Raw genomic sequence first — 288,358 nt, forward strand, 5'->3', positions numbered from 1 at the left:
CAGAGACAAACGGTCTAGTCTAGATAACTGGATATCAAGAGCTAGCACACATGAAACAGGCCCTTTCCACCAGTGGTGGTTAAAGCTATGACGAAAAGGTGAGGGAAAGTATTCTGGAGCACAGAGGAAGCAACTGGAAAGTTTGCTTAGCTGTGGTGAAATGGGACTATGAATAACTTACATTTAAATGTCTCTGCTTCCAGAACTTGGCAGCTGGCTTGATGTTCAAACTGATCATCTTCACAGAGGAAATTGTGGCAAAAAGAGCAGGCAAATATTCTGCCTCCTAAAAGATTCATCAAGGCAAAATAAACAGCAACAGGCATAGGCATTAAGTTCAGCTCTGCAAACAATTTAGGTAGTAGTTTTAACTTCAGACTTTGTCTCCCTTCTGTCACAAATGCTTCAAAAAGTCCTAAATTAGGCACTACCACTCATTATTACACTGAAAAATACCGTGTATCCTGCAACACAAGACAGCATAAAGCAAGTGTTACTTCTAATCCTTTTCTTCATTTTAATTTGACTGTGTCATAAAGTATTTTTCTTAAATCGGATCACAGTCTGTCTCCTTCAGTCACCTTCCCTCCCAGCCCATCAGCTCTTATGCACACAGAAATACACACTTTAAAGGATTCCACAAACGGAGATCAGTGTGTTTGCCAGGCAACTGGGGAATCCAAATGCAGGTGACTGGAGCAGGAATAGCAGAACATTGTCTGTTAACAATCTGATGTGGTGCTTAATTATGTGAAACACTGAGCTGATAGGACAGTTGATACTTTAGATGACCTGAATGTCCTTGAGTTGCGTACTGTATGTTCTAAGACAGGTCATTTACATAAGGCTCATTTTAAAAATGGGGAAAATGCCTTGCTTTGAACAAACATACTTAAAAGGACTGATTGGTGAATTAAAAATGCTATTTTAAGAATGTAGGTTCAGTAACTTGAGCAATGTGTGTGTGGGGAAATATTGGTTAGATTTAATTTTTAAGTGCGAGCAACCTACCGTGGTCCCAGACACCTCTTTCACACTCAATACATTCTGCATCTGCAAGAGGGCAGATACACGCATGTGTGCTGAGACACTTCCTCCCATGACACACCCAAGCTTCACAGAAATCACAGATTGCACCCTGCAATTACAGAAAGATATCCTGGGAATTCTCGATACCTGGAAAGACACTCTTATTCCATAATCGTCAATGTATTCAGGTATCCATTCTCTCAGTGGGTTCATTCTAGTTAAGTGAGAGAGTATGAATTACATCAGTATTCCTATCAAGGCACTCCACAGTTCATCTTGTTTGCTTCATATTCATTCCTGCAGGATTAAATATAATGCAAACTAACTTGTTTTTCTCCTGTTCTGTTTTTCACATTCATATCTTAAATCTTATGCATGAAAACTGTGTCCTCCAGCTGAAACCTGAGGTCCATAAATGATAACAATGTTCTGGCAAAAATGCAATTTCTAAAAAGACCTGAAAAATGCCACTAGATTCTTACAGCTGAAATCGCTTATTTTGATTTTAAACCATGCTGTATCTGAACACAAGCTTAGCAGAGAGGAAAAATATGAAATAGAAATAAGATCAAATAAGAAACAGAGTGCATAGATCAATTAGAAATAAGTTTAATTCTCAATTAAACTACAAGATCTATACACCTAATTGCAGCATTTAAGAAAGCTCCTCAGCCTGAATGTAACAAACTACCATGTGTTAGTAATGCACACAAAACTAAGAAAACAATGGTGAATCCAATTTAATTGCTGAAAAAATATTGTGTCAGTGAATGCATGAAATGAGTTTAGTAACTTCAGACTGGAAAGACCGGCTGTGTTACTGAGACGAGCTAGAGGCAGAAACAGGAATGAGGTTTAGTCTATACACCATTTAATCCAGAGGCTATGACACAATATACCTTGCTTCCCAGAAGTAACTAACTTCTCTTTCTAAGAACAGGAATTCAAAGTACAGAATCTATGACTAGCTCTGATTTTTTTTTAATATTTTTTTTTTTGTTAAATAAAATTCCTCCTTAATACCACTACATAGTTTCTCCTCTATGATACTGATGGTATCTGCAGTACAGATTTCTACAGAGATTGTAGGTTTTAATGGAGACTGGGAATTTGCTGTGGGACACGTAAGCTCCAGTACTGACAATGCTTAGGGCCTGCCAATAACACAGATCTGTCAGCATTCAAGATCTGTCACAGTTGCAGGAGTTGAATCTAAAAAATGCAAAGTTTGGGTTTCCAGTATGAGGGGGAAAAAGTTTGTGATGGTAAGATGAGAAAACAAACTTGGCATGGCATATGCTATCATTCCATAAATCTGTTATCCTTTTCTCAGAAAGATTTGCATAGAATCATCTCATAGTGCAAAAGAGGCCATAACTTTGTATACATACCACCATTGCTAGTCCAGTACTGTACACACCAGCATGTTTTATAACACAGTCTGAAGACTTCATCATGCATTTGGTTTTTCCTGTTTAAAGAAAGGAGGTAATCAGAAAACTACACAAATTTTAAAAAAAATTTAGAATAAATGTTCATATAATACCAGTACTTCAACCAAACACCTATACTTAATTGTAAATCTAAGTAAAAATAATGCAAACACAGGTCTGCAACCTGCAAGCCACCTTTACAACTCCCTTAGATCAAATTATTGTTCATTTTCAGCCAAAATCTCTTGCCTCGGTGCTGAGATAATGAGCAAGTGTTGTCTTACTGTATGTTTTCACTGGCAAGAATTTAAAATGTCAAAGCAAACCAAAGAACAAAACAAAGTAAAAGCAATGACATCTTTAAAAGTTGCATTTTAGACTTCTGCTAGTCTGTCCCACCATAAAAGCAGCACATGTTGTGAGCAAGGCTGAGGTCCTCTTAAAAAAAAACAGGTGCACCTGATGATTTACCTACTCACAGGCACTTGCATACTTGACTTTTTGGTAGTGGTGGTTGACTTGTTTTCTTTACTTTTGAAACATGTAAGAGATTGCTTCCTAGACAAAATAATTCCCTTTCAGCAAAAAAACGTGGGAGAAAAAGCCACAGTTTGCATTCAAAAGTCATTCTGAGACAAGCAAGCAGGTAGGCTAACAATAACTTTCCCCTACTCCTTGTCACTGACATAAACAGCTCTACCAGAACTACCCACACTCTGTATGCAGTTACACAAGCAAAAAAAAATCTTGTTGCTAGCCCAGGTTACTGCAATGGGCTTTTAGTACTGATTTAAGCTGACCTGCCACAGACCCTTTTGGCGTCTCTGTTACTGCCTGCTTAGGGAAACCAAGCAAAAAGTGCTCCCTGCAAACCTATTCAAGAGCTGACAAAACCACATCGTGCTCTGAAAATTTAATTAAATCCCAGTATGTCACATTAAACCACGCTTCAGGTTCCTCGCCCTCCAAGTGCCATTTGGTAAGACCCATGGAGGGCTGAGCTGGGCAATGCAAGGTGGGGGGGAGGTCACCGCGTCTGCAGGTCTGCAATACAGTTACCTTGCCCTCATTCTTCAGGGATTTCTCTAGGAAAGATGCTGTTGGGTTAGAGGAGCTGTCACCAGTGCATCAATTAAGCATCAAGCAGCTCTAAAGGTCTTTGTCTTGGAAAACCCTGGGACTCAACATACGGGTGTCAGCTTTGGATGTATAATATACCGTAAGACAGACAGTGTGGTTTTAGTACTGCACTGCATGATGGCAGGAGGAAGACTTAAGAAGGATGGTGCACTGCCACTGCTCACTAACAGCCTGGCTTCTGGAAATGATCAGTACCTGGAGATCCTAACAAAGGCACTGGAAGCTGCAGATGACAGCAGCTCTGAAAGTCAAATTACAGAACAGCCAAATTGCTTAAGGACAAATTGAAAATCTGTGAGGATGTGTTGAAATAGTAAAACAACAAAATTAATCTGAAACTATGAAATTATCATCAACATTCCCTGCAAACAAGCAGGTTTTGGGTTTTTTTTAAAAAAGAAGGGGGAGGAGGCATTTTAGCTGGATTGAGAGTCAAGCTCTGTCACAAGAAGTCCTTTATTTCTGATTTCAATGTCAGCTCTGTAGTACATACAGATAACATAAGCAGCATGTTACATTACAAAAACCATGCAAGGTGGATAACGTACTGTTGCCTTAATTGATATTAAAGTGATCAGCAACTATACCATCCTCCTCCAAAAGCAGTATTTATCGGTGTCTTGCTGGCAGTCAGAGCCCTTTTAACTTTGCTGTCATTATGAAACAATACCTCACATGGTCAATCAGACGTTCTCAATCCTAAGAGGCAGAGAGACAAATTCTTCCAAAGATCAAGTGCTGAAAGCAAGCCCATGACCCAACCTTGCAAACCTCTGGGGGCCAGAGGCATATGCATTAGTGTAGCATCGAGCAAGATCTCTTCTCAAGGAGGATACACGCATCAGATTTAAAAGAATCTGTTCCGAAAATTGCAAAGGTACTCTAAGACAAAGGCACTCTAATTGCTGAGAGTCTAACAACACAAATGGGACTGAGGATAACGTGTTTTCCTTCTTTATTCCTACTTACCACACTGTGCACAAATGGGTAATTTCTGAACAGAGTTACAGAAGTAGCAAAAAGCTCTATTCTTCTGTCGTCTAGGCACATGAGGGAGGAAAAAAGAAAGTAAGCATTAAGAGACCTGTAAAAGGTTTGAAACCAATTAACATTAAACCACTAGTTTTAGAAGGGGAAAAACACTTACCTTTGGCATTTATCACATTCCTGAAGAAAAGAAATAAAATACTGGTGATTATTTATATTCTAGGTAAAATATATAAAACTTACAGACTGTACAGCAGCTTTGAATTAAATTTTGATTAGAAACGAAACTTTTCATTCAAGTATTATACCTCTGATGCAAATGTAACCTTAAATATAATATAAAGGAAGGATAGTAGAAAGAATGGCATTCTAGTGGCATTAAATACAGTCAATGTATTATCACTGATTCTACACAATTTAAAATTAAGTATTGTAATATAAAGTATTTCAGGTTATTTTACCATTGAAGCATTACAAGGATGTTTGGCTAAATCTATGTTGGCTCTGGAAGCCCTTATCTGCTTTTCACGTTCACGACGGTTTTCAGCTTTCTTACGAGCACCAGTCTTCTTTTTAGGCATTTTTCACTATCTCTGTGAGGAAAAAATAGGTATATAATGAATGCACACAAAATGGATGTATGTCAATGCAGGGATACACATGTCCCTTCCAGCACTAAAATTGGATTTTGGAGTTCCCCTGTTAACTTTTTCATCTCCGCTCATTTTCTTTTCTGAAAGTTTCTTTTCAAAAACAGAATGAGGGGCCAGTCCTGTAGGAAAAATCATGTGATGAACCATGAAGAATCTTGTGATCTGGAAAGGACTTTGCTGTCTTAAACTTAGCACTTAACCATCTTTGAAGTGTTTTGCCTTAAAAAAAAATGCTATGATTTGTAGGTTTGTTTGTGATGGGCCTCTCTGGTTTTTGTTTGCCTTGTCTATTTAATAAGGACAATATTAAGTTTATTTTCTCTTTCACTTCTCTCTCATGCTCACTAACTACCTCAATCAGTTATAAAGCATTCTCAGATAAGCAAATCGTGGTGTACTGCAAAAATTTAAATTTCACCCTTCGTGAAGGCTTAGAAGACAAAACGTCAGTATTACAGACTTAAAAGCTATGAAAATGGGGTGTTTGTACTGCTTATTTATCATTCTAAATTAGCAATAATGAAGAGATGGGCACGCGTTTCTTTGAAGAATGCCACTGTTTCCTAGGAAGGATTTAGAGTAATTTAATTCCATCTGCTTCAACAGAGTGTCTATTTTAACGTTCTAGGAGGGAATTAATGCAATACAATGGCAAGAGCATTAGGTAATCAGTCAGGTCACTGCCTTCTTGTCATCTCCACAATCAACTGTGCAGTACTCACATATGCTTAATTCATTCTGTGTTTATAATAAATTAGCTGAGTATTAGCCTGACTTCATGAAATGGATAACCAAGAGATTAAAGGTGTGGTCTGATGTTAGAATTTCTCTTGTCAATACAGACACTCTCCTTACACTCCATGTTTACCATCCCCTCATTTCTGTTGATGTAATTGTTGTTGGTGTCACATCCTAAACCAGATACAGGTTAAAAACAACACAAAACCAAAAAACACCAAATCAACAAGCACCTCCAAGACCCATTTTACCATGATCTGATGAGAGGAGACAGTGAAAGGAGCAGGGCACATTCACTTAGCAAGCATGAAAATAAGTAAGCAGCTAGGGAAGAGGCAAGGACTGCTCAACTGACATGAATAAAAGCCTTATTGAATCTAGTTCTAAATAAAAAAGAATTCCCAAGTCTGTGGCCCAGGTGGACACACTTCTTCAAGCTGTAGCTACCAAGCCATAGTTCCTCGTAGAGAAGATGGCTGAATTTTTTAAGTGTTTAGCTCTTATTTTGGTACCTCACTACAGCACTTCTGTCTTGAAAACTTGGCCTGTCTAGCAAGTTCCCCTAACAGATATTGCACAGTACAACTAATCCACAGTTTTTTCACCACGAGTACATCAAATAGTACTCCTTGCTCAGCCTTCCGATTTCCAAAACTACATAAATATACTTTCAAACAATTGATAACTGAGACTCAAGTCTCATCTTAAAATCTCAACCTCCACTTAACGGGAGTTGAAGACTTGGGGCTTGGCAGGAATTGATCCATGTGATGAGACAGCTCTGTCTAGGCAAACTTCTGCTGATTCAGTAAGTCTCTGAGTGGCAATCAGGGGCCACTGGCATGAGGAAATGGGAGGCAGCTGCTTATCCCTAACTTCAAGCAAACGTATAGGTATGCGTGCTGTCATCTGTAAGAAGAGCTGCAGCATCAACAGGTGGTGAAGTGTAGCAGCTTAAACTTGGAAATAAAATTAGTATCTTTGTTTAAAACATCTTATAAAATTATAATGCCATATACCAACATCTGTTGCAACAGGTCCAACAACATCTGTTGGTATATGGTCAGGACAGCATGTTGATACCATGCATAAATCAGTTTGCGCACATTTTGCACTGTGTTTAAATTGTATTAGTGTCATACTTTGTAGTCAAAATCGCATTGTTGAAGTGCCTGCTGGCAACTGTCATTATTCTACAGCGTGACATTTCTGACACTGAGAGCCCAATATGAGGTTGCACGCTAATTTTCAAACTGCTTGAATGTTGATTTAAGAACAGAATCTAATCATTACTATTTATACCTTGACTTCTTCACATTACCTTGTAATCAGAAGCACTAAACTGATAAACCATCTTGATGAAAAACACACTCTGAAAAACTACAGAGGACACAGATTATAAGAAATCTTCAAGACAGTAGTTTACAGAAAGTTGCACTAAACTGAACAAAACTGCAATGCCAGGTTCTTTTAACAAAACTGTCAAATCAATCCAGGCTTTCAAACACCATCCAAAAACCAACACCCTATAGACCAACATTCTGTTACTCTTTCCCTCTAAGGTTCTACTTAATACGTTTGTTGTCTTTAACCAGACTTCTAAAATTTAGGGAACTGGCCTATTTTTTAATTTTCTAGAGCTTGACTAGAGCTTGCTAGTGTTATGATGCCAGAAATTGACAGTAAAAGCTTTGTTTACCTGCAATTCCTTCCAAATCAGGGTACCTTAAAAGCTACTGCACCTTTTAAGCACTAATCAGTATTTAAAATGTCTCTGCAATATGTTTTAACTCCATTTTTGGTAATACTTCTGTAATCTGAGCCTGATAGATGACCCAAAACTCCATTTGGGCACCACACCACCATTACCAAATGCTCAGAAAACAAAGACACAGTAGAACATGCAGTCCAGCTTCCCTGTAGGGTGCAGAGAGAGAAAAGTGCCTCTGGGAGACCTAGAACAACAGGTCCAACTATTAAGGAAATGCCTACAATAAGCTTAAGATCCATTTGCAGAAAAGGTTGTGTGAACCTTTTGCTTAAAGAGTCTTATTGCTGAAGGCAGAGACTTAGAGCCATGCTAGCAACCGCCTTTTTATCTATGATAATGTAAGAGAAGTTGTCCAGGACACAGCAGATCCATGTCTGGTTTCCTCCTCAGCCTTTGGAGGTATGACCCTACTGTCCTAGAGAGCATCCAAGCTCCTGAACTGGGGGCAGCTCTTCATGAGAGTTTTTTCTCCATTTGAAGTTTTCTACTTGGGAAAAAAATGCTTCAGAGTGACCAGGTCAGAGTAGCAGCAGGAAGGGAGCATGACTCCAGCTTAATAGCTGACGCTGTGGCACAGAAAGCAGAGTCTGGATATCAGGAGGCCATGTATGAGGTGAGCAGTAGTTCAAAGAAAAACCCCTAAAATGTGTTGTATGCATATGGCATTCCCCGCACTAAGTGTTTCCTTCAGTAAGAGTTTCACCTACTTTTTCTGAAGTTCTGCCTTATTTGCTAAATAAACACAGGCAAAGATATTCACACCACAGCTCCAAAGCCTGCTGATTTATCTTACCCAATGTAAAACACACAAATAATGTCTGGCATCTAAATTCTGTTAAGGCAATACCACCACACCTATTCCATTTTTTTGCTCCCCCCCACCCCTTGAAGACTGTCCTTGATGAGTTCCCAAAGATGCACAATAAGTTTGCAGCAGGCAGGAAAGCAGATTGCACCAGCAGATTTCCAGAACTGTGCTGAGCACAACATTCCCCTGCGTCATACTATCTTGTCTTATGTGTGATATGCTAACCACCCTGCTGTCAGAGAGATAATGAACAGCTGTAACAAGCTATTCATTTGGGGGGCAGCGGAACTGTCAGGTTATTCTTGTCATGCCATCTAAGTACTAACATCTAAAAGAGGCTTTTGGTATTTCAAAACTTGTACTTGACCACTAAATAACTTTTACCTTATGCATATTCATAAAAGAGGAATCATGGTAAAATCAAAGGGTCACACACGATTCTGTTCAGAATTCAACACCACCCATTTCACCACTTTGCAAGCATTATACAAGAGTAGAATATTAATTTTAAAAATGGCTATGAGTAGTATCTCATAGTTATGGAGTTCTGGACTGGAATGACCTCTAATAATGAAATAACTTCCAAGGTACTGTGATTGTAATGACGTACTCCATCTTTTAGTAGTGTAGTGGCTACTGCTGTACTCTGCTACCACAGCCTCCAGGAGCTGCTGGCCTGACAAGGACCCTGATGCCCAGAGGATTCCACAGGGACGTCCCTGACTGGTTGCCCCCCTAAGGAAAGGCACCTTACTTCAGCAGGAGAGTGGCCTCTCCCTTGACCACTGGTAATCATAGAATCATTTCGTAGGAAAAGACCTCTGAGATCATGGAATCTAATTGTACCTGTTCACAGCCAAACTGTATCTCTAAGGACCTTGTTCACCTGCCTTCTTAAACACCTCCAGAGATGGTGACTCAACCATTTCCCTGGGCAGCCTGTTTGAGTGCATGACAACTCTCTCGGTGAAGAAAATTTTCCTGATGTCTAAAGTAAACCTTTCCCGGTGCAACTCCGTTTTTTCTCATCCTATCCCTTGTTACTTGGGAGAAGACACCAACACCCGCCTCACTACAACCTCCTTTCACGTAGTTGTAGAGGGTGATAAGGTCTTGCCTCAGCCTCCTCTTTTTCAGGCTAAGCATTCCCAGTTTATAGAATCATCTGGTTGGAGAAGATCTTTCAGATTGAGTCCGACTGTACCTAATAAACCCTATAACCGAGCACCTCACCTGCCTGCCTTTAAATATCTCCAGGGATGGTGACTCGACCCCTTTCCTGGGCAGCCTCTGCCAGTGCTTCACAACTCTTTCCATGAAGAAATTGTTCCTGATGTCCAACCTGAACCTGCCTTGGCACAACTTGAGGACGTTCCGTCTCATCCTATCGCTTCTTACTTGGGAGAAGAGACCGACACCTGCCATCACTACACCCTCCTTTCAGGGAGCTGTAGACAGCGATAAGGTCTCCCCTCGGCTTCCTCTTCTCCAGACTAAACGCCCCCAGTTCCCTCAGCCGCTCCTCATGACACGTGCGTAACACAAACACGCCAGTTTCTCAGCTTTTAGTATTTTTACCTTCTTTTTAGTATTTTAAGGAGCCGCAACACGTTTCCACCCCGGGGCCGCCGTGTTTCTGGGCACTGAGATCCCTGGGGAAGCCGCGGGGCCCCGGGCCACCTCCCCCTCCTGCGCCCGTACGGAAACCGGAAGTGCTGCTTCCCCCCAGCGTGCAGAGACCGGAAGTGGCCCCTTGCCCCCCTTCTCTCCCTACCAGCACTGCCGGCTCCCGTACAGCGTTTGGAAACCGGAAGTGACGCCGGCGCCCGTGCGGAAACCGGAAGTGGTGCGCTGCCCGCCCGGACCCGCGCGCCACGCAGGAAGGTTCCGAGGCGGGCGGGTAGCCTGGGAGGGGCGAAGTGAGGTGAAAGAGGGAGTTAGGGAGCAGGAAAGGGCTGCGACTCTGTGTGACGGGAGTTGGGGAGGGAATCGAGTGCCACAATAGCAAGTCTGTGCTTTCTTGTCACAGAGTTGGTCTGGATGAGGGTCTTGAGGGCACCCTCGGTTAGTTTGCAGGTGACACCGAGTCAGGCAGGAGTGTTGATCTGCTAGAGGGCAGGAAGGCTCTGCGGAGGGATCTGGACAGGCTGGATCCATGGGCTGAGGCCAGCGGTATAGGTTTCAAAACCACCGAATCCTGAGCCCCATGCAGTGCTATAGGCTTGGGTAAAGTGGCTGGAAAGCTGCCTGATGGAAAAGGCTGAAGGAAGAAATTATTTAAATTGCTAACTTATTATATATTTGAATATTATGGATAGTTTTTGTGATTTTAGAACTAAAATATAGGATTAGCTTGAATAATAACGTTTAGCTAGTCTGTGCCTGGATACTTACATAAGGAATTTTAACAAGGCTGCAGTTAGAATAGTAGAATCACCAGGTTGGAAAAGACCTCTTGGATCATCGAGTCCAACCATTCCTACCTGCTGTTAAACCATGTCCCTGAGCACCTTATCTACCCGTCTTCTAAATCCCTTCAGGGATGGTGACTCCACCCCCTCCCTGGGCAGCCTCTGCCAGTGCCCAATGACCCTTTCTGTGAAAAATTTTTTGCTGATGTCCAGTCTGAACCTCCCCTGGTGGAGCTTGAGGCCATTCCCCCTTGCCCTGTCTCCTGTCAGTTGGGAAAAGAGGCTGGCGCCCTCCTAGCTACAACCTTCTTTGAGTTAGTTGTAGAGAGCAATAAGTTAAAAAGAATGGGAAACAATGTGGCTGTATATAATTAAGCCAGATAACCACGGCTAGTGCAATGACAGGAGAAAGAAAAACAGGCTAGGACCAGATGTAACCTTGAAGAGGTACCCAAGGAGTCTAAGAGCACGTGCAAGAAGGAGAGTTGAAAAGTTCAGCTGTGAGGAAGATCTACATCTTTCATCCAGAGGCTCCTGAAGAAGACCCCCAAAGAGGGCAGAGCACGTGCCCCAAGGAGAAGAAACTTATGTAAATAAATCCTGGGAACTGATTATAATACGCACGCCTGTTCCAGGAAAAGTGATGAATATGTGTCCTTCGACTGTATATTGCCTTTGTGAATTGTCCTGGAGGTTGCATGCACATTAGGTGGAGCTTGACGTTGCATTAAAGGATTCCTTACTTAATAATCAAATTGGCATTGATTATTGAGTCTGGCTTTTCACAGCATCAGGGTATTGGTTGATACATGACTGAACATGAGCCAGCAGTGTGCCAAGGTGGCCAACAGCGTCTTGTTTCAGAAATGGTGTGGCCAGCAGGATCAGAGAAGTGATTGTCTCCCTGTTCTCAGTGCTGGTGAGGCCACATCTCTAATACAGTGTTCAGTTTTGGTCCCCTCACTACAAGAAAGACATAGACATCCTGGAGCATGTTCAGAGGAGGGCAGTAAAGTTGGTGAAGGGTCTGGAGCACAGGTCTTACGAGGAGCAGCTAGTGAATTGGCTCTGTTTAGCCTGGAGAAAAGGAGGCTTTTCCTTATCGCTCTCTAGAACTACCTGAAAGGAGGGTGTAGTGATGCAGGTGTTGGTTTCTTCTCCCAAGTAACAAGCAATAGGACAAAACGAAATGGCCTCAAGTTGTGCCAGGAGAGGTTTAGTTTGGATACTAGAAAACATTAGTTCACCGAGAGAGTTGTCAAGCGCTAGAAAAGGCTGCTCAGGGAAGGGGTTAAGTCACATTCCAGGAGGCATACAGTTTAGCGGTGAACTTGGCAGTGTTAGGTTTACAGTTGGACTTGATGGTCTTATAGGTCTTTTCCAACCTAAACAATTTTTTCATTCTCTGAAGTCCAGTGTCTGTAGGTTGGGCATCAAATAGAAGGGAACCAAGAAAGGACATGATTTCCATATTGCAGGGAAAGGTGTTGCTAGAGTTTTGGAAAGAGACATGATGAAAAATAGTAAATATATGGATTCCAGAGACAGTATCTTCAGTGGGAGTGATTAGCACCTGCATCTTGTGTACTGCTGAATACTTGGTGTTATAACACAAACTGCGTTTGCATGTGCTTGCATCTCCTTGGACAAAAAAAAAAAAAGGAAGAAAAGAAAAAGCCAGAACTTCTGTCTCTACATAAATGTCAGTGTCCTGAAGAGAATTAGGAAAAAAAAAATCTCTTTTGTTGTTATTTTGCAGGTCCTAAATAAAGTAATCTTTCTCTTCACATAAAATATGCTGTCTGTTTCACTGTGGTTGTGAAATCATTGAAAAAGGTTCTATAAACTGTTTGCATGGATGTTATTGTTCAGCAGTTGTTCCATCCTCTAATTTGGTTTCCTTTCATAGTGATTGCCTCACAGTTTTCACTTGAGAGAGACCAAATGTTAGGGCATAGTAACTGCAACAATTAGTTGTGGTTGTAATTGATCAGGGTTGGCTGGGACCTGAAAAGTTATCTCTGAAATCTTTCATCAGTGGCTCCATCTGTTTTCAGAATAAAGTATTGTTTAATCTTAATGGCAGAAATAGAATGTAGCTTAGAAAGGGAAATTATATCTGTACCATTAAAAACCCTCCACAAAGCTCTGTCCCACCTGAGCTTATGCAAGTCCCGCTTTATCATAGATCATCTTGCCCTTCAGGAGAGTTCAGTCTATTTCTCAGCAGTTTCTGCTCATTCTCCAACTCAGCCACTTGGAGGTCTGTAACCTAGTGGTGTTGCTTGCTGGAGTTCCGCAAGAGTTGCAAACTCTGGAACTTGGTTTGGCTGGCACACATGAATACTGCATGAGGCCTGAGGGGGTATGAAATATGGACTTGCTGCTCTCTTTTCTTTGTATCTACGATGAACTCTTACTTAACTACTCCTCCTAAATGACACACAACACAAGAGGAATTGTGAGGATGTCTTTGAGTCATTCTAATGTCGGTCATTTCCCTTTCAAGCATGTTTATCGCTCTTGTGCATATTGTCTGGAAAACCCTTTGTGAAAATCACTAGATGATGTATGGTATAGATATTTAAATGACAGTGATTGCAAGGATCGTGGAATAGTTACAATCCAGTGTATTTCATAGTCTTTTGTCTAGGAAAGGTCTGATATGTATTTCATATAAATAAGTCTTGGAGCGCTGTTTTATTTTTTGTGTGCTTTAACGATCCATTCACTCAGGCAGGGTGGTTGTATTGCTTCATGTTGTACTTGGATACGTCATTGGTATTGAAAGCTGGCTGCTAGTAGTGGAATCTGATTTCACTTAATGAGAGAGGTGTGTGCCATTTATTCAGTGGCCACCACTGCCATTCCAGGAAGACTCTTGTAACTTTTGTGAGGCCAGGGTTGTATCTCCCCCAACAAATTATTTGCTTATCATGCTTTGCTTCAAGATGTAATCTTCTTACCAGGTTAGTGGGACACAGAAAACAGCAGTATTGTTTACATGGTGATTACTTAACTGGACATTTCTCCTTTGTAAGAAAGCATGTGGGGAAGTAATTTTTAATTGTCGATAACTGTGACTACATAGTATTTAACTAAAAAATCTAAGTAGAAAATATAGTCTTTTGTAAGACCTTAGAGGGTTTTTTGTGCCATTCTCACTTTTCTTAATGACTGCCATTAACCATTAACATTCTTTAATTCTGGTTGTGACAATTCTCGTCTGTATCAGGCAGCCATGAAAGCAAGAACACAATGAGAATAAATAATATAGCACTGGGGGGAAAACCGACAAACAGGAAGTTTTGATCTAGTTTAGAATAATTGTCCAGTCAGCTAATGTACTTCCATGAATGAGCTCAGCTGCTGAAGAAAGGACACTCAGAGACATGACAATTATTCTCATTTTAATGGACATTTTTGCATACATAATATGTAATCTTAGGCAGGCACTGAGATTTTTATTTTTGTCTCACTTTAATAGATTTTAAGCAGTTTTGTTTTATCCTGTGATACTGTACCTGCCTCGACTATGTTCTAGAAACCACCCTCTAGATGGCAGGAGTTAGTCACCTCACTCATGAACAGTAGAATATCTTCTTTTCAGAACCGAGATAAGTGGCCTAAGGCTGTAATACAAGTGAATAAGACAAAATTAGATAAGAATAGCCAATTTAGGGTGTACAGAATGTCCATTGGCAATATTGGACTACTCTCTGGGGAACTGTTGCGTACTATTGTTGTTTCAAAGGTATGTTCAGAAAGTCACTCTTATTTTTAAAGGTGTTTTCAGTTACTTTTGTACGAGAAGCCATGAAAGGACAGTATGTGTACCTCTGAACGATCATCCTTCCATGTTAATTTACAGAGGGTCAGAACTGTCGTGTTTTCGCTTAATGGCCACTGTCTGTCTAGCTGAGAAAACAGGACAAGACTCTTGTGAGGGCCTCTACATTGCCTGACAGTGGTATTTGAATAGTTGAGAGCTTGCATGACAGCACAAATATTGGTGGCTGTCTCAGCCCTGAGCTGTGCTAGCTGCAGAGTAAAAGCTGTTCACTAGAGTGAACTGGTGGTGAAAGTCACTTTTGTAAACTAATGATGCAATGACAGCACAGCTGTCCTGGTTGGCATTTACGTGTTAAAGGTGTACCTTGCAGTGTGCGTTGTTTTTCACTCCTGTTTTACTCTGCTAAACCATTAAGCATCTCATAAAGCTAGTTTCACCTATGCGAAGGGCCACAGAATACTAATAAATCACAGTCCATGTGAGATAAATTGCTGTCCAGGGTGCAGGACAATGACATTTTGGGAAATCTCTTTCCCTCTTACTCCCTTTTTCATTCTCCTTTGGGGGTCATGTGGCAGAGCAGAGCAGTAGCATTGTGGATTACAGGCTGACTGCTGGTCAGATATGCATTTTTAAAGGCAGAAAATTCACAAACATTTTAAATGGGAATAATTTAGCAAAAAGTAATATTGGGAACAGTTGCCTGAGGGAAGGCGGGAGTTGCTTTTTCCAGTGACAAAACCAAGTGGTACCATCCAGCACGGCGTACCAGCTCATATGGACACTAACATTCTTCACAATTGCCCTTTTAACACCTTGGTCTGCCCATCTCATAGAACTTCTTCCTTTCCAGTCCTGGATGGACACTTACTTATTGCTTAAGCTACTCGAGTAATAAGAAAGCATTCGTGCCATCATTCTACTATTGAAAATGATTGAGATTAGAAAGGAAAATCAGGAAATTAAATGTGTGCACAGCCTCTATCAGAACAGCAATACTCTGGGAGAGACATTTCATATACAGTGACACTGGACTTTGCTGGATGACAATGAAACAATTATACTGTCTTTTGCTGTAATATCTCAGTCCCTTTAAAGATACAGTAAAGCACTTCAACTACCAACTACCAACTGACCTGAATTGTTGTAATTTACTTTTAATTTCATACACTGTGATTTCTTTTTCTCTAAATAACATGCTTGTTCTGATCTAATTAAGCTCCTATTATCTACTCACCTATTACTGTAATTATCTTCATTATAGCAATGTCTCTCCACAGCATTCAATATGTTTGCCTCCCTGGGGGCTGCATTGTAAAATGGGTGCAACTTATACCTTTCTAACTGACCTTTGAAATGGCATACATCAAATTTAATTTGTTTTTAAATTCTGGCCTTGCAGCAACTGACCTTAAAAGTCATGTCAATATTTGTTTGATGTAAGATAATTTTGTCTGTAGACATTTATCCTTGCTGATTTAACTACATAAAGAAATGGGAAACAAAGAAGAGACCTTGAGGCAAAAATCTTTACTGATGTCTAGTGAATTGCCATCTTCAAATGTTTTAAAATAGGCCTTCTTGAATTAGGTGTTAAAAAGATTTTTTGTGTGTGTGCATGTTTTCTTTTTCCCTCTACTACTATAACTGATACTCACAATCATTAACTTGGCCCTGCAAAATTATGCCCCAAGAAATTTTGAAATAGTTATTTTATCTGGTCAATGTTTGTGAAATGTAAAATGGAAAAGAGAGAAAAACGATAAAGAGAATTTGCTGTGAAGTGATTAGAAACCTGATTCAGGGACCCCACTCAGCTGTCAACTTCTTTATTAAAATATCTCTGATATTCAGGTTGTATAGTTCCACATTCTTCCATGACTTCAGCAAAGATCTGAACGGCATTTTCTTGTGGTAGCTTGTTGGGTTTATTTTGTTTTTTTAAGGTGAAGGAGATGCAGTAAAGCTAATGTTGGGATTTTTCTAGCACATTTAATGTGGTCTCATATGTTAATTATCATATGTTAATTAAGATTGCTGAGGTGAGGGGATGGTGCAACACTAGTCAGTTACTCATTTTCTAAGGAAAGGGGTAAGCAATAATTATTTGTGATAGAAAAAGAACTTGTTGGCTGATAGCAAATTATTGGTATTGTTTTTCCATTATGAGATTGCAATGTTGTAAATTATCTTGTTTCGCTTCTACCTGACCCCATCAGAGGCTGTCACATGATGATAAATTTGCTGCCTATGTGACACTGAGAGGCTTTGTGTGTAAAGAAGAAGAAAGAGATAACTGATAGAAATAAACAGCAGCACCTGTGTGACAGAAATGGAAAGAGTAAAAAAAAAAAAGAAATCAAGGTCAGACAATGGATGACTAATGACAAGAATTTGTCTTGCAGTGCTAGAGCTTGTCAGATGGAAGTGACAGGGGAGAATGAAAAATGTGACTGTTTTAATTGGTCACAGGATATGATATTAATTTACTTACCTTCAGCTGTGTAATGATGAGCTTGTGGGTCTAGCTTGTTTACCAGGTTCTCCCTCTAACCTAGAGAAAGAGTCTCAACTGAAGAAGGTCAGCCATCTCTCACAGGACAGGATAATCACTTTTTTTAGGCAGTTGAAATCTGCCCAGGGTGCTTACCAGCTGCCAGTGCCAAAGGAAGTTTCTAGGCTATACTGAAGTTGGGGTTTCCAACAGGGCTAAGGAAGAGCTAGTGGTATCAAAAGGTCTCACAAGGCATTATCTAGAATACTTGGTACAGTTACTCACCTGAGATCAGCCCTGATCTATAAAACAGAGGCTGCAGAGCTGCAGCTGTAACACACAAGTCCAGAGATGTGTTACACTAGAGGATGCTAAACCAGAAAGGAAGAGAAAAGAACGATTGAAGTTTCTGTAGACTTCCCATAAGTCCTCCTATAAGTGTGGACCAGTTAATCCTCATTTAACCTTGTTCAAGATAAAGTATTCATCCAGCCATGTGGAAGGAAATTTTGCCACGGTGATCTGGAAACTAACAATCCAGTCACATGGGAGGAGGCTAAAAAGGTGTGCTGTATCTGGCAAGATGAAGGGTCAAAAGAGGGTAGGGTGGTTTTCCATCAGTGTGCAGAGTACAGGGGTGAGCAAAAAGTCCGTTCTGGCACAAGAGCAAATGGGTATGAAACTTCACAGCCTGGGGCCACACAGTGCAAGGGAGATAACAGCGGGAGAGTGACAAGGTTCAGGAGCTGCAATTGTGTGATGTATGATGTGAGCTGAGGTTGTTTGATTTGGAGAAGGGAAGACTGAAAAGATCGAACTGCTATCTTCAAGGGCCTGAAGGGAATTTATAGAGAAGACAGAGACAGGCTCTTCTCAAGGGTACACAGTAAAAGCAGGAGAGGTGAAAGTCACAGGCTGCAGCAAAGGGAATTATGACTGGCATACAGAAAAAAATTGTTTGGAGTGAGTGGTTAAGCCCTGGAAAAGCTATGCTGCAGCCTCATGCATTGATGACAAAAATTTCTCTTCTAATTTAAAATGGATATTATTAAAATAGCACAATAAATTAGATTGCTAGGGACCTCTGGACATCACCTAGCCAAAAAACTCTGAAAATTTCCACAGCAGGTAAGGTTGGCTGCCATGTCTAGCTGTATCTTAAATGTTGCCAAGGATGGAGATTGCACAATGGCTCTGGGCAACCTTTTCCCAGGCTTAACAACTCTCCCTGCAAAGACTGCGAATAGGAGGATCCTGTTGACTTCACAGGCATTTGGATTAGGGCCTAGATGAGGCAGAGTATTTGTTTGCCATCTTTTTTTCTGAAATATCTGTGCTAACAATTGCAGCATTTAGGCTGTTCCATGTTTCTTCTCAGTTATCGAGCTGTGTGACGTGTTCCTCTTTTGTGTCACTTCTTATCTAGATAGCAATTTTTCTTTAATTATGGCTTTTCCTTGTTCAGTAGATTTGGTTGTAGAAATCTTATGCAAATACGAACTGAATCATTTTCCTGTCTAATTATAGCTCCATTTAGTTGAAACTAATATTAGTGGTACTGAGTGCTGGCTGAATTAAATGCTGAATTTATTCAGCTAATGAAAGCTGAAGGATAGATTGTTTGATTTACAGCATACAACGTGGGTGGTTTAGCTGTTGGTTCTGAAAGGACCGAAAGAATTTTTGCATCACCAATTCACTTCCCTGATATTGCAGGGAGCGCTCTCATATAATCTTTTTCACAAACTTAACAAGCTCCCATCTTCTTTGCCCTCACCGTGATTTTAAAAAGCAATGTGAGTAAAAAACAGAATTACACCCGGTGTTTATAATAGTGTCATGCAGCAATTTATCACATATTGAGCTTCATATTGTAAATGATGTCATACCTGTATTATAAATGAGATGTTTGAATGCAGGTGATCAAGTGTCAAATCATATGCTTATGGCACCATGAAGGACAAGACTTGTAACCATTCCTAGACATGGACATCAATCTTCTATATTCTGATTGATTTAGAAAACCCATCTGGTTATGTTCCACTGCTGTTAGTATTCTGACAGTAGTGTCTATTCATTGTCATTTGTATTCCATTTGTTAGATTTCATTTGTAGTGCTACATTGTAATAACGGGTCTATTTGCTTCTCAAGTACCTGTACATTTGGAGTTATTGCAGTGTCACTATAGTCATGTGCTTACAATGTTCACTAGCTCCTTATTTATATTTATTGTGGAGTAATGAATACTCTAAGCTGGAACTTATCCATGAGTGATATATTGTGAAATACATTTTCGTTTTATAATAAGTGTTCCAAGTGGTGTGGTGGTCTTAAAAAGCCAAGCAAAAGCATTTTGATGGAGTATAAGGAGGAATTGAAGAGTTTATTATTTTATTGTATTTATGTATTATTTAAAACATTGGAGGAGAACTGCAACACTGATGTACCCAAACTAAAACTGCAAGAGAAGGACAAGGAAAAGCAAGCAGCTTCTGAAAACAGCACCTCAAACTGGCATCTGGTTCCTTTACTAAATTTTACTCTGTTCTAGTTCTTTTTGACAAGATGGAGTTCTCTCTAACTCATTGTAGATGTGCAGTGTCCACACTGAGTACAGGTTTGATGGGTCATTGGAGTATCATCAGGGCATTTGAGGAGCCATTTGTTTTATCATATTTCTTGCTACTGTCATGTCACTGGACAGTCTGATGCCATCCACAGCTAGGATGTGACTGTATATTTTATATGAAGTTGAATATTGGTCTACAAGGAATAGAACCTTGAGGCTATGAATTTACTATTTGCATGATAATGAGCAAAGTTAGACAGCAATAACTTTTGGTCAGTGTCGGCTTCTCTTGGTCTGACCCATTCTGAGCTTGAAGACCTTCCAGGCATCCTACAAAAGCTAGTTGTGTAACAGATTTGGGCTGGAAGATGGATGAGATGCCCTTGGCAGTCGGTATGTTTCCAAATCATTTCTATTTGTACCTTTACCCAGCTGCAGTAGAATGTTTCTTCCATTTTTTTTTTTCGAGTGGCTGCTTGGTGGAGTTTATTTGCATAGTGTTATTTTTGTCACTGGTCAGTTCATTTTAAATCTAATTAGTTTCAGAGAGCTCAGCCTTTTTAAATGAGCGCACTTTTATTCCAAAGTTAAATCTGGCTAAAACAGCCTAGAATGAATTGGAGCACTAGCTTAGAAAGGAAAGTCTTCACAGTCCATTACCGATCCCCTGAGCCATCTCATCCCCTTGACTGTCATGTAATGTTTGTTTAATGTAGAATTTCCATATAAAATGAAACAAAATAAAACACAAAAAGCAGAACAGCAGCTCTTTGGCATTAAGATATTAAAATGTGAAGGTCGTGAAAATGAGATTTCCTTTCATAAGTGCATTAGCAACCTTAAGGGAACCCTCAGCAGGGAAATGCCACAGTGGCGAGAAAATGCTGAACGAAGAGAAGGAGGTGGATGTGCATGTTTGGCAGTGTGGGCTGGAATCGCTGGGGAGTTTTGCTTTCAGCTTCAAGGGTGGGAGCCTGTGAGGATTTCTAAAATAAGTGCTCTGGGCCAGGCTGTCACTGTGCATGTTACCAAGTATGTCAGGGCAGGAGTGTGTCACTGTGTGAGTTACTGAGAATTGCTACGCGTAAGTAAGCACGTCATTTTGTGAGTCACTGAGGATTTCTGTGCATGAGTGACTGTTTCTGTGCTTTAATATGAATAAATAACATCCAGAGCCTCCAGTCATTCCAAAAAGGTTTAATCAAGGCTATCTGACAACTAAATTGTCAAAACACAAAGCTTACTGAATATATTCATGGAGTTTCAGGGACTAAAGTAAATTCAGCATCCCAGCAGTTTCTCCTAGGTCTTTTACAGTTTCCAGGAAGATCAAAGAAAGACTCCTAATTAAGATCCTTAAAAATGTAAAACCAAAATGGAATCACTTGTGTGAGAGATGGAAGTGACGTTTTCAAGTCCTGTGGATATATCCCCTATTGTGGGTTGCTCTCAAGGTCAACAAGTGTCTCCGTGGTCAGTGGAAGACCTGTCAAGCTTTGCATGGTGTTGAGTGTTGACTATAACACTAATCCGTTAGCAGGCTGGGGATTGGAGGTACTTGGCAATAAGGACAATAGATGTAAAACGTGAGTGACAGCCTGCAAATACTTGTTGAAAGTACTGGGAGAATGCAAAGGAGAGAATTTCAGAGCTCACTCGCTGAGCGTCTGTTAACGTTACACTTTACCTATCTGTGTTTTTACACAGGCCTGCTGAGTCTGGCGCATTCAGCAAGACGCTTGCCCAGTCTGCCTCTGCATCCCACTGCTCCTTCTGTCATCCAGGTCTTGCCTCACCTCCACCTCACAGTGGGACCCAGGGACTTGTTTGTGTCACAGCCTCTCCCACTTGCAGATCTGTCATTTCCTCTTAATCCCTTGGATGCCATCACTCCCACCCCCTATGGGATAGCGCAAATTAAGACAAATGAGGTGAGTAGGCTGTTCTGTAGATAATTATAAAGACATTCCGGGAAGGAATAAAATACGAAGAATTATGAAACCTGAAGGCTATCCACAGAATTCAAGTTAGGAAGAAATGAATGGCAGAAAGGTTTATACAGCGGTCATCAAACACAGGTTGTCACTGTATCTGCAGAATTGGCAGAACCCATTAGGTCCTGTTGTTAGGGTAGGAGCCAGAGTTCCTAGCACAGCTGCAGCAGTTGCAAGCTGTACCCATGCCTGAGCACTGCAGCCGGCCAAGCTGTACCCCAAAGCATGGTATGCCGAGTTCTCACTGTCAAAGCCCATTCTCACTTTCACAAAGGGAAGCAGAGCCCAGAAGTCACCCTCTGCTTCCAAAGGAACTTCTGTCCAGGTACTTCTGCGTTACTCGCAGCTCTGTGTAAATGAAATTCTGCTGTGAACTTACCTGAGCTTTTTTAAAAGGCTTTTTTTTTCACAAAGTTGGCAAGTCCGAGTCTGACCTCGAGAAGGCGAGATGCAGGTTTTGAAGCAATATGTGTTAGAGAATTGCACCATTGTTTTAATTTCACAATTGGGTAGCTGAAAGCATTAAGGAGTCTCAGTGATGTCTCTGCCATGCATCTCTAAAGAGCACTGAAAGAGTGTCCTGAAAGAAAGTTAAAGAAATGAGAATTCTTTCCTCTCAGTAACCCAATCTGCCGTTACATCAGACTTCCTTGGATTCAACTTCAGCAGTTGCTCCTCAGCCTGGTGCCGATCTCATCCAAATATTTGGATAGCTGGCAGATGGCATTGTTTACAGTTGAGGTGAAGCTGATGTAAAGTTTGGAGTGATTTTCTTATTGCTGATATTTTATCCTTCCTATATAGCAATATGCATTAAAGTCTTACAGAGAACACTGTGTAACACAGCCCATCTAAGAACAAAGCCAGAACCGAGGTGCTAAAATAAAAGCAGTAATTTAAAGCTAGTCAAATGTTATCTGCAGAGTTTGCTGCCCTATCTCCGTTGTGCAGCTACATCTCTCGTGAAGCAGTTGCAGCTAATAAATAGGGTGCGGGAATACTACAGGCATCCTTGGAAAAGAAGGGCACAGAGATAAATGAAAATAAACATGAATTACTATTATCCAGTTCGGAAATGGCTTGCCACACAATTCTTATTGCTTTTCCTTTGGGGAATTTTGCAGAAACAGACCTTCCACTTTCATCCTCTGATAGATGGCACCTCCCATAGCCTAATACACATGAGCAGCCCTCAAAAGCTTTTGTTCATTATTGACTGAAAGATAACATCCTTGCTGCCTACTGAATCACTGACTGACAGGACTGCAAGATTTTCCCTAGCTGAGGCTTGTTGGCACTTGACTGACGTGCAGAACCTCTGAGCAAGCCTTGGGTAATCCCAGGGTTGTCCCTGCTGTGACTGGCAGCCGGAGGGAGTCTGCTTTTACAGGGCAGGAGAGAGAGGTCTCCTGGCTGAGCTTGTGGTGGCTGTGCTGTGTCTGTTGGCCCACATCCTGGTTTCTGTCCTCAGCTCGCGGGGCTTGGCTGTTATCTCGGTTTCTGTTTCTGGCCATCGGTTCTTAGTGATATAACCTCGCTCCAGCCCTTGGCCCTAACAAGAAGGCAAGACCAGTTGCATAGCCTAAGGCTGGCTCCTCAATCCTCTCTCAGCCCACATAATTAGAGGGTGGCAGTGCTAGATTCCTTGTCACTCTTTGGTCTGCATGCATAATGCGTTTTGTGTGTTTCCAGCTGCTAGCTGTGTTTGCCTTTCCTGTTGCAGCTTTTCATGCCTTTCATACTGATTTCAGAGCCGATTCTTACAATCTGGAGGAGAAGGAAAATTGCAATTCTTCCTTAGCAATTTGAATTTCTTGCATATCTCATATTATTTTTTTTATTTCCTTGAAATAGTAACTCATTCAATAAAACTGAGCGAAGTAAAACTGTGTAAGAGAGAGAAAGAGAAGGAAGTCCCCAAATATGCTACATGTTTGAGTGCGTCCTTAAGCTGCATGGGAAAAAAAGGGTGAGATATGCAGGCTTCTGTCATCCTGAGCTGGGGAATATGCAAAGATTCCAGCTGTGGAAAGTCATCACACAGAAAGGAAGGAAGAAGGAGAGTTCTTTTCCATATGTTTTGGAACACATTGGGTGAAACCTTTGGCTAAGATTAAAAAGCTGGACTTCCAACCCTCCCCTTTGCAATAGCATCATAAAGTCATATTTTGAGTAACCTAACTGATGTAGCAGGTGCATCACTCAAAGCAGAGGCAACAGCCTAAAACCATGATACATAGCAACAACCTAGAGTGCAGCATGGCCACGTACAGCTTGTCTGCACTGGCAAAGCCCTGGAACAAAGGGATAACGTAAGGCAGGAGAAGGGTGGTTTTGTAGTGGCGTAGAAACACAGGTTCTTGAAGTGGCACTGGATCATCCAGAGTCTGGTGTAGTCTCTACAGCGTCCTTCTCCCCTGTCACTTGGATTCTTTGTCACTTTCCCTGGCGTAGTTATGCCTGTAAAACTTTATAACACGGGGAAAGCTTGTGTGGCTTTAAGAGACAAGGAAACAAAAAGTGTAGCTGGGTTTATCTAGCCATCAGCAGGCAGAACAGATAAGCTAAGATGCATCAAAGGACTACTAGATACAGCTACAAGAAAGGCAGTTACTTTGGGAGATGTTTGGAGTCAAATATTGAGGGTTGATTGAAGCCACGAGCAGGCAAATCTTGGGTGAGAGTTTCCTTCAACATAGGAGGAGTCAAGGTTTTGTATAGAATTCTTGAATAAAAAGGAGTGAAAACTCTGCCATCATTTTTTTTTTTTTTTCTGATTTTGTGACATGTGCTGGGGATATTGAACTCTGAACTACCTAAAAGGGCCCAGATTCACTGCTGATTGCAGAACTGTGCTGGAATAATCTGTCTGGATAGAGAATAACTGATTTAGCAGAGTGATGGAAGCTAGTGTGCTTTGGTATGGACATTAATTAACAGAATATCTGTGCATAACATGATTTAACAGTGTTCATTTGATAAGTACCCATAATAAATCAGCAAATTTTAGATGCTATATTTTTTTTTATCACATTTCTCTTGGTGTAACATAAAACTTCTTTTGTCAGGCCTAGTTATCGAGTTTGGAGTAGCTGAACGTTAGACTATGATTCCCATAATGAATGAAAATACCCAACTCTCTACATAAGGAGGAAGTCATCTGTTTGGTAGAGCTAGTCAGTATATTACAGCTTTCAAGCATAAGCCACAATACTGTGCTTTTCTCATACGTTAATTGTATACAATTATTCAGACTATCTAGCACATTTTGTCTGTACTGCAAGTTGAACGTACATCAGGAGTACATTTATTTCTCTGACATAGTTCTTTTTCAATTTGAATTTCTTTTTCCCTAATGCTAGTTAGCAGCAGTGCTAGTTAGAAAAAAGTGAGATGAGGACAGTCAGGGATAAAATATGAAATAAATATTAATTGGGAAAATACTTGGAAATATTTTTTAAATACAATGACAAATATACTCTATAGCTAGAAAATTGGCATGTTGTAATACATCCATTAAATTAATGAATTGGTTTTCTTTCCTTTTGCAGTATCTGTCCTGCAAGTTTTTAGTATTTCAATAAATTGTAGCCACTCATGAAAGTAGCCTGACACTGGTGCTAATTGAATGGTACTGGATTGTTAGCTTTGATCTGTAATGAGGTTTCCATGGTGATATCGCCAGATGAGACTATGACCACTATAACAATTTCTTTGTGCCGATGTGATTCTGAAACGCCTGCCTGGCTGAGGATGAAATCACAGCTCTGATGAAGATCAGTGAGAATTTTCTGTTTATTTTGGAGAATTTGATGTTGTCTCTATCTTGACTGGATTTGGAAACACACTCTGGAGTCATATAGGCTCCAAATGAAGGCAGTCTGTAGTCAAGATAATACTTTTGGTTTAAACTGTTCACTGTATTGCTCAAAACCAGATGGAATTTCCTGACATTCAAACCCCTTCCCAGACTGACCATGTCTCCATGTTAATTAAGTTATTCAAGCCACTTTCATTTTAACTTGAACACTTAAACTGTGCTTATTTGATTTCATTGCATAGGAGCCCATAGAGTGGAGTACGACCATCTTGCATTAAGGATCATAAAAATATAGAAGAAGGTTCCCCTTCAAAGATCTTCCAGCTTATGAGAAAGAATAGGAAAGAATTAGGTAAGGAGAACTGGCATTGATCAAAGATATTGATTGACTGACGACATTGGGTTTGATATTTTGCCATTTGAATAATTGACACTGGTTTTAAGGAGGCTTTTCAAGGAAGATAAAGTGATTTACTCTTCTGCATAAAGCACGTGGACAAAAGTGTAGCAGTGCTTTTTGGGAAATAAGTGGGCAGCATGGACTGGTAGCATGGGCAGAAGGATGGGCAAGGTGGGTGAGGATGCAGCAGTGGCAAACCCGTGAAAGACTGTGATGCCCCTCGAGGTGGAGCTCGTACCAAAAATTTGGTGTGACCAGGAAGAGACAGCTGGTGGAGGAATATAAAGAAAAGGGGTGAAAGGGCCAAGATAAGATGATGATCTTTTAACAGTACTCTGAATTGGCATGTTTGCATTTGCAGGAAAAGACAAAAGGAATCTCCTATAAATACATGAGATGGATTCCTAGATAAGAATTTTTAGGTGAAAGTGTAGTTAAAGTCTGTAATTTTCAAGAGATTATGTGAAAAGAAATTGGCAAAGTTTAGATGTAATCAGGGTAAGAAAATTTCTGGAGGGTTCCAAGTATAAAACAGTTTTCAAACGTCTCTATTTCCTTATGCTAGGGAGACAGCCTTGTGTTAGATAAAGTAGAGAGAGAAGCATTTCTGTAATACTTCAACTGTTTTTTAAAGTTGAGAATGGGACAAGGAACAGGATTGCTTGTAGAAGGTCGAAAGATCTCTTAAGGAAGGACGTGAGCTTTTATTTTACCATCCATTCTTTCAAACTGAGAAGTAGCTGTTTCTTCTAGCAAGAAAAATACCTAAAATAACATCCCCTTCTTTTATCCTTGTCTTAAATTGAACTATGAATGTGCAGAACGGTTCAAGAAAGACATTTAAGGAGAGTGAGAAAAGAGATATTAAAGGTAAAGGTACATATTTTAAGAAATAGTTTTCAATTTATTGCAGAAACTTTTGTTTTAAATGAAGACGGCAAAACAATCTAGTTTTATGTTTAGTTCTTTCGCTGGTGTAGTATTGAGTAAATCCAACACACAGGAGACCAATGTTTTTCTTACTAAACTGCAGAGAAACTGTTCTTATGGAGCAATCACGACCTCTTGCGGTCATTTGGTAGAGTTTCAGGTTTGTCCTGTGTATAAAGGAGTTTGATTTTTTTATTAAATTCCGGAGAGTTCTTTATTAAATTTATTAAATTCCTGTACAAGTTCTTTACTTAACTATGGCGTATATGAGTGTACTGCTAGGGAGCATGGGTTTGCCTCTTTACTAGAATTTTACTCATGATGAAGTTATTGTTCTAAGCTGAAATGAGATTTTTTAAAAAATCCATAAAAGTGAAAAAAAATGCAAATAAACTTTGTGCGATTAAAGCCTTACAAGTAAATGTCCTTATCAATCTAAATGTGTGGTACTCAAAAGTCGTGGCACTGTGCTACTGTCCAGGAAAGTGCTGTATTTTCACTGTATATGTTGACTAAAGTACTGAGACTAAACATTCTGCATCACCTAGTGCGAAATGTATTTTCTAAAATTACTCCCTTATAAAACTCTAATTTACATTCACATTGGATATGTTTTTTTAATGATACTACATGCTCGCAGTTTTCCCGTAGAGTTACAAAATTACCTTTAATCATATAAAAAGCTTGTCTTATTTAAGTTGAAATTGTTCATGTTTGACCATGGTCTGCTAGTTAAAAATCTTTTGACTGACTTGAAATGTGTTTTAAACCATCAGTGGGTTTGAAGAAGGAAATGATCTCTCATAGAGCATCAGAATCACCACTAGACTTCCTTTCTGCCTCTGCTAGGTAGTGCAGTATGCTGTGAAATGTGACGTGTAAGTACCGTGCAGTGGCTGCGTACAGACCTAAGGCACGTCATTTGTCTTTTGTTATGTGTTGCCAACAGTAATGGAAAACCTGTGGCTTGAAGACTGGGAAGTCAATATGAAAACTTTCTAATCAGTGAAGGAGCATATCTAGACTTCTAAATGACCATGGGAAGAAAGGCTTGATTGGATACATACAGACAGACTTCATTACCATGGGATGTCAGCGTAACGGAGAGCACTGGAAAACTCAGAGGCTAGACGATGAGGTATTTCAGGATGCATCTTTCTAGTGGTTGATGCTAGCACAAAGCAAAGATGCTTCAAGACTTAAAGTCATTTCTGGAAGGCAGTGTAATATGAGGTGGAGGTGACAACAAGAGGACAAATCACCTCACATCAGCTTATCATAGGTCTTTGTACCTTCCAATGTGTTTCCTTCTTTTGACCCTTCAGAGGTGGGATGCTTATTCACATAGATTGTATGTCTTCTAAAATATACCCATTTCCAAGGTCCTATGAATAAATCAGTAGATTAAACATCAGAAAAAAAAATAGACCACCAGAAGAAATCAGTTTTCTTTCTGCATAAATCACTTTGATATGCTTGAAGGCAACACAAATATTTCCTAAGTAGTGTGGAAATGTTGCCACAACCTGTGGATTGTAGCACACTAAGTACCAGTTATGTTTATTTTCCACCGACCCTAGTTGCTCTATTTCCCTGGTTAGAAATCAAAATGTTCTAGAGGTTTTACCTGGCCTATTGTTCAGAACTAATTAGTGTCCACAGGACATCAGAAGGTCTGCCGGAACCCCAAATTTAGAAACCACCGCATGTGCACATTACTGCACAGTCAGTCAGGTATAAAGCAGTGCCTACACACAAGCGTTCCCATGGCAGTTTCCTAGCTCGTGTTGGTGCCAGGCACCTGCCCACTATCCCCACTCTCAAGTGACTAACAGGCATGGGACACAAATTATGAGTTTGCTTCTTTTGGTTTGGTTTTATTTTTTAAAGCAGTCAGTAGCACTCCAGTTCTGAAAGGCAGAGAAATGTTGCACCGTGGCTATTGCTTGTAAGCTCCCAGCTGGCTTTAAAATACTGTGAGGGAATATTCATCAAATCTCTGGGATCAGATAAAACACTAGAAACACAAGAGCAGCCTGAAGCAACTTATATGAGCAGTGAGTTCCTCAAGGGGCTGACCCACAGATTAAGTCTGAGGATGTCTATAAAGTACCTCCTTGTGCTGAGGGATTGGCTAGCTACCAGCTACCACATAATTGCCCTAAAAGTTTTAAATATACTTGCAGATTAAGTAGAGCACTTTGATTTTGTTGCACTTTTCTTTCTGCTTAAAAAAAAGAGAAGGAAGATACAGATGATTCCTGCTCAAAGAGAGGACGCTTATCCAGAAGACCCTTCAGCAACATGAAAGGTGCCAGGTGAATCTTCTGATCCTAAAAGATAATAATGTTTTAAAAAGGACATTGGCAGAAACCTCACAAGTATAGCTGTCTCTCAAAAAACTGCACACATAAATCACCAATCATATGACCTTCCACCAGTCTTGAGTGTGAAGTAATGTTTCTCAGTCACAGCTTTTCCCCTGTCCCTTTTCCCATGTCCCTTTTCCCCTTTCCCTCGCAGGGCAGAGCCCTAACTCATCCCCACGTGCTGAGCAGAGCCTGGGAGGCTTCTCTTGCCTCAAGGTGGAGACAAAATCTGTTTGCTTTCTCTGACTGCTTTGGAGTTCCCAACAGACTAAAGGGTTGAGGGCTTCCTGACAAATCACTTCAGGCTCTTATCTTTCAAAAATGTGCCTAAAGGCCGATTTTCTCAAAGCTGTAGTATGAGGGCTTAACATTTGATAAATATAATAAAATCTTTTTCTTGGGTCCCTCTGGGCTATATTGAAGTGTGCAGATATTTGGAGAGAAAATTGTTGGCTGATAGGTGTCAGGTACTTGCATTCAGTTGCTAAACAAAGCATTCTCTATAGGACTAAAATATTCAAAGTAAAGAAACCCAAACAAGGCTGTGTTATGCCTAAGGAAAAGAACATTAGTTCTTTTCTAAATGCCTGTTTTGCATTTATATATTCTTTTTGTCATCTCCAGCACAAGTGAACAGCCTTACAACCTATTGAAACATTTTGCTAGTTTTTATAGATGGTTTGTATGGTAAGAGGAAAACTTTACAGTGAAAGTACTTTTGCTTAGGGGTCAACCAATGAAATTTCTACAAACTTACTTTGAAGATCAAAAATTGGTTTGTAAAGTTTGACATGTTTAATGGAATAGAAACCCTTTGTAAATTCCTGGAAAGCTAACAAGTTGAAAAAATTACCTTTTTTTTTGTAGTGTTTCATAGAACATGGATCTAGGAATGATATCTGATATTAAAAACAATATTCATGATTTAAATGTTAATAATATGATTAGTATTGTAGGAAATCAGAATCGGTGATCATAATGGACACACTTAGGAATCCAATTAGACTTCACAATTTGTAACAAAAACAAACCCATACTGACTGCAGAAAAGCCTCCTCTTTTCCCAAGATGATGCTATAATGAACCATTACATTGACTTGTATGGCAACACAGTTTTCAGTCTCTTCACAAAAAAGAAGCTTTTAGACAAGATATTGACTAAGGCATATGCCAAACAAAGGTGCAGTGTAATAAAGGGATTTGAGCAATTTAAGTTTAGCTCTGTCAGAAAAACAAGAGTGTTATTGCAAACTGCTGTGCTCGATTCTGTACAATCACAAAAGCCCGCATCAGAGATTAGAACTTGAACTTGATGAGCAAACTTCCTTGAACGACTTTTTTGCAAAAAGTACTTATAAATCATTCATCAGTTTTTACCCTGGGAGGACCATTTCTCTGTTCTAATTGTAACGATAAACAGCATATAAATGTATGAGATAAGAGGACAATACAAACAGTAGGGCTATTGTCTACGTTCTAAATGCAGTGTCTGAAGTATTTGAGTGATGAATTCAGAACACTCCGGTGGTTTTAAAGACTAGTCTTATAGGAAGGCAAAGATCTAAAGCACAAAGAGGATGAGAATTGGTGAGAGCCAAAGTTAATAAAACCCATCTAAGCTCTATCAAATTTTTAATTAACATCTACATGTACTTCTTCCATTAACTCTGTGTTCAAAATCTAACTTGTAGTCCAGGTAACAAATATCCTTTCCTTGAATTTAAAGAAAGATCCAATGAAGGAAATAAGAAAATGAGACAGCAAAATCCTGGGCTCTCATCTTTTCTCGTGTGCTTGGCATCCCTAGGATTTAGTGCAATTTTTATTCAAATGAGTGATTAGAATAATGTTTGAAGAAGAATTTTAATATCTACACATGAAAGTATTTCCTTTGAGTGGCAGCACTGCTTCTGAGAACCTGTTCAGACAGATTTGAGCAGCAAACAAACTTTAATAGCATACATAGGAACATCATAAAATATGCTTAATGTGACACAGTTTCACATTATTTTGGCCATAACCTGTAAAAATGAAAGTCTGGGTGTACAGAGCTTATAAAACAGTCTGTGACAGCACCATCTGGTGTCTTCCAATAATACTGTTTATGCTATGTTTTAGGGGAGGGAAAGGAGAGAAATGCCCTGCCAGCTTTTAAAGCTAAGTTGGATATAGACAAAGGGGATTTCCTAGATAATCTGGCATTATGTACTGTTGAATTACATCACATCTCTCTCTCAGTCAGATCAATAAGGTTATCATGTGTTCCATATGTGTCTTCCTGTCGCAAATGGCGTATTAATTTATGTCATCAATGAATTTCCCACTTTGTTTGTATACACCATAGTGATTAGTGAACATATTAAATATGTTCAGTCCCAGGAATCTTCCTTGGAAAATCTCCATGACTAACCCCAGAGATCTGTGTCTGTGTTTGCCACCCGTGTGACACTATAAATGGTCTATTGAAGTCCAGCTGCAAAGTGTATTTGTATAGGAAAATGCCCAATTAATTCATTTATATGCTTTCTATCTCTCAAGCAAGACCAGGAATCTCTGCATGTTTCTGAACTGTGCCATATAAACATTCCTACCATTATTACATTCAGAGGCTTGTTGGTGGGTCTTGACAAACTTGAGCATCTCGGTGTCACTAGGTACACTCATCTTTTGATCTGAGTATGGTACCTTTATGAAGTGTAACACTGTAAAGGAAGACACTTGTAAGCACAATCTCTGAATCGTAGCTAGAATATGCTCTCACACACCTAACATCCTGGCAATTTCATTTTCATATTGGCAGTGGTGGGAGAATTTTAGGGTTATCCTTTCAAAAGCCGAGGTTCCCACTAGAAGATCTTTCAGTCTGACTATGCCACTCAGAACTGCAAAAATGGTGGTGTCGCCTTGGCCAGGTAAATGTTGTATTTTGTAGCTCTGCACCCTCTTCCGTGGGCGATTGCTTAAGGAGCAAGCTGCAGGATGTCTGTTGAGTAAGTAACTTGGGCCATGTGAATTATACCTTTTCTGCAGCATATTCACTGATGTGTTTCAATTGAAACTGTGTGAGGTAGGATTCTGCCACTAACTTGAAAACTGCAGTGATATTTATTGTATGCTGTCCACAATAGACAATGTGCTTTTCCGGACAGAGACTGAACACGGTATTTCCAAGATTTATCGTTATACCACAGAAGTTATGAGCCGCCTATCTAGCACTTAGTGTGACTCTCTTTATTCCAGATCATATGAGCTTCCAGCGCGAGGCACGGATGATCTCTAATCACACGTTTCTATCTGTCTTCTGCAGCAAGTTCCACTCTACAGTCATCTTGTGTAAATAGATTTCCAATTTGTCTGTTCTTTTTTTTTTTTTTTTTTGAAAGAATCTCTGTCATAAGTTACAGCTTCTTTTAGATTCTTCACAATATTTCCCATGGAAGATGATTAAAGTGCTAGGAACTGGCACCATTTGGGAGCTTGAATTCTCGTGTGTTAAGAAATTCTGCCTCAGCAGGACTATGCTTCACTCTACGTGTGTGTGTCGGCACCAGAGGGCACAGGCACAGAGAGATAACTTTGAGCCTTATCCCACACTTAAGCTAGAGGCTGTCTCCAGTCAGTCCAGCCGACCGTTCAAGAAAGAAGATGAAGGTACCTGGATCTGATCCTGGTCACACTAGTTCCTTTCCCCCTATGCTGTATGGAAGATGGTAAGCTTAATAACAGTAGCTTATTAGGTCCTGGTAAACCTCCGATATATTTGGTTACATGTGCTCTGCCTTAGAAGGAGACAGGGAGAAAAGGAGCAGTAAGTAAGGTGAGCACTTGTAGTCAAGTTACCGGTGTATTGCAGGACAAACCACCCAGCTGGGATGGCAAGAAATGCTGGCCCAGGGCTGACACCTTGGCAGCAGAGCTGGGGCTGGATTTTGTCACTTCACTTTTTCTCCAAGTAAGATGTTTAAATAATTCCCTTTATAGAAGAGTAAGGAAATAACTAGTCACAGGAGAAAACTAACTTTATTATATTTTTACGTAGCAAAGAAAAAGCCAAATATTTTGACTGAAGGCTGAATAAGCCTCCACGTGAAATAAATGAGAAACATTGAAAATGCTGAAAAATTAAAGGAGCTATTACGGAACAGAAAGAAATGGCAGAAAGGAGACATGTTCCTTTCAAATGTTCTTTAAGAAGCTATAATAGAAAGAACAGGCAGAAAGATGTTCATCGGCAGCAATCTCCTGGGTTCTTGTAGTCTAATCTGTAACAAAAGCAGATGCTAAACAAATACGATAAGACGTGGCGATTTTTGCTTCTGAGACACAGGGAGCACCATCTCATTATGAAAACTTAATAAGGATCAAACCAGATAGAGCTGCTTTCAGCTTTTTTCATATTTTTTAAATTAAAATGTCACTTTCCCCATAAATTCTATTGAACCTTTCTTATAGATCCAATGAAGAGTTTATCTTGGCTGGAACAGGTTTTGTTTTCTGGAACTTTACTTTGAAGATCTCTTTAGAGCATCAGAGCATTATCAAGATTATTAAATTGACCTAAGTAAATGAAAGCAGAACTACAGTAGCAACTATCCTAATCCAAACAATGCTACTGAAGAATGAAGCAGTATTCCAATCTAAGGCAGGTTTCTGTAATAAAGTAAATGAGAAGCAATATAGCTATTAATATATGGATAGGAAGATGGATGGAGTATTAACAGTGTCAGGTCAAGAAAAGATGTATCGCTCAATTAACTCTCTAAATGAAAAAACTTGCTGGTTTTTTTTTCACTCTGAGCACAGTATTGGCAGCACAAGGCTGAGGCAACGCTAGGGCTTTATCCTTTGTGTGGTCTTAGGTTGTTAACATATCTTCTGTTCTTCTCCAGCTTACAAGAATCAAATTCAGTCTCATGGCTCGGGACGGATAAAGAACTTATTTTCCTGAGCACCTGCAGAGAGATAGTATTTCAGTCCATGTTTCCTGCTGTCCTTCAGCATCAAGAAGCCTTTGGGCTGCTTTGGAGTTAGCTCTGTTAGCTCTCCCAGGGTGCACCTGCTGGGGTTCTACCCCTGTGGGAACTCATCACACTGGATGCAGAAGAAACTAAGCTGCTGACTGAAACCTCCTGAGACCAGAAAGAGAGATGGGATTTCTCATATAGCCTGTGGTGTGTATTTTCCATAGGTTTGCTTTTGCCTGTGCCCAGCTCAACACCAGATCTCTGACCTCTGGGCACATCTAGGTCCTATATACCATAAGGTATTCAGTTTGCATGCTCTGGATTGCTTGCTGGAGGCTTTTTCTGTTAATGGTAAAGGGAGCCAATGCACTTAATTTAGGCTTTCTCAATACCCTGCAATGCCATCTTCAGAATCTTTCTGGATTAAGATTCCTAACTTCCAAGTAAATCACTACTTCAGCAGAATTTAGGCAGCCTAGTCTTTAAAAGCCGAGCTTTTAAGCCTTTTGCTATTTTACCTCTCAGCAATGATTATCCCAACAGGCTGAGACAGAGGTCCCCAAAACACCACAGGATTCCATAATGGAGGGGCTTATCAACATAGAGGAGATTCCTCACCTTTAACTAAAGCAATTTCCAGTCATTCCCTTTGAGATGATTTGAAATTTTGGGTACAAACACACAATCCAGCACAATCGAAGCATAACACCTTACCCTTTAAATGAAAATTGTAAAAAGTAATGCATTTTGCATTGTGAAAGAGCAATCTAACAAAGCATTGTGCCACATACAATGTGCCACAGAGGTAGTCATGTAGTGAATACATAAATCTAGCTTCTGTACACCAAGAACCTGGAGCTGGAGTTCCCCACATGCCGCTTCTCTTCCACTTATTGACCATGTTTCACACATTCAAGATTGAATATGATAGTCTTGTAAATTTCTACAAGGTGTAGTTCAGCTGGACTTACTCTTACTTCAGAAACATGGAAAATGGGAAGGAGGAGTTGTAATGTATTATTAAAGTCATATATAACATGCAAAATTCAGAGATACACCCCGCACCCCAATGCTGCAGGCACTGTAAAATGATTTTCAGTAGCATAGGAAAGAAGAGATTGTGCTTTTCACTGTGATCCAGGCAAGATGATTGGTGATCATTCTGGATGAGTGTCTTATATGCTTCTGCGGAGGCTGGAGTGAGACAAAAGTCACAGGGTTTGGGGTTTTTTTTTTGAATGAGAGAGCATAGTCTAGAGGAAGGTGGTAGGTTGAAAACATCTTGCTAGCCTGAGAGAAAACATTGCAGCTGCTTGGATGTTCCTGGAAATTATGGTGGGTTTGTGCCAGGGCCAGGACAGAGCTCTGAGGATCCAGGCAAAGGGAGAAGCTCAGATATTCCTGAGAACAGAAACAAATAATTTGGGAAGAACCACGACCAATTATACCAGACTGGGTAATTATAAGCTAAAGCATTAACCTAGTTAATTGTGTTTTAGCTTTTAGCAGCACAAGTAATCAAATATTCTGTTGTTTTTATTCAGAGGTAGTTTTAAGGTGAGAAGTGACCACTCGATTTTTAATTTATTGTGAAAAATTTCATATCTTGCCCTTATATAAAACATGCTTTTCAGCAGGTTTTTTGTTTGTTTGTTTGTTGAATTTGAATATAAGTAGATTGTCCTTCACTTGCCAGGACAGGCTCACTTCTGAATTTTCTCCAGTGTACAATCACTTTTTAATCAGCTACTTTTGCTTGACGTTTCATTGACTAGTTTTAACTTTGGTTCTTGTTATGCCTTTATCCTCTAGCTTAAAGATCCTGTTAGTTCCTGCTGTTATATCCCTGTGATAGTACTTACACAATGTAATCATCTCACCACTTTTCTGGAAAAGCCGACTAGATTGGGCACCTGAAATCTTCTCCCCAGAGAGGAATCACTTTGAATTATTTCTAGGGTTCCTTTCTTAGCCTTCTCTAGTATTTCAATATCCTTTTAAAAATGCAGCTACTAAACCTGGATGCCCGTATATGTCTCTCTGATGCTTCAGAGAAAAGATTCCTTCCCTATTCCTACTTTTTACTCCTTTGAAACACCTGAGGGTACCTGCATCCCCTTTGGGCCCCTTTTCCCTAGGAGGACAGCACAATTCCTTCCTACTCTGACCCCTGAATCCTTCCCTGTGTGGAGAGTGAACAACACACTCCCCAGTTCTGCCAGTGGCTGGCAGTTTGGGTCACCCAGAGTCATATTTTTGCATGCAGCTCTATAAAAACACATTCTGTTTCAACAAAGCTTATCTTATCTGGTCCATTATAGTTATATGTGCAATGAGAACATCATGTATCATTAAATAACACACCTTTCAAAAACCTGTTATGGTCATGGCTGTGTAAGTTTACTAACCACACTGATAATTTCCTAGCAAAAACAGGAATCGTGTTTGCTTGGCAGGCCACTTCCCATAGAAACAAACTATATCCATACATTGGATTTTTTCTCTCATGTTTTTCTTGGAGTTGGTTAACGTTAGGCTAACCAGCCCGTAACTACCTGGTCACCATAATTAGGTTTTCTGTATCTTATCAGGAAATTGAACACTCAGTCTTTTAAGGTTTTCCTGTTATGCCAAGATTTACCTGAAGTAGTGTCAGAGAGCTGGTTATTCTCCCTGCCCTCTCACATGCTCTTTTGGGAGTCATACAGGCCATTTTTCCAGGTCTGCTGAGTTTTGTGTGTTTTCATAAGACACTTTTCAATCTCTCTTTTATGAGTTAATCATATGGCAACTATGTCCTCCCTTCTTTCCAAATATAAACCTGAAATATTTATTGGTCATTTATACATTTTCTGCCTTCTCTTTTTATAATACCTCTTAGTCTTCCAAATATACAAAGGCTTTATTGTCCATACCTCTTCCAGACACGTATTTTCCTCCAATGGCTTTTGCTTCCCTAATGAAATCTCAACACTTTCTAATTAATGTTGATTGCCATCTACTTTTGTTTCTCAATGTTAGTTCTACATGGTCATTTTTTCTTCTTAGTTGCTGACCTCACTTCTCCAGGAATGGGCTTCCAAGGAAAGTTGTTCTTTTGCTTGATAGTAAACCTTTTGTCAAGCCACTCTATTTCCCTGTGAACATCTCTATTTCATTCTCCTATTCACCTGCACATTTTTTTTCCAAAATTCACTTTTTTTTTCAAATTGGGTAGATAACTTTCACAAAGCAGCATGTGTGAGTGTGTAAAATACAGTTAGGGCTGTCATCTCTCTGCTTAGATTGACAGCCATGAACATAAACTGGAAACTGGGAAATATTGAAGCTAGCAAGATACTCAGGCATTTCACCTAAATGGACCTCTTCGCCCAAGTAATAAGTGATAGGATGAGAGGATATGGCCTCGAGTTGTGCCAGGGGAGGTTTAAATTGGATATTAGGAACAATTTCTTTAACGAAGGAATGGTGAAGCATTGGAACAGGCTGTCTAGGGAAGCAGTGGAGTCTCCATCCCTAGAGGTTTTCAAAAATCTGTAGATGTGGCACTTCAGGACATGGTTTAGTAGGCATGGTGGTGTTGGGCTCACAGTTGGACTGGATGACCTTGGAGGTCTGCTCCAACCTTAATGATTCTATTAAAGGGAATGGTATGTCTTGCAGCAGATTTTAATAATGATGGAGGTAAAATAGGCAAAATGTATTAATCTTGTGAGATGTCCTTCTATTACTAAGCATAGTTACGGAAAAGAACATTTGCTACTCACTTGCACTAGGATAGATAATTACATTTTGATGCTGTTTGATATTGGTACGAAAGGCTTTTAAGTCTTGGTCAAAAGTGTCTTTGGGTGTTTGATATGTTAAAATATCCTCAAATCTGGGCTTTCATTGAGCCAAATTAAACTGTTCTTGAGTGTTTTCAAAGAGCGTTCTCTGTCATTCTCTGAGGTTTCACCTTCCCTGTTCTTTCTTTCCCTGTCAATTGGCACCTGATTTAGGTAAATGTGCTTGTCAGTATCATCCAGAGCTGCATGGTAAGACGTTTATTTGTTTTGTATTTTAAAACCTAGACACTTGCACACTTAACGGTAAATAACTTTTGAAAATATACAAACAGTTGTTCCTCTAAGCTGTGTGGCATCATTACAGCATTCCCATTTGCACTTTTTTTATCATAGAAACATAGAATCATTTGGTTAGAAAAGACCTTTGGGTCTTTTGGGCAGCCTTATCTAGTCAGAGGTGTCCCTGCCTGTGGCAGGGGGGTTGGAACTGGATGATCTTTAAGGTCCCTTCCAACCCAAACTATTGTATGATTCTACGATCATTAAGACAAACCGCATCTGTCCACTGCTAAACCATATCCCAGAGCATCTTGTCTACCCATCTTTTAAAAACCACCAGGGATGGTGACCTAGAGCTACTGAGTAGAGGAGGACAATCACTTCCCTGGTCCTGCTGGCCACACCATTTCTGATACAAGCCAGGATGCTGTTGGCTTTCTTGGCCAGCTGGGCACACTGTTGGCTCATGTTCAGCCACGTATAAACCAACACCCCCAGGTCTTTTGCTGCCAGGCAGCTTTCCAGCCACTCTTCCCAAGCCTGTAGCACAGCATGGGGTTGTTGCATCCCAAGCGCAGAACACTTGTGTGTGTTGAATCCCACTGTAGTGCCTTCCTTCCCTCCAGCACATCGATGCTCCCGGCCAGCTTAGTGTCATCTGCAGACCGACTGAGGGTGCACTCAATCCCCTCATCCAGCCCCTACAGCAGTGTTAACACTAGGAATGAGGAGGGTGGGGGGCACCCTTCTAATTGAGAAGCAGCCCGAGCCCTGGAGAGGCGCTGCCGCACCGCTGCCGGCAGGTGGCGCTGCCGCACCGCCCGCTCCCCCCGCACTGGGGCAGGAGGGACGAGGGGAGAGCGGTTTGGGGGGAGAGGGGCAGGAGGGAGGAGGAAGGGGGGAAGGAGGGAGGGGAGCAAGTGGGCGGCAGGGAGGGAGAGAGGGGAGAGTGGGGCAGGAGAGAGGGGAGAAAGGGTGCAGGAGGGGGGCAGGAGGGAGGAGAGAGGGGGCAGGAGGGAGGAGAGAGGGGGCAGGAGGGGGGCAGGAGAGAGGGGAGAGAGGGGAGAAAGGGGGCAGGAGAGAGGGGAGAAAGGGGGCAGGAGGGGGGCAGGAGGGAGGGGAGAGGGGGCAGAAGAGAGGGGGTGCAGGAGGTAGGAGAAAGGGGTGCAGGAGGGAGGCCAGGAGGTAGGAGAGAGGGGTGCACGAGGCAGGAGGAGCAGAGAAGGGGGCAGGAGGGAAGAAATCAAGGCGGCGGCGCCGCGGAGGAGGAGGAGGAGGAGGAGGAGGGAGGGAGGGAGGGCGGAGACGGGTCCAGCCCGAGGAAACCCAGCGTCCCCGCTATGAATTAGGCTGCGGAGGGGAGGGCGAGTGGTCCCCTCCCCCTCCTCTCCCCGCACGGCTGCTCGGGGCGCGCCGCTCGCTCACAGCGCAGGGGCGGGAGGGGGGGGTGGGGGGTGGAACAAGAGATAAAAAAAAAAAAAAAAAATCCGTCAGATGAAGATGGCAATGTCTGTGATCCAAGCGTGCCGCAGCCTGGCTCTCTCAACATGGCTGCTGTCCTTTTGTTTCGTGCATCTGCTGTGCCTGGACTTCACCGTGGCCGAGAAGGAGGAGTGGTACACGGCCTTCGTCAACATCACCTACGCCGACCCGGCTGCCGGCGGCGCCGAGCTCCGCAGCGAGAAGAGCGAGTGCGGGCGTTACGGCGAGCAGTCGCCCAAGCAGGACGCCCGCGGGCAGGTGGCTCTGTCCGCCTCCCCCTCCGACCGCTTCGCCTGCGACCCCGGCACCCGCTTCAACGCCCCGGCGCCGGGCAAGAGCTGGGTGGCCCTCATCCCGCGGGGGAACTGCACCTACAAGGACAAGATCCGGCACGCCGCCGCCCAGAACGCCTCCGCCGTGGTCATCTACAACGTGGGCTCCAGCAACGCCAACGAGACCATCACCATGCCCCACGCAGGTGGGTCCCGTCTCGCTGGTGGATGGTGTTTCCCCGTGCGTGGGAACCCGCTCTGCCTTCCTGCATCCCGGAGCCGGGAGCTGCTGGGGAGAGAAAGTGTCCTCGCGTCTCCTGGCAGGGAGTAGGGAACCCGCTGTGCCGTCCCGCGTCCCTGAGGTGGGAGCTGCTAGGGGAGAGAAAGTGTCCTCGCACCTCCTGGAGAGAGTAGGGAATCCGCTCTGCCATCCTGCATCCCTGAGGTGGGACCTACTGGGGAGAGAAAGTGTCCTGTCCGGGAGCAGGGAACCCGCTCTACCATCCTGCATCGTTAGGATGGGAGCTACTGGGGAGGGGGTGTCCTCGCACCTCTGGACAGGGAGTAGGGAACCCGCTCTGCTGTCCCACATCCTTGAGAGGGGAGCTGCTGGAGGGAGAAGGAGCTCTGGCAGGGAGCAGGGAACCCAATCTGCCGTCCTGCATCCTTGAGGTGGGTGCTGCTGGGGAGACAAGGTGTCCTGGCAGCTCCCAGCAGGGAACCCGCTTTGCTGTCCTTCATCCTTGAGGTGGGACTGCTAGGGGGAGAAGGTGTCCTGGCAGGGAGTAGGGAACCCGCTCTGCTGTCCTGCATCCTTGGAGTGGGAGCTGCTAGTGTGAGAAAGTGTCCTCACACCTCCTGGCGGGGAGCAGGGAACCCACTCTGCTGTCCCGCATCCTTAAGGTGGGAGCTGCTAAGGGGACAAAGTGTCCTCATACCTCCTGGCAGGGAGTAGGGAACCCACTCTGCTGTCTCGGATACATCCTTAAGGTGGGAGCTGCTGGGGGCAGAAAGTGTTCTTGCACCTACGGACAGGGAGTAGGGAACACGCTCTGCTGTCCCGCATTCATCCTTAAGGTGAGAGCTGCTGGGGATAGAAGGTGTCGTGGTAGGCAGTAGGGAATCCACTTGGCTGTCCCGCATCCTTGAGGTGGGAGCTGCTGGGGAAGAAAGTGTCCTCACACCTGGCAGGGGATAGGGAACCCAGTCTGCTGTCCCACATGCATCCTTAAAGTGGGAGCTGCTGGGGGGGAGAAAGTGTCCTCACACCTCCTGTCAGGGAGTAGGGAACCTGCTTTGCTGTCCTGCATCCTTAAGGTGGGAGCTGTTAGGGGAGAAGGTGTCCTCGGAGCTCTTGGCAGGGAGTAGGGAACCCTCTCTGCCATCCTGTATCCTTGAGTTGGGAGCTACTAGGGGAAGAAATTGTCCTCACACCTCCTGGCAGGGAGCAGGGAACCTGCTCTGCTGTCCCGCATCCTTGAGGTGAGAGCTGTTAGGGGAGAAGGTGTCCTCGGAGCTCCTGGCAGGGAGTAGGGAGCCCGCTCTGCTGTCCCGTATACATCCTTAAGGTGGGAGCTGCTACGGGGGAAAGTGTCCTGGCAGGGAGCAGGGAACCTGCATCCTTGAGGTGGGAGCTGCTGGGGAGGAGTGTCCTTGCACCTCCCGGCAGGGAGCAGGGCGTGCTTTGTGCTTTACCGGGTAATGGGTGCCCATCCCAGGGGCTATGGAGCACCTCTCCATGCTGCCATGCAAAGGATGCACTGCTAGCAGTAACACTTGCTGGTACTGTGGAGGTGAAAAGTTTGGGCGATGTAAAGTTTGGTTCTGGTCGGAGGAATAGATGGGACCTGGAGCCCACTGTGGGGCACCAATGTGGGGGTTTTTTTTGTCCTGAGGATCCTCTGGAAGGTGCCGTCTAGGATCAGATGTGATTGAGACCTTCAGAAGAGGAGAAAGGTAGTGTTTATGGTGCAGGGTTATCAGGAGATGCGATAAGGCAGGGAACACAGTGTCCGCTGTCTTGTCTATGATAGTGTAAAAGGCGTGGGATCAAGTAGGAATGCTGAGTATCTGATCTGGTGAGACCATGAGATATTTTGTCCAGGACTGGGCTTGGGAAGGTGTTCACTCTCCCAGGTGAATACTGATGCAGTTTGTAGTCGCACGTGGGTGCTTGGGTCCCAGCATGTGCTCATCAACTAGAACCGAGTAGAAATCTGGTCACTGGGAACAACCCAAACCTGAGGTGATGGCCATAAAAAACTCTGGGCTTGTAGCAATGTTTGGTCTGAAATAACACTGTTTTAAAAAACAGATCACAGATTTATATTTAGGGCTGGAGTTTTCTGCCAGGGGTCACAGTTCTTTTATAGCAGCAGCCTATGCCATGGGGACTAAAATGCCACCTCTTGTGAAATCTCAGTTTGGTTTGCATCCAGTAACTAATCATGCCCAGCTGTTTCATGCCAATTGAATCTTAGTAGAGTCAGGGGTAGATTGAAACACAGCCTGCAAAACAGGATGTTATTCTAATGGCATTTTAAATTTCCACAGTAAACTAGCTAGTATGGATGTGCTGGAAAACCATTTGTGCCTAACTATAATGCTACGGTAGTGCTCATGCAAAAGTAGTGCTTTTGGGACCTCTTGTGCACAGCCTCTTTAAGAGATTAACCATTTACTTGGGCCAATTCATGTTTCTTTGTTAGGGTTGGTGGAAGATGGGGGGGCATTTAGTGTTTTCCATTGGTTTTCTGAGGTAAGCAACTCATAACCTCTTGAGCCTCCTAGAACTGTGCTTTATAACCTGCATATGGTTTAGTAGCTGTTCAGATTATACTTCTTGGTACTTTAAGTATCACAGGTTATATACTAAGCAGCATAAAATAGTAGGAGTTTGGCATACTTACGACCCCTTGAAGTAAAGCTCAGGCTGTTTCAAAGCTTAAGATGCATCTCTTGTTCTTTTCTAGTGAATTTCTCTGAAATTACCAGCATGTTGGATCAATTAATGGTTTGTCTGTTTTTAAAGTATGCACTGAGCTGGTTTCCCACACAAATGGTGTTTTATTAAGAAACAGTGGGAGTAAAAGATGTGTCTAACCTTTTAAAATGTTAGAGCTTTTGTTTGTTTTAAAGTCTAAAATGAAGTAAGCAGGGAATCTTTCTTACTGAAAGTGGCCTCAGCTTTCAAAAATACGAACACTGTATCGCTTATCTTGGGGGCAGCCTCTTTTATGTCATATGACTCCTTACAGTTTATTCTGAGAATCCTTTTTGAGTACTGAATTGATACCCAGCAATGTGATCGTACAGTACCAGAAGCTGAAATGAAAGGAAACTTGCTGAAAATAGTCTGGACTTGTTGAGCACAGTCAGATTGAAGGGCTTTGCTGATTGATTGTGTGAGGCTGTCTTTGTTTTGAGGATTTTTGTTCTGTGAAGTAAAGAATGGTTGTTGGTCTTATCTTGGGGAAAACCTGTCCTCTCTGTACGGTCGAAACTCGGAGGAGTCTTGTAGCGTAAGCCTCCTGGAGCAGGAGGTAGAAGTATTCTTAAATATTTGACAAGCTAGCAGGCATTCAGAACTGGCTTTACTTTTCCTCTTGTACCACCGTTACACTGGGACAAAATGAATGTACAAGCTGTGTTCAATTACCTTTCTGACTCGCAGCCTTTGACGTTTGCTTGGTCCCAGTCTAAATGATAGCACAAGATTCAAAGAAAGAATGAATCAGGTTCTTGGTTTCTGAGTTCAGCAGCATCTGTGGTGCTCTGCCCACGCCAAATCTTGGAGTGGGAAGAAGAAAATTCCATCCTGGAAAATACTTGGGGGGTGGGAGGGGAAGGTGAAATATGACCTAAAAAGCGATGTAAAAGTCAAGAGGAATATGTTACTTTCTTTTTTCTTTTCTCCCCCAGATTTTTTTTTTGTGGTTTCGTATAAGCTTAAATAAACTTTCTGTAAAGAAATCAGTATATCCTGTTGCGTAACAGTTTGGCTCCTGCCCTTACTAAAGAACGATTGCTCCTAGGAGAGATGTTTTTCCTTACATATGTTGATCAATTCTATATGTGTTGCCTTCTTTCTTTTCTGTCATTTTATCACTGTACTTCTTTTTCTGCTCTTCTCACCCTCACTCTCTTTTTTTCATCCCTGTGCTTCATTTCCCTTCTTGACCCTGTTATTATGCCACCTCATAGTGCTTTGCCCTTGCTACTTTTTTACCAAAGCTCTTTTGCTCCTGCCAAAGCTCTTACCTCACAGCTGTATGTTTAAATATATTTCCTGTTTTCCACTACAACTTGCCAATAACGCTTTGCTAACATGTTGCCTCCTGATTTTAAAATCTATAGGCAAGTGATCAGCTGTTCTACTATTCTTGAATTTGAAGGAGGGTTGGTAGACCCTCCCTCCCCCTCAACCCCCTCATCTCTGAATCTAAACCAGGGTGGTATTATAGTGAAGCTTGTTATGGAAATCTTCAAATACTACTTTCCAGGATTTATTTATAGTGCACCAGACAGAACAGATGAAGTGTGTGATTTGAACCAGTTCAGTCACTGTACTGAAAGCCTTTGCTTTCAGGGAGCTTGTGCTTGGTTCGCTGCTTGCATATACAGAAGAGAGAGGTAGAGGTGTGCCATCTGTGTTCACAGGGAAGGGAGAGCTCTGTGGTTCTTGTGCTAGGACACACTTAGATTTTGCATCACCTGCTACAGCCTTTGCAACCAGCATCTTTATTTTTATTGGCTTGAAGCATGGTATAGGAGCTGTGAGTCAAATTTGTTTTTGCTTTTTGACAAAGTACATTTTAACCAGAGAAGGAACAAAGGCATCTAGAATTTCTGTTTCAGATGCTTTTTATTTCTCTTAAATCAACTTTTCTAGGAGAAAAGTACTCTGATAATATAGAGAGTATTCTTTTTCCTCCAGAAGAATAAACCATGGCATTGGCTAGGGTTTCTGGTCGGTGATTTTTCTTATTCAGAACAAATAAGCTGTTATTTAGGTTTGAAAAGGCTCTAGCCACTGTGTCTACATTTAATAACTTAGTATGAATTGGAAGTATTCTTGCTGCCTGTTGTAGCACATGTCCTAAAACTGCCTCTGAGCTCTGAACAGATACTGCAAGGGAGCCTTCCGGAAGATGATCCAAGGTGAGAACTTCCCTCTCTCCTGCTCTTACTTAAAGGAACCTAGGATGACAAATGCTAACTCCAGGCACCTGTCCAGTGCTTGGGACTAGGGATGGATATTAACTGTGACTGCACACACGATTCATATGTGGGTAAAAATCAAGTCTTTGGTGTTCAATACATTTTGTAACATTCAGTTTGAATGCTGGGGTGCATCAGGATATCTCACAGAATGAATATGATTATTACATGAAGTAAATTGCCTCTGAAATATTTTGCACAAGAAGCATATGTGAGTTGGACCATTTTGCATTCTCTGTATTCTGCTCTTCCAATGCATGCCATCACAAGTTTTAAGTCATGTGTTGTGCCTATGACAGCTCATTTTCCGTGAGTGGCAGTTGTCTCAGTTTTTGTAATGGCTCGTGTGCACTGACAGCAAGTATCAACTCTGTCTTTGAGACATGAGTCTCATATGTGGTCTAAGATGACTGTGACTTCTTGTGTATCTCTTTGGTCCTCAAGTGCAGTATGCATGCACCAGACTGCATGAGAAGGGTATGACCATCACACTGCAACAGCAGGTGTGTCCCTACACACATCCTGCAAATGTGGCCAGCCTTGATCTGCACGTTTGGTTCAGTAACAGTTTCTTCCCTTGTACTCAGATTTTTGTTCCACGATCGGTGACTAGTCTTGCCTTTTACATATTTTTAAGTTGTGTTGGTAGTAGTTTTGGCTTTGGGCTCTCCTGTAGATTTGTACTGATGTGCAAATTAAACACTGAAGTTGAAGATTTTTCTCTGTACAGACTTAATTCAGTACTGTAGCTACATTTGTTCCTTTACTGAAACAATTGTTTTCCTAAACTTTTGTTGAATTTTAATGAGGAAAAATTGCTGACAGCATTCACACTGAATTTACATATGGATAAGTGTGAATTAATCAAGGGTTGGAGATATCGGGCTTCTAGGGCCTGCCATAATCATTTTCTGTTCCAGGCACCCAGGATTCATTCCTAATAGAAACTCAGTGGGGAGGGAGGTGGAGATTAGTGCATCTCTAAGCTTTATCCATCATGAAATTGAGGCACAGCCGGGGTGCGTTGCAATCCTTAGGAACTCAGAGGAGCTCCTGGATCCATCAGGTTGACTTGACTTTCAGTAGTTCTTGAAAATCTGGTTCTCTATCAAAATCAAGGATTTATACCATTGGCTAGAGCCAGTAGTAATGCTGACATGCTGTCCCATTGTGTTTGCTGATGAACCGCACTTCTGCCTGTTAGTTCTGATATGGCTTAGTGCTGGACTTCCCTACCGCAGATGTGTTCAGTTACACCAAGGGGTGGTGGGACTTTGTGACATTAGGTAACTAGTTTAGCTTTAGCTTAATTAAAAGAGATGAAATCGACCGACAAGGGCTAGCGCAACATAATAGTCCTAGTCTCTGGTACTATTTGGGACAGCCATTTCAGCGCTGAGGCTCTTAGTTTTGTCATTAGGTGAGACACTTCTTGCCTTGTTGAATCTTGCAACTTCTTTCAACCCTGCAAATGGTTTTTGTTTCTCCTTCTGAGCCTGTTGCAGTCAGTGGACAGAGTAAGTCTATTGAATCATGAATCATTAAGGTTGAAAAAGACCTCTAAGATCATCCAGTCCAACTGTCAGCCCAACACCTCCATACCTACTAAACCATGTCCTGAAGTGTCATGTCTGCAGACTTTTTGGATACCTTCAGGGATGGAGACACCACTGCTTCCCTGTACAGCCTGTTTCAATGTTTCACCACGCTCTTGGTAAAGAATTTTTTTCTACTATTCAATTTAAATCTCCCCTGGCACAATTTGAGGCCACTTTGAATCAAGTCATAAGGTACAGTTTTCCCTACAAAGTGGTGAGGTATTGATTCATTGAAGATAGCATTGATCCTCCATGCTTACTGATATCAAAAGCAGCTAGATTTCTGCATGTCTTTCAGTTATCTGCAGCATTTTTTTCTCAGTGATATTCATACAAGTGCTGTCTTCAGGTCTCTGCAGTAAGAAGTGACAGAGGAAGAAGAAAATCATCCTCAGAAACAAATCTGGTTCAGCCTAGATTCTAATTGCTGCCTGTTAATCCAGAACACCTCCTTTGGTATCCTATCCTTTGGAGAATAGCTTCCTTTAGATAAAGTGATGGTCTATTCTAGTTCCATTGGTATTTTGGCTTTATATCTGTTAGCTTGATTTCTTGGAGTAGTGGGGTGGTCTGTGGCTAGTCTGTTAACTCCATTGTAGCTCACTAGTTAATGCAGACACATTTCTGTGCTGCCCCTCTTCATGGTACATCACAGAGCACAGGAACATTTTCAGCAAAAGGGAAGAGAAACATACAGTTAGTTCAGTGTTGGCCCTTCAAGAGTATCTCTTCTGGATAAGAGAAGAGTATGCTTTCTGCTTCTCTGTTTTAAGTGAAGGACTAAAAGAACCCATTCTTTTGCTGCGCTTGTTCAACGAAGCTCATAGCAGACTGCCATGTGAGACTGAGTTTCAAATCCCCTCTGCCTCCTTGCACCGCGAGCCAGGCTGATGAAGAGTTAGATCTCTGTGGAGGAGCAGCCCCACATCATCTTCACTTCCCAATAACTTCTGCACAGCTAACTTGCTGTGTCACGTGATGACTTCTTTGGCAAACGGGAGCAAACAATATAATCATTGACTCGTAGAAATCAGATATGGAAAAGGCAGAGTAGCCCACATAATCTGTCACCTTCTAACGAAGGACTCCTTCCTACACTGTTGCCGTCTACTACCATCATGGTGCTTTCTACTTAGTGTTTTCCAAAGGAAAGAATCTTGAGGTACTTCAAACCAAATGTAGTCTATGTAAGTAGCAGAATGGTGAAAGAGGATGTATATTTTAACTGAGTGTGTCCAAACAGGCTTCCTCTGCTGTGTCTTGGTTCCATAGTGAGATATGATCCAGAACATAATGCATGCTCAGCTCTCTCCAGTGTTTTGGTTTCTCTGGAAAAGAAGCCTAGATGGATAGGCCACCTGTCAGCCACTGCACAGTTTGACCAAGTCCTGAATGTGGATGAGTAGGGTTCAAGGACACCCCAGGGTATCCTGTTTGTCCAAGAATACATTTATATATAGTATCTTAAAAGGTAATTCTGTTAAGAACTACATTTTCTGTTACCTAGGTGAAACCTCAACTTCTGAAATTTACTGTATTAAATCTACCAACTTTATATCTACTGTTTGACCCACTCCCACATTAGTGGATGCCAAGCTTTGTAAACCTGCAAGTTGGCTAATGAATTTGCTGTGAATTTGAGCTCATCAATAATAGGCTTACTGTTCTTCAGTGTATTTTGTGGACCCTTAGAAGCAATTCTCCAGCCAGGTTAGACTGAAAATTTCTGATTTGCGTGCTTACCACATTTGTGGAAACAAAGTTTTTTAATTAAAAAAACGGATGAGTGGGAACACGTCTTCTTTCACCAGTTCTAGTAGATGGAGAAAGGCTGTTAAGATTGGATTACTTATGAAACAACAATACTGTGCAGCTGTGCTTTACCAGAGAGGCTTAATAAGGGCATTACTTATTTTTTGGCTCCTCTTCAGTAAATTACTTGAGGTAAACCTTAGGAAACTGAGCTGAGTAGAACTGAAGGAGGTGATGAAAAGATTAACCAGTTAGTTTTATTGCTATTCTACATTGAAATATGAATAGCTAGCATCTTTGATTCTTTGCTTCTTAAAGATATAATAGCTTTTTCAAATAATTGTTCATTTCTTCCCAAGAGTGACTTAGAAATAACATCAATAAAGTGAAGTACCATTTCATTTGCTTCTGACAGTATAATCATAGTAATATTCAATTATACTGCTAAACCTAAGGGTCTGTCAGAGTTTTGATCTCAAATTTGATGTATTTTACTGTGTTTGTGTGTGTAATAGTCCATGCTGCAAATTGGAAAGGTAGCCCATTTATTTTAACTTTATTTTCAGTTTGAGACCAAATTGGAGGAAAAGAGGTTTATATTTTTCATTTCCAAAACACAGAAATGTAAATCACAGCCATGTAACTCCATAAAGTCCTGGTTTGATTATATCTTGTATACTCCTTAAACATATACAGAAGCATTACATCTGTATAGGAATGTAGTTCTTCCAGGGATACATGGAATAGCATGAGCAGTTCATTCTATGTGCTCTTCTGCAAAGACAGCCCCCTGCTGCTGACATGTTTGTCCATCAACCGTCATTGTTTCTCCCTGAACATTGGCTTAATTGTATAGGATGTTATTCTTCCTCATAATTTGTTCCGTGCCTTGGGCTTTCTCCCATTTTTATATGCTCTGGTTTGCCTCTAACAGTTCAAATCTCTCCTTACAAGGCATCTGGTTTTTTGCAAGTCATTGTAAGAATATCTCACCAGATAATATATGTATTTTAAGCAGAATTATGCATCACATTAATCTGTGGCTTCCAGCTTTATAAATCACACATCATTAAACTGTGCTCCTCTATTTATTGTTTGATCTTGCAGTCCTTGTCAAAACATTGATTTCTAGCACAGTCACTATTGCATTGTGTTGAATGTGTCAGAGATTGCACCACAGCACTAAGAATGGACTCAGGAGCCTTGTAGGTAGATTGACCTTTAGTTAACATATATTTTTGATCTTATGATTACTCTAAAATGTTTCAGCGTTAGTTGGATATGTGTTGTGGGTTGGTTGGGTTCAGACCCAGTACAATAAGCTGTACAGTTGTACTGTTTTGCTTAAATTGGTTTGTGAAGCACTTGAGAAGCTTTTGCACCTCATTTTTTACTGCTGATTTTTTACTGTCATACTTGCAGAGTATTTCCAGTTCCTGCCGATCAAAGCTCTGTGTGTCTAACAAGTTCCACAGTAAAAGATTTCTTGGGTTTTCCAATTATGCAAGAGTTCTGTATTGGTAACTGATAAAAATCTCTCTGGTTTTACATCCTGTGAGGTCAGCTAAAATGTTAGTTTTCTTTTTTTCCTTTTCCATTTCGGCATTTTCTGTTAGAAGGCAGAAATGTATTTCTTCTTTTCCTCTGCCCTTTCAGAAGTCTCTGTCTTAGAGAACCTTAAATCTGACTGTATTTCTGGGGCATGTCTGCGTTTGTGCTTAAAAAAGACCCCTTTAAAACAGAGCAGTCTGCTGCTGCAGTCTCATTCATTATTGCTTCGTATACTTGTACAGAGTGCTCTTTCCACTCTTGTGCCTTTTTAAGTTATTTTTTTATGTGCTGTCTCCTAGTTTTACCTGCCAGTATCATGTTCCTTGAGTGAGGCAGCTTTCACAAGGTTGTGTAATCTCTGTGCTTGGTCTCTTGCTGCTCTTTATATGTCCACGTGTTTGAAGTACCAGCTGGTTGTCCATGAAATTCATACCTTCGCTAAATTCTGTATCAAGATTTTCACTCTGGAAAATGAGGAGTTGTCTGAGTAAAATCCATTGTGTCTTCTTATAATACAGTCTTTGATGTCTTTGTCTCACCTTATTTTTCCTTCCATACTCTTGTCTTTGTCACCTTCTATTTGCTTTCTCTTTTTTGGGGGGGAGGGAGGTGGAGAAGGAGGGGAGAGTTGTTATATAATTTCTTAACTTTCCACACTTCGAATAAATCTTTTCCTTGGACTTCTCACTCATTTTTTTTTCTCTCATCTTCACTTTTCTTTATGTGCTCTGCGCCCATTTTTCATCTCTTCTAGGTTTTTTCTTTTTTTCCTTTCTCCCCACCCCTTACCAAGTTGACAAAAGTAGCCAAAGGCTATTGCTTTACATAAAAAGCAATGTAAAGGGAAGCAGAACAGGATTATACTCTTTTGCTTGCTTTTGCTTTGCAGCTGACTCCAGGTTTAAAGAGCCCATCTGCTCTCTGCTGCTTAGGGTCATATGGGAGGAGGAGTGGGACACCAGCAACTGGGAGATGTGGCAGTGCCGTTCATGAGCAGAAGACTGTCAGTCAGGCAGAGCATGTTTGCTGTGCATAGAATAGCTCTGTCCGAACACTTCTGTCTCTTTCATGAATTCTTAAAAGACTACGTCTCGATCCTCTCTATGTAAAGGGACGGATCCCGCTCTTTCATGCTTTTGCAGAAGGTGATTAACTTTCCCCAGCTGGATGCTAGAAAAAACGAGAGGGAAGTTTTCCATCTAAACTGTTTTTCTTTAGTAGTGAAATGGATTTTCAACCAAAAAAAAAAAAAAATTTGGAAATCTTTTGCTCTCCAGAAAAGATCTTACATTTCTGAGTTTGAAGAAAAAGCTTATTTTAGTAAATATTGAATGTCTCAGAATTTCAGGTTCGGAAAGAGTTAGGTTTCTGTTTCCATTTTTGGTGGTATGTTGCATTTTAAGCAGCTTCTACCAGCTATAGACACTTGTTCCACCCCAGAGCACAGACGTGACTTCTTCCCAACACAGATGTTGCACTTCTCCAGCAATGAACGCATGCATTTGGTTATAAATATTATTCAAAGAAATTGGACTCAGGTTTGCAATGCTAATTTTCTTTTCCCTGTGATAGCATGCCAACAGCTTTCTGTCTTCCTATAGTGCAGTCCTTAAGCTATAAGATCTTTGGCCCTTGCTCTGTGTGCATGTGTATGCTTAGCAGCAGGCTAGACATGACGTTAGCACTGTGTCTAGATACACACGGGAATGGTTCTTGGTATGAGATAAAGATTGCCCTCACAGACAAAGGCATTACAAGGATCAGTAGTTGTCAGTGGAAGTGAGACAAAGTCAGGCATGTAGTAAGATGCAATTTCCTAAATGGTTGCCTTTAACTAAATGTTATTTGAATGGGCTTTGATAGCTCTCAAAAAGTCGTGTCCTAGAAAAAATTACCCTGTTCTCTGAGAAAATTGTGGTAGTATGTGTACAAGGAAGGTTAGAGAAGATGATTGTGGTAGTTCTTTATGATTTTAGGGACTGTACCTCTCTGGAACTACCACTCAGTTCTTTTCCACGCTTGAAGGCTGTCGGAACAGCTCTGACAGAAGCTCTGCACACTAAGGAGGTAAACCATCAGCTTTTCAAGATGGGGTTTCTGCCATAGCGTATCCTTTATCACCTGGAAAGAACTGGGCTGGGTAGCAGTGATGAATCAATGTCAGGTCATAATTTCTTTGTGACTGTTGTTTATAGAAGAGGAAGCTGCACGAAAAGGCACTTGCAAGAAAATAATAGTCTGAGCCACGTTTGGGTTTTGTGTCTGAAGATAGTCAATAAATGCAGAGAGCTGCCTGTAAACTTCCACAAAACCAGCATTTGCTGGAGTATGTCTCGCATCGTAAAAGAAGCTGAAAGCCTTTATCTTCCAAAACTTCTATATAAATGTTGATTAACAGCACAAGGGAATATCCTGATTAAATGCAACCCAGAGTGGCACAGGTGGGGATGAAATATTTCAAAAGCCAATGGGACCATCATTCACTTTGCCATCATTCACTTAGAGAAACAGCTAAAATAGCCATTAGGTGAAGGTCCCATGAACAAACCTGGGTCCTGGAGAGATGAATTCATATTGATTGGAAAATAATACCCATGGAAGTAGCTTGTGACCTCTGTGGCATGGAGATGCTCTTCCTCTTGGAGACTATGAAACTTATTTGACTAATCCATATATCTTAATCCCCATTTTGGTTCTGCACTGACTCCCATTTCTCACTGGTACCCATTGTCATCGTCTTTGAACTTTTCTTGTTTGCTGCCTCACTGCTGTTTATTCCAGTCCTTCCTTGCTGCCTTTGCAGGTGGTGGGAACATTTCCTAAGATGATGAAGATCTTGGTTATTTTGTGCTCCGGTTTGAGCATGTACCTTTTCTAGTTGCCTTCAGTGGTTTTGCGTGTTGCTTGGCGTTTGAGTATGGAGGATGGTATTGCTCACAGAATATTGCTCAGCTGGATCCATAGGTAAATTAGAGAAAACTACTAAATAGTCTGACTATATGGGAAAGTAATGAGGTACATCTAAGGCAGTCAGGATCCTCTACTGCATAATGATTCTTCAGGGAACTCATCTGCCCTTTTCACTACCCTGGCCTGCTAACCCCTGCTTAAGAAACCACATAGGAAAATTTCATTTTTCGATTTTTTTTTTCTTTATCTGTCTTAGTCCGAGACAGTCCTTTTTTTTCCCCCATATCTTCTTTTCTGTCCTGGTCTACTAACCAGAACTTATTGATATACAAGTTATGATAGTCAATAGCCTATTTCTAAGAGAAAAATATGACCACATAACTATTTTTTTCTGGATTTATAATCTCTAATGGTTGGTAGTTCAAGGAAGTTCAGAGAACTGATAGTATGTGGTCTCTAAATATGTGTGACCTATCACTTCTTTCTCCAATAATTAAAGGCTTCATTCCTGTTAACTGATTTATAAAACCATCTTTCTGCTATTAGTCTTATGAAAAAATAACAAAGCAAGAACTGAATTTTTGGTCTAGAATATTTTCTATTGATTGAAGTGTAGAATCTGTTCTTTGTTCTCAACCAGGACCATGTTGCGTCAGTACAATGATTGCTATTGGTCTTTTCTGGACAACTTGTTTTGTGTCTGTAGACCAGAATATTTTTTGCAAAGATACCTCCAGTAGCTTTATCATGAAGCTGCTGTCTTTGGCTGTGACTAGCCAGATCTGTTGTGGATTAGCCTGCGAAACAGGAGCTATTGTATCTAAAGCAGTGGCCTGTTGGACTTTGTAATGATAGCAGGGAGGCAAGTACAACTGTGTCTCAACTAGACAAGTACAACAACTCCTAGAATCATGGAATGATTTTGGTAGGAAAGGACCTTAAACATCATCCAGTTCCAACTCTTCTGTCGTGGTCTCGTCTTCCACTAGATCAGGTTGCTTAAAGCCCCATTCAGTTGGCCTTGAACACCTCTAGGGATAGAAGGTTGATTAGATATTAGGATGTCTTCCTAATATCCAGTTGAAATCTCCTCTTTCAACTCAAAAGCATTACCCCACATCCTGTCACTGCACTACTTGATAAAGAGCCCCTTCCCAACTTTCCTGTAGCCCCCTTCAAGTACTGGTAGGCTGCTGTAAGGTCTCCTCGGACCCTTCTCTTCTCTAGGCTGAACAAGATGAACTCTCTTATCCTGTCCTCATATGGGAAGTGTTTCTGCCTTCTGATTGTCTTTGTGGCCCTTCTCTGGACTTGCTTTAACAGGTCCGTGTTGATCCTGTGCTGAGGACTCAGAATTGAATGCAGTAGTCCAGGAGAGGTATTTGCAAGTGAGACTGATACTTAAAAATCACTTCTCACTTTACTGAGTTTTATGATGGCAAAATCACTCCCTAGTAGGTATTTTAAAATTTAGGTTAGACATTATTTCTAATATCTACATTACACTAGGGTAATTTGGAGAATACTTCATGTCCTCGTTCAGGATAATGTTTGCACAAATGGTTTTAGTTAAGCTCATGTTTAGTTCTTGCTGAGAATGGGCCGGAAGTTGAGCACCTTGACTAAATGTAATTAAAAGTGATTTTATGAGAAAATGACATCTATCAAAGAGGTAGAAGTGTCTGATATAGTCCTGAGGTTTATTACTAAGAATCTTACTCTTATAATCTTGGGGGATCTTACGCCTTCCTGTAGCACTGTGGATAGTCAAGGTCTTTCAATAAAGAGTTTTTATTTGTAATTATAAATATTAGAGATATACTTTATATATTTTATGAAACAAGTGCTTTATAGTACCTATTGAGAGAGGTACTTTATTTTATGTTTCTTCACATAGGTTGGCACCTGCTTTCTGGGTTATTAGGCATGTCTGTAGCACAGTAAGAAGCAAAGGTGCCTCTCAACTCCTTCCGTCTGAGAAAGAGTTGACCACCCAAGGCCTTTAAAATCCATATGCTGTCTCTTCTATGTTAGAGAGTGCTTTAGTAGTCTCGAGCTCGATTATGGTGATGTAAGGATCGTGTGCCTGTGGGTAAAATCACAGGAGCCCACAAGAAGGCAGGTATTATGATGGGAGTCTGTTATAGACCACCCAGCCAAGAAGAAGCAGCTGATGAGCTCTTCTGTAAACTACTGGGAGAAGTCCCAAGATCACTAGCTCTTGTCCTTGTGGGAGACTTCGATCTTCCAGATGTCTGCTGGAGGTACAATACAGCAGAGAGGAAGCAGTCGAGGAGGTTCATGGAGTATGTGGATGACCACTTCCTCACACAACTGGTGAGTGAGCCAACAAGGGAAGGCGCCCTCCTGGACGTACTGTTTGTGAACAGAGAAGGCCCTTTCGGGGATGTGATGGCTCGAGGATGCCGGGGCAAAGTTATCATGAGATGATAGAATTCTCAGGTCTGGGTGAAGTGAGGAGGGCGGGTAGCAGAACAGCCACATGGAACTTCCAGAGGGCAAACTTTGGACTGTTCAGAAGGCTGGTTGATAAAGTCCCATGGGAGACAGTCCTTGAGGGCAAGGGAGCCCATGAGGGCTGAGTACTCATCGAGAAGGAAATCCTGGCAGCTCAGGAGAGAGCTGTCCCCATGTGCTGGAAAATGAGCTGTCGGGGAAAAAAAAACCAGCCTGGTTGAGCAGGGAGATATGGGTGGACATCAAAAAAGAAGAATGGCTGTGAACGTTGGAAGAAGGGACAGGCATCTTGGGTGGACTGCAGGGAGGAAGTGAGATCATGCAGAGGAAAAGTCAGTTGTACTTGCTAGGTTAGCTAGAGGAGTTTGTGTAATTTAGAATAGCCACACAACATTTCTTGCTACTCGAAGAGTTGCCTGATTTGGAAATACATATATATCTAAGGCGTATCGGATACACAGCAGCTTCATACCTTACGCCCCTTCCAGTTTGGGAGTAATTATTGTAATGTTTTGCAGATTTGGTTTCAGTAGGTAGAAATTTGCAGTCTCCCTTGTGGCCTTATCAGTCTGTCAGCTTCATTTTGCTTTGAGAAACTCAGGTTTCCTTAATGTTCCTCATAGTATGTATCAGTTTTGAACAGCACTTTCAGGTACTTGGACAGCTTTTTGGGGGTATTCTGGGAAGCTGGAAACCTCTAACAAAGGAGGAAGAAAATGTAAAATGAAAAGATATTTTTCCGTTAGACATTCCTAACAAGTTAACTGCCATATTTAGTTAAAGGATCCCCCTGGAAATAACACAATACTTATTTTAACAATCTTTAAGTATGCAAAGATGCCCTGTGACAACATTGTTAACATCACAGTAAGATTTGCTACACCAAGCAAATATTAATGTATAATACGCACGTGTTAATGAATACCTGAGGTGACTCAGTAGTGTCCTCAGTGCTCTGCAAGTCTGCATTTATCAGCACAAGCCTCAAAGATCCTCCATAATCTCCATAATGTGAATGGACATCAGTGAGAGCAGAGGTGATTAGTATCCATGTGTGAGTGCTGTGCTTTTTACAGACCTGGGCTTTAGTCTGCCTTCTCCTGTGGCTCCTTGCTTAATAAAAGAGAATTGGAATCCATCCATCAGAGAATTATTGCAGGTTTGATTAATTTGAAAATAAATGTGATGTCCCTGCTGTTATCTAACAGTTATCTCCACCTGTTGGCAAGAGTTTCAGGATCTGAGAGTGGGTTAAGTCTTTATTCAAGTGCACAGTATTCAGTCAGCTGCAAAAAAAACCACCAAACATAATTACAGCTTCATTTTTGTTTTCCATCTTTAATAACAGCAATGTTCCTATCACTGAAAGGGATAATATACACAGCATGGAAGCCCCCTCAGGCTATAGCAATGAAGAGATTGTGCCTTTTTCCTGTGGAAGGATGCTATGCTCTGACTTGGTGTCATGGAAACTGCAAGAATGTATGTAGATGAATTTTAGATACACTTCTCTAGCTACTTTGCAGAAGCACACAAATGATTTGGCTATAAAATTCACAGGAAGTACACAGGACAAAAAAATTCTCCAGCACCAAGATGATGGTCTCCCCAGTACTTACATGGGGTACTGGGATTAGACTGGGCTTTAAACTGTGTTTCCACAGGTCATATTTTCTTTCTGCAGACTGCTTTCAGGCCAGTTCACGTGCTGATTTCTGAACTTTCAGATTAGTCCCCATTATTTTAAGAGTCCCCCAAGTTCCCATTTCATCTATTTACATCTTTTAATGTTATGAAGGTAAAATGAATAACCATCCTGTAAAATTAAACCCCCAAATCTTTTCCTTTGGAAAAAAACATGAGGAGTTTGCTGACTGCCAGCAATGCACTTATCTATGCCATTAATTTGTAACCTCTGCTTCTGAAATCCTAACCCTGCCGAAGTCAATGCCAAAACTTCCTGAGGATTTCATTGCCAAGTAGTTTAAGCAAGAAAATAAATACCTGGACTCATTATGTCTTCTGCTGCCCCCACAGGATTTAACACATTGTTGTCAAGTACAGAAAAGCCTCTTTTGTTGAAACCCCACAAAAATAACACCAGCAATCTCCGTGAAGTATTAGCACTCTGCATTTCATATGAATTGCACACATCTATCACATACTAGTAACACAACAGACAATACCAGGGCTTCAAGAAAGTCATTTTGTAATTAAGTAAAATTATGGGCCAGCCCTTGAGTCCCTTGAAGCTGTAAGCATTAACTTGTGTGAGTTCGCCAGCACATTTAATAAAAGGTCCACCTGGCCTCCAGTGCTTGTATAAATTATGTAGCCATTGTTACAGTTATGATATAGGGAGAAGTTAATTTTCTTACCTTTTGAAGTGCTTGAGAATAGTACGTGATGTCTTGTGTGTATTTCTGACAGTGGGCTTCAAAACAAATTTTTCTGAAATCTACTGCCAGCTTAAATTTAATTCTTGCAAGGCTTACAGATTTCGTGTGAAATTAAAGGAATCGGGGAGGTGTGGTGGTGTTAGAGCTGTGTTTCAGGAAGAGGCTAAAAAGCTTGGTTTGCAAGGTGCACGTGCCTGCTAGCTCCTCTCCGAGTGCAGCCAGCAGCCAGGCTCCCAAGAACTGCAGGAGATGCTGCTGCCCAACAGAAGTCATAGTTGAGATAAAAGCTTCTAAATCTCGAGCAGGTACTAGCTGGACACACTGCAAAAAGACCTGGTCTATATTTTGGAGGGTGAGAAACAGTATGGTTTATGGTTTTCACACCTTTCTTTGCTAACTGGTATACTAAGAAGAAATGGCAGCGATGACAGCCTTATCATGGGGGGAATGCTTCAGTGATGGTTGTTAGGAAGAATGCTTAAAATTAGTATTTGCAATTTCCAACGAAGGAGTGGCATCTACATTTTATACCATTTATATGCCAAATAAATGTGAACAGATGTCACAAAAACAGCTACAGAAAACAAAGTCTACCACATTAAGCCTAGCAGGGGTCATTCCTTACCTGTTTCCAGTCTGACCAAGGTAGGATGGCATTTAATACAGGCTGAATTTATTCCAAACAGAGGATTAATTATTAGATCTTGAAATATGTAGTTGTTTACTGAATTGTTTTCTTAATTTTAATGGGAATACTGCTCAGGTGAAGAGATAACAGTGCAGGCAATACTGCATGGTGGTTCCAGTGTCTTTGTTGTGACATGCATATTGTGTTTTGTGTGATTCTGACCTGTTTTGAGAGCTTGTGGGATTTTCAAAACCACTGCTATGTTAATCTCATTTGGCTGCTGCAACATGCTGCAGATCACTCCCTCTTTTCAGGGTCTGATGACAAGATATTGAATGGTGTGATTTGTACTGCAAATGGTTTATTTTCAGTTTTCACTACATCTCTGTTTTGGAAATCTGACACTGTTTAGCTCCTTTGTAAGTCTTAAAGCGTGCCTTATGATGGTGAATCTCTGCTAATAGAGATGTTTGCTAATGAGAGAACCCCCCGTCTCTCGGTTGGTGTAGGCATTGCTGTATCCTAATGACACTTTGCCTTTTGATCTCTTTGATCCAAATTAATTGTAAGAGGCTAAATGCAGACAGAAATACCAAATGCACAGCTATGCTTCACAGAACTGTTACAATTATATAAAAGTATCAGAAATCAAAGGAGAGATCCAGATAGGTAATTCAGCATAGAAATAACAGGGTAATGGAAGTTCATTATTTAAGCTGATAGTTCAGATCTGCTCATATGTAGGCACTGAGTCATACAAGCATAAAAGCTAAATGAAGAGAAAGAACGTAAGCTTTCGTACAAGAACCAAGGTAAATAGAATTACCCTCTTTTCATGTCCTCTTGCATGTGGGCAGAATTGCAATCTGATGCAATCTGAATGTAGACATATATGAGCAGCAGGAATATTACCAGCAGAGGAAAATTTCCAGTAGTTATGACTACTGTGCCTCCCTGGGAACCTGTATGTGTTTTGTTTGTTGTTAGGGAGTTTGGGTTTGGTTTTTAAAAAGGAGAGACGGGGCAGTGGGCATATAAAGTAGCATGTAAATGTCCGGAACAGCATGATACAGCATCTGAGTTGCAATTTCAGAGAATAACTAGAAGTTACCAAGATTGGCTCAAAACAAACTTTGGTTTGGCATCAACTGTACAAGTTAAAAACATTCCCTTCACATCTTCATCTGTGTCTTGTGTACTAAAATTTGCTAAATTTGGTGCAAGATTTAGTATCTGAACATCTTAAATCTGAAGTGTTTCATATCAAAATCTTTTTTCAAGTCACTTAAAGAGTTATGAAATTCATATTCAATCCAGAACTCTAGTCTGCAGTTTGTGGCTCTGGTACATGTAAAGACAATCCAGATTTCAGTAGGGTAACAGGGCACTTACCTTATCTATTACAGATAGATCCAGTATGGAAAACCCTGTCGTCAGCAGGTACTATAAAGAGATCTGCACTGGTATTCATTTGAGTATTAAAAATAAGGGATCTAATTAGCAATGTACTGTGATATCAGCATTATGTTAAGTGCATTTGTTTTCATCATCCTCAAAGCTTGCCTGAATCTCTCAGAGGAACAGTGGAAACTGTGTAACAAACCATATAACCACATCAGTCACAGTCATGCAAAATGTAGTGTGGCCAAAAATGTGAAGCCTGCAAATCTTGGCAGGTAACTGACAAAATGCTTTGTTTTAGAAATATGAGTACATGCAGCACACACTGAAGAGATCATTTTAGTAGAGCATCATTAATTTGCCTGAGAAGTATGTGCTAAGAGGAATTTATTTTTGACTGAATAGTCAGAAGCAAAATCTGTATTGCCTTGCTCCTAGAAAAGGAGGAGCACAGAGGGGAGACTCTACCTACTTAAAAAAGATTGGGACTCATTTCGTAGAATCATAGAATGGTTCGGGTTGGAAGGGACCTTAAAGATTATTCAGGTCCACCCCCACGTGCCATGGGCAGGGACGCCTCCCACTGGATCAGGCTGCTCAAAGTCTCATCCAACCTGGCCTTGAACACCTCCAGGGATGTGGATCCACAACTTCCCTGGGCAACCTGTGCCAGTGTCTCACCACCCTCACAGTAAACAATTTTTTCCTAATATCTAATCTAAATCTTCCCTCTTTCAGCTTAAAACCATTACTCCTCATCCTATCCCTGCACTCCCTGATAAACAGCCTCTCCCCAGCTTTCCTGTAGCCCCCTTTAAGTACTGGAAGGATGCTTTAAGGTTTCCCCAGAGTCTTCTCTAGACTGAACAAGCTCAACTCTCTCAGCCTGTCATCATGTAGCAGGTACTCCAGCCCTCCAGTCATCTTCGTGGCTCTACTCTGGACTCTCTAACAGATCGGTGTCCTTCCTATGCTGAGGGGTGAGGTCTCACATGAGCTGAGCAGAAGGGCAGAATCACCTCCCTTGACCTGCTGGTCACGCTTACTTTGACGCAGCATAACTTCTATCTAGGTATCTAAATACCTATTTTAGGAGTAGATAGTGTGAATCCTTAGCCCATAGCTACAGGTGTGAGTGTATGTCTGTGTGTCCTTATTCACACTATAACAATACTAACTTCCTTCATGGGCTACAGCAGATAACCCACACCTAGTCTTGAACTCCTAGATGAGTCAAGCCATTTAGATTTCTGATATGATTCTTTGGCCAATAAATGGTCTATGTAGATGTAAACAGTCCTATTTTGAGGCCTCATGGCATGGTGGTAATACTCTTGCTGGTTGCTTTGGTGTTCATTTATACTGCAGTCATGGAGAACATGTTAAAAGTGAATTAAAGTAGAGCTTTCTAAAATTTCTACAAAGTTTTAAAGAAGACCCTTTTCTGTGCTTTTTTCCTGATTTGGGAAGGGGGACTGAGGAGAGAGGGGGGAGGAAAAATGTCTCAGAGAGCTCTAGTCCTTAACTTTTCAGGTTTTAGAATCTAAATAAAATGTGTTATACAGCCAACTCATAATGCTATCCTGCAGCTTGTATATGCATAGGTGTAACAGAATGGGGACAGGCATTTATCTTCTATTCATTAGTATTTCAGAATACTAGAAGCAAGAGATTCCATCTGGAGATGAGTTTCTCACAGTTTCTGGGTACGAAAATGAAATAAATGTTGTCCCCATATTGTTCTAACTGCTTGGTAAGAAATGAGTCAGAGAGTTGTCTCTGTGTTCTCCATCTGGATGTGTATACCATGGTAAGCTCAGATATGAAATTTAAAAATTCTGTTAAAGCACTTCACTCCTCAACTAAAAAGACAAGATTGGTTGTAGGGAAACTATAGAGATGAGTTTTACAGTCTTAGGTCCTCATGCTGAAAATACTGTTGTGGCCAAGTACCTCATGCATGTAATGAACTTGCTTGATCTATTTATAGCTTTACTCAGTGGATGTTTGTACCCAGATGGTGCTCCTTACATTTCTCTGGGCTGTGTGTATGAGCAGCAATTCACACTGCAGATCACAATGCAGGACAATAATCCAGGTAGCAAACAAATATACTTAATTAAGTAGGTGTTCACAATTAGTTAATACAATATTTATGACTCTTTCTATTAATGTCTCTCTGCAAGAAGGATCTGTAACTGCATGTAATTACTTTTTAAAACACTGTAGATAATTTTCTTTACAAGAATGAGTAAATAACTTTCAATTTTAAGAATGGAGAAACTGTCAATAAGGGTGAAGTAGCCAAATCTTGCAGTGTGTCAGGAGCAAGTTCCAAACTTCCAGGCTCCCCCTCTTCTCTCCATAGTAATAGGTCATTGCCATCCCCACAGCACCTTGCTTCTCCAAGCTTGTTCTTTGCCAGTTTTGGTTCTCTGTTTGCTCTTTCCTTATGGGGGTTCAACCCCCACCAAGGTTGGTTTGGATTTCTTGTACAAGCAAGACTCTCTTAAATTTTCCTCTGTGTTTAACTAAAGTCTATTTGTATTTGTTTCTTCACAAGCTATTCTTGTAATTCCATTAAAAAAATATCATTTTAATATATATTCTGGAATTCTGCTTCAGGCTACCAATTCAGAGTTTTGTAAGTCCCCAAAATACCATAACTGTGGAGGGGAAACATAATTCGGGCAATCAATGCTAACATTAACTTTATTGGAGGAAAATGCATTTCCTCGTGCCTTTCCCCTCCTATTGAAATAACAGATTTCACATTAAGTAAAACATTTGAACAATGCACTTTTTTTAGACACCTCCAGCTACTAAATGATGTTTCATCTGCTAATATAGTGATACTTGTTAAAGGATCTGGTAAACATGAACACACCTAGGATGGCTAATTTTAACATTTGCAGGGGCAGATATTATTACTGTGTGTAAGGATGCCTGCAGCTGTCTTTGGGAGGGTTACAAATGGAAGCTCGCTATGAGTCCAAGCTATAAGTATGGGTTGTTTATTTTGTTTTCCCTTGCAGCAAGTGTCCAGAGGCTGGCTTGCCTTGTGCAATTTGTTACCTGTAAAAGCATCTGAAAATACAAATGTAATGATTTATTTGGGCACAATGATTGCAAAGAATTGTATGTGACTTTTAGGATAAATTACTAGATTGGGATTATGTCAAAGGAACTGTAGGATTATTACCATTACAAATCTGCTTCTTGATCAGAACTATTCACCACATTGAGTTCAAGGTGGTGAGATTAATATATTTCTGTAACGTGAATGAAACCCATCTCAGGTTTTAATACAGCCTTTTATGCACTGCATGTAACTTAACTCTGTAAGTAGCCAGATGCTATGAGGTACTGATTGCCTATTTTAAGATAATGATAATTTACTGATTCTGACTAAAGAGACATTAGAAGCTACAGGGAAGCAACGAAGAAGAGAATACTGCCTCTTTAGTCATAGTCCTCAAAGCAGTGGCTCTGTCTTTATTGTAATTCCTGTACACTTGGCATAAGACCTTTATTTTCTAGAAAACATTTTTTGTAACTGTTCTGACAAGAGAATTGAAATGGGAAATGTCCTTTAAAAAAATCTGCAAGATCATTTTAATGAACTTTTAATTTTTTTCAAGACATCATATGTAAGTATGGTCTTTTAATACTGTTACAAGTTTTGCATTAGTCTAGTGCGTCTTGCTTGTCTGCCTGTGGCACCGTCTCTGCTTTCTTATGTTCATGAAGACCCCGTAAGCAATATGCCGCAGACTGTCTGCAGAAAGCCTGAGACAACAGGACAGTTAATGACTTGGTGTATTCTTTTCAGAAGCATAGATGTCTTAACAGGCTCTCCCCATTCTCCCTTGCTCTCTTCCTTCCTAATGTTTCTCCAAGCTACTCCCATATTGCAGTTTTCTGCCCTTTTAGCTGTTTCAAAATGAGCTGGGTTTTTTTTTAAACTTTCAAAAGAAACCAGTCTTGTTTGGTTTCAGATCATATCAGACGTGATTTTCCCTGCAGCCCCTTAGTTGTCCCAGCTGAATGATGGGTGAGTGGTAGTGCTGCGGCAGGAGTAGGCAGCTGTTGGTGAGGAAGGGCAGTTACGTGGTCAAATGGCTTTGTTCCCAAATAAAGTACATGATGGAATTGCATATGGATTACATCTTGAACTGAGCATCAAGTGCAGCTGTGTTTATTACAGTGTCTGCAAAACAGCAGCAGTGTGCAGGCAAAGCTCAAAAGCCCCTTAGTGGCTTCCTAATTTGGGGTCAGTCAGGAAAGGATTCACCTGTTTCTGGATTTAACTCCTAGCTTAGGGGAAGGACCTGTATGTCAATCTGCTACATATTCAAATGTCATTTGAAGTGGTTTGGGCTATAGAAACACAGCTAACAGCTTTGGTAGAGGACCAAGGGACTGGAATTAGTGTAAATAACTTACATGTCATATGTAGGTGTGGTTCTGTCCATATGATGTGTATGCCCTGGCTTCCCAGGCTCTGAGTGCTGACGTACAAAGTCCAACGCATAAACCCCTAAACTGATGCTATAGCTTGAGAACCAAGAGTGGGAGAGGAGAGACAGAGGGATGGTTATAGAATATATTCAACCTGTCACAGTGAGACAAAGCTTAATTCGATCGCTCCACTCGGTATGAGTGAATGCGTGTTCAAATACAGACATTTTCTTGCCCTTGGTCGGGAAATGTCAGTGTGCACCAGCCCACAGTGCTTTGTCTGTGAAGTAATTTTTAGCTAATAAGAACATCACTATGCTTGAGCACCCACCCTATCCACCAGACCTGGTTCCCTCTTCCCAAAGATCGAGTTGGTGCTCAAAGGAACCCATTTTTTTGTCAGTAGAAGATGTGAAAGCAAAAACAACAGAGATCCTCAACAGCCTTTCAGAAAATGATCTGTGAAATTGCTTTGAACGTTGGCAGCATCACATGCGTCTGTGTGTCAACTCAGAAGGGAACTGTTTTGAAGGTGATCATAGATGATTTTCTTAATTTGTTAAATAAAAACATCACAGGCACAGTAACTTCTTCTGTATGTGTTGGACCTCATAGTCCTTCCTTGCCATACATCCTTAGGCTGTTCATGTTGGGTTTTTTCTGACAGCACTTCTGTGACACCAGTTGTAGTTTCCTGCTCCCCAGTTCCTGGCATGCCCTGCGGTTTGACTGGCTTGATGATATTCCCATTTCCAGCAGAGCTGTCTCTTCCTGTAGAACATCTATCATATCCTTGATGACCTGTCCAGTTAGCAGTTCATCCACACTTTCACTTTTTTTCCCGCTCCATTCTGACTGTAATTTCAGGATATGTCACATGCCACTGTTAGCATGGATGTGCTTTTCCTTATCCATGTGCTTGCTCGATAAAGTTTAATCAATACTTTTTGTAAGGGTGGTCTCTAATCTCGCACAGTTTCAGTGGCTGCAGCTTGCTGAAATGGTTGTATTATTCTGACGCGTAGTAGAACTAAGTGTAGAACGTCTGTTTTTCTATCCAAAATATTTTGAGGGGCGGGGAAGATTTTCAAAGAAAGGTAGCTGAGGTAAGGGAAGAATAGTTACTTATACTGTGAAACCTGTGAATGCATCTTGGGTAAATCTGTCTGTGGCTTCATAGTGGTGATGAGGGTGTTAACAATTCCCACTAACATGTACAAATTCAGTGTTTGTTGTGCTCGTTCTTTGCAGGACATGACTGTTTATCTCCTATTCATACCTCAGTCAGATGTGTAGGAGCCATAAATAAGCTGCATAGCAAGTGCAGCTCTTCCAAATAAGCTTTTCTGATCAAGACTAAAAGCTGCGTATTTCACTCTATGCATCTTCCTTCTGTCCTTTATGACTTCAGTGAAAAATCAGAAATGGTTTTCTTTAGCATTTCATTAATCTACATAACATCTTCCTCATTGTAGCTTCAGGAACCATTATGACTTTCTGCTTCACCTTCTATAGTCACCAGCCTTTATAGATCTTCAGATGCTCTTCAGATCTACCAGAAGTCGCTTAAATAGCAGAAACTGAACATTGCAAATCATGTCAGGATTGTGAAGAGCTGCCTGAAACTCAAAGACCTGGAGTTCTTGCTTCTCTTGCACATAGACATGAAATGTTACAGGGATAGTTCAGTCTGTCTTTAAAATCAAGGTAGACCTTATTTTATGGGTGTGTGGCTGATCAGTCTAGTACATGAGTACCCAACTGCATATCTCTCACTAATAGCAATGAATTATCTGATTAAGTTGCTGTCTGTATCACACTGTCTAGGCAGTGGACGTCTCCTTGTCCAGTGGACATCTTCTGTCATTCTTCACATCCCTATTTATGAGTTTTCCTGTAAACTAACAGAACTGATATTAACTGATTGCAAACAAATAGAAAATCTAGTTCTAATGCAGTTATACAACTTTGAAGAAGCCTTGGTGAATAAACCTATCTTTGGTTAAGATGCTGGACATTTAAAAATGTGTTTTAAATGATTAAAAAACTTTTATAGACTCTATATTTAGTCCAATGCTGTCTCCCTGTCACAGATGTACTATTAATTCATTAGCATGATTTTCACTGTAATTTTTTTTTAGCAAGCTTGGCAATAGTGAAAGGTGTAGCAATTGAAAAGGGGAGATAAAAAGTGAATGTATTCACTGTTGGCAGTAAAGCGTGGAAAAGCATTTTTTTCAGCAAATTAGAGGTTTTTTATTTTATTTTGCAGATGAGAGATGTAATATGCTAAAAGCGCAACTTAATATGCTTGTCATTTGAATAGGCATCAAGCAAAGCAGAAGATCTGTATAGCATCAGAGTACTTGACCTCAGTACTGCATAAACATGGGTTGTTATTTTCTGGCTGTTTTGGTCTCCCACAGAGTCCAGTCCAAACTTGACATTTAAAATATGTTGTCACATTGCATTTGAGATGGAATCTTTGTATATTAGGAAAATTTACCAGAAGATCTGTGGTAGATAGAAGAGAATAGCAGCTACCTTCGTTAAATATTGGTTTTAATACATCAAGTATTACTGAGTAGGTATAGATTAGGAGAGAAATATTTTGCCTCTTAGGTCAATGAGAATAGATGAGAGGTTAAAAAGCTGATTCTTTTATCAGTATAGGCTTATCGTCAGGCTGTTCAGCACCAGCTGGAAGGCAGTGTTAGTAAAAATCCCTGTTATGACAAAATCTTGTTAAGCGCATACTCAGGCTGCAGTTATTATATCTTAATGCAAGAAGAATGAGTTCTTTGGTTTTGACTCTAGAAGAAAAAGAATTAGTTACCACATCAAAAGACAAGAGGCAAGCATGGTTAAATGGTTTTGTGTGATCTTATTCTGCTTCCAGTACTAGTTTTCTAGATGCCATATGTACCAAAGACATCACGTACAGTGCTAGCAGTGCTGGTAGCTGCTGGTTGGAGAGTAGTTTATGGCTCAAGGAAATTTATTCTGTTTGTTTAAACTTAATCATGAGCACAGTTGACTGCCCAATAAATACCTCAGCTCAGTAAGGCTACCTGTGGCACAGCAGCCTGTGAGCATTGAAATCATCCTGTCTGAAAGCAGATACAACTTCTCTCTGAGGTTAGCCTTGTGGTCAAGTACCCTGTTGTATCAGGGCCTGTGACAAGGAGCCTTCTGAAGGAGGCTAATAGTGAGTTTCCAGGTTTCCTTATTGTGTAGCACATTGTCTCAAAATTACATGTGCTGTGCCATCATTTCACAGTTTCATTGACTCATCAGACGTTTGTTGCCAACGTTGTGCTTCATCCCTTACTGCCAGGAGAACAATCTCGTGAAAAGGCAGGCGTGTATGTTATGGAGCTATTCAGAGCTCCAAACAGGATGAGTGCTGAGAAAGAGGAAATAGAAATAGAAATGACAAAAAGCTACAGATGTTTGGAGAGCCAGAAGACTAATGCAGGAGCTGCCAAAGAAAGAACAGATGACAGCAAAAATAAGTGGATGAGAAATACCGGAGTGTGGGATGTGGTAGAAATCCTGATGAAAAAGATTTGAAATATTTGTCAGGATAGGAATCATCATCAGACCATGAGTGGATTATGGCATTTCCTGAGGTCTTTTCTGCTTCATCACAGTTTGGTGATTTGATCACATTTGATAAGGTGATTTTACTTCTGTTTGTACTCATTTTCCCAGCTGAATGCTTGTGAGCTAACAAAAATATCAAAAGTTTATAGTCTTATATGGAATTACCTTATTGTAATCATAGAATCATAGAACAGTTTGGGTTGGAAGGGACCTTAAAGATCATCTAGCTCCAACCCCCCTGCCATGGGCAGGGACACGTCCCACTAGGATGTTTGATAACATTCAGTAGAAGAGGAAAGCTGATGGTGTAGAGTATTTGAAATGCAATTTTCCACAACTATTTAAGTAGGATTTTTTTTAGTCAATATTCTGAAAAGAAGTACCTTTTCTTCCTGAGATCTGTGGACTTAATTCTGCTCTGCACATGCAGATAAATCACTAATATAATGAATACAGGGTGACAGATCAGGGCCAGGCTTCATCCCGCAAGCCAGCTTAAGGTATGCTAGCCTAGAAAACAGGTGTGTTTATAACCCCTGAGGACAAGCAGTGTTATCCTGGGCTGGTGATAATCGCAGCGAGTGCGGAAGAGCATCAGTAATGCCTGCGTCAGCAGCAAGGCTGTGTTTACTGATGCACACTAACGCCTACTCCCTGCATCTTCAGTGTTACTGTTATTTGTGCTAGCTGGAGTAAAGCCTGGTATGTAGGCAGCTTCATGTCGCTATATTGACATGCTTCTAGGCAAACTTTGTGGCTTGCCCAGCTGGGAGGTGGCAAAAGGAGGACACTGCAGCGGCCAAGGAGTGCCAGAGAGCTCGGGTGTCTGTTGGCTGTCCTGTTCTTTTCCCATATCTTCATGCTGTTGCTTCAGGTTAAGTCCCTCAGAGCATGACTTAACCTGTAGCAAAGCAAAGCACGAGTAATGCAGCTGTCTGCACACTGGATCTGGCTGTTGCTGTTTTTCTTTCTGTCCTGTCTGTACTTTTCATGCCCATTAGAGAACCCTCGCCAGCACCCACTGAAGCCTGTCTGTGGTGCAGGTAGGTTGAAGAGTCATAGAATCCCAGAATCATTGAAGTTGGAAGAGACCTCTAAGATCATCAAGTCCAACCATCAGCCAAACACCACGACACTAAACCATGTCACAAAATGCCACATCTACACATGTATTGAACATGTCCAGGGAAGGAGACTCTGCCACTTCACATGGCATCCTCGTCCAATGCTTGGCCACTCTTAGTAAAGTGATTTTTTATAATACCAATCCAAAACTCCTCTAGCACAACTTGAGGCCATTTCCTCTCATCCTATAGCTTGTTACTTGGGAGAAGAGACCAATACCCACCCCACTACCACCTCCTTTCGGGCAGTTGTAGAGAGCAATAAGGTGGCCTCAGCCTCCTCTTCTCGAGGCTAAACAGACCCAGTTCACTCAGAGCTCCAGACCCTTCACCAACTTCTTTGTCCTTCTCTGGACACGCTCCGGTGCCTCAATGTCCTTCTTGTAGTGAGGGGCCCAAAACTGAACCCAGTATTCGAGGAGCAGCCTCACCAGCACCTAGTGCAGGGGGACGATCACCTCCCTGGACCTGCTGGTCACACTATTTCTGACACAAGACAGGATGCTGTTGGTCCTCCAGCACAGAAACCTGTGGAAGATACGCGTTGTCCTCTGTGAGGATGAAAGTGCAGCAAGTTGCATTTACGTAAAGCCAAAGCAAAATTCTAAACAGCAACTTCTTCAGGTTATTTCCCATCTCTTCTATGCAAAATATCAGTCTAGTCTAATCACAAACTCCTAGGTTTCTGCAGTGCTTGTAAACGTAACAAGGGGTGTTTGTTAATAAGAACATGCCTTTGAATTTCTGTGTGAAATATGGAAAGAAGGGACTCAAACAATGCTTCTGATGGAGGGCTCTGAGATGTTTTCCAATGCTACAGCTGTCAGCCTTTCTGTACATGCGAATGTTGTACTGTCAGAATTTAATAGGGTGAAATAGGTTTTCATTTTAGATGAACAACAACTCCAATTATAATCTCTTAGATTTCCAGTTACTGTACTCTGGGTTAATGTGTTTAACAGCAATTTAGTATTTGGCACAAAAAAAACTCCTTTGCATGTTTGCTGGAATTACAGTGCTGTTTACAATATCATGCTGTCCATACAGTAGGGTAGACAAGGTACTTCCATTAACCCCCTTCTATCTGGTTTATTTTTTGTGTGTGTAACTGTTTTTAACCTGTCGTTTATCCTTCAACTTACTGCTCTTATTCTGAGTGCAGAAGTCAGTTTCTCTTGATAATTGCCAAAAGTCCCACCTGGCTTCTTCAGAGCTCTCTCCATTTTTAAAAATGGAGTTTTATGATTTGCTGAAGAAAAATAGTCTTATTCCATGTTTATTCCTGAAATATGCAAGCTTAGAACACTTAATTTCATGAAACTGTGGTATCTGCAAATGTATCCATAAATTTCAGTTGTCATTTTTACTGCATTCTGAAGGTCAGTTGCTTTGCTGTAAAAAATGATGTAAATGTCCGTAAACTGTTAGTGAAGTCCTCACAAGAGAATGTTCATGCACTGAAGTCAAAAAAGCTCTGCCCAGGTTTTATGTGCCTTCTTGCATATTGAAATAAAAGTCACGATTCAAATATTTTAAAGAATTCAGTTTCTAAAAAGAGTTTCCAGTTCAATTCCCTTTTGTGATAGTTTGGAATCACAGTTAAAGTCTATTATGAATTCAGTTTAAAAGCTGATGCATATTCCTTTACTGCTTCCTGTTGTGTACAAGCAACATTGTTTTTTAGCACAACGGACTAATTTGTTATATTCAAGACTATGAAATTTTAAGATATTAATTTTATATCTTGAAATATCTTTTGAAAGCTGGGGAGGGGCTCTTTATCAGGGAGTGCAGAGATAAGGTGAAGGGTAATGGTTTTAAGCTGAAAGAGAGGGGATTTAGATTGGATATTAGGAAGAAATTGTTTACTGTGAGGGTGGTGAGGCACTGGCACAGGTTTCCTGGAGGAGTTGTGGCTGCCCCATCCCTGGAGGTGTTCAAGGCCAGGTTGGATGGGGCCTTAAGCAACCTGATCCAGTGGGAGGTGTCCCTGTCCATGGCAGGGGAGTTGATAATGGGATGATCGTTAGGGTCTCTTCCAACCCAAACCATTCTATGATTCTACAGTTCTATGAAATCCTTACCATTTTGAGACACTAAGTTTATATCTCCGTTTAATCATAGTCCTGAGCTTTACAAACTGTGGCTTCATCCTGGAAACACTCAGGTGCCCAAAGAGGAAAAGAGTTGATGTCTGAGACAAGACAGGAAGAAAAATTATTGCATTTTACTTTTCAAAGTGCGTCTCTGTTGGGTAAAGTGGCTTTGATGTGATACCTTTTCCTGCTACAGACATCTTCCTTGCGTACAGACAAATTAATTCATGCTTATAGTAGTTTTCTGTAAGGTTTTGAAAAGTTAACGTAGCAGGTAATAATTGTCAGTAATAAGTTCACTTGTTGCTACCTCTGTGTTTAAGCCTGTGTCTGTTATTGTGATGGTGAACAGTTGTCCTGTGAAGCCCTGTGTGGAGACTGGAGAATACTGAAGGTATTACCAGGACTGAGCAACTAGAACAAAGCTTGACTCATTCATTTATTTACTAAATGTGAGATATAATTTTACTTGTAGGTCAAGAACATTTGATATGCAAGTTGTTGAAAATAACTAGTTAAAACATCATGTGTCTCTTTTCTCTGAAGTTCCTTGCAGAATAGAAGGCTGTAAAAAAAAAAAGTGTGTTACTGAAGTCTGAAATGTTAGTGTCTGTTTCTGTTGTAACAGCCAAAGAAAGCAAGTTGCTTAGAAAACCCACGTAACTGCTTTACATAGCCTCGCAGTCTCGGTGTGTTTGTGTACATCTGCAGTTGATTTGCAGAGGGGAAAAATAATATCAACACTGTTTATTAAATATCCCTCTATTTCACGATCCAACTTTAAAAAAAATACATCAAATTCAATAGCTATACGATAGTACATAACTATAATAAATTAAAATGTGTAAGAATATTCTTTATCAGACATTTCATCAAATTCAGACCTGAAAAAATAATCCATATCTGGGCTCTGTGATAAAAATAACAGTGGGATATATTTTGATCATGAACTAAAATGAAATTCAGCAGTCTGTCTACACTGTTGATCTATTTCTGAATGCCATTTAATCTGGTAATGAAAGCCACAGTATCTTTTTTTTTTTTTCTTTTTCCCTCCCCCTGCCCCTCCGTGCTTAACTGGAACAATTTTTTCAGGTGCTGAGCACCTGTGGTTCCAAATCAATCTAAGTACCTTCTCTAGCATAAATTGATAATTCTGCTTCAGTCAGAAATGTTCCTCAACAAGTCCTTTTTATTGCAGAGATGACCGTCTGCCCTTGTAAGCTCTTGACAGTGCTATTTTAGGATGGTTTCACTAGTTAGCTCTGGAATGATCGGAACACATCTTAACAGCAACAAAAAAACTGATCTAAACCAAGTGCATATAACTCTAGCTCTGACATGCTGGTAGACAATTCAAATTCATATTATATTTGCTTCAGAGGAAAAAACTATGGAGAAAATAATGTGAACGGACAGTGGAAGGGGCATTTAAGGCACGCTCACAGACTTTAATTCCAGATTAAGCTTTACCGTCTGAATGCCAGTGCACTCACTTCCTTACCATAAAAAGATCCTGTCTATCTCTTCACTTTAGTTGATTGCTGGAATGTAGAGAAAATGCTCACTGATGGAGTGAGATACAAAATGAAGTGCTGCAGATTAGTGCAGTCGGAATTTGGAGTGCGTGGTGACTTCTGTTGCTGATAAATTATCCTTTTAGGCATTTAAACGGGGCTTACAAGCAGAGAGATTGGGTTTGGGCTTTGTTTATTTAATGGCAGCATTCATTTTACTGATAGAAAAATATGTCTGAGAGCAGAATGTGCTTTCACAATGTGAGTGTATAACTTGTCCCACAGACCATGTTGTGCTCACATCCAGTCTTACGTTACCAGGAAAAATGCAAGTGGACTTGAGGGCAGAAACTTCTGCATATTTACCCTCCTTCTTCCACCCCCAACTAGGGCTCTCAAGTTAAGAACATAACACACTCGGAGAATTTGAACAAGGAGTGTTGAAGTAAGAGCAGTGAAGTGCAGCATGTGTCACAGAGAGTAAATGATGCTGTCTTTTAGGAACAGCTTAAATATAGTGAGTTATCTCAGCATCGATAGCTTCGGGAGGCAAAAAAAATCCCCAAACCTCTGTCATATACTTTGACATAAATGTGAGTGTGTTTTTTCTAGCTACACAGTAGGTTTTGTACATGTCATTCCTTGCGTGGGGAGAGGTGGATAGGATGTGCTGTTCCAAAGGGATGCTGCCGTGCTCTTCAGTGATCGCTTATAAGAGGGTAAGCAGTAAGATGCATGCAGCACAGCCTCTCACCACAGGTGACAAAATGGCACATTTTGGGGGCTGAACCTGTTTACGCTAATAATAGGTGCTATTTTTGTTCAGTGCTGAACTGAATCATCAGGAATAGTTTCTTTTGCTGAACTGCTCTGTCCCATGTAATGGAAATCTAGTAATGAGTTATCTGGATTAGTTCAGTTTTGCTGTGGCCAATCTCAGGTTAAAAGTTCGGCAGTTTTGTCTGTTTGGGTTTTTTTCAGTACTGGTTGGAAGAAAAAAAAATAAATGCAACAAACTTTAAATTTTAAGTGCATGTCCTTTTGTGTAGGTGTGAGTCTCTGTTTGCTTCCTTTAACTACACTGAGCCATTGTAAGTTTGTTCCGTTGCATATCGCTGCTCCAGACTGAGTCAACTTTAATGAGATTTACATTACAATGCATACTTCAACTTGATATGAAAAGTTGTAAATAGTTAACAGTTATGACCTTCAGCGACTGAACTTTGGCTGCATGTGTAGTCTTTTTTGAAAGATGCCAAACACTTCTTTTCCTTTAGTGGAAACAGTGGCTACTTAGGACCATTGAAAAGCACATCACGAATCTGCTTGAAAAATAGCTGTGATACACAGAAGTGCATTTCTTGGCATAATTCAGAACAGCTAACAAAGTAAAAATGACTGTCTTTGTGCAAATGCTCCTGTGTACAATTAAGGGCATGGTTTTGCATGTGTCAACGATCAGAATGATTTTGACCCTAAAATATGCTATAGCGCATCCCCAGGCTGCCTTCACCCAGAAAGCATCTCCTTAAAATAATATCAAACCTTGAGCAACAAAAGCATTTTAAACTTGGAATTCTTCTGGCTAGTCCTTTGCACCATTTGGATTGAATGGCTCCTTTTTCTCATCCCTGAGCATATTTTCCTTAGCACTACTTATCTATAACGATGTGCTCAGTGATTCAGGCCTACTAAGGAGATTATTACAGCATTGGAGTAATTTCCATTTGAACTTACTCAGAGGCAAATACAAATACATACAAATAAGCAAAATTCACTTTCTTCATCTATCATTGAAGAGGCATCTAAAAGCCAAAAGTACAAATGAGAGCGGATGACAGCAGACGAAAGATGTTTTTGTTTACTCAAATTCATGAGATTCTACTCCACAGAACATTGAAAATAAATAAATAAAAGGGAGTGCAGGAAGCAGAATGAGAGTGGAAAGTTGGAAAATGAGCTTGACTCAGTGTGTATTGCATATTGCTCTTAGAAGAGTTCCCGTAAATCACAACGTATGGACTCTGTCTTTGGAATTGTCCCTCTTTTTTAATTTTAACATTGACAAAATAGCCTTTAGCAGATTCAAGGAACCTGCAGTGCTCACTCTTTTCTGTAAGAGTTGTTATTTAAGATTCAATAAGGCTCGTTAGTATGGAGAACTAGGTACCAAGAACACTTGCAACATCATAGCAGTCATAATGGATTGACCTGCATTCCCTTCAGGGTGGAGCAAATACGAAGAGCTTCCCAGTATTTACTGATCTGGTTTTGGAGAGTTTCCAGTGCAATAGCTTTGTCCCATTTTCAGAGTACTTCCTGTTGTATACTGAGGATTTGAGTAACATGTGAAGTGCCTAACTGATAGCAAGCTCCGTTGGGATAAAATTAAAACCTTGTAAGGCTGAGCTCTCTCATCATGAGAGATCCCGTATTTTGAAATTGTAAGGATTAATCTGGAAAAGATAATCAACAGTACAGGACTCGGATGAGACCAGAACCTGGCCAAGAGATGTGCAGTATATTGATGGTCAGGAATGGCGTTGGGTGTATTAAGAATCTGGTTTTATAATGCCTTTTGAACAGGATTAAAATGTGAAAATAGGCAGATAGAGGCAAAGGATCTTCTCCTTGGAAAACATTGAAGACATGCTACTGGATTTTTACTGGTGGATAATTTGTCTGATGGTAGTGATGGATCCTTGATGTCCATTCATTTTGCACTTTGATAGTTCTGAAAAGGTTGGGCGATATGGCAGTAGCCTGTAGTCAGAAGCTCACAGAACATCTCCACAGGAGATGTGGACTCAGGAGAGCCTGTATGCTCCATTTGCAGTTATACTCCACCCCCAGTTGCTAGGGACGAATGTACAGTTGCCAGTGGTGATGACTGGGATGAAATAAGGGATGTACTTTTATGTATTAATGTTTAAATTTACCAAAAGAAAAAAGAAATCACACCATTATTTGTAGCATTGGGAAATACGCTGCATACAGATCAGTCAGAAGACCTATGTGCTGCTTAACTCATAGAACTAAGTACTTCAGGAGGATACACAAGCAGAACAGGAGAGCTCGGGCTGTAGTTTTAGGAGCTACATAGATTTGCTGTCCAAAAATCCAGTTTTGGTGATGTTGTTAAAGTAAGAGCTCACATACTGGACCTCTGTTTTCATGTCAGAGCTCACAGACTTCTGCAGAGCTTCTGATAGAATTGAGAGGCTTTGCTAGCAGATTATAAGGTGGAACTGGGACAATAGACTCCTACTGGCTGTGGTTTGTCTCTGTCTGGGCTGTGGCCTCAGTGCAGTTGAGAAACATTTGAATTTCATTGTCTGTTCAGCAGTTGAGTAGTATAGTTACTGGAATGTTTCACTCACTGCCCTTTTAAAACCTTTTTTTTTTGTTTTCCCACCTTCTGTTCTTAAAGCAGATCAAATATTTTTAACCTCATCTGGCTTTTACATTCTTACTTACATTCTTGGTCAAACATGATGTTGCATTTTTCTCAGAAAGGCATTCTCCCTGGGTGAAGGCTTAATAGATAGAATTTAAACAGAAATTACTTAGTACTGTGTAGCACAAGCAAAGATTGATTTGTTAGATATAGAGGCACAGTGTTTTTCCTTTCTCTGAAAGCATTTCAGATCGAATTCCTCAGTTCAGTGTAAAAGTTGACTTGTAGTGAGCGGTAGCTAAATTGTACATAATGAGACAGGGAGTTGTGTTGGAAGCATCTGTATGTGTGTATGAGTGAGAGGAGGAAGAGGGAGGGATTTTAGCTTATTTGGAAAATAAAATGCATCATTAATCTAAATATGACAGTAGCATAAGCTGTGAGAACTGCCTTCCAAACAGCGTGCCATGAGCCTGCTTTGTTTTCTGCTCTCTGCCGGCTGCAATCGCGGTTTTGCCTAACTGCTGGGTCATTCCCTGGCACTTGGATGGACTGATCACTGCCCCTGCCAGAAAAAAGCTTTGTGGGGAAAGACTGTCTGAAAAACATCCACGGAAAGAATAATCTGCTCGGATGCAGTGTGGTGGGGAATGAAGTGGCAGAGAAGAGAGATGCCAGTTCGTTGCTTGTTCCCAGCTAATCTAAATACTGTGGATTGACTTCATGCCCTCTGCCTGGAATCTTAGAAAGATATGTGTGTTTGGTAGTGATGTGGCAAAGCTGGTGGAAGAAAAGGATTTGATAAGAAAAAACTAGCTGCAAAAGCTGATTTTGTTTCATCGTTATTTTTGTTGGGAGTGATCTTTAGAAGGACCACCTTTCTATTTTTCTTCCCTTCTTCAAAAGCTAGATGCAAAGGTAGTTACAAGACAGCGTATACTGAGTAATTTCATGTATTTGTCACTGCATTGTTTTGCATACATGGTGTTTTTTTCCCTTCCCTTAATATGTTCTTCCTATAAACCTTCTGCAAGTTTTGTGTTTATGTTGGGGGTTTTTTTTAATAACAAACAGGTCATGGGTAAGAGAGTGCAAAAGATAACAAACATAAAGCAAACGGCAATTATGCATGAGAAATACATGAAGTAATATACATAGATGTATGGGAAGTTTTTAAATAAACTGAATATAAATACAGTGGAAGCAGAAGAGGCTGAACGGCTGCCAGGAGGATAATTATATAATTGATGCGTGTGTCTGAGACCACTTTTTCTGTAGTTTGATATATAGCTCCACTAATGAGTTAGGTCTCGGTTCCAGAATTTGGCCTCCTGTTCTGTGTGAAAGCTTTAGATATACTTAGGCAGCTCTAAAAGGAATATGCCTGCAGCCTTTTGAAAATGAAACGCAGCTCTTCTAGGTAACGCTCACCATGTGTTGCTGGTTTCTGCGCTGCACTGTTTGCCACTTCCATTCAGGGGAAGATGGCAGTGGGAGTTGGTGCAAACAGAAGATTGGATTCATCTTGTGCGCACAGTGATTCGCCTCCTTTCCAGCCAAAGTCATGTTTATTTACATGTATTTTCCTGATTGCTTTTGTAACTGAGTTCTCATTGTGCCTCCTTTGCAAATTAATCATACCCATATCTTATGCTTAAGCAGAAACTGGTCTCATGCACAGATCGATGCACTGTTGGAGGCTGTAAAGGTCAGAACAACGGATGAGATTCATAGGTGTGTGACTGGAAGAATCAGGCTATTTTGCTGTTGTGGCACACCAAAGTACTGGTAATTTGAAAAATAATTGAGTCTAAACTGAATAATGCATTACCTGGGACCGTTGAGATGATTCTGGTTGAAAATTGATTTTACTGTTCTGTTTAATTTGAAAATTATCAGATATCTTTTTTTTTCCCCTTGCTCTTTTATTTTTCTGCTATTTGAGTTCTCTTCATGTCTTTGTTCTTTCCGTGTAACTTTGTTCCTTCCTTGTGTGCATGGGCACATGCATACACACTTCACAGAAGAATGCTGAGAAATTTCCATGGTCCAGAGATCCATCATTTTCTTTCAGAAGGGCAGGATGACAAGTTCGTATTAATGATTTGTGTTTCCTCCTTTGCCTGTATTTCTGTCTTGCCATTTCTTTTCTCAGACAAGAATTCCACAAAGCAGTATTTCTTTGCTCAGAAGATACTTCCCTCACCAGCAGCCCGCTGGTGAGAGAAGCTGTCTCTCAGACCCCCACAGTGAGCAGTGTCTCCACCACAGTCCCAGGGCTCAACCCCGGTAGACGTGTTTTGATGAGTATTTTTTCTGAAGCTCTTAAGAGAATGATTTTTAGTAACTAATAACATACTCCTGTTTCCTAGCATTCTGTGTGTTGAATCCATCTAGATTTGTGTGCTAGTTTATGTTCTTGAGTGACTATTAGGAGGCTTCAAACCTGGAAATGCTGTATTTTAATAGGTGAGCGTGAAATAATTAAGTGTTTTGTCTAAAGCATACCAGTTGCAAAAGCACGAAGGAGACTAGTTTAGAGATGCAGACCAGACGTTCTAGATGTATATCCCAGAGTTATGCATAACTGTGCAGGACCTACCTGAAAAAGAGATCCCAATGAGATAGCACCATGTCTCTTCACTGAACCAAAAGGACCTGCTTTTCTGCTCTGCCAGGCTTTGCTTTGCCACTTGCACATCGAAGCTAGCATTTAAGCCTTTAGCCTAGGTGTTATTCCTCAGTTTTGAAAAATCATAGATCTTGGAAAAAAATGGGTGACAAACTATTAAAAGGGCGTTGTACTGCCAGAAAATGTGGATTATGTTTGTGCAGCCTCAGAATCACAAAATTGTTTAGTTTGAAAAAGACCTTTAAGATCATCAAGTTCAACCATAAACCTAACACTGCCAACTCCACCACTAAGCCATGTTCCTAAGCTGAACATCTGCCTTTTAAATACCTCCAGGGATGGTGATTCAATCACTTCCCTGGGCAGCCTGGTCCAATGCTTGACAACCCTCTCAGTGAAGTAGTATTTCTTAATACCCAGTCTAAACCTCCCCAGCACAACTTGAGGCTATTTCCTCTTGTCCTGTCACTTGTTACTTGGGAGAAGAGACCAACATCCACCTCACTACAACCTCCTTTTTGTAGCTGTAGAGGGCAGTTAAGGTCTCCCCTCAGCCTCTTTTTTTCTACAGACTAAACAACCCCAGTTCCCTCAGCCACTCACTGCAAGACTTGTGCTCCAGACTCTTTACCCACTTCATTGCTCTTCTCTGGACACACTCCAGAGCCTCAATGTCTTTCTTGTCGTGAGGGGCCCCAAAACTGAACACTGTATTCGAGATGCGACCTCACCAGTGGTGAGTACAGGGGCACAATCACTTCCCTGGACCTGCTGCTGTGTACAGCCTAGAACACTGTTAGCCTTCTTGGCCACCTGGGCCACTGCTGGCTCATGTTCAGCCAGTTTTGAACCAACACCTCCAGGTCTTCCACTTGCAGGCAGCTTCCTAGCCGCTCTTCTGAAGCCTGTAGTTGTTGCATGGGGTTGTTGTGACCAAAGTGCAGGACTCGGCACTTTGCCTTGTTGAACACTATACAGTTGGTCTCAGTCCATTGATCCAGCCTTTCCAGATTCTTCTGCAGACCTTTACTTCTCTCCAGCAGATCAACACTCCTGCCCAACTTGGTGTCGTCTGCAAACTTACTGAGGGTGCACTCAATCCCCTCATCCAGATCACTGATAAAAGATATTAATAATAATCTTTCACCTATCAAACCTTTTCAAAGCCATTTGAACTCGGATGGGAAGCGTGATGCCAGGGTTGCTCAAGTGTTATCTGAATCTGGAAGCGGGATTCAGTCTCTTAAGCAAAGATTTCTAGTACCCTTCTAGGCACTGTAGTGTACTCTGCTGCCCACTGAGCTCCAAGAAGTTCTCTGTGGTACCTGCTGGCCCTGTGTGGGTTTTTTACATACTCTAAGGAGTGGAAAGCAGCCCTGGGTACCTCACTCCAGGCTAAGGCTATTGAATTTAGCGGCAGAAGGAAGCAGCTGGAAGGGGCTACTGGAAGCAATGCCAGGGGCTGGGCAGCAGTGAAAGCACAGCTAGAGCAAATGGTAAGGGGAATGCGAGTGAAGCAAATAAAAAGAAGAGTGTAGGTGCCAAAAAGCAGGCAGATAATTACAGAAACTTAAAATATAGGAGCTTGATTTTTATACATTGACATGTGTTTCTTGACAGCAAATCACGTTAGCGACTTTCTTCCTGCAGTAACAGAAAAGTAGTTCAGGCTGAATTTGTCTCTCTGTACATCTTTTCCTGTGTATAATATGTTGCTGTTCTGTGGGTTAGGTTTGTAGACAAAAATGCCTCTCCAAAGGAGAGGGGTTTGCAGTCTGCATATTTGTCAGTACTGTACATGACTAATAGGAGCCAAACTGATGGTTCAGTATTGTTTTGAAGTAGATTGGTCTTGGCGTCAAGAGATATTTTCAAGGAAGTATAAAGCCAAAAATAGAGGTAAAGGGAATATATGCAGGAGTGTAGTGACTGGAGAGTCATTAGCAATGATGTCACTAACTAGGCCACGCTTAAAAAAAAGAAAGTCCAATGGGAAGAACTCTAGCATGTGTATGGTGCAGCAGGAAACAATATCTGGCTAAGCTGCTGAGAAACAACTGCCAGGTTTATGTATTTAAACAAAAACTTCATGCATTTAAAAATCTGGCAGTAGACAGAATGACTTGGGAGCTAGTCAGCTTCATGAGCAGAAGCTGAACGTGAGTGCTGCTCCACATGGAGCTGAGCCAAGGCTACACTGCTCAGCATGGTAGGGAAAACCCTGCTTTGTTGCAGCATGGCCTGGGCCAGAGCTCCCCAGAGGAAGGAGGCAAAGAGGGAGCGGGTGAAAACTAAGAGATGAGGACCCTGGAGGGAGGGTTTTGCAGGACTGTAGCTGCAGAATCATAAAATGGTTTGGGTTGGTAAGGACCAACCCCACTGCCATGGGCAGGGACACTTTCCACTTAATCAGGTTGCTCATAGCCTCATCCAACTAGTCTTGAACACCTCCAGGAGTGGGGAATCCACAGCTCTGGGCCAGTGCTGCCGGGTGCTTGTGCAGTGCTTGACTGCAGCTCCATGGTGGTGGGTGCCAAGCCACGTGCTCTGAGCCCCAAAAAAGCACCTGCAGCTGAACTGGTTCTGCTCTTCCCTCACCTGATGCTGTCTCTGGCATCTGTGTGGTTTGTCTAAGCCTAGAGCTGTCTCCAAGTTACCCAGTGAATTACTCACTGTTTTTCTTAATGAGCTGAGAGCTAGGTTAGCTCAGATCTTAGCCAGCAATATGTCAGTACATTTGAATTATTATTTTTATCTTTATAAAGGGAGAAGACTTGAATATATTGTTTAAATTGTCATTCTTCTGGTGGTAAAAAGAAAGTTCTTTTTTGGCACTGCTGTATCCCTTAATGTCCTTGTTTACCTCTTTGGTATTTTTTTAGTGATAGCATTGATTACGAAATAACGTCCTAAAGTTTTGCAGCTTTTCACACGATGAGAGAATGGTGAATTCTTTCACAGAGGCCATTGCACTAGGAACCGACGACTCCTACTTCAGCATCTGGAAGAGAAAAAGAAAACAGATCCATGTTGTTTTGTGCGTGGCCGCTGTCTGCTGGCATTCAGACACTGCGGGATGTGCCCAGGAGCAGGAAGCTCAGTACCTGGAGTAGTGTCGGATCTAATTCAGGCATGTGTGGTGAGCTGATGTGTCGACATGGTGAGCACAGACGCAGAGTGGCTGTTGCAGAAGCTACTGTGTGACTGGGAGCACAACCAGTCCAAGTCTTTGGAGTCTTGGAGGCTCCAAGTCTAAATGCAGAGTCTGCAATTAGGCTCAGACCTTTGCAGCCAGTGTCTTTAGTGGCTTTGGTCAAAAACATCAGTCATTTTGACTGAAGGCAGTGCAGTATATGACATGGTTTAGTAGGCACGGTGGTGTTGGGCTGATGGTTGGACTGGATGATCTTAGAAGTCTTTTCCAACTTTAATGATTCTATGATTCTGTATAACTTTAAAAGGCCTCAGGGTTGTCTTTTTTTTTTCTTTTCCTAGCTCTAAATGGCAAAATACGTGGGATACACCTATGTATGCGAAACAGGTGTTATAAAGACTGGTGTTAGCAAGATATCATGGCTGAAGAATAACTGTTAAGAAGAAAGGTGGATTAAAACTTTTGCTATCTATCAAATTAATTACTTAGCATTAAATTAAATCAGCATCCAATCCGTGACAAGTGGTGTCCCTCCGTGACAAGTGGTGTCCCTCAGGGGTCCGTACTGGGACTGGTGCTGTTTAATATCATTGTCAATGATATTGACAGTGAGATTGAGTGCACTCTCAGCAAGTTTGCAGATGACACCAAGCTGAGTGATGTAGTTGCCACACTGAAAGGACGGGATGTCATCCAGAGGGACCTGGACAGGCTGGAGCAGTGGGCCTCTGAGAACTTCATGAGGTTCAACAAGGCGAAGTGCAAAGTCGTGCACCTGGGTCAGGGCAATCCCCGTTTTCAGTACACAGTGGGAGATGATGTGATTGAGAGCATCCCTGCAGAGAAGGACTTGGGGGTACTGGTTGATGAGAAGCTTGATATGAGCTGGCAATGTGTGCTCGCAGCCCAGAAGGCCAACTGTATCCTGGGCTGTATCAAAAGGAGCATGGCCAGCAGGGCGAGGGAGGTGATTCTGCCCCTCTATTCCTCTCTTGGGAGACCTCATGTGGAGTACTGTGTCCAGTTCTGGAATCCTCAACGTAAGAAGGATATGGAGCTGTTGGAACGGGTCCAGAGGAGGGCTACAAGGATGATCAGAGGACTGGAGCATCTCCCATAGGAGGACAGGCTGAGAAGGTTGGGGTCGTTCAGCCTGGAGAAGAGAAGGCTCAGAGGAGATCTTATAGCGACCTTCCAGTACCTGAAGGAAAGCTGGAGAAGGGCTATTCATAAAGGCTTGTGATGATAGGATGAGGGGGAATGGGTGTAAACAGGAGAGGGGCAGATTTAGACTGGACATTAGGAAGAATTTCTTCACCATGAGAGTGGTGAGACCCTGGCACAGGTTGCCCAGGGAGGTTGTGTCTGCCCCATCCCTGGAGGTGTTCAAGGCCAGCTTGGATGGGGCCTTGGGCAGCCTGATCCAGTGGAATGTCCCTGCCCATGGCAGAGGGGTTGCAACTAGATTATCTTTAAGGTCTCTTTCAACCCAAACTGTTCTATGAGTCTAAGATCCATAAATAAGTATGTCACAAAACTTAGATTTATTGTAGACCACAGGGGAAAAAAAATATTGTTGGGAATATAAAGGCACTGTCCCTGAGTATTAGATCTGCTTTGCAAGGGTGGTTTTGATATTGTTGAGTGAAAAAAAAGGTATATTAGATGGTGTCTAAAATTTGTGTATCAGTGGCATAACTAAGTACCTTGTGATATCATCAAAAATTAGATCTTCTTAAAAATTTTGGGGGAAAAAAAATCTACAAACCTGTGTTTCTTTGAATTTGTTATACTGTTATTTTTTTTTCTTAATACGTTTTGTATACCTTATTCTCTTAAACTTGCAGAGGATCACTATGAAGCCGACAATACAGTATTTTATCCTTTCTAAATAATAATTTAAACTTGCTCAACTTTGTTAATTTTGATACTTATGCCTTCTCTGCATCCTTTGTTACTCTCTGCCTGCTATTTAAGCATTTTTTTTGCTCCATGTATATATTGAGAGAACTCTTTAATATCCTTAGATGGCTATGGATGGTTGACTGATTGCCTTCTCTTGTCCAGTTTTCCCTTTTTTCCCCTCATTAAACACAAACATGCATTAAACACATCCATCTATATCCTTTCTGGTGGTTACCCTTACTTTCCTGCTTTGAGAAACTCTTGAAGAAAAGAGCTTATTGCTGCAGCCCCTCTGACGTGTCACTTGTGAAGTTCAGGTTCTTTTTTTGAGGGGCTAATATTACAGTCATGGACAAACATCACTCACAAATTCTGGCCCTGTCCTTGATAAGGTGAAGTTATTAAAACTCATTTACAGCTGGTAGGAGGAGATGTCTGTAGATAAAGTCCAGCGCTGCTGAAAAATTAGGTTTTCTGTCTGCTTTTTGCGGATCATCGTTGCCAGGTGAGAAGACCTGTGATACATGCTCCTACCTCATCATCTATGAACTTGTTCACAGGAATCTTAATCAGCATTAGTCTGAGCTGGAAGGAGGAGGGAGACTTAGAAGCCCCTTAGCACTTTTATCTGCTTGACATTCAGATCATCTCTTGTCTGAGGACTTGTTTTCAGACAAAAGACGGATGGCTTCCTCTCAGCCCCGTCACTGTCTTTGGACAAGCCCAGCACCCTCACTGTTTTAAGAGAAGGACTTGCAGAGCTGTGTATCATCTGGTGAACTTTGTAGTGACATTTGCAGGTGGGAGGAATGGACACATGTCCAAATCAAGAGGAAGAAAAGCAAAACCAGCAACTTGCCAAATACTTTCATGTGTTTTCCAACCCTAATCAGGCCTTTCATCGCAGTCAAGTTTTCCAGTTAGCTTTACGAGATGTCAATCGAGACCAGTATATGGAATTCCCAGATACATTCAAGATTTCCATTACCTTTCCACAGTATGATTCCAGGTCATAAGATTAAATATGGTTATAACAGAATCCCAAGAGAAATTTGAGATGCTAATGGTGCTGTGTTTTCAGTCTTCCCCTTTCCCTCTCAATAATTTCGTGTGTTTCTTGGAATATTTTCTTTTTTTTAAGCATCTTTTACATTGAGGAAATGAAACTTCCAGATTAAGTATGAAACAGTCCCTTGGTCAACAAATTACTTATTACGGTTCTGTAGTGTTATGGATATACATGTTCTTTGAAAGATGAACAGTTGGTTTTGGTCCAAAAACTAACTCTATCACACTTTATATGTGCTAGGATGAGAGTTCTTGGAAAGAGTTCTTGTACCTTTTCTCTTTCTTCATTTTCTTCTTCAGTGTAGTATTAATAAATTATTTATCCAAAACTCTCCGAAGACAAGGCATAAAAAGGAAGAATACCTGAATTCCCTAAGAGTTTCTTTTTGTGCTGCCTATCACTACAAAAAAGTCCTGAGGTGGTACATACATCCAGGTCTGAACAAGCACTATCGATCCTAGGAAGATCCATATGTGCACTTTAAGTGCAGGAGCAATTGACCTAAAAAATACAGCTACTGGTAATAAGCATTCTGTATTAAGCCTTATGTGTTGCATATTAAAGAGCCAATTTTGTAGCAACAAGCTGAGCTTTTTTATTTTGCCACCTATAGTGTCTTAATTTATTCCCTTATTTTTCTTTGTTTATTCCTTATTTCCTGCTTTGAGGTCCTTGCATCTAGAAACGTGTGATAGTTAATGATGGTAATAGAGAGAAAGCCAATAACTATGCATACTTGAAACCTCTGTTGTTGTTCTGGAACCGACATAACCAATACAGCATTAATTTCAAAAGAGCTTGCTTGATGATGGAGAAGGCTTTTTACTTTGAGACTTTATGTTTGATCATGTTGATGCCTGATGTTTTTAATACTTTGTTAAACCAGGACAATTAGGATGAGGGGGAGAGGGAAAGGAACTTTGATAACTTTTTTTCTTGTCTTTATTTAAAATATTGTTTCTGATGGCAGCCTGACTCTGTTAGTCTAAAGAGATATTCTGGAAGAAAAGTCGTAACTGAAAAAAAAAATTCAGAAATTTTTGTCTTGGTGCAGAGTTTTTTTTTGCGTTTGCATATAAATTAGTCTCAGTGTTCAAATATGGCGCTTTGGAGATTTGTCAGCATTTGTAACATCTTGCTTTGTTTTGAGGTTTGTTTTTTTTTTTCCCCCCCCAGCGTGCTTCAGAAATTAAAATAAAGGCATGGAGAATTTTATTTCTCCCATCACAAAAAAACCCTGAAATCCTCTCAGTTCATAAATTATACATTTGGTCTTTTCAGTTATATAGCCCTTATCTATTATTCAAGGTGATCGTGAAGAAAATTTCTAGTATCTGAGAGGGAGTCCTGTTGCTATTGAATCCTACAGCAATTACGTTGCCTTGCTTTTCTCTCACCCACTCACCTCCACTGAAAAAGTGCACTGTGGTAGATGTGAAAACATTGGTAGAAGGCTTGGTTGTAGGCAGCGTGGAAAGTTTTTTTCCTTCTTAGTTTAATTTTACAACAAATGCTTTTTCTTTTCATTCTTATAAATTTCGTTGCTCAAAGTTTTCAGAGTACTTCAGTTACAAGACTTAAGATTCAGGAGAGATCTTCTACCATTACAGCATAATGTGATGAACCATTTTAACATTAATTGGTATGTCTAATGTGGTTCATAACATGTCTGTTGGGAGTGATGATCTTTGTGATTAAAAACGTAGTACAGTTCCCGTAATTGTTTTCTTTGTCAGGGTCAACTCCTTGTTTGTCTGTCTTCCACTCTGAAAAGCCTCTTTTAAGCTGGTATTAAACAGCCAGGTTCTGCTGCATCTTATTTTGAAGGCTAAATGATTTAGGAATGTCATGGCTGCCCCATCCCTGGAGGTGTTCAAGGCCAGGCTGGATGAGACTTTGTGCAATCTGATCCAATGGAAGGTGTCCCTGTCCATGGCAGGGGGTGGAACTGGGTGATCATTAAGGTCTTAAACCATTCTATGATTCTGTATGATTCTATGACTAATGTTCTTTTAATCATGGAAAACATTTTGTTTCAGTTTTTTTTGAAGTAAAAAAACAGTGTACATCAAATGTGGATTGATTTGGATAGAAAAACGTGTGGCAATGGCAGAACATTGCATAGAAATGTTTTCAGAAAGTTTCATTTTTCTTTCTTCAGCAACATTCTGTTAGTATTTTTAATAGAAATTAAAATAGGATTTTTTTCAGTCCATATGGGCATCAGTGATTCATTCTAGAGGGAACAACTTTTTAGTTGTCTGATCTGTCATCAAACCCATGAATGCTAATACCAGTTGTTTCTGCTCCTAGATTTTAGCCACTTATTAGTTAGACAAAAATGAAGAATACTGTTCTGAGCAAAAAACCCCCAAACCTGTAATAATGGTGATACAAGTTCTAACCATGTTTCTGAGATGAACTTTAACCAAATTATTCGTGTCTAAATGCAGTGTGAGAATAGACATCAAAGACAAGTACATGTGCTAATACTTTAAATCTGTTTTGGAGGGAAAAAACCAAGTTTTTACTTAAATGCACCTTTATTTTCCACTGATGTGCAATGTGATTCTAATATTCTGTGAGTGAATATATTATAGTTTGCTACTTCTGTACCAGAAGCTGGGTTAGGGGTTGCTTATTGCCAGTTAGTAAAATAATGCACAGAAAATGCTGCTTTTCTTTCTCACATACTCTTTTATGGATGCAATAAACTGTAACTCTGTAAAGCAGCTTTGGTTAGTAAATGAACTACAGCAAAAAGACCTGGATGGTGCAGAAATGTTTATTTTGTGCTTTGTCCCAATAGCAAAAACTGGCCTTTTAAATCTGTCTTACTACTGACAGGATTGTGGGATGAAAGGCAGAGAAAAGGCAAGTATATGGGGGTATTTTGTTCATCGTTTATCGGGCACGGGGAAACTGGTTTCTGTTTGTGTAGTAAGTCTAGGAAAATACAGAACTACCTTCCGTCACACAGTTAACAATAGTGTAGCAGACAGAGAAACACAAAGGTAGGATAAATTCTTACTTGTTATTCATAAAATGTCATATTTTACCACCTGTTTCATGCTCAATAGTTATTCAGTCAGTCCGGTTCCTCCTGGAGCACAGCAGGGGTGGCAGGATTAAGCCCAGAATTTAAATGACAACTTTATGCTCTCTTCACCTGCAACATTATGGTTTAAATGGAAGTTGATCCATCAAGAGCTCTTTCTTGAAAACTTTTGTTTATGGGAGGGAATAATTAAACTGCCTTCTTTAATGCAGGCTACTGAAATTGAAAACGGTGCCAAATATTTAGGTAGTTGTGGAGGAGAATAGGTCTATTGATAGTGCCCAAAGTGACGTGAAATCGAGGTCATCCATCAAATGCAACTTAACAGAAGCTGGGAAAGTTTTTGCTGTTTGTAGTGCTTTGGGGGTTTTGCGCTCTAGGGAATATTGGAGCTACTAACCCAGGATTCCTAAAAAGCACTCTAAGAAGATTCAAGAAGTAAAATGCAGAAAATATATCATATTTACAGTGCATGTTTTTAGAGAGCATAGTGGAGTACAATGCAATGAAAAATGTCATTGAATATATCTCTTGTAAATCTTTCATAAAACGTACCCTTTTGCATTGGACTTGCATGGCAAGGTGTTGGTAACAGGGGGGCCTACAGGGGTGGCTTGTGTGAGAAGCTGCTCGAAGCTTCCCCCATGTCCAACAGAGCCAATGCCAGCCATCTCCAAGGGCAAGCCCATCAGTGACGGTGGTAGCGCCTCTGGGATAACATATTTGCAAAGGGGGAAAAGCAAGAGCATCCGGGAGAAAGGATTGGGAATATGCAAGACAAGCAACTCTGCAGACACCAAGGTCAGAAGGAGGAGGTGGTTTTACAAGCACTGGACCAGATATTCCCCTGAAGCCCCTGGTGAAGACCATGGTGAGGCAGGCTGTCCGCCTGCAGTCCATGGAGGTCAGTGGGGGAGCAGATATCCACCTGAAGCCTGTGGAGGACCTCACGCCCGAGCAGGTGAATGGCCAAAAGAGGCTGTGACCCCTGAGGAAGCCCTCACTGCAGCAGGCTCCTGTCAGGACCTGTGGCCCCATGGAGAAGGAAGCCCATACTGGAGCAGTTTTGCTGTCAGGACTTGTGAGCCCGTGAGGGACCCACGATGGAGCAGTCTGTTCCTGAAGGACTGCAGCCTGTGGAAGGAACTCGTGCTGGAGTAGTTCATGATGAACTGCAGCCCATGGGAAGAACTTACGTTGGAAAAGTTCATGGAGGACCATCTCCTGTGCGAGGGACCCCACGCTAGCACAGGGGAAGAGTGTGGGGAGTCCTCGCCCTGAGGAGGAAGGAGTGGCAGAGACGTGTGATGAACAGACCACAAACCCCATTCCCTGTCCTCTTGCACTGTTCCAGGGAAGGAGTTAGAGAATTCAGGAGTAAAGTTGAGCCCATGAAAAAGGGAGAGGTGGAGGGAAGGTGTTTTAAGATTTGGGGTTTATTGTCTCATTATTCTACTCTGATTTGATTGGTTATAAAAATAGTTGAACCAGTGCCCTGAGAGTGAGGGACTTCTTGAGACCTTATTAAAGGGGCATGCTTCTTTGCTATTAGGTTTCTCATCTCCCTTTGCCTTTCCATACGTACAAGGAGCCTCAGCATGGAAAAGGTTTTTATAGTGTGTTATAGAGGAAAAGTAACTTTTTAGGGGATGAAGAAGCATATAGATAAATCTTTCTAGCTTAGAAGAGAGGAGGATGGCAGTTTTTCTACCTATGGTCATCCTGATTTCATTGTTGTGAGTGTTTCAACTGGTTAATTGCTTTATAAACTGAAAAAAAAATGCAATGCCTTAACCCGATTTGAGGTATTTGAGAAGCTGTGTGCTAATGTTTTGAAAAACATTACATTTTGAAAAACTACTCTAGAAAACCTTGAGGGCCATGCACATACATACGCAGAAGTGGGGGAGTCAAAAAGCAATCTGTGCTTTTTGGCAGTGGCAACTTAGACATGGATCCTCAAATGCAGAATACTTGAGCCCTTGTGCCTGAAATGTGATCTATGACATGACAGGGTGTAGTAGGGGTTCATCCAGAATTTCTCCTGTCTTAGACTGAAATTCGCATAAAAATCTCTATTGACCAAAAAGAGGTTGGACTAGCACCCTAGCTAAAATTTTGGGAGTCCACAGATATGTCTAAAATGGTATGAAACCATCTTGGCTACAGAAGAGATTTGATCATAAGAAAGACTGTTTTGGACTAGGTTTTAAAATTGGTTTTGGAGTTCTTTGGAGATTTGACCCTTTTCTTTCTGTTTAGATTAAGGACTTAATCCTCACAGCCTGCTTGTTCTCCGATCCAAGTATTTGGCTCAGAACCAGTTCTGTGTGTTAATGATGCAGGAGTGCAGGAACTTTGCAGGTTTTTTGCGGCCAGGAAGAGCTGAACTAGATACTTAGGGAGAAATCAGCCAGACTCCCACTAGACCAACTGGAGGAAGAGTTGCACACGTGGAACTGAACGCTGTTTCCATTGAAGTCAATGCATCTTCATTCCAAGAAGAATAGGATTTGTTTTGTTTTTCCTTTCAACGTTGGAAATGAATGTGTCTCAGATTTTGAACTCTGTGAAGCATTGTTAGAGATTTTTTTCCATTTAGTGTAATCTCTGCTTCCACTTTCTGGCTTTGTTTGTTTAAAATTATTACTGGCATTGTTAGAAAAAATATACATGCTACACTGGGCGAGGTGCTGGTTAATTTTTAAAGAGCTATTTAGTTGGCGTGACGTAATTGCAAGAGTGTATTTCTATATCACTAAAGTCATCAGACAGAAAATTATTTACACAACTTTAGCTAGAACTAAAGAGAATGTTTTTGTGATTTCAGAGCTAGTTTTATGACAGTACAAATTCATGGCTCCACAACAAAAAAAAAAAAAAAATCTGAAACCATATTGTTTCATTGAATGTTGCCTGTAGTTTTTGTATGGCAAAGAACCAAAACATCCTTAGGAAACTGTATGTTTGTTGGTCTTTTTATTAACAAGTTGTTGGCTAAATAAATTTCCGTTGTTGAATGACTGAGACAGTCAAATATTTACGATGCAGACACAGGGCAGTTCCTTTTAAAGGCTGTGCTAGAAACATCTGGCCAAATGGCTGAACATCTTTTGTAACAGGGAATTTCTGGGATTAACGGTCAAAGATTCTGACTAATTGCAGGCACTAACTCTTAATGAGTCCCAAATGTGCACCTGTTTGCCTCCCTCTCTCTAGCCATTCCATAAGTGTGTTGCATGGATGATGTTCTGATAGGCAGTTGTTTTGTACTGTAGCTTGAAGGTCATTTTCCCGGCAGCTCGGTTTTATTTCACACATCTGGGCACATCATGCACACAACAGGATGTCAGCGCTGTTATTCAGCTGTAATCTAGTGACCCTTACATATGCACTAAATCAATTCCTTAGGCTGTACTTAAAAAATTCCTCTTGTTCTTTGCTTTGTATTAGATAACGTGACCAAATGTTTTGTCAGTATTCATAAGTTTTTCAGAATTTCAATGATTCTTTTCCAAGATGCTTTCCGTGCCCTCCAGCATGTAACATTACAGTCTAGACAAAGGCGAAAGAGTTTGCACTGACAATTTAGGGTCTGGATCACTGCTTTTCTAGTTTTAGATGGATTTATTGCCACTGCAGGGAAGCAAGCTCAGGGAGGAGGTGCTTTGCAAATCACAGTCCATGTCTGGCAGTGAAATTTGTAGACAATAGGCCCTTCCAAGCCTAGTCAGTGCAGATCTCACCCCTTAAGGCTCCAAGAGTGAAATTCCCTCATATCTGTGCAGGCCCCTGTGGACCAGTTTAGATTTGTTGCATGGTGAACCTACAGCACGTGTGCAGCATTGCTGTACGGAGAGATGAGTATTCCCCTTGCCTTGTAGGCTCCCATGCACCTGCATAGCAATAAACCACCTGTCTGCAGGAATCTTCTAAAGCTGATTGAAGAAGGGTTATGAAGACATCACTGCTTGAATCCTCAGGACAGATGCAGGGTGGGACCGGACCTCTTACTGACAGCTTTTTTTCAAGTGCAAAGTAGCAGGAAGGCAGTCTTGTGAAAATGCTTGGCTTTAATATTATAATGCAGATATTCCAGCCAGTTAGAAGGAAAGCAAAACAATCTAGAAAGGACAGCCTACAGGCAGGTCACGTGCAGGTGAACAAACTGACAAATGGGACATTTCGTGAGCTAAAAGCAGAGGCCCTTACTCTCAGTTTAGGATTACAGTAAAGGGGTTGTTGAACTGAAAATCAGTAAGCCAGAACTTCCAATTAAATAGTTCTCTGATGATTGCTTAAATCCATATAAACTTCCTCTGTTGTGCAATGGTTTATGGAATAGTCTGGAATATGACTTTCATAATCGGGCACTTTGCAGAACCTTTGTGCACATCTCCTTTCCCTTTTACACTTAGGAATGTAGACACTGTACTTTATACTAGTTAGGAAATACTTAAATTTCCCACAGAATAATGGTTTGTGATTTGACAAAACAAACCAATATTCTTAGCACCTGTGTAATGTGATAAGTTATGAAGAGCAAACTCTGTTAATTTTGAAAAGCTGATGTATTGCTGTGATGTTGCTGTCCAGCCCCTCTGGAAAAGCAGCAGCTGCTGTGCTTCATTGCCTGCTTCTTTCCTGGGAGGTGCTTTATGATTTAAATCACATCTTTGGGTGGAGAAAAGCAGATCTCTCATTCACCAACAACCATCTACATTTAGTTGACACCAAGAACGAAGAAATAAAACCAACTGAAAAGGATCACTGCAAGAAGAGAGATGAATAGGCTTAACTAATAAAAAGCTGCTGAAAGCAAAATAATAAATAAATAAATAAATAAATAAATAAATTAAAAAAAAGACTATATACCAGGGTTTAACTCTCTACTTCAGGACATAGAAAGCATACACACAGTCTCATGCATTTAAAAGTAAAGAAAAGTGTTGTGTGGTTTCTTTTTAGTAGAGTTTTATAATATATATTCCTAATAGGTCTAGAGTAATCACTTAAATCGGAGCGCAGCATCCATGTGCTGTGTGGGCATTTTAAGCAAAGAACTGACTGTCACCACATCAAATCCTTTTGCCTTTTTTGGGGTGGAGAAGAAATGCTTCCAAACTCATTGCAAATGCTAGAGGAGGATCAGAGTGTACAGGTTTATATTTGTGACTTCTTTATACCATGTTCTTTTATCAGAGCGTGGCATGGCTAGCGGGTGGCTTCCCGCCCCCCCAAATCAGATTATCTAACAGTTAATCTGTTTTGTGGATGTGCTGAGTGACAGCAGCTCATTCAGGAACAGACTTGAAGCGGGAGGGGGGAGCAATTCCGGGAGCAAGCTGTTTCAACCAAACATTTTCCTTTTAGTGATTTGTGGGATTAAATTTCAGGCTGTTGCCTATGGAACTTGGCATTAACAGCCAACGCATTCATCGCATTAGCTTTTCTCCTCAACTTCCCTTCTGGAAAAAAGAATAGAGCCATGGTTTATGACCATCAGTCTCCCTTGTCCAGCTTATAATGTTGTGATAACCCTTTTTCATCACCTTTTAATATTGACCAAAACCTAGATGTTTGAGTTGTCTCACCTTTTTTATTTTGTGTCTGTGCGTGTTTCTTTTCAACACATACAGAATGGGTTCTGAAATGAGCTGGAATTGATCTCTTCTGCTGTTAACCTCCTTCCTTCTTTCTAGACACGTTAATTATTATTTCTCAGCATGTGTGTATATGTAACCATCCATATTCAAGCTATGTAGCAATCCTGTTTCATCCTTACCTAGAGGAAAGGTGGGAATTCATATATTGTTTTGTCAACATTTATTGCTTTGTCTTTCTCTTATTTCAGTTAAGTCCATTAGTCTGTAGATCTTGATATGGCTCCTGAGTACCAGTTCATATAGTACTTGGTAGTTTATATAATGTCTGAATGGTGAAGTCTTTTCTAGTCATCTTTCTGTCTTTTCGTGACATGAAGGGGGGGCAGGGGAGACCGAAGCCTAATTAGAGTGAATGAATCTGCGCCTTGTACGTGCTGCTCAGAGGCTTTGCTGTCTCTTATCCATATTACTGTCGCAGCTGAGGAGCACATCACAAGGGCACCCTGGTGCGGACCCCGAGTGCTTATGTGTATAGATTACCGCAGTGTGTTCGTGCAGGGTGAATCCAGACTGTGCAGCTTCAGCTTTCACAAAGCCTCTTCGCAAGGGGAAAATAAATTATGTTAGCTAACGTGTTGCAACTGCCAGGAGGTAAAAGCCTAATGAAATTAAGAAATATGTGGGTCTCACAGGTTGCACTAAGTGCTTACGGGGATGCTGAGAGAACCTGGTAGCAGGCATTAAAACTACAGATACCTTGCCTTTTTCAGAAATGCATTTTGCTTTAGTCTGTATGTAAATGGTGTAAGAACATATTTTGGCATCACAGAGACAAGATTTCAGCCAGTACAGACACAGCTGAACTAATAACAGCTTAGGGGACCAGCCAGGGACTAGATAATCTTGCCTGGGCAACAGGAAACCTCACTGTGGAGTCATGGGGTCATAGGGTGTGTATTTTATTTGGGAATACTGTGTTTGCTTAGCTGGACCTGCTATACTTGTCCTAACCACTGTAAGGAAGTGACCTGTCTCTTTATATACCCATATTATTTGTATCTGGATATTTCTGTCCGTCCAGAGTGTATAAAAATGATACTTCTATCCCTGGTGTTTAGAAGATCCTGAAGGCAATAGATTGACACATACCAAGTGGCCTTTTGAAAGGGCTCAGTGGCGCAAAATGCTGGGAGCAGCTGTGATTCTGGTGGTGAAAGAGAGGACAGTAGTGTCCGTGTATGAATGGTTTCAGGGATCATCCGAGTCTGTGAGTAACCTGGGTGCTGCTGTAGTCAGGAAAGAGTCCTCTTGGGTTTCTAGATGGATACAGGTGGATTTTTACCTTCTAGATAAAATAGCTTGAAGGGTCATGAATAAACCTTCTCTGTCTGCGGTCAAAAGTGGTGGTCCTCCATCTCCTCTCCATTCCATTTCCGAAAGAGAACAGTCAGCAGTGGCTGGAGCAGCCCAGTTTTTAAATTTTCTATTTGTCCTGTCTGAGCTTTTTCAATGTTATTTTTCAGGTCTGCACTATATATGACTCTTCACTCCTGCGCCAACCCTTAGCCCTATTATAAATGTAACCCTTTCTCTCATCTTTGAATATCATAGTCAATCAGTCTGTTTCTAAGTTGTCATCTGTCACTCTAAAGGGTTCAGCATGGAGAGACACCTCGTACAGTGCCCCGTGGTCCCCAGCCTTCCTTCCCTCTGACTCAGCAAGCTGCTCTGAAAACCCCACCTGGACAAAGCACTCGTTTGGCACTATGTGATTCAGACACCAATTTCGTTTCCTTTTGAAGCCATTGGCCTGAGATACAGGACTACTAAAGTCTTTCTCTGCAGTTCCAGATTTGTGCTTCTTTGGGGTCAGTTTCTCCAGTTCTTTCTAATAAGACTTATGTAACTCCAATAAAACCAGTAAAGCCTTGCCATCAGAGCATTGGGCTACTATTGTACACCAAACAAAGACATTTTGAAGATTAACTCTCTGCGTCTCATGCATATGTAAGTAACGATTATTTGCTGATGTAACACGGTTTTTTAAGTGGTGACTTTTGACAGCTGCAGTTCAATTTTACCAACTGTTCCTTTCTAAAAAACAACAAAAAATACAGGATAGTGAGCAGAAACAATAATTTAGTGTAGAAGAGTTGGGTTTGGGGAGTTAATGAATGTAGCAACTACTGAAATACGTAAAAAGCATTGTATTAGTGACTCAAAATGTGAAAAGTCATGTATAATTCAAAACCAAATTCCCCACACAATGTGCATGAATTGTTGAGTTGTTTAATAAACAAGGAAACTGAAAAGGGCAGCGTTTGCTGCAATCCAGGCATCTTGTTAATGCATACAGGTATTTGCAACCATGTGAAGAACATTGTTTTTAATGCTGAAGCATATGTGAGTGCAAAATGAGACAGGGGATTGATAACACCCCAGTGGTAAGCAGATCAGAGTAATACAGCAGTCCTCTATTCCTGAAATGTGAGAAAACTTTATCAAACCTCTGAAACCTTTCAGGATATTCTTTCCCAGTCAGGGGTAGAGGTTTTTGAAACTGCACTTCTAAGCATGCTATGCTCTAGCTGAGTATTTTATGTTAGTAACTACAGAACCCATTACAGGCTGGCCCAGCCCTGTGAGAATCTCAGTTCCTTCTGTTGTAACTTCTTCCCAAAGTCTTGACATAATAGAGAGCTCTAAACACTTCACATTGTAATCAAAGCTCCAGTGAACAGAACTTTGCTCCAAGTTAAAGCAATGTCATTGAGCCAGGGAAGTCACTTGGCAACATCACCAGATGTTACTTTTTTTTTCACAGCTAGAGCTGAAATTCCAGGAAAAGCCACTTATATAGATCTTCAATGGGGTAGCTGAGCTGCTTTCTATTTTGGAGAGTCCTACTTACTGCGTCAAGTAAGCGTTTTGAGTAGCACACTCAGTCAGGCTTTATGTAGTACCTATCACCAACTTGCACAGGCTACAATTTCCAGTCAGAAGCTGGACTCTCTGCCTTGGAATGCCTGCTCTGCCCAGTTTCTCTGGGACTCGGTGAAAGTCAGCTTTTGTCCTTTTGTGCTCTGCTCTGTGCTATCCAGTCTGCCTGCCATAGGAAAACTGATTTAAAAGCTGCCCACAATATTTCCTGCTGGAAAGAAGTTGGAAGAAAACAGACTGAAGGAAACCTTGAATTTTTGTGTATATTTTTTTGTGTATTTCTGGATGACTGTGTACCTCCACACGTAAGGGGAATAAAAATTAGAGTGAACTGACATAGATTTCAAACCTCTAGGTCAGCGTGGCTTACTGCAGTAATTGCCTAGTGACCTCTCTTTTGGATCCTTGATGATGCCTTTCTACTTAACACATACCTCTGCTATGCCTTCTGATTACAAATATAGAAATATTCCATTCTTGGACTCTCTCTCCCTTTTTATAAACAAATAGTGTTGACTAGTGTGGTCATTATTCCGAGGGCTTTCTGTGACTGTTTTTCAAGTAAGTCTATACTGTGATGAACGGCTTTGTGGTTCGATGTGTGGAAACCAAGTTCCTTGGTCTCCTGCAGATTTTATCTAATGACAGTGGGTGGGTTGCTTAGGAGGGCATTCATCTTTTTTTTCTTTTTAACCAAACTAACCTAAAAGTGAGGCTGCTAATCCGAATGAGTCATCTGGGTTCCATTTATTGTTGAAGGGGAGAGTGAGACATCTGCAGAGGGTGAATATCTCGTCATTTTTGACTGTAGGAAGAGCCTTGGGGTAGCTAACTTGCTGCCAACTGAGTTGAAGTGACATTCATTCTATGTTATGATTTTAAATCAAACCACTCATTGATTTTGATGGGAGCACACCTGAACACACTTTTATTTCCTTTTCTGGGCAGTGACTCATCCAACCTCAGGCATCCCATGTTTAGAGTGTTAGGTTTGACTTTTCTTATCTTTCGTTTAACATCTAGATTGCTGTATTCAAATTCTGAGAGGAAACTCACAAACAAATGATCTGCAAAAGTGTCTCAAGCAGAATGCATTGTTTCTGGTTTTTCCTTACTTTTTTTTTTTTTTGGCAAGTACATTTCCACTAAATATTTTTAGGAACTACCATGATGCCTGTAAGCGCTACAAACTAGTAACTGAGAGAATGTTGTAAAAATAGCATTGGAAGGGACCTCAAAAAGTCATTTAGGCCATCTCTCTACATTTCAAGGCAGAAGCAACTGTTCTTATGGGTCCACAAAGGTTTGGTTTACATCTTTATTAACCTGAGCGCTCTTAATCACTGGTGACCTTTCTATACTGACTTAAATGTTTTTCACAGTGCAGCAGGATTTTTAAAAAGGCACATCTTTTATTAAGCTAGGTACATTTTACTTTGTTTTATTTGTATATGGGATAAACACTGTCAAAAACAGCCGGTATATGTGGGACTCCGTCATGTACTGTTAGTAACCTGACAGTACATGATGGAGCAAAGCCGGAAAGAAGGTTTAAAAGAATTCACTAACAAACCTGAAATCTTTGTTGATACACTTTGTTGGCATCTCAGTTCTGTCTTGAAAGAACATTAAAAAATTACCCCTGGAAGTCTGGTTAAGAGAATTTCATTCAATTTGGGGTCTTTTCTATTCTTTTGGCTTTTGGAAGTGCTGTCCAGGTTGAAGTGTCTGGAGTGTATTTTTGGTGTAGATGACTTGTATGTGTTGACTTTTTTCATGTTCTGATCTTCGAGATTGCCAGGCTCGCCTCTGGGGAAATTTTTTATAATTGGACTGTCACGTCAAGTGTGTGCTTTTTAACTACATTCCTTTAGTCTTTGGCATTTCCCTCTTTTATTTCTGAAGTTCCTTCGTTTCTTGTCATAAATAATGCCAAACTTGCTGAATTGCTTCGGAACTGGTTGAACAGAAACAAAAAGGGAAGTGAGAGGGGACTTATTCAAACGTGATATTAATGTGAGCAAGTGGCACTTTGAGGCACTGCCCTAAATACTAAGAACTCCAAAACATTTACAAGAACTACAGAACTGATGTGCTACTTTAAAGCTGTCCTGAACCTAAGAGGAATCAGAGAAATGAGCAGGAAAGACCGAAGGTTAGCAGTGCTGCTATCTCATGACACAGAGATTTAAACACCCAAGCACACAGACAGCAGTGTTATTATCGTTAAATGTGTATGTATGACAGTAAGTTTGCATTTGAGAAATCTGTATCTTTGTATTCTCAGAATTGTCATTTTATAGGAATGTGAACCTTCAGGAAATTGGTTTGGCTTTCCATGAGCACCTAGCACAGACGCAGCTTTGATGGGAAGTGGCCACATGCTCCTTGGTTTCAGCAGCTCTTGCCTTGCATCGCTGCTTGCACCAGCAGTGCCTGATCAGTTCTGATGTCCTTGACAGTCACTGTGCCTTGTGCAGGTGTAGAATGATGCCATGCAAGCCACAGGACCATATTTTTACGTTAAGTGTTGGACTAATGCCGAGGTTTTTGCAGAGGATTATTGCAGACTTTGTTTTACATTTCCAGATTAAATATGGAAGAAACATTTATAATCTTTGAGAATCTTAGATCTCTAAAAGTAATACATGAAGACTAGGAGTTTCCTCCACGTGGTGGGGACTCTTCTTGGGAAACAAGGTTAATCCCTGGGTGGTAGACAGGAGGGATACAGTAATTGCCCAATTCTTCTAGAGTACCTCCCTGTGGGGCAGGAATACAGGTTTATTTCTTGGGGGTTTTTTTCCCAGTTTTTGCTTAGTAAATAAATGTGTTGAGAGCCTCTGCATTAAGATACTTCAGGAGAAATGTACTGAAAGTTTTTGCAAGAAATATGGTTGAAATAAAATCATTAGCTGATATTTTCACTGAACATTACACTTAACTGCCCTGGTATTAAAAATAGTGGTTTTAAGGAACACAAGATTTTCTTTGCCCAGGGTAGCATATACAAACTGAAATATGCAGTTGTGAGTATATCCTGCGTATCTGGCACGGTTGGAGTATCTCAACTTGATTTGAATCACATGTTTTCTGAAGTCTGCATTTCCAATGAGAATACTTAAAAGGCTAGGAATCATTGCATATAAGCATAAAGAAGATTAATTTCTCTGTATCATTCAATTATGAAACATATAGCTCTATAGGATTTGATAATGGTGACATAAAAATAACGGTCTCCTTAAAGAACTATAGAGATGTTGTATCTGAAAGGCACATCAGAACTATAACCCTTTTCTTCTCATCATGCCTGCATGCTTTTGACAGCGGAAAAGGGATGCTCTGAGCAGATGAAGAGGGATTTCTTTGTCTGCAGCGGGAATGTTCTTCAGTAATTATAACTCCTTTTAAGTAACTCTTTGGAAGTAATGTCTCTCAAATGAGATTGTGGAGTTGCTTTAGCCATCACTCTGGCAGCAATTCATTCAGGCGCTGTTTGAAATGGCTTTTTGTGAAGTATGCATTTTTGCTTTGCTGACAATGACAACCTGTAAAATGCTGGGATGTACTGTGGCATTTTAAGAAAATGTTTTGCTCTTACACCTGCCAAGATGTTTGGGGCCCTGTCCTCTTTCTCCAGGATGTCTGTAACTTCCATATATAATCAATAGGAATTGCTCATATCCTGTGCTAGGAAAGTAAGGCTTGTGAGCCAGTCTTTTAAAACCTGTTGTCTCAAGAGCAGTGTATAAATACCACCAGTTTTTCCAGTGGTGGTAGATGTTTTTCTTTTTCTTATGTAGACCTTAAATAGTTGGCCCTATATGACTACTAAAGGTCTGATCTGCATCATATTAAGCCAGTGGGGCATTTGACTTTGATTTCATTGAAGGGGAAACTGACCTTGCAGAGAAAAGGTGTGTGACTGCTGAATGGAAGCACATACCTTTCCTTCCTAGTTGTAAGCAGGAAAATAAGATTTATAAGACATTTACTTTCCATATATTATAAATATGCTTTTGAGTTGTTTAGATTACTGTCATAGCAAGATGTGCATTGTAAAGTTTTTTAAAAGAAGCTGAATATCCAAGCTTCACATACTTTTAATAACCGTAAGGTTCCAGGGCATAACTGTTTCTCTGGATTGCATTAGAAAGCATTCCAATGACTTTCTCCACGTGTAATCAGAAGAGATAAACAGTGTGCCTTTACAGAAGTATAAATATTTTTCTCCAAGACATTTAGACTTTTACATGCTGTCAGGGGTTGTTTTCTTTTTTCTGCTGTAAGAAGGCCTGCATATTCAAAACATTTTCAGACTTTATGTGTAGTTTTAGCTAAGAGTGGGTGTATCTTGCAGAGCTGGAGGTTTGGTTAACACTGCCAACTATTTTTGAGTTCACACAGTTCATTCATCTGGTTGAAGCCTGAAAAAACACTTCTCCTGTGTTTCATTTATGGAGTTTTTCCTCTCTTGAGTTTGTTTTTGTTTGTTCTGCTTCTTGTTTTGAATTAGGATTTTTGTTCTGCATTCCAGTTGGAACATCACCTTCTCAAAGATAGTGTGTGTTTTGTAGTGTGCAGCTAGTGGTGCCTCTCCAGCCTCACTCCTTACTGAGCCAGGGATGACCTGCACAATAATAAATATTAAGGAATTCTTTTGTGAGACTGTTGCACGTGAATAGCAATGTCTGGTGACCTTTAACTTCCCATGAAATACTCTCATTTCTGCACTCGGATTACTTTAAAGCCAAATGCAAATGGGAGTTACAGTTGCCAGGGGAGGTATTAGTGACTGTACTGAATAAACACAAGCATCCACACATCCTTGCTGAACGCTTGCTTGGACTTCTGTCTACATGTGGAAAGAAGCCCAGTAAAGTTCATATTTTGTTCTCCTAATAGCTGAGTGCATTTGAAATTAGATTGGGTAAGTTTACCATTGCTAAGCTTCAAAGCTTCTGAGAAGCTGGGGGTGCACACCTGAGAAATCACAGAGAAATTTTCACATTTTTCTAATCTGATCAGTTTACTACAGAAAATGAGAGCTGCATTCCCAGTTCTGCTATTGATTTTCTCTGTGACTTGGACACCTTGCCCCACTGTAAGCTGATAATATTTACCCACTACGGTCAGTTTCTCCTGCCCTGAATAGGATTTTCAGCTCAAATTACATGTGCCCCCTCCCAACCACTCTTTCTCCTGTCTAATTACCTTCACAGTTTAAAGATTTGTGATTTGCTTGTGATTTACTTCTCATTTGAAAAGGCTACCTTAAGACTCCAGCTATTGATTCTCGCTATGCCTTTTTCCAGGTAGAAAAGACCCTCTTACTAAACACTATTTTCTCTCATTCTGAGCATGTGTACATAGATATATATGGATATAGATAAATGTGTGTAAACTTATAATCTGATCACCTCCTGGTCCTGTTTTCAGTAAATCAAGCTCCTGGCATTCTTCAGGTCTCCCCAAACCCCTGTCCCTGTACCCGTGAGCAGTTATTCTGCTGTTCCTCTCAGTTGCTTTTTGGTTCTGCTCGCTGTTTCCTGTTTATAAATCCCAGGATCCTACTTCTCTTTGCCACAAGGTTACCCTTGAACCACATCCTGATGTGGCACTTTTTTGTTTGGTTGGCTATCCTGCCAGAAGAACTACTTTCCAGTTTTAAGTCTCTGTGGTTTTCTTCTTTTTTCCTTTCTTCCCCCCATCCCCCCCCCCCCCCCCCCATTTATTTCCCAATCTGGTTTCCTGGTTCCTAGAAACACTGCCTTGCTTGTAAGGCGTGGGTTAGGAAATGTGTATTGCCACGGGAGGCCAGGTGATCCCTGCCAACCCTCCCCTGCTGTTCAGTCTGCTTTCTTCTGCTATCTCATGTAAGAAACAGCCTCTGGTGTGGTCTGTGGTTGGACTGGGTTTTCCTCAGAAATGTTACTAGGTATGTGTTGGGAGTTACACAAAGAAAATATAAGAACTAATGTATCAAAAAGGTCATTTGGTTTAACAAGGCTAAGTGCCAGGTCTGCAATTGAGCCACAACAACCCCATGCAGCGCTGGAAAGGTGCCTGGTGGAAAAGGACCTGGGGGTGTTGGTCAACAGCCAGATGAACGTGAGCCAGCAGTGTGCCCAGGTGGCCAAGAAGGCCAACAGCATCCTGGCTTGTATCAGAAATAATGTGGCCAGCAGGACTAGGGAGGTGATTGGCCCCCTGTACTTGGCACTGGAGAGGCCACACTTTGAATCCTGTGTTTTGGACCCCTCACTATAAGAAAGACATTGAGGTCCTGGAGGATGTCCAGAGAAGGGCAGCAAAGCTGGTTAATTGTCTGGAGTACAAGTCTTAGGAGGAGCAGCTGAGGAAACTGAGGCTGCTTAGTCTGGAGAAGAGAAGACCTTATTGCCCTCTACAACTGCCCGAAAGGAGGTTGTAGCAAGGTGGGTGCTCGTCTCTTCTCCCAAGTAACAAGTGATAGGACAAGAGGAAATGGCCTCAGGCTGCAGCAGGGAGTTTTAGACTGGATATTAGGAAACATTTATTCACTGGGAGGGATGTAAAGCATTGAACAAGACTGTCTAGGGAAGTGGTTGAATCACCATTCCTGGAGGTATTTACAAGATATGTAGATGTGATGCTTAGGGACATAGTTTAGTGGTGGACTTGGCAATATAAGTTTAAGGGTTGGACTTGATGGTCTTAAAGGTCTTTTCCAACCTAAACAATTCTATGATTCCATGATGATAGTCCCTGCTCTGTGTTGAGTCATTAGTGAGTTGGAGTGCTCTCTCTTGTGCTTTAGAGAAGCCAGAAAGTGGAACTTGCAGACTAGAGAATGAGTGAGTCAGGAAAACCAGAGCTGCATTCCCAGCTCTGCTATTGATTTTCTCTTGTGACTCGGACACCATGCCCCACTCTAAGCTGGTAATAATTGCCCGCTACTGCCTGCCCCGACACTTAAGCAGGAGAGAATAATATCCAACCTTTCAGTGGGATAAGAAGGAACCATTTCTAGACAGGGTCAAATGCTGAAAAGCAGAACCTGTGGTGCTATTCGGGTTTGTTCACATCGCTGATACTGCTAAAGATTGGCATAGAGACAGTTCAGTGGCTTTGATGGTAAAGAGAGAATTTGGGCTGCTTCTAGACACTCTTCTGCTGTGTGAATCAAGGCTCAGGTTGGTTATTTATTTAGACTGAACAGAAGCAGACAACATTAAACCATCCCTATCCTAGACTGCAGAGCTGACAGTTGAATCAGTCAGTCAGAGGAACATTAGCTGAGGCCAAGATAGTTCATTTGGGCGAAACAAACTAACAAACCAAAACAAAAATGTAGGAGTCTATTTAAGAAAACACCTTGCTATCCAAAATAGTGGTTTTAGGTGGCTTGTCCTCAGTTCTGCTTAATTATGTCTCTATTCCTGCTAGTCTGTCTTTATTATCACATAAACCAAACTGTTACTGAATTTTGTCGTTAGAAAACCCTGACACTGCAGTTAAAAATGGTGTTTGTTGCCTGTCAGACCTTTTCCATGATGTACAAAGAGACTTGGAGAGTTTTATTTTACTCTGAAAGCTCTCACTTTCTCTGAAGTTGATGTTTTTAAACATTATTTTAACGTGGTTTGCATTGGTGTAGGTAATTTAACTGTTTGAAGTCTAATTGTAGTTAAGCTTATGTCTGTTCATAATATAAGAAAGACTTAACATCTTCTCTTGATTGTCTTTTTTTCTTTAGATATTTTAAGTGTTGTTTACCCTTAGGGATTGTAGGGCCAGCTGGAGAATTGCAAAACTAACAGTGTTAGAGACTAATGAGATAAAACTTGATTTCTTGAGAAAGGATTTGAATCTTATTATCTGAATAATAGTTTTTTTGCTCTGATTTTTGTCTGATTTATACTAGTTGCACCTCTTTTGTTTCAGTATGTGGACTAGGTCCCCAGTTTTAAGTGGCTTTTAATCAAGCTACCTGAAAATGAAGGCCAAAGATTTGGCAGCTCTGCCCCATCCTCAGGATGGAAGGTTTCCTTGACAAGTTTCTTGAGAAAACAAGATCTCTCCAGCAAAAACAAGAGAGACTTTATTATTCCTGTTTATGTCTGAGGCAGACTGAAGATGTCCCCCTCTGTTTTGAGGTGTTTGCTTGATTTTTGTGTCTTTAATTCAGGAAGTTGCTAGCATTTGAGTTTTTAATAGCTCAGAACCAGAGGCTAACTGGTGTATGGCCTCGACCAGTCTGGAGGCAGTGAAGAAACCTTGGACTTGGGGACATTTTGAGGGAAGCAGCTGATGCTGCGCTGCACGTTACCCCTCCTTTCTTTCCTTAGCACACAGAGGGCGGTTTCTTTCCCATTCTCCCCAGACCTGGAAGACATGTGGTGCTCGGTTGCTGGCATGCAGAATGGTTGCTTTGCAGGTGAGGTACGGTGCTGTTGCTGGACCCATTGGAGTGTGTTTTTTACCAAAGGGTTGGGAAGGTGTGTAGGGAAGTGCTACTTGAACTGAGAAATAAGGACATTTCCCCTTCTATGTAGTTTTCAGAATGATTTTGTTGTCACTGGTTGAAAACAAATGAGAGCTAATTCTACATGAAAGCTAGACCGCTGCTTTTGCAGGAGGTGCAAAATCTTGTGGTATCCGTCATCCCTGGAACGCTAATGTAAGTTGCCAAAGAAGAAGGTTCAGGCTACAGCTTACACTGAGCATAATGACTGAAGCCTTTTTTCTTCCTGAGAAAGTCTTTAAGGTGACAGCAACTTAAAGAGTGTTGGCAAACATTCCACTATTAACCAAACCTATCCATCCCCTATATGGAAAACTACGTTCAGATGTATGGAATGCCTTCTGTATGAGGAATGACTGAGTAAGATGGGGATCATTCAATTTGGAAAAGAGATGACTAAGAGATGTACTAGAGGATACATATTGTAGAGGTCTACAAAATTCCCATGAAAATCTAATGACGCTGAGGGGTGTTTGGCAGTTTTGGAGGGTTTGACAGTGTCGGTGATACTATGCCTCGGATTTGGCTTGTTTCATTCTGCTGATGTGTTCCTGGCCCTAGGCCTGAGATTTGGCTTATTTGCCCTTTTGATTTGTTTTTACCATTTATTTTGTTTTTACCATTTATTTTCACCATTTTCTTTCATTTGCTCCATATTGATTCATTGCTCTTATTAGTTATTTTTAATCCATCCCTGTGCACAAAGTGATAAAAACCATTAGTGTTTTTGCACCTCTGGGGAAGTTTTATCTGCGTAAGGAAAGAGGAAATCCCCTGAAGTAATTTTACGAAGTTCCTGGATTGCTGCTCTGAACTTGTTCCTTGCCCAGCTAAATTGAGGTCACTTCAACTGGAACATGCCCAGCAACGTTGCTTAAAACCACAGCAGATGTGCTGCACTGTTTTCTAGCTCTTTAGTCTTTCGGTCATCTGTACTTTTTAAACCACAAACCACTCTGGCCCATGCAGAGCCACCAGGGTTGTAGTATGTACCTCCGACCAAAGTTGTCTTTATCTCTTGGTTTGCTGGATTTGTAAGCAAGGCTGTCTGAGGACCACTTCTGTGAAGCTTCACCTTTTCTGGAGAGAGACACATGCCTTGTAAGACTCCTGACTAGTAGGTTTGATGGGTACAGCAGGAGGATGCGCACAGTCGTGCCTCTCCAAGGAGCAGGCAGTGTTGCCATGTCCCTTTTCCTCCCACCTACAGTCCGTGGCACATAGTCCTTGGGTCAGCATGGAAGCAGGGGAGGGGGGTTTGAAGGGAAGTTAAGGCAGCCTCGAGCTGTCCCTGTGTAATAATTTAGGTGCAGAAGTGGAAGAACGCCAGCAGGAGCTCTGGTAAGTGGGGGGGGTGACCTGCTGCGCCTGGGAGGTGCTGGAGGAGATGGAGAGGGTGCAGGAGAGATCGAGGGTCACAGCAGAACCACAGCAGGGGCTCTGCAGTGCCCTGGGAAGCCCAAAGCAGCCCACAGGTGCTGTAGTGCCTTTGAAGCTGCTCGGACGTGCACTGGGAACTGATGTAGTTCCAGCCTTGGGGGACAGGTGATGAGAACCAGTGATTAAGAAAACCTCATCTGGTCCCCATCTATTTCCTTTAATGAAGAGTTTTCAGCGAGAGTTGCAGATGAAGTCTCAGGGGTTTAAGAGGTATTTTCAGCTGTGTTTGAGACATCGTTTCAGAACTTAGGCATTTCAGTTGAAATGAGATTTTTGCATATGTGTCATTCCCTCCCTCTCATTTTTTCCTTTTTTAATGGCTTAGAAAGTTCCTAATGATACTTTGCTCTCCGTGGTCAAATGTTGTTTATTTTGCATATGGCACTAATGCTTTTTTAACACCTTCCCTGACATTATGAGTAAATGGGCAAAAATTTGTCACTAAACAATCTTTGATTCTGTCTTTAAATATAGGTGAAAAGTTGCAATCAATCTGCACCATAATCGCTACATTTTTTTCTGTGTATAGTCTGCTGCTCCTTTCCTAATTTTCTGTGTGCTTTCAATATTCTTTGTTAATGGAGTTTACAAAACACAAACAGCACATATCTCTATTAGCAGAACATAATTCCATACAGGTTAATTAATGATGCAAACATCAGCTCCAGTTACTTCTAGTGTCGTTAATTTGTTTCCCTTATTTTATCTTTGAGTATTCTTTATATCTTCGCGCACCTGTGTGTTATATTTCTACTGAACACATTCATGTACTGTCAAGTTATAGGATTAAAGTTTGGAAGGTGGAATTGCAGGTCCCTGCTGCAGTTAGCTGTGCTAGAGGTAGCTGGCCTGGTGTTTGGAGTGGAAAGCTATGCCCACTCCTTTGTGGCCACCAACACTTCCCCAAGCAGTGAGTTGTGGGCATTGACACAAGCAGAGAGAGGGGTACTGCCTTCCTAAACCATTCCAGGATGATCAACTAACTGTTTTTCTGCCTTATTCTGTGTAAGCATCCAGATTCACCTAAATAAGCGCTTACCTGGGAAGGGATTCATAATTTGAAGGCAGGAGGGTTTAAAGCAGTGGTACAGTGACAAACTTGGCATGTGGATCCCCGTGCAGGGAGTAGACGATGACAGCATCTGCTGGCTCGTGCCAAATTGCTCTGCTAGCAGAGGGAAGGGCACCTCGGGCAGACAGGGCTGAGCTGAACCTTTGCCCTTGTATCTGGTTAAGACAAGAGCAGATCCAGCCATTGTGCTTGTTCAGCCTGCCTTTCTGGAGGAGTATCAAAGCTGTCTGCCTGTTAGGGATGAGGCTGGGATTTAGATGCTCTACCCTTATTGTCAAAGAACCTTTCTCCAGTCATTCAACACACTTGCTCTAGTTTCCCCATTTGTAAATGAAATATATTTCTCTCTTTTCTGGGAGCACCAGGCACAGTAACCAGCTTGGGTTTGCATTGTACTCTACCCTGAATGTGTAAGATGCTATTTCAGACCTATTTTCCTTTGGCACAATTCCACTGAAGATAGGAAAGCAGCTCCTGCTTTAGACAGTGGGTGTGTTTTGCCACAACTCTGAAAAGGTTGTACTTTACTAATAAATTCTCTCCGTAGCATATTTTGTGATGAGTTGGAGCATATCCTAACTGTAAGGCCTGCGTGAAGGAATCTGTCTGGTCACCTTGTACATGAAAAAAAACCCAAACCATAAAGCATTGCAGTGCAAATTCCAGAACAGAGAACTTACAACAAGTGTCATATGGCATTAACAGTACATATTGTTTAGAAACCAGGGCAGATTTCTAGAGGGGTCTTCAGTACAAATGATTAGCAGTTATAATGAGGTACTATGCTGGTTAAGATAACAGAGCCTCAAAAATTTGTGCCATGGGTTGGGTTGGGGTCTGAGGAAACCTCTCGGAGAACCGCCAGTTTTCTGTAATTAAGTGTGAATAAGTAACACCATGTTGGTACATTAGCATTGGTTCATTCATCAAACTGATGAGCTGACACTGTGGGAACCAAGCCCAGGGAAAATGCAGAGATCATGCTGAATTTGATTTTGTGAGCTTTGTAGCTTTCTACTTCTTCCTTTGCTGCAGTATCTGCATAAAATCAGAGGAAGTCAATGTATTCTGAGCTCTTACAGCCTTGGCAAGATTAGCATTGATTACAAAAACACGAACAGAAATTTCTTTGTCCCTAAACAGTAATAAACAGTGTCGGAGACTCTGTTCAACAGGAAAGATCACAGCCAGAAGCATCTTGCTTCTCCTGGTTTTAGCATCGAAAGAAATGAACCGAGAACAGCTCTGCTGGAGGTTATTGTTGTGCACTTCAGGACCGAACAGAAAACTTTTTTCTCTGTTATTTAAATAGTGTAGCCAGTCATTAACATCACTAGTTGTTTTTTTTCTTACAGGTCACTTAATTATCCTATTAGGTATTTGTGCTTCTGCAGTGAGAAGTGTTTGGTGGCAATAAAGTTGTCTAAGAAAAAAAATAGTTTGTGTAAAAGAGGTTCCTTCTTTTACAAATGGGAAAAGTGCTGTAGGGAAAAGGTGTCACTGCTCTCTCCATGGTTGCTGCATTTGCCTTTTAAGGAAACCTGGTTTACTGTTAAATGTTTTGGAAGATGGGCAAAGGACCAAGGCAAGTGCAAACACTGCCAAGGAGAAGCGGGAAATGAGGGAGAAGATAAGTTGAAGGAAATATCTCTCTGCTCTTAAACAGAGAAGGAAAACAAATTGGAAATGTGGGCGGGGGGGAGATGAAAGCACCTACGTCATTGCAAAGCAAGAGCTCTAGAGTAAAAAAGAATAAAGATTATGTGTGAAAACTCATGTTCTGATAACTTCAGTTGCTTGATAGCCACAAAAACAGGGCTACGTGCTGCTATGCTTGTCTTTGCTTCTGGCCTTGCCCTGCATTTTTTTTTCCCCTCTCAGGCTGGGCAACCTAGAAGGGGGTTAGCTCTGCCTGCCTGGTGTGACTCAGTTTTAGCAACAGAGACAGGGAACGGTCATGCTCCTGCTTTCCTTTCCTGGCTGGCAGCTCTCCTCCTCCTCTCGGCAAGTGCATGCAGTGAGTGCATGCCCTGTAAGTGGGTACACAAAGACTTCTGCATACCACTCTGCAGCCTTCCCTCAGTGTAGGGTGGAATCCTTTCCATAACCTTGCTTATCCCTTGCCCTTGGTGACAGTGATGCCTTTCTGGGATGGGCATTGAGAGCAGAAGTGGGCAGGCCCTTCTGCAGGACCCAGGTGTGATGTTCAGCAGAGAAGGTGATGCAGTCTATGTCTCTGGATCGGTGGGTACATCTCCCATCTTGCTACTGCTTTCCTGTGTTCATTAGCCCTGTGGTGGCAGCTGAACACTTGATGCTCACATATGTGGGGCACAGCTCTGAGCCACCAGTCCACCCTCCTGCCTCTGCATCGGAAACACAGCCTTCTGCCTTGGATTAAGCCCTAACTGGGGCTTTGAGAAGCAAGGCAGCCCCAGTCCTTTGCTGTTCATCACTGGTTGCAGGAATAGGTAAAGTTTCCCCACTCTGGCTCCAGGAGGGACTTCGGCATAATCAGACCTCTGACTTTGGCCCTGTTGTTGCGCTGTCATTACATAAATTAATCTTTCTTTTCTCCAGGGGAGATGCAACTTTCAGTTCCCAGTTAATGTAAAAGCAAGTCTATGGTTTGAAACCAAAGGTCCATCTCTCCCAGCATTGTGTTTCTCATAATGGCAAACAGCAGCTCCTTGGGGAAGGGTATAAGCATGAGGTAAACATTTAGTTCTGCCTCCCCAGAATTGTTCTTCCAGCCTCCAGCAGCTCATGGTCCCTGGGTGTCTTTTGTACTTGGTGACTCTCTAATGTTCTGAACACCAAGTTCCTGACTTTTAACCCCTTGTTTTCTCGTGTGTGGCCCTTGCTGTTTTATTTAGAGCTGTCTTTTTTGCTTAAGAGTCTTTGGTGAGAAGCCTTAGTGAGTAACTTTGGACAACCTGATCTGTAATTGCCCATATCTGTTATGAAACCTGATTAGAAATTGGTGCCCTTTCTAGTCCTCTGGTATTGAGACAGTTTATGCAAGAGATTCTGGATGGCAGTTTGTAGTCTTTTCAGCTACAGTACATGATGTATTGGCTATGTATCACTATTGCTTGCTATATATTGCTCTTTTCTTTGCCAGTTTTTCCTGTAGTCTCATATACTAATACTTCAATTTGAGACAAATGCCAGGAATGCCACATAAAGGCAAGTTCCTGCAGGGAGCAGTCCTTTTACCCAGTTTGATTTCTTACTGGTAATACTTCTCAGTTGGTCTACCTAAGAGTCTAGGATGTATCTTCCACAGATATTACACTGCTACTTCTCTGAAATGGATGAAGTCAGAAATTGGCTTTTCTAAAATATTGCTTTGGTTTCCAAAGGTAATTTTTAAGTTCAGAAAAATGTAATTTAAGCCTGTGTTTATCTTTATGGAGAAAACCAGGCAACAGCTGATATTCTGGTCAATTTATAATTGCACCATATAGAACAGAAGAACTAAGGTCAAACTCTTATTGGATGGTCTTAAAATTTCAGAAGCCTTATTGTAACTATGAAATTATTAGAAAAATTTACATGGCATTAAAATTGATTTGCAATGCCATCTGGTTAACCTATTTGCCATTTCCTATATAATATAATTGTAAAGAAACTAAACATGATTATAAAGCAATAGCCTTTTTGAAGGCAACAGGGTCTGTAGCAAGAGGTGATATGGTCTAATAGCCCAACAGACCGTTCTTGGCTGTAGCTTAGACAATCACAACTACAGAATCATCACTGTGTATTCCTTTTCATTCTCTTTAGTACTAATTTTTCAGCTGAGCTGTTGCTCTGGAGAAAAACTATATAGTATTCTTTAAAAAACAATATCTGTGCTTTGATCCAAATTTGCTTTAAAATGCTATACTCCATCCAGATCATACCATAAAATCCATTCACACAGACGCAGGCAGCAGCAGGAGCTATGGCAGGAAAGCACTCGTGTGGTTGGCAGCACAGTAAGTCCTTGTATGGAGCGAGCGCCAAATTGGCTCACACTGTGTGGGGCTGGCAGGACCCACCGGCCACAGGCTGATCCTGGGGAGGATGCTGCAGAGCTGGGCATGGGCAGGGGTCGAATTGTTAGGACTGCATTGAATTTGCTTTTTCCCAATAGCTGGTAGTTACGAAAGTTGATTCCTAAAAATGAAATTATTTCTTCAAGAAGTAAAGAAAGAGTTGCTTAGGTTTTTGCACCCTCTTGTTTCTGTTCCTGGGCTCTGAGCAGGACTGAACACTGTGCGTTTTATCAGGGAGATTTCTGAACTCTACAGTAGCGTTTGCAGTTGTAAAATCGGTGAAAGGAACTTCAGCATTTTTTTATTTTGATGTACAACATAGGAGAAATCCATATTTGTATCTTGGTAAGATATCTTGGAGCAGACTCTCTATGCCTCCCAAATTGGAATTCTACTCAAATAATTCAAATTAATTATTTATCTAACTGACTTGTGGCAATTGCCAAGCATGAAGAATTAAATTGTCTCTTCTGAGGTGTGTCAGAACCATACCACTTCTTAAAGCTTCCATCAGAACTTCACAAAGCTTTAAAGAATCAGCCAGACACTGCTGGGCCTGACTGGAAGAACACACAACCAATTTCAGTATCATCCCTGCAGCTCCCAGAGCAGAATAAAGAAATATCACAGGTTTGTCAGCACAGCCTGTGTCCGAAGTGGAAAATACGCGTATATCTTCCAGCCATAAAATCTGTTCATTTCTTCCACAAAATCCACTGCCATGGAACTGAAGTTTTTCTTTTCTCCTGTCACCAGAGAATACATTGTTATACTTGAAAAAGTTTGCAGTTTCACATAAAAAAGAATCCCAGCTGAAGTGTGTTTCCAAAGCCAAGTACTGGGTACACCCAGTACTGCAGACACCCGAGCGCAAGGGGGAAAATTTGGAGGGGATCTCCTAGATCTTTTTCCCAATTTTGCATCTTGCCATTGAAAATACTTTCTGACTTTTTTCGCTGCTTCACGGCTCTGCCATCCAACATCATGTGAGGGTGTTGGACGACGGCTGGCACCTGCTGTAGACTGGCTGTCCATCTCCTCTCGCTCCATAGTTACTCCTGCTGTTAGCATTTAGTTGGGAGTACATCTCCCGCAGGCTGGGTTGACGAAGAGCCTAGGATGACCCTCACAGGAGGATATAGTGCTGAGCGGATCAGTTTATCCAGACTTATTAATTCCAGAGCAACTCTTGGTAAGTGAACAAAGTAGCCACAGCTTGATGTGGTGGTTGTGCCATCAATGGATTAGCTGCAGGGCTACATGTTTGGCCCAGTGATGGGGAAACAGGCTGAGCTTGTCCACAGCTCCCCAGCATGGCCCCTTGGGAGCCAGCAGTGCCCAGCCCAGCCCAACGCCCTCCAATAACCATCCTGCAAAATGCAGTGGGATGCAGAGCCCAGAAGCAGATTTTGTCCACCTAGAAGTATTTGATTAGGTGAATACGCTTCAGCAAGTTGAAGTGGCTTAAATCATCCCAAATGCCTGCAAGTTCTGTCCTATCTGTTTTGTTATTTGCTTATAAGGAGAGAGCACCGACATATTAAATGTTTCCTACATCAAAAAAAATAAGGAAGAAAATTCATTCACTGCAGCCTGAATGCCTTTGATTTATGAATCTCTGATTCATCCTGAAAGCTACTTAAAAAATCATGTCGAACTCTTCATTAATCTTGGCCAGAAAAAGAAAAGAAAATTGTTAAGTAAGAAGTGTACCACAAAATGCAGTTACCATTGTGGATGTGTGCAATGAAAGGCATTTTAAGATTTAACTCAAAGAGGAGCATCAGCACATGTTACCAGATACTTTTGCTTTTTTGGAGTGTGTTGAACACGTGTACTTGGGTGTGGAAATGCATCTCTAACATTGATGTCTCATTACATCATTGCTCTTCTTTCATGCATATAGTTTTTCTGTATGTCAGAGCTTCCCATGTGTCACTGGATGCAAAACATTTTATATAAGGGAGAAAATGGAAATAAATTACTTTCTCTTTTTCTTCTTTTCTTCTCTATATTGAGCATATTGGAGATTAAAAACTTAGCTTAATGACTTGATTGATCAAATAGCATTCTCTCTAGTGCTTTGGAGAAATTATCATAAACTCAATAGAGTGTAAAAAAAATCCTGATTATTATTTGTTGACAATTTCGGGGGTTTTTTTTCCCAAGAATGCTTCATTACAAAATGTAGTGTTTTCCAAGAAAATAACCAGATAGCCTGCAATTTGAATATATTAAGGGTTTGAATAAATAAAAGCAGCTGCTTTCCCCTTGCAGTAGCTGTGTCTTCTACTTCGCATTTCTAAACCAAATTTTACTTGGCATATATCTGTGACAATTTACTTAGTATCTTCTGGTTTGTTTTTTTTAAAATCTCCAGACCCAGTGTGGCCGTAGGCAGTCCTGGCACAGAGATGGAAGGAGGAGAGAGCAGAGAAGGGAGGTGTGTGGCTGCACTCCTATTCAAAACCAGTTATGGTTTTGACGTGAATTGAAGCCAGAAAGCTGCACTGTAGCTTAATCATAAAGGGCAAGTGGTGAAAAACAGGAATGAGATTGAATTTATGCAGGAGATCATAATTTTTTTCCCCCTTTTTTTCAATTCTTTAATATTAAAGAGAGAATGCAAGAAATTACTGTGGGATGCTGGTTTTATTATTACAAAAATACGAATTTCATAATTGAACAATTGAATAGGATTCTTCATTTGCAGTGCGTCATATCTGGCCAGTGCCCATTACTTACAGTTGTCCAGAAGTATACTAAGCTATATTCAGTTGAATTAAATATGATTGTTAAAGTTTGTAAAGAAATTTAAGATTAAGGATAATTAAATAGTTGAGCTACTACCTATATTTTCTACTGAAAATGGTTTTGTCTTTGTCTTCCATCTGCATAGGCTTTCAGGTAACATCATTCAGGCGATGTCCCAGATTGTACTGTGGTTATGTTAGAAGTCCATGTTGGACGAGTGAGGTGGTGAGAATGGTGGCTTTTGAAAGGAATTGATGACATTCACTTCACTATGGGCTCCTTTTCTGAGGTGGTTGCCTTGGTTTTCTTGTAGAGTGATTTTCAAATTTTTGTTTTCATTAAAGAAAGGGAGGAGAACAAAGGAAGGTGTGTGGACAGCTAAGCACTGCGCCAGACAATTTGTCTTATTGACTGCAGGAAAATTACTGGCATGATACCAATGCCCATCTCAGCCACTTTGAGACTTGGCAAGTTCTGCCTAGACTGTTAGGGTAGTGTTTGCATGAGCCTTTTGTAATTAAAGAGGTATCAGAGGAGTTGCAAAGGTGGATTTATCTTGGCTGCTGAAGGTGGGCTCTTACTAGACGAATAAAGGGAAATAGCAGAAAATTATCAGTGCTTTATGAAAGATTATCAGCAGAAAGGTCAGGTTTTCTATCATGGGTATCTAACTCTTTTGACTTAGCCAAACTATTGATTTCCCCTTATTCATTTACTGGCATGTTCTTGGTCAAGAAAATGTTATGATGGAAAGCCTCCTGAAAGGAAAAATAGTTCAGTTTGTGCTTCTTCTCGAAGACTTGGGAGGGAGGGTTCAGTTCTCAGCTTTGCAGCAGATTTTGTGTGAGAGTAGCAACAGGCTGTCATGGTTATTTCAGTACCTTCAGTTGATCGAGGCACCCAGCGGGGTTTGATAGAGTTTCCACCACAGTTAGCATTTTACATTGAATGCCATCCACCTGTCTGCTTTAGTGTATAAGAAATCCTGCTAGACACCTCCTGGTTTAAATACCTTTAAAAATCTTGTTTATACATCCCAGGGCATTTGTGGAGAAGTGCCTGAGCTGGACTCCAGGCACAGTGTTGCACCGGTGAGGTGCGGATTGGATATCAGCTTGGAGAGGGGATGCTGTTGGAAACGCAAGTCACCCTCTCGCATCTCCATTTGCAGCCAAGTGACCCGTTCCCATCTCCACAAATGTCCCGAGGCAGGCAGCACGTTGTTCTCTGGACACAGTCAAAATACAAGGTAACCATGGGGATAACAACATGCCAGCTGATTTCCTGCGATTCCAGCTGAAATTTTGAAACCTAAGCATCGTCTTTCTGGCTTCAGATACCCCTAGTGTGTACCTTTCTTTCTAAATGCTAGTTTGTAGTCATTTCATGTGCTATTGTTTCTAGCATGTTTCTACATTAAAACACATCCTGTTAGTACAATTCAGGATTTTACCATTTCAAAACATAGCTTGGGCATAAAAATTGTTACGCACTTGTGATGTGAAGTAGAAGAAGAGAATATCTCTAATATTAAACCGTAAAGGAGTGGTGGTTTATTTATAAAGCAGGAAAAGGCATTTAACAAGCTGTCCAATCCCAGGTAATTTCAGACTGTTTCTCATGTACATAGGAAACATAAAAGAAAGGAAAACGGATTTATCAGTGTGTGATGCAAGTACAGTGAAACAGTACTGTACAGAAAGGAAAGCTGGTGCAGGGTCAAGGCTTGACAGATCAGTGCAGGGCCCATTTCACATGGTAGTAGCTTCAGAGAGGTTAACAGGACTGTAGGAACTCCCTGCCCCATCCCATTGATGGACACTCCTTTGCCATCTCAGTTGTGCTGACTTGCATCCTTGTGGGACCATGCTGCAAACTGCACTGGGGGCTGATCTGGGCTGCAGCAGCATTTTTTTGTGGAAGAAAACAGTGCTCTTGACTTTAGACTTGCATCAGTTGGCGAGTCCAGCTCCCAGCATGGGCTGCCAACCGTCTGCATGGGCTCAGGCTGTGGGGAGCCTCCGGCAACACAGGGCAGCGGCTGAGCTGGGAATGTATCAAGCTGTTGTAGTCCCTGCAGGCTTCTCCTCTTGCCAGCCCAGGGCAAGAGTAGGGATGCATGATCAGGCTGTGAAACCACATGGAGATCTATGATTGAAAGCATTTCTGGTCTGAATACGGAGTTTGGAGGGGCTTCTCTGACAGATTTGTGACCCTGCAAAATGTGCTATAATAAATGTATATGGAGTATTGGACAAAATGATGTTGGCTACACCATGTCTCCCTTTCTGCAGTGCTTCCAGCAATACTATCTAGATAAGACTCTGTACTGCTGGAAATCTGTGTTTATGACAACACAAGAAACACGTTTTTCGTATCTCCCCAAGATTAGTTTATAGAAACACACAGTGTAACTGGTTCCAGTTGAAACCCACACCATGTCCATCTGACTCACCTCTTGTGAAAACCAGCTGGAGAAAAGGGAGCTTTTTTCATTACTGTTTTGCCTTTTTTTTTTTCCTGCTTGCGACATCCTTTTTATTACGCAATTATCAACCTTTTTACTTATGGTTTCTTTACTTTTTCCTCTCTGACAGGTCTAGAAGATGTTGTAGCAATAATGATTCCTGAACCCAAAGGAAAAGAGATAGTGAGCCTCCTGGAGAGGAACATTACTGTGATGATGTACATAACCATTGGGACCCGCAACTTGCAGAAGTATGTCAGCCGGACCTCTGTGGTGTTTGTCTCCATCTCCTTCATCGTGCTGATGATCATCTCACTGGCATGGCTGGTCTTCTATTACATCCAGCGATTCCGCTACGCAAATGCCAGAGACAGGAATCAGGTGAGCAGTGCTGGAATAACTGTTTGTGTTTCCAAAAAATCATCATGGGATCATCATGGGATTCAGCTTTAAATAACTTGAAAGTAAAACTTGAGGAAAGTGTGAATGTGTGGTAAAAAAACCCAAAACAAACAAACAAACAAAATGTAGAAAGTAAAAAGAATGGGGATATAACAGTGTTTGTGTTTGGGCAAAGCCAGAACTTCTGTCAATAAGGGAAAAATAAATTAATAAATATATTGTATATATGTTATGTGGGTTTCCCCCCATGCAGAGGGCATAAAAAAGAAAATTGATACCGTTTATTAGCTAAAAGATTACCCTGGTGTAAATAGCCAAGGCTATGTAATAACCCTTGAGATCAAAATGATGACTGAAATACAATGAGGTATGTGAATGGCTCTATGTGAAACAAGATTCACTGTAAGTAAAGAAAGAAAAAAGAACAGGAAGTATTTTTATCTTAACATTTCTTTAGAAGTGTCTTAGGCTTGAGAGGCAAACATCTCCCTATTTGTTTGTCAGTGATCATTGAACATATAAGTGCTGTAGTGACAGCCACCAGTAAGCCATTGCTTTTGGGTTTAGCATCTTGTCCAAACCCCCTGAAATAGATACAAACCCTACAGAGCTGGACAGAAGTCAACAGCACTGGGAATGGACCCTAAATCCTGAGGCTCTCTGGATTTATAAAGCCCTGTGCATCTTTATGGTAGTTCAACAGTGAATAATAATAGCAGATGATAATAAATTCAATCTTTTCTTGTCTGGATGCAACTATCTCAGCATCAGCAGAACTGTGAAGCTGAGGCTTCTACATTTCATTCTAATGGTCCAGTAGAAAATGTTATCAATGTATGAAATCTGAGGAGATAACCATTTTACAGCAGGAGAAAAAAATGCACTGTAATTCAGAGGTGTTTCTGGACTCTTAATGCATTACTGTGGGGCAGAAAAGGGTTGTCTTGCTTGCTCTGCACAAAAAGTAAAACAGAGTGTTAAATCATCATCTTGTAGAGAAAAGTACTGCCACACGCTCTGTAGTGTATATTTAATGTATAGGGATTCCTCACGTACCCCCACTGAAATTCAGGCATCCTCTGAGATAGAGAGCAGCTGCTCTGTATTTACAGACAGAAAGAGTATATTTTCATTTTAAATACACAGTATGAAATTTTGGATAGCAAGAATGAGACTATCCCAGCTGGAATTTGAACATCTCTGGCAGCAGATTCGCTGTGACTGTGATGGCTGTGATCATTTTTAGATGCTTTGGCTGCAAAAGCACATGTGTGTGTAATTTATGTATGCAAGTACTGTAAGTGTGCTTTCAATCAAGTAATTATACAGGCAGATTCACAGTGTAAATAGACATACATAAACATGAAACCCAACAAAATAGGAAGGTCATTCAGGTAATATGCAATAGTTTGGAACTGATAGGTTTATACGTTCAAGCACATTTGCTTTTCCGTGTTTTCTTTTCAAACTCTGAATGGGACTAACATGAGCACAAACAATTGTCCTGTGCAAAGGCTTTCATAATTTTGTTATTATACTAGTTTTGTTCTTCTGAAGAGTAAGAAAGCATGCCTGCTAAGCAGTTATTTATTATAATCTTTTGCCAAAGCTGTAATAATGGTACGGGACAAACTAGAATTTCTCCATGTACTTTATTCATCCAATTTTGCCTGACGTCTCCTCCAATCCCTTTATTAGCTCTTTTCATATGAAAAATGGTAGGAATATACAGACAAAGCTCGGCCATTTGTGTTAATGAGTTGCTGTGGTTTGTTTTTTTTTCTTCTAGTCCTGTCTATGCAATGTAATGATGTAGGTGGTTTGGAAGAGCTTTCCATGAGGGTTGCTCTCTGTTGCCCCTAAATTTCCACCTTTATTTTTCTTTTTTGACACATTTTCTTGTAGCACCAGGATGGGATCACAAAGCTAATATCTTGGGTATTCAGATAGTGGGAAAATGGTTTGTGTTGCTTTGCTGGAGCAGGATTCTTTTGTTACTGCACTCAAATTTTTTGCCATTGTAGCTTGCACATGTCTGAAGTTATTACTTGTATGCTTACTTGTTGGAAAGCCTTGAATGTGTTGTAAGGACCTACATTGCTGGCCAACTTTAGGAGAGATGCTTCCTTCTACTTGTGTTCGATGTACTCAGGATAAAGTTTATCCAAAGGGTAAGGCTGAAATATTTGGCTAAACAGAGCATCAAATGAAGGGGGAGCCAGCTGGTCCATTCAGAGAAGGTTGTGCTATTAGGCCTACCCTGCAATGCAATAAAATCAAACGGCATACTGACTGCCCTGTTCTGAAAGTGCAAAAATGTGAGACTCGTTTATTAGATTTCAGTTAAAATTTTGAAAAAAAATTTACAAAGGCCAAATCCTTTTTGACATCTGAATAAGTTAAAATCCCACAATTTTAAATCAAGACTGTTTGAGGGCCTGTGTTTTCTGTGTCAAATCAGAACCAATGCTGACCTCTTTCTTAACTTCTGTCACACATGCCCTTCCTAGGTTTGGCTGATACTAGAGTTCCTACCAGGAGCGATTCTGACTACTCTGGATTGGTAGTCTGGGCATTGTGCTGAGGGTGTGGGATGATGTGGCAAAATATGATTGGCAGAAAAAGCCATTATCTCCACGCAGGAGGGATATTGCACTATTACATGAAATCAAGTTTCTGAACATCTTTCCTTGATCCTTCCAAGTCTCCCCAAGTCATCTTCCATTTTGCCTCTTCCAAGCTGACTCGTTGCAACTCTGCGTTCCTTTCATGAAAAACATCGTGTGTCCTTTTGTCAAGCCTCCTAACCACCTTGTTCTCTTTTACATGGTGACCTTCCTTTCCAGGTCCACTTCCCTTCTTGCACACAGCATAAGTTGCTGATCAAGCAGTAAACCCAAAAGGGACTGGTATGATTATCTGTTGAGAAAGCAGTGAGTTCAGCTAGTGAGAAAGAAATCTAGAAACACAGAAGAATCTCCTGGAATAATTTCCTGTAACGCCTCAGTGAGATGAAACCTGGACATACAGTTTGTATATCTTCAGCCACCACTGTTCGTCACCATGTGTGCATAACCCAGGTTCAGGAGCCAGGAGGAGGGCACAGCTCACTTTATTTAGGTGCCTGATTTTGGTGAGTGGAGAATCAGGACTTAAAGGATTCTCACTGAATGCCCTGGTTCCAACTTGGCTGGGAATTTCTGCACTGGAGCACAAAACTATCTTCCATTATGGGCAGCTAAAAATATGGTTAGATTTAAATTTTTATTTTAATACATTCAATTTTAAGCATATCACTAGAATGGACAAATATACAGTACATGTGGAAGTAGAAGGTAGGTAGTAATATTCAAGGTCTCCTCTTTTTCCTTCCTAAAAATATGTCCAAGAAGTGGGTGGTTGCCCTGATGATACACCCTCTTGATATGAAGAGGATAAATTTGTGTAAAGAAAGCATAGACAATCTGCTTCCTCGGCAGCTCGTTCCTGGAGCTCTCCTGAGGATGAGAGAGTTTGTCTGTGAAAGACTGTGAGAACTGTTTGCATCAAGAGACATCAGGCTGCAGAGTTAATTGTAAGCAGTTTGGAATTACATGACAAGATAAGTCCTGGAGATACTCAGCAAAATGTGACTTGCTGTCTCAGCCCTATAACAGCCAGGACACAGACTTTAAAAAAACAGCCAGCCCTGTCAGTGTGTCAGATTTCATATTTCACCAGTAATAATAGAATTCTTTTTCTGTCGTCTGTGAGCTGTGAAATGGGAAGGTGGCAGGGAGGTGATGTTAAAGTGCCAGACCTGTTGGCAGGATTTCTTCCGTGTCATTTCTTCCCATTGGTTTCTTGTTTAGAAGTTATCTGTAAAAGCAATTTGAAACCAGGTGGGCTCTGTGAGTTTTGTAGTGAAAGCTGAAGGATGGAGTGATCTTATTGGGGCTGAGGAGAGTCCTGTGCATCCAGGGTTAATGTCCAGGGAAGGGTCTACTTTAGTATGTGACTGACAGCATGTGCAGGATCAGGCACTTCCTAAGAAGGAAGACTGCTGGCCACAGCTTTGAAAGAGACTTTTGGGCCATTGAATAGTGACATCCTCTTTGAAGCAGTCTTGGGAAAATAATTCCCACAATGGAGTCTTCAGACTTGATCTGTGGTACATATGCGTCTGATAGTTTATCCCATTGGTGCACCTTATGCTGCACAAGGTGATCTTCTCACTGCAAAGTCAATAGTTTAGTAAGGCCATTAAGAGAAAAGCACCTTACTTTGTCTTCCACAGTACGTACAGTCCTTTACTTTCTCAGGAACAGACAAGTGATGCTTTTGCCGCTACTGTCCTTTCTTTTTAGCTGATATCACCGTCTCCGTTAGACCACTGCATCTGATGTGCTTAACTCCTTCTAGTCCAGTACTGAACATTACAGCCTTGCTAATGAGATTATGGGATTTATGATTATAAATGTCTAAGCCTCACTTTAAACCCCTAAACTATTGTAATGCCTCTTATCTTTTAGGGGAAATCATTGGTTAGTGATAGCATGCCTTTCGTTCAAATAGAACAATCCTTTTAAAGTATGGCTTTACTCCAAGATATTCCTGTTCTTTTGAGAACTAAATTATTTGTATTTGCATGTAAGTCATGAACTTGTCTATTTAAGATAGATAAGAGAAAACAAACATGAAAACAAGCAGATCAAAGATGTACACGAGTCTTTAATCTTGTCCTTTCCCCTTGAAGAACGTGCTAAAAAGAACTGAGACGTTTCATTAGTTTAAGTAATAGTAATGATAAAAAGGAATCACAAGCAATTCCTGAAGCAGGACGTAATGGCTCTTGTCTCGCTGTATGTTATCAGTCTGTCTTTGATTTGCACTGAAGAAACAAATCGCTGACAAGAAATGTTTCCAACTCTCGTCTGATCCCTTTATTTAAGGGAGACTGTGAGAAAAATGTACCACAGAAGAGATGTTGTGTAACTACAAGTTACTCCCTCATGTGTAATAATTAGCTATGCTACAAAGTCATATGTAAATCCCGTATGACAGCCAAGATAATTTTCACCTCTTCAGCCAGATCTGAAATTGCACTCTGCTTTCAGTATTGCATGCATTTTGTCAGTCTTCCATGTCTTTCCAATCCAATAATCTTACTCTCTAAATTTAGTTCAGTGATTTTCATTGAATCTGAAGAACAAAGTGGTTCTTTATTAAACGTATCTGTATGGCTGTTGGGTCCTAATTTACAAACTACATTCAGCTTCCTGCCATTTTTGGCTTCGTGCTCTCGCCCCCTCCAGCTGGAAACCTTTCCTGCTCACAGGCCCCTCTGAACTCCAGCACAGGCAGTCCTCCAAGCCCAAAAAGTTGAATGTCTTCTGAGTCACCAGAGCTCCTAAGTCTCCTTCCTGCCTAGCAATATACGTCTGGAAACATAGATGAGGAGGGAAGGTGAAGAGCAGAGTTTAAGTCATATACTAGTGGCAAACTGGGATGCCAGGGAGAGGGTCACCAGTATGGTCTGGGAGCAGGAGCACCTGACATCTGAGGAAAGGTGGAGAGAGCTCGGCTCACTAAGAGGGGGGAGGCAGAAGAGGAGGAAGGGCTCTGCTTGCTGCCTTCAGCTGCAGAACAGCTGGTTGGAAAGAAGGCAGAGTCAGACTCTTCTCAGAGGTGCATGGAAAAGGAGCAGAGTAATGGTGACAGATTGCAACAAGGGAAATTCTGTTAGTGTATTAAAAAAAAAAATAAATTGCTGTAAGAGTGGTTAAGTGCTGGAACAAATTATCCGCAGAGGTTGTGTAATCTCCCCTTCCTGGAGATGTTCAGAACTTCACTGGACACAGCTCTGACTTTGAAGTTGACCCAGCCTTGAGGAGAGAGTGGGAGTACATGACCTCTTAAACCTTTCCAGCCTGTGAGTCTGTCTCCAGATTGCCTCGTTGTTGGGTTGGCAGAAGTGAGCAGCCAAGTCCTTGGAGCACTGATACAGGCACAAACTCCTTAGGCACAGTGTGCAGAGGTTGCTCTGCTGAGCAGTGGTTGTATGAACTGCCTCCTAATGTTCTCAGCCTCTTGCAAGAAGCGGGCATCTCCATCTTCAGCTTTTGAGAACAGGGTGTTTTGCGTCAGGCTGTTATTACATACTTTAATCCTGAGTGGCCGTGACCCTGCCAGCACAGTAATAATGTTTTGGAAATATGGGAGAACAGTCAGAAACATCACATGGTAAGCAATTCATGGTCCACTGGAGGGAAAGATAGAAAGGCAAAGAAAAAGCAAATGGTTATGTATGGATACGATCTTACTGCAGGACTATATAGGGCTTTACCTTTGAGAAACTGCAGATGCCTTAGCCTCATTTTTATACTTTGCATTGCTCCTATAAAGTAGGCAACTCTGTATTGAAAAGAGAACAGCAGAGAGGATGATTCATGTTTTTCATGGGTAACAAATCAAGAGTTCACTTTCAACACTTACATCTTGTTGAAAATCTTGAACTAGTTCTGGAACAATGTAAGACTAAAGGCCTCCTGAATCTTAAGTCCAGTGTTCACGCTGCTTACCAGCCCAGTCCTCATTTAATAATGTATTTTTTACAAGAGTCATTAAGAAAAGAGAGGGAAGAAGTAGGATACCCAAATAGGGGACTTGTTACATGCATTGCTACTCATTGGGATAGTAAAAGTGCTGTAGGGTAGTGTCGTAATGGGCTCACATGTGGTCTCCACTGGAACTCTCTTAGAGTAGCTTTGGCTTATCAGCAGTGGATTACCAGTGAGCATAGAATACCTACCGTGCCCTTATTCTGAATAACAGCATGACTGACCTCATCTGTTTATATTTATACAGCACTGACCTGTTTCATGTACAGTCACTTCAGATTATTGAGAAGCCTAGGGAGAAAAGGTGATGATTTCTACATGAAGAAATACTCTTTGCTTAAGATCAAATTTTGTATTACAGCGCCGGCTTGGAGATGCTGCAAAGAAAGCAATCAGCAAGCTGCAAGTCAGAACAATCAGGAAAGGTGATAAGGTAAATCTTCCAATTGCTCATTACCAAAAAAACCCTCTGTACTGAGGATTCCTTTAGACCACTGGGACAACAAGGCAGGACAGAAATGGCAATTGCTTATTTAGCTGGTACGTGTCCTCCAGGGAGAGAGGAATACTGATAAGTAATTCACAGATGGAATGGAATGGAATGGAATGGAATGGAGAGGAGCGTGAAGGCAGCAATTCTGTGATGGTGCAGAAAATCCTGAAACTTCAAACATACTAACTAAATCTGCGTGTTGCCCAGGGCAAATTTCTGACTGGAAATATGTTGAAAGTCTGACTTACCTGTCTGAAAGTCATTATTGGATTTGCAGCATGCATCAGTGACTGTTTTGCTTTACTGTATGAAGAGATTAGCTGACAAAATGAAAAAACGAAAATGACGAACCTTCTCTTTCTTTTAGGAAACTGAGCCAGACTTTGATAACTGTGCTGTTTGTATTGAAGGCTACAAGCCCAATGATGTTGTCAGAATTTTGCCTTGCAGGTAAGTTGAAGGTTGAAAGTGCTTTTAGCACTGATAACCTCTCTGCTTCAAGATAGGCTCTGTTCTCAGAGTATCCCTCTGAAGAAATTACCTGAGAGCCTTGGGGGGGAGGGCAAGTTGATCATTTTTATTTATTCACTATCTGTTCTGTAAAGATATCCAAAATACCTGTTTATTCAACTTGAAGTGAAAGTACTATTAATGGTGGTGAGAACCTGAGTTTAGAATGATAATCAGAAATTTTGTCTGATCTGGACCTATTACAAATTCTTCAGTAGAATGTTTAAACTGAAGGGTTTGATTCCTCTATGTTCCTCGCTGGTTTTATATCAGTTCAGAATAACTCACTTAGAAGAGTTTGTCCCTGACTTCAAGGTGAGCCCTGAGCACATTAGCCGGGGATAGTATAGGCTCCTGCTCCCTGTGGAGCCACTTCTTTCACTGTCCTGGGCCACGACAAGGCGCTGAGTGATGACTCGTATGAAAAAAACAGCCATAAAGACGGATATGCTGAGTAGAAACAGTAAGGCCAAATGGGAATTTGACAAAGACCACATTGTCTTTTGGTGCCATGAAAATATTCCCAAGCATGTGGGGAAATGGAGGTGTCAAGAAGAGCTTTGGAGCTTGTTCTTTTCTCTTTTCTTCCCCTTGTGTAAATGTGTCCTGTGCAGCACGTCCACTTGCAGTGATGTGACACTGGAGCGCAGGCTCTTGCCACCTGGAACAGCTGTATTCATCTCAGTTATATTAATCTCTCTGTGCCATTATGTTTTCATCTGTGAAGTGTTAACTAATGAAGAATTTCTGCAAGGAAATCCATTTTATAGGAAGTTTCATAGGAACAGCCCTAGGAGAGCAAGAACAAGTGTTTGATTTTCCCTAGAAACAGGAATCTCAAGCGCTGCACATAAAGAGCAGAGATTATATTTTTATAGAGTTTTTCTTCTCCTAGAGACATATTGACTGGCTTAAGAAACTGAAATATTTGTTTCTTTTCCTGGTATGTTGTTCCTTGTAGATATGTTAATGTTACAAGCTGTCCATTTCTATTTGTTCATGTGACTCATTAAATCTATTTACTGCCATCACTAAATGGCAAACAAAAAGCAACAGATTAATCATAAATTTGACCTTCTGTAAATCCCCCACAATAACAAATTGCATCTGAGCTCTTTTTTTCTTTTTCCTACGAATAAACAGAAACACATCAATTCGTGAATCAGAAATACAGAAAAATGAGAAATTATCAGAAAATGTGGACCTTGGCTTGACATCAAGCCTGTTTTCATAGAAGCATAATAATTCTTGCAAAATTTGCACCACAGAGACAGGCAGTTTGGGGAGGTAGATAGACAACAGTAAAAATATGTTTAAGCTCTAGCTTTCACTTGTGTCTTGCCTCACAATTCAATGAGGTTCCAGTCAGACACTGTCATCCGCAGTGTTGAGTCAAGCAGAGTGAGTAGGAAACACATAGTTAACAGGTGATGTTCAGTTCTTGGCTAACTTAAAAGGTCGCCTCGAAAATGACTCATGCTAAAAGGTTAACAGCAGCAGAACTGTCTTGTAAAATACTCACAGTTTGAGCTTCAGCAGTTTTGGTTTATAAAAACTCAAAGATGTTTATCAAGCAGCTACTTAACAAACCCTAGCTTTCTCGTCTCACAAATTGTAAGAGCAGTGTTCTACACATTTGCTTGGGTTTGGGCTTTGAGAACAGGAAATGGTACTCATGATTCTTTCTGATGTTGTCAGTCTTGTCTCCTCATCTGAAAAATAACCAACTAAATAAAGTGCATTAATTTCTTTTTCTCTTAAGTAGGAGGGTGTTATATCTTGATAAAGACCTACAGAGTCTGTAGGTTTCTTCCTCCAGCATCCTCAGTTAAACTGCCTGCAGTTTCTAATGTGGGAAACTCATTAGGCTGGTGTTTAATAAGAGGCTGGCATTTCATCAGCCCTTACAGAAGCCAGCACCGTATGACACCAGTGCTGGCTGACCTTAGTGTTTCTGTCCAAGACGTGCTTGTGGTGTAGAACTTTTTACCTGCAAACTCAAATATGCCCCAAGACCTACACGTGAAAAATGCTGTCTTGTACCCAGGGCACGCTCTGGGTAAGGCCCTAAATATCTTGAGATTTCTTTTTAAGGCTACTGGAGCCTGAATCTCTTAAGAAACTGGTACCAAAAATCCGCCAGCCAATATTGCAGTGGATGAGCTTTGAAGTCATATAGATGTTCACTAGTACTTACTCTAGTTCCCGAATGTCCTCTCATTTCTGTTGGCAGAGAGCAGGCCCTGAGATAGCCTGTCGTTATGTATCCCACACTGGAAAGCTAGGAGGAGAATTCCAGTTAACTTGTGCTCCTTCCTCTCTGTCCTCATTCACCAGCTCCCACAACTGACTGTACTAATAAACTTCAGTCTACAGAATGTATTAAATAAATAAGGACTGACACTTGATAAAAAAAAGTGTTGGCTTGCAGCTGGTTTTGTGTTTAATGGTAGCGAGCATCACTGAGGTTGTCTTTGAGGGCACTGACACAACATCAGTTGTAACCAAGTTCATTGCTCCCAGGGTGACATCTCTTGTCATAGCCCTACTTCCTTCTGCTTGTCCCCCATCTCTAGCTTCAAAACACCTTTGTCTTTTCTGCTCTGTCTTTGGAGAAGATACTGGTGCCGCTGCTCGCAGTCTGTGCCTTTTACTAACTTTACTAAGCTTCTACAGAGAGGTGAGACAGTTCTTTCAACCTCATCTCTACTGAGTTCTTCATAAGCTTTTTTTTTTTTGGTGGTTTCATTTCTGGCATGAATAAATGCACTTTCTGACCTCATTCCAGCTCGTTCCCTTCCGCTGAACCATAAACAACTGTGATTTCAGAGACTGCTTCACTCCTCCTTTCTCTTTTTACTACCTTTCTCTGGAAATTATTTCGTCACACATATTCTTCCTTTTGATTCCTTCCTCTCACTTACCCTCATAGTCATCTTTTGTCCTTCCACTCCCTCCAAAATAAACAATTACCAGACAGGTACCTACAAAAGCCCAAGCCTTCTCATTGGATTACAGTGCTGCTCAGTCTCATGCAAACCCCTTCTCAGTCCTCTGCTTCAGCCTTATGTCTAATCCTGACAATGGATGTTCTTACGCAGGGTCCCTAGGGATGTACCTCTCTTTCTGCTTTCACTTCCTTTTCTCTTAGCTCATGCTTTTCTTCTGAGAACAATTATGTGTCTGCTACATTTGGTTTGTGTGCAGTTTGGAGTTGGGACTAGTAGTAGAAGATGGGAGGAGAATGATTTCCCTTAACCTGGGAAAAAAGCTTCTCAAAATTGTTGGCAAGCTGAAAACTTTGCAATAGTTTTACAACAATCAAATTATTATTATAATAATTCTGGGCTGAGCCCAAAATTCATTTTTTTCTTGTGTTATTAAAATCACAGTTTTAAAGAAAATTTAATTACATTTAAAATAAAAGTAATGTCCAAGTAAAAATATGAAGCACTGTTTAGATAATAGTAAATGAAATGCTCTGTAATTTTTAGGTTCTTTTTCTTTCTGCTCTGTAAGCTTTACAGAGCCACAAGCAGTCACATATGAGTACAGGATGGATCCCAGGAGGCCACCAGCTCTGGAAATGCACAGGGGCACTGGCCGTGCGCATGTCGTTCTTGCGAGTTTTTTCCAACACACTCTGCCGTCTCCTGGGCTGAAGACTCTGCAAATTCCCATGATAATTTATTGCAGTACTTTGCTCCCCTGACTGTGCTGAAGCTTTTCCTGTTGTGTAACCTGGATCTCACTTTCTGCAGTTAAACACATCATTGTGTGTCTTATCCCTAGGAGAGGTGAAGAACAGTTGTTTCCTTCTCCTTCTGGAATCCTTTGTTTTGTATGAGGGTTGTTACGACATCTCTCCTCTTGCCTTCCTCTCTCTCAACTAATCAATTACAGTTCTTTTGAGAAATTTTTCAACCCATCCAAATCAACATGGTTTTGCAATGCATGTGGTTGCATACAACAGAAAAAAAACATTTTTTTCTATCTCTGACTTTGATTGTCGGAGCCACGTCCCGAACCTGTGCTTGAAACATCTCTCTCATGTCTCCCTGTGTGGGTCATTACTTCTGAACTCATCCATGATGCCTCTACCCTATCCTCCTTCTAAAAACTTGCATCAGCCAGAACTGCAGAGGGATTTTTGTTGCAGTTGATGTATTCACATCTTTGTCTTACCATGTGAGAGTGAAATACTGTAGCTGCTTTCTCATCTTGCTTTGTGCTGACCCTTTGCCTGAATTTGGATTATAAACTTATCAGGACATCAAACAATTCACAATTTGTTGAAAACCATAAGCATGTATATAGTGCTGTAGCTAATAAGAAATGAAATTAACTTTCAAATCCAAATCTGCAAAGCCTGCCACCTGACTTCTCTGCACAGATGTTTATGTGTTCAAAAATAGGTATTATGCCTGTTCTAATGATATAATGTGGCACAAAAAAAAATCAAAAAAGCTAACCTTTGTCTAATTTTCAATAGCATTGCATTTTTCTGTAGACTTCTGTCAAATAATCAAGTTCCTTCTGCTGTACATATTAAATCTGAAATTAATAGAGCCACAGTACACTGTGTTAGTTCAGTATTGAGAAGTGCAAAGTGACATGATCTGTCATGTATTGAAATTACTCAGCATTGGTAGGGTTTCTTTAAGAATATTGTTTTTTGAAGCCAAGTTTAGGAACACTAAACTTTAGATTTTGAAGTCTTTTAGGAATGAAAGTTACAAGCTTCTGGTGATTAATAAACGTTATGAATTCTTGTAATATGAACCACAGCTTGACTGAGGCTCTCAAAGCCTGAACTTGAAAACAAAAGGAGACTTTCTAGTCTGTGGTAAAATGGCTTGATAAAAATTAGGTATTTTTTAATCCAAAACAAACTTTTGGAAATCTGAGTGTTTTGATTTTTTTTTTTTTAAAGAGTAATAAATAATTTGGATTTGGTAAACGTACTGATTATTTGTTATATGAGGCTTTGGGCAACCTGATCCAGTGGAAGGTGCCTCTGCCCGTGGCAGGAGGGTTGGAACTAGATGGGTCCTTTCCAACCCAGACCATTCTATGATTCTGTTTTGGCACAGATGTACTTCAGATTTTGTAGGTAAACATACTTGTTTATGAATTTGAGTATATAATTAAAGAAAACGAATCTCTATTGAGAATTTCATAGTTATTTCAAATAGCTGAAAAGCGAGACATTGACTTTCCATGAATTAATACATCCAAAGAATTCAGTTAGTTAGACTTCTAAATGTAAAATTACACATGTCTGAGGGCTGTATCTTTATGCTTTCACCTGTTCAGAACACTTGCCTGATGATGTGCTGAGTATGTTCCTCCTCAGGTAAATGAAAGGAAGAGTTATGCAGGACAGAGACCAAAATTTGGGACGTTGTATTTCTACCCAGTAAAGCAAATCTTTTTTGGAGAGAGGGTTGTGAACTTCAGTAGCATTAGTACAGTGGTGGTTTAAACTTCAAATCATAGAATCACCAGGTTGGAAAGGACCCACTGGATCATCGAGTCCAACCATTCCTAACACTCCCTTACAATATGTCCCTCAGCACTTCATCCACCCGTTCCTTAAACACCTCCAGGGAAGGTGACTTGACCACCTCCCTGGGCAGCCTCTGCCAGTGCCCAATGACTCTTTCTGTGAAGAATTTTTTTTCTGATATCCAGCCTGAACCTCCCCTGGCAGAGCTTGAGGCCATTCCCCTTTGTCCTGACCCCTGTCACTTGGGAGAAGAGCCCAGCTCCCTCCTCTCCACAACCTCCTTTCAGGCAGTTGTAGAGAGTAATAAGGTCTCCCCTCAGCCTCCTCTTCTCCATCACAATACTTCATTTGCGTTAATCGTGTTGACGTACAGGATCAGATGAGGTTTGTCAAAGTTTGATATTGCAGCCAACTGATATAATTAGACTAGGTCGAACTTCCAAGAACAGGTTTGCCCTTTCCCATAGTTGTGTGAAGTCAGACCAAGGACAGGAATGTGATAATTTGCCATGTACCTTTTTTTCACAAAGCACCCGTTTCTTGTTGAAGTAGTGAGAAAAAACAGTGAAAGGAATAAGGTTCTGAGATTTCACACAGTTTTGGCTTTGGATTTCCAGTGTTATTTAGGACGGAAGCCAGCTAGTAAGCCAGCCAGCTAGCATGTGGGCTGATAGCATGTTAGTAAGAGCCAGGGTTGCAAATCGATATTGATGAAAAGTGCAACTCGGTATCTTCCATCAAGTTGAAAGGCCATGTGTATCTCCTTGTGTGAGAGAGGCCGCAACACAATACACAGCCGACCCATTCAGCTGAGTACGTGCCACTTAAATATTTAAAATTATTTTGGTGCATTAAGCCATTCTGGCTTTCTCAGAGATTGCATTTCCTCATGGAGGCTGGGGTGTGCCCCCACTCCAGACCACTGTGAGGGGTGTACACCTGCAGTTACCTGGTGGGTTTGTATGGCCGTGCTGTACGAGCGATGCATGTGGGGCAGGTACAACACAGGGAACACAGACTGGGGACTGTTCCAGTGCGAAAGTTCAAGCAGACTGAAACGTGACTTTCAGGCGCTGCCAAGTAAAACGTAGGACACCTGTTGCAAGCCTTAGAGAGGAAATTTAGAGCTGATCTATGTAGTGTTTCAAAGCAAGCAAATTACTTTTGCACGTTTTGGAGCAAGACTGTGTATGAATATTGAGCCTCATATTTCAGAATAAAATACCCTCTCTCAATTTTGCTTAAGCGATTATTATTATTAAACTGTACTAGGCAGCTGAACTAAGGTTCCTTCGAACTGAACTATGCAATTATAGGCAATTGATTAATTTTTAAAGATTTTTAGGAACACAGGTCAATTTTCAGTTTCTTACATGCCAGAGTAATTTCTGAGGCTGTGTGCTTAGTAGGGAACTTTTCTTCTTTTCTTCTGAAGGAATGGGGCTGAACAAACTTCACTGCCTTGGCCTGAGCCCTCTACTTGGCCCACTCAACAGCATTTCTTAAATCATGAGCCCTGCATTCCTGCGTGTTATAACATTTGTTCTCTTTAACCATAGAGTAACAGAATATGCTCACAAGAGAAAATACAACCTGTCAATCAGGTACTTGCACTAAATATCTCTGTATTCAATCTCAGTTTGTGTCAGACGAAGCCAGACAAGAAGCTTTCCATTCCTCCACCTGGATATTGTTTAAGAAAAGTGGCCCCCAGCCACCTCAGGGCTCAGGTAGTTGCTTAGTGGTCACTTCAGACTGCGTGCAGGATTAGCCATAACCCCTCCAGGTCTGGAATTGTTTAGGAGCTCACTCTAATGGACCTTTTCTAAAGAGCTGGAAAGTCAGGGGGATGCTTCGAAAAGCATCATCCTGGGTTTTTTTTTCATTTAAATGAAAAGTAACCTTCTTTTTTATTCAGTTTATTTCCTTATGCCTGCATCCTAAAAAATACTAGACCCCAACAGCTTTATATTTAAACTAGATGTAATCAGGTTTGTCTGCAAAACCATCGAGAAATACTAATATGGTTTTTACCTTTACCGACAAGCAGGTTTTGTTTCCTGACAGCCTTTACCATTTAAAGAATATGGGTTTTACTGATGCATTTTGTGTATTTTTCCCAATTTTTTAATTATATATATGTCTTCATTTCCAAGCTCAGTTAAGCAACATTGTGCACATATGCTTGAGATGCTGCAAATATAGTCTGTGCACACGGGATATAGCTTTGCAGTCCTTGCAGAGGTCACAAACTACACCATTTGAAATACTCTCACTTTACTGAATTCAGAAGAAGCATCGGATACTAAGTTGTAAATTGTGTTGTGGTGGATTTGAATTAAAGTATCCTGGTTTTCATTGCAGACACCTGTTCCACAAGTCCTGCGTAGACCCCTGGCTGCTAGACCATCGTACCTGCCCGATGTGTAAAATGAATATTCTAAAAGCTCTTGGGATCCCGGTAAGCACATCGCAGAGCATCCGGTTGGGACAGGAGGGAAACACCAGCTACTTGGGTATATCCCTAGCCTTTGCCTGTTATTGATTTATTAAGGGGAATACAAGCTGAAATGTCTGACTCTACCTCTCTCTTGCACCCTACTTTTATTAGCAAGGAAGAGTGTGTCTATGGGGAATTGCTGAGCTTTGGGATTTTTGTGTCTGTGGTTGCCTGCTTTGTGGAGCAGAGGATCATTTACTGATGTTACACTGGATTTCTAGATTACGTCAGGTAGCTGTTGTGTTTTAAATCAGGAGGGGATTTATGCTCTCAGTTCAAATCTCAAAGCAGAAGGTCTGCAAGTAAAATTTTCTTTGCCATACTAGCTGAGGACAATTAATTGCTTATTCCGGGGAGCCAAATCTTTTTCTGTCAGATTTCTCTTGTCTGTAGCAAGTTCTGTACTCCTAATTCCAATAAGGGAGCATTTCTCTCAGTAACTAAGCATGCAGCAGACCACACGAAGTACAAGAAGTTGTTAAGTTCTTTGTTATTTGGAACGGTCAGATGTGGTTTAGAAGCTCCCAAAGCAATTGATCTTTTTAGGTTGCATGTTTACATACATATTCTACATGTCCTGCCTGCCGTACAGTTTCCTAACACAATTATTGCAGCAGTCAGGGGCTTCTGCAGGAAGAAGTGAGTCACTTTCTCACACTGTGCAAGACTTGCCACGTGATAGTGAAGTTTGATACTGAAACACCACAGGCTGGTGCGTTAACAGGTGCTGTAAATACCCTCCGCAGCTACAGATGGTGGCATGCCAGATATATAAAGTAAAATAGCTCATGTGAATGTATTAGGGAAGCTGATGCAGCCATTCCCCTAGTGATGAAGTATGTTTTTACTGAAGTAAGCAGATACATTAATCAGCGTAGTACAATCTAAGCTAAAAACGTGCAATGGGAAAACGAAGTAGAGCATTGTAGCCAGGGTAACATGGCCTTACAGCTGAGCTACTTTTTCTGCTAAACATTTATGTTATCTTTAGAATATTAAAAGGCGATACAGCTCTTACATCAATATTTGAGATGTTAGGAAAGATGAGAATGAAGGCTGGCTCTATCATTCAGCATCTGTGCACCTAGGCTTAGAATTTTTTCCCCAGGTTCCTTGTCTCAGTTCACTGGCCTGCCAGTGAGCAGTTACCCAGGATTTTGACACCTCCTTTCTGTTGCTGGGGTATTGTTCTGTGGCTTTCTTCTGTGTCATGCGGGACCACACAATCTCTGCTTTCACACTGGTCCGTTCCTGGTTTTAACCAAGCATTTCATTGCCATGCACTTCATCCAGCTTCAGAATCAGGGGATATAGACAAATCAGACCTCCACTTTTTGGAAGCCTGCAATGAGATGTTAAGGTCTTTCCGGAAAGTTTAGTGCCATTAGTATTTACATCCAGAATGTGTTTCTCGCTGACTTCACTGACAGCTGCTGAAGGCTTAGTGTGTCTGCAGGCTGTCTGAGGCTGGGTGCATCACAGGGCAGGGAAAACATGCCCAAAGGCCATGTGTAAAGGTTTTGGGTTACAGGACTGGGTTTTTACTACATATGAACAGCTCTGTAGTGGCAGTTATAGAACCTAATTACCGGGAATAGTTAAAAGTGCCATTAGGTTTCCTTGGCTATTGTTTCTCTTCTCACAGCTCCTTGTCTCATTCTCTCATGTATCATGTAGCAGAAGGGGGATCCATCCCACTCCCCTCACTGAGACCTTTCTGAATGGAACTTCTGTGGAAATAATTGTACTGGGCATGTAATTAAAGATACTACTGTAACAAGTATAAACAACTAGGTCAAATTTAAGATTTCAGAGCCAACCTTAGTACTGGTCTGTGTTAACACTAAAAATCAGGCACTTGGATGTTAATGTTCCACTAGCAAAGTTTGTTTAGAGGATTTTATTTTACGAATTTCTGTAAAAATTTCCCTTGATTGTTCTAAGACAAGAAACTGAAAACCGACCTGCTCGTATCATTCAGAGGAAGCATACTGGCTCTCACATGGATTAGGTTAGCTTCATGAAAGAAGAGGAGCTGCATGCTAAGCCCTTACCCCCCAAGGTGACTTGCAGTAGGAGCTGTTTTCAACGGGAACTGAGAGCAGATAGTAGCCTTCATGTCAGGAGTTTCCTGTGGCTGACAGCAAAGGAAGCAGGAATCCTAGGGCATCTGGTAGCTTTGGGGTTAAAAATTCCTATACTGCTATCTATTGTTCCTCTTCCTCTGTTTTTTCTGCCTTCTCTTTCTAAACTATGCCTCAACTCCTACTTCTCCCTCTTCTAGTTTGTGCCCTTTCCTGCTAACTCCTCCTGCCCAACTTTTATCCTTTTGTGTTCCTGCTCTGGTGTCGCTTCTGGTGTTCCCTACTCAACTTACAGGACCTGTTCTCCAACCACACAGGAATTGTGTGTCCTCACCCTTCTTGCTGCCCAGCACTAGATGAGGGCAGCCTGAGGTGGGCGTCGGTCCTGTAAGGAGTTTTCTGTTGCCAGTATGAGTTTGCAGGCACCATGCAAAGCTCTCTTCTCTTTGGAGAATGCAGTTGTTGGTCCTGAATAATCCACCAGTCTCTATCAGCACACATGAACCGGTACTTTCAGAGGCTCATAACTTTGCCAGATGTCATTAGGCTGTTGTGGAAAAAGACGTTTCCCTGGAAGAAGCTGTAAAGCTCTAGGGTTTCTCAGTGAGAGGTGGCAAACTGTTCTGTAGAATGGATAAAGCAAAATGCTATTCCCTAACCACATTCTTGAGCCTTGCTGAGCCATTTTAGTTGGAATTTCCACACAAAGAAAAGCAGCCTTAGGCAGGCAGTGGTCTCTGATGGGAGACTTGAGTGCAAGTTTGCCAAAGTCCTTCTGCAGGCTTATACAATGGGAGGAATGAGAAAATCTTACCATAGGCAGGGCTAATATGTTTTTTCTCCTGCCAGCTGCGTGTTTGTCGTATGGTTGTTACTGAAGAGCTGGCTTGCATCGCTTTGGATATATTGTGCTTCATTTAGTAGGAAGACTTGGGATTTTCCAAGAAATTATTGGTTAAAACCCAGATATCTAAATGTTTCAATTCAGTTCACATCTAAACTCTCAAATTACTTCATAACAGAGGCTTCAAATATTATCTGCCCTAAAACCAGATTCCCCAGGCTGCCACCAGGCACCAAAATGACTGCACTCATTTTCACAGTAGCTGAATACCTGAGCATCTTTACTTCTTGCCGTGGCTCTCTGCCGCTCCAGAGGATTATTAACTAACTATCAGCAAACGGTTGGCCTAACCTCTTCCCCTATCTCTTTGCTGGTGAATTCTGCTCAGACTGTACCTCATTTGGCTGTAATATTTGAAGTGAATTATCAGTGAAAATGTCTTTCACTTTCAAAGACCTACATTGCTTTTGGGATGATCATATCACATACAATAGTTTCCCTCTGCTTCTCCTCCTTTTCTGCAAATATCTGCTGGATACGCAGACAGCTGCATTTTTGGCAGCAGATTGGATGACTTGAAGCTATTCACTAAGAGCCTTAGCCAAGCCCTCAGAAGTCAATACAAAGCCTTCCCTTGACTTCAGTGGAATTGTGCCCTCAGAGCACTTACATGCAGGGAATGAGTGAAACCAATATAATTAAACTTAGCAAATGTATCTGGGTCACTCTAACAGTAGAAGCCATAATGCATTTTTTTCAATCAGTATTTCATATCATTAGTTTTATAGTATGCTGCTTAGTTTGGGGTATTTTTTCCGACTGAAATGATTCTGGAGTAAAGGGATTAATTATATCGAGCAATGCTATTTTTGCATCTTTAATGTTTGGTTTTGCTTTCAGTCATAATCCCCCATTTTTAAAGGTTTAGAAGTTAGTGATAAAACTCCATTTTAGGAATAACTGGAATCAGAGCAAAGGGCAGACAACTGATCCCCTGAAAAAAAAAAAGAAATAGATTTTCATAGAGTAGAAAAGAAAAAACAGCCTTTTTTTCTTTACGATACACTGCTATCAAAGCCAAATTTCAGTTAAAAATGAAATTCTGAAAGCATTTGTTGTAACATTTAAGGGTGAGGGAAAGAGTGATAGATCTAAGGAATAATTTTGGATCCTAGTCCTACAAACAAATGATTGGTATTTCACTTAGAAAACTACAGATTCAGCCAGGTTTCATTAAAACTGATGTCACTGAATGTGCCTTTGTTCCAGTTCTGAGGAGCTCTCGCTGCTAGTGGATTATACTGGAGCCAGACAACGACAGTTCTAATTTTTATGCCAAACTTCTGTTTGTGAATACAAGTCACCTGAGGATTGTTTAAAATGCTTGCCTTTTTCATTAGGAACATTTCCGAAAAAATATTTATGAGGTGGTAGCAATCAGACAGGGAATGCCTGGGAAAAGAGAAAACATGCTAAATTCCTGGTTCTGCAAAAAAATGTAAGCATATGGTAACCTTCTATGCCCGAATTCAAAGGGATTACTCTTGTGCTTAAAGCTAAGCCTCTATTTAAGTCTTTGCTGTATCATATTTTGCTTAGTTTCTAGGTGCCTGCTATTGGAGATAGGCAGGTAGTGAGATCTTCAGAAATGCCTCAGCAATTGAGATAACCAAGCATAGCAAAGATTGGATCCACAGACTGTCTCCTCTGATGTTAGCCATCCAGACAAAGTCTATCAGCTTAAGCATTGTCTCTCCTTAGAGGAGTGGGAAGGTGGAGGGGTCGATTCATACCACTTACTTTAGCTTGGGATGAATCACACAGCGAAATTGCCTCAAACCATTGAAGTTAGAGGAAACCTAAGTGACAGCAGATTAGCTGTCTGACTCCTGGTCAATAAAGAAAAATGGGAACAACTTAACTTTATGTTTCCTAACTTAACAGAGTATCTGCATAACTGCAGCTCAGCCTTGGTGTGTTACTCTCTCATTTTGGAAGCTTTGCATCCTCATTTTTGAATTACCCTTGATTTTGTTACAATATGTTATACCTTCAAAACATAGTTCTTGAAATGCAAACATAACTAGTTTCTCGAGGAGAACTAGACCTGGAAAATGATGCAAGAATCTGTTGTTCTTAGAGGAAGAGCTTTTTTTTCTCATATGTTTGTCACCAGTGTTTATGGGGAGCTCCATAGAAATCACTGCTGTATGAATGGCAGCATGAGGCTTATAAAAGACCTAGAGAAATCAAGGGTGGAAAATAGTCTTGGATATAGTGTCTCTGGACACACAACCCTTTTTGCTGCCCAGTGAGACTTGAAGTCTCAGTGCTCTTTGTGAACAGGCGCTCAGTGCTAAGGATACTGTGTAAAAGGTGGGCACCACAAACCCTTCTCATTGCTTCCCTGTGTAAAGGCAGGCACTTGGCTTGAAGACCTTGGCTCACTCTGGAGGTGTTGGTGCATTCACTATGCAACTGCAACAGAGAAGTTTCTAAATTCCCCAGAACTGGGTTCCATACTTGGTCTCCCTGAATCAGAAAGCCAGAAAGACTGTGGACTGAATAAAATCCTTCAAATACTCATTATTGGTTGTTTCTTATATTTTATTTTGTAGTTAATATAGCATTAGCAAAGGATATCTTTTGATGTTAAAATACTTCTCCTATAAACAGCTTTAACTTCTATTTTTGTACTCCACACATAGAAGCACCCACTGGCAGTTCCCTTGAATTCCTATTCCTGAAAGCTCTGATATTTGCTCTGTAAAATGTGTATTTAGGGAAAAGATAATCATTCCCCTTGAGCAACTGTTTCTGTTTACGTTTTTAATCTGACTCAGCAATCTGCCTGTTTTGAGCAGATCATATCAGTGAGTTACTCTTTTAATGTGTGTTCTTCCAAACCCTTTAAGAAGTATAAATAAGAATATTTAGAGATTGTAGGTGGCTCGGTTTAATACTGCACTTTGGGTCTCTCTTGCAACAGATTGCATTAAGAAGTTTTAAGTACATGAAAACAAACAAACTGTGCATGCTTATTCATAATGTGTTGCCATTTTCAATACTGAAAGAAAGTGAAAAACTCTAAAGAAGTGTGAATAGGTAAATTAAATCTTTTTATTAGGGAAAAGCTCATTTTTCTTCCTTTTCTTCCCATCAGCCAAACGCAGATTGCATGGATGATATACCTCCAGACTTGGAAGCATCTATAGGAGGACCACCAACTAACCAGATAACAGGAGCCAGCGATATAACAGTGAATGAGAGCTCTGTAGCCCTGGATCCCCCGGTGCGGACTGTGGGAGTACTACAAGTCATCCAAGACGTAGACTCCTTTCCCCAGGTTGGGGAGGGTAACTTCACAACGAGCAGTAAGTTCCTCTTTCTGGCAGAATTTGCACTGAAATAAACGTTTAGAAACCCAAATTGAAAACTGATCTCTAGTGCGGGAAAAATGCCCTTTGAGGGCTTTTTTCACTGGAGCAGTGGCCTTACTTTAAGCCTGGCAGATATCTACAGGGTAAGTAAATTTAATTACCACGTCATTCTGCTGTACTGCAAACACTGCCAGTCTGTGGGCAAATCAGCGTGTTGGACAGCAAGCTCTAGTTGGAGTCCTCTGCATGGACAGAACAAGCTGTTTCAGTCAACTCAAAACAATATAAAGTTATGATCGTCTTCAGGTATTTTTTATAGTAAGTGATCCCATTCACCGTGATATCCTGACATGTATCACCCAGCTTCTTTGTGAAGCAGGTTGGTGCATGTCCTTTGGCCTGCCTTTCCTCACTGAGCTACGTGTTACCTTCTGGAAGCTATTCTTGCCTGCATATCATAAAATAAATAGTGAACACAGCAATCACTTTCGCTGCCTTTAGTCAAGAAAAAAAGAATGTTGAATTCTGGTTGTGCCTTTCCTTTATCTTCTTACATCAACTGAAGCTCATGGATTTATTTATTCATTCTTGAATTTCTCATTTCAGAAGGTTTGATGGTCAGAGTTCCTGTACTTGAAAACCTGCGTGTAGTGAGATAGCACTGCCAATTTGTACAAACAAGGAGAATTTTGGATGTTTTCAATGTATTTAGTTTTCACTTGTTTAAGGAGCACCATTTGAACCAATAACTCTCAAAATGTCTGCATGTCTCTTTGTTCCTAAAAATAATGTTCTTTGTTGGAAATCTACTTCTGACAGTTTAAAAATAATGTTGTCAGCTGTTTTGAGTGAGGATTGTACTAGTCTAAAATTCTCATTTTTAGGTAAAATAGCAGATCGGTAGAAAATATCTGTTTGATACCAGTATTGACAAGAGTATTGAAGAAAATAGTCAGGTATACTTGAAAGGAGGTAGAAGAATGTGATAAAATACAGGTTTGTGTATGGAGCCAGCTTAGATCCTGGAAAATATTATATATTTTTCAACCATTTCTAGGTACTACTCTGGCCTGGGTTTGTAAAAGAAGACAAGTAATAATATGATGCGTAAAAGGTAGGAGAGAGATGAGCAGACTAGGCTGAAATGGTTTTACATTAGTGTCTTCGCTCCGTGGGGAGACTTGATAATCACATTTTCCCTCATATTGCAGCCAGTGTCGTGGCAGTGAAAACAACTTCTGGAAATGCTGGACTTGTGACCTTCGCCACAGGCGAACCACACAGCAGTGGATTTTAGGTTCTGCCTTTGTGGATTAGGTACTGGTGTCAGAGTTGGTTCTTTTATGGTCTAAGATCCAGCAAGAATTGAGCAGCAAGGTTATAGGCCCAGCTGTCATCCGTGGCCAGCCTGTCAGCTGGTAACTTTCTCAAGCCTCCTGGCAAAAGGTATTCAAAATGAGATGCCATTTTGTTCCTTCCAGTTCTTGTTTTCAAATGCATTTGAGAATGATTAAACCATAAAGGAAAGATTTTACTTCATGGTACCAGTGTAACTAAAGACTAGTCTAGCCAGACGCTGGCCTCACCTCTACCCTCTTAACACTGCTGAAGTGAGTTAGCTCCTCTGGCAGATAATTATCTTTGTCCTGCTGTTGTTTAGGAGGAGGTCTGCTATTGAAGTTGGGAAGGAGGGTCATGGTGTACCCTGTACACCCACAGCTGTGTGGCACATGCTGAGAAGAGCCGGCAGCCTGGTGGAGAGCCCAGCACAAAGGGTGGCCCATGCCTTTCATACCAGGATCTTGGCAGTTCTTCTGGTTTGTTATCAGGGGTAATAATAGTGTTGAGGCAGCCAGAGAGCACAAGAGCCTAGGAATTCTCCAGTCACTCTCTTCCCCTGTAGTTTTGTTTCCAGAGTCTGCAGAAGGATCAGAGTCTTTTCAAACACATTTGTTCTTCATTTTCCAACTTGTCAGCTAAGCCACTTGGTGAAAAACTTGCTCTGAGTACGCAGAGATGCTTTATATTGCCTTTGTGTCCTCTGTTTCTCTCATTACATTGGGCAGCCCTGAGGGCTGACAGCAGAGCCCATGGACAAGGATCTCACACCAGGACTGGTGATCTGTCCAGGCAAATGGATAAGGAGGTGGTAACAAACTGTAGAGCTTCCACATGGTCTGGTGAAGGAATTTTCCAGAAGAGAGCAGGGAGGCTAAGCTGGCTGGTGGCCTGAGCTCTGAGAAGGCTTTGAGCCTCACATTATCACAGCAGTGGCTGAAGACACACTGCTAAAAACAGACCTCCTCAGTTGTGCAGTGAGGAAGGAGGAGTCATGACAAAAACTCAAAAGACCTTGGGAGCTTCCAGACCATGGTGCATGCCTGTCACACACACACTCATTTAGGGGAACTCTGGTTTGATGCTTGGTTAGCTGTCATCAGTCACCCATGATTGACATGTAGGCGTGAATCTTCGCCTGGATTTCTCATCTCAAAGTGGAATACTTGAATATTACTGAGTGGTCAGTGTGCAAGTTCACGTGCCATCATCACCACATCCAGAATGGTGCATTTTGTAGTAGTTCCAAGAACTACTACAAGTTCAAGTTCCAAGAGCAGTTTGACTCTTTTTTTGCAGCAGAGCTGCAGCAAAGAAGAGGTCTTTGGTTGGGAGACAGGGGCTGAGTTCCAGCAGTGACCGGAATTTGTCCTTCCAGCTGCCTTATGTGGATTTGGGCTGTTCAGGCACTCTGAAAAGTGGAGCTTAGTATCTTAGGCAGCCTGAATTCTTAAGCCAGCAAAAGGGGAACATCCAGGACTACCATATAGTTGTGATAAAAAAACAAATGTTAACTAAATCAGAGGGCTACTGTAGGCTAAATAACTGGGTCATAGCTGTCATCTAGATGGGGCTTTTTAGGCATTGTGTCTGTTTATTGTATTCAGGCATTGTATTTCTCACTTCTAGAATCTTCATAGTTACGCAACTGCAGAGCTTGCTGAGTGTGCCTTTCTTTGAATTAGCCTGCCTGGGAATTTGGAAGTGATGGTGCTGATTGTTCCTATGAATCTTCACTGAAGTTGCTAGGTTCTGGCCTCTTTATATAGCATTAGTGACAGGAGTGTACTTTCAAGGCTGAATCTGCACTAGAAGTTTTTCTTCTTCTTGTTATTGATCTTTGCAGACCACCTCCAGTGCAGTCTTGACATGGCACCCCGTACCCAGTACCATGAATCCTTACATCCCTCCTTGTTCCTGGCAAAGTTCTGTGGTCCGGGAGGTAAAAGACTTGCCTTCTTTCCACCCACTTCTGCAATTCTTTTTGCTTAATTATTGTTGCAGCCTTTTTTGTCTGTTGATTAATCATCCTGATATTGTTGTCTTGTTTTGGGTTTAATTTCCCTTTCTGTGTTTCCAGTAAGTATTCAGAGCCAGAAGAGCTCCCACAGTGTGTCTGGAAGGAGAATATTTCCAGAGTGCTGTTCACATCAGCTGAAATTCCATCTCCATTCAAATCTGGTGGCTAAGCCCCCACCTACTTCAGTGGGGCCAGATTTTCATTTCTGGAACTCAGACAGTGTTTTTATTTCTGTGTGTATGCTAAGAAGACGTTTCCTCTTTTCTATCTCTCTTTTTCTCCCCATGCTCCTGAATAGATAATATCTTCTATGGGACCCTTGGTGAAGTATGAACATCTGAAGGGCCTTCATTTGGGGGCCCATCCTTAGAGCCCCTTCTGAACCAAGCAACTCCTGTGTAGTAGCACTGAGCACTTAAAAATGGACAAGCAGTTTCTGTCAACTGGCTTCTACCAGGATCCAAGCTTTCATCAAGTCCGTTGGGCATATCTACAGCCCAAAGTCTGTTCAGTATTTGGTCTTAGTGACTATTTGCTCTTTGTGGTGAAAGTCTGTGCAGGATCCTGGCATAGTATCTTGGAGTATGATATTTTTGTAATCAGTTGCTGAAAATGGATGGATGGAAAATTTGAAAAGCTGGAGTTGGAAAAAGAAAAGGGAGGGGGAGGGCTAAAAACCTGTGTGAAATACATAAGAGTTCATCTCAGCTGAGTTTCCTCATTTAACCGTATTAGTTTTCAGCTCTCCAGAGGGTATGAAATAAGATAAGTTAAGGATTGTTTTCCTCAATAATGCATCATAGCAATCTGTGGTGCCTAATTTTTAGTAGCAAGTTCTGCAAACTGTTAACGTATTTGGAAATTTCAGTGCAGGTGGAATTCCCTGCTCTACAGATTATGTGAGTGTGGGCTGGACTTGGCTAAGATTGAACTTGAAGAAGCTGAGCTACACCAGCTTTGGAAGGGTGGAAGGTGGCTTTGGGATATGAGGAGGACATTGCAATATTCTTTGTGCCAGGCTCAGCTGGGATTGAATGAAATGGTTAAAAGAGGTAGTTCGCTGGGGAAGTAGTATCTAGATATTGTAAAGGTTGTATGGTGACACTTGCAGTGGAAAAAGTAAATATTAATTTTTTTCATCTTTTATAGCATTCATGGTCATTCATTTCCCTCAGTCCACATGGCACTTGCTAATTACTGCAGTAGATAACGTGCACTGCCTGAGTCTTGGCTCTCTGTTGGTAAATACCTTGAGTTTTTCATTTTGAACAAGTTTTTATGTCCTCTTCAGCAGGATGTCTCGTCACAGTGCATAAGGCCTCAGAAATCCCACCAGCACTATCTCTGTAGTTGTAGGAAGATCCATAAACTATTCTACTGCAAACATGGGCAGGAGTTTTAGTAAGAAAAAAACCAAACTCTCCCTCAAGGTGTCATATCACCTGCAAAGTCTGCCGAGTTTGGCAGGCTGTACAGCACTGGGGGCAGTCTAGAGAATACCAACAGTTCCTTTTTTCTGCCTCTCATTTTGTTCTTTGCACAAAACCCTGCCGACGTATAGCTCATCGTGACTGCTAGGACACTTTCAAGTCTCTTTGATAGCTCTTCATTAAATCTATTAATATGACTTCTCAAGTAATTATTTTGATCTGTGTATGTCTAAAATGTCTTTGTGAAGACTAGTCAGCCTTTGGAAGTGGATGAAAGTGCATGATAAGAAGCTGATCCACTGTTGTCTTGCAAGCACTTGACTGTTCCTCCTTGCTATTAATAGGGGTCTTTTTAGTCAGAATGTAAAGGGGGAGGAAAAGGTGGAAAAACTCCCTAGACAGTAGTTAATACAGAAAGTTATTAACACTTGTGTTAGCACCTAACATTGTCCTGGAGACAGAATACTGATGGGACCTAGTTAAAGATTGAACAGATAGGGTCCCATGTGCCTGGAGTATGACATAAGTCCTGGAGGCTCTATTAAAAGCCTGTGCAGATGTTACACTAAATAATTATCGTGGACTCAGAATTCCAGTGAGGTGAGGTCCTAGATTCGTTTTGAGACTCACACCAGTGCCAAGATAGCATTGGTGGTTTGAAAGGTCAGCAGTGGTTTGAAGTAGTCATCAAATAAAACCTAGCTGGCACTAACAACACTCACTGGATCATTATGTACACCTACATTACTCCTGCCAGGCTCTGTGAATGGACAGTGAAGTTTTCCTGTTACGAAACCGCTTTTCCTTTCCATATGTTAAGTTGCGAAATACAAAATGCATCTGTGTAACAAATTGCTGTGGAAGAGACAATGTAAAGTCTAATATTTTTTGTTGCTTTCTGTTTCACATCTGCTATGTGCATCGCCATTGTGTACAGAGCAAGGATGAGAGCATCAGCCCCCAAATCTGCCTTCTTCCCTGCAGACACTGAGCTGTGTCTGTGACTCAATCGGGAGGCACGGTAGGTAAACTCAGACTGTCTGGCGTAACCTAGGGGACCAAAAAAGGCTGCAGATCTTAAGAAACTTGCTTAATAATTGACTCTAGGGACAGATTTAGAAGCAAATGTTCTCCTTCAGTAGTGGAAGCTCCATTTATAAGTCTGTATCTATGTATAAATGCTGTGGCAGTTACCAGCTTGCCTCCGTCTGTCCCAGATTATTTGTTCCTGCCTCCATGTAGCCCTTCTGTTGTGCACGTACCTTGTGAGCTCAATCCAGAATTTAACCAATTTCTTCCTAGTTTTGTTTTCATTTGGATCAGTTCCCTGATCCAGAAGTAGTTGTGCCAGTACAAGAGAAAAGAGGGCCATATAAGCCAGCTTTCATAACACAACTGCCAAAAGCCAGCATGCTTCTCTCAAACATAACTGGACCCTACACAGCTGCCTGTTTTGCCCAGGAATCGAGATAAACAAATAGGCAAAATAAGCATGAAGTTCCAAATCTTATTTGAGTGCTCATATCTGAGCATACAGACATTTCATTAATGGTCAGTGAATATGAGAGGCAGAAGGAATTTATTATCTATGATGATGAAACTCAGTAAAGAAAAGTGCCATTGTCAAAACTGTTGTGGCACATAAGCATGTCCTTAGATATACTGTTCACTCTGAATGTGCATTGCATGTGTACAGGAGAAAAGGGGATCTGAAAACTGGGATCAGAATAACGTAGCTTATATCTGTCTTTGTACTTCACTGTCTTAAGCAGACAGCTAGATAAAACATTGAACAAGAAAGCTTTTAAAGCATAGTAGACAAACAATGTAGAGTAAAATACAAATCTGAACTGCAGAGAGACCAAATGATTTAATACCAGCTGATCTCTGATTTATACTTGAGAATGAAAGCCTTGCCTTGTGAGAGAAGTTCAGCACCCTGCGTGCAAACTGCTTGATTATTTAGGACTCATTCTCACATCTCTAATGGCTGTGGCGTTTTTATTCTTGTCAGTGTTTACACAAAAGTCTCCATTGAAATCATCAGGAAGTACTGTTTAAGAAATAACTTGCTACTGTGATTCTGAGTCTTTTTCTAACCAATTCAGGAACAAAAACAAATGGGAGGCACGAGGAACCAGCTTGGATCAGCATCTGAAAGTAAGAACTAAGAAGTAAGACTGAGCAACAGCTCTCTAGTCAGGCAGGCAGAGGAAAGGCAGGATTCGAGGGACAGTCCTGCTGACTGTTGTCATTATTTCAGACAGATAAGAAATGCAAAAGTGATGCCTGCCTGTACTGTGCAGATCCCAGAGACCCCAACCAGGGTCAAGCTCTGCTGTACCAGTCGTTACACACAACAATAGTAACAGATGGAACCCCTTCTGAAAAATTCACAGGTAAGAGGAGTTTATAGCAAGCAAACAAATCTAATAAATTTAGTGGGAAAAGAAAGACAGTGAAAAAGCAGCTGTGCCTATGGAAGAGTGAAAACGCGAGACTGAGATAGAGGAGGTACGTATAGAAAGCAGTGCCATTTCTGCAGCAGTCACTCTGGATTCTGCTTGCACGTGTTTTGTTCTGGTTGCATTGCTTCATAATGAAGTGTACATTTGCCTTAGAGCTCCCATAGTGTCGTGACTGCTTGAAAGGCAACTCAAATGAATGAAGTACACCAGGCAAAAGCTCTACTGATGTGCTGTTTCCAGTCATTGATATATCCATTTTTTTCCTTGTTCATCTGGGCTTTAGGTCTGTAAACGTACAAGAGAATTGTTTACATGTGGAAGCCGTCTGGTTTCTCACAGCCATTTAGAAGATCACATACATGCTTATACCTGTACTTTTTGTGTTATAACTAGCAGTTTTAATTTCTCAGAAAGCCTGAGAGAGTTGCTTGAAATTTTACTGCCATGTGCAGGGGATATTGGATTCAACTGAGGTGTTGCTAAACTTTATTACTTCCTTATAATTCCTCTTTGAAAAGATAGTAGCACCAGCAAATGGTGTTTCTGTGCATGAAAAGCCATCAGTCTGTGAGACCAAAATAGTCTCAGAGTTGGAGATTTTAGAGATTTGAGAAAAATGACCCAACCTGCACTGGGAGCTGTAACACGTACTCCCAGCTGCTGAATAACCTGCACCCAAATGATACACTGCAAAGGAAACGGTTTTGAAGAAAAGCTATGATACAAAGATTGTATTTTTAGTTGTTCGCCTTCAAAAGTGCCTTGTTAAACTACTGTATCGACTACATATTCCACAGGGTGGAAACAATTACATTTGTTTGCAGTAAATCATTCCTTCTGTCTCTCTTCTTTTCAAATTAATCCTTCAGGTTTTGCATGATTGTAACTGAAAGGTGCAAGTTCTCTTCCCTTGTAAAAACTGAAAGTTTGCTGTAAATTTATGTTCAGCTTCCAAAAGCAGTGTTTCCAGACAGGATAAATAATATACAGATATTTTAAGATTAAGATTTACATCTTTTAGTATTTTAACAATATTTCAAGACCAGGTTGGATGGGGCTTTGAGCAACCTCATCTGATGGGAGGTGTCCCTGCCCATGGCAGAGAGGGTGGAACTGGATGAGCTTTAAGGTCCCTTCCAACCCAAACCATTCCGTAATTCTATGATTCTGAGATTTTAATTTTTAATTTTTTCTAAAAGCTCCTGAGATCTGAATCATTTCTAAAACACAGAAAAAATGTTTTAATGCAGAGAAACTGTTTCCAAATTACTATGTTCCAATTTGAGTTTCACTCATAGAGTGTTAGGGAGGTCCTGGTGGTAGTGTTGGTGTCCAAGTGACCTAATGAACATATTTTCTAGTAAAATTGCAGCTGCAATTCGTTGAAACCTAACCTGACCTTTCCCCTCCACTGGTCCGAGAAGGAACTCTGGAAATGGGTGTCTTGGTCTTGGCTTTTCTTATGTTCTTGTGAGCATTTCAGCAAAAGTCTCTGATAAAAGTGGTGGCTTGGAGGAGATTTTCTGATGACAGAAGTTTTTCACTTGAAACTAGATTGTGACTGCATGCTTATCTGAAAGGAAATTCTAAATGGCCTTAGATTTATATATCCTAAGACCAGTTTCTATTGATGTCACTACTGTGTTTCCTGCCAGCCAGAGCGAGGTCTTCAAGGGCATTTGGCCAGTGAGAAATTATCCCAGGTGCTAGGACCAAAGTGCCCTTTAGACACCCTTAGTAGCCTTTAGGTGAGGCTGAGTTGCTTATTTAGCGATACCCTTGCGCTTATCGCCCTGGTTGCCCTTCTCTGGGTTTTAATTGTTTTATCCGGTATTTTCTGAGCACTGCTATGTGATGTTACTTGTGTGAAGCACGAGCAAGGAAAGCAAAAGGAGCTAGTTCAATAGGGAGGGAGCATGCTTGCGCTCTTGCTGTAGGTTAGTGAGGCAAAACCATTGGTTTCACATCGCAGGTCAAGGAGTCAAGTCAAGTAAAACTGTGCTGTGTTCTTTATCATAAAGGCTAGTTTTGAGCAGAAAGGAAGACAGGCAGGAATGAGACTAAAATCTCGGACTCATAATGCTTGTTAGTGTGATTTCAGTTTTTGTAAAGACTGATTTTTTTTTTTCCTTCTTTCATAAGCCATTTTTATAAATATATTTTTAAACAAGATTTGAATGCATCAGAGCTGACCTGGCAGATGAAAGATTTATTTTTTAATGGGGAAAAGCCCCAAACTGTTGAGCTATTGTAGCATTGTCAAAGAAATCTTCCAGTTGAAAGGAGATTGGCATCAAGCGATTTAAAATGTCTTAAATGAAGATAACAGGATAAACTACTGACCTTTTTCATTATGAATGGTTTTCTCAATTCTTCAGTATTCATGTTCCTCTGTGAATGTGCATTAATATACACAGCCTTGCTTATTAGAATTTTATCTGGTGCACTAGCTGTGCCGCAAGAAACAATAACATTTTGGACATTTCTAGTCCAAAGAGACAGTGGTTCTGTATACCTGCTAGTCATATTTTAATCCTCATTTCATGTGCTTTTCATGAGTTTGAAATGTACTTATCTTTCTTTCCTATAGAATGCTTTTGTTTACATCAAAAATATTGCTAAATCCTTTAAGCAAATTGTGAAAGCAACTTAAAAAGATCCAAAGGACACTTAAGAAATTTTACTTCTTTTATTTTTTTCAAAAAAAAGGGTTTCATATAGTCTTCGGGTCTTTTCCTGATTCGTAAACTAAAGACAAGAGCCACATTTGTCATAAAAACAACTGTGCATAGACAAAATAAAACTTTTTGCTTAAGTTTGCAGGAAGTCCTGGGAAATGTTCCTGATGGAAGCTGTGGGCTATTTCTGGCTGCATAGATCTATTTTACTCTTCCTGGTAGTACTCAGTCACAGTTATACAAGATTTATAGATCATACCAGTGCTGACAATGTCACATCCCGCCTGCCAATCCATGAATTTCAGCAGCGATTTGAGTCATTATGCACCCTGTGTAAAATGCACCCGTCAGCGTGGCACAAGGCATGGTCTGCTTACAACTGCCGAGTGGTACAGAAGGACCTTCCTGGTACATAGATTATCCAAATAGCGAGAAGCTCTCATTTTAGGAAATCTTAAGTACAAAAGTTCACATTTTGATATGGAAATTTCTGTTTGTGGCCATGATCAGATATGTTTCTCAGTCAGAGAACCAGCCACAACCATAGGTAGAAAGTGTTACTGATAGTGAAACTATTGAGTAGGCTGCAGGGAAGATCAGAGCTGGAATAATTACTGTTCAAAAACTGCCTAATTACACTGGAATGTAAAACATGTTGCAAGGTTTGATAAGCTTGTAAGGTATAAAAGATAGAAGCTTTAGCAGCTGAACTCATCTGTCATCTGTCATCATAGGATGTAAAAAAAAAAAAATTAAATCTCTGTGGGTTGGTATTGCATGAAGGGTTCTTTTGAAAACCAGGTATTACAGCTTTTAACTGACATCTGACTGCAGTTCTGCACTGGCAAAGAGATGAACTAGGTGGCTGGGGAGCCTGTACAGCAAATGATTCTAATTGCTAGCAAATGTGAAAGGAATTATATCGTGCAGCCACTACAATAGTGGAGAGTAGAGTCAGCTACCCAGGACATCCCTTCTAGTGCAAGTCTCCAAAGGGTTCCTCTTTAACTGAAGAAAAGTACTCCATGCATTAAAGAAGGGTTCTATTGAAACTATTTTGAAGCATGGTTTCTGCACTATCCACCCTTTATTGCTGTTGTTTTAAGACAATATTGTAACTTGGACTCCAGAGAAAATGAAAAATCTGAAAATAGTGAAGCATTTCAGGTTACTTATTTTAAAGGAAACATTTATGGTAGTGACTCATCTTAAGTGTTTGCCAGTACACGGTGAAGGTCAGCGCTGTCCTTTCTGTATGTGTATGAGGAAGGATCAGACACACGTACCTACCAAGAGTGCATCTGAACACAGGGCACTAGAAATGAAGTGTACACTGTTTTCAATTAGGGTAAAATTCCCCATGTAAAGATTCTGCAAAACTAGATATTATAGAAAGCTTCCTTGCAGAATTTTTAAATTATCTTAGGGACCTCAAAAGAGAAGGTATGAATACTGTAAGAAGGAGATTCAAATTAATATAATTTGTTACTTTGAAAGCATCTAGAACTTATTTTAAAAATCTACTGCAATTCTAATGAAATTAAGACGTGACGCTTCAGCTTGTCACGTTGTTTTTCTTCATTGCTAGTGCACATACAGATCACTGAAATTGTTTCTTCTGTATGGAAAACCGAATGTTCTTATTTTATTTAACTGATCATTCTGTAATCCTTAGATGTTTTGCTTAGACATAAAAAAAACCTGGCTAACTAATTGAACTGTCCTGTCCATGTATTGAGAAAAATGTCTGTTCACCTATCTGCAGAACTAGTATAGCTGTAGCGTATAGCTCTAGTCATTTGTTCAGGTTCTTCGTTCTGATACACGCATCAGTCCTGTCTGCAGAATGTTGTGCTGCTGCTGCTGCCACACCATCAAGAAATACATTTTCCAATACCTGGTGGAGTTTGTGAGATGGAAAAGCACATGCTTTGCTTTTAAACAGGATTTCTTACGGAGTCACTGAGACTGTACGGTTGAGGCTCTGTGATTCTGCTTCTCTGTTGTTGTTACAAGAGATTTTTCTACAGCTGAATTTCACTTAAGTCAGTCTTTATCTTTTTAACTACAGTAAGTAGATAAGTCATGGCCTATGATAAAATATGTAATTAAGCTGTCCGGTTCAAATCAGGTTAGACAGCTCTGTAAAGTTCAAGAACGTATTTCCTCTGGGTTGTTGTGCTCTTTCCGTCACGTATACTCTTTTTATGGACTTGTAAGAATTGATCTGTACCTTTTGGTGAAATGTCTCATAGCTTTCTGGGGGCGTGTATGTGACGGTCCTGTAGGAGCGTAAGTATGTGACAGGAGACTAGAAATGGCCACATCGTGCAAATCCACATGTGGCTCGTGGAAGGCAAGACGTTGGTTTCACTGTAAGGTGTCAGAGGGGAAAAAGTAAGTATGACACACAATGTTGTGGTCTCTGCACGTCTGTGTCTTGTGGGCAGCCCTTGGGTAGCACAGAGAATGCTGACACTGTGTGGGTGGATGACCACTGAATGCCAAACTAATCTGCCCAGACTTGGCAGGCATGGTGGTCCCACAGCTGTGTCCTGCTTCAGGCCTTGGAGCTGTTGCTGCAACAGAGCCAAACCCCTTCTCAGGCATGTTGTTTCCTTTTACTCAACGAAAATGAAGAGTGTTTTCTCTTTTTTGTAGAAGTTACACTGTTAAAAATTGTATTTTGCTAGTGAGAGCAGTATAAATGACCTATCCCATAAGTGGGTTCCTCAACAACCACCGGGTTTTTTTCACTTTTGGCTTCATTACTGTGTGCATTTCTTTCATATCTACTGACAAGGCATCTCTGGGTGAAATTATTTGTTATGGACATTTCAAATAGCATTAAATCGCAGCCAAATCGCTGTCAACAACATGCATGATGAGGAAGGGGTTCCTGGTGACATACTCAAAAATCCAAGAGCCCAGCAAGTGCTGGGCTAATAACTTGGCCCTTTATCCTGGACGCATCCAGAGGATCTCAGCTGGAGCCCAGTGTTAGCAGCATTGGAAAGGAAGGCAGGACTCTGTGTGAGAGAAAGCAGGGGAGAAGATACACATGCTCTTTATTTTTAATTCCACCACTGCTGAGCTTTTCAGCCAACTCCTTGTGCGTTTTCTCATTAAATCCTCCAATATATGCATAGGCATTTTTGTGACAGCTTTGCACAAGGATGTTCGTCGTTATTGCTCTTGCAAGTTCAGTATATAATTCCTCAGAATTCTGCTTTTGCTAGTGACCTAGGTTTTTTTAGAGCTTATACAGTGAAGAGTATTTAAAGAGACAGATCTGAAAGTCATGCCCGTGCTTCCATGACAGACAAACTGAGACAGAGTGAGCTTTTCCAACGCCCTCATTCAAAAATTAACAGGAGTTGTCTTTAAAGCAAGCTGTTGTTTTCTGTTACAGCTGTGTGCATACTTGTAATTGAGGAAGCAGTTCACAGTGATTAGGCAGAAATGGCTTTTTTGCTGCTTGTCACAGCAGCCTACATTTAACATCAGATTCTCAGAACTAATTGCCCCCATGCAGATTTTTGCTGGCTAGTAGCCACTTTGTACATGAGCTGAAGTAGAAGAGAGAACATCTTCTAACATCCTTGAAGAAAACCTGCAGTGATCTGAGATCTCTTGCAGCAGCCTAGCCAAGCCTTGATCTGCAGGTCCATTTTCATGTCGTAGTCTAGTTGTGCTCCCTTGTGGGTTGCTCCCACCAAACACCCATTCTTGCAATCCCTTGAGGTGGCATTTCCGATTCCCAGAAGGGCTGTGGTTGTGGTGCCTTTGCAGGATCCAGCAGTGCTGAGGCTGTTAGGCAGACGTCATAGTGATGGGCTGCAATTTCCCCAGGCTCTGCTGTGTGCCAGCAGATCCTGCAGAGCTTCGACCACCACCGAGCTGCAGGTGCTCTGAGGAGCACTCTTCGGTTGCTGCAGTGGGGAGGCACCTTGTGTGGACCTGTGGGTTGAGCATCTCTTTTCTCACTGCTCCCAGCTAGGAACAGAGTGCAAAGCAGCCAGGCAAAGCAGAGCTGCTCTGCAGGTGGGGTCAGCAGGGATCTGCAGTCCTGAGAAGCAGCAATCTCATGTGGCTTTGTGCAGCCACTTCTGCCATGGAACACCCCTAGGAGAGGTCAAGGTCTGCAGCATGATCAAACCAGAGAAAAAGATTTTGGAAATCACTAGCTTACATTGGAAATTACTAGCTTAATATTGTATCATGCTTGGGGTTATCATAATACCTCTCCGGTGTGACTGCTTTGAGGGATTTTGTGTGGTGTTGGCCAGTTCCTGAAGAACAGAGCAGAACTGAAGTTTCTCTTACCAGGATGCTCTCACTCGTTCAATCCAGTGCGTTATGTGTCTGAGTCAGGCTGTAATTTCCTTCTCCTTTCAGGCCTGCAGGAAGCAGAGCATACTGCTGACATGGGTGTTTAAAATGTAGATAAGAAATCTCAATCACAATAGCAGTCAACCAGTATAGCCTGTGGAAACTGAGTTGCACATGGTTAAAGTGTGTGATTATACTTCTTGGATGTAAAAGTCTCTTTATTATGACAGCCTGTCAACAGGCCATAGAGCGTATAACACATTAGTACATACGGCATCTGACACTCCTTTTGCCACGTATCTGCTATCCCGTCAGAGTTGTAAATGGCTGGCAGTGTGATTAAAGATGTTTGCTCACTGCTCAAAGAGTCTGTGTCTCTCCACACTTCTTGCCTTGGCTACTGGAAGAATCCTTGCAATATCCCTTTGACACCATTAACATAGAATCATAGAATCATTAATGTTGGAGAAGACCTCTAAGGTCATCCAGTCCAACAGTCATCCCAATACCACCATCCCTACTAAATCCTAAACCATGTCACCAAGTGCCATGTCTATGCGTTTTTTGGACACCTCCAGGGATGGAGACTCCACCATTTCCCTGGACAGCCTGTTCCAGTGTTTTACCACTCTTTTGGTGAAGAAATTGTTCCTAATATCCAATCTAACCATCCCCTGTCACAACTTGCAGCTGTTTTCTCTCATCCTATCACTTCTTACTTGGGAGAAGGGTCCAGTACCCACTTCACTACCACCTCCTTTCAAGAACTTGTACAGAGCAATAAGGTCTCCCCTCACCCTTCTCTTCTTTAGACTAAATAGTCCCGGTTCCTTCAGCCGTTCATCATGACTTGTGCTCCGGTCCCTTCACCAGCTTCATTGCCTACTCTGAGGAATGTGTGTGGTGTTGGCCAGTATGTCTCTAAATCAGCAGCTCAATGTCCTTTCCCATACAAAACATGACCGAGCATGATTATTTTTAACTTTATCACATACTTGTATTTATTTTGCCGTATTTGCAGTAACACCAAGGAGCTCTGGTCATTTAGCAGCATCTAAGTCACCCAGTTGAAAAAGTAGTCCCCATGCCACATCTGACATTTTAGATTTATAGCATCATGTACCACAGGGGCAGCTTGCAGACAGGGAATGCAAAGGGGAGTCCCTTCCCTTTCTTTCTCCCTGTGTGCTTCCTTCTTGAAGTTGGCTGCAGTACTTGCCTTGTGACTGAGCCAGCCTGTTCAGCTGCTAGCCTAGCAAAAAATGTTTCCAAGGTAGTTTGCAGACAATTTTTTTTATATGAAGTCAATTCTCTGGCCAGTCAGAGGAATAGAAGAGCTGACTCAGTGGGTGGCAGGAGGGTGAGCTGGGGCTCTTGGCTCTGTCCTGCTGCTGGTACACAAAACTATGCTTCAGCTAAGTCAAAAACTTGGTCTGCATGCAGAGAAATTAAATGGAATAATAATAGAAATTGTTAAGAGAATGATTCCTGCACATGAAGTGTTTGCAACAGTTCTTGGAACTGCACAATAATAGTGCTTAAAGTTCAGTCTGGGCCTAAGAGACTTTTTTATTAGTTACTTTGGTGAAGATTTGAATTAGACTTTTAGTTTAACATGAAATGGAAAACTTTAAATTCATGTTTCTTAGGATTCTTAGAGTGGTGTAGGAGATGGCAGATATTACCAAAAGTAGCTGAATTCTTTTAGAATTAAAGATCTTTGACTATTTAATATACTAGCAAAGATAAATAAGGGACTTGAGAATCAAAACTGTCTTGTAGTTATAGCCCTATGCTTCTGTATTTTTGAATCTTTTCTCTTTTTATGGGATCTCATTTTCAGATTTCAATCAAATGCATGAATAATTCTGTATGTTCTATGTAATAATCATTTCTAACATGCTATATGTTGAATGAAATGCATTCAAATTTATTTCTGAACGAAAGAAGAATGTGCTGTCCTGGCCAGAGGTGCTTCTCGTGCAGTATTTGGGCACTGAAGATGGCCAGCGGTGGACAGTAAGGAGGGTGCGCAGCAGCATCCCACTGTCACTCTCCCCTTCCAGACAATGGGAAGATTTGGAGGGAGAAAGGAAAAGCCGCTTTGCAAAGGTTTAAGAGGCTGGATACCCTGCTGTGAAGGAAGTAGGGTGGTTCTTGTCCAGCCATCAAACGAAGGGGAGAGTGTGGGACTGAAGAAGGGGATCAGTCAAAGATGGAAGAAAATACTTTGCAGTGAGTAATACCAGATGTACAGATAAACTGTAAAGGACCTTTAATATGAAGATCAGCTGATGTTACAGCACAGAGGCCGTGCAAGAGACCTCAGTGTGATGACTCCATGAACTGTTCAGGTAATCTTTCTGATCATATTTTTACTGAGTTTCCAATAGAAAAGAGGAAAGACCTAGTCATGGGAAGAGAACATGAAATAACAGTATTAGGCCACAGAAGGATTTTCCCAGGGCAGGAACATGATGAGCCTGACCCATAATAGTAAAGAGAAAGAGGAAAGTATACTGAAAGCAAAAATGCTAGGTTTTCTTGTGTCACACTTGGCAGAGGCATGTTGGTTGTATCACAGAGAGGGTTGGCAGCTCCTCGCTAAGACAGCTGATCAAGAGTTCCCAAAACTTCAGCCAGCCTGTCATGGAGAGAAGACAAATCTCTAAAGTGTTGACTCCTAAAATAATGTTAATGTGTGTTGCAAATTTCAAAGGCCTTGTGTTCTGATTTGTGAACAAAATCTCAAGGACCTCACATGTGCTCTTTAAAGATAGATATAGATATATAAAACTTAAGAAATGCTTTGCTTTTCCAGTCAATTAGGTCCAACTGTCTCCATGAAATAACATCTGGTATATGTTCTTCCCCTTTTGCTCAACTTTCTGTAAATGTGTTTGCTATCTACTCCATGTGTTTTATATCATATGTCCTTATTTGGACAGATTTTTTTTCGCTTTTTTTGGAGAGAACATTTGGGTGCTGATCCTTGCTACATGGTTTATGAGAATTAGTTCGTTGGCCTTGCCAAAACACAAAATGACTTCTCTAGTAACTGGTGCTAAAGTTTATTGCTTAAGTACAACATGTTCCAAATTTAGGCTTCAGAAAATTGGTTGTATTACTAATAATTTCCCCTTTGGTTTTTGATGCTTGATGTGAAATACTGACTTCCAGAGGTGCTGAGTACTTACAGCTGTAGTTGAAGTTAGGAGAAAATATGCTTGGGGAGTACAATGTGGACATTAATACTATAACTCAAAAATCAGGTTTCCAGTGGCACCTAGGATCAGTGAATGCCTCGATGAATTGTGACTCTCCATGTCCGTAGCTTGTGTCTAGAATGATGATGATTATGTTACCCCATCATACTTCAGGATGTTTGAAGACAAGGAACTGTGGCTGTTTTCCATTAAGAAATGCTGTATGTTCTCCCAAAGCATATCCTAGAGAAACATTGAGGGAAGAAAGTTTGTTGCCTTTTCACTCCCTGAGAAGAAAGAAACAAATTTGCTTTGGGATGGACTCTAGTGTTTTGTATCATATTGAGCCCTATCTCTCACCCACTTAGGGGTTTGATCCAGTCAAACACATTTTTTAAATGCTGTCTTGAATTAATCTTGCCAGGTCATGGCATTTGGTTCTTCCTGGTGTGCTGATGTTTACGTGTTCTTTGCCATGTGTTTCAGATTTAGGCTGCTATATTCTCTGGATGAAGTCCTGTTGCCATTAGTACATTCATAAGAACTCTGGCTTGTTATTCATGGAAAGGGCTCTAACCATTTCTTCCAAAAGCACTTACTGTGCTCAAGTATTTTTTTTCCCCTTGTTGCTCAGATAAGTCTCTCTCTGATGCTAGGGAACAGCAATAAAATATTTCCCCAGTACTTTGTTCTCAATTGTAGACAGTCAGACTTCTTCATCCATTTTATTAGATACAAAAGGCCCCTGTTAGTGTCAATTATTTTATAATGCTTTCTCCTCAAACATATTCCCACTGCGTCTTTTGCAATACAGATTTTATAGGCTTTTTTTTTACTGTATGTTTTATTTCAGTTGTTTTGTTAGTGCGTTTATGGCTTGCTCTAAAGTGTTACGATCATTGAGATGATATGGAAGGAATCTGAGACTTACAAAATCATCCAATGGGAAGTATTGGATGATTAATTTGATAGTAAATTTAAGAATCAGTAGTGTTTTTAAAGAAGAGGGTCTTAGCAATAAAGCAAATTTCATTGGTTGTGGAATGAGTTTGCTTTTGAGGTACTGACTTCATAGAATCATGTTCCTCTTAGACATAAGCAGGAAAGCGGTGCTGTGGCAAGGCTGCAATAGGAGAGAGCAATAAAATCTGTAATGGTAAAGGGCGTTCTTGGGCAGACAAAGGAAACAAATGGCTCTAGAAATGTTTCTCTCTCCCTGTCATAAATCAAATGTGATGAATAGCGTTCTGGTTGTTCTGATACTGGAAACAAAATCTGAATAACACTGCTTGCATTGGCAGTTCACTGCGGCTACATGCTGAACAGAATCCCTTTTGATAAAAGTCCCATATCATTGCCTCTAAGGACCCTGGATATATTTTCTTCTCAGGTCCTCAGAGCTCCAAGAGGTGGTCACATTTCTGATTTCTTCTAGAGTAAGATGCTTCTAGACACCTCTAACTGGGGACAATGTTTGTTTAGTAGAAGTGAGCCTCGTATTGGAATAAGGTTCATGCTAACACATAAATTTTAGATATTTGTCTAGATCTGAGAGCATACTTGTCACCAGGGATTTCATGTTTTGGCTGAGTTCTATCTTCAGAAAATGAAGAGTTCTGAAATAAACCATATTTCACAGTAGTAAGAATGTGAAAAGAATAGTGAAATCAAGTCCCAGTTTTGCTGTATATTTATTATCAAAATGAGGCTTTAGACAGAGTCCCATTTGCTGTACAATTCCTGCCAGCTAAAGATGGGATAATGACTGGTAAATTTTTCACAGCATTTCATTAGAAGAAACCAGTAATTATTCATTTCTCCTCAAAGCTGGGCATCTACCATCAAGAATGGAAGATCTGTGCAAAACAAGACTTGTTTTCTGTGCTAAACGCTCAGCTTTATAGCTAGGCAAATAGGTTACACCTAACTCGGTAGCATGGTAGCAGCTTTTTATTGCCCTTTGATTGCCGTGACTGTCATAAGATGCAGAAAACCATTAGCAACTGCACAGCTCTGTGCAACAGATTAATTGTGTGTGGAGAAGGACTGAGTATGCTGAATTAGTTCACGGAAAGCTGATAACAAATGAGAGAAGGGAGTCTGACTCCTAGCAGAATCGTTTAATGCTGTGGCCTGTGTTTTTAATCCACAAGAATAAGAGATTGCTGGCTTTAGATACAATTTCAGTAGATGAATTACACACTTGGTGGCAACTCTCATTTGAAATGTAACAATCAATACTTCTCTAGTTACCCACAAAGGGGTGTAATAGAGTTACCTGAAGGGCCAGAGAAGGAAAATAGTCTGTCATCTTAGACAAACCTTATATACATTCAATACTGGGAAGCTTTTGCTGTATAACATTTTAGTTTATTCTTATTTTTCTGCTGATTTTTCTGGATGCAAATTGCTTAAGGACCTTTTAGCCCAGTCATGGTGTTCTGCAACTTTTCCAGCTCTGTGAGCTTGAGGGAAATCTAAGCCTCTGGGGCAAAAAAGAGCAATTGTAGGAGAGCTCCATGGCGTTGCCTGTGTCCTAGGGACATCAGAGCACAGGGTCGGATGTGGCCTCCTTGGGAAGAGTACAGTGGTGAGCAGTAATGAAGCCTCCATGAGTGTAAAACCCACAGCAGTTACATCGGTTTGTTCCTCATCCTTGAGTGGGTCATTACAAGTATATCTCTATTTATGCCCATGCCTGTATGCTTACCTATATGTGGAAGATCAATTTTGTAAACGCACTTTTCATTAACTGTTGAATGCCCAGGTCCCTCCCAGGACTTTTGTAAACAGTATCGAATTCTTAGAAACACTTTGCCTGACGTTTTTCTTTTGGAGTATTTATTGGCATACAACAGCTACAGACTTATTCAAAGTGTTAGGAATAGCGCAGCATAGATAACTATTACTACTGTGCTGTCTTACTGTTTTGAAAGCACCAGATTAATTAGCTATTTCCATCCTTGTTTGATTGCAGTGATACTCAAATATAAACATCACTTAATGAACTTTGTAACAAGTAAGGGCTGTACCACTATTATGCCGGGCAGTTCCATAGCTGTGTGGTGTTATTCTTCCTGCATTAGCGTAATTAAATTTAAAGTAATGTTGTCTAGGGGAGGAGTTTGGTTTTTTGCACCTCTCAGACAAATGCACGTCAGGGAATATAAGCGAGTGGAAAAAGTCTGTCTGGAAGTAGGCAGTGTGCTGTGGTGTATTGCATTTCGCTGACATGAGAGGAATGTGACAGTGAGGTCTACAGTTGCCTGCTGTAGGCACTAGCACTCAGGCTGAAAAGCAGCTTGGGATGTGCCTTTTGCTTCATTAAGCAAAAGGCTTTATGCCTGTGGCATGAAGTGCTGTAGAACACAGTGGAAGTATTACAGTTTATGTTGTTAGACAGGATTGCCAATCTCAAAAAACCACAAGCCAAATATTGCAACATAAAATCTGTCTGTAAATTAGGGATATGTTTTTCAAACTTTCTTTCCCTTTTACTTCTTAAGATTCATTTATTTTTAAGTGAAAGCTGAGATCTTCACTGAAAGTTGAGATCTTCACCTGGCATCAGGACTTTAAGAAAAACACCTAGTTTCAAAAAACTTGCAAAAAGGTCATAAAAGTTCTTAACAGTGAATCAGGCATCTTCTGTAGAAGCTGTGTGATTGTAGAAGCTTTGTCATTGTAAATAGATCTGAAAACCAGGGATGCAAAATGCAGGCTAAGCTCCTGGCACTCACAGTTGAGTTGACGTTTGCTTACCTTTAACAAATGTCACTAACTATGCTGGCTTACATTATAGAGCAGCTGGCCAAAGGAAAAGGGAAAACAAAACACCATGGTCTAGAAAGCCTGTTTTGGCAGGGGGAGCCACAGTGAAGCAGTTTGTAGACCTTGCAGCCAGAGTAACCTCCAGCTGGTCCGTATCTGGTGTAACTTCTGTGGCCTCCCAGAGTTTCATCCTGTTCATATTGGGGTCAGTAATAGGACTCCTGTTTGTAAGAGTAAGTATGTAATTCTGAAGGATTCGTTAATTTCCTTGTGTTGCCTGTGTCTTCCAAAGAAATGTCAGTGCTGACCTCTCCCTGAAAGGGAAGGTGTAAGGGATAGTGATATCCAAGTCTTTCTCCCTACTCTGCGGAAGTGGCAGGCTCTAGCTTTAGGTTTTTTAACCACTGCACTGTTAGCAAGCAAGGAAGGTAGAGCATTCATGTTTCGAGGGACTTTCACAGTTCTGGAAAAGGGATGTTAGGGCATAGTTATGGGCATTTTTAGGATCCATTGTTCATTGTTCCTACCAACCTGCGCTTCAGTCCCAAAGACAAACTACAAAGCCCACACTTTGGAAAGACCAATATCCAAAAGTATGAATAATTGTATAGGATTTTTAATGTAAAACTCAAGTTTGTTGTTTTGGAAAGCAAATGCTCCATGCTATGATGTACATAGACTAGGCAGTTGGTAGGTAAGCTGTAAATCTGCTTCTGTTCTATGTGCCTGCCTTGAACTCAGTTGAGATCTTTTTCTTCTGTGCACCCCTAGAAGAAACAACAATTCTTGAAGTAACGTTTCAGCACCATAAAAGCTTCTCATTTGACATCTGGTGTTGGCAGCTCAGCCTGCCTCTTCAGCATACATGTGGCTGTTCACCATTCAGCCAGGCTTTCTTTTTTGCGTGGCTGGTGCAGATGAAAATCACCTTTCTCTCAAGTGTTCCAAGCTGCTGATTAGCATGGCTAAGCCTCAGGAGCTCTGTCATGCAAATATAAACTTGCTCCTAGGTCAACATTTAAAGCGTCATTTTCATTGTTTTTAAGAATCCTATTAGTAATAGAGGAATGATAAATTATCTAGTGGTCTGGAACCTTCTGCAGTACATAAAAGTTTTTATTGGGCAGGGCCAGCTCAATTGTTAGATCCTCTAATGTTAACTAGCCAGGTGGCTTTTGCTAAATGTTTAACCCCGTGCTTGAAGGTCCCAGCATCCATTGCTCTCAGCACAATCTTAAACAGTCCGTTGCTTCATTCAGTTTTCCCGGAGGCTGGTGCATAATAGGGAACGTGATATACCCACTCAATGCTGTGCTCTTTGGCCCAAGTGTCTATGAGGTCATTTTGGAAGTGAGTTCTGCTGTCTGGATCAATTCTGTCTGTGATGCTACATCCACAGGACTTGCTTTTCAAGACCCCGGTTAGTGTTCTGGATGGTAGCATAGGGCACAGGATTTGTTTCCAGCCACCCAGTGGTTGCCTGTACCATTGTAAGCACATGGTGCTTGCCTTGGCACGTTCACGATAGTGTGATATAATCAATTTTCCAGGCTTCTCCATATTTGTATTTGAGCCATTGTCCTCCATATCAGACAGGCTTGGTTTGTTTGATTGTGGCAGGTTTTCCATGTGTGCAATAGTAATAGTGTCCATGGTCAAGTCCACCCCTTGATAACGAGCCCATCTGTATTTTACATCTCTTCCTTGATGGACTAAGGTGTCCTGGGCCTATGGAGTTAAAATAGTTCACCCCTATGTTGCCAGTCTGGATCTACTTGAGCCACTTCAACCTTACCAGCCTGATGCGCTTGCTGGTTGGTTTGATGTTCATCAACGACACAGCTCTTGAGTACGTGAGCATCCGCATGCTGTGCTTTACAACTGGATTCTCTGGCTGGGCAGCGATATCTTGCCACAATGGGACAGCCTAGATGGGTTTGTCTCTGCTCTGCTGGTTGCTCTGCTTCCATTCTCTAGCCACCCCCACAGAGTATTTGCTACCATCCATGTGTCAGTATAGAGATAAAGTACTGGCCATTTATCTTGTTCAGCAACATCTAGAGCCAGCTGGATGGCTTTCACCTCTGCAAACTGACTCTATTCTCCTTGTCCCTCAGCAGCTTCTGCCACCCATTGTGTAGGACTCCACACAGCAGCCTGTAGGAGAACCTTCAATGTTTTCTGACAATGCGACAGGACTCATCGGTGAACAGAGCACATCACTTCTCATTTTCTGGTAGTTTATTATACATTGGGCCCTCTTCAGCACACATCACCTCCACCTCTGATGACATTAAGAAATGTTTTCCTTCAGTCCACAATCAGTTCCAAGATTCCTGGGCAACTGGGGTTTCTTATTTGAGACTAGTGTGTGTTCAATGCGACCCACATACTCCACATAGCATCAGTCGCATAATGAGTCAAGGGGACCTGCCCTTGAATATCCAGCCCAACACTGGCAGCTGCAGTGCCAAGAAGCTCTGCTCCCAAGGCAGCTCAAACTCCTTCATATGCTTCCAATGTCTCTCTTTCACTTGGAGGATAGTGGGCCTCGGATCCTCTGTATCCTCTAAAAGCCTAGAGGCCAATCTTGAGTCTCCCCTGGTACTTTCTGCCAGAGACTCCAAGTTGGGCCATTCTCCCTGGCTGTTGCATAGGGCACATTTTTAACATCTTCTCCTGCTTGGACTTGCCCAAGGGCTACTGCATGAAATGCTTGTTGTTTAATCTGTTCAAAGGCTTGTCACTGATCAGGGCCCTATTTAAAATCATTCTTCTTCTGGGTCACTTGATAGAGAGGGCTTACAATCAGACTATAGTTTGGAATATGCATTCTCAAGAAACCCACAACCCCTAAGAAAGCCTTTGTTTCCTTTTTGATTATTGGTTGAGACATAGCTGGGTTTTTTTGTTGATCACATCCATTGGGATCTGACGACACCCATCTTGCCATTTTATTCCTAAAAACTGGATCTCTTTTGCAGGTCCTTTAACGCTACTTTGTTTAATGGCAAAGCCAGCTTTCGGAAGGATCGGAACTCACTTCTCCCCTTTCTCAAAAACATCTTATGCTGTGTTGCCACATACAATGATGTTGTCAATGTATTGCAGGTGTTCTGGAGCTCCACCCTGTTCCAGTACAGTCTGGATCAGTCCACAGCAACTGTTAAGACTGTGTTTCTACTCCTGGGGCAATTGATTCCAGGTGTACTGGACGTCCCTACAATTAAAAGCAAACTGTGGCCTGCACTCCGCTGCCAAAGAAATGCAAATGAGTTCTGCTCCTTTATAATTCGATGGCATTAGGGTACACTGAGCACTGATGTCAACTAGAGCGCTATACTCTTGTGGCTCTGGCGTGCCAAACCATGAAATCCACACAGTCCAGTAAACCCTGTTGTCCCTTTCCTCCACCTGGCTGGACTCTAATTCTGAGTGTAGGACCTGCTATCAAGGCGTGGGTTTGTATGGTCTGTGTGGGTTTGAATCCCATCTCTATTACTCACTTCTAAGTACAAATCAGAAGTTCTCTCTATAGGATCAGAAGATCAGCCAATCTACTCTGTATGGGGAACGGCAGACTGAAGCAGCAATCTCCTGGAAGAACTCCCATTTCTGATTTTTTTTCCTCTTGCAACTCATGTACCGGTGCCTCTAAGATCAAGGTGGGTTTTCCATCCCACATCTTCAATTTGTCTCCATGGTTGCTAAGGTCAAACCACAGGGTGCCTCATAGTGTGTACCATTTCTCTTGAGTAGGGGAACACGTAATAGCTGAGATTGTGGTTCGTAGAGGTAGGGAGCCAGTCTCTCAGCTGCCATGTCTAGCAATTCCTCCACAGCTGAAACGTAGGCTTGTAGGGAGGAAAAGAGATTTTCTTTGTATTATCAGAGTTGGCCAGCCACATCATCCACAGTTGGTGTCTCTTCCTTTGTGGGACATTACTGCCAATGAGTTGACATCCAACGATAGTGCACTCTGTACAAATTTCTACCACATGGATCATGTTCATTTGACTTCGTCTGGATCTGTGGGTAACTATGTGCTGCCCAGGTCAAAATAAATCACGTCCAGCACAGCTAATTTCCTCAGTTACTGGATATCTCTCTCCATCATGGTCTGCTTGCCTGGATGACATATAACACCTTCCTTGAAGGGATACGTTTCTTTCACATCTAACAGAAGTCTACTCCAGAGCCTGAGGACTTGTGTCACTTTTTCAATCATCTTGTCAATGCCTCCTTCCCTAGAAAAGGATCCCTGCTGTTTGGCTTCCCTACCCTCTAATTCCAGGATTCCTCTGTTATCCCAGCATCAGAGCAGCTAGGTAACGATGTGCTCACAGAGATGACAGCTGAAGCCTTTTCACGTATAACTCAGCTCACTTGGGGATAGAGATCAGGTGGTTACCTCTGGATCTGCCTCTTCCTCCTGTTCTTGTGATGGCCCTGCTTTGTCAGCCTTTACTAAAGAAACTGTCTTTCGAATCCATTTCTTCTTGTTTATAGGGGCAACTGATACCAGCATAGGTTGGGTCTCACATTCAGCTGCAGTGCCTGTTGCCGGGGCAGGAGCAGCCGCAGTACCTGCTGGTCTGTTTTCCCTGTCTTCCCCCTGCAAGTGCTGCGTAAAGTTGAACAGGGCTTGGTAAGCACGGGCCAGGCCCCAGAACATTGCAGTGATTTGTGATTCCTTGGAATTGCCAGGGCAGCAGCATACTTTTTCCAAATATTTAACTAGTTTTTCAGGATTCTGCACTTACTCAGGGGAAAAGTTCCAAACCACTGGAGGTGCCCACCATCCTAGGTATTTGCTCATGCTATTCCACACACCCTGACAGTCGTAATTATCCAGCCCTGGGGCAGATCTCCAGATGATGCTTTTTAGTTATTTAACCCTAAACAAGACCTGAAACATGTTCAGGAGACATAGCAATAAGAGCATGTTCATAAGTACTTTCTTCACCTCCAGTGGAAACATGTTTAATCAGAAGCAATGCTTTGAAATGTTTTACTACCATTGTATTGATAGGGAAAAAAAATAGACAGATATAAAGAGGTTGTCTGCATTAATTATTTATCTTGCAATCAAGAAAGTATAAAAATAATCCAGGGTGAAAATTGTGAAGGGTTGTAAAGTAAAGCACTGGCTCTTTCAGTTTGAATAATTCAGACACTTCTCAAGCTTTCTCCACAGAACATGAGGTCTAATCCCAGCACAAGTAAATACATGTTTTTTTCTCTAAAAATCATGCAGCCTTTGAGGGGAGATCAATTGGGCTCACTTAGCCTCAAGTGAATAATTAAACTGCAAGGAGTTATTATTTTCCTGGCTCCTTTGTAATGTTTCTTACTTATTAATTCTTAGATATTCAACTTCTAGACTTATTAGCATCAATCAAGCTCTGCTTCTATTCTCTAAAAATAAAATATGTAACAGAAAAACTGCCAAGATTGAAATACATTGTATTGTTACAGTATAAATACCATCAATGTAATTTTACCACTTGAAAATATGAACCATCCACTTTTTCTCTCAGGGACTCATCCACCTATGGGGTTTTGTTTCTTTGAAAATCTCTCCAGAGATCCAGCATGCTTTGATTCTCGTGATTGTTCTTAGCTTTTAGTCCTTTAAAACCTGTTGTCTTTGTCTGCTACTAAATATACACATAGTGCTGTGGGATCACAAAACAAGTTTTTCCTCCTACACTTGTAGTTTTGATGAGATTTACAGTTTGGCAAAAGTCAATAATCTGACTTCTACTGTATTTGGGATCATGGTGGATCCCTTTGGCCTGGATCAAGAACGTGCAGGGTATCTTCAAATCGAAGGGAAGGATGAATAGAAAAGAGACTGGAAAAGGATGAGAGAAGGCACCTGAGAAGACAGGTCCTGCGTCCTGGGGCAGAACTAATAACACTCGTATTGCTCCTTCTAGACTTCAGCTTAGTGCCTTCTTAAAAATCTCCGCTAACAGAGATTCTGTCACCTAATAGGGATTTGGGCAGACTTCTTTCCTCTTAGAAATGTTGTCCTGATGGCCAGCTCACTCCATCAGGTGCCTGTGACTTTATCCTTTATTTTCTGCTTTTGTGGGAAGAGTAGAGTGATTCCACATTGAGGAAGTAAAAGGGGACAGGGAAGGAAGTGTCTGGGCAGTGGGAGGAAGATCATGGAGATGAAGGGCCTGGATGAAAACCCCTGGAAGGATTAGGAGGAGAAGAAAATTATCCATCCAGGCTCTTTGTCATTGTGTTTCTTGCTACTGATGACTTGAACTTTCTGATATCTTTAATATGCTTGAGACAGATACCGAATACAAGCAAAGTTTGGAATATTAAGCACAACTTAGTGGTGGAGAAACCTTTGTCCCCCATCTGGAGAACTAAAAAAATAGTAAAATGTTGACAGAAGAATGTGACCATAATGCCCTTTTCCTGTCTTTTCTACCCTCACAGATGAACAGGAGCCAGCAGTCAGCAGTGATTCAGATATTTCATTGATTATGGCAATGGAGGTTGGACTGTCTGATGTGGAGCTTTCCACTGATCAAGACTGCGAAGAGGTGAAGTCTTGAAAAACAAACAAAGATCCAACACTAAAGTACAGGGGAGGGTCACAGGGAGGGACCGAGTCAGCTTTCTAGGATTTGGACCAGTCATGCACATGCCTCCAGAGCACTGTCACTCCTGCACACTCCATTCCAAGATGGTCACGAAAAGCAATAGCAACAGTTGTATCTGCCTGGATGTGATTTCGTCATCTACATACGTTCATTTTGTTCACATGGAAGAGGAACGCTTCCAGTTTACTCATGCTTGAGAGCAGTCATGTAACTCTTCAGTGGCTCGTAAATACACAACTGAAATGACAGCTTGAGTGTTTTGTACACTTGTTGATTGGGGGTTTGTTTCTTTTTTTTTTTTTGAAAAGAGGTATGTTCGTTACATTTGTTTGTTTGTTTATGGTTTGTTATGGATGGACACTCTGTTTTTGTTGACTGACCCCAGCTTTTTCAAGAGTTCAATCCAGAAATATGAATTCCCGTTCACTGGTCACTTCACAATCTGAGTCCAGGATTTATCATTGCCTTGTTGTTTCTGCATGAAGTACACATGGCTTCAGAAGGATGGTGCACTAGTACCCTGCATTAATGTGAAGCCAGGTTTCATTAAGTGGGAGCTTGGAAATGGTGTATTCTGAAGGCCTGTATTTGTGAGAGAGCTCTGAATTAACAGAGGTTGCTGAGATTTGGGTTAAAACTGCGTTATATTGGCGTTTACTTAGTGCTCTGTTCTATACAAATATCATACAGTGTGAAGGAGAGAAAGAAAAGCTTAAAGCTTCACTCCATCCTTGTAGTCCTTTGCTGTATTTTATGCTATTAGCAGATGTCAGTATAATTAATGGCTTTCCTTCAAATCACAGTTCAGTAACTGGAAAAGAAGATCTAATATAACATCATGTCTTTTCCTAATATTACAGACCAAAATCTGAGCATTAGGCTAAAGGAGTGTGAGAGGTTTCCAGAGGCTGCTTGTTAACATCTGTGGATTATGTGGTTGAAAAGAATATTCTTAAAAAGGGTGTGGAGATCCTGGTGTCAGTGTCAGAAGTTGCTAACAAAGCAGGAGGCAGCTGGTTGAAACGTTTCCTTCCTTGTTTGTTTTTGATTTTTATTTAGTGTGTTTCACTTCTTATGTTTTGACAGCAATTTTTTCCTGCTTCTGATTGAACACAAGAGTTCAGGTGTTTGCTGCTCTCCAGAGTCCCTGTCAACATTGTTCCAAGCATAATGGAATACTTGCAGTTTCTGTATAGAGATATATATACACACCAAAATATTTTGGGTAGAAGTGAGGAAATTTGAAAATGAAGAGAACTAACATAAATCAAAACAGCTAAATAAATATGACCTGTTATGATTATTTAGTTCATCCTGACCTCTGCTTTCCAGAGGAAAGCTTATTGTTACTGGTTCAGTGTGCAATTCTATTTTTCAGTGAAAATACTCAACTGTGAAGAAGCATTTTTAGCTTACTGTTATACAAGAGTAAATGGTTTCTGTTGACAGTCAGATGATTTGAATCACATTACTGCCTCCTGAGTAAGTCCATAGAATCCAACAATTCATCTTACATTGAAATTTCATGGAGAGGTCAAACATTTTGACTTGGTGGTGTCACAGCAGCATCTCAAAATACAACTTATTAGGTTTCTTGCTGCACTTAATCTCCTTGTGAATTTACTCATTAGTTGTAGAAGCCAGCTCTCAGTGAAAATTCCATTTGTCAGATGTTATTCAGCAGCAAAAGTGTTTAAAACTATCCGTGAAATTTTGGTCAACTTGTTTCTTTAGTACAGGAAGAAGGAAAAAATATACTCTGTGCTTTCCAGTCCTGCTAGTACTCAGCTCATTTCATTGCCTGATTTTTTTGATGTTCTTAGTCCCTAAATTGCAGAGTAACTTTGAGGCAAAGGGGCACAGCCTAGTAATCCTTCAAAACCATGATCCGGAAATGCGCCGTTACATTTTCATAAGCCATTCAAAAGGACATCTCTTTTTAATTAAAGAGGTACAGGCTGCTAGACATCTGCTTGGTTCAAAAAGAAAGTTAGAGTTCATTTGAGAGGGCACAGCTAGGTCAGTCTTGCCAATATTTGTGGTTCTCTAATCATATTTTCCTTATTCTTTAATGTCTTCTCTATTCCTTGCTTCAATGGGAAAGGCCCACGGTGTCATGGGAACCAATGCTGACGTTCACCCCTACACAAGGGAGTTTGCACAAGGTACTGCATCAGCTCCACTTAAGCTCTGGAAATAATGCTGAAATGGGATTTAAGTACAGATTGCACCAAATACTGGCCCTTCACACAGGAATTAAATTCATCTCAAATGACTGCATGGGAAAGAGTGAAGCTGGTTATACACAGTCAGGTCTCTCTATGGAAAGTACATGCACTGGTACAATTTCTCCTCTAACACTGGAGCCTGGGTGCTACATGTGACAGAAACATCACAAACACAATGTCTGAGTTGTCAGCAATCCTTTAACATCTGCCCACTGCAACCCATCACGCAGACAAAAATCTGGCTGAATTGTTTGTGTTCCAGAAGAGCTGTTGCAGAGTCTTAATTTCATTTCACAATCTCGATTAAGTTAATCTCAATGGATAGATTGACCACTTGTCTGTTGCCATAGTGGAGTCACCCACAGCACAGCAGAGCAAGCGAGGTCGGTGAAGAAGCAAGGCAGGAGGTGAAATTCCCACCTGATACTGAACTGGGTCCTTCTCACAACAAAATCATTAAGGGGAGCAGTGCTTAAGAGGGCATCACGTAGATGGTAACTGGGACCCTGCCCATATTGCTAGGAGATGGGAAGGATTTCAGAGAAGGATCGCACTGTGCATCCTTTTTTCTGAAGTATCCTGTACCAGATGTGGTTCCTCAGGGTCCAGAGCTGAGGCAGGATCCTAGGCTAGGTGAGAAGTTTTTACATGTCACTATACTGTGGCCTTTCACTTTCAAAAGAGGCATCCTAGCAAATCTGGGTTGAGTGTCTTTCTGCTTTTGTTTTCCCAGTTCAACCTGCATTTTCACTCAGGAAACATGTTTTCCCATCCCTGTCCTCCAGTTCTTTACAGCTCAGAGCACCTTTAAGGGATAATGAGTGCAAAGCTAGGTTGCGCATCACTGAAGCCAGAACTTAGGAAAGCACTTAAGTAAATGGTTTATTCCGTCCTTCTTCAGAAAAGCACTTAGGACTAATTTTGGACTTGTACCTAAATCATCTTATTTTCAACAGGTCTTCTATGAGCATAATTAAGCCCCTGTGTCAAGTGGATATGTTTTCCTAAAGCAGGACCCAGCTGACAATATTCTTTGTATATATAACCTGTGAAATGCCTTGGGAATTAGAGGTGCTTCATAAATATTCAGCCCCCCAGAGGTATGTTTGTAACACGTATGAAAGCCTTAATTCTGCAGATCTGCATGCCCATGCACATTTTTTGCTTACATGAGTCTCTCCACTGGGATTCCTCACAAGGTAAAATTAAACCTTCCAGTTTGCAGCTTTGGGCAAGATTAGTCCCATCCTGAGCGTTGTGTGAGTTCTCGGGACTGCTGCCCACTAAGCCTGAGCTCTGACTTTAAATATGTGGGATTCAGATGCCAGAGAGGCAGCACTGCCTCTTCAGAAGGGAAAGCAGCCTTTAAGCATGCAGCCAGGAAAAAACAAAATCCTCTGGTGCCCTCTGACGAACAAATGCTCATGCACACAATTCTGCAGGCTCAGAGGAGCACCTCCTGCGCAGGGCCAGCAGCCAGAGGATGGTGCAGCTCTCTGAGAAAGGCGCTCTTGTCGTTCAGCTGATCTTGTGTCTCTCTGAGCTCTTCCTGTTCGGTCATCTGAGGCTCTCTTCTCGGAGTGAGTAGTAGGTTGGAAAAGCATTCGACTGGTGAGGCTTGTCTTCGCTTGGGCTGGGTTGCAGGATGAAACTTGGACAGACAGAGACTGCGCTGTGAGTTTCCTTTGATTTTCATGGATTTCACTAAACTGCCTTCCCAAAGGCCTGTTCAATAGGTAGGACACATATAACAAGTTATATGGGCAGAATTTTGCACTCACAAATGACCTAATGTTTGTGTGCAGGTGCGCAAGGCACAGGCTCTGCAGCTCTTCCCCATGGCTCACCCATTCCGAAAGGATACAGATCTGGCACTTGCTGAGAGTTTGGGTTGTTTTTTTTTATTTTCTGACTGCTTTAGAGCCTCAAAACCAGGATCAGGACAATCGTAGCACTGAGGTTTGTTCTTCAAGCATCCTATAGCACTAAGCTGCCATGTGCACATATAAAAGTACATTGATATGACTATGGTAACTATTTTTAGTGAAAGCAGAAGCAGCTGCCAGTTTTAAACTTTATATATGAAGGAGGTTGTGGCACTAAAGAAATAGGCTTTATAGAGGCAACTTGAAAAATAAATTTATTAAAATCACATATGGTGAGAGGTCCCTTGGATCTCCCTACCTTAATGACCCCTGGATCAGATCCAGAGGAAGTCATTGCAAGAAGGGCACTACTTTGTCTGTTGTTGCGTGACTCGTTAGTGGTACATTCTGACAAAAGGAACCCAAGCACCAAAGGCAGATCCAGCTCGGATTTTAATCTTTCTCAAATAATATATGTTTGTGATCCAAAGTTTCTGTTGTCAGACCTGTTAACCCAGCCTCATATTTCCTTGATAAATAAAAAAATATAAATGCTTGTCCAATTTGAAAAATATCTAGCTCAGAAGACTTTTGCATATTGATGGACTGCCCTGGCAGGTATCTGCACATCAGTTAGCACTTCTTTGGGCTTTTAGTCATCAGTACAACACACAGATTTTTTTTTATTTGCTGTTCTTGTTTAACCTGAAAGTTCAGCCATCATACAAGTTTTCCAGAGTTTTGCTTTACAGGCTTTTCTCTTTGAATAAATGCTACAGCCCTTTGAGCGAATTCTGTGATTAAAAGGCAAAGATTGGGGCATAACACTTTATATATCATCTGTGATATATATATCATCTCTGATATATATATCATCTCTGATGATATATAGCCCTTAGTTGTGGCAATTGGTCCATACTGAAGTGATGATATAGGTTATGTGTAATCAATGGGAAATGTCTTTCGGCCCAGGCAGTTGGGGGTCTCTCAGGCTTTGTTTGTAAAAGGCTCATTCCTTTGTGGTCTCTGTCTGGAGAAAAGCTCATGACTAAGTATATAGTCTGAAATAAGCCAAGAATGGGACTTTGTAGTCTGTGCATACCAAGAAAACCAATAGTCAATTATTGATTTTTATTTGTTAGCAATAATGGACTTTTGTAGCCATTCGTTGTTCTTTTTAGATCGCTGTTGCAGGGCCAAAGTTACCAGTCTGCTAGGAATAGGAGCCAGGACAAGCTGACTCTTTAAACAGAAGAGGGAGGGCTTGGTTTGCTGTTGGGATGCATCCATTTCATGGTTCAAAAATAGCAGAGAAATCCAGCCTGTTCCTTCCCAGCCCCGCTCTCCAATGTTTGCTCTAGTAGGAGCCTTTGTTGCAGGGGAAAGAGATCATGGGATCAAACTAGCGCTGTGCCTCTTCCTCTCTTGCATTTTGTGCTGCCTGTATCTCCTGCAGCAGGTTGGACCACTCTGGATCAGCACGGGCGAAAGAAGGCAGACGAAGCTCAGCTTAAGGGCTTAAGGAAGGATAGGCCAAAGGGCTTCCGCACATTCGTAACCAGTGCTGACCAGGATTGCTGCTTCGTTGACACTGAGCATTGTCTCGTTAGTTTTATAGGTGCAAAATGTGTGAGTATACATGGGGCAACCAGCGTGACAGAAATTAATTGGCTCGGTTAACACAAGCAGTGAAAAACAATGTCATCAGATCTTTTAGGGGTAAGGGAAGATGAGGGCGGACGTGGTGTTTTAGCAGACTTTTTAAATAGGGACAATTGATCCAAAACAAGCACTTCTTTTATTTTATTTTACCAAGCTGTTACCTGAACTAATTGATAGTTTTGCAGTTGAAAGAGGAACACCAGATGGACTTCTTAGTCTGGATTTGTTAGCGTAGCAGATGGCAGCTGCCGGTTGGGATGGCGAGCAAGGGAGAAGGCTGCCCTCTGCCGCAGAGCTTCCCCCGCCGGGCTGGAAACCCACTCAGCTCCTTCCTCTTCTTTGGCACTTCTTTGTCAAGAAAAAAAACCTTCTGAGCAGGAGTTGTATTTCAAAGGGAGAAACAGACATGACAGATGAATGAAAGACATGTATTTTGAATGAAAAGCCAATGAATGAGTTTTCCATCTGAAGTTAATCTTGCCTCTCTCAACTATTTTAGTTGTGAATTTGTGGAATTTATTTCTTTCTGGAGTGAATGCAATAAAAACAAAAAGGAGAGGAAAAAAAAGTTTTCCCTTTTTTGTTTATTTCCAGATTCTTTAGTCCTGTGTAGCATTAAAAACAATAGCAAGATGCTTGTTTGCTCTGAATGTATACAGTTATTTCAGATGTCAAATACCTAAATGTTTTGTATGTGTACATAAATACTATCCTTACTTCTTGTTTCATGTTAGGAACCTGAAATGACTGTACCATTTTATAATTAGAAATGTAAAGAGGGGACAGTGGGTGGGAGGGTCTGTTATTTTTATAGCAAGATGTTCCTTGTATTTAGTGAACATTTAAAATGGTTTTGTACTTGTCAAACTCTACATTCCATCCATTTCCAGAAGAGAATTATTTTTATTTAGAGTAGTTTATAAGCAAACCAAAAAAAAATGTGGCATCCCATTTATACGCAGTTCATGAAAAGAGCAGAAGTGTCCTGGTGTCCAGTTGTGACTCCAAAGCTTTTTCCAGCCATGTCTCTTCTCACACACTGCAGAGCCCTACCAGCAAATACCAATGTTAAAAAGGGAAGAAAAATCCCAAACAAAATAAATACTATACGGATCAGTGCACAGCTTGCTGAAATAACTTCCAGTTTGGAGACAATAGTCTGTCCCAGTGAAATTTTCCAAGGTAATCAGTTGTGCTCTGGACAGCAGGGGTGGATTTACTGGGAGGCCTTCAGCCCTGCTGTCCCCCTGCCCACAGCAAGCTGGGGGGGACAGGGCTGTCACATCCCACACTGCATCTCTGCTTGTGCTGCGTTTCCCTCAGGATGGGAGCCTGGTTTTGACTGAAGTTGTTTGCTGGTAAGGCAGTTGGTTTCTGCAGGCTGGCCACATTGTGTTTCTTTTGACTCTGGAAACAACCCTTCATCTCCACATTCAACACAGAGTTCCTTTCCGCAGATAGCTGCGCTTTGGATTGTGAAACAGCTGGCGAAGCACCATGGCAAAATCACACAGTGGCATTTGCATAGGTGGTTCTTTTTCTTGTAGTGAGCTTTTTTTTACCCCTGCTACCTGTGACTTGCTGCCAAAACAGTGCAGTAGCAGTTTGTGAAGCGAACCTTTTTTTTCTAGCGTTACTTTCTGTACAGTATTGCAAATATACTTTAACTCTTTGCTGATATTTTATAATGTATACATCTTCCCCTCCAATGCACTTTATCTCTCTTGAAAAATGTGGGAGTCGGAGAACGACCATCTTAAAGGGATTTGCCTGAAATCATGAGGCACACAGTTTTTATTTCTTTTCCTTCTTGCTTTGTTATATACTGTAAATGCGAAAGAGCATGGACAGTGACTCAGCTGGGGGAAGTACAGAAATGTTGAGGCTAATATTTGGAAGCATTATTCAATAGTACAACACGGCTATTTTTGTTATATAGAAGATTATAATGTAAATATGTGAGACTGTGTTATTATGTACTAGTAAAATATTGCAACTCTCAAACTTAAGATGGTGAATTCCAAGGAATTTTATTGCAAGTTTTTTAATAAAATGAATCAGATTACTGTGTCGTACGTATTTTCTAACAGACTGTGTAAAACTGGCATTTACTGATGTGTGAAACTCACTGGTTGTTTCTTCCCGAACTCAGCTGCTGCAGACTTTGGCATTCACCAGAGGCAGAAGCTACAGTGCGAGGGGACCCAAGTGTCGGCCTGGTGTCCATGCCACCTCTCCAGCCCCAGTCACTGCTCTGATTCCCCCAGTCCTTCAGCTTCTTTTGGTCAGAAAGCAGCAGCTGTACAGGAGGTAAATCATGGAGTGGTTTGGGTTGGAAGGGACCTTAAAGATCATCTAGTTCCAAACCCCTGCCATGGGCAGGGACACTTCCCACTGGATCAGGATGCTCACTCATCTAACCTGGCCTTGAACACTTCCAGGGCTGGAGCATCCACAGCTTCTCTGGGCAACTGGTGAGCCAGTGCCTCACCACCCTCACAGTAAACAATTTCTTCCTGGTATCTAATCTAAATCTCCCCTCTTTCAGATTAAAACCATTACCCCTCATCCTATCACTGCACTCCCTGATAAAGAGCCCCTCCCCATCTTACCTGTAAGGCCCCTTTTAAGTACTTTTGAATGCCTCCACTTCCCCAAGGGAGAGCCACAGCTTCACCTTAGGCACTGAGCATGTGTTAAAATAGCTTTAAAAGGTGACAGCTCTGCAGTAGCATGTTCAAGGCATCAATGATGTGCCAAATCGGTCATGGCCATAACTCCGATTTCACCCGGGAGCAAGGGAGGCAGATCACACCCAGCTCCCTTGAACCCCCATGCCTTCTTGCTCCCATGCATCCACCCTTCTGCGGGGCTTTGCTCTGGCTGTTCACCATGGAGAGGCAGCAGGCAGGCTCAGAGCCAGAACACCGGGTGTGATTTAATGTGGCTTTCTCAGCAGCACCGGGAATTACTTTGCCCCTCCCAACCTGTCTCAGCCGGTTGGCAGCAGAGCCTGGAGTGCCCTGTGTCACCAGCCCTGCTACAGGGGCAGAAGCCCTCCGCACCGGAGCAAACCTTGGGCTGCCTGTGGAAGGAGATCTTAGGTATTGCTCGCCAAGGAATCTGGGCTCGTTCTTCCCTTCTGTGCCCAACGCTTTGTTCTTTGCCTGCATTTAATAACCGGCCGGGGGAAGGAGGGAGCGGGGCTGGTTTTCCTTGGCAGGCAGCTGTGCGCAGTTGCTATGTGATCTGCACACACAACACAGCTGCCACTGGTGCTGCAGCTATGGCGGGAGGCAGCGCGCTGGAGTGGCACAGCAGACGTAACACAGCGTGGAGCTGCTGGGAATGGCATCAGGGCTATAAATAACAAGGGGCATAAGGCAATTAATTCCAGGACACAAGCACATACTTAGGGCTTGAGTTATATCACTCTCTACTGTATGTGGGACTCTTTTTCTGGTCAAAATACACAAATAAATCTGAGCCACTCTATGCTCTGTTTTGTTTTGTTGGTTTGGTTTTTTCTCCAGAATGAATAAGGCAAATTTTCTCCCTCCTGTAATTCATGGAGGTGACCCTCAGACCCATCACAGTCAATGGAGAAGACTCAGGGTTCAAAGGGTATTTTTCCAGATTTGCACTGTGCAATGATTTCCCCAACCTGGGGGTCCCTTCCATCCAGCGATACCCAAAACATGCTAGGAAAGAAAGCAAGCTTTGTGCTGCGTATTTGAGGGTGCCCAAAGGGGAGCCGCAATAGTTTGTGCCAGGCCTTGGGGAGCCACTCCTGAAAAAACCAGTCTGAGAAGGCAGTTCTGTAATACAGAGAGATGGGTCTGGGGACATCCCAGTGGGAATAAAGAGGACCTCATGGCCCAAAAGAAATCTGCTGGGTTGGTATATTTATCATAGGTAAGACGTCAGAAATCTGTGCTCAGTAAGCGAGGGTGTAATTTTGCAACACACTCATTCCTCAGCCTTGGATCCCCATGCAAACAAGCTGCCAGCAAGTCTTGGCAGCAGTGGAAGTGGGCAAAGCCACCACCCTCATGTGCCTGGGCCACCCTCTGCTGCAGGCCATCACATTGCTCCTCTGGACATCCTCCTGGACACCTGCGTCTCAGCAGCTTGGCTTTACGGTTCATCTTCTCACCGGAGAGTGAAGAGGCTTGCACAGGGAGGCCAGCAGCGACTTGTGGTGGCTGAAGCCCAGGCAGATGTCCCTCCTCCTTCTCCAGCTAGGAAGCACGGTAGCTCCTGGCAGGGGAACAGAGCAGCCATCTGGGAGCAGTAATGCCATATCTGCATTGGCAGAGACCCAAAGCTCATCTGTCAGAGCCTATAGCTCAGAGGAGTTGTTCTCTACCCCTGCTTGGGGCGGCTGTGCTGGCTCAGACCAGCAGCCTGCCCAGCCCACATCTGACTCAACCAAGGCCAGGAGCAGACACCCACAAAGGAGTAACACAATGACCATCATCCCCCATTCCACGTTGCTCCTGGTTTTGCCGAAGTCCAATACATCCCTGTGGTGTCAGTACTGAAAGGAGCAAGATTGCAGTATGTTTTGTCGTGTTTTGTGGGACACTACTCCGTGTCCCAGCACATTCTTGCTGCCTTTCTTCAGACCCCACTACCCTTTCCATAACTGCATGGCATGGGGGGTCCTGGCCAGAGCATGATGCCAGGAGACAAGCCTCATGGCAGGGACACAGACAAGGTATCACCCAGCACCATGCGGGGGAACACTTCCAGCTTCCATGAGTTTCAGATGTTACCTGCAAGTGGAGCACTGCATCCCAGTGTCCTGTGCCTTCCCGAAAGGCCAGGAGTGCTGGGAAAAGCCAGACCATGTCCACTTTGATGGTTGTGATATTTCCTAGAACCACAAAATTATAGAACCACTGGGTTGGAAAAGACCTTTGAGATCATCAAGCCCAACTGTACCTGTCCACTACTACATTGTATCCCTAAGCACTTCATCTGCCTGTCTTTTAAACACCTCCAGGGATGGGGACTCAATCACCTCCCTGGGGAGCCTGTTCCTGTGCCTGATAACCCTTTAGGTGAAGAAACTTTTCCTAATGTCCAATCTGAACGTCCCCTGGCACAACTTGAGGCCATTCCCTCTCGTCTTGTCACTTGTTACCTGGGAGAAGAGACCAACACCCTCCTCTCTGCAACCTCCTTTCAGACACTTGTAGAGAGCAATAAGGTCTCCCCTCAGCCTCCTTTTCTCAAGACTAAATAACCTCAGTTCCCTCAGCTGCTCCTTGTAAGACTTGTGCTCCAGACCCTTCACCTTCAAATGTTCAAATGTTGCTCAGGGACATGGTTTAGTGGTTGATAGGAATAGTTGGACTTGATGATCCAAGAGGTCTTTTCCAACCTGGTGATTCTATGCTTCTATGAGTTGTTTTCTGCCAAGCCTCAGCTTCTGGAGGCAAAGGCATGAGGGTCCGAGGGGAGGGAGAGAGGGAGGGGCTGGGTTGCAGCCTGGATGGCTGAGAAGGACTTGCTTCCAAAAATGAGTGATGAAGGGCTTGCATTAATCCTGGAGGAGGGGGAGCAGCGGTGAGGAGGCAGCTGCCTGCATCCCATCCCTTCCCCTCACCCTGTCTCTCCAGCAGGAGGCTCCCCTGCCTCGCAAACGTGTCTTGGGAGAGCAGGGACACCCGTGGGAGAGCAGGGACACCCCCCGTGGGTGAGCACAGACACTCGTGGGCTACCACGGGCACCCATAGGCGACCGGCCACCCTTCCCGCACACTGCCTGGGGCCGCCAGCTGATGGCACCCATCCCATGGTGTCCAGCGATAGCTATGTCTTGCCTTAAATATTGAGTTAAATTAGTAATATTTATCATAGAATCATAGAATCACAGGGTTGGAAAAGACCTCTTGGATCATGGAGTCCAACCATTCCTATCTGCCACTAAACCATGTCCCTGAGCATCTCATCCATCTGTCCTTTAAACACCTCCAGGGATGGTGACTCCACCCCCTCCCTGGGCACCCTCTGCCAGTATCCAATGACCCTTTCTGTGAAAAATTTTTTCCTGATATCCAGTCTGAACCTCCCCTGGTGGAGCTTGAGGCCATTGCCCCTTGTCCTGTCCCCTGTCACTTGGGAGAAGACTATTATGTTAAAGAGTTGAATGGCACCACTGGGGAGTTTTTCCTTGCTCTTCTTTGAGTGTTTTCCCTTGTGCACAGCCCACGCTCCCTGCTCTTGCTCTCCACCAATGAAGCAGACAGACCCCTGTCGGTTTTCTCCCCACTTGGCCATCGTCTCGGTGGGGAAAAGCTCTCTGTCCTTCTCAGCAGGAGTGAGGAAGCCCAGGGTGTCCCCCTCAAACGAATCCCTCCAGGTTTGGGGCATGCGTTGGAGGAGCACAGCACTTGGTGGGATGGTGGCCAAGGGCCAGAGGTCACTAAAGGGCTGCAAATAGTCCTTGGCAGCCACTCAAGAGAGGTCCCCTGGTCGCCTGGGGTGTATTTGCACAGAAGCCCAGAAAAGCTGTAAGTGCAATTGGGTTTGTGTTTGCTGGAGCATCTGCTGGAGCCAGGAACTTTGGCAGAGGGGAGTGGGACTGCTGTCGCCGGAAAACCAAAGCAAAATGCAGCAAGAACACCTGCTGACAGTGGCTTTAGCAGACAGTAAGCAGCAGGACAAGGAACAAGAGTGGGGCTGGAGACCAGGACTGCAGCCCCCACCACAGCCTAACCCCGAGAAAGGTGACACATTTTAACTGCACTTCATCTGAAGAAGTGGTTTTAAAGCAAATTGATTGAACTCACACCATACAAAAGCATGTTATTTTGGCATAACTTTGGCTATGAATCAGCCAGTGGAGGACCAGGCACAGGCAGGAATTGCCAAAGTCATCCTGCATGGGGAATTGCACTCCAATAGGAGTGGGACTTTGGACAGGGAAATCCTGGACTGGAGCAGGATATCCATTGTATGGTGCTGGATCTCATGTTCTATTCCAACTGAACCATGAGAAACCCTCATTTGCACACAGTTCAACTGAAATTCACACCTACTTCAGTACCTTTCATCACCACAGCCAATCTCCTCACCTATCCAGGCTGTTCCATGCCCATGAGATACAACACAGCCTGGTGGTACAGCTTCTAGGTATGAATTACTTCATCCTCCCAACTGTGGTGTGCATTCACCAGCAGAGAGATACACGACAGCGGTTGCCTTCTGCCAGCAGCACTGCTCAGAAGCAGGCGAAGTTGTTCAAACCAAAGCAGTTTTGGAGGAGCTTTGGGGAGGCAGGAGATGATTTTTGCTTTCAGCCTGGCTTGGGTGTGAGAGTCAGAAAATACTAAAGAGTGGATGAGGAGAACTGCACAAAAGTGTGTTATCTATAGTGCTGTTCTGGTGAGGGTGGTGTTTTTAAAACCATAATCCTAAAGGACAATAATGAAGGGGGGTTTCTTACAGAAAAGTGACCCTGACTGACTTTCAGCTGTGAAGTTGCTCTGAAAAGGATCATTAGTGCTGAGAAAAAAAAAAAAAAAACAAAACAAAAACCAAAACAAACAAAGAACAAAAACCAAAAATCAAACCCAAACTTCTCTATTTGTTTTTGCTCAGTGAAGTCCTAAATACAAGCAGCTGCCAAAATGCCCCAGATGCATGTAATGACTTGTTAGTAATGACCATCATAGGTCATTCCTGTTGAGCCAGGTGTGTAGAAGGGAGGATGCCCCACAAGCTGGGAAGGCAATTGCACTACCTGTGGGGGCTGAGGGTATAAAGCAAACCCACTGAGGGCGCGAAAGAAAACTGTTGCTTGTTTGCTTTCCTTTTGCTTGTTGTGCTTTAGGAGCTTTCTTTACCTTGATTTTGGTGGAAGAAAAGGGCTTACAGTGAGGCTGGGGAGCTGTCCTTCAGGCTGTGAAGAAAGGACCTGCCTGTGCTTTGACTGGTAGGAAAACGTATTTTTTTTCCCTGAAGCTGGTTGTCTCTTGTTGGAGTGGTCTGCCCAGCTCATGGTCTAAAATGCTCCTTGCATGTACCTGGTACACTGCTATTTGAGTGCCTTCGCTTTGCTTGGGTTTGTCATGCGCGCCTTATGGAAAGGCAAAATATTTTTCCCCAAAATTGCTTAGGATGGAGGATTCCTTAGTGGCTGGCTCCTTGTCAGGGTGAGGAGGGAGCATTACTGTGAGCTGGGGTCCTGCTGAGCAGTGTGACTCCCCTGGGCCAGCTGCAGTGCTGAGCTGTGCCTACCCAGATCCTCCTGTGGAGAAGAGCTTGGAGTGGAGTGGCAAACGGGCAGTAAGGAGGTAGGTGGGTTTCACTCCTGCTTCTGTTAAGCCTGATGATTTGTCCTAATCCTCCCTGCTCACTGGCAGGGAGGCATCTCCTGCTGGATGTGGTCGGGTTGATGCAGTCCACAGCAAAAATAGCCACTCAGGAGCAGTGCTGTCCTCAATGCCCTTGAGAGGGACGCTCCTGTTACAGGTGGGTGATGTGGAAGGGCTATGTGGGTAGGGGTAAGAGCTACAACATTGCTTTTCACAGACAGATGAGTCTTAAAAGGCCCCAAGGACAACCAATCCATGTCAATTTGGGGTCTGTAGGACCTCTGACAATCTGACATAGTTTGGGCTTAATTTGGGCAGATTGCTTATGGGGTGTTGAGTGAACCAACTGAGTACGTTCTCATTTCTACTACATAGAAAGAGTAAGTGCCATACGATGGTGATAGTTATTGCTTGAGTACCTTACACGTGTTTTGCTGGCAGCCAGACTCCATCAATGGCAAAGCAGCTTCATTCTGACCGCGAGAGTTTCTCTCTCCTATGTTGAAAATGATAATCCTATGCAGCAGTGAGATCATCTCCCTTGAGATGAAACCTTACCAGTGAAGGAGCAAACCCATGCTACTGCATCTCGCTTCTCAGATGTCTGCGATGTTAAACAGACTAATTCAGAAATGCATTCAACCATCTCAGAGACATGAAGTCTGACTCCATGCTAGTGACACATTAAGTACAAACTGTATGTGGAGCGTAAACATGATTTTTATTTTCTAGCAGACAGTGTTGGCTTGTTTTGTTTTGCTCTCAATTGTAATGCCAGAAACCTTCTTGAACACTGTTACTCTTGCTGGTGTTAGAAAATATCCGTCTTGTTTGTTCTCTGATCTGGGTGGAAATGGAGATTACTCCTGTCTTTTGGTTTATGTAATGCTTGCTGATAGACAGGGAGTCAAATGCTTTATTTTTTTTTTTTTTTGCTTTAAATATTTCACTGTATGGACTGTGGTGCTCTGACACCAAATAGGGGGTGCAGAAACTGTAGTTATTCCAAAGACCTGACAGAGAGCTTATATTAAGGTGTTTAAAGCTCGCACAGCACCCATGCTTCCACTTTCTCCCCTTCAAGAGGAGGTGACTCTGCTGACCCTTCTCTTTAAAAAGAAAGGGAGGGGGAAAGACTTTTGAAAGCACCATGTTAAAATACTTTATTTTTTGTAAAGATCTCAGGGGCTCATATGGCTTGAGGGAGGATTCTGTTGTGCATACTATGTGTATATGTGTTAAGGAAGATGTATTTGGGTTGTTTTTCTTTGGTTTTTTTCTTCTTATGGAGACCGTGAGAGCTGCGAATCAATAGTTTTGAGCCATTGGTGTGAGCTGTGAGAGCATAAGCTCAGCAGGGCTATGTGGGAGGTGCTGTTTGGCCACCAACACCTCTCCAGCGAGGAAGTCCCAAGTGAGAGGACCAGTAGCTCAGTCTGGGGCAGCATCTTGGTGGGAGACCTACAGGACATTTGAGTTTGACAGAGGAGCAGGCAGCAGAAGCCAGACCTATGAGTCTTTGCTTCCCACACATGTAAGACATGGCAACAGATGGAGCCCCTGACATTTCTCTTCCTTAGTATGCTTGTCCAGCCTGGAGCCTTTTGGTCACACCCAGTTTGCTCCTACAACCCCATAGGCATCGATGGCTTTATTCCTGACACACATTCAGCAATGCTGCAATTGGGCCTTTCATTCTTCAGGCTGTCTTTATTCCCTTTATCACTAACTTCTGCAGAAGAATTGATGTTCAGGAGCCTTTCCCCTCTTTCCTTGCATTTTCCCCATTACTACTGTAGTTCTTTTGTGTTTACTTGACTTTGAGCTTGTCATGTGGCAGTGAATTATCACATGGAAACAACTGTAAATGAATTAGGCATTAAAGAAATGCCTCTTAAAAATGCAACGCAGAAGGATATTCAGAAAATCTGATATACGCACTGTCTTTTCTGATGTAGCCCAACTTGCAAAGCAGAAGAAATGAGGAGGAAAGAAGGGGACAGGAAGCCCAAACAGCAGAGGGGGGACGCTGTTGTGTTTGAACTGATTGGGTAGGGAAAAGAGGTTGCAGAGTTGTACGTTGGGGGCAGTGGTTCGGATAAGTGGTTCGCACCTGGAGGCAGGTGCAGAAAGCCCAGGTGATGGTGGGTCCAGCCTGCAGCTAGCAGTAGAGCCATGTGCTTGTCTCACGCAAGCACTCAGCTTTGTGTATGCAAGGGACTCCAGAATGTTTGTGTGTGTGCATTCATGGGGGTTGTGAAAAGGAAATGGGGAAAGGACCCGAGGAAACATAACTGAACAGCCATAGCTTTATGGCACCGGTGCTAGTGAGTGCCACATCCCAGGGAGATGAAAGACTTCTGGGGCCTGTGCCACGGAGGAGGAGAACCACTAGGCCTGGGGCTGGTGCATGGGTGACTCAGCCCCAGCTTGATCCAAAGAACTAGAGTCCGTGTGGAGGAGAAGCTCAGCACCAGGGACCAGTGTCCATGAAAGCCAGGAGGCTCAAACAGTGGCCTGAGCCCTGTCCCAGGGCACCACTGACACCCTGCAGCGCTGGGGGAAGGCAAACCCCTCTTTCCAGGCACCGCAGAGCAAGGAGACAGTGGCAGGTGGCTCTTACCAAAGAGCCGAGAGGCATTATCTGGGACGCAGCTGCTGCAGTTTGGGGACACCCCTCTCCCTTTGTGGCAGTGCACAGGGGTGCAGCAGATGCTGATCCTCCAGGATTGCACGTGTAGAGGTGGTCTCCCTCTGTTTCTGCTGCTGGTGTTGCTTTGGCATCTGTACATCCCTGTACCCCCAGTGAAGCTGGGGAGAGCTGCCTCCTCCACATGGGTCCTGGGCATACCAGGTGACACAGCCTCCTGGTTTCTTTACACTCCAACAACATTTATGTATGTGCAACAGCTTCAGCGGTGATTTTGCCCTGGTGGGTGGCCAGGGCTGAGCCCTGATCTGCTGCTGTAGGCCACTCGCCCACCCCTGGGGATGCTCAAAGCCTGGAGCTGCCATGTGAAAGGGTTTGTCTTCCTCCCCATGTCCCAGACCAAGTGTAAATGTCCCCTGTCAATCCGGCCTCCTGCTGATGACCTGGGAGACTGGACAAACGCAAGCATCATCCAAACCAGTCCAATAGGGTGCCAAACACCATATACTTCCCAGCGCCTCTTTCAATTCTTCTTTCCTTTGCTGGGAGCAATCTCTTGAAAACATTTTAGGCGGTATGTGAAGGGTGAGGGCAGGAGTCCTCTCTGCATTGTCCCTCTGGGATATCCCAGGCAAGAACTGGCAGCACAGCACTAGCAAAAGGCAGTGCAGTTGCTTTGATGTATCTTGCAGTGCGTTTTTCTTTTTCTCCTATCCTTTTAGTGCAAGTTTTCAGCTGTTCATATTCTTGTCACACAGGAGGAGCTATTTTCTGCAGCAACACCTTCCTGTGTTGGCCGTGCTCATGCAACTCTGGCCTGGTTTTTGTTGATCACAAAAAAGGCAGAGTCTGTGTTTGGGGTCTAAATGAACGAGCTTGAAGTACGCTAGGTGTTTTTTTTTTTTCTTTGGGGATTATTTTTTTTCCATGCTCTTTGGCTGTGGGGTGTTTATAGTCTCTCTACAGTTTGTACCTATGGAAATTTAGACCCAGCAACCGCCTTTCTCTCACAGTTATGGGTACAATCCACCATCGCTTATCTCTTGCCTGCACGCTCAGAGCATCACAAGACCAGGTTCCTTGGGCAACTCGGTGGCAGCGAAGTTCGCCCTACATGGAATGCAGTTAAAAAAAAACTGTTGACAACGCACATTAGCAAGGAAAGTCACTTGCTGTGTATCGAGGGTTGTGCCTCTTGCAGCCTGCCTTTTGGAGCCGCTGTAGGCATGGGAGCCATGACTGCCTGCTGAGCTGGCTGCTTGGGGTGGGAAATTGTGTCGAGGTTGGTCTTAGCTGGTGTTCAGGTCTGTCTGCAGTGCTCTGGGCAATTTTAGTCAGTCCTCAGAAAACTGATATCCACCATAAGAAGTACCCGGAGAGTCATAAATCTTGTAGGATACAAAGCACTTTCTACCCCCATTAAAGATGGATATCAAAGCGTGTGCTATTTGGTTTGTACAGGAAGCTTAAGGGATGTGTAAAATACCATTGCAGAAAACAATCATGTAGTTACTTCATGCCTTTATCTCAGGCAGGAGTAAAGACATGAAATTTAAAAGCGATCAAAGGAAATACCATAATGCAGTGCCCTATTGATCTGTGGGATTTGCTGCTGCTTAAGATGGTGCCGTGAATAATATCTCTAGCTGTACTAACTAGAATTAAAATAATTATAGAACAAAAACAGCCCAAAGCATGCACTCCTTAGGCTTAAAGCTTTCTACTACTCACTTGTTAGCTGCTTGGGCCCAGATGAAATGCTTTCTGCTTTCTAAGCATATTACTGCAATGCCTAGTTACACATGCTATGAATGTTTTATGTCTCGGTATAGAGTCGCTCATAACATCTCCCTGGAAAGGCTGAGTGCCAGGCCCTTGGCTGATAGAAATCAATGCAGCACTGCTGACTTCAGAGGAAGGCAGCTCCTGCCATGGGCTCAGCCAACTCCCTTCCAGCCCAGCAGCACCAGGGATTTAATGCATGCAACAGAATCCAAAGATGTCCAAGAAACAGGGTAAGAAATGAAGGAAAACCCTTCTTCTGCTAGGAGGGGAAAACATTAGACTGGCATCTCAAAGGAAGCAGGAGAGCAAGCACTAGAGACTTGCATAGCACAGGGTAGCAGGAAAGGTGCAGTTTGCGGCCATGTGGGCTGGAAAGGCAGCAGGGTGGATGATGTTTTTAACAGCCCCTCTCCTGCTGCTGCCTCTACCCTCTGATCCGGCAGGATGGCCGCAATGGCTTAGTGGCTGCTTGGGCTGGTACAGGTGACACCCGTTTACAGTCAGGGGTAATCAGTAGCACCATGTAAACGATGAATTAACTATGGTGTGTTACAGAGCTGTAGAACTGTTGTACTACAGTTACTAACTGTAGTAGTAACTACAGTTACAGTTGTAGCTGTAGTTGGAATTTTTCTTAATTCCAAGCCCTAGTTAATACATTGATTTAATAATTAGCCCAGCAAACCCAGATGATGGATACTAGCAGGCTGGGAGCTGGGCAATAGGAAGGAGACAGACTGACCTTTCCCCAAGCACTATTTTTGTGTGTTATAACAGCTTAGTGTTGTGGATGGTGCCACAATAGCTTTCCTTTCTTCCTTTTTCAAAGTATGGAGAGTGTCAGGCTCTTCAGGAGCTGAGGGGTGCGCTCTGCCCCACAGCTTCCTGACTACTCCCATCCAGACTGCCTACAGAGATGCCTCGCTGCCTGCTTGCACTCAAGTAGGATACATGCTTGAGGGCATTCATGCCAAGCAATAGATAATTGCTTAGAAGATTATTTTTTTTTTCCAGTATGCAGCCAGTTTCCATTGCACTTCAGATCAAATATACTTTCTGCTATCAGAAAGGAAAAAAAAAATTAAAAATAAAACCCAGGAAATGAAAGAACCAAGGATTTTTATTCTTGGAAGGTTTTGACTAATTTTGACTTGCATTGAAACTGGCCAATGGGGTCACAGATTGCATCAAGCTTCATGAGAGAAACCCAACTTGCAGGAATACCTTCTTCTCTAGTGATGTGCTTGTTTCCACAGGCAGGTCTGGGAATGCATAAGGACTTAAATACATGCAAAATCTAGCTTCCAAGGATATCCCTGTCAGTCCTCTCTGGAGTGATGCATAACTAAGTCATGCATGCAAAAGATCTTCTGTGAACTGCCTTCCCACGCACACACAACTCCGATAGCTCCTGTATCCTTGGACCCTACCAGTCACTAATTTTTACTGTGGGTCTTCTCCTCATGACAACTTGTCAGGAGACCCAGCGAAAGCTGAGACTTAAGCAATGGACTTTTTGTACAGGCAGGGAAGCAGGGGCTTCAATTACCTATAGGACTGGCTGTGAACAAAACCTCGATTTCTCATCTGGATTTACAGCTGCACATGTAGGAGCAAGCACTCAAAAGGTTCCATTTTTTTTCCCCCACCAGACCACAGACAGATGAGGAAAATGTTCCTGTGGGAGCCAGGTAAGAGGATTCCCCTTACACTTCCTAATATCCCATGTTTACTGCCTTTTCTAAAGTGAGCCCCAAAGGCAGGTGAATAAAAGCCTTTGCCTGCCCAGTTAGACTGCCTTTCTCTCTTGTGTGATGCTTCAGAATGGCTTTGAATGAGGCTCCGGTATCAGCCCACAGGGATTTTGCAGGCTCCGTAGTGCAGTGTCTGAGTCATATTCTAAAAATAGCTGAGAAAATGTCAGCCCAGCCAAAGTCATTGGCTGATTAACAATGAAGTTTCATGATTCCAGCTACCTCAAGATACGCTCCTGACCTTCACTGCGGATCACAGCTTCAAAAAGGAAAAAAAAGAACAAAAAAGTAAAAAAAAAAAAAAAAAAAAGAAAGAAAGAATGGGTAGGGACTTTAAAGAAAAAACATGTTAGAGGTGAGGAGGCAGAAGCAGTTTTTCCCTGTCCTCACCAGGAAGGTATGTGATTAGCACGGGGATTAGGTAGCAAAGGGCTAGAGGGACTAGCTGGCTCCCTTCTGGAGAGAAGAATGAGAAAGAAATTAAAGCCTGTGCAGGACCGAAGGCAAAGCAAATCTTCAGTGAGTGGAAGTGATGTAGTACTATGGTTGTGGTCTCGCATAGGAGCAGGAGATGGTCTGTGGACAACCAGAAGCCAGGTTCTAGGACGAGGTGGAGAAGCAACCACAGTGCCCGTACCCAGCCCTGGGAGCTGGCCAGGTGGGTGGGATGCCTCTTTGAGCTTGCCTAAGGGTGGGCAACTCTGCTGTACAAAGACTGATCCACTTAAAGTATCCCTTCAGTACTGGTGTGCAGTGTCATCATAGTGCCACAGGCAAGCTCTGAGCTGTGGGAGCTTGGCCAGAGGTGCTGATGGAGGCAGGAGAGAACACCCCAGCACCAGAAATGCCTGTCTGCTGCAAGGGCTGAGGGTATACCTTACAGAGCACCTGGCAACAGCTCTTTAAAGAGCCTGGGGAAATGAGATTAAGCTATTAATAATCACTCAATGTGATGTCAGTGCAAGGGCTGCAGTGCTGCGGCAGCACCTTGTGAGGGCAACGTATCCCTTGGGCTGGGCACACTGAATGGCTCGCATTCCAGTCCTGGTACGGGCAGAGACTCTGGGGGAAGAAGCTGAAATACCTCATCTGGAGAAACAAGGGAATGAATCAGACTGGGGACTGGTGCCTGACAGCTACTGTCAGATAGTAAAATGCTTTACTGAGCTCCCTGTTCCTGTATTAATTCTGGAAAAGTCTTTGCTTCTGGTTGCTTGTTTCTTACGTGGGGGTTCAAGCAAAGGCTACTGCTTGCGCGGTCAAGGGGAGAAGAGGTGGAATGCTCAGACATGAGCTGTTGGAAACAGCAGGGATGAGGTTGGTGACACCAATACGCTGTCCAATAACTGCTCTGCTCTGTGTGCTGGGGAGAGAGCATTATTTTATTGCAGCTTTGGCAGTCCCATCAAATCCCCTCTGAGTTCTTCACTAGTAGAGTGCCTAGGTTAATTATACTGGGAGTCAGAACTGTAGCAACAGAAGCGTGAATGGGTACACTGCCCCTGAACATGGTCCTCGAGTCCTCCCATCAAGTAAATGAGCTTTTCTACGGCTTATTTTCAGACAGTGAATATGTTAAGTTACATGAAAAGATATCGACCTAGGGTGAACAGCTAAGCAAAACTGTCACTGATGGCAAAGAAGGAAGAAAGGAAGCTTTCAACCTAATATTTTTTATGAGCTTTCCTTCAAAAGCGGAAGGAGATGAGACTCCCTGCCAGACCTCATCATACTTGATGTGGCACAGCAGGATGTCCTGTGCAGGTATGCTGCAAATAGCTTTTCCACCTCAGAAGTAATCACCTTTCCCCTGCACATCACAGCTATTGAAATCCTATGATGGTGAAACCACGTAAAAGAAATGGTGCTGGAGTGGGGTCACCCTGTAAGTGGGTGTGTCTCTGTGTCCAGCCATGCTGGTGGGAAAGCTGCTGACATCCCTGGCATCACTCCTAGCACTCACCCTTGAAAGCTGAACCCATGGCACTGCCTGCCCTAGGCAGAGGTGGGAGGGCTGGGCTGCACCCACTGGGGATGGGGGGTGCATCTGCCACCCTATGGTGCTGCAGGGGCATCCTGACAAGGGTACAAGTGCCTGTCTGTCCCTTGAGCTGTTGGGTCTGCAGGGACATCCTTTGCCCCCACCAAGGGAGCTTCTTATTCCTCCCGATCTCCCTGCTTTGCACCTCTTAAATTTAAGGTCACTGACACATGGAGCAGCTACCACCTTGTCAGCTTGCTGAGCCTTGTGGGTGAGCCAGCACTGCCTGCAAGGTGATGCTCAGCTGCTTGGTGTGTGAGATAGTGGGGATATACATCTTGCTCTCCTGGCTCCCTCCTTTGCCAGGCAAAGGCTTCCATTTCTCGTAGATGAAGCCTGACTCCTCTCCCAAAGCGCCTCCCTCCCTGTGCCCCACAAAAAGCTTTGTGTGCCCAAGTGAGGGAGGGTGGCACAGCTTGGTTAATCTTGTTCTGTGATTTAAAATCTGTATCCCTTGTTCACAGTGCTATAGAAAGGTATATTTTCACAACAGGTGTGTGACACACCCTTTTTTCATCTCCTCGCTGGGCTTAGCTGCTATTAGAGAGGTGAGAGAGCAGCTACATGCTTTACAAAGAGGATGCGGAGATGGGAAGTGGGGTGGATTCCTTGATGCACTCTGAAACCTGGATGAAGCAATACAGGAAAGCTCATGAAAGTGACCCGGCTAGTATCTGAACGAAAGTAACTATTAGGCAGAGGTTGAAACATTCAAATGGATGAAATGTTTAAATCTTTCACTGATGCTATTTGCCACAAAATTATGTGCTGTGGAAAAGAAAATATTTCTGCCAAGGGACTTGTAAATAAGTATTCTTCCATGACCTCTGAGCTTAGTGGATGCATTTTTATAAGCTGAATAAATGCAAATTAGCAATAATGTTTCCCTAATTTGGCAGTCCTTCCTCTTGCACTGAGGACAGCGGATAATGAGATCTGTCTGTCTGTGCTTGGAGAGGCCTCTTTCTTCTGGATAATCAAAGAATAAATTTTCATGCCATATTGGTGTGTTAATATGCTCTCGGCATCTATCAGTCTTCCCGTGCACTGTAACCCCATCTGTCATCCCTCATAAATAATTTTGAAAGATGCAATTGGTTAAGCAGGCAGTGCAGCTTTACCAAATAAATATTTCAGTGGCAGAGATAATAAAGCAGAGTAAAGCAGGGAATGAAAATCCCCTCCATGATGGGTCTTGCTGTTGTGGCTGTTCCCAGACCACCTTCCAGCTGTGAATATAGAAGGGTTTGGGTCAGAACGGACCTTAAAGAGCACCCATTTCCAATCCCTGACATGGGCAGCGACAGCTTCCACTGGATCAGGTTGCTCAAAGCCGCATCCAACCTGGCCTTGAAGACTTCCAGGGACGAGGCATCCACACCTTCACCAGGCATCCTGTGCTAATGTCTCACCACCTTCACAGGAAAAAATTTCTTCCTACTATCTCATCTAAATCTCCCTTCTTTCTGCTTAAAACCATTTCCCCTCATCCTATCACTGCACTCCCTTATAAAGAGCCCTTCCTCAGCTTTCCTGTAGCCCTCCTTAAGTTCTGGAAGGCAGCTATAAGGTCTCCTTGGAGTTTTCTCTAGGCTGTTCAAACCCAACTCTCTCAGCCTGTCCTCGTAGCAAAGGTGCTCCAACCCTCTGATCATCTTTGTGGCCCTCCTCTGGACTCGCTCTAACAGATCCATGTCCTTCCTGCGCTGAGGATTCCAGAGCTGAACGTGGTGCCAGGTGAGGTCTCATGGGAGCAGAGTAGAGGGGGAGAATCGGCTCCCTCAACCTGCTGGCTGCACTTCTGAAAGGAAGATGTGACACATCCATGTCGTCAACATAAAGGGAGACTGACTGGGTTGGGATGCATGGAAACAAAATACCATGCTGTTAAATATAGATGCCAACAGTTTGGAGGCACATCAGCATAAGCATGTTGATGTGCTGATTTGCACCAAGTGACAGGCACTGTTGTCTTCCCTGTGCTGTCACTTCAGTTTCAGTGGGTCTGAACTGGGACACAATTGGCAATTGATGGAAAATGCAGTGGTGTATTGGCTTCAAGCCTCCAAATTCTCTCTGCTGCCATGCTCCTTCCCTAAGATGCAGCTGCTGAAGTATCATTTGCAAATATTTATAATAGCAATCATTTATAATTCTGCCTTTCTGCAAAGCACGGTCTACACTTGAAAATTAAGGTGAGTTATAGGAGGCTGTGGATTTATACTGTGATATTTGTATCTGGAGGATTCCTGGGAACATAATGTTATTGGGGGAGGAGGAGTCACTTAATCCAGTTCAGTATAATCCACTTTCCAATTTATGCTTGATGAAAACATTATTATTATTAAATAAATATGCCTGAACATGGAGTTATTTTGGAATGATTACACAGGTTACTCATTATATTGGAGTTTTGTTCCTTGAAAAGATTAACCAGATTTCATTGTTTTTATTTTTCTTCCCCATCTATTTTTCTTCTCCTTCTTCTCCGAGTACTTTGATACTCAGCTACTGAAGAGCACAAGGGAAACACTAAGTGACTGACTTGTGGCTGGCAGCCAGTCCCTGAAAACCTCACCAGGTCAGAACAATTTTTCTTTAGCACTACTTTTTCCCCTGCTTTTTGTAACTAGTAGTATTATTAAGACCATCTGAAGGCAAATGTCTTTCTGCAAGTCAGATGGGTTTGAGTTTTGGTTTTGATTTGGGGTTTTTTTACAGGAAAGGTAGAGGAAACAGGTGTGTAACTATTCTGGATGTTCTCTGTCTATGATTGGACCTCTTGTTTCTTATATGTGTTAAGGGTTGTGGACTGACCCTCTCGTTATCACAATGAGGGCCTGCACAGAAGAGCACTCTTAAGGTCCTTCTGCATTAAGAAGGTGCATTCCTGAATATTCTGAGGTGAGAAAGAGACAGAATTTTAAACAGAATTTACCTGCTGATGATCACCTCTTGCAGGAAATTACCAGTGAGGGTGATGGCAATTCGTGGATCCCTTCGGTGTTGTTCTCACTCTGGTTTGTGTTTGATGTTTGAAGACGTGAGAAGTTCCCTTCATAGTTTTGGGGACACAACACTCACAGATTTGAACCAAGGGTGTCAGATAATCTTGCAGGCACATTCAGAGGGTTGGGATCTAAAGCAAGTGGCAAAGCCATGTTGAACAAATGTAGAGTTACAGACAGCTAAATTTTGATACTTGCAGGGTTGGCTCCAAAATGCATTTTCAACAACGTCAACGGTTTTTACAAAAACAATCGGAATGAGAAGAAAAAACTGCAAAAACATAGATGAGCAAGAAAGCCTGTGACTGCTTTACAAGAACATGCAGGCAACAACAGTACCTTTAGTTACCTAAAATTCATCTGCATATGCATTTGTGTGAGCCTGTCTTCACCTTCTATAGCAATTCCCTTCTGTATCAAGAGTTTGCTTCCTTCTTTCTTTTCCCCCCTTGCTCTTTTAGGGAAGAAAAAAAAAAATCTGATCAAGACACGTGACTTTCCAGCTTTTGAAAAGTTCCATGTTGGTTCTTGTCTTCAGAGCAATAACACTTCATCTTTTCAGAGCAAACCACAAATAAAATAAGTCATGAAGCTGTACAGAGAATGAAAAGTATTCCTGGCTGCCTCTCTCTCAGATTTCAACAAATTGACTTCTGAGGTTTTTACATTCAAAATATATATACGTACGCACATAGAGTTTGAAATATGTTAGGACTGTAATTGCTTTAATGATTATTTTATGTAAAATTGAATCAATCTTTTCTTTTCTGAAGCTGTTGTTCCAGATTACCTTCAATACTTTTCAATCCAAAGTTGTCTGACTGACTTCCTTGATTTTCCACAACTGGTTTTCACGGCTGCAGCAATCTCATTTCTGTGAACCGATAAGCTCTCGGGAAAACTGAGTTCTGAGATACAAAATAGTTATTTCTCCTAAACTACTTGTAAAATTTTGGGGATAGAATGCTTGAGCCTCCATCTCACACCACAAAACTGATACAGGCAATGACATGGACTTGGACCTTTACGTGGAAGCCATCTGTGTTTCCACAGGAACAAAGTAAGTACAATATTTTATGGTCATTATTTTCAACCTGATTTTCTGTTGTCTGCAGTTGCTGATTAGTAAAGAGCTATGAGCTGTGGACTTCTGAGATAGCTGCTGTGCATGAGTGAGTGGAGAAGAAAGATGTTGTCCTCTTCCCTGCCCGCACCAGCACCAGGCTCATTACACAGACTGCGACATAAGCAGCACCACCAACATCTCTGAGGACTGGAGTCACAGACAAGGTAGAGATGCTTTAGAAACAGAAGTGAACGTAGGGGTTGTGCATTAGTCAAGTCTGTTATTTTTTTTTAATTTAATTTTTTTATTATAGTTGTTTGTTTTTATTTTAAAGCATGCATCCAAGTGATGCTTTCTTTTATTATCACAGGAGAATAGACTGAGCCAGCCACACAAGTCTCAGCAACTGGGGGTGCAGAGGGCAACTTTCTATCTCTATAAGCAAGCGTGTAAAGGGCAGTGTGCTACAGCCTCTGGCCCTCCCATGGGCTCCAGGGATCATCCCAGCTGCCCTCCTGGTAAGACCATCTGTTCTTTCACTCCCAGCCCATAAGAGATGGGGATAGGGGTTCTCTCCACATTACCCACTGCTTCTAGCTAAAGCATTGTATAAGCTCTTTGAGGGGAAAAAAATTTCCATTTGTCATCAAGTATTTCATTGGTGTCTGCCAGCTTCTGGAAGGGGACAATACCAAAGTCATTAGCATGGGTTTACAAAGCTATTAATAATGCATGAGAATACAATATACATAATAATACATAATAAATTAATTCTACAGAGAAACTAATGGAGTTTATCAATGGGGGACCTTTAGAATAACATAGACTGCTACTTCTGAGTTTCTAACTGGTAAAAATATTCACTTGTTAAAAGTGTGTGGGCTCTTGTTAATGGAAAATTTTAATCTTTTTTGCCTAAACTTGTTTCAGCCTTGGAATTTTTTGAAGATAGATTTTGAGTTACTTAAGAAAGGAGTTTTATCTCTTTGTATGTTTATGGATTGCTCTGTATAATTCCTAGCCTATATTTTATGGCATAGTGTTTCCAAAAAATATTCTATATTTTTAAAAATGGACCTGAAAACTAAGTAACGCCTCTGGTGCTCTACCTATTGTGAAACAATTTAATCCTTAGTCACACCTAGAAAAATTAATGAAAGTGGTGAAAGCATTTTCCGGTTGTGGTTTTGGGCCGCTAAGAACTCTGTTTCAGGATGTCGCATAGAAAAAACCCACAGAAGCAGCTGGTTTTGAGTTTTGATGGAGCATATAATACTATTTTAAAAGTATCTTTCTTGACAAATTATTTTGAAAGATTAATTCAACATATCCCTCTTTACTTTTTTTTTCTCTTTACATGACAAGATAGAGATTTCAAAAATAATTAATTTTGATAAGAGAGCCACAGTGTGCACGCTGATATACTTGCTAGCTGTGAGCTAATGACTTTTCTCCATGAGTCTATTAAGTAAATTTTTCCACTACCAATCTTAAGTACTGGCATATTTTATTCCCTTCCTTTATCATTGTTGTCATCATCTTTTATTTATTCTGTTTTCTTTGTTCTGTTGACTGTTTTCCTCTTTTCTCTTTATCAATACTTTTGTCCCTCCCGATATGAAACCCTTTCTGCAGTGACTCCTTTAATTCTTTGTTCTTCTGGTGCCTCATTGCTATGTTCAGTCTTACTTAAGCCATCACCCAATCTATTTTCCTTTACCACTCTAAGTAAATGACTCCTTCAAATTCTGAATTATTTATGTTCTCCCGATCACGTTGGTTTCACTGTTCTTGGTGGGTTGGTTTGTTTTTCCCTTCTCTGAAATGGGCAAATGATTATGTTGCTCAAATTGGGCTGATGCTTAGCAGCAGGATTAAGGGGGGACGAGGCTTTCTTCGTGTGAAGTGACCTCTCATCAGAAGCTGTTTGGGGTTTTGGTTTTTTACCTTATGATTGTGTGCTGAAAGTAGACAATTTAATTCTGCTGTGGCAGAGCGAGCCTGACCTCGCTTAACAAGCAGCTGAGCAGCAAGCTTATATCAGAGGCTGTTCCCCTGATTTTAGTTGCGCTCTCAGGACAGTACAGTATTTGGATACCTTGCTGGTATGTTACCAGCTAATTCAATCCTCATGCTTACCCAGGACTGGTACATGGCTTGTATAGTCACAAAACAAAGTTGGATGATCCACTGTATTGTCATCAACATTGACCTTGTCTGGGAATAGACACATTGGTTTGATTTTTCTATGATAAATTGCCACTTTTCTTATTACTTAACGTTCCTTTCCACATTACCTCCAGCCCCTATAGGAAAAGGTGATGTACAGGTGACATTTGTTGCACCTGTCTCTTCACAGGCAATTTTTAGACTCTCTATTCATCATCTAAAATAACCACAAGTAAAGGCTGTCTTTGGGGATGCAGTTCAACAATATGGTGCTTGTAACTTAGGGCTCTGTACTGGATCAGATCCCGTGGAACATTTGATTCTTCGAATCTTATCCAAAACTTATGACTGATTAACTTTTTGAAAGGTTTGTCACTGGGGCTGGACAAAATACTTTGTCCTTTGGAGCCAGCACAGGGCTGGCATTACTACCATATTCTGACTAATTTGACAGCAATAGGGTCTGGTATGTATCAGACCGACAGTGCTGGGTGGGCTGGTAGTGCCAGGCCAAGAGCTGATCTGGGGAGTGCAGCTCCTGGGTTAGGCTCACATCAATTGCAAGCTCCATCCTGCAGGCAAAAATGCTCTGCGTGGAGTCAGCTGCCTGCAAACAGCCTTGGATTTCCACAGGGTACAGCCCCACAGTCTGCCATGTGGAGAACCAGCTGCTGGACTGGGTAGATGATTTTTTTAGACACTTCTGTGTGCTGTTTTAATGTTTTCTAGTTGTATAGGAAGGCAAAGAGAGGTCAGGCTATGCAGTGCATACTGATGTGGGAGCAAGAGTAAATTGGCCTGGAAAATGGAGAAAGTCTCTTAATTTGCATGTCTCTAATTTTGTGCATTGATTTGTTGTTCAAGATGCTATGGGGATTGGTTTGCTTCCATGCCTTCATTAGAGGATTAAGTGATACATGCATTGCAAAATCAAAAGCAAGTTGATTAGTTAAGGGAAGAGCTTTATTTCCTTTTTGTTCCTGTTCATGTGCATATACATCCAATCCTGATGGAGGGGGTGGAATATAATGCAGTGACAGAGAAGACAGGGGCACCTCTAGAATGCAGCGGGCCTGTGGAATCACTAACCAATGTACCAAAAGATTTCTCTTAAAGTCATTAAGATTGGAAAAGACCTCTGACATCTTCAAGTCCAACCATCAGCCCAACACCACTGTGCCTACAAACAAAGTAAGAGAGCTTTGTAATACTAGAAATAAACTGCCCCTGAGCAAAAGGGCAATAAAGGCAGACAGTCTGAGCAGAAAGTGAGGTACTAGCACTGCAAAGCACAGAGCACTTGCTGGGATGCAGCAGATTTGGCTTGGTGTACACTTTGGCATTAATTGCCATACTGGTTTTGTTGACTGAATTTTCCTGTGATGCAAGAAAGCAGGTACCAAGGCACTAAAGAATCTGTCAATGTTAAAACACTGTGACAGTTTGACATATGTTTCAGTCCTTACTTTTATTCCTTCCTTTTTTTCTTTCAAATCTTCTCCACCCCTTCTTTCATACACTTCTATTGGTCACTTTTCTCTCTCTGCTTTTCATTTCTATATTTACATGTCTTTCACTTCTTTTTCCTTCAATGTTAAACCATTTCCTTCTGCATTCTCCTTCTGCCACTTCTCTCAGTCCTTTCTTTCACTTTCATTTGTCTATAGCCAAGAATGGGTTGAAGGATGATGCATCTTCCTCCCTTAGCCCCTGACACAGATTACCGGAATAGCTCAAAGGCACAGTTTTGCCCTGAACTCTGATGTTATTAAGCAAGGACTTAGGAGGGTGTCACCAGTGATGGGAAATAATTTGCACGTTTGCATCTAGACTGAGTGTGAACCTCCATCAAGCATGTTTTTGTTGGGTTTAACAGTGTGTTTGTTGTTTCTGCATATACGCATTGGAGTGGCTACTTTGCCGCTTTAATATGTTTCAATCCAGTTCCACAAATAAGGGAAAGCCTGTCTTTGCTTTGGGGGAAACTGTGGCAAGACAGGAGGACCTTATGGATGCCTGGAAAGAAGGCAAGCACTGTGCTGAATTAACCTAGGTTAATTAAGCCTAGGTTGCCATGCAGCTTACAGCCAGTTAGGCTAGGCTAGCGTTAGCCCAGAATCCCTCTTGTACCAGAGGCTGGCTGTGTGATTGGAAGGAGGCTGATGGAGAAGCTGGCCAAGTGCCCAGGCTGGCACAGCTGCCAGAAAAAGTAGGCATTTTGTGTGGAGACAGAAACCCTAATCCCAGATTCTCAGCAGCTGCTTGGTGGGCAGCCAGGAGGAGAGGGACAGAGGGAGAGCAGAAGCCCGCTGAAGAGCGGGGTCTGTCTGCACTGCTGAATTTGCCTGTGACTTGCTATGGCTTAATTAACAAAGAAACCCAAAGGAAGACAAGCTCCCTGTAGCTTTTATGGTGCAGGAGCTGGGCTGCATCAGGAAGCCCTCACCAAGATGAGAAACAACAGAGGGAGGTGGTTTTCCCTGGGGTGACAGGGTAAGGTAGCAGAGGCTGAAGCTGAGATGGTTATAAGCAGAACAAAATGATTGCTATTAGGCTTTTAATTGGATATTGCCTAAAAGGAAAGCTTTGATTTTACCTTGGAGGAACCTCAGTGACATCGTCAGCAGGCTCAGAAATCTCCCAATCCTTTATTTCTTACATCTGAACTTTGACCTTCCTGTTTGTCTCAGTCTTCTGAGACATCTAAAATTGCAAGTTTTTCCAAAGTGTTGCAATTCAGGACTGTTGGAAATTCTGTCCTGGAAATGTGACCACAAATGTATACTACTCAATTCCTTTAAAACTAAAATTAGCAAATAGTTCACTAGATATTGACTGTCACCTTTTAATATTGGCAAATACATCTTATACATTACATATAAATATATGCATATAGATTAATAAAATGCATATTTGTACACTTACAAACATTCACATTATTTCAGTGTTATTTCCTTCCTTTGCATAAGTTCTAGGCATTTTTATGAGCCCAAAATCCTTACCACAAACAGGGATGTCTGCGGGGCTTTTTCCCTTCCGTGAAATGTAAGGCGTAAAATTAAAGTATAAATTCATATGCAAGGTTCTACAGGTATAGGTTAGCTGGCAGTGGCAAGCAGAGTGGCAGTTCAGCTGGAGGGGCCTATCTATACCAGACTTCTGAAAGACCTAAGAACGGTTTAAAGTGTATGTAGTAGAAAGCACAGGCACGATCCTCTCTACTGCAGGCAGATTTAATTTCTTTGGCATTGTAAAGGCTTTCTCTAGGAAAAAAAAAAACAAACCAAAAAAAACCCCTGACCCTAACAAATTTCTACCCCAAAATAAAATAATTAAAAAAAAAAATTAGAAGGAACGCTCTTCATATAGAGACACTTCTTCCTGAATATTTATTTCTGACATCTCTCTGGTATGTTTGTTGCCCTCTAAACTGTAGTAAAAATGTGCTGGGTTTCTGGAACAAAAGAAATTTAGAAAATTCTATCATGTTTAACATTTAACATAAGTTTCATTTCTCATACGGACCAGTTTTTACAGATCCTGTCTGCTACATCACTGTAAGTGAGCAGAGAAGAGTAAAAAGATGTCAGAATTATTACAGGGTATCTAACAAAATTGCACAAGTCACTACAAATGCTGTTGTCTAGACCATCTTGGACACTATATTCCACATGAATTGCTAGTCGAACAGTGAAATAAAATATTAATTGTACTGAAATCTCTTGACTTAGTCCATGTTGTAGTTCAGGTCGTAATCAAATTGCCATAGCTCTGCATGTCCATAACTTGTCAGATATATGTGACTTGCTCAGTGGTTTTCTTTTAGAAATGATAATTTTGCATGACTGCTCAGAGTGACTGTTTTCAAGCAAAAAAAGAAAAACTAGAAGGAAATCCTCCTCTCACATTTGAGGTCTGCACGACTGGCAATATCCACTCGAAAATGATCCAAACCATACTTTTCTACAGAAAGCTACTGCTAATACATGTAGTCAACAGCAAGGTTTGAGTTGCTGTAGATAGTTTTTTCTAGTCAGTGCGAATGAAGGGAAATTGTTATAAATGGCTAAAGAATCATTTTGAGTGTTTCTGAGGGGCAGATTATTCTTCCTAGCACCTACTGATCGCTTATTTCCTCACTTCGAATTCTTCCCATACACCTGCATCAGCACAGGGAGTACAGAGCAGCTCAAAGAAGGTGTTGATGCCCCAACCCTGGAGATGTTGAAGGCCAGGCTGGATGGGGCTTTGAGCAACCTGATCCAGTGGCAGATGTCCCTACCCATGGCAGGGGAGTTAGAACTGGATGATCTTTAAGGTCCCTTCTGACCCAAACTATTCAGTGATTCCATAGGAGGCATTACACAAGACATAATCACGAGTAAATACATGAAGTAGTTGCCCAAGCTACAACAGCAATTTCTTCTGAGGGGAAAGGGAATGTGAGTACTTGTATTCTGCAATATACCATGAGGTTTGCATTTTCATCTTCAAACAATCAACTTCTGTATTTTTCCATAACTTGCACAATGAAACACACATGCTGGCAATGTGCTCCTTGGCCAGCAGGGAGATGTGGAAGAAATTGCATCAACTATGTCGGTTTCTACATTCATTTGGGCAGAGACCCCTATTTGAGCTGTTCATGATGGACGCATTTCAATACCAAAATAAACTCCCACTCTCTTCTGCCTACAGGGAGAAGAGATGGTTGGAAGAAAGTAAAGAGGATCCTAATGAAGAAATACCAAATTTCACAGGCTGGGATTAGAGAGGTGAGAGTGACCAAATCAAACAAAAGAAGCTGAGGGGTGCGATGTGATCATATTCCCTCCCTAATGCTCACTGAAGCATGGTAACAGACCACTGTAGTGACCACTGCAGCTCCAGCTGGCTCAGGAACAAGCTGCGGGTGATAAGCTGATGAAGCAGCATGCCTGTGGCCAGGCATATTTCATCTCATTTCCCCTAAGCTACTGCTTTGGAGGGAGGGAGGTTAAATCTAGTCACTGAACAGAGATGGAGTAAATCTGAATTTCAAGTCAGGGATGGGAGGCAGTTGTTTAGAGAGGAATCAGAGTGGGCCTTCCACGTTTCTTCACAAAATTGTTTCATACCTTTTATCTTGGTAATCAAAGACTTTTTGTCTCCCTCCAACTAAATATCATCTTCCAAAATTCCTAAGAATTAAAGATTTATTATGAGGCATCACATTGTCTTATGCTGAGTACTGCCTCATACGAAAGTAACAGACATGCATTTCACGTGCCACTTCAGCCATGCTTTTTGGTGAACACTGAAATGTATGTTTTCTTATTTGAACTACAAAACTAGTAATAATAATAACAATAAAAACTTGCATGCTTTCTTCTTTTAGCTTTCAGAGTGCTAAACACACAACACGGTCTTGTAAGCTCATGACTGCACGCAGGCAACAGTGCTCTGAGAAACTGAAAAATATCTCAACATTATCCAGGTCAGTGTTTCTTTACTTGGTTCATTCAGGAAATTATTACAAACCAATTCATATAATTGGTTTTGTGAGGCTGTGTGGATCAACTGCAATGGCAAACCTGGCCTCCTGGGTTACACAAATACGATGAGATTATGTATTGGGGGGTTTTTAATGTGTTTATCTGGAAGCGATGAGAAGAAAGGCAGCTCTCTGGATTTCAGTGTCTTAACTCATCTTGATGTTGCCTATGTTATTTTCAATAATGTGGTGATTTAGGCTGGGATAGAGTTAATTTTCTTCCCAGCAGCTGCTGTGCTTTAGGGTTAGTGTGAGAAGAATGTTGATATTTCACTGATGGTTTTAGTTGTTGCCATGAAATCAAGGGCTTTTTGTTGCTGTTGTTTTCCCATGCTCTGATAGTGAGCAGGTACACAAGAAGCTGAGAGGAGCATAGCCAGGCAGGTGACCAAAGCTGCCCAAAGAGATATGATGTCACGGTCAGTATATAAATGGGAGGTTGGCAGGGAGGCAAGGTTCATCGCTTGGGGATCATTGCTTGGGAATAGGCTGGTTATTGTTCTCTGCAGGTGGTGAGCAATTGTATTGCCCATTACTTGTTTTGTATATGTTATTATCACTATTATTATCATATTCTGTTCCTCTGATGCCCTGTTAAACTGTATTTATCTCAACCCTTGAATTTGACTCTTTCTCTGTTCTCCCCTCCATCTGTGTGGTGAGGAGTGAGAGAGTGGCTGTGTGGCACTAAGTTCCCAGCTGGGGTTGAACCACAACAAATAAGTGGGCAAGTAACTGGTAAAAAGGTTAATACATGTCGTTTAGATGTCAAATTAAGCATATTTTATCAGCATTTCAGCAACCATCTAGTTCCTTTAAGACATATAACAAAATCTTCTAAGTACCAATTCAGTTACAAGCTGCCACATTATGAAATATTAAGCATTTAGTAACATAAGTAACAAGATTCTTCCTTGATCTGTCTTCACTAATTGCACTGGAATTGTATTAGAAATTTATTTGGTGTACACTGTATATTCTTATATTTTATAAGTAGAGGACATCTCAGAGGCACTTAAAAAGAAACAGATAAAAAAGGTAAAATGAAAAAAACCACACTGCACAATAACTTGTGAAATAATTAAGGTAGCGATTATTCAACTATATCCTACTTACCCCAACTGTTTCTTAAAAAGGGCCTCATCAGGGAGCTCAATCTAAAAGTTATGCCCTCTGTTTGACCTGTGTTTTAAAGACTACCATATGTGGTCCTGCATCGGAAGTGAGTATCAAAAATAATTGGTTTTCTGAAAAGCCTGTTCAACAAAAGTGACATTAGTAGAACCCAGAGCGCAAATTTGTATTAATGTCTCCTTTATAAAATAGAAACAAACACACATGTGCCCACCCAAAGACCTCCACAAATAACTCCCACCCCTATGTATACATCCTCAACAGACCCACCCACCCTCACAAATTCTGTTACTATCTCTATGCCAGCACTCGTCAAATTGACATCTTTGTTGACTCTCTCCATAATCCCATTAAATCATTTGGTAAAGGGTAAGGGTTATCACAATTAAACAGAAGGACTGCAATAATTATAATACATTACTGTGTTTCCTATTTATTAACTCTGAGCTTGGCAGCCAAACCAAGGGGTTAAATTCTGCATCTGCCTTCCTGATGTCTCCCTGCCCAGTCATGTTTTGGGGATATTTGAGACAGTTTTCAGCTTTACAGTTTCAGCAACTAAAAACATTGCTGGAGACCCCGGGCTAACGGTGAGGAGGGCACTACGGTACACTAACTATATATTAAATTAACTCAGTAAATAATTCAATACACGAATAAATAGGCAGACCAGTACCCCGGCTTTTCCTTGTGTTTCCATGGGTCTAATGTAGGTTTGGTCCCCATCTCTGGTGGAATGTTTCTTCTCTAAATAATTTCAAATCAGATGTGATCTAATTTAGCATAACACAGATAACCAAAACAATGCATAGAAAAGCAAGGAATGTCATCAGAGAGAAAGCAAAATCTATTCTGAATTTAAGGATAAACAAACCTAACCGGTTTATGAATGAGTAACTTCAATTAAGTCTTATGATACCTAATAAGGTATTTAAATTCAGGTACTTAGCATAAGTAGGTAGCAAAGAGGTTCTGGAGTAAGTAATTACTGAATATTAACACTCTTTAAGACAAATTAAGTTCAGCATTTCTGTCCCTCAAGAAATTTATCACCTTTAACCAGTAGGATTTATTAATTACAAGAGCATGTAATGAAACAGTCAAAATCTTTAAAAGAAAACTCATTTCTTGCCAGTGTTCGTTTTCAAACTTCCTCACTCCTGTCATGCCCAAGCAGTGCAAATGAAGCTGCTTGGTAAACTGGTTCAGTGACTCCCCTGTTTGACTGCTGCTGGCTCCTGAAGGTGCTAACAGGGAGGTGCAAGATGAAGTTTGATCACTGAATCTGAGAGAAAGGGGCAGATTGTGCTGTTACCAAGATGAGTACCTCCTCCCCCCCCCCCCTTTTTTTTTTTCCTAGCATATCGCTGAGGTGTGATAATGGTGCCTTTATCAGGGCGCTGTTGCAGCTAGAATATCAGCTCCCATCAAATGTTTGTTGGCTTTCCACTTATGCTAGAAATGTTAGCTCAGCTGTGTGTAGCCTCCTACGACTGTTCAGAGGGCTGTGTTTTTCTTCACAGCTTTATGATTACATCAGCTTTGTTTTGTTGTAGGAAATGTTAGTAACTTCAGGAGTTTTAGTTCTTAAGCTTTTTCTATTTTCATTCCTCTGGAAGACAGCAGATGTTGAATTTTTTATGAATCTATCCTTACACTGATGTAGTTCCCACACTTAGAAACAACAGGCTTTGTTAGTTAGACCTAACAAACTATGGACTAGTTAGTCTGCCACTGAACTTTGTTACAATAACAAAATGACTAATCTATCACAATGTTAACAAATAGTTCCAGGATGGGAATATAATTGTATTTTGTCTTAAAAAGTCAATATCTGGTCTCATGGAAGTAGGTCCTGTCAAAGCAGGCTTGTTTCTCTTTCTGGCAGGGTAAAAGCTTTGGTCAATAGAGATGATAGTCTTGGTACCATATGTCTGGATATTGCTAAACATATTTTAACTGTCAAAACTGATCATATATAGAAATAACTTAATAACTGCTGGTTATAAAATGACCACAGATTTCAGAACAAGTGGATAATAGTGAGTGGGATAGTTTGTAGCAGTCTGTATATGATTTTAATATTCTACATGATCAATACTGTGTGAAAGGATCTTTAATGACAATGTTTCTAAATGACATAGGATCGACTAGACAATAAATAGTGATGTAAGGTCACTGCTATACCATGACCTAGATCATTCTACTATAGCCCAGTGCTTATGTCCATAAACCAGATATAAGGCAAAGAGTGTCAGTTATATCCAAAATATGGGTGGCTGCTTTGGAAAGCTCTTCTTGCACGAAGATTTTGGATAATGTGCTCAATGTGTTCCAAGTGCACTGCTGTGTCAAAAAAACAAATGAGTCAGACATAATATCTCCAAAGTAGCAAAGACCTTGTTTCTGTCAAAACAAAAAAAAAAAACTGGTAAAGCTCTGTTAAATATTGTGTCCAGTTCTGATACCTACACTTCAGAAGTTATCAGCTCAAATGATAGTATAGACATGATAGGAGAGCTGGAGATTTTGTGTCTTATCTGACACCTCATGAAGCAAGGTAGGTCACAAATGGATGTGTGGGTTGTGGGCAGGCAGCTGCCTTACCTGTGGAGAGCCTGGTACACCAACGTTGCTTCACAAAGAGCAAAGCAGTCGTTATGACATCTAAGGGTAGTTAAATATAACATCTTGACAGAAAGCAGAGAAGTGCTTTTTATCAACCTGCAACAAGTTCTCCCTTTGCCATGGGAGACAGGGAGAATCTCACAAAAGACTGGCCTAAAAAAGCTATCATTCACAACGAGAGGAAAAGTCACAAGTGGCATATTCAAGAAGAGCTCTCATAATTATAGGGAAGTGCGAAAAATGCATTGTGGAATATGAAAGTGTTTTATTTAACCTTCCTCAGAAATGTAGGTTCCTCATCCAGGCTGAAAGCTTATGGTAAGCTTGTCCAGAATTTGACAGTCTTCCCAGGCAATGAATATATTCTAGGAAGAGAAACAGACAGCTGGATATTATCTTTAAAGTTGATGTTTCCTGTCAGATGTGCAAATGTGAAAGAATTCAGCTGTAACAGACCTCCTAGTAGGTAGGTTTAGTAAAAGCCTCTTGTGGAACAGGGCTAAACTAGAGAGTTGCTGTGCAGAGCTTCTGCCAGAGGGTCAGGTGCTCTCCCTGTTGCCTTGCTGCATGCCTGAGACCACTCAGTTAACACTGCTCCTCTGTTCTGCCTCTGGTGTGCCACGCTCCAAACTGAGCTGCTACAGCTCAGTGAAGATCCATCCTGCTGCTCTCTAGGTACCCAGGAGGAACGCTGGACATTTCTAAGAATCACCACATTGATAGGAAAAGAATGCCCTGCTGCTAGCCTGTTATTTTGAAATTACCTCTAACTTCAGTTAAAATAATGAAGCAGCCAAAAACTGGTTTCATTCATGGCATGCAAGAAAAGTTACAGCAGGGAAAATGGTAAAAAAAAAAAAAAAAATGAGATTTGTTCTCACTCAGCAAATCAGAAATCTTCTGTTAGCTTCCTTTTAACGGAGTGTAGGTGCTTATCCAGCCTATACAGATAGGGGACACTTTGTCCTCTCTAATTGCTTTCATGCTGGTAAAAATGTTCCCACCTTTTGTCACAAACTCCTCATGCTTGTTTGGGATTCATTCTGATTCTTCCTCTCTCCTTGACCTTGAAATGTTTTGTTTGTGGATTCTCTTGGGAGACATCTTGACATTGTCCTCCTAGGATAGTAAATGATATTTCTGGCAGCTGAATAGCTGCTTCATTCCTACAGAAATTAACTCTCCTATCAGGAAAGTCATGTTCCAGTTTGGAGTAAAGACTTAGGATGTGTTGATTCTTCTACTTCATACAAAAAGTCCATCTTAAGAGCAGGGTCTCAGCACAAATGGGACTCATGTACACAACCAACCCAATAATGGCTTTTGAAACTAGACCCCATGAGCATGAAATGATTCTGGGGTGATAAAAGGCTTGAGAGCGATCAATCTTGGTCCTGCCTTTGAAGGTGGCTTTGATCACAGCTGGAAAGTGGGGAACTGTGGGTAGCGAATGCTGTGATTTGATTACTTTAACAGGCAGACTTGCTGGATGACCCAAAGCGAGAATTACTTTGTATCATTCAGTTTGCTCACCTGTAAAAGTGCTCAAAATACGTATTTGCAGGAGCATGATGAGAAGGGTTCTTCAATACAGGGTGTTATGGTCATATGAACACCCAGGTTTGTGGCACTTGAGTTTACCACACAGTAGGAGATCTCATACATATTTTTTTCCCCCCCCTCCACTTTCTGCTCAGCCCACATCACACCCTAAAGCAACATCCTCCAGTCTTTTAAAGCTGTAATGCTACTTATAAAAGGAAATGCTTTTCACAAGGACCTAAACACCCACCTCTCTGGGAACAAATAAGGTACTGATTCACAGCAGCTGAAGGCTCTGAGCTCCTAGATAATGATGGTTAGGTGCTTCTCTATGTCTAGGTCCTCATGTAGGACCCATACAGCTATTGTTCCAACCTGAAGAATGTGTGCCATTTCTCAAGGATAATTTTTGACATCCTGATATTTTATCTTTGCAACTGAACAGTTGTCTTGAGTCTGTAGCAAATGCTGGTTGGCTGCATCTAAAAAAGAGGTCCATTGTAAGAAGGTCTTCCAGGGAATAAATGGCAAAATGTCTGCTTTATTTAATCTTTTTCCTGCCTGAGTACAGTTATTGTCCATTAGTCTGATAACATTGCATGGAATGGTTGTCCTTCTAGAATCATGTTTATTGTCCTCCCTGAGAGGTTCATAATACGTTATAAGAAATGGCTTCTTAGTTTGCATTGATGTATGCTCCTGTTTTCTTTGTTTTTCAAAAATGAATGGCATGTGTTGAAGTTTTAAATCTAATGGTAGAGAAATCTTTGAGAAGTCTCAGTCAGTGTTAAAACCACAATGAGGTTCCAACCTGATACAGGCTTTTTTTCAACAAAATATTACAAAAGAAGGTGGGGCAATTATTCCTTTATTTCCCTTTAAGATTTTGTTTTAATTCCTATTATAATTCACAGGACTGGCCAGAAGTTCTGTATTTTGTTTCCAAACTACATGATGAAAAAGAAACTTTTGAAACTTGATAATGGAGCAATAAGATAAAAAAAAAAACCCACTCAGAGACAAGCATTTTACATGAGTGATAAAAACACGTGATGGGCATGCAGAGAAAAATCTTTGCATTGGCTTCAACAAGATCAACCACGATAGCACACCTATTTGTCATTGCTGTGAGAGAATTTAAAAATACCTCGATACTATACACAACGCAGCAGCAAAAAGATACGCTATAACCTCACTTTAAACGCCATTTACTCAAGTAATGACATCTATTTCTTTTCAGTTTTATTCAGATGCCCTAGAACTCTTAGCGGAAAATAAATAGGAAGGATGTTAGAAATTGTTTTTGGTGTTCTTTATGCCAGTAAAATGTGCCACCCTACTCACATCTAAAACTGACTCGCTGGCACTAATAAGGCCTGGCAGATGTTTTCAGTGCACAGTTTTGAGTGCATAACTGTGTTCACTGCTGAAAAGCATGTTTGGGATGGGAAGCAGGAGGAGTTCCCAGACACTTATAACGCTCTTTTCCCTCTTGAGGGCAACTGCACAGTTCTGTTTGTGAACCAACTTCATCACTGGGTCTGACTGCAGCAGACTGCTATTTGGTTATTCTTTCCTAAAATGTTGATGTGGCTGTTGTACTGCAGGTTTTGAGCAGTGCTGATATCAGCGGTCTGTAATGCCATCAGTAGTCCTACGACAGCACAGTAGCATTGATGTGCCTCTGTGTGTGACATCCTGATTTACTAAAGGCAGTTACTAGGATTGTTTGCCACTACTTTCAGACAGGCTAGAATTTAATTTTCAAGCTTCTTGGCAGGTAGGTTACAACTACAGCTGGTTTAAAAAGAATTAAATTGAAATTGAGAAGAAATTGAAGAAATTGAGAAATTTCTTCTCAAAGCTGTAAGAAACTTGCTTGTACAGAGTTTTCATTTTAAAATACTACTCCTAAATACAATTTCCACCTAAAAGGGTGAGGTCATTTCAACAATATTCAAATTCAAAATCATGGAATGGTTCGGGTTGGAAGGGACCTTAAAGATCTAGTTCCAACCCCCTGCCATGGGCAGGGACATCCCACTGGATCAGGCTGCACAAAGCCCCATCCGACCTGACCTTGAACACCTCCAGGGATGGGGCAGCCACGGCTTCCCCGAGCAACGTGTGCCAGTGCCTCACCACTCTCATTGTGAAGAATTTCTTCTTAATGTCTAATCTAGATCGTCCCCCTTCCAGTTTAAAGCCATTCCCCTTCTTGCTATCACTCTATGCCCTTGTAAAAGCTCCTCCCCAGCTTTCCTGTAGCCCCTTCACGCACTGGAAGCTGCTATAAGGTCTCCCTGGAGCCTCCTCCAGGCTGAACAACCCTAATTGTCTCCGCCTCTCCTCATGGCAGAGATGCTCCCGCCCCTTTGGCCACGCCCCTCTGTTTTGGTACCGCCCCTTTTGCACCGCCCCTCTGTTTTGGCCCCAGCCCAGCTCCCCGATGGCCCCGCCCCCTTTGCCCCTGGGCCCGCCCCTCAGTCCGCGCAGGTGCGGGGTGGTGCGCAGGCCCCTCCCCCCCGCCCATTCATTCCAGCCGCTCCCGCGGGGTGCGGGTCTGCGCGGGGAAGGCGGCGTGCGAAGGGGCGGGGGGCGCTGATGTCTCTGCTGCCCTCGTCGCCGCAGCCGCCGCGGTGGTGATGGTGGGGATGGGGATGCGGCTGCAGCCCCTCCGCCCTGCCCCGGTGCCCGCCGAGCGCCGGGCATGGTGTGGTGTGATGCGGGCGGTGCGTGCGTGAGTCACGGCAGCCGGGCGGGCAGCCGGCTTTTGTCTGCGCCGGGAGCATGTGGGTGAACCCCGAGGAGGTGCTGCTGGCGAACGCCCTGTGGGTGACGGAGCGAGCCAACCCTTACTTCATCCTGCAGAGGAGGAAGGGGCACGGAGGCGATGGAGGCGGCGGGGGACTGGCCGGTAAGGGCGACGGCGGCCGGTGGAGTCCCGGGGAGGGCGGGGCGGGGCCGCCTTTCGAGCTGTCTCCCCTGGGGTGGCGAGAGGGATTACGGGGAGCGACGCCCGCGCGAGGTTGGGGGGTCCCATCCCGGCCCCTCCCCCGCATCCTTCCCGGGGGATGCAGGGACCTTATCCAGCCCCTTCTGCATCCTTCTCGGGGCATGCGGGGATGTAGGATCTGTATCCTCCCCGACCGCCCGTATCATTCCCGGGGGATGCAGGGTCCTCATCCTGCTCCCTCGCATCCTTCCCGGGTGATGCAGGGCTGCAGGGACCGCATCCCGCCCCCCCTTCCCCCCCGCATCCTTCCCGGGGGATGTGGAGATACAGGGACTACATCCTGCCCTCCCCCCGCATCTTTCCTGGGGGATGCGGGGCTGCAGGGACCCCATCCCACCCCCTCACATTCTTCCTGGGTGATACGGGGATGTAGGGACCCCATCTAGCCCTTTCTGCATCCTTCACGGCGGATGTGGATGCAGGGATGTAGGGATCCCATCCATCCCTTTCTGCATCCTTCCTGGGACGTATGGGGATGTAGGAACCCCATCCTGCCTCCCCGCATCCTTGATGGGGGATGCGGGGATGTAGGAACCCCATCCAGTCCTCTCTGCGTCCTTCCCGGGAGCTGCAGGGACCCCCATCCCACCTCCCCACATCCTTCCCGGCCTATGCAGGGGCCCCTTCCTGCTCCTTGTCACCTTCCCGGGTGATGTAGGGATTCGGAGATCCCTTCCTGCCCCCTGCCACCTTCTCATCCCTGCCACCTTCTCATCCCTGCCACCTTCTCATCCCTGCCACCTTCTCATCCCTGCCACCTTCTCATCCCTGCCACCTTCTCATCCCTGCCACCTTCTCATCCCTGCCACCTTCTCATCCCTGCCACCTTCTCATCCCTGCCACCTTCTCATCCCTGCCACCTTCTCATCCCTGCCACCTTCCCAGGCAATGCAACGATGCAGAGGTTCCTTCCTGTCACCCGCATCCTTCCTAGGGGATGCGGGGACCCTTTCCTGAGCCTTGTCACCTTTGCGGGAGATGCAGAGACCCCTTCGTGCTCCTCACCGCCTCCCAGGCAGCCCCGGTGGGATTCAGGTGGTTGGATGGATGGGATAGGATTTACATGCTGTGGAGCCCTGTGTGGATCATCACTGGTGTTTGGTGCCTTTGTACATCATGGTGTGATAAGCGCAGCTTGTTGGAGGATTTAGTTGTCAAATCTCTAACACGCGTCATTTAAGGGAAGACCACATTGTAATTCACAAACAGATGCTATGAGAACAGGTTTGCTTCAGCTTCTCCATATTCTTCAAAATGTCCTTGTAAAGTATGTTCCCTAAATGCTTTGTTTTCAGCTACCGGCAGCTGGAGACACCTTTGTAGGCGTTTAGGTCATATGCTTCTTGGTCTTTATAATCCTGTGCATATGCATTTGTTAAGACCTTTCATCATTTTTAGGCAATGTATGTGCATTTCTATGAAATGGGAGATGGAGATCGCGGTGATGTTACCACTGGTCCTTCTTGAATTGGCAGAAATAGTCAAACATGTTCTCTCTGAAGTTGTGTTTTCTTCCTTACCCGTTTGTCTTGCAACTAATTCTTCAGGCTCATCAGAATAAATTACATCTATGTTTGGTTCAAGGTCCTGTGCATGTTTACCAGGAGATTAAGTGTTTCTCAGACTTTGAATGCTCTATGGACTTGTAAACAGTTAATAATCAAAACCAAAGCAGTGCTGTAAAGTGTGTTTTCACGTAGACTCTTGAGATCTTCAGCCTTCTTCAGTGTTGGGTGTTGATAAATTACCTCATTTTTGTGTGGAAAGTGACCAGAAGCCACTCCACATCAGCTGTAGGATTTTTAAAAGATTTTTGTTTTAACCTTTTGAATTATGGACAGTATCAGCAACCATGAAAAGAATATCTTGCCTCAGATGTTCACGGATGTTGTTTTTACAGATAAATTATTTGCAGACTTTCCTTACATGGATCAATCCCTGTCCTCTTGAGGATTTCTTCCTCTGTCTTACTGTAAGTGGTCTAGCAAAGTATTTTTGTGCCTTTCTGGGTTTTTTAAATGTTTGAATTAGAGATCCTTTGAGATACCTCGTCAATTTTCAAAACATTTGCTGGTTGTTGGGGAAACATTTTGAGAATTTGGAGATTTCTCTTTAACCTGTTTGCACAGTGCATGTATATCGAAGCCTTCTCACAATTGGATGTATAATGGTCTGGTTGTGGATCCTGCAGATCACTGAATAGATCGTTTTTGAGTTGAAGTAGGATTCATAAATATGCACTCTTTTCTTTTGTGAAGGTCATATAAGCGAGCAGTATTTGATAGGAATTCAGAATACAGAAATAGCTCTGCCTGTATTTCTGCATTTTTCCCTCCTTGGAATTTAAGTTTTAGTGTGCTTTATCTGTTATCTTACCACGTGAATGCAGTCTGTATAGTGAATATAATTTAGAATGCAGAAGTTCTATGCATGTTTTAAAAACTACTTTCTATGTAGCTTTTGTCAGTGTCCATGCTTTGCCTGGAATTGCAACTGCTGTGGCACTGAGATAAAAGCAACAAGTAGATAAACAATTTTTTTTGTTTGTTTGGATGATGAAGGGCTGGAAAAAAGTTGTAGCTTTTTTCAGTATGTTGCCAGAACCACAACTAAACAAACACCGTTACCAGCAAGCAGAAAGTTATCAGTGCTGGTAGTATTCGAAGGGCTGTATGGAAACTTGTCACACCTTGACATTTTAGCAGATGGGTTTTTGACACAGTGGTCAACAAAATGTGAGAGAGGAAGAAAGAAAGGGATGTCGAGTGTCCAGGACACTCCCAGCTTGGTAGGCACACTAAGAAGTGGAATCAAGTTATTTGGTTTTCCTAGAAATGCTGGAATTTCACAGTAGTTGTTCTAACAGCTTTGATCTGCCCATTAAGGGCCAAGTCAGGTGAAGGAAGATAGTGGATTGTTCTTCGTAGGTAAGTCTGGTTCCAAGCAAGGTATTGAGGGACCTAGCTGATCCCGAGGGTTCAGAATAAATAAATCTGCTGAAATGGTCAACAAGGTATTAGTTTGCAATAGTGACAGCATTTAGGATGACCCTGTGGAAGTTCTGTAGAAGGTAACAACGCAGCTCTCATGACAGAGGTGGAGATTATCTGGCCAAAAGTAAAGACACAAAGACACACTTTTTGTGTGGTCGTGGGGTGGTTGTTTTGGTTTTGGTTCCACCCCCTCTTAATTGCCCGTTCTGTAGTGACATAATGCTGAAATTTGCTCAGATATCGTTAAAAGTTATCCGCCCATGAATGCTGTATAAAATTTGGCCTGGTTGCTCTGTGGGAAACCAGACTGTGTTCTTGAAGTTGAACTATTGTATGCAAGTTTATTCACTGTGGTGGGGATGATCTGAATTTGTGTGTGCAAGAGAGGATGTAAATACAGCTGTCACTTTTTTATCATCTAACTTTTGCTGACTTGTACTCCTTCATTATTGACTCTTGGAGTCATTTGTCTTTAATTGTAAAAAGACCATGGGCTTGATGACATGAGATGGCCTCACTGTGTAACTTAAGAAGCGGTGGGACAATGAGAAGCTTTGATTCTCTGGCATTGTGCTCAAATCTAGGCTTGCTGTGAAACTAGCCAGTCGGCAAAGTGATAAGGCTTAAGTGTAATGCTCTTCTCCCCCGTGTTACCTGTCCTCCATCACTTACTACTGTCCTGTGGGCAGAGGTAACCATCACCAGAGCAAAGTCTAGGAGACTGGATCTTTTAGGTCTTTTAACACATCTCAGTCTCAAAACAAGTAGTTTATATAACCTTGAGGGTGGATGAAAGTAATTCTTGGTGGCTTTATTTTGAAGCAGAGGAGCAGTACTTGTGTTACCTGTTCTCCTGGATATGTTCTGAGCGCAAAACCCTTTGCAGAAAAAAGAGTATCCCATCACTTTTGAGGGAAGAGGTGAAAAATCAGCCCTTTCTGCACTGATTCTCTGCTCTCGGCCTCAATTTGTTAACGTAGTTGTACAGAAGAAACCCTCTTATATAAATATTTGTTTGGACATGAGAGGTTGTCTGCATTTATTTTGATATTGGATTGTAACAAGTTAGAAGCACGATCATCTTGTTGTTGCGTGTTAGGGCAGTTCCTAATTAGGGAGTCCTAGGAAGCCATCTCTGCTAACAAAATGTATCTGATTAATAGTTTACTTAAGAAATACAGCTTTTCTACTAAGAAGTGTGGGTCCTCTTTTATACCGAGTTAAGGCCTGAACTGTTTTAAAAGGTTGCGTCTATGTTGGTACCACTCACTTGAATGTGACTTTGCTTTAAGTATGCCTTAATTGAAGGATTTTTTGGGTTTTGTTGTCCTTCGTAACAAAAGAAAAATTGGAGAGACTTGTAAATTGGATTGTAAATTGGATTTTCTCAGCTGTTCTGCAAGCGGGCTTTATCTTGCATCACTGCATTAATCTTTCCGGACAAGCCCAAAAGACTTTTCTGCTTTAAAAGTATTTGATGGTTGGTGAGTGGTCTCCATAATGAAATTGTTTCTTGCCTTGCACATAATGCCATGCCTGTGTTTTTCTTCTCTATGACCCTCACTCAAGGATTTAATCTTCTTTTTGTTCACTAACAGGGGAAAAAATCTTTTCCTTCCTCTTATTAGTTTTCTTAAAGGTACTGGATGTTTTTAACCCTTCCTCCCTTCTTCACACCTATTCTGCTACCTACTTATCAGCTCTCTTCCCTGGGCAGCCTGGTACTTTGGCCTGTATGAAATATTTCCTTCTCCAGAGAGATCCATCGTGGTATTTAGAGAGGTATTTAGAGAGAACACAAACTCGGATCTGTCGCATCATTTGGTTCCCGTGCCCTGTATGACTGTATACTTTCATGGATGTAAGGATCTTGAACATGTCATGAAGTTTATAAATGTCTAAAAGCTTGTGATGTCACATTGTTAAGTATATCTTGCATTCTTATGCAACAATTACATCAAAAAATGTCTGCTTTCTGCTTTACTGTGGTAATGGTTGCCAGACTCTTTTATTTGGAAACAAGGAATTATTGCAACTAGTAGTTGATGCAGAGGGATGTATTCCCTTAGAGTTTACAGGAAGAGAGATGGAGGATGTGATGTGATTGGTTTGTATGTGCTGTGCTCCTTTTGCCTGGGTGCGGTTGTGTGTGGAGGTGAAATTCTAAGTATATTTGTTGAAAATGTTACTGTGATATCTCCTTGAATCCCAAGGCACATAAATTGTTCTTAGTTTGCAAGAACTGTTTTTAGAAGGTAGTTATTTTGCAGATAGGGTATTTATGCTTACAGCTGAGACAGTGCAAACGTGTGAGATTGGGTATGAGTTTTTAAGTCCATGAGATGTTTGCCAAAGATGATTCAGATGCTTAAGCAGAAGAGAGCAGGTGGAAATTTGCTGACTTATGGTGAAAAAACAAATTGATGAAGCACTGTCTTTGTCCCCATATATTTTTTTTGCAGAAGGGGTTGTCATGTAATTTCCACATTGCAAAGGCAAAAAGGAGAGGTTCTGAGCATGGCTGGCTGATGCAAGCCTTCCACGTCAAATTTAATATATTTTTTAATACTGTGACAGTGTTCTAACTCGGAACACTTTTCTGCAGCCTTGCAGGGCAACACAATTGGTAGCTCAAATTTGGAGATAAGATTCTATCTTTCTCTTAGCCTCTCAATTCAGAGGGTAAAAGAAGAGGCTGCTTGAAACCTGTTTATACTTCAGATGTAGAAAAACTTCCAGACAGTATATCGTCTACCTGATGAAAGGACAGTACATGCTTTAGCAAACTTGACATTTTCTGTCCTTGTTGACTCTAGTTGTTAGGGTTTTGCATGTCAAACTTGATGCACTTGAGTGGAAAGCATGTGCTTTCTGATACTTTAAATATAGTGTTTATCAAAATGAGTGGTCAGCCTGTCCATCAGCTTTCCTTGTTCATTTTAGCTCATAGAATGGAAACTAGTCTCTTTTGCTCTGCTTTGTCATTTGATCTTAACCCAAATCTGCCCTGATGCTTCTGAGCTTCTTGTTAGGATCTGCTGTGGGTGCATTTGCATCTTCACACTAGGAGATTTCCACTTGAAGAAGACATGCAGATGTCTAGGATTGAAATGCTGTTTGATTCTCCAGACTGACTCACTGGTCTTTCTGTTGAATTTCCAGATGCTTTCACGGATGCTTAATTAGAAGGTGTTTCATTTCCTGCCTAATGCTCCTCCTGATCTCTGGTTCTCACAGACAAGGCATTGTTTGCCCAGATACGGTGCCTGAGATGTTGCTTGGTGTCACTCTGGTGTCTATACTGTAATGTTTTTTGATCAAAGGCTTTCCTTGGTGATACTTTGTCTTTTACACTTTGAGTAGTGACCCATCAAGGTCTCTGATGGCCTTGACCCATCTGGCCTTCGCCCTTTTTGCCTCCTGGTGTGACGGTGGTGCTTGGCACACAGAATTCAAGGATGGGCTGCTATTTCTCCCAAGATCTCTGTTCCTATAAAACCTTGTTCAAAATGCCATGCAGGATCACAATATAGTAAGTAATGTCGAGGCACCTTAGTAATTTTCTGTATTATACCAAGGTTTGTATTGTTTACGTGGCTTTTGGTATTACTCTCTCTTCCCATGCTGAACGGGAACGGTGTAGAGAAAGCAGCACTTCTAAGCATTGTTTTCCTTATTTCCACTACTCCACTGTCCAGTTACGCATCCTTGTCAGAATTTATCATATTTCACAGAGGTTTGGGCCCTTGACAGTTACAGTTAAAGTTCTGTAGAATTAAAAAAGGTTCCACAAATTATTCTGATATCTACTCTCAAATGATTTTGAAAGTTAATGGAAACATATGTATTCTCATATGATTGTTCTTATAAATATTTGGAATGTGCAGGCTCAATTCAGCTTTCTTTGTTCTTCTGTAAGATTCTACTTTTTTCTATCCTTCGTGGTATCCCACTCTGTATGGCTTTTTCCTGCAATAGACAGGAGTTGTTGCTGCCACTGACTTTGCTAGTATGAAAATAGAAGGTGTGTAAAGGTCTGTAAGCATTTCACTGAAATCTTGCTTTCCTTTGATTCTGTGATAGCTAATCGTGCTTCTGATGTCTTATCAGTGTTGATATTCAATAATCTACTTTTGCATTTATATCTGGTACTGAGATGGGCTTAGGTTCTGAAGAACTTCTTCAAAATTTTCCCATTTATTTTCTTTTCAAAAGAGAGGTTGTAAGTATTTTCTAGGCCAAATTTCTGATTGTTTTCTCTTTCTTTTTTTTTTTCCCGAAGTTTCCAGATGGGGATGTATTAATTCATCCTACAACAGCAGTCTTAGTTTCAGCTAGTAAGTTCTTACTGTGTTTTTGGTTCTTTCCTCACAGTCGTGGTTGTGCTTCCCCTCTGAGTTTTCCACTATTTTATTAGCCAGAGTTTTTGGGATTTTCTCTTCAGCATTGTCCCTTTTCCTGGTAAAGTGCCTGCTCTGATAGCTTATTGAAATCTGATTTATTTTCAGGTACCCAGTCAAAATACTTAAACAGTTAGAATGTGGTTAGGCGTTTTGTCTGAAACTGTTGCTTCTGTTGAGATTTAGCACGTATTTGACCATGCTGTGCCTCAGGACTGTTCCATAGTTCAAGCCGAGTTTTACCATGCACACTCCAGTTCTCAATTTATATAATGGCATTGATTTTGTTGACTAGGTTCAGTCTACGGTTGTTTGTCTTCGTTTAGTGGTGGTGAGCGGGTTTGAGCTCGTCTTGTTTTTCTTCAGTTGTTCATGTTTACTTCATTAGCTCTTTAATTTTACATAGTTTGTCTGAGTGTTATTTTGGTGCAGATGTAGTTTAGTTAAATTTTGTTCTTGGATGAAATCTGTTTAATTTGCTTATGCAAATTATATAATGGAATATTTAAAAAGAATTAGTTTTGACTGAAATTCAGTGACTTCCCTTCTGTTTTGCTCAATGGTACTTGAGCATGCTTTTCCCAAGTAATTTTTTTTCGCAAACTCGTGAGTAAATGTTTATATCTTACCTTGAAGGCATTTGCTAACTCGTCTGTATTTTTCTCACCCTTTCTCCGTTGTTTCATATAGACTGGTGGGATAGACATGTAGTGTAAAATTTATTTCCTTCAGGTGTGTGAGATGATTTGTTTAGGGTTTTGTCTTCTGTGTTGTGAGCCTTCACATACCTGTGACCATCTAGCATGTCCTGTCAGTGCTCATCTCTCTACTCAGCCTTTTCCTGTTTCTGCTCGGTTCTTGTTTCAGGCCAAATCTAGTGGGTTTGTTGCTGGGAACTTGTTGTTCAGATGTGTTATTGTGTGAGTATGTGTGCCTGAACCTTTCATCATCTGCAAACTGGCCCTCAGTGGAAATAAAGGAAATTCTTTAGCTGTATGTGTGTCTATTTACATGTAGTGATGCATAGAGCTGGTAATGCACATTCTGGTTCCTTCTCTGTTCAAGAGAGAAACAGCAAAGTTTTACAACCCTAAAACATTTTGTATGTGGCTTAATAGGTAACGCTGACAAATGTGGTTACACCTTACAATGATTAGGGCACTTGAGCCTAGATGACGAAGTTACAGAAAGTTCTAAAAGCTGCAAGTCTAAACCCAGTCAGATTTAGGTTTGATTTAAGATACAGATTTTTACAGGGATGCTCAGGAGTTGTTTGGACACCTTGACAAGTTCAGAGGCAGACATCTAATTGCTGATCACTTTATGATATTTGAAAGATAATCTGATTCAATCACAGTTGTTAAACTTGAAGTGAGGATGAAGCCTTTACCCTTTGCTGTTGCTTAATCCTGCAGTAGTCCAGCCAGATCATCACACTGGCCCTTCCTGAGCATTTTTTTTGAAGATTAGTGGTTAGGTTTTCAATCTCCTCTCATTTGTATTCATCAGCCTGAAGACAGAAAAAGCAACTGCTGGCTTAGCTGCTTGCCTTGCTAAATGTCAGTAGAGTGCCTTTGCTTCCTCGAAGCCAATTTCATTGAACATGTGTGAAAACTCATGTGCAGGGCAAATCAGTGTTCTGCAAAACTGCATTGGTAGAAGGAAAGAGCAACAAATGCAGGTTTAGGGGAAGACTTAACCAACCGTAGGCCTTCATTTCCGACGAAGAATTTATTTTTATTGGTACCATATTACATATCCATATAAGCCAATGCTATATAACCCACATGGGCAGACAGTTATCAAATAAGTATTTAGAGGTTATTTTGCTTTCATTTATATGAATGAATACCTATAAAAAAAAACTGTATAACCTTCATAAAGTTTCAAGGGTGGCGTTCACAATCAAGAGTTTATTTTCATACTTTTATGGATACTATTAGCAGGACTGCAATAGTAATTGTTTTTGAGTGGTATCTAGTATTTACTACCCATTTAGGCTCTCTCATGGAATTAAATCAGTTAGAATTGACCCTCTCCTTGAAAAGAATTTGCCCATGGAGTTCAGATTGTTGCTCTAAGTTGAGTTTCGACAGCCAAGTAATTGCATGACCTCACCCTGTAATAACAAATGAGAGCTAATCACATGAACACGTGAACTGTCTTGGGAAAGAACGGAGGAGTAATGATTCATTATAGTTACCAGGAAAAACAGTAGCTTGTATTGTATGTTTAAGCTATGTGTTGTTATGAGTTATTGTTTTTATAGTCCAGGAAGTAACACTTCAGCTTTAGGAAGAGTTTATTCATTGTCCATGAAATCAATAGAAAACCGAATGCTCTGGGTGCAAATATGACTTAGTTGATCCTGTTGAGTGAGGCTATCTCGGGAATTAGCTGACTTCTACAATCTAAATAGGTCCCTTGGAAGTTTCAGGCTTACAACTGAGCTCATTGTGTGTCCATCTTACTTCAGGGGAAGGAGAAGGGGCCATCAGCATGCTTTAAGTATTGGGAACCATTTAAGCAGTGTGTGTTTCATTCGCTGTTGGAATGTCACAGTGCCTGTTTTGAAAAAGTCTTACCAATGACACACATGACACTGCAGGTTTTCCTAGTTGTGGTGTTGAGCTCATGCATAAATAGCCTGCTGACATTCATGGGACTATTTGAGCGATAGCTCATGAGCATGACTCCAAGTCACAGTCTGGCCGCTGTTAAATCGTAGCTCATTTGCAGGATATACTTCTGTATTTGCTTTACGTGCTAGAAAGGTGTATGTTGGCTGTTTAGTCATTTCTAAGATAAAAATCTCTTAACAGAAGTTGTCTTGAGACAGTGTTAGGCTGTAGGTTGTGTTACTGTAGAGGTTGGAGAAGGATGTATCAGGGCAGCTCTCAGGAGCTGGAGGAATAACACATTTGTCATCTGGAAAATTGGAGAAGGGGAGGATGTCCCTGGCTGGCAGGATCAGGCACAGCAGGTGGCACCAACTGCAGAGTGACTCCCTCCTAGGTTTGGGCAAGGTGTGGTGCAAGGTGCCTGGGACGCTGAGGAATGAATAGATCACAGGTCACTGGTGTGCACTGAAAGCACCTCGAGTCTGAGGACTGATTGGTTAGAGCTGAATGGTAAGTGTCACTGTTAGATATTGTACCAAACTTTTTGATAGGGTTTGCAGTGCAACCAAGCCATGGCTACTGGTAGTTACAGAATCATTGAATGGTCAGGGTTGGAAGGGACCTCTGGAAATCATCCAGTCCAACACCCCTGCTAAAGCAGGTTGGCCTACAGCAGATGGCACAGGAACGTATTGAATATCTCCAGAGAAGGAGACTCCACCACCTCTCTGCACAGCCTGTTCCAGTGCTTCATCACCCTCACAGGAAAGTTTTTCCTCATGCTCAGGTATAGCTCCCTGTGCTCCAGCTTGTCTCTGTTGCCCCTTGTCCTGTCTCTGGGAACCATTGAAAAGAGTCTGGCCCCATCCTCTTGATACCCGCCCTTTAGATATTTAATAAGCATTGATAAGATCTCCTCTCAGTCCTTTCTTCTCCAGGCTAAGCAGACCCAGGTGTCTCAACCTCTCCTCATAAGAGGAGAGTCCTCGAGTCATCTTTGTGGCTGCTTTGCTGGACTCTCTCCAGTACCTACTTGTCTTTATTGAGCTGGGAATCCTAGAACTGGACACAGGACTCCAGATGCAGCCTCAGTGAGGTAGACTAGATCAGGTGGATCACCTCCCTCAGCCCCCTTGCCATGCTCTTCTTAATACACACCAGGATACTGTTGGTCTTCTTGGCCATGATAGCATGTTCCTGGCTCATGGTTAGCTTGTTATCTACCAGGATTTCCAGGTCCTTCTCAAAGGTGGTAATTGTTAAGGTCTCGAGTATCATTGTTTATTACATTCATAAACAGTAAATTTAATTGGCTTTGGTGTTTTAATAAGGTGTGCTAGAAGTAATATATAATACAAATATATACTATTTAGTCTTGAATGTGCAATCCGATTTAATTTGAGAACCCTGTGTATTTTAGCAGGTAAAACACCAGATACTCACAAACATAACCGTAAGATTGCTGTTAGGGCACCATAGAAAGTTGATAAAGGCTACTTGATCTGTGTGTATATTTTATTTGAATCACAGTCTGACATTTTGTGAAAGAGGATTACTGTTTGTCAGTAAGAAAATACTTTTGTAATAGAAAAGATGGTTCATGTGTAAGATGCATAAACTTGCTTTTCATCTAAAAACACCAGTAATTGATGTTTTGCAAAGCAGCTTGCGAATTCTTATGAAAGATTTTAAAAAACCCAACCCACTAGTTATATTTTAAAAGAAAAGAAAGAGGAGCCAATAGTCCTGCAGCAAAGTTCTGTGCCACTGATATCCAAACAGCTGTAAACATTGTGACTTATTACAGTTCTTTGAGTCAATATGCTCTGAAGTGCATGTGTGGTTTCAGCGGTGGTGAAGTACAACATACCAAGTTGATTCTGCTGCAGGTCATCCCTTGATTTCATTCCTGTTTGTGGGCCATTTGTAATCAGTCTGGACTGTGAGCCATGTGGGATGCTGGTCTCCCAAGAGCAGAGTGTGCCGTGGTGTTTGGAAGAGTCTTAACTGGCTGAATGAGTTGGCTTATTTTTCAAATCAGCTACCTTTCTGGAAAATATTCTTTGGTCAGATAGGAATTGTTTGGCTTAAAGTGGGGTTGTGTTATGCAGGAGGACAGGCTTTATGTGGTCATAATCCCTTCTAGCAAAAAACAGATTGAAAATTGGTTGCTAGTGTAAGGGTACAGGTATAGTACGTCATAAATTAACACATGAATAGACTACTGATCTGTGTACTTTGTGCAGTGGTTGCAGGCTCCCCCTCTAGCTTATGACTAAACATAAAGCACAGGGGTCAGATAAGTAAAATGTAGTGTGATTTCTTCCTTCAGCATAAATCGCAGCAGGTAACAGAGCCCCTTTCCAGTAATATCCTCTAGTGCGTTGTTTGTCTTTCCAGTAACGTGATGCAAGACCAATTGCCCCAGCCCCCAGCCAATTGTGGCTTTGTATTCCCTGATTTCAGATGTTCCATTTCACTGCGTTTCCTCTGCTAATATCTATAATTTACAGAAAAGCAAGAAAATATTGAACACTTTTCAGGGCCTCTGCTTTAGAATTAAAGTTTCCGAAAGAGGAAGCTGACTTTGTTCATAGTTGTATGAAAGAAAATGGAGGCATTATCCCTCTCTTTTCCCCTCCTGCCCCCATATAGAGTCATGATTGCTCTAGGCATTTGGCATATGATGGGCTGGTGGGGCTGTTCCTTGACATAAGGTTACTTGGATGTCAGGACTGGGGCATCATCAGTTAGACGGGTGCTAATCCCACAAACTGTAACACGTGCTTTAAACCTTTTCTCATTATTGCTTGAACAAGGGCTTGCATGTGGATTTAGTATTCTTATATTGTGAATTCCCTCTCTTATTTCACTGTGTAGTCAGAAACCTGATGAAATAACGGAGGAAAGAAATGCAATTAGTGTAGTCACATGATGTGATGTCTGGATAATTCACTGGCTCTTGCCAAAGGACCAATCTAATCTTAGGAATACGATTCTTTGTTGCCTGTTCTGTTTCTATAGAAACTTTCAGTTACTTCTTATTTATGCCTCAGAAGGTACTTGCTGTATGAAGAATTAATGAACAGTATTAAAATAAATTGTAGGTTGTTTTTTTAAAAATTTTATTATGATGACTTCATGCAGAAATTCCTCAGAGAGATGATCAGTTTGAACTATTGTGATTTCATTCTGGTTGCATCACAATATCTGCATTACAAAAAAAACCCAAACAAAAAACCCCCAAACAAATACCCAAACCCCAACACTGATCTCCATTGCAAACCAGAACAGTTCTTGAAGGACAGCAATCAGGGGTAGTTGCTTGCTTGCAAGATTAAATATTATTTGGTTTTAATGTATATAAGAACATAGTTTTTGTATTTATCACACATATTGAAACAGCTATTTTGTGACATAAGTTTTACTGATAAACTGTCTGTTGTAAGGTAAGTTTGCAATTCCCATGGGGTCTACTGGAGTTCTATGAATTTTCTTCCTTTAACCTCACTGCATGGATATTTTGACAACCTTTTTCCGTTGCTGAAAAAGTACTGAGCAACTCCTGCTTACTGTGCCAGTGGAAAGTATTCTTCTCTTCTCTTCTCTTCTCTTCTCTTCTCTTCTCTTCTCTTCTCTTCTCTTCTCTTCTCTTCTCTTCTCTTCTCTTCTCTTCTCTTCTCTTCTCTTCTCTTCTCTTCCCTTCCCTTCCCTTCCCTTCCCTTCCCTTCCCTTCCCTTCCCTTCCCTTCCCTTCCCTTCCCTTCCCTTCCCTTCCCTTCCCTTCCCTTCCCTTCCCTTCCCTTCCCTTCCCTTCCCTTCCCTTCCCTTCCCTTCCCTTCCCTTCCCTTCCCTTCCCTTCCCTTCCCTTCCCTTCCCTTCCCTTCCCTTCCCTTCCCTTCCCTTCCCTTCCCTTCCCTTCCCTTCCCTTCCCTTCCCTTCCCTTCCCTTCCCTTCCCTTCCCTTCCCTTCCCTTCCCTTCCCTTCCCTTCCCTTCCCTTCCCTTCCCTTCCCTTCCCTTCCCTTCCCTTCCCTTCCCTTCCCTTCCCTTCCCTTCCCTTCCCTTCCCTTCCCTTCCCTTCCCTTCCCTTCCCTTCCCTTCCCTTCCCTTCCCTTCCCTTCCCTTCCCTTCCCTTCCCTTCCCTTCCCTTCCCTTCCCTTCCCTTCCCTTCCCTTCCCTTCCCTTCCCTTCCCTTCCCTTCCCTTCCCTTCCCTTCCCTTCCCTTCCCTTCCCTTCCCTTCCCTTCCCTTCCCTTCCCTTCCCTTCCCTTCCCTTCCCTTCCCTTCCCTTCCCTTCCCTTCCCTTCCCTTCCCTTCCCTTCCCTTCCCTTCCCTTCCCTTCCCTTCCCTTCCCTTCCCTTCCCTTCCCTTCCCTTCCCTTCCCTTCCCTTCCCTTCCCTTCCCTTCCCTTCCCTTCCCTTCCCTTCCCTTCCCTTCCCTTCCCTTCCCTTCCCTTCCCTTCCCTTCCCTTCCCTTCCCTTCCCTTCCCCTTACCTCCCTCCCCTCTGTTGTTTTGGTGCTGGCTAGTCTCCTTTGGTTTTGCTTTGGTGTTTGGGTTTTTTTTTGTTTTTATAGTGCTCTATACATTTCTTGAATACACTGCTCTATCTTATATAGTTTCTGGTGGGACAGGGGGATAGTCCTCTCCTATTTCCCATCTCTCAGAGAGAAGAAGGTAGGATATGAAGCTCCTCTTAGCTTGATATGGCCGCACAGGTCAGTAGGTTTGTTCTGGCTCCTTGACCTTACCTGTGTATCCCAGTTTTTACAGCAGCAGGGCCCTCCTAGAACTTGTGGCAGAATTGGTTGACAGGACCACCCACACACCACCAGATTTGGAAATACAGCAGGAGGAAAGGAACAAGCATATTTTAAAAGATTACAGGGACTTAACAGTGTATCTGTACCTCAGAGAAGATTACATTTGGCCAGCATACAACTTTGCTTAGATATTACATCATGCCTATTGCATATTTAGTCCTCTCTGTAGACATGTGAAGCTGCAAAGCATGAAGAATCTTTGGCATGAGCTCCACTCCATGCTTGCAGCAGTCCCAGATGATTAACGCAGTGTAGTGTCTGGCTTGTTCTGTGCTCCAGATGAGCAATACTCTTTGAGCTCACTAGCAGCTTTAGGCATTTGACAATCTTTGCCCATGGTTGAAGTGAAGTGCGCACACATGTGCCTTCCGGACCAGAGCCATACTGACTTTGTGAAGCTACAATGGAGAGCATATATAACACGAAAAAAATGTTTAAAAGACGATTATAACCTACTTCAGTCTGCTGAGTTTGAAAGTTTCGAGGAGGGCTGGTGGTGAGTTGGTCAGAGGCAGCTTGTCAGTGTACCTCAGTAATCAAAATGCATGAGAAATGAGGGTAAAAGACGTCAATAGGACCTACGAGGGCTAGTTAGACTAATGAACACTGGGATATTTGACATTAATATTCCCTGTTCATATCCTATACTGAGCAGGCATCTCTCTTAACACTGCTTGATAATGAATGACCTGATGTATCCAGACTTGTTTCTAGTGTATTTCAGACTTCTTGGATGAAAAAGTGATGGCTGTTAATCCATTGGTTAGGAAGAGATTATATTTGTTCTGGTCTGTGAAGATCTTTATAAAACAAAATACAAATTAAAAAAATAGAATGGGGAAACACAGAGTCACTGGTAGGTGGGATATTTCCAAATATCAGTTTCAGTTTGGATTTAAGGGATCTACTAGGATAGAAAATGGGTAGTGCTTTTATATCTTTATGATGCATAAAGCAAATCTGAAAGAAGAACAGCAAGGGAAGCAGTCTTCTGTGACGGTTATGACAGTGCAGAATGGGGAACTAATAAAACTATTACATTAAAAGATGGAAATGGCAACTTGAATTGAGAAGAGGATTTTAACAAGTGTGTTTTAGAATGTCTTTTTTTGTGCATGCAGTGTATTTCACCTATTTAAAAAAATCCTTCTGCCTCAATAAAGACATTTGCAGAAAACCAAAAACCTTGCAAGTTCATCTGTTTCCGCTATGTGAATTTGCTGAGAACTTCAACATGAGGTTTTAAATCAGACATCTCTGCAGGGGAGATGAAAATTCTTTGTGGAGGTGAAAAGGAGGAAAACTTTTACATATGTTTTACAGGTAAATAGAGCAACTTGTGTGAGAGGGTTTGAAGGGCTAGAGTTTTGATTTCTGTGCAATTTGTTACTTAAATATTATCTAGAATTCATAGAAATATAGTTAGTAATTACTGGTAGCATTTGGTGTGCAACTGTTGATGGCCCACTCAGTAGCAAAGAACTTTAAAGCTACTTCAGGAAAACAGTATGGCTTTGTCTTTCATCAGTGTCCTTCCAGCTGAAAAACAGCTTGACTGTGAGGCATTTTGATCCCTTTTACCCTAAAGAATCAGACCATTAAGTAGCATAATTATTTTTGCCAGACGTCTTAGTTTTTCCTAGCAGACATTTGAGTTTTCGACCCTTCTAGGGTATAATGCTGGGTTTTGTTGGTGCTGTAGTGTGGAGTGCTGTAGCCGCCCCCCACCGAGGGGCACAACAGTATATGAAACACAAGGAAGAATTAAGTCAGTTTTAAGCATGGTTTTATAAAATGTCTACTTTCTGCTTTGCTTCCATTCATCTGCTTTTATGCTCGAATTGGTTTACGTGTAAAAGCTGATCTGTTGAAACTGAAGATTTTTCCCTCTTAAGTCCCTTTTCCTCTTTACAGTGTAGGGATGAATACATAGGTGTGCATTTTGCTATGGAGGGTGGAATGGAAGGTGGCAGGGAGTTGCAGAGCTGCCTCCTGTGAGATCTCATATGGTCCATCACTGTGTATTCATCAGAATTTCCTGTTCCGTAGGTCTCCTTGTGGGTACTCTTGATGTCGTGTTGGACTCCAGTGCCAGAGTGGCACCATATCGAATCCTCTACCAAGCACCAGACTCCTTGGTCTATTGGACTATTGCCTGTGGTAAGGACAAACATACTGATGTGTGGATTTTTATTCTTCCTGGATACTGTGCTGCATAACTAATAGAGCATTCTGCTTGCTGAGTACAGTCATTTGAGGACAAATAAATGGGTCAGGATGAAAACTTGCTCTAGTAGTTAAATTAAGAAGCTCCAGAGCTTCTGATATTCAGACCTTGAATTTCAGCATGTGTGTGTGGTACACATAATGACAGAGTGAAACCAGAAATGGCCATGGAACAGGGACAGAAGCCTCTATTATTTCCCACCCTTCACCTCCCAAATATGTTCCCAGAGAAGCAGTCTAGTATCCATCCTTGTCCTGCATGTTCTTCCCCGTGCCCATGGCTCACTCCTACCGCACTTGGCTGTCTCCTACAGTACTTTGAAGTGCAGCATTGCTGGTTGATGTGGTATCTCTGAAAAATATGATAGAAGCAGTACCTGTGTTAAAGTCCCCCAAATGACCCAGGCATGGCACCTGGCTTCTCTTGAAAAGGAAATAGTGAAGCAAATGCAACACCAGCTCTCACCTGAGTACTAAATATCAGTTTGATATTTCCTGGGTAGTGAGCTCAGTGTCCTCCAGGATAAATATCATCTAGATCCCAGTGAAGCCCACCTCCTGGCTATTTATTTCAGATGGTGTGTTGTCCATCTGAACGTGATGTAACGACTGTAACTATGTTAGAGTTAAATACAGAACTGTGTGTTCTTACACAGGTGCAACGACTCTTAAGAGTTTTGCTCTTTAAGGCTCTAACTTCGTCAGATCTAGCTGTAAGGCTGCTGCTTCTGACATCATAGTGGTTGGTAAAATCAATGAAGTTGATATGTTGGTACATTAAGTAGGGCTTTTTTCATTCTTCAAGTCCTGTGAATACTAAGTGCTTATTTCTAAGATGATCAGAGGACTAGAAGACCTTCCATACAAAATAGGGCTGAGACATCTGTTTTTTTTAAGCCTTAAGAAGAGAAGGCTTAGGGGAGACCTTAGTACCATGTACCAGTACGTAAAGGGCATCTACCAAGAGAATGGAGACTCCCTTTTTATAAGGAATTGCATGGAAAAGACAAGGAGTAATGGGTATAAGTTGTTCCTGGGGCAATTCTGATTGGATTCCAGAAGAAAACTTTTCACCATGAGAACAGTTAAACATTGGAATAATCTCCAGGAGGAGTCATAGATTCCTCTACGTTGGACACTTCTAGGGCTCAGCTTAACAAGGTTCTGGGCCATCTCATTTAAACTTATGTATTACTTAAAATGTTGCTGCAGGTGATCCCTGAGGTCCCTTCCAACCTGATATTCTGTGATTCTGTGGTCAGGTACCTATTGCAAGTAGCATAAAGCAGTATGTATTTAAGTCTCAGGTTCTCTTTGCTGGCTCTGAAAACAGTCTTAGGAGCTGAATAGAGAAGGTTGAGGTTGTTTAGCTTTAATTGGCCAAGCTCATAAGGTCAGATCCTCAGTTTCATAGTATTGCATTTCGGTCTTAGCAAATGAAAACTTTTGAATGCTCCTCTAGCTCCGAAGTTTCAAACGCTGGTTTTGGCAGCAGCCAGAAGTCTGTTCATTTGAAAGAAAATTGAGAAAGACGACAAATGTAAAATGCATATATGCCTGCTGTCTCTTTAACAAACTAGTAATTCCAGCCCTCCCAGTGCCGCTTGAATTTCAAAAATACTAGTTTGTGAAGCTGTAGCCTTCTTGTGACCTAACAGTGCCCTCTCAGCTGTGCCCATTCTCCCAGTGGAATTTGACATTTAGGATATTTGGATGAATTTTCATAGAATCATAGAATAGTTTGGGTTGGAAAGGACCTTAGAGTTCATCCAGTTCCACCCCCCTGTCATGGGCAGGGATACCTCTTACTAGATCAGGTTGCTCAAACCTAGTCCAACGTGGCCTTGAACACCTCCAGGGATGGGGCATCCATGACTTCTCTGAGCAATCTCTGCCAGTACCTCACCACCCTCACAGTAAAAAATTTCTTCCTAATATCTAATCTAAATCTCCTCCCTTTCAGCTTAGAACCATTCTCCATAATTTTAGCAGTTCAAAGCAGGCATATGATTTGTGTGCTTGACAAAGGTAATATCAGACTGTGTGATGTTCTGAAATCAACAGGAAGTTTTTTAATAGCTTATCTTGCCTTCGAAAGTAGAAAGACACACTTATGCGGTTAGATCTGAAAGAAGGTGTTAATTCAAACAACCATTTTTACCTTTGCATCTGGTACTACCAACTCACTGAAGATTTTAAAATTCAAATAACATATTTTGCCTTTAGTTATGGCTGATATTAAGGAGAGATATTAATGAGACTGTCAATATTATGAAGATTGTTTCTGACTCTCCCATTTAATTTCTTGCCTTGGACTGTCATATACTCTGCTGTGACTGTAAATAGTGTGACCTTGCATGTCAACTTTCTGTAGATCTTAATCATGAGAAAGAAAGGTAAAAGTACTTGCTGGCGTGTTTATTTACACTAACTGTGCACAAGCAGAAGTAGTTGCAAGTGAACATACAATCCCTTCTTCCCTTCAAAACGTCGTTGTGTAGCAATTAGTAAGCACATCGGGCCCATAAACTTGAAAGGAAGTAACTGAGAGCATAAATTTTCTTGCTGTTTGCAAACTCCCTTCCAAAGAAAATAACATATCACAAGGCTCCCAACAAAGCAGTTTTCTTCAAAGGCGCTCATGCTGTGCACATATTCAGAAATCAACTTTTAAGACTTTGGAAGTAGGCCACATGACTTGTGTTTAAGTGCTTTTGCCATTCTTTTTGCGTGATACCTATAGATAATCACTATAATCTTATATCTATGATGTATGTCCTCATAAAATCGGGGCAAAAAATTGGAGGCAGATGAGTAATGGCCCCACAGTAAGCAAATGTAACATCCATGTAGAAATTCATGCTGATGCTGCTGAGCTGTGAGGATTTTCCTTCTTTTATGTAACAAATATTGAAGTTTTTATGTAGAAGTATGGTCTTCTGTTTCCATTTAAGCTAGTTCCAATAAACGTTCTCTTCAGTTATGAATTTTAATCCTAATTGAAATTGCTAACAAAGTAGTTAATACATGTATCTATGTTTCTGTTTTGTGGAGTATTTCTTGAATTTTTAGTCTCCTAATATCTAGCTGGTTGATTGGCTTAGTTATTTTTGTTGAATTGTTAGACTCCACTGTCTTAGTCTTGTCCTCAGAGGGGAATAGTGTGGCTCTTACAGGGAGGTAAAATTTTACGGAGAGCAAATTATTTATCTATGTGTCCTTGAAGCTGAGCAGCCCACTGTTGCCTAAGGCTCTGTGCTGTGGTTATTTTATGAATTTGCTACTAAAGCAATTCCTTCTGAGCTGATCAAGGGCTGTTACCATTATATAGGTTACTAAGGGATTTTTGCTGCATTTAGCTGTGCAGCTCTAATTTGCAGTCCTGTTCTCTAGGGGTAGGCTGCTGGTTCTTTGGTACTTGTAATGTCTTATTTTTACAGATATTTGCTATAGTCTCCTCTGCCTTCCATAAAGCAGTAATCTGCATCTTCAGTAAGTTGCTATACAGAACGACTGGAACAAATGAGATTGTTTCCTCCTTCATTCATGCTGCGTGACATTTGGTCTTGTTCAGTACAAGGCTGTTCCGAGGCTGAAAAATAATCCAAGGGGTTTTGTTTGCTCTAAAATATCTAAATTATGTTTAGACCTCAGTTTTGTTTATAATTAATTTTGGATGTGAATTTTCTTGGGTATTAACTACTGATTTTTAGGCCATATGAGAGTGTTGGGTGGTTGGATTTGAGGCATTATAGCTCTGTAAAGGAGAGCCACCGTGTCTGTAGTGCAGTGTTGTGTTTAACATCTCATAGGTTAGAGTTTTGTCTATTGAACTACATTGGAAAGATGTTATTGATAACCTTTCAAAAACAGTTTTAAGCATATTAATTTTGTAATCGTCTAGAAATCCAAAATGTTGTACATGATCAGCCTTGTGTATTTTAATAGTGTCTCATGTCTGTGTGTGTTTCCCCACGCCTCCAGGTCAGCTACTGCTTAATTTGTGGGGGGAAATTATGGTATATATAAACTCTGTTTGGAAATGAACAACATTTTTTTAGAGCCTTCTCTGCTTATAAAATCAGTCACTCTCACTATGGCTTTGTGTTTTTCACGTATAGGACCAACCATTGCTATAGGGTTTTTGTGGTTTTTTTTGTGGTGCTTCTTGTCACTGATCTTCAAGAGATGAGTGGTTTTTCTGATGCCAGTCTAGTTTAACGTACATAGCTCATTTATTTCATCATTGCTTTTTACAGCAATGTAAAAACCAAGAAGAAATAAATGAGTCTTCAAACTACCTCCTGAGTTCCAGAAAGGTCTGGCTGCATGCAGTAGTTTTTAAGGAGAAGCAGCAGTGATCACGTTGGTTCTGAAATATTGATTACGTATGCAGGCTATTCTGAAATATGATTTATGTAGCCATACAACAACTAGGATTGTGAAATTGCCTGGAAGTTGCACAGAGTGTTGCTTTCTGTTGCTTTCATTGGAGTGGTGTAAAGCTCTGATTGTATGCTGTGGAAAAAATATTTTTCCCCATCATTTCTGGCTGAAAACAAGGGAAATAATTGTTTGATGTGTATTCAGGCTGGTAACATTGAGTTCCTCTACAAACCACGGAAACACTTATGCACAGACATGTGACAATTTGTGCCTCTAGTGAGACTGAAGATGTTATTAGTAACAGTCTGTTGTAATTTAATCTCTTTGTAATGGTTGCTTCACATGTGCCCCTTCAGTTTGGGTTCTGTAGGCATTCGTTAGCAGATACTTGGTAGTTCTGAGTAAAATGAGCCAAATCAGTGATGTGAAGAAAAGCGTTATGTAGTATTAACACCAATTCCTACTTGGATTGAGATGCTTTTATTCAGACTTTAGGTACAAATGTACCTATGTGAACGTGTAATATTTGTTTTCTGAAAATACCTACTTAAAAGTCCTGGTTTTGGTATAATTTCCTCAGCATTCATAAATTTTTGTGAGTGCTTGAATTTATTCCTCCTTCAGAGTAGGTACAGAGAGATTCTGAAGAGCACCAACAATTTATTCTGCAAGGTGTTGAGAACAGCATCAAAATAGAAGTTACATTTATTACAATCCATCTCAAGTAAAATAGAAGCAAAATTGGCCTATGTAACGTGTTATATATGCAAAATATATCAGAACGATATTTCCTAGAAGAACATTGTTCATCCCTATTCTTTACTACATGTATGCTGATTCCTCAGTATCAAAGATATCTCACTTGTATTATTTATTTTGTGGCTTTTGTTTTAATAAACAGGTTGCTCAAGGAAGGAAATCACTGAACACTGGGAATGGCTTGAGCAGAATTTGTTGCAAACTCTTTCAATCTTTGAAAATGAGAATGACATAAATACATTTGTCAGAGGAAAAATACAGGTAGTTATGTATATTATTATAAATGTTGGTAATGATAAATGTGACTGTGGAAGGAAAAATGATGTGAATTCTAAACGAATTTGACCTCGTAGTCTCCAGGCTGCTCTACATTTTCGAAAGAAAATCAGATTCTATGTAGCAACACATGCATAAAAATTGAGGAAACTGGGTTTAGTGCACATAACTGCAGCAGTGTGATTAAATATACATGTATATTTACATATAGGCAGGCTACAAATATTATATGTTCTAAAATAAATTGCACTGTTGCTTCTGTCTTAAACTTTATTTTCTGTAGAAGGTGTTAATATTACAAATCATAGGTGCTTTACAGAGTTGTTAGGAGTATTTGCGGTAGGCTAGTTAATTTAAAACAGGGTACTGGTTAGTGCCTGGTTCCTTTTGACTTAGGCATGGTGGGGAGCAAGGTCATTGGAAAGGCGGCCTTGAATAAAGTAAGTAATTATGTAAGAAAAAGCTGTGGTGATAAGGATACCCGATACCTCATGGCAACTGACATGCTGTGTACCTCTTTCTCTCCCTACTAGGGCATCATTGCTGAGTACAACAAAATCAATGGCATCAAGGAGGATGACGATACAGAAAAATTTAAGGAAGCCATAGTGAAATTCCACAAACTATTTGGGATGCCTGAAGAAGAGAAATTAGTGAATTACTACTCCTGCAGTTACTGGAAGGGGAAGGTGCCTCGTCAGGGCTGGGTGTATCTCAGCATTAATCACCTTTGCTTTTACTCTTTCCTTATGGGCAGGGAAGGTATGTTTTCCTGTGAAATGGTGGTCTGTGCATCTAATAATTGTTAGGAAATGTTCTGTAGTTTGTTACTCTTTACCTGCTTAACCTCTGGGGGTGAAAAAACACTGCTGACGAAAAGAGGAGCAAGGAGCAATTCCCTGATTGTCACACTGCTTAACTATATGCTTGTTCCCTTGTTTTGTATTTCTCAAAGTAGTTCTCTGTAAAACAATACCTGGGCATTATTTAGAGTTATGGTTTGCTCCAGGGATTATGACCAAAAAAGGAATAGGGGCGAGATCACACCAGTATGGGTGCCTTCTGCTCTCATGCAGTCCTCCAGTACTACTCTGGCAGACTTTGCAACCTCAGATGCCACGTTTACTCTTGTACAACACCAGATCATCACAACAGGCTCAGGAGAACCAGAATCCAGAACTACATAGTTAGGATGAATCCAGTCTGCTTTAGAGGAGTTAATTCTAAGCAGTATGGAGGTGAGCAGGTCTGCAGTGCTTGGTTATGGGCAGTGGATCAGTCCCAGGTCTTTCTGTTTAGCTGTATAGACATATCCTAGTCAAAGACTGGATTTGGAAGATTTTTTTGGCAAAAATAAATGTAGGTTTAGTCCCTGTTTTAAGGATAACATCTTAACCTGTAGTGGTGTTGGAAGAAAAGCTAAGGATCTGTCATTACCCAACTTTTCAAGATGCAAGAAAATTTCAGCTGAATACATTTTGTAGGAAGAAGAAGATAAATGCTTTTGGATTTGCTTATTTTTGTAGTGAAAACTTCTTTTTGCTTCCTTCTGTTCAGCAAAGTTAGTTATCCGCTGGGTTGATATCACTCAACTTGAGAAGAATGCTACACTGCTCTTCCCTGATATGATCAAAGTGAGCACAAGGTCAAGTGAACATTTCTTCTCAGTATTCCTTAATATCAGTGAGACATTTAAACTAATGGAACAGCTTGCCAATATAGCTATGCGGCAGCTTTTGGACAATGAAGGTTTTGAACAAGACAGGTCATTACCCAAACTGAAAAAGAAATCCCCAAAAAAAGTATCTGCACTGAAACGGTAGGTAAAACTGGCTCTTAGTCGTTTGTTTCTCCTCAGTCCTTTTACTTGATGCATTTTGTCCAAAAGTTTTCTAATGTTACTGCCATTTACTATTACTCCAAAAGGAATGATTGATTCCAGTAGTGGCAAAATATGAATAGATATTTAAACATAATTACTCCGTCTCCTGTTGATAGGAAAAGGAAAATGTTTGAATATTAATGGGCTGCAAAAATATAAGAAACATTTTTGAGCCGATTCTTGTTTGTTCAGAAGATTTGTAATGTATCTCTGGAGAGTGGCTGCCTTAGGTATCTGTTATAAGGCCCTTTAATGTTACCAGTGGAAGGTAATAAAGCAATATAATTGTTAATAAGAAATCAACCTAATGTTCATACTTGATCCTGGATTGAAAAGTTACTCCAGATGATGAATTCTGTCTAGAACTTATTTTAGGAAACAGAAATACGAAAAATGACATCAAATTCTAGAGGATGAAAAATTATCTGGAAAATATTTCTACTCTTATAGATATCACACTGCAATTTGACAGTTTCTTGTTTATTGTTTCATTATTTTATACGTTGATCATATCAATCAACCATACAGAATTGCAACTAGTATACTTCTTTATGTTTCTCATTACTTAGTGACATCTGACATGCATTATATCACTCAGGTTTGTTTTTTTAAATATTCAGTGTTCTGCACTGAATGCATTGTCAGGACCAAGTCATGAAGTTGTTAACAAACTGTAGCCCTAAGGACTCCATCATGCTAATAAATAAGCCTCAAAAAAGTATTTTTGGTGTATATTACATGGGGTCATGTGTCATTTAATAATAATTTTATATATTCTCAGAAAGTAGGGCTGAATGTGAAAAGATTGCCCTCCAAGAAGTCAGGATCAATCTTTCTAAGTAGTTCATAGCAGCATTATTTTTTTTGTGTAGTTTTAGTCTCTCAGCAGCAGAGACTATACCTCCCCTCTACACAAACTATTTCCCTTATTTTTATGTACACTCAGTACCTAAGTTGTGTGTTGCAGGTAATTAGCAATGATTTGTATGAAATATATCTTGACAATGTATTATGTATTTCTTAAAACAAGTGAAGCTTTCTGTGTTTTTTTCTTAGGGATCTTGATGCCAGAGCAAAGAGTGAGAGATACCGTGCATTGTTCCGACTTCCCAAGGATGAGAAATTAGATGGACACACAGACTGTACTCTCTGGACTCCATTCAATAAAATGCATATTTTGGGCCAGATGTTTGTTTCTACAAACTACATTTGCTTTACTAGTAAAGAAGAGAACTTGTGCAGCCTTATTATCCCTCTTCGAGAGGTAAATATTTGTATTTGTAAATTTATAGGCAATAATAAAGCAATATCCTATTGCTAATTTCATACTAGCTTTGATTTTTTTATTATTGGAGAAAAACCTCTTCATTCTTTAATCTCTTGTGAGAATGCTCTTTTGATGTGTTCTAAGTAATATTTAATGACTGGGTATCTTAGTTCAAAATTCATGCTACTGAAATTCACAGGGTGTTTTCCCTGTTCGTTTTTACAACCCTCATGAGTCCTTCCTCTCTTGTAATTTATATTCTGTTTTGCAGGCCTGTGGTACATTTTTTGTGCCTCATAGGGAGGGACATAGAATAGAACTTCCTAGACCGATGAGTGGAACTTCTATTAAGGAATCTGTCAGATAAGATTTGATTTTGTCAGATGTAAAAGGATTCATAATCCTGAAGGTTTGAATTGTATCTTCACACACACATACACTTGGAATCATTTATTCCTGTATGTGGAAAGTAATTGTCAGCATTTTACAAATGAGTGTGGTTCCCTTTTTAAAGCTGGCTGCTGAAAGCAGAAGTTCAGTAAAAAGAATTTAAATTTGATGCAAGAAATAAAAATTACATTGGGGAGCATTTTTGTGATTGACTTGATTTGTGAGTTGATGGAAAAATGTGTAAAGTACGTCTTGGAAATATTAGCAAAGCTTATGTAACGAAGGACAGTTTGACTTGACTGAAGAACCATGGAATACTTCAAGGCAGTGTTTTTCCCTACAAATCATTAAAAGTAAAACCAAATAGTGTTTGGAAACTCTAAAGTACAGCTTCTCCACAGTGTGTTGCAATGGCTTTGGTTGTTTGAGAAGAGACGTGCAGTCATGGTTGCACTGTTTGTCTGCAGCTCCAAGGGAACAGCAGTCCGTAAAGTGGTAGAGGAGGAGAACAAAGTCTGCTTTTAACAGGACCTCTTTCCTGGGTACAGATTCAGCAACTGCTTTTGATAACCGCAGCCACACCAGCATGGGTTTCAAAGCAGCGCTAAAGCTTTAAGAGGAAGGAATAAGTTGGTTTGTGTGGACAGTTTAAGTCTCAGCACCAGCAAGGAGAACAATAACACACTAGATAGTGCCAGGTCTCAGAACAATTTATCAGTACCCATAATAATTAAAGGGAAACTTTATATGTAATTAATTAAAATCCTGAAAATCCTAAATTAATTCCAGTATTCCTTGATACCCTGGAGATGTTTTGACAAATATCAAGATGGTTGGACAAGGCGATTTTCAGTGGTTGGCTGGCGCTGGTCAGTGCACCCAGTAGGTGCAGTCTCCCAAGATCAGCACTTGATATGTGTGTGTCTCTGCTTGAATAGGGAATAGTGGATATCAACTCTTGTTATAGCAGAGTATGCATGCTATAATGTCTGTCCTGTTCCTCTAGAACTTGTCTCTCGTTTGTGCTGATTATGCTCCAACAGTTTTAAAGTGAAACAGAAAAAATACATAGGAATATGTTTATAGATAAAGGATCTTCACTAATAGCACATTGAAATGAGGTTAATGAATAGCTAATAGATGTGTAGTTAATGGAGAAATAAAAGGAAGTTGGAATGCTGCAGAAGTGATTTAGCACCTAGGCTGCGCATTGCAGTCTTTGAATACGACTTCAAAGAAAATGTTGTGTGAAAAACGGTTATTCTATCCTTTTAGCTAGAGAGAGATTACTATTATAGCACTAATGTCTTACCATTCGTCTCCATTTTATAAAGAGTTAAAAAGAGCAAAAGTAAAGGTCCTAGTAAACTGAAACATGTCCTCTCCTGTTCTGAAGGCAGCAGGACAATTTTCATTACCTATGAAATTGTTTAAAATCATAAAAACTGCAGTTAAAAATACTTAAAATTGTGTTTTGTGTTTTGTTCAATGTATGAACTGCACAAATTTGATTGGTGTATTTGGTTTTAAGGCTAATAATTTGTAATGTTTAGAATACGCAGTGGATATGCAATTCATCCACAGTGTATGACCTATCTCTGAGATTTCTTTGTGTTAATATGCTTTACCAAAGCTCAGAGAACACTGCCCTATACTCAGCCTGTGATGTGAGTACTATTTACAGATTGGAGTTCAGTTCGGTTAGTGACTGTTTCCCTAACAATTGAAGGCTAGAAACCTCCACCTCACAGGGTTAGATGTTTCCTTTTCTGAGGCAAGACATGAGGTTCGTTTCTGTTTGGAGGTTTCTGTGTACTGTGCAAACACAGAATCACAGAATCACAAGGTTGGAAAGGACCCACTGGATCATCGAGTCCAACCATTCCTAACACTCCCTAAACCATGTCCCCAAGCACTTCATCCACCCGTTCCTTAAACACCTCCAGGGAAGGCGACTCGACCACCTCCCTGGGCAGCCTGTTCCAGTACCCAATGACTCTTACTGTGAAGAATTTTTTTCTGATATCCAACCTGAACCTCCCCTGGCGGAGCTTCAGGCCATTCCCTCTTGTCCTGTCCCCTGTCACTTGGGAGAAGAGGCCAGCTCCCTCCTCTCCACAACCTCCTTTCAGGTAGTTGTAGGGAGTAATAAGGTCTCCCCTCAGCCTCCTCTTCTCCAGGCTAAACAACCCCAGCTCTCTCAGCCGCTCCTCATAAGACTTGTTCTCCAGCCCCCTCACCAGCTTCGTTGCTCTTCTCTGGACACGCTCCAGTGCCTCAACATCCTTCTTGTGGTGAGGGGCCCAGAACTGAACACAGTACTCGAGGTGCGGTCTCACCAGTGCTGAGTACAGAGGGAGAATAACCTCCCTGGACCTGCTGGTGACCCCATTTCTGATACAAGCCAAGATGCCGTTGGCCTTCTTGGCCACCTGGGCACACTGCTGGCTCATGTTCAGTCGGCTGTCAACCAGCACCCCCAGGTCCTTCTCTTCCGTGCAGCTCTCCAGCCATTCTTCCCCCAGTCTGTAGCGCTGCATAGGGTTGTTGTGCCCCAAGTGCAGGACCCGGTATTTGGCCTTGTTAAACCTCATCCCATTGGTCTCGGCCCAGCAGTCCAGCCTGTTCAGATCCCTTTGCAGAGCCTCCCTACCCTCCAGCAGATCCACACTTCCTCCCAGCTTAGTGTCATCTGCAAACTTGCTGAGGGTGCACTCGATGCCTTCATCCAGGTCATTGATAAAGACATTGAACAGAGCTGGACCCAGTACTGAGCCCTGAGGAACCCCACTTGTGACTGGCCCCCAGCTGGAGTTAACTCCATTGACCACCACTCTCTGGGCCATAAGAGTTCTTATCACAATATACAACTATGTAAGGGTAGAACAGGAGCGTTATCCCAAAAATGGCTCATTCACGTATGTTTGCAATAAAAAATAGGCAAAAGCAAAAAAAAGTTGATTCAGCCTTTACTGCTGTTGGGGAGCAGAGAGAGGAATTTGGCGGTCCTACAAATATGCCCGTAGAACTGCATCCCACAGGAGAAATTTTATTTTACTGATTCTTTTAAAATAAAGCCTGAAGAAAATAAACTAAGCTATGCAAAGGGGTTTTGCTGGAGAATGTACTGAAGCCAGGTGTTTGAGGGATGAGAGTCTTCGTCTTTCAGACTTGGAAGTGTATGTATCCGAATCGTGTTTTCTCGCAGAGTGAGAAATGTAAGAGGGGATTCAATATAAGAGGGGAAGAGGCCTGCATTGATGGTATTAAGATGGTGTCTTAGGCCAAACAACTTGATTAATTAAAGATACTGAACTGTAACTACTGTTTCTCCCTAGGTGACAATAGTGGAAAAGGCAGACAGTTCCAGTGTGTTGCCCAGCCCATTATCAATCAGCACAAAAAACAGAATGACATTTCTCTTTGCCAACTTGAAAGACAGAGACTTTCTTGTACAGAGGATCTCAGACTTTCTGCAACAAACCACTTCAAAAATATACTTGGAAAAAAATATTTCTGGAAGCTATATCAGCTCAGATGATGAGGTATGTGAAGAAAGATGGATTCTTTGCTAGAAGAGGATTTTAACTGGTATGAGGAGAGAGAAGCCAGGAAAAACCTTCAAGGTTTTGTAAAGCTAAGCCTTTGTATAGAGAAGTGTTCTTAAGCTGAACAGTTAAAATGTTATGATTAGGATATCTATTTTTTTTCATGTTAAACCTGAGAGAAATCATCATTACTGTGGAAGACCTACTCTGACTCCTGCTGCCACATTCTGAAGTTAGAGTATGTCTTGCTGGAAAGTGTCATAATTATCTAGCTGGTTGATTGAATGATGTTGTTCAATATCTATTGAGTTGTCCAAGGCAAAATGTAATTATAGAATCCTAATAATTTAAAGAAATTATCAGTCAATATGAAACTTTTTATTCCAAGCTTTAGCTGCTAAATCTCATCCTTTGGTTCCTCGGAAAACAATGTCTGGGCTGAGCGAGTTTGCATGTGCGCTGCTAGTGAACTTTGGAATATTTGTGCTAACAAAAACCCCCCCACAACCCTGTCCTGGACATCAGATGGGCCTCTCTATTTACTTGTGCAAAACAAATGGTTCTTAAAAGATATGATTAGCTAAACTTTTCTCAGGCACTTTGAAAACCAAGGCTTCTGCTAAATTCCTAGGTTTTAGTTATGACATGTAGGTGCTTCATATCTCAGCCTCATCAGATTATTAAATCCAGCAAAGTATAGCAGTTCAGATCTCAAGAAGCAGAAAGGTGGTTTGTGGTGTATCATTTTGGTTTTATGTAGGTAGATCTCACATTCCGAGTCTGTACTAAGCCACACCTTAGTGTTGTGCTGAGTAGCCCTACCTTGTTTGCCCTATAAATCTTAAAAGTCAGTTTTATACTTACATTGTTGATGATGAAGTGTAAGTGCTGTGTTGTTCCAGTTGTAAAACATGGCACATATGCATATACGGATAATGCTGGAACTTCATTTTGCCTTTTGCCTTAAATGTGTCTACATATTCTACCAACTGAGTTATAAACACAAATTAATAAGTGCAAGCATTATTATTACATTTAGTTGTATAACTGTACGTGTAGACGTGCATGACTACTAATTTCAATTTAAGCCATTGGGGTCAAGCTGCTATATGAGATTTTACTTGGATAAATTTTCAAAGCTGTTTGAGAAGGCAGAAAATCCAATGTGATGGTGTTGAATTTTCTGTAAAACGCTTTTTTTAAGTGACTGGAAAAACTGATTTGTCTATGTCCATATGAAAGTATATACAAATGTAAACATGGGTGTGTATGTGTACACACAAGCATATAAATATGTCTTATATAAGTCTTAGATTCTGGACACTGAAAGAGCCGCCCAGGGAGTCAACTGTCCTATGATGTTGACTGAAGACAGAGGGAGTTGGTTTAATTGTCCGGTGCTACTTAAAGTTAATATTAGCTTAGCAAATCTAATTATAGGATTTGTTTACTTTTTGGTGATAGGGGGAGCTATTGAGAAACTGGAAGCAGTTTCGTTATTCTATACTGATTTAATTTCTGCTGTCACATGCTCAGCCTGTGAACGTACCTGGGGGATTTAATTTGCTCAGTTTTTGTTAGCTGTTAACGTGTATAAATTTTGAAGTAAAGTGAAGTAAAAAGAGCCTCAGCTCCATGTATGTGTTGCTTGTGACTGCTATGTACAGGTGTTTACAAGATCAAGTAGTTTGATTTCTGCCAGCCCTCATAAAAGCCTCAGCTCCGAGTCAGAAGGAGAGCGACAGTTCAATCTCAATGACAATGGCATTCCAACAGCAACTCAAGCTTTAATGACGATGTATCGACGGAGGTCGCCTGAGGAGTTCAACCCTAAGCTGGTAAAATACACCTCGGAGTACTGTACCAGACTGAAGAAGTTGTTATATTACGTTGTTATATTACATTTTCTTTAAAGTTGAATTGTTTTGTTCTGCCACAAATAGTTAAGAGGCAGTATTTTTGACAGAAATAACGCGTTGAACATGCTATTGTTTACCAATACAAACAACTTCACTACTTAAAAAAGTTGATGTAAATCAAAGAGAGGTGGTGTGCCTGCTCTTAAGTACAACTGCTTCAACAATATTCTTTTAACAGCAAAGTCTACTCACATAGAAACTAAGAAATGGGAGGAAACAGCCCATGAAGAAGAGAGCTGGACTGTAGCCAAGTTATTTCTTGCTCACTTGGAAAGTTAGGACATTGCAGGCTTTTTAGCATTTCAGCTAGGCAGAGTGTCAGAAAGAGAAGCTGCATCTTTATGCCTACCTTTCTTTGCTTTTAGGCTAAAGAGTTTTTGAAGGAACAGGCCTGGAAGATCCATTTTGCTGAGTATGGCCAAGGAGTCTGTATGTATCGTACAGAGAAAACCAGAGACCTTGTTCTGAAGGGCATTCCAGAAAGTATGAGAGGGGAACTTTGGCTACTGTTCTCAGGTAGGTGGACATTTGAACATGTCTGTGGGATACAAGTAAAAGCATGAGCGAAAAGAGGATTTCAAATATGGTTAAAGGTGCAGATAATAAGCATCTAAAAATATTTGGAGTAAGTAAGGCTGTAATTGTTAGCAGGCACCGGGCTAGTTTAGCCAAGGGTTTTGTTTAAGCTAGTAAATACTGTTTGAGAAACAGGCTCAAATAATTAAAGAAGAATTTAAAAAAGCAGAACACACACACTGTTACCAGAAGTCAGCAGTCATGGCACTTCTAAATGTTCAACAACCGCCAGTAGGACTACTTCTCATTTGTTTTATCACTTCTGAATTCAGATAAGCTTTAGGCCTTCACAGAAACTTGTTGCAATGAATTCCAAATTTAAGCATCTTGCACAGAATTTCTCTTTATTTTTTATATACATAGTTTAAAAAAAAAGTTAGTTTATCATTTTATTAGGTGCCCCTGGTATCTGAAAAATGTTAAGAAAATATTTCTGTCTGTCTTCTTATCCTGGGCTGCATCGAAAGAAACGTGGCCAGCAGGTTGAGGGAGGTGATTCTCCCTCTCTGCTCCACTCTCATGAGATCCCACCTGGAGTACTGTGTCCACTTCTGGGAGAATATGGAGCTGTTTTTTATTACTTCCCTAGTAATGCTTAGCCTTGTACATCTTCTCTTTGCTGATGGGCATTAAGAAATGTTTTCAGAAAACATATATGGGAGTGTACATATCGGTCTTGTCTCTAATTAATAGCTAATTCAGACCAATTTTTATGGTGTATTTATAATGAATATTTTCTACGTGCATTACTTTGTGCTATTGAAACTTGCTTTTGTTTACTGCTGAGATTTTTATTTCCACAGAAGTTTAAAAGTCAGCAGTGAAATCTCATAGCAGCTTTTTGAGCAGAGCTGAGTGCCCTGCCTGAGATGCTGGAGTCATTTTGAGAAGCAGGAACAGAGCTCAGGAGTTCCTCTCTTTTGCTTTTGGCTGAGATATCATAATTTCTGCAACCAAGCATTAATCTACTCCCTTCTCAGGGCAAGTAGCTTTCTCAGAGGCATGTTTTGAGTTATTTAGAATAATCAAACCCGTAGCCGGCTGCAGAGGGAGCTCATGGTACAGTATGACTGCACAGCTGGTTTGTTCTTCATGCCTTCTGTTTTGTTCTCGCTGAAACAGACAGAGGCTTTATCTTCTTTCTTTTTGTTAACGTCATTTTAATTTCAACCTCATTATAAAATGCCTCTAGAGGAGAAGACAAGAAGGGCAATACTTCAATCACTTTTTTTTTAATTACGTTTGCAGAAGTAACATTTAATATTTGCTTTCAAAATGCTTGTTGGTGATATTCAAGATGAAAGGGTAGCAGTTCATCATGTTGTGATACTGTATCTGTTAATCCTTGCTTTTTTCTTCCGGTTTTAATACTGTTCTTCCGCTCCCAGGAGCAATTAATGAAATGGCCACTCATCCTGGCTATTATGAAGACCTAGTGGAGAAATCGATGGGGAAGTATAACCTTGCCACAGAAGAAATAGAGAGGGATCTGCATCGCTCCCTTCCAGAACACCCCGCATTTCAGAATGAGATGGGTATTGCTGCTCTAAGGAGAGTCTTGACAGCCTATGCTTTCAGAAATCCAAACATAGGATATTGCCAGGTAATTGAAATGCCTTGGCACTCCTTCAATTTCTGGAATTCCAGTTCTTTTCTCCTACTTCTATTTCTTCAGTCATGTACATGAATATTTGGCTGTGTAAAGCACACAGATACCTGTATAATGCTGCGAGGTAAAACCTCAATGCTGCAGAATTACAGTAACGCTGGGGTCAGAGGGATTTGACCCAAGGACTTGCTCTATCAGAAATATTAGCAGTGACTGCTGAGAGATGTGCGTAGTTTTCTTCAAGTGAATTTTCTGCCCATAAATCTAGAGACTGAACAGAGGGTAACAACAGAGCTGTCCTCAAGAGCATCTACAGAAAATGACAGATGCACCCTGAAGGAAGCTTCTTTTCTTTTAAGCAGAAAAGAACACCACCTTTAATTGTTCAACCTTAACTTTTTACCTAATTACTCCATGTTACTCATATTAACCCTCCAGGACCTCCTTTACTGTTTTTCAATTATGTCATTCAATCATTCAAAACAAAACTAAGAAGACCTATAAAACCTAAAGATACCTTATCACTGTGCATCACAACCATTTATCGATAGAGTTAATGCTCACCAGTGCATGTATTTGAATTCTTACGCCTGTGATTCAGGTCACTTCATTACCTGGTCTTGAATAATCAATGTTCTTGCCATGTGACTTTGACTTATCTGCTGGGCCTCTTTTTTGTTGCCTTCTTACCTATTTTTGCAAAAAGGAAGCTTGAATTCATGAGTATTAGCAAGCCTTATTAGTGTCTGACTGTTACGATTGTCAATACAACATGAGTAAGGGAAAATGTAAGCAATTCTAACAGATACCATCATAAATTATGTAATAACAAATATAATACTAACTACAATATTTTTTTTGTAAAAGGTTTTTAACAGAGGAGCTGTAGAAACACTGTGTGATCCTAATTCCTAAAGCAGTCACAGTAATTGTTTATAGCTGTGGGACTTGGTCCATTGCATCCAGAATGCTGCTTCACTGTTACAGTGAGAATTGAGGCACTGAAGTATATAATACATAGTAGACAAGATATAAAGGAATAGCGTAAGCTTTGACAGAGTTGTAATGTTGTTCTGCATTTTAGTTGAAACCTTAGTTGCTGTTTTGAACAGGCAGCCATGAAGCTGGAGCCTGAAAATGTTACAGGATCTGAAATGAGCGACTAATTCCTTATGAGGTAAACTGAGAAGAAAATGGTACCGAAATACTTGTCTTCAGACTAATGGAGGTCTAGTCAAAGGCTGTAAACAAGCAATTCAGAGGTCATTCTACAATGCTGTGATATTTAAAATGGAGTCAAAGAAGCCATAAAACTGTCATGTACACAATCAGGCATGAGAGGGTGCAAAAGCAAGAGACTTTAGTTTCACTATGCTCTGCTTGTTCATGGCTGACACTATTTACAGGCGTTTGCCTCAGCTCGCAGGTGCTGTCTCTTGACCTTTTCATAGGAATAGAAAGCGTGCAGAGTGCAGACTGCTTCTGCAGGGAGTGGTACAGCAGTGGCCATCGTTGGTGCTGTAGGAGGCATTTTGTCTGCAGCAGACCCAGATTCTCCAAGGGCACCTATTGGCAGAATATCAGCAGTCTAACTGGATGTTTGCGGACCTGAATAGGCCCTTGATTTTGAAAAGAAATCTTGATTATTTCTTTTTCTTTCAAAAAAACAAAACAAAGCCTCAACTAAGAATTTGTTGCAGTTTATTTGGGTCTTTCTTAAGCCTTCCTTTGAGCCGTGGGAAAACATTGCTTGCTGTTTTTACAGGAATATACTTGAACAGTTAGGGTTCTGCAGGAGGAAATGTAGCTAATATCCTAACCATAGTAACCACTCGTCTCCCCAGTTCCTGTGCTAGATATTGGATAGATGGGTCTAACAATTTATATTTCTCTTTCTTTTAGGCTATGAATATTGTCACTTCAGTACTTCTCCTTTACGCAAAAGAGGAGGAAGCTTTCTGGCTGCTGGTGGCTCTGTGTGAACGTATGCTACCTGACTACTACAACACGAGAGTTGTTGGTATGTTATAGGGAAATTTTCTAAAATTACTGTACAAAAGTTAACCAAGTTAATTGCTATTATTTGTATTGAAACCAGCATGTGTATGGCATAGATACAAATTTGAATGCTAGTGGCAAAGCAGTTTGCTTAGGAGTGTAGAAGCAATTCCCTAAACAGGTATTGTGCTAGTTAAGTTTTTCGCCTAGTTAGGATTAGATGGCATTCCAGAGTGGGCTTAAAGTTAAATAAAAAAAGAGATGGGAAGCTAAAGATTGAATTTTAGGTGATCCAGTTATCCAGTTAAGGTAAAGTGGAAGCCGGAGCTTTGGCAATTTGCAGTAGAAGTCTTTGTGCCTGTTTTACCTCTGATTTGAAAGGGCACAAGTATCTGAAAGCTGTTGATGTCAGTTGACAGTTTGTGTATGTGGAAGTGAATGACTCTTCCGTTTATCGTGGCAACTGTCTTTACTGTAGTAAAGTGCTTGAGATACTCATTCAGCCTTCAAAATGATTCTTCCTGGCCTGCTTAAGACATTGGTGTTATGGCATAGATATGCGTAACACATGGTTCTCTTGAAATAAATCCAGACCCTCACAGTCACCCTGGCCTACTCCAGTAGGTAATGCTGAGAATTATTATTCTAATTAGCAATGATAAATATTAAGCTGTCACATAACTTCTTTAGGGGCTGTACCAAATTGACCTATTGTTAGCTCTTACGACATATAGAATTAAAAAAAAACTTAATACAATTCAGTTTCCATGTACAGCTCAGTAGTGGAATAGGAACTATCATTTAACTGAAAGTGAGATGATGTGTGTAAGCTTCATGTTAGAATATCCTTAGGTTTGTATTTATATAGAGTAACTATATGTATATATATTTTTCTGCAGAAATTGGTGACATGGAGGGTTACTCCTGAATTAATGGACTTCCAACCTTATTTATTTTCAACAGGAGCATTGGTGGATCAAGGTGTCTTTGAAGAGTTGGCTCGTGACTATGTTCCACAGCTTTACGACTGCATGCAGGACTTGGGTGTAATATCCACCATTTCCCTGTCCTGGTTCCTCACTCTCTTCCTCAGTGTAATGCCTTTTGAGAGTGCAGTGGTGGTTGTGGATTGTTTCTTCTGTGAAGGAATAAAGGTGATATTTCAATTAGCACTTGCTGTCCTCGATGCTAATGTAGACAAGCTGCTTAACTGTAAAGATGATGGAGAAGCCATGACAGTCTTGGGAAGGTATTTATTACAGAAAATAAATTATCTTCATTTTACTTTTCTTTTTGATTAGTTGTCTGATTTGTGGTGTTTTATGTTGAAATCTAAACCAGTACAGTAGATATAAATCTTTTACATGGTTATAGCCCCTTTTCACATATACAAGTATATATTCTCAAAGTAATGTTAACTGACCAACAACATATAAATTATTCTTCCAAACATTCAAATAAAATTCCCAAATCTGGTTATAGAAACTTATTTTGGTTGATTATTTTAGTTGATTACATGGTTTTTGTTACTTCATCTTTTGCCTGCTACCTTTTTAATGCTGCAAAGGGAAAAGGCTTGATCTCAAGGGAAATTGCTTTGGGAAAGGCCTAAATGGAACTCTAAAGAATTAGGTAGGCTCTTGAATGAATAGATTTCAGTGAAACAGGAGGCTGATAAATAAACTAGTTAGAGTCATTTAATACCACCTAATACTGCTGAGTGCAACCTCTAATTTCCTCGTGTTTGGTAGCAGTGTTTAGTTTTCAAGATGCTGCTGAAATTTTGGAAACTTTTTTAAGTGTCATTAGCGTAGCCTTACTCAAGTCTGGTTTTAATTTCTTTGGGATTAAAGACAACTGTGGTTGCGTTTTGTCTTGAGGAAGCCCCAGTGATTGCTGAGGATTTAAGTATTCTGCAGCTGTTGGGTAGAAGACCCTGTCCTGCAGCAGCTGCACCAGTGGGAGGAACAAGCCCATAAAGCCCCTTGCAGCAAGTTGGGCAGTAGTAGGACAGGGTCTTATGTAGACTGAAGCACACTGATCCTTGTTCCCATGGTGTCGTACTTCCTTGGGAATATTCAACAGCCAGAAGCAAACCTGTTCAGTAAGCTACTCCTTTGTGACTTTGAGCTATTTCTTGATAAGGGTCATGAATTACCAGGGTTGCTTTAGCTGTACTGAGAAAAAGCGATGTTTTGATTTGGCAAATTACTGATGTCAAAAATCATGTAGCTCATTAGTAGAGAATGGCTTGATCAATTTTACATTTAATAATCTGTATGTAACCCTTATTCTGGGGGGTGGGGGCAGTGTACAAATGAATCTTGAGTTTCTCATTTTGTTGTGGGTTTCTTTTCCCCAACAGATATTTGGACAGCGTAACTAATAAGGACAGCACCCTTCCACCCATTCCTCATCTTCACTCACTGCTCAGTGATGACGTAGAGCCTTATCCTGAGGTGGATATTTTCAGACTAATCAGGTCTTCCTATGAGGTAGGAAAGGGTTTCTTCACAGGAGTTTGCCAACCCACGCTAGTTTTGCTTTACACGGGAATTTAATACTCTATACTTTGGCTTTGCTCGGAAGAGAGTGAACGTAAAAGAAATACAGACTCATATCAGAAGTCTGAAGTGGAGCAAGGGAGAGGAGTTAGTTCTTTTTCTTTTAACGTAATGTTTTAATTGGGGCTGCAGCATCAAAGGAGAGTCAGCCCTCAACCAATAAGTGATTTACAAAGGCTGAACTTGTAATTCAGAAAAGGTTAATTCTTATCTAAGCTTTTGTGTTTTTCCAAACTGAAATGTTAATGAAATCTATATGACTTCAGAAGAACTTTCTATTTTCAGTGGACCTTAATTTATTTTACCTGGGTTTTTTTCAGCCAGTGCTAGTTATGACCATGTGGCCACCAGCTTCTGTATTGTTACCAAAGCTAAAAAAAAATTCAGGTGAAAGGAGCTGGTGATAACTGATTTCTGTAAAGCACAGGACAAAGCCTGCAAAAAAAACCCTAAAATTTGCAAACCAGTTTCATTGTCCTTAAATTTTAAAAGTAAGCCATCAGTTAAATTATCCCTGATGAACACTGACTTATCTTTTCATCTCTGACATCATGCCTCTTTTGCCATTGACATCTTTTTTCCTACAGGGAAAATGGGGAGAAGCTCTTTATCAGGAAATGTGATGACAGGACAGGGGGTTGTGGTTTTGAGCTGAAAAGAGGGGAGATTTAGAGTAGCAATTAGGAAGAAATTTTTTTACCGTGAGGGTGGTGAGGCACTGGCACAGGTTGCCCAGGGAAGTCGTGGACGCCCCATCCCTGGAGGTGTTCTAGGCCAGGTTGGACGTGGCTTTGAGCAGCCTGGCTTAGTGGAGGGTGTTGGCAGGGCAGTTGGAACTGGATGATCTTTAAGGTCCAATCTGACCCAAACCTTTATATGATTGTATGATAATTTTTAATACAAATGAAAGAGTTGTTCATCTTAATTTCCTTTTTTCCTTCCATTGATATGCAGAGTAAATTAGCATTTTTAGCTCAAGGTGCAGGGTCATACTTAGCATCTGTTTCATAAAACATCCCTGCTTTAATAATATGATATCTGTTTACCAAGGAAGCAGGTATTCCTTACTTTATTTTATGCTGAAGGGGAAACTGAATTAAGTCAGATATATAGTTCTCCTTCACGCAATGTTATAATAGGGAGAAGGATGTTTATGTGAAATCCTGTTTCCCTTGTATTCTTCTGATTTCCTCATCATGAAGACAGCTTTCATTAGCTTAACTGCTTTTAGGTGAATAACCTGACTTAGTGCAGAGCCAGCCTGTCTTTTGGGGACTCATGCAGCACAGAACCATTTAGCTCCTTCTAGATAAATAACCAGCTGCACCTCCAGTATAACTGGGCAAAACAAATAGCGTGGGGAATGAAGAACTGCGAGGAAAGCAGGAGCTGGTTGCAAAGAATTAGTTTCAAGAAAGTCATTGTTGTTGGTTGATTTAATTATTAAAGAAAACACTCAACAATTCAATCGTGTACTCAAGATAAAACACTTCAGGACATTTGTTGTTCACTGACTGTTAACACTTCTCAATTAGTTACGTGTAGTCACTGCTGAGAGCTCACTGTGTTAGCTTTGCTGCAACTACAAAAAGCGAAATACTGAGGAAGCGAGTAGATATTTGCTGCTTTTAAATGTACTTGTTGGGTAACCATCGATTCTTAATCTTCAGTTCATTTGTTGCCTGCAAAAAATAGGAAGACCTAAAGCTGAAAAAAATGCTTTGCCCTCCCTCAAACATACACACACAAAAGGGGGATAAACTTTGTCCCTTGCAGACGGTCCTAGATGTTTGTCATGGGACTGTGATGAGTCTGAGAACTTGGTGAAGGAGTTGCACTGGCAAAAGCACAGTATTTGGATTGTATTATGAAGAGCTACTTTCCAGCACTCTCTGGTCTTGTCCAGCTCTTAGGTAATTATGTCAGATACGTATGTGGGAAGTCTCTAGTGAAAATAGAAGTGATGCAGAGGAATTTTTTGGTAATTTAGTTTAGATTAACACCCCTCTCGGTGATGATATTGAACCAACTTTCTACTTTTTTTTGAAAGAGAAACATCCTTGAAAGAAGAGAATATACATTAAAAAATATATGTTACCCTGCCAGTCATTTTTTCATTTACTAAAAATATTTTAGTAAGAACTCTCTTTATCTTTTCATCTAAATTTGCAATTGATTCAGAAGCCTGAGAGCCTGTTGTTATGATAATTGCAATAGAAGTGACTGAAATAATGCATAACCACAACAGCTTTAAAAGCCCTTCTATACCTCACTAGCTGTCAATGAACTGTAGAGTAGGATATTCAGAGCTGTTAGTGTTTAACTCCTTTGATTTGTGTTAGTTAATTTCTGAAAAAATAGGCCTTAAATACTTAAGCTACATCTCTGGTAGTATCTGGATTTGGGCCATTTTAACTGAACAACTGAAACTGCTGAAAGATTTGATACGGGTTTGACCTAGAACAAGTGACACGCTTCCCAAAATGCCTTGTGTGATTTGAAAGTTAACATGAGCAAGAGACCATTCCCAGAATGTAATCGCATGCAACCTTCCTCTTCTGTAGGCTACGTGAGGTTTAGTTGTATGGATGTGAGCAGACCACCTCATTTGGACTCCAGACCAGAGAATAAGCCCCGATGATTACTGGAGTAGCTGTGGCCTGAAAGCCACAAAAGATTTCTCTTTTTCAAGGTTTTGTGACCTCTGTGATGCTTTATATTCATGGACGTTTATCTAGATTACATTTTTCCAAAAGACTTCTTTAGTTGCAAAGTATTCCAAGTACACAAAACATCTTTTTACTCCTGAGGTGCATGATAAAGGTGCAAGTAGCATCACAGCTTTAGTGTTAATTTGATCACCCAAAAATGTGTGAACAAGTTATGACCTGCTTGTGTAGATGCACTTGCACTGGAAACATAAATCCATCCTGTAGGGAAGTGTATCTTGACACAACCTTTTAGTTTTATGTGCAGCGTACTTGGTGTCTGACGTTAGTGTTCCTGCTGGTCATCTGTGCACGTCTAACTATGTGTTTGCAAGTGGTTTTTTCTTATAGTTCACAAAAAGAATCCTTAGAGGTTAGGTATTCCTCTACGTATGACAACATGGAATATTATTCCTAATAAATTTTCCTCTGGGATGCTTCCATAGTATATGCTGGAGCTCCCTGAGGCTGGTATGTGGATTGTGAATAAAACCCTGAGAAAATAAGACTTGTGCATTTTGGACAATCTTCTTCCTAATGGGAGTTGCATTCTTGATGCTCGATTTCAGATCCTTATGAATGTAAGGACTGCTGTACTGTCTGCAGTGTGAGAGGTCTAGTTGGTCCAAATATCTTCTCTCTGTAGCAATCGAGATATTCCAGGGCAAGCTGAAATTAAATCCTGCAGAAGGAGTTATGAAACAATCTGTTCATAGAGATGTGCCAAAGGAAGAAGGTTCTAGCTACTGAGACTATGGTTTGAAATTTGAGGTTTTGTAACTTAATACAAACCTTTTGAATTAAATGAAAATAAGTTGTTGGGAAAAATAAAATCTGATGATATGTTCCTAAGGTCTTTTAACTTTTCCATGTGTTAGAAAAATGCCTTAGCACCAGTTTTTTAAACATAACATTATCACATAATTAAATTAATTTCTTAAATATATTAAAGGCAAACTAAGTATTCCAAATAGTGCACAGACAATCTTGTACTACTTTTTCTCTTTTAAGAAATTTGGAAGTATCCGAGCAGATTTAATTGAACAGATGAGATTCAAACAAAGGCTGAAAGTTATTCAAACCCTTGAAGATACTACAAAGCGCAATGTGGTAAGTACTGAAATAATGTTCTTTTCAAAGATTAAGGTCAGTCAGTTTCTGAAATTAAAATCGGCTTTTCAATGAGACATGGATTTCAAACGCATAACTGTTGCTGTTATGTTTCAAAAGGTGCGAACTATTGTGACAGAGACTTCTTTTACTATTGATGAACTGGAGGAACTGTATGCTCTTTTCAAGGTAAAGTTAAGTGAAGATAAGATCATGTCTCCACAGGAAATAGAAATGTTTATTTTTTATATAGGGCTTTTTCTTCTCTAAAGACTGCATATTATAAGAATTACTTATGATCAGGTATCTTAATACAGATTTGAATTAGCTGCTATGTTATTGGATATAGAAAAAAAACCCAACAACATGTTTTTAAAAGCTCAGGAAATAAGTAATTTACGAAATGATTTCTGATAGGACTATGGGCAATGGGTATAAATTGGAGAGGGCAGATTTAGACTAGACATTAAGAAAAATTTCTTCACTATGACAGTGGTGAGGCACTGGCACAGGTTGCCCAGGGAAGCTGTGGCTGCCCCATCCCTGGAGGTGTCCAAGGCCAGGTTGGATGGGGCCTTGGGCAGCCTGATCTGGTGGGAGGTGTTCCTGCCCATGGCAGGGGGTTTGGAACTGGGTGATCTTTAAGGTCCCTTCCAACCCAAACTATTCTATGATTTGTCCATGGAAAAAAAAAATATACTAATGAAAACTATAATAACAAAAAAGTGAATATATAGATAGGCTTTTGATCAGTCTTTAGGAACTTGCATATGTTAACACTTCCATATCACAGGAGGTGATTTTTGGCATTGTTAATGCTTTAATGTATGCTGCATTGCGTGGAGATTTAGTGTCACGAAGTCATGTGTCTCTGTAAGTTCATTATACAGCAATACTGTTAGATCCACAAGTTTAAAGATGATCAGCTAAAATGGTTTAGCTTCACCTTCGTGCCTTAAAGCAAGATACTTCTTCCTCCATTTTGTTATAACGGAGATTTTTTTGGTATAACATGAAGAATTTCTTTCCTTCCAATTTCCTGCCCATAATGTTAGGTCTTAGAATTGACCAAATCCTACAGTGCCTTCTTCCAGTCTTCTGTGGAATCAGTGAGACAGTCGGGCAGTCCCACCCCAGTTGTTCACCGTGTGGTGGTAGAGTCTCTTTCTCTCTGCTTCTGAATCATTTTGAATTGGATTGCACCATAATCAGCTCCAGAACTTTCACTGACTTCAGTAAGACTGAAAGAACTTATATATATATTTATGTATTTTTGAGACTATACAGTTCAACAAAAAGTATTTAAAATAAACAGCTATTTTCATATGCCCTAACATTAAAAACTTAATTAAACCCCACTTTCTGACTTTCCCATGTGGTGAGATTGAAGGACGTGACTAAGCGCAATAAGCCTGTGCATATACACAAGTCGCAGCTGCTTACTGCTCCATTCAAGACAGATATGTCAATGCTTTATCTGCCTGGGAGGCAGAAAACAGTTTTGCTTTATCTTCTTTTTTTTGTAAAGGAATGTCTTTTTTTTGTGCTGGTTAGAGGAGAGACCTCTTGCAGAAGTGCAAGAGCCGGGTAGATGGAAATACATCTGTTAGTCTTGTGTGGTTTTAAGAATGAATGTACAAGTTGTTCGGATTTTTTTATCATTGACAGCAATGAGTTGTTTACAGAGGTAATGGCAATCTCACAGCATTTGCCTTCTGTTCAGGCAGAACATCTGACTAGCTGCTACTGGGGAGGAAACAGCAATGCTATCGACCGGCATGATCCCAGCCTGCCTTATCTGGAGCAGTACCGGATTGACTTTGAGCAATTCAAGGGGATGTTTGCTCTCCTCTTTCCTTGGGCGTGTGGAACTCATTCAGATGTATTAGCTGCGCGCTTATTCAGGCTTCTTGATGAAAATGGAGACCTGCTCATCAACTTTCGTGAATTCGTCTCTGGGCTAAGTAAGAATTCACAGCACACTCAAAACAGTCTGACCAAAATGGTTTGTTTCTGAAGGGGAGACAGTCCTTCAGAAACACAGATGTTTTATTAGCTATCAAATAACGAGTCTGAGTTGAACATACACTAATTTGCATGTTACCTTTGTTTTAAGAGCTGTTCATGCTGCCATTCACTTTATTTTGTCTTGCAGTTCCCACTGGGGCTTAGACTGGTCTCAGTAGGTGCCACACTCAGTAGGTGTCATCCACAGATGACAGACTGCATCCAGTCAGCAGTCTGTCACGCTCGGAGATGGACCACACAGGGCCTGCACATCCATTAGGGTCTGGGGATTTCCCTGACAGTTAACTCTCAATATGAAAATAAAATGCAACTTATTTGCTTAATGACGTGATTACTTCTAATAAAAGTATTTTCTGTGGAAATTTATAAGTTTTGTCAGTGCTACCAGCTCTGGAAACAACATTTTCTCCGCTGGTCGTTCAGGATGAATACTTTTGAGAAATTTATCTACACATCTAAGGGGCAGGGGAAGGGTAGAGTGAGGATGCTCGTTTTGTTTGCTCCCAAATAAAAGTGCTTCTCTTCAGAAGTCTGCTGACACCCTCCATACATGTTTCCTTCTGTAAGAGGAAGGTATCACACCTCATGCTGAATGTTGTTAATGAAGATGCAAGTCTTGAAGAAGCAAAGAGTTCAAGAGATATAAGTCAATATCTCAACAAAGGGAAGGCGCAGGCCCCAGGATTAGCATGAAGAAGCAAAGATGAGAGGCAGGACCTGGCCACCCCCTTTTTTTTTTTTTTTAATTCCCTGGGAATATTATTTATTTCATGGCAACCTGATATTGGCTCTATCTTTGCATTTTGATCATTTCTGAGAGAGGAAAGGTTTCTCAGTCTAGTTTTCAGCAACTCTCTGTAACAGTATTTTTAAGCATTAGGGTTCCAAAACCACCCATGCATTGAAACTTCTGTATAGCAGTGGTTTTTGCAGGAGCAAAACAGCTGTGTGACAGGGAAACTGACTGCACACCTACCCTTCACACTACCCAAACAAACACTGCTTCCGAGTTGTATTTGACAACCTGTTTGCCAGGTAACACTTAATGGTGTTTTGAGACATGACCCATGGATTAATTACTCCTCCTGCTTATAGGATACTGTTAATAACAATCAAACCAGCTAACAGTTCAAATAGAATGTTTTTTTTTAGAACCAATAATGGGTTATAAGAACAAGGAACAGTGTTGAGCACTGTGAACAGAATTGGATATAAAATGCACAAATGTGGCTATAAGCCAACGTGACTGAGCTAAAATCTTCCATGAGCTAAGCAATCGAAAGTGCTCATTCTGCAAAAACATGGGTTTTTTTTTCAGAAACTAAGCCCAAAAGCCTGGGCACAGCTTGACAACTTTTTTTTTTAACTTTTTTTTTTTTTAAGAAAGTTAACTCCTCCAACCCCTTTCTTGTTTAAGAAGCACGTGAACAGTAGCAAGGGCAACACAGTCAACAAAAACAACATGGGATATTTCACCATGCCCCAAACTTCTAAAAATTCCACAGACATCAGCTGCTCCATTCTGCCTCACCAACCCAATATGCCTTGGCTAGGAAAGTCTCCTAAATGAGCAATATCTTCTGTTGGAGCAAGATGCATCTGCTGAACAGGGAAGTGAGTTGTCTCTTCTCGTGTCTGTCCCAGAGAGCATTCTAGACTTGACCTGTGGGTGCCATCCTCTCTTTTCTTACTTATTTTAGACAACAGTATTGGACTTGGGCCAGTTTGTCCTTCTAATAGGAAGTGTCTTATTCAAGTACTTCGTAGGCACGGCCTATCTCAGAGGATGCTTGTTGGCAGCTGGAGCAATCATAGCACCCGAAGCATTTCCTTTCACAACTCTCTGTCGGTGGTCTTGTTCCACGTAGCCATAAGGATTTGCTCCTTCAAAGCCTCTCTTTGATGCCACTGACTCCTTCCAGAGCTCTAGGAAGAGGAGGTAGAAAGGCGCCGTGTGTCCCAACATGGACTCATGGCCCTTTCTTCTGTGTCAGCATGAAATCCTTTGGATGTGAGCATGCTGTAATTGCAACTGGGAATCTCCACTACTACCTTTTCATAGTCCTTGCAGCAAACAGCTCAAGAACCTCCTACTTCAGGTGCCTCTAGAGCCTCAACTGAGCAAGATGGAACAACCTAGCATAATTTTCTATATTTTAACTCTGTGATGTGTTAATGCAAGTTCATATGAAGGAATGGTCATGTTTATTTTGCTCTAGGAGCGTACTGCTCAGAATCTGTTGTCAGCCTTGGTTATGAGCCATTTGGGATGTTCACTCATATTCACACCTGCATCCCTATACCGCAGTGGATTATAGTATGTCAGTTGTTGACTCAGGATCCCAGTGAGCTAAGAGAGATTCAAAGTAGCCTCCTGCCTCCTTTCATGTTTTTGTAATCCTTCTTGGAGCATGCAGCTCTTCCACGTCTTCAGGGACCACTGATGACTGCAGCCTCGTGCAAAAGTCGACACCGTGAAAAACTCTGTCTCAAGGAGTACCTAAGTGTATATTTTTTTATTCTGAAAGCAGCTTTTTCTGCAAGCATAGGTTGCAGGAGGATATTCAGAAAGCAGTGTTAACCTCGCCACTCCTCACATCTTTTCAGGGAGCTAAATGCTGTACAAACACTCCACACCTCTTTGCCTGTGTTCCAGAGAGGGGCAACTGAAGCCAATGCCGATGTTGATACTAAGTTTTTTTGTGTTACTAAAATGAAGTTCTACCGTGTTTAATTACTTTGTTAATGGCCTCAAAGATGATGAGGGGAAACTGCATATAGGACATCATGTCCAGAAAAGACTTGACACCTGCATAATGTTGAGAGAAGAACGGTCAGAAATGGGGCTCAGTGAAGGTTGTTCCTAGTTGTGCTGTGGTGGTCAAGCCTTGAGAGGGCTAAGAGGAGATGCGTGTGAGGACATTTGTTACAGCATGAAGGTGACATCTTTCGCTGTCACTGTTTCAGGTTGAAAGAGTCAAAGGATGTAGTCATGCTCTCTTCCAAGGACAGTTTTTTCTTTCACCACAAAGTAAATTTGAAACTTCTGGATAAAAAACAGTGAGATAAAAACTATCTGAGATTTGTACTGCAAAAAGACAAGACCTGTTGAAGGTTTTAAGACATTTGGCTCCAGCGTGCCAAGAAAGGAAGTATTTCTGGTTGGGACTAGGAATGTGAGTTCTCTTCATATCTCGACACAAGGAGATGAACAAGTCTACATGTGGCACAAGATACCCTGTGCCATGAATGCTGTTTTGGTGGATGCATCCCTAGCAGCTGCTGGAGGATGCAGAACTGCAATCGGTTCTGTGCTTTGGTTGTTTCACATCACCTATAGCAGTGAGACGCTTCCCCCTGTTCCTGGGTTCATAACCCAAGACATGGTTTCGCCAGAAGAGAAAGCATTACCTGCGTGGCGTGGTACACCAGATAGGAACATAAGGAAGTTTCGTTCTTAAAGACCAAGTTGAATGCAAAATGGCTAATACAGATGTGCTCTATTCTTCTGTATTACTGTAGTCTCAAGCTTTAAGGTAGGCTGTGATGGTTAGTATTTGCCAAGCCATGCTTCGTAGCTTGCATAGCAGAAGTAAGTTGACATGGTAGCCTGTGAGATAAAATAAATGTCTCTATGACCTAATTAACAAAGGTTAATTCATTTATTTATGAATTACATGTCATAATAACTAAGATTTATGAAGAAGTCATTATTGTTTTTTTCAGTACTTTAAAATTAGCTAACATCTGTTTAATTACTTAAAAGGAAGGGCTACAGTAGACTCTTTGGATTTCATACAGCTACTTGTGTAGACCAGAAAGGAATAGAGGTTGAAATGGATAAATCACTGGATTTGTGTGATAAATGCTGTTTACTTGATTTTATCTCTTTTTTTTTTTTTTTTCCTGGTAAACATGTTATTGTTCTAAACCATGTGATGTTGTTATTAGATCCTCAGATCAGAAAGTTTGAAGTCCACACAAAAAGGTCATCTTAACTTTCAGCTGGAGGCCTTTCTGAGTGGTAATGTGATGATCACAGATTATTTTTGAACATTACAAAATAGATATGTAATGAAGGGCCCAAGGTCAAAGTACAAAATTGAGGGTAAAGGGGTCTGTGTTCTCTTGCTCTTTCTGCTGCAAACCATATGATCTTAGAAGTCAAGTGACTGCCTTATGATTTCAAGCTATACAGGGACTACAATGCTTTCCAGAGCAAATGTAAAAGCATCTAAAGCAAAATACTGTAGTAATAAGAAATAGAAAGGCGTTGGATACTGAGTGTTAACTTGCTGTATATAATGCTATTTAGGTGCAGCGTGCCATGGAGATCTTACAGAGAAGCTGAAGCTACTGTATAAAATGCATGTTTTGCCTGGTAAGTAAATGATGTTAAAATAGCTGTCACCTAGTTGAGAACAGAAATTTGGAGCAGAGTTGTTTATGTCTAGCCTTCCCAATTAAAAATTAATTTGTGGGAATTATTGCAGCAGCAAAATACGAGATACGAAATACTTCTACCATAACCAGACATAGATTTGGCAAGTCTGAAAGCACTCTTGCAGCCCCCTGTTGCTCCAGCCACAAACTGGCTATTTGTATGTGTCTCTTGACTGTTTAGCTGGAGTTGGTGGCATCCCCCACACATAACAAATATAGTGTTCTTCAGCATTCGTTGCCATCACTTTATGTAACCGTGAAGCCAGCTTAAAATGTTCCTGCGTGCCCTGACTACTTGTTTCTGTGCCCAAGCTTTCTACTTGATTTCCCCTGTGGGCTGATACAACTGCTTACAGAGGAAAGCTCGAAATCGTTTCATAGATGTGCTTTTCAGGGAGCTGTACAAGCTGTTGGGCTCAGCTAAATGAGAAAGGCAGTTTAGTGTGGAGAGGGGACAGAAACATCTCAAAATAGGTTTGCCTCTGAAGAAAGCAATGTCCTGGAAGTGTATCCTCTCTGGCTTGCCACGTGTGCCCTAAAAAACCTCTTGCTGTCCTCACTGAATCTGCGATTTCAGTATGTTGCAATTGTTTGGGTAGTTTAATTCTTGTAGAATTGTTGAATCATTAGGGTTGGAAAAGACCTCTTCCAGTCCAATCATCAGCCCAACACCACCATGCTTACTAAACCATGTCCAAAACTGCCACATCTAGGTGTTCTTTGAACACCTCCAGGGATAGAGATTCCACCACTTCCCCGCACAGCCTGTTCCAATGCTTCACCACTCTTTAAGTAAAGAATTTTTTTTTTAATATCCAATCTAAGCCTCCCCTGGTGCAGCTTGTGGCCATTTCCTCTCATCCGACTGCTTGTTGCTTGGATGGAGAGACCAACACCCGCCTGTGCACATTTACATCCTCTGGTAAAGCTATCTAAGAGTTTTGGAAGGACGTTTACCTTCAAGTGCTTTGAACGGGTCTCCCTAATTGTTCCCAGCTGGCTGTGCTGGAGGTAGGCTTGAACGAACTGCTAATTTAACTGTGAAAAAGTACAGTTTTATTGAACTGTTGTAGAAGGCATCCACTTTTAAGAATGCAGCTTCTGGTATTCAAGGACTGGTAAGCTCGTACAGAATCATGACAGACTGTTTCAAGCTAGGAAAGCATTCATGCCCTACTCGGGAGACGCTGAGCTGCACAGAAGAAAGTAATGAAAGTAGACATGGGAAGATGGGCAATCCAGCCTCTGAAGGCAAGCAGCTGCTTGCTAGTCAGACAGTACTGGATATCAGGGAGGAGACAGTACGGGTCCAGGTGTTCATCACCTGTGAGCTGAAAAAAGGCGATTCCTAACCCATCACATCCTCATGCTTTTACTTCTTTATTTTACTTCTTTTACATTCTAAATGTATCAATGGAAATATATTCTAGACTTTAATTAAGGGTGGAATCTTTAATGGAAGAATTTTATTATATTGCGTAGATCCATCCCCTGAGCAAGAAGAGCCAGACTCTGCTTTTGAAGCTACTCAGTACTTCTTTGAAGACATCACACCAGAATGTACACACGGTAGGCATCTTTTGTCTCAGGTATGCAAATATGAGGTAATGCATTTTGGATAACATGTCTTTTTAGGGTGCTGCTTTTTTATCAGATTAAACTTCATAAGTGATGTATTCTCTGTGAAAACAAGTATGCAGTCTTTCTGTGTACTTCGATGTCCTTGGAAGGGAAGGCATGTGTACATGAAGAACTCCCTGGGTTGTACATTGCAGAAGTACTCTTAGATATAATGTCATCAGGGTGCTGATGACAGGGGGAATGAAGATTGTTTGAAAATACAGCTAAGAATTAATAGACTAGAGATGGCAATTTTGAGTCCTGATAGATAGAAGAAAATATACTAATATAATCACCAAACATATATCATGCTAGAAGCTGGTTGTGTTGTGGTAACACAGGCTGATTATTGTACTTTACAAATAAAACCTAAGATGATCTCTGTCTTAGTATTTATATTATTAATTATATGGACTTTGTCAGCAGATTTAAGAGTAAGCAAAAATCATCATTTAGTTCTGTCCTTTATACTCTGAATTTCCTGCAGTGTGAACATTTTCTTTATTTTGCACTGGACACATGAAAAGTATGTATGTGTCTAAAATCACACTGATCTTTCTCTCCCCTGCCCCTCCACTCCCTAGTTGTTGGCCTAGACAGCAGGAACAAACGAGGAGCAGATGATGGGTTTGTTACAGTGAGTCTGAAAACAGAGAAAGGTATGCATGGTGTCTCCGTTTGAATTATATCTTTCATTTCTTGTAAAGACACTCCTTTTGGAAAAGGATACAAAAATATTAATTTAAGGTTTCTTTATGGACTTTCTCTGCCTCTCTGGGTAATTTGTTGACAACAGGCAAGAAGAGTTCACAAGAGAATCGAAATTATCTGAGAATGTGGAGTCAGGAGAATAAATCCAAAGCAAAAAACACAAAGGACTTGCCCAAACTGAATCAGGTACTTCTGCTGCCACTTACTTATTTTTCATTAGCTTTAAACTTTCTTCACATACCTATAAATACTCAATATATTAACATTCAATAAAGGTTTTATTTTGAGGCATATACTTCTTTACTAGAGAAGCAGTTAGCTGATTACAAAATACAGTTGCTTTTAACATATTGTAACTGTCATTCAGCTCCCCAAACATCCTAAAAATGAGATACGTGCATATAGGAATGATAACATACTACTTTGATATCTAGACAAAGGGTGATATGACACTCAGTATCACCAGCTAGCTCGTAATGTCTGATACACATTACCTGAAAGAAGCATTTTATGTTTTGGTTTTTGTGCTGTCAGTCTCATTCTCCTTAGATCCATAGCTGCTAGGGAAGACTCACTGGGACAGTTTTCCTCGAGAGCACACAGGTTTATTCACTATAGAACAATGCTTCTTGCTTAAGGTAGCCCTAAGGAGCTGCTTCCTATTTCATTGCTGAGTTTTGAATTCCAAAAAGCTCGCATCCAATAAAGCTGCGCCTGTCAATTAAGGGAGTGCTGCAGGTCTCTTATTTCATTTGTCGTTTCTTTTCCTTAGTTGTATCAGACCCTTAGTTAGGCTCAGCATCATTCCTACAAGAAAACCCACCAAAATGAATACTAGGTGTCTCGCTCCTAACCCTCTGTTGCCCTCCTGTGGCTGCAGAGAAATAGATTTGTCCTGTGTTGGAAGAAACATCCAATAGTTTCTTCTGGATGGCTTTCAGAGAGGCAACACATTTGGCTACCCAGTCATAGAAAATGCTTTCTAGACTGCACCTAGATTAATTTCATTTTCAGTTTAATCACACAAAGTATTGTCTCGTACCTCCATTCCAGACTTTGATGTAGTAGATCTCAGTCTGATTTGTTCCCAGCTCTCTCAGTGATGATGTTTCCTCCCTCTGTGTTTAGGGACAGTTCATTGAACTGTGCAAAACTATGTACAATATGTTCAGTGAAGACCCCAATGAGCAGGATCTGTACCACGCTACCGCTGCTGTGACAAGCTTGCTTTTGGAGATAGGTGAGGTTGGTAAGCTCTTCAGTGTGCAGCCCACAAAAGAGACAGACAGCAGCAGTAACAACTGCAGCAAAACTATTCAGAGCGAGCTGTTTCAGAAGAAAGAGCACCAGCAGTACCCCCTCGAACAGCACAAGCCGTTCCAAAGCAACCTCGTCACCAGTGATGAGGAGGCCGTTTGCACCGACAGCGCCCTGGGCATGCAGATGGAAGACATTAAGCTCGAAGACTCTCCCAGGGACAACGGAGCCTGTTCTTCCATGCTCATTTCTGATGACGATACGAAAGATGATAGTTCGATGTCCTCCTACTCAGTACTGAGTGCAGGGTCGCATGAAGAAGAAAAGCTGCACTGCGAGGACATCGGTGAAGACACCGTTTTGGTACGGAGCAACCACACCACTTCTCTTCGTAGGAGCACTAGCATCGACAGAGACTGGGCCATTACCTTTGAACAGTTTTTAGCCTCTCTTTTGACTGAGCCAGCGCTGGTTAGGTACTTTGACAAGCCCGTGTCCATGATGGCTAGGATTACTAATGCTAAAAACGTAAGGATGATGGGTAAACCAATAACCTCAGCCAGTGACTACGAAATCTCTACTATGTCGGGATAAAAGGAAGTCGGGTTTTTTAATTTATTTTTTTTTATTCTGTATTTATTAGTACCTGGCACAGGCCCTGGTATTTTCAAAACATGATTGTTTTCACTAATGTGAAAATGTTGGGGTGCGAACTTAACTATCTTGAAGTATAATCACTCTTCAGTGGGAAATGTTACACAAATGCAAATTTTATTCAAAATACAGAAAAAAAAATAACAGTTGTCAGTGAAGTGTGTGTATTATTAACCTTGCTGTCAGTATAAATGGTAAAGATTAGTTCTTAATTTCTAAATGTAAACCTAATGCCGATATTTATGTGCATTTTTAAAATAGACCTATATAGAGATCTGATTTTGGGGAATAAAAAAAGTAAAACTGGAAGTACCTAGAATTTAAAGGGACACTGTCAGCCTGAATAGGACCTCAGGTGAAATTAAGTTCCAGGCAATATTGCTGAAGGATAATTCTATTCCATGTGATTTTTTTTTTTTTTTCAAAGAGGATAATGGCTTTTAACATACGCTTCGGTTTTATTTGTTTGACTATATGAAAGATCCCTTCAGTGAGACCTGCCTGGCTCCTGACTTCCTCTGCTTGAGACTGGTACGCTCAGATAGAAGTGAAAATTGCATCCTGAGCGTAGCTGGCACGTCAGGCAAATGTGGTTAAATGGGATGATTTCTGCTCTGAACAGAAAGCAGAGCCCGTTTTGCCTTTCCCTGGGCTCAGCGGCCTCTGGCTGCACCCAGCAAAGAGAAAGCCCTTTCCCAGCTGTGGCCACCAAAGAAAGATCTCCAGTGTGACCCTGTCTGGAGCTGTGTTCCTAACCACCCGTGGACATGGAAGCTTTGCCAGTGCACTCTAAAGGCAGTGTGTGCAGTCCCAGAATAGATTGTGGAGTCCTTTTTTAAAAATTGAAAGCTGTTTTTAAAAGTTGAATAAAATATATATATATACATATACACACACACATACACTCCTAAGGCTGGATCTACGGCATATATAGCTTAGCTCTTAAAACTAACCTTTACCACCAACCTATTATATCCTTGTTAGCGTAAGAAAATAAAACTCTGTAATGTCTAAGTCTTCATTTACAACAGTGTAAAGTAGCAGTAATGAACAGAATCTGCAAGATAATGTATCTGAATGTTTAAGTCTTATTGAGAACACTGTCACTTTATATAAAATGAATAGTATCCTGTATCAACTTACTGAATATTATGTTAAAATGAAAACGGGAGCACCTGCACTTTGAATCCTTGCTTCTTTTATACCGATATTCAGGATTTTTTTTAAATTTTGTTAGCTGTTTTTTAATTCATATTTGTTCAGTCCAGGATCACGCCCACACGCCTCATCTTTATTTGCTGTTCTGAGAGTATTTTCTGTACAATCCTGTTGATTTTTTTTTATACTCCTGTATATTGCATCCATGTAACTTGCAGGGTTTTTAGCAGAAGCTATGTTTAATTCTTTTGTTTTAAAAGAATGCTTTGAGACTGTTCGATGAAGTGGTTTTTGACCACAAATAGGTAATGTGAACAAATAAAGTACACTCTGCACAGATTTGATTTTTAACTATTAAAGTCATGCTAGAGGGAGAAGTAAGTGATTGTAGTTAATTACACAGACAAATGACTTCGGATCTTCACTACCAGGTTTCGGAGCAAAAACATTAGTCGTTTCCATGCCTGGTTTTAACACTTGAATGTGTTTAAGTCCATCTGCAACAGGTAACCCGTGGAAGCTTCTCTCGCACTACCCAATTTCATTAAACAATTTTCCCTGCTATGCTCACATTTGGTGACAACAGTTGTTACTACTTTTAAGAACCCCCCAGGTATTTTATGACCCATCTGTGCTTTCCTGTAGCTCACCAGGCATGTGCTTAAGCCTTTAAATATTAGAACGTGTTTTACAGAGTACCAGTAAACTGCAATGTTGGCTTCAAACCTGTGGCACTGACAGAACCAACTGGGGTGTGCTCTATTCAGTGGATTATATTTTTGAACCTTAACCATTTATTTGTGGGTATGTAAAATTAATTTGCAAAACATGGCTGTTAATTTCTAAGCCCTGCCCATATATCCCTTCTCTTAGCTCACTGATGATTTTTTTTTCCTTCATTGGGAGCTGTCTCCTTTATAAATTAGCCCATACGTGGGCTACGTGTAACGGTATGAAAAAGTAATACAGTCTTTCTGCATATGAGACTATGTGGATTGGTTTACAAGTGTATCAGATATTGATATTCATTTGAAGCTATAACCACCACTTTGAGGAATATGACTTTGTTTTAACTTAAGATGCCAAGAGTCGAGCTGGGTGTGTTACCACAACGCCTGGCTGCTGAATAACCTAACCCCTAGTGCTGAAGACTTCTGCGATAACATCCCTAAGTGGACTATTGACCTTTTTAACTTTGTGGATTCCTAAAATATTTAAGTGCTTGGCATGGTAAAGTGATTGTAAGGCTATGGGCAATCTTCTATGCACCCCTAGAGATGCACAGACCACAGATGAAAACCATCTCTATGTTATAAGGGCTTGCCAGCTTTGTTCCATTGCCCACTTTGTTCCTCGGGGTACAAAGTGTTGTGAAAATTGTTTTGCTGTTCCAACTCCTGTAGCAAGAAGAGGCATCCACAGGTGGGTCTCTGATGGAAGAGGAGCTATTTTACACAGCAACTTCTTTTTGTTTTTGTCCAGGAGTCTTCCTAACCTTCCTGATCACCTCAGCAAAGCTCCTAAGCATAAGCCAGGTCGTCTTTAAGAGTGGCTGTGCTATAGGTAGCAGCCAGCTGAGCTGGTTTTCTCCACATTTGTGGGGTGAGGCTGCTCAGCTGATGAGGGCCACACCAAATGAGCACCTGGCAGTTTCTTATTTGATGACCAGATCTGCTGTGACCCGTTCTTCAGTAGCTGGGTGGGAGCTGAGAAGAAGAAAACTACAGAAGAGTTCAACTGACCAGCGTGCGTTGGTGTGAACCTTCAAGAAAACGTGAGTGAATACCTTTAAAGTTTTCTCTGTCTATGTAGGTGTGCCGCACAGGCAAGCCAGTGTGGATTTAGAAGTGCCCCTGTCTTATGTTTGTGTGCTTTGAGATAGAGTTTCTTGAATCTGTGAGCTGTAGAGTTTAGTTAGAGCTGTTTGTGTCACCTCAGCGGTGGAGGGGAAAGTTCCTTTTCCTCTTTAGAGCTGGAATCTGTGACTGGAGATTGACATGTGCTGCTTCTCCAGTTTGGTAGGAGCCTGATAGTACGTTCAAGTCCAATGCTGTTTATTTCCTTTACTGTAGCATCTTGCAGCTCACGGATTGTAGGTGTCGGAGCCGAGTGCTGTGTTGGAGACTACAAGGTTTGTGTTATGGGCAGGTGGACAGAAAGCTCATGGTGTGACTTATTAAACCTACTGAAAATCTGACATTAACATTGTTGTAAAGAGAAAAGCAGCTCAGGGGGTTCTTCTGTCATGACACCAGAGTTTCTGTTACAGTAGATGTCATATGTCAGGTGGTGTGTTGTAAGTTAAGATGACAGAGGCTGGTGTAGTGTGTAAGCGGGTTGTGGGAGAGAAAAGGAATAGCCTCAAAGCAGTTGGTCAAGCAAAGAGATGTTGGAGCCTTTACTTGGAAAGCTGTGCAGCCAGGTCTGGTTCCTCAGCTGGGTACTTGCAGAGCTTTTGGATTTCTCAGGTCACAGGGTCTTTGTTACAAACCTTTAATCTTGCAGCAGCGTTTTGAAACTGTGGTAACTGGGTCACTCAGCAGTAGGTGTGATACAGGAGCCATAAAGAAACTGTTGGAAAGAGTCTGAATTCTAGTAGGATGCTTAGAGCAAAACAAAGCTGATGCATAAGCACTGCCAGCCTACAGCCTGCCTAAACGGAAAAGCAATAGATCAGAGAAGGTGCTGTGGCTGTACAGGTGTAGCACAGGTAGGGAGCACAGCTCACCACATCCCCACCAATCTGGGTTATGTGCACCTTTATGAGTTCCAGTGCTGTTATGCTCCAGAATTCTGGCATCCCTGTGAGAGACTTAACCACAATATGTTGTCTGTTCCAGTTCTTGGTAATTCAGTAATAAAGAGGTATTCTGTAGGTAGGAGATGCCTTTCATCAGAAATAAAATATTTACCGTTAAAAATCTCGATATTGTTGTATCTGTTTTTGTAAGAGTGAGCTAGTTGGGCTTGGAGTAAAACATCTATATTTGGTGCCAGTGAAACCACACTCGGAATACGGTGTCGAGTTTTGGGCCCCTCAAGACAAGGACACTGGAATGTGTCCAGAGAAGAGCAACAAAGCTGGTGAAGGGTCTGGGGCACAAGTCTTACGAGGAGCAGCTGAGGGAGCTGGGGTTCTTCAGCCTTGAGAAGAGGAGGCTGAGGGACCTTATCACTCCCTACAGCTACCTGAAAGGAGGTTGTAACAAGGTGGGTGTTTTGTCCCAATTAACGAGTGATAGGATGAGAGGGAGTGGCCTAAAGTTACACCAGCGGAGACTTAGAATTAGAAAAAAATTCTTTACCAAAAGAGTGGTGAAGTGTTGGAACAGGCTGCCCGAGGAAGCGGTGGAATCTCCATCCCTGGAGATGTTAAAAAAAACATGTAGACGTGGCACTTCAGGACATGGTTTAGTAGGCATGGTGGTGTTGGACTGATGATTGGACTTGATGATCTTAGAGGTCTTTTCCAACCTTAGTAAGTCTATGATTCTATCTGGACAAAATGAGAAAATACTGAGGAGTAGCATACAGGTCGGTGAGCTCAGCCTTAGCATACCAGCCTTTGTGCCCAAGGAGGTTCCAGTGTCCGTGGCCTTACTTCAGACCCTGGCATCAACAGCTAGTGCTGTGGGAAAAGGCTGGTTTGTGGCTGGTGCTCACCAGTTCAGATAAGACACCGAGGTGTTAACCTTCCAGCAAGAATGAAAGTGAAGCAGTTGTATTTATCACCAAGCCTTATTCTCTGACTGGAAGAAAACATTTCTTTTACGCTATTTCTGTTTCTTTCCACTAGAAGATAGTTCCGAGTCGAATTTTCTGTGCTTCAAGTGACAATTTTGACTTTCAATGCTCACTGAAAATGCTGATTTATTCAGTAGTGAAAATATAAATTAGTCCGACGGCAAATGATTAGAACAAAACTGTGGCAGTGAACATTACGGTGGAATCTGGCTAATAATAGAAATGCATGGCACACGCCGGTGTCAGCAGCATTGCGCTATAAGAGTGTTTCAGTGCTGGGAATACAAGGGATGAAATATGGGAAGTTAGTCTTAACTGCAGTGCAAGATGCTCCCAACAAGTTGTGGCAGATAACGTCTCAAAGCAGGTTGCATCAAATTTAACTCGGGTTCTTCTCTTTTCTGCGGTACTCAGTATCTCAGTTTAAATTTCCTGAATAGCTGCTTCCTCATTCAATTTTCTAAAATAACCGGTATTTGCATAACTGGCCAACCTGACTCTCGGGGTTGGGAGGAGTGGGGTGTTACTGTAGTGCAGGGTCTGCTCTCTGCTTCTGAGGGAATAAGAATTGCTGCAGGTGAGATCTTGTAGTTCTCGTGTAGCGGCACTTTGGAACATTAGTAGAAGTATTTGGTCCCCAGAAATTCAGGAGCAGAAACAAAGGTTACCCAAGAAATGCAAATGGAACTTAAAAAAACAGTTATTTAACATATCATGTATGGAGATAAAGGCATGGTGGAAGAGACAGAGGCAAAACTATTTTCTTGGTTAAAAAAAAGGCATTTAAAACATATCAGGGTTTCTCATTCTCCACAGAAGTTCTTCTGAGTTCTTCTCCAACACTCAACTTTGTTCCTGGAGTTTTGCTCTCCTGAACAAAAAGGTTTAGAAAAAAAGGGATGCTGCCGCCTTCCAGGTCCGGTATAGAACAGGGAGATGATGGCTGGAGAAGCCCCGTGGCTAGGAAAGCAGGAAGCCTCTCCTTGCGCTAATGCCACTGCTCTGTGCAACGCGCTGTAGCTTTGACATAGGTTGATGAGGGTTGGGGGTGAGGCAGTGCTGAAGCCTGTAACACACACACACACAAATACATCGTGTGTCAGACTCAGACTTTCCCATGGACGGTTTCCTGTTACAGGGGATCTAAGATTTCGAGTGCACTTGTACCTAAGCAGGTTTTTCTATGGTATCAGATTGATCTTCAGAGTTAAAACACTTTCTGTACGGACCTCGCAGCTGTAAATCTTACTCCTTTTTTCTGGTGTATGGTTAAGGTACACATCTGAGATGACGATGTAAAAATTAGAACACACATGGGCCAGCGAGCCATTGCTCCAGCTGTTGCGATTTTCAGCTCTGCTGCCTACCACTTCACCAGTTTGCCATATAGCGTTAATTCCCAATAACGCCGCTCCTCGGCCACAAAAGCAAGCCCTGACCAACAACCACAGGACCTCTAAACAAGCTCTTGGAGCTGGAGGGGGGTGAGGACAGCTAAGACAGAGCTTTCTCTCCTACCACAGTGCACCTGCATGGACTGAGGGCATGGCTAACTGGAACTCATTACGTTTTTAGCAGGCCATAACACACCAATGTTGACAGCAGTGTTTTGGAATAACTCGTTCTTTATTTGCTACCACTGTAAACATCTCTTTCTAACACAGACGGACATCACAGTTTACATTATTGCTTTTATACTGTGGTAAACAGAAATGTCTATTAGTATGCAGCTATCTAAGCACAGTGTGATAGGAAGAAACTGCCCACAAGCTGTCTTTGGCTGTGGGTTTTTTTCCCCCCCCTCCCTAGAGAAAGACAAGATCCAGACTGACACCAGAACCATCAGCGCACAGATAGATCACCATTGTACTACAGCAACACAAAACAAAAATGACGGAAAGAAACAGGTTACATCTTTACCATGTGTTCACTACCAGTATTTTCAATACTGACCGCTGAACTCCCACCTAACTAAACACAAACGTTTTCATCACAATTCTTAAAACAAGGCTAACAAATATTTTTTATAAAATGTTTGTTGTTTAAACAAGGATGGAAAATCTGGAAAATGAACCATCGGGGCTTTGTGTAGGTTTAATTTTTGGTCTGCGTTTTGTTTGTTTTTCAAAGAGAGAAAATCCAAAACTATTTATCTGAGGTGCTTAATTTGGCCCCTTTTCCTATTGTCTTTTAGGTCAAAACATCCTATTATTTACATGCTATATCAGCTGACAGAAGCACAACCAGTTTCAAAACATCCTTGGTTTTGTTCTTCCTAAGTAGCACCATCTTCAAATCACTTTCTGATCAAGTTGGTTACTTATGAAGCAATGTGTTTACTTACTGAAAGTCTAGATCTTACTTTTCCTTGTGGTAAACTTACTTATCTGCATATTAATTTGTTCCTGGAGTGGCACGACATTTTCAGCGTACACTAAACAACAGTGGAGGTAGTTTGTTAAACAGTTGCTACAGGAACAACACACTGAGAGAACCACCTTTTTGTCTTCCGTTTTAGTTTTTATCCTAAAATTACCATTGCATATAAAGCATTCACTATGTGAAAGCTTAAAGAGGCAGCAAGTTAGAAAACTAACAGTACCTACAAAAATCTAGTAAGATAATACATACTTTAAAACATGAGTTAATAAATAACATGAGAATTTACCAAGGTTTTAAGACTCCTGGAATAAACCACAAGCAACAATTTGTGATGTTAAACAAATTGATTCTATCACCTTGCAGAAAGTTGACCTGCCTCCATTTTAAATCTTCCATAACCTTAGGATTGTCATCCTACAACAGACTGTAGGCGTACAATACCGCTGACCAGTAAAACATTGCTCTCCTCTAAACACAATTTTACCTTTTCCCATGTATTTTCTAGCTACCACCACAATACACTTAGCTACCACTGGTGCAAAATGGGGACATCCAGTACCTGTCTACACCTAGTGAGTGACTCCCAGACAGAAGGATTGGGCTACTTGATTGTACAAAAATACATGCAAATTCTAACTGTTCACTGGGGAGGTGTATTGGACCCCAACATAAACACTCACCTTAATTACTACATGCAAACTAATGCATTCCCATGTATCTCGCTCACCTGATGATGGCTGGGTTTGCTTTTTCCTTGTACGCTGCCACAGTTTACCCTCAGCTCCTACCAATGAAGATGCACCTCATGCCAGACTCGGTCTACACGGCTTTAGGTGTGTGATAGGAAATCTGCAACTTGCTGGTTGGGCTTTAAAAGCCTCAGCAGTAAATGTCAGTCCCCTTGTGAACAAAGGGATTAAGTGAAAGTTTCAAGGCTGGAAAGATGAGGGTGTAGGTGATTTATGCACCTGCTGCCAAAGAGAGAAGTTGCAGACTGTAGCAGAGGGGAGTGTTTTAGAAAGATGGCCAGAGCAATTTATTACTTGCTAGCAAGCAGAAAATTAAAGAATGGGATCCTCTTTCCTGCTGCTGCTAAACATACAGGGGTCACTTCTGAAATTCAGAAGTCAGTCTCGTGTTGCTTGCAAAGGAGATGGACAAGCAGTGGCAGAAGTTATTAATGAAGGAAGACAAATACGACACAAGCTGGGGCTAGAAAGTAACAGACAGCTAACCTCTCCACTGGGAAAGAGTCCACTTTCCACTTCCCCCCCTCAGATTTTAGGAATGTCCAGTACCTACAAGGGTCAAAGAAACAGAGTTCTACCACAGGACCTGAGTCCCAGAACACTCTCCATAGGATCTCAGCTTTTTCAGCAGTGAGAACTGGAGAACCAAGTGCCTGGGAGTACCAAAAGAACCAGTCTTCCTGGGGTCAGTTTTGTACCTAATCTTGTCAGTTTAGCGTTTCAGCTTACAAGCCATGGCATAATGTTCTAGAGCGCCCTGGGCCCCATTTAAGGCCTTATAGGACCCCTCTAGGACCCTCTGGACCTTCTAGCTTACGAGCCATAGCATAACCATAAATACTCTCTCTACAAGCATCTTCACGTTACTTTTTTTTGTAAAATAGCATCAACCCAACACAGATATGATGAACCTTTCTCCACCCTGAACATGTTAAACTTAACAACTGTTTTAAATCTCGCCTATACCTACGGTATCATAAAAAGCAAACAGAACTGCATTACCTCCTACATAAATACTGGCTACCCTGATCGGCAGCTTTCCCACAAATAAGAGATTACCAGCATTTAAGGGATCAAAAGCAACTGGGTGGATGCAGTGCAAGAAATCACTAGTTAGACACCTCAGACTCATGGAATTACTGAAGTTGGAAGGCACCTCTAGATATCACCAAGTCCAACCCCCCCTGCCCAAAGCAGGTGCCAAGATCACCTAAAGCAGGCTGCTTACCACCACGTCCAGATGGGTTTTATCTCCCACGAGATGCAGTATCATATATAATAATAATAATACATCTGATATTCATGTAGTGTAACATCACTCATTACAGAAACAGGTTTGTCTTTTTTCTTCTTGCATTCAATATTTGCATTCACCTTGAACCTCTTCATGAGTAGTCATTGACTAGATGGTAACTAATTTACCTGAGATGATTTAAAAAAAAAAAAAAAGGCATGAAAGCTTCAAAATTCTACAAGTTTTGTGCCACCGTGTGCTGTTTAGGTATATGCTGAAAGGGTCTTTCCCAAATAACTCAAGCTTCTAAGGCTGAGATCTGGTTATAGAACCAAAATGAAACACTGATTGAATAAAGCAGAAGGCACTTAGTAGGTTTTAGAAAATGAAATGGTCATACCAAATCTGTTCAAAGTTGCTTTAAGCAATAATTAGTCACAACATAGATATGAAGTCCTATTGACTAGATTGTCTGAGGATGCCAAGATTAAGGAACACACTGCAGCTGCATCCTTTCCATGGAAAATACGGAACTCAGCGGTCAATTTATTTTCACAATGTAAGGACTGTAGCTGCAATAAATGTTTTTAATGAGTAAACTTTATAAAAGGGCTAACTCTCTTTTACTTTCCAGTGAGAATACCCCACCAGCTGCTAAAAGAAGGCGCTGACCACAGATCCAAAGTCAAGCAGCCGGAGTAGCTGAAGTCAGATTAGAAAGAACTGAGGATTTTCTACAGTAGGAATATTTTTAGAAGGAGTAGCTTTAGTCTTGAGGATCTGATCCTCACACTGATGACTTATGGTTCTTTTTGCTTGTTTGCAAAATAAGTTTTTTTCCAAACATAGGAATTTTCTGATACAAATCCACAGATAAAAAAAAAAAAATTCCTTAGCCAGATGTAATTTCTAGCAAGTAAATCACTATGTTGATGGATTAAGCCTCTTCCATAACACCATAAGTGACCGCTACCTCCCCTTCGTAGATCTCTTCATTACAGAGAAATTTAACATTGATGAGTGAACGATTGACTTGTGTGTACAGAACAAGAACACAAAAAGTCTAAAAGCAGAGTAATTTCAATTAAATTAAGTTTTTAAAAAACAGTTATCAGTCAAACCTATTCATGGAAAACATGATGCAGCATAAGTACCTGCTTCATGTTCCTGCACTAAGTAAAAGACAAGAAATTGTGAAAGGAAGTGATCCAGAGGCTCTTGAGATTGATGGGTTGGGTTTTGTGTCGGTTTGTTGGTTATTTTTTGTTAGGTTTGGGTTTTTTTTTAAAAAAAAAAAAAAGCTGTCCTTTGGAGAATAGCATATAAAGACCTGTAAACAGAGGTTGATTGTCCAAGCTTTCTTAACTGAATTTTGATTTAAAAAAAAATAAAAAATAAAATAAAAAGTTCCATTGTTAAACCGCTTTTGGTGAATCATGCAAAACTTCCATCCAAATGCATAATTCCATTTTTTTATGCAGAACCTCATAGACTGCAGAGGAATTAAGGTTTCTTTGTGTTTTGTAAGGTTAGTATAACATCACAATCCAGCAGAAGTCCCTTAATCTTTTCATGGAATTTCTCTCTGTACTGGTTGAAGTGCATAATGCTTTCTGGTTCTTCTTCAAACCAGAATCTGTCAAACTCATAAACCAGATAACCTGTGAAGAAAATAAAACACAGATCTGCAAAAATGACCTCCACAATTTTCTGCCTTGACCTAGCTAGACCTAGAATGGTCCCTTCTGTTCAGTCCCTTAAAACAGTGAGTGTGCCGTCTGGTAAACAGCAAGCCTTTGGACACTGGTAATGAATAAAAAAAATAAATCTGCTAATTCTGAGTTTTCAGGCTAGTGTCCTATGTAGAAAGCCACCCAAATTTATCCCTTAAATGTACACTTCTGTAGCAGAATGTTCAAGCATCAGCTACATTGGCAGCCTGACTTAGTGGGATGTCCCTGCCAATGGGAGAGGGGGTTGGAACAAGATGATCTTTAAGGCCCCTTCCAACCCAAACTATCCTATGATTCTACGCTTCCAATGCCTGATCCAGAAGATGAACAGCTTGCTGTGGCTAATAAGAAAAGAGTGGGGGAAAAAAAAACCTCAACTGCACGTTGTAGACCTCCCCTGGGTAGTCAGTACAAAAGAAGTGGCAGATACTTACAGTAAAACTGATGAAAGTGCTCCATCTGTGGCAATCCACAGACCATGTTGTAAAGGTGAGACTTTAAAGCACCGTTCTTAAGTAAGCTGTATGCCATTTCTGTCAGATTGATTCCAACTATTGCATAAGAATATCTGCAACGCCAATGATAGGTCACATTTTAGCTTATGGATGGAAGGACTTGGAAGCTTCCCTGAAACAGTCTGCATTAGGATAACTAAGAGCCAGTTTTAACAAGATGTCTCTGGCCTACAGACCACTCCTTCCATTCCTTGGTGCACCCAACCATGTAAAAGTTACTTAAAAACACTGGCTTCCCATACAATAGTATGGCAAATGGCTCCTTTAGGCAGTAACGAGATGGTACAGCTAATCAACATTGACCTCAGTTTGTTCATTTGAAATCGTTACATTTGCTGGTATATGAAAAATCAGACACAACAACCGTTACAGTATAAATGGAATGGCCAGCTCAACCTGTTCTTCCAGCGGAGAAGTATCTGCTTTTCTATTGTGTGGTAGAGAAAGCAACACAATAGAAATTATTAAAGGACTGCTAAAACGAGTAACGGAAAGGAAAAAGAAAAGATTAATTTGGGTCAATGATATGGGTATTTAATTGACCTAAATGTCTTGGATCTCCTGTTCGTGACCCAGCTGCCCAAGGATTATTATTTATAATTGAAGTCATGAAAGCCTCCCATTCTTGGTAGGTAATTGAGTTAACTGGGGAGTGGATGGATCAGATGATGTACCCAGGTTTACCAGATTTCCTCTGGTTTTGACTTGGTTTAGAGTACATTTCCCTGTAAAATGAGCCAGATGTTTTAATATGCAGATTTCTCAAAAATGAAGTTCAACAGCAACAAAACATATATTTGCATATACTTATTTAAGAACAGAAACCTAGCAAAAAAGACGAACTTAAGAAATAATTTATACCATCCTGACGCACCATCAGTGAGAAGGCAACAAATAAGTATTCCTTTCTAAATCTAACCTAAGCCTAATATAAATACAGCGAACTGTTAAGCAAAGCCAATATTTTGCAACATTTCTGCTGCAACAAGTCTAAAGAAAAAGCTGCAATTGATTTCTGTGTTTGGTTTCTCACACCTTTCTACTTTAGCCCGTTTTGCATCTTTTAATGGAAAAAAATGACAAATACTTTCCTTTTTATTTTCTGGACATATTTCACATGAGTTCTTACAGAGAACAAGCCAGAAAAGAGTCATATGGTGACTTACCCCAGCTTTGGGTGATTTGAACGAGAAAGGATCTGACGAGCTTCGTCGGTGTAATGCTTACTAAAATACCTGCCAGGGTAAAAAAGAGTCTTCCGTTAAATTTTTAAGCTCCCAGAAAAAAAAATTAATGTGTTCAATGTCAAAATGTGTAGCTTTAAGCTAAAGCTGAATACTACACTGTACTGAAAAATGGCACTAAATGAAAGCCAAGAAAAAGCTAGTAAATTAAACTACATTCAGCATTAACTGATATAGTAAAAAACCCAAACACATTGTTATCTAAGCATCAAATACGAAGTTCAGCCAATTCCAAAAATTAGTTTAGCAAAGTTATGCAGACGTGTTTATTTTTCATTACAGTCATTAATTCAGGAATCTTAAAAGTTTTTGTCAACATACTTTCTAAGTATGACAAATCTACAGTGACAAAAAAATATAAGGTGTCTTGGTCAATTCCCTGTTCCTCCCTTCACTTGTGGGCCTCTACCCAACCACCAGTTTCAGCTGCTAGAAATGTTGACTTATTTAGAAAATACTATTTTTCACTGTACAGAAACCACCATTTCTCTTTGCTTCTGTTCATTCTTTATTAGAAAGAGCGCTATCTAGGCAAAATACATAGGTATTGAAAATTTGTCACAACGGAAATGAAATACTTCTTTCCACTTACACCAGATTGACCAGCCCCAGCAGGCCCATTCCTCTGAAGTCTGTTTTGGGATCATCGCCTTGGAAGCCAATGTCACACCACTGCTTGGTGATCCTGGCCTTCAGATTCTCATGAGGCATCAGCAAATTCCAAAGCTGCACAAATAGGCTTCCATGTTATGCACAGCTGCTAAAGTATTCCAAGTCACATAATTCAGAACACTCACTGTTGCACACTAGAAACCATTCACCAAGGAACAGCATACAATCTGCAGGCTGTTCTCTTATGTTAGCAGCAATCTGGAGTCATACTCAATGGCTTATTACAGCAATTATGAAAGTGATTACATTTAACATCAAATGCGGCAATTTCCCTTCACAGACGAAGCCACTGTATCAACAGTAAAGAAGCGAGGGCGTGTTTAACTTCAGAAATTAATTTGTGTGTTGTTTTCTGACAGGAAAGCTAAAAAATTAAATATAAATTCTCAATGAATGCTTTGATGTTGGGACTTGCATAGCAAGTTGAGATAATGATGAAATCTGAAGGCACGCCAATGTATTTGCAATGTAGAAGTTATTTTAAAAAGCCTCAAGCAGTATTATATTATTTGCTTGCTCTTATTTACTGTTGCCTAAAACACATTACTGGTAGCCTTTATCTTCCAGCATTCACTGGGACGCAGTAATAAGAAAACACTAGTGCCTCCTTGAGCAGTTAATGGTTTACAACATTAGACATGTGCGTGGCGTTAATTATCTTTTCAGTTACAATCCTTCAGTAACCCATTACCAAACTGTTTTCCTACTTATGTGTTGTTGTTATGTCTGATTTCACAGTGCGAGTAACTCTAATTTACCAATTTGTTTTGCTTTGATATTTTAATGTGTCAGTTCTACAATGGCTTGGCAATTCACAAGTGGAAAAGAGCTTTAAGCGGGCCAGCTGCTAAGAATACCGCCAATAAATTTAACTTCATTCAAGCGGTTGGAATTGAGAGAGAAACAAAGAAACAAACCAAGAGCTTTTGTATTTAAAAGATTATTTTTACCTCAATTAACTGTTCTTCGTGTTCTTCGTTATCTGAATCATATGGGACCTTCCTCAGATTTTCCACATTCAAATAAAGTTTTTTATAACCTGATATCTGCAGTAACGATATATGCAGATTTGTCTTAAACCTGAAATAATAACAAAATACCACACAGAAGCCATTAGAGGCATAGTTAGCCATAAATTCTTGCTTGAACTACCAGATAAGACCTTTTTTTATGTTAACGCAATGCCAATGTTAGAATTGGAAAAATGCTTTAAAACTACTACTACCTTTGAAACTACAGCACAACGGTTAAATCTGCTACGTGGACCTTATTTCTACTTGAAAAAAATAGCTGATTTCAGTGCTGCAGTCAGGCCCTACTTACTTAAATTATGGAAGAAAAATGTAACTTAGGTAAAAACTCTGACAGAAGAAAACTCCAAGTAGCATGCTGACCCCTGTTCCTTCACCTACCCCTGAAGTTTTTACATGTCTTAAAGTGAAACTCCATCAGAAATACTTATAGCTTCAAAGAAGCATTTTATTAAACTTTAAGATTTTGACTATACACTTGTTTTCCTCTCAATTGGTCAGTTACTTATGCAGACGAATGCAAACATTGAGCACATGATACTCTCTCAAATATATGTAAGCGATTATATAGCTCATGTAATCAATCTATGAAATAATCATATTACTTGGAAATAAGGAGTAACAGAAGGGACTTGCAAGACAGTTATTCAAAATCCAAGTCAACTAAAACTTTGCAATTTATTTTCTAGAACTGAAGAGGACATAACGATATGTTATTTTCTAGTTTTATTCTAAAGATTTGTGCTGAACGGCCTAAACATTGTATCAGAATAAGCAACTGCAAGAACCTGCGAAGAAGTCAGAATTTTCTGCCATGAAGAACTTATGCTCAGGTTCCAAACATACCCTGTATCCTTCTGTTCAATTTTCTTTTCTTTCATTACATCTCTGACAGACTTTTCCACTTCAGCTTCCTCAACATGTACAGCATTTCTTAAAACCTAGAAAGTTAACACAGTAAAAGACTTCATAAGGAATGCAGAGAACCGTCATTTATTCTACTTTATTCTTAATTCTCAGCTTCTGTATACCTGCCATGTAAGTATCCTTTACTATAAAAGAATTCTCCATTTATTGCAAATGTTTACAATAAATGGGCTCAAATTGCATGTAAAAGATCTGCAATGATTGCATAAATGCATAATTTGTAACTTTGTCACACCGTAAACCACGTTTACACTGAAATCTGACAATAAATAAAAAGCTCTAGGGTTTCTTAGTCCAGGTTCCTCTTTGCTTTCAAACGCTGAACTGAAACACGTTCTTCCTAACCCAATTGAAACAAACACAGCTATAGGTGAGCAGAAGTGGTAACATTTCAATAAGGAAATAATGCTTCAGGATCAGGAGATAGAGAACTAACCAAGCTGAGGTTTCAGTAGTGGGGTGAAACAAAAGAAATTAATGCGATACTGCTATTCTGCAGTCTTCTAGAGTAAAGGAAAAATGCTGGTAATGATAATTACTCACTGCCCACCTAAAATGACTGCACAGCAATTTAACTTTGTCTTCTAAACTTTTTATGGTCATGATGCATACTTTAATACAATTCATGCTAACACAAAAGCAGCTTCTTTTCAGTAAAACAAAAGGTTCACTCTTCCAATACTGAATATTAATATATCCAATATAATCATTCAGTTACAAGATGCTAAAAGAACCACCCATACTGTGCTCTGCTGCAACAAAGATGCTTCTGGCAGTTCCCGATTCTCTCTCAAAATCACCCTGCAGTGATCAGCTGCAGAAAGGGAGAATGCGGTCACCTCGGTCTCTTAAGAGGAAGTTTTGTTCAAGATACACAAATGTGAGAGTTTAAAGTGTTATCTTATGCCTACCTGCTACAGAACAATTGGAATAACCTTGTCAAATGTCTACCTGCAAACCCACATTACATTTTTTTTTCAACAATTCAGCACACTATTGTATACTCCGCAGTTAATTGCTTCATCTGCATCGCGTATCTACACCCCACCTCTAGTTTCTATCAACACAACAAAAGAGATTGTTGTGACAGGGAAAACTGACTCTCCAAGAACAGCAGGTCTGTAGAACGACTAGTCTGCTAAAGGGCAGGTAACCTTCCAGAGATGGAAACAAGCATTTGAAGGGACATGGGTTTTTTTTTGAGAAACCTTGGCTAACCCTTCCGTACAAAACCCAAAATGCTGTTCTCTCCTCTCTGCCTTTTATTCCTGTAATTTCTTCCACCTTCAAAAAGTAAATGCAGATGTTCTTTCCTGGGATCTGTCTCAGAAAGAAGGTTCTATTACAGTAAATCTATTATCTTTTACCTTATTTTTTGATGATTCCAGTGAATGTTCTGCAATACAAAAATAAGTAAATGTCAGGGTTAAGCTCAACTAAAATTCTTTTAAATAATTGACAATAGGTGTTCTGGTGGCATGGAAGTACTATAAATTGGTGGCATATAAGTATTATAAAATTTTGCATCCCCTTTATACAGGTAATGAATTAAAAAGTATTCAATCTTAAAATTAAATCAACAGGTATCAGGTAACTTAAAGTTTTAATTTACACAGGGCTTTTTTATACTCTGAGTACCATGCTGAAAACAGACTTGCATTTTTTAAAACAATCAATTACATGTGAAAAGACAAAGACAAACTTGATAAGAATCATAGAATCATTTGGTTGGGAATGACCTTTGAGATCCCAGAGTTCACTCATACATGGCCACTACTAAACCACATCTCTGAGCACCTTGTCTACTTATCTTTTAAATACCTCTGGGCATGGTGACACAACCACTTCCCTAGGCAGCCTGTTCCAGTGCTTGACACCCCTTTCCAGCGAAGAAATTTTTCCTGATATCTAATCTGAGCCTTCCCTGGTGCAACTTGAGGCCATTTCTTCTCATCCTATTGCTTGTTACTTGGAAGAAGAGATCAGCACCTGCCTCAATACGACCTCCTTTCAGGTAGTTGTAGACAGATAAGGTCTCCCCTCAGCCTCCTTTTCTTCAGGCTAAACAACTGCATGCCTCAATATTTTTCCATTCTTAGAAATGATTTTGTGTTTAATACTGAAGAATAAGGAGCTACAAAGTGATGAGAAGGCTCTGGGGAAAATGTAAGACTCCTGATAGCTGGAGAAGTGAACCTGTGCAAACCTCATGAGGTTCAACAAGGCCGAGTGCAAGGTCCTACAACTGGGTTGGGGCAATCTGCAGTTTCAATAAAGGATGGGAGAAGACAAAATTGAGAGCAGCCTTGCAGATGAGGACTCGAGGGTGCTGATTGATGAGAAGCTTGACACAAGTTGGCAATGTGCGCTCTCAGCCTAGAAGGCCAACCATATCCCAGGCTGCATCAAAAGAAGCACGGCCAGCAGCGCGAGGGAGGTGATTCTCTCTCTCTCTATTCCACTCTATTCCACGCCACCCAGAGTGTTGTGTCCAGTTCTGCAACCCTCAACATAAAGAGAAGAAATTTTTGGAACAGGTCCACAGGAGGGCCACAAAGATGATCAGAAGGCTGGAGCTCCTCCCATAGGAGGACAGGCTAAGAGAGTTGGGGTTGTTCAGCGTGGAGAAGGCTCCAGGGAGACCTTAGAGCAGCTTCTAGTACCTGAAAGGGGCCTACAGGAAAGCTGAGGAAGGACTTTTTACAAGGGCGTGGAGTGGTATGACATGGGGGAATGGCTTTAAATTGGAAGCGGGAGGATTTAAATTAGATATTAGGAAGAAATTCTTTACAAGGGTGGTGAGGCAGTGGCACAAGTTGCCCAGGAAGGTTGTGGATGCCCCATCCCTGGATATGTTCAAGGTCAGGTTGGATGGGGCTTTGAGCAACCTGGTCTGGTAAGAGGTGTCTCTGCCCTAGGAAGGGTAGTTGGAACTAGAAGATCTTTAAGATCCCTTCCACCCCAAAGCATTCTATGATTCAATGATCTACTTTTTGAAGCTAAGTGGAGTTACCTCAGCAAGCACGCAAGGGAACTGGATCTAGCATTCAGATTTAAAATCCTCAGACACCAGCCAGGAAGAGGGAACAGGGAAAATGTTATCCAGGGAAGCAGCCTGCCCTGGGGACAGCCCTGGCTGCTGACGATCACCTCTGGGGATGCACCTGCAGCCCTGGGTAAGCCCCACTCCCGCACCCTCCGTTACCTACGCACAGCGTCCGCCGGGCACCGGTCTTGGAGCTGTCAAAGAGGCGCTGCAGCTCGCACTTCCCTGTCAGCAGCCGCAGGACCCACTTCAGCCAGAACCGAAAGTAGTGGCTGTATAGGAACCCCCAGAGGCACACCAGCATCTTCTGCCTAAGGAAAACTCTGCATCAGACCAAGGGTCCTGCTAGCGGTGGGAGAGGCCCTCAGCCTCCAGAGAGCTCCACCCCATTCCAACCCTCCATCCTCAACCTGACACTCCATTCCTGATCCCAATCACCCATTCCCATTCCAATCCTGCCCATCCTGCTCCTCTGTTCTCCATCCCCACCTGCCGTTCCCCATCCTGACCCGTGCCATTTCCCAACCCTCCATCTCCCATCCTGCAGCTCCATTTCCCATCCTGACCCTCCAGCACAATCCCTACCCTCCATCCCCACCCCTCCGTTTCCACCCTCCACTCTCGACCCTCTACTCCCATCCTCACCCTCCATTTCCCTTTCCCATCTCCATCCCACCTGTCCATTGCCCATCCCGACCCTCTATCCCCATCCCCACCCTCCCACTCATTCCCCATCCTGCCTGTCCATTCCCATCCTGACCCTCCATTCCCAACCCTGTTCCCCATCCCGACCCTATATCGCCATCTCCATGCTCCCATTCATTCCCAGCTGCTCGTCCATTCCCAAGCTGACTCTCCATGCCCATCCCGGCCCCTCCATTCCCATCCCCACCCTCCCATTCATTCATCATCCAGCCCATCCATTCCCATCCCAAACCTCCCACTAATTTCCCATCCTCCCCTTTACTCCCTGACCCTCCATTCCCCATCCCCACTCTCCACACCCATCCCTGCCCCTCCATCCCCATTCCCATCCTCCGTTCCCATCCCGCCCATCCATCCCCATCCCTACCCTCCTATTCATTCCCCATCCTGCCTGTCCATTCCCATCCCAACCTTCCGTTCCCCATCCCCGACCCTCATTCACATCCCCATCCTCCCATTCATTTCCCATTCCACCTGTCCATTCCCATCCCAACCCTCCACTCCTCGCTCCTCCGTTCCCATTCCCACCCTTCATTCCTGTCTCAATCCTCTGTTCCCACTCTCCCATTCATTCCCCATCCTGCCCAGCCATTCCCACTCCAACCCTCCATTCCCACCTTAAGGTTCCCATCTCCATCTTCCCATTCATTCCCCATCCTGTCCGTCCATTCCCATCCTGACTCTCCCTCCCCATCCCACCTCTCCATCCCCATTCACACCCTCCCATCCATTCCCATCCCAAACCTCCCATTCATTTCCCATCCCGTTCTTCATTCCCTGACGCTCCATTCCCCATCCCACCCCTCTGTTCCCATTCCCACCCTCTATTTCCATCCCCATGCTCCCATTCATCCATTCCCCATCCCTGCTCCTCCGTTCCCATTCCCATCCTCTGTTCCCATCCCGCCCATCCCCATCCCCAACCTCCTATTCATTCCCCACCCCGCCCTTCCATTCCCCATCTCCGACCCTCATTCCCATCCTCCCATTCATTTCCCATTCCACCTGTCCATTCCCATCCCAACCCTCCACTCCTCGCTCCTCCGTTCCCATTCCCACCCTCCATTCCTGTCCCAATCCTTTGTTCCCACTCTCCCATTCATTCCCCATCCTCCCCCATCCTACCCAGCCATTCCCACTCCAACCCTCCATTCCCACCTTAAGGTTCCCATCTCCATCTTCCCATTCATTCCCCATCCTGTCCGTCCATTCCCATCCTGACTCTCCCTCCCCATCCCACCTCTCCGTCCCCATTCACACCCTCCCATCCATTCCCATCCCGTTCTTCATTCCCTGACCCTCCATTCCCCATCCCACCCCTCTGTTCCCATTCCCACCCTCTATTTCCATCCCCATGCTCCCATTCATCCATTCCCCATCCCTGCCCCTCCGTTCTTCATTCCCATCCTCTGTTCCCATCCCGCCCATCCCCATCCCCTACCTCCTATTCATTCCCCATCCCGCCGTTCTATTCCCCATCTCCGACCCTCATTCCCATCCTCCCATTCATTTCCCATTCCACCTGTCCATTCCCATCCCAACCCTCCACTCCCTGCTCCTCCATTTCTATCCTGCCCCTCCGTCCCCATTCCCACCCTCCCACCCATCCCCATCCCAAACCTCCCATTCATTTCCCATCTCGCCCTTCATTCCCTGACCCTCCATTCCCCACCCCCGTCTCTCCGTTCCCATTCCCACCCTCCATCCCCATCTTGCCCTTCTGTTCCCATTCACTCCCCATGCTGCCCGTCCATCTCCACCCCGACTCTCCACCCCCATCCCTGCCCCTACGTTCTCATTCCCACCCTCCGTTCCTATCCCAACCCTCCGTCCCCACTCCCCTCCCGTCCGCCCCCCGTCCCGCCGCCTCAGCCCCGCTCCCACCCTGGCGGCGCCCGAACGGCGCCCGCCGCCGCCTCCTCCCGCCGGAAAACGCTTTCCCTGACCTGGAAGTGATGGAGGGACGGAAGTGTCGGCGGGGAAGGACTTCCTCGGCTCCGGGGCGAGCGCGCATCCCGGTGTGGGGGCTGCAGGGGAGACCCACGGGGGGCTGATGGAGTCAAAGCGAGATGCTTTGGGTTAAACGAAAGTAGGGGTTTATAGCGTGGGTTGGTTCCTTTTCAACTACTATTGATACAAGAAGTGGTTCCTATTACAATAAGCAGAGTATTTTTTTTTATTTAAGCTAAAGTAGCGTTAAGGTTCATCGCAGTAATTATATTTTTTTGAAAGTTAAACAGAACGTCCCTCTGACAATATGGTTTTTTTTTTTTTTTCAGACAGTGTTTTTGCAGACAGTGCTCATTCTCTGGAGATGATCCCGCCCTGTGTGCAGTGTGATCTGTGCTGAACAGGTGTCTCTGCTGCCATCCCCTCTGTTTGCAGCCGTTCCCCTTCTCAGAGGCAAGGGCAGGCTGAGCTGCCTCCAGAGCTCCCATCAGTGAGAGGTTTAGCTGTTGGGAAGTTCATAGAAACCTTAAAATTAGTCCTTTGGAAGTGACAGAATATGCATAAGATTCTGGGAAAATTTATCCACCCTGCACGTGTCAGGGTTCAGCCCCAGCCCAGCTACATTTCAGCAGCTAAAACCATGCAGCTGAGCTCCCAAATCCCTTCCCTCCACCCCCAGGGAAAGGGGAGAGGGAAAGGAGAGGAAAAAGGCTTGCAGGTCAGAAACTAAAACTACAGTTTTAATGAAATGACAATAATAATGAAAAAAAATGGAAAGTAATAAAATATATACAAATACATGAGATCACCCCTCCACCCCGGATGACTGTGTGTCACCACAACTGCTGCAGAGCAGACATGAGGGAATGGGTCCAGGCCAGGAGGAAGCCGAGTTGAGGTTGTCCTGTGCAGGGACAGGAGTTGGACTCAATACTTGTGGTTACCTTACAACGCAGGATATTCGATGATTCCATTGTATTATAATTAACAATTATTTCAGTAAACATGGGTTGAGCAGTTCCTTTGAGCACAGTGGAAGGTATTCCTGTTCCTCTAAACTGTATGCAAAAATTGTAGGGTTGAAAGCGAGCTGACAGACTTGCTTGACCACATTCTGATATATTTTTAAATATGAGGAAATTGAAGAACCTTTTCCACAGAATCAAAAGCCACACAGCAGGTCTGGTGGCCTGTGTCACACAGAGGATTTCATCAGGTTGACCAACACATCCTCCTGTTGGATTTTCACACTCGTGGGGGTGGAGTTTCATGTGGGGAAATCATTGATAAGTGAATTTGAATTCTTTGCAGGTCTTATTCCCAATACTAAAATCTATGAGGAGAGATGGTGCCTATTAAGAGACAGCAGGTGGCCATTTTTTTCAGTGTAGTATCTTAAGTGAATAATCTGACTTTTAAAGCAGTGGAGGAAATGCTTTAAAGCACTGGACAAAAATAAACTATAAAATATTTCTCTCAATTAGAAAGTATTCTCAGTGACAGGATGACATGATGGTTCTGTCGCATTGCCTACACATAAGTCAGTCCAAGACAGCCCAAACCCAGAAAGCACTGTGAAAAAATATCAAAGATCCAATGCTTAAGAACTGATAAAAGAAACAAGAATAAAGAAGTCTGCATTGCAGGACATGGGTAAGCTGGAGCTCTGACCTAGCCTGCATGGAAAACAACTCTGAGCAACTAATCCAGATCAGGAAATAAAGGATTGCGCTACACCTCCCACCTGACAATTTGGCTGCTTCGGGGTTTAGACACAGCTAAGCTGTGAGCCTGTTGTCAGGAGAGTTGGGGCTTCAGCAGCGGCACAGGATTGCAGTTTGGTGTTGGGAAGGCGGAGGAGTTGTAACAACATGAAGAAATAGAAGAGTGGTCGGGTCCTTGCTGTCAGTCTTCGTGCCCACACGTGGACTGAGATAGCTCTGAGATAGCTCACTGGGAGCATGAGCTACCGGGATTATTTACAAAGTCCAGCAGGTGCATCCTTAAAGTGTGGGTCTGGGCAAATAACACAGGGAAATTTGTAGCTGAAAAAGTCTAGGGACTTTTTCATGTATACCAAAATAAAACCTTCCTTCACGAGTTTCGCTTTCTGTTGCGTCTTTAATTGATCAAATATCTTCTATGTGATTAATTTTTCCTGTTATTTATACTTAAATAGAAAATCCTTTTTGTATGGAATAAGAACCAAAGTAACATATTCTTATATCTCTATTTTACTGTAAAAATGACAAAATCTACATTGATCCTTCATTGAAAGTAATGCTTGGAGCTTTTAGTTTGTGAACTTGGAGAGGGAAATGGTGATGAGGAGGCAACAGCATAAGATAATTGAGTCTTAATCACATTGGTTAATATAACAATTACAAATACATATTCAAAAGGTAGCTTAAAGAAAATTCTTTAGCAAAAATATCAAAGATACAATACAGAAACAGAAAGAAAAGGGAACGTTTTGGAATTTATTCACTTTCTATTTTGGTTTAGGACAGTCTTAAACTTAACCATGACAATTAATGCACACAGTACATGATTGTTCTTTTCTCAGTCAGTTCTGTTCGCTTCCAGTCTCCAGGACTGATAGTAGAGTATCCAGTATGGATAATACATTGCCAAGTACTTCTTTGTGTTGTAATTAGACCTGTTGAGGTAAGTGTGAACATTTTTAAGGTCTTGTTTTAAAGCACTTCTGAAATGTGATAGTAAAGATGCAAGCTTTAATCTAGTTTATACTTTCTTTTGCACATACAATGTTTTCTTTACTTAAATCTGTATTTTAAAGTGACGTCTGTAACCAATTATGTATATTTATTTTAAATATTTAAGTGTATGGTTTTGACAGGTTTTTTTTTTTCCACAGCTTTTTATAGCTTGTTATTAAAAAAAGATATAAAGCTTATTTACTGCAAATAAGGCAGGAGATAAAGGTGATAATACCAAACATAGTAATTTCAGCGGTGTTAATTTCTCATTAGGTTCCAAACTTGATCATCTTTTTCAGTCAAGTGCAAACCCTCAAAGCCTCCTTGGGTTGCTTACAGAAGCAAGGGATCCAGCAGAGAGCATGTTTCACTTTACACAAATGTTGTTGCTTGAATCATGCAAGACGCTTCTGCATCATTATATTCAGTCAACTCATAAATTATATTAAGATAGTCAAAAATATAAAGCAGTAACTTAAGGAAAAATGTTCTAGCTGCTTCTTTTTGCGTTCAGTAGTTGCCTTCCAGCATTACCTTCACAGAGACTTTGGCTGAAAGAAAGATAATGATCTACTGTTTACTTTATAAACTTACATATCTTAGGTGGCAGCAGGGCAATAAAAGGGGACTTTAACCAGCAATTTCAGTCAGGTCTCTATGCAGTCAGAAACTCTCTGTGGCAGCGACTATTAGCAGTTGTTACAGGTAGTTATTCTTTGTTAATATACCCCGTGGATGAAGGACAGGTGCAACGGCAAGCAAAATAGTTCGTTGTTTCACTCATGAGCCTGTATTTTGTCAAATATTTATTTTAATCTTTCTTATCTCTACTCTCACTTACTGTGAGATGTGTGAAAATAGTATCCGAAACATGAGACAGTCATCTTATCAGGAAAAGACATTGGTACAAGGCACAAGGACAAGCCTATAAACTCTTTCTTGCAGGTAAGCTGCCTCGGTGGAACTAGTCTATTAAATGACTTGCTTAGTGTGTTAGAGGTTACTCAGCAACATGTTCTACACAGTGTTTTCAAAGATGATCATTTTGCCAAAAATGCTGAAAGGCTGCTGCTGGGAGGCAAAACTGGTCTGAAACATTTAACCCCCAAAGAACCCTATGCGTTTTATTTCAATTCTACATAGTTCTCGAGCATATGAAGAACATACAAAGGGAGCACTGGGAAGGAAAGACTAGGAAAGGATGAAGCAAGAAAGAGGGCCCATTTGTGAGTAGGTCCCAAGACAGTGGAAGCTCATGACATTTTCAGCAATTAGGCGTTTTGGGGTTTTTTGAAGAACAGTTAATGCACTACCTCATCATCAGTTAATGTGCTAGCCTAACAAGTCAGCATTAAGTAAATGTTCACTACAACTCAGCATGACTGAATAATTGTGTCTGCCTTTGTGTGAGTCAGCCTCAAGAAATAACATCTAACCACTCAGTGGCCCTGTCTACAGATGTTCCCTGTGCAGTGTGTAGGTTTGTTATTGGTTTCTGGCAATATGTGATGGGTTGTTCCGGGTTTTCTTCTTACTGACTCTGAAAACAAGCTCAGATTTAATGTGTGTTTGTGTGTGTTAAATTTCTATTATTCTTATCTTCAGTAGCCCTGTGGCTTCACCACATAATTTACATGTTGACTTTGACTTCGTAATAGATAAAACACCAGCCAGTCAATTAAAAGGCATTTTAGTCATTGCATGTGATATATTTAACGTTTATTTGTTCCTCTTATTTCTATATCTCTTATTTTACTGTAAAAATGACAAAATCTACATTGATCCTTCATTGAAAGTAATGCTTGGAGCTTTTAGTTTGTTAACTTGGAGAGGGAAATGGTGATGAGGAGGCAACAGCATAAGACGATTGAGTCTTAATCACATTGGTTAATATGACAATTACAAATACATATTCAAAAGGTAGCTTAAAGAAAATTCTTTAGCAAAAATATCAAAGATACAATTCAGAAACAGAAAGAAAAGGGAAATTTGGAGTGAATGAGTAGAGATCAGCAATAGTGAGGGCTAACTCAAGGTTTGACAGTCCTTCATGGAGCCGTACGCAGTTTTTTAGTTCTCCATTTGAATGCAGGCTACCAGTAGTCTCCTGCTTTATTAATGAATAATAACATTTGTAATCCAAGGTAATTAGTAAACGGAGAAGCAAACCCATCCATATAATCATTCAAACATGGGAAGGCAACAATGTACAGTTTGGGGAGTGTAAGGTTAACTTTGAATAAAGGACATAGTAACACTGTTGGTAGTGCAACA

The 288,358-nt window shown here is 41.5% G+C and overlaps 4 protein-coding genes across 6 annotated transcripts in view; 2 read left to right on the forward strand and 2 right to left on the reverse strand.

Moving 5' to 3' along the window:
* ZNF330 (zinc finger protein 330) overlaps nucleotides 1-10,366 on the reverse strand; it is an 18,540-nt gene extending 8,174 nt beyond the window's left edge. Inside the window, exons 1-7 of the mRNA XM_054065598.1 lie at nucleotides 10,138-10,366; nucleotides 5,051-5,182; nucleotides 4,750-4,769; nucleotides 4,572-4,642; nucleotides 2,421-2,500; nucleotides 1,012-1,138; nucleotides 182-286 (exon numbers count right to left, since the gene is read on the reverse strand). Coding sequence (XP_053921573.1) covers nucleotides 182-286; nucleotides 1,012-1,138; nucleotides 2,421-2,500; nucleotides 4,572-4,642; nucleotides 4,750-4,769; nucleotides 5,051-5,170 — 523 coding nt within the window. The 5' untranslated portion in view covers nucleotides 5,171-5,182; nucleotides 10,138-10,366. The remainder of the gene's footprint in view (nucleotides 1-181; nucleotides 287-1,011; nucleotides 1,139-2,420; nucleotides 2,501-4,571; nucleotides 4,643-4,749; nucleotides 4,770-5,050; nucleotides 5,183-10,137) is intronic.
* Nucleotides 10,367-39,854: 29,488 nt separating this feature from the next.
* On the forward strand, nucleotides 39,855-174,930 carry RNF150 (ring finger protein 150). Of its 2 annotated transcripts, XM_054065523.1 has the most exons (8): nucleotides 39,855-40,331; nucleotides 117,040-117,290; nucleotides 124,272-124,343; nucleotides 124,771-124,853; nucleotides 132,787-132,883; nucleotides 139,014-139,224; nucleotides 142,415-142,510; nucleotides 142,649-142,905. In XM_054065523.1, exons 1-8 carry the CDS (start codon nucleotides 39,866-39,868, stop codon nucleotides 142,888-142,890), a joined length of 1,518 nt encoding a protein of 505 aa, XP_053921498.1. In that variant the 5' UTR covers nucleotides 39,855-39,865; the 3' UTR covers nucleotides 142,891-142,905. The 2 variants fall into 2 exon arrangements, with proteins under 2 accessions (XP_053921498.1, XP_009567330.2); XM_009569035.2 differs by lacking the exons at nucleotides 142,415-142,510; nucleotides 142,649-142,905 and adding an exon at nucleotides 166,936-174,930.
* Nucleotides 174,931-209,022: 34,092 nt separating this feature from the next.
* Nucleotides 209,023-264,292, forward strand: TBC1D9 (TBC1 domain family member 9). Its single transcript, XM_054065972.1, has 21 exons — nucleotides 209,023-209,410; nucleotides 226,393-226,503; nucleotides 231,857-231,975; nucleotides 232,524-232,752; nucleotides 233,548-233,809; nucleotides 234,929-235,136; nucleotides 238,868-239,074; nucleotides 240,745-240,915; nucleotides 241,362-241,512; nucleotides 242,961-243,175; nucleotides 245,084-245,201; nucleotides 246,143-246,428; nucleotides 247,545-247,674; nucleotides 251,463-251,561; nucleotides 251,682-251,750; nucleotides 253,285-253,525; nucleotides 257,905-257,970; nucleotides 259,515-259,601; nucleotides 260,237-260,311; nucleotides 260,449-260,549; nucleotides 261,492-264,292. The coding sequence occupies exons 1-21, from the start codon at nucleotides 209,284-209,286 to the stop codon at nucleotides 262,212-262,214; spliced, it is 3,795 nt and encodes a 1,264-aa protein (XP_053921947.1). The 5' UTR covers nucleotides 209,023-209,283; the 3' UTR covers nucleotides 262,215-264,292.
* A 4,474-nt stretch (nucleotides 264,293-268,766) lies between these two features.
* ELMOD2 (ELMO domain containing 2) lies at nucleotides 268,767-283,350 on the reverse strand. Of its 2 annotated transcripts, none has more exons than XM_054065907.1 (9): nucleotides 283,299-283,350; nucleotides 280,869-281,020; nucleotides 279,031-279,059; nucleotides 277,583-277,677; nucleotides 276,656-276,785; nucleotides 275,626-275,759; nucleotides 274,956-275,024; nucleotides 273,709-273,842; nucleotides 268,767-273,202 (listed from the first exon to the last, which is right to left on the reverse strand). In XM_054065907.1, exons 2-9 carry the CDS (start codon nucleotides 281,011-281,013, stop codon nucleotides 273,045-273,047), a joined length of 894 nt encoding a protein of 297 aa, XP_053921882.1. In that variant the 5' UTR covers nucleotides 281,014-281,020; nucleotides 283,299-283,350; the 3' UTR covers nucleotides 268,767-273,044. The 2 variants fall into 2 exon arrangements, with proteins under 2 accessions (XP_053921882.1, XP_009567329.2); XM_009569034.2 differs by having other exon boundaries at nucleotides 280,869-281,016; nucleotides 283,299-283,329.
* Nucleotides 283,351-288,358: the final 5,008 nt, after the last annotated feature.

This window comes from Cuculus canorus, chromosome 4 (assembly GCF_017976375.1).
Source record: "Cuculus canorus isolate bCucCan1 chromosome 4, bCucCan1.pri, whole genome shotgun sequence".
Classification (NCBI taxonomy): domain Eukaryota; kingdom Metazoa; phylum Chordata; class Aves; order Cuculiformes; family Cuculidae; genus Cuculus; species Cuculus canorus.

Bases quoted from the DNA above. Each gene is read 5' to 3' on its own strand.
- TBC1D9 (XM_054065972.1), top strand. From the start codon at position 209,284: ATGTGGGTGAACCCCGAGGAGGTGCTGCTGGCGAACGCCCTGTGGGTG. The intron at 246,429-247,544 runs GTATTTATTACA...TTTCCCCAACAG, and splicing joins GCCATGACAGTCTTGGGAAG to ATATTTGGACAGCGTAACTA. The intron at 253,526-257,904 runs GTAAGAATTCAC...AATGCTATTTAG, and splicing joins TGAATTCGTCTCTGGGCTAA to GTGCAGCGTGCCATGGAGAT.
- RNF150 (XM_054065523.1), top strand. From the start codon at position 39,866: ATGAAGATGGCAATGTCTGTGATCCAAGCGTGCCGCAGCCTGGCTCTC. The intron at 40,332-117,039 runs GTGGGTCCCGTC...CCTCTCTGACAG, and splicing joins CATCACCATGCCCCACGCAG to GTCTAGAAGATGTTGTAGCA. The intron at 124,854-132,786 runs GTAAGTTGAAGG...TTTTCATTGCAG, and splicing joins GTCAGAATTTTGCCTTGCAG to ACACCTGTTCCACAAGTCCT.
- ELMOD2 (XM_054065907.1), bottom strand. From the start codon at position 281,013: ATGCTGGTGTGCCTCTGGGGGTTCCTATACAGCCACTACTTTCGGTTC. The intron at 275,025-275,625 runs GTAAGTGGAAAG...TTACCCTGGCAG, and splicing joins CTGGGGCTGGTCAATCTGGT to GTATTTTAGTAAGCATTACA. The intron at 273,843-274,955 runs GTAAGTCACCAT...TTGGCGTTGCAG, and splicing joins TCAAATCACCCAAAGCTGGG to ATATTCTTATGCAATAGTTG.